This window comes from Macaca nemestrina, chromosome 7 (genome assembly GCF_043159975.1).
Source record: "Macaca nemestrina isolate mMacNem1 chromosome 7, mMacNem.hap1, whole genome shotgun sequence".
Classification (NCBI taxonomy): Eukaryota; Metazoa; Chordata; class Mammalia; order Primates; family Cercopithecidae; genus Macaca; species Macaca nemestrina.
In genome coordinates this window covers 133601628-133868886 of record NC_092131.1, presented here as the reverse complement: position 1 = coordinate 133868886, position 267259 = coordinate 133601628, and the positions used below count along the sequence as shown (strand labels likewise).

The following is a 267259-nucleotide window of genomic DNA, read 5'->3' as shown; positions in this document are numbered from 1 at the left end:
TACATCTGGCTAGTTTTAAAAATTTTTGTAGAAATAGGTCTCACTGTGTTTCCCAGGCTGATCTCGAACTCCTGGGCTCAAGTGATCCTCCTTCCTCAACCTCCTGAGTAGCTTGGACCACAGATGTATGCTACCACACCCAGCAAATTTTTTAAATTTTTGGTAGAAACAGGAGTCTCACTATTTCTCAGGCTGGTCTTGAACTCCTAGCTGTAACAGACCACAGGCTCTTTGCCTCCCCATGCAATGAAAGTTAACATGGACCAAGCAGATTTCCCAGACAAGGCTTTTATTTCAGGGCTTGTGCTCAAGCACAAGGGAGACAGTGAAACTGGAAAGGATCTGTCAGCTGGCTACCAGAAAAAGCTGGTGGGGATTTTTTTATTAGACCAAGAGTGGGAATCGCATCAGGGGTAAGGTATGCAGGCTGGGCTGGGCAGTGCACATGACGGTATGGTATGCAGGTCACCATATCTGATTGTGATGGTTATCTTGAGTAATGGGTCACCTGATGGTATGGCCAGAGGCAACAAGGCTATAAATCAATTGTTCAGCATTCCTGCCCTAGGTGGGACTTGGCCAACTTTGATGAGATACCTGGGTCTTCTGAGGCCAGTTTCTGGAATTCTTTGAGTAAAAGAAATGGTTAAACATGGAAGCACAGAAGAATGGCTATTTTCTTTGTATGACTGAACCTCAGGGTTAGGTGGTATATCATCAGTGAGATAGTGGTGTGGGTTTTGTGCTCAGTGGGACAACAGAAGGAAAAAGAAAAAAAGGAGGCTGAGGTGGGAGGATTGCTTGAGCCTGGGAGGTTGAGGCTGTAGTGAACCATGATCACTCCACTGCACTCCAGCCTGAGTGACAGAGCGAGACCCTGCCTTAAAAAAAAAAAAAAAAAAAAAGGAAGAAAAAAAAAGAAACCGGCCAGGCGCCATGGCTCACGCCTGTAATTCCAGCACTTTGGGCAGCTGAGGCGGGCAGATCACAAGATCAGGAGTTCGAGACCAGCCTGGCCAATATGGCGAAACCCCATCTCTACTAAAAATACAAAAAAATTAGCCAGGCGTGGTAGTGAGCGCCTGTAGTCCCAGCTACTCAAGAGGCTGAAGCAGAAGAATCCCTTGAACCTAGGAGGCAGAGGTTGCAGTGAGCCGAGATCGCGCCCTGCACTCCAGCCTGGGCAACAGAGAAAGATTCCATCTCAAAAAAAAAAAAAAGAAAAAAAAAGAAACTATTAGTGTCATGAATGAATCTGACTTTGATGACTCAGAGAGCGTAAGAATATGTGAAGGAAGAACTCTGTCCCATTCCTACATGGCGTCAAGGGATCCTCCCACTTTGGCCTCCTTACGTGCTGGGATTACAGGCGTAAGCCACCATGCCTGGCCCTTGATATTTTTTCAAGAGGTAAAGATTTGTTCCTTATAAAATCCTATATTTTATTAAACATAGAACACCCCTCACTCTGGCTCATGGTAAAAAATAAGACTTTAACGCAGTTAATTTTGTCCCCACTCTGGTCAAGGAAATGTATATTATGTTTACCAGTTACTCAGCAAATGTTTCTCAAGAACTGTCTTAGGCACAGTGAAGCCAGTCAAAGAATTATCAAGCCTGTTGAGGAGGGCTTGATCATTCAGTCATGTACTTGCAGGTGGTTGGTGCAAGCTGTGTTATATTTAAGCTGTATTTGGATTACCAATTTTCAGGAAATTAAGATAGAATGAAATATGCTTGGTCTTGAAACTATTTTGGGCCAGGCATGGTAGCTTATACCTGTAATCCAAGCACTTCAGGAGGCCAAGGTGAGAAGATTGCTTGAGCCTAGGAGTTCGAGACCAGCCTGGGCAACATGACAAGACCCTGTCTCTACAAAAAAATGTTTTTCTAATTAGCCAGGAGTGGTGGTTCACGCCTGTAGTCCCGGTTACTCAGGAAACTGAGGTGGGAGGATTGCTGAGCCTGGGAGGTCGAGGCTGCAGTGAACCACAATCACTCCACTGCACTCCAGCCTGAGCAACAGAGTGAGAAGACCCTGTCAAAAGAAAGAAAGAAAAAGAAAAGGAAGGAAGGAAGGAAGGAAGGAAGGAAGGAAGGAAGGAAGGAAGGAAGGAAGGAAGGAAGGAAGGAAGGGAGGGAGGGAGGGAGGGAGGGAGGGAGGGAGGGAGGGAGGGAGGGAGGGAGGGAGGGAGGGAAAGAGAGAAAAAAAGAGAGAAAGAAAAGGAAGGAAAGGAAAGAAAAAAAAAGAAATAAAGAAAAGGAAAGAAAAAACTACTAGGGCCATAAATGAATCTGTTTTTGATGACTCAGAGGGCATATTTGTTCCTTTCTTCATTTAACAAATATTAAAATACTGAATGTTCCTTATGCATGAGGTCCTGTTCTAGAGCTTAGAAATATAACCATAAACAAGACACAGCCCCCACCCTCAATGAGGTCTCTAGTGTAGTTGGGGGAAGTCCGCAGCAGGAGAGGAGTGGGCTGATGGGCTGGTGAGTGGGGATTTCAGTGTTCAAGGAGCAGTGCATGTCGGGATTGCCTAGAGAAGGGGTGTGTCACTCAGATGTTTGGGTGGGGCATGGCCCCAGAAGGCCCTCCAGAGGAGGTGACGTCTTTTGAGACCAGAAGATCAGTAAGAGTTTGCAAAGGGAAAGTAGGGAGGGGAGGGTGGGGCAAGATATTCCAGGTAACGGAACAGACTGTGCACAGGCTGGGACCAGAGAGCTTAGCCTCCAGGAACGAACCACACTCAAAGTTCCAAGAGGGCCTCAGGACTGTGGTTGAAGTGCTAGTTGTTAATGTTCTTCTTCCTGACTGTATTGCTAAACTGGGACATTTGTACATTACAGTTTATTTCATCTCCATCATCTGCCCACCATGAGCTCTATGAGTTGGGTAGGTGTTGTACCTCCATTTCACAGACAAGGAACCTGAGGTTTGGCATTGTTGTAAGGCTCTGTGAGTATGGGGAAGTCTTGGGGAGTTGGAGGTTGTGCCTGCCTACCCTGGCCTCTGTCACTCCACAACTGCCTTGGATGAAAGATCACTCGAAAGGGTATCTGATCTACCTTCATACCTCTGGGCAAAAAAGTGTCATTTGCTCCTCTGGGAGCTGATGGAGGTACGAAGGCACAGAATTTCTGCAATCCTGCTGCGTAATTAAACACATGAATGCTAACACAGGCAGACCTGGCCCAGCTCTGCCACTTGTTAGTAGCTGTGTGCCTTGGGCAAGTTATTTAACTGAGTCTCAGCAATGCCTCCCTCCAGCTGAGACTTGACCTGAGTTCTTCTCCCACTTCAGCAGCAGGGGTGGTGTGACACAGCTCCAGGGTCTCAGCTAGTGCCAAGATCACTGTTGGGGAGAGGGATAGCAGGGAGGTGGCAATGTGCCCCTCATCAGACATGTGGTGCCTCTGAGACAACCATCGCCCCTGCCCACATGGTCCCTTTGGGCCCAGTAATGCTGTTATCTTCATGTTATGTTTGGGATTCAGGCACCGTTTGTGAGTCTGCTTGTAGTCACAAGCCAGCTCAGATTCCTTCCTGGGGACGTGCCACCTCTCAGGAAGCAGAACCATGCTCCCGGCTGATCAGAGACCCTCAGGCCTCTCTCTTCTTCTTCCCCACCAAGAAGCTCTATTTTTGTCCCTAAACACCATCAATACCTGCAAACCCGCTTCTTCCCTTCATTCCTTAGCAAACTCCCTAATTTTCCCTCAGGCTCCTTGGGTTTTTGGCAAACAAAAGCCAGAAAGCTTTGCCTCCTTCTGCCTTCTGCTGTGCCTGAGACCTTTTTCAAGGTTTCATAGTTCAGAGATAACTCTCTGTTTAAATGAGAGGAATGGGGAGGAGCAAATGAGGGATGGAGGCAACCCATTAAAATCTCAATATATAAAATCTAGCTTTATAGGCAAGAGACAACTGAGGTTCCCAACCTCGAGAAGCAAGGGGTACATAGAAGGAGACAGATCCAAGGGATGGGCAGAAGAGAGAATCATTGACACTTATAGACCAGTTCAATGTGGGAGGCCCACCATGCTTGCCTGAATTAGCACTCTGACCCAGGTCAATCAAACAAAGCAATCAGGAGTTGTCATTTTAAGTTGACCTTCAGTTACCTGCAAGTAAATGAGTTGATTCACTGTCTGTTGACTCCTCTCAGTCAACTGAACACAGTAGAAATAAACACATACGTTTTAGGTTGATTGGGCTAGATGAAGGGTATAAGGGGCTTCATATGATTTTGTGTGTAAATGTTTAAATTTTTGCATCATAAAAATATTTAAATAAGTAAATCCATTTAAAAGCCAACTTTTATGATTCATCAACTTTTACATTATAAAAAGAAATAGTTGAGCTAATATTTCAGACTCAATATGAACACCTCATGCTACTCTTTTTTTTTTTTTTTTTTTTTTTTTTTTTGAGACTGAGTCTGGCTCTGTCGCCCAGGCTGGAGTGCAGTGGCCGGATCTCAGCTCACTGCAAGCTCCGCCTCCCGGGTTTACGCCATTCTCCTGCCTCAGCCTCCCGAGTAGCTGGGACTACAGGCGCCGCCACCTCGCCCGGCTAGTTTTTTGTATTTTTTAGTAGAGACGGGGTTTCACCATGTTCACCAGGATGGTCTCGATCTCCTGACCTCGTGATCCACCCGTCTCGGCCTCCCAAAGTGCTGGGATTACAGGCTTGAGCCACCGCGCCCGGCCCTCATGCTACTCTTGAGATGTTCTCTATAACCCTTAGTTCAGATCTAATGAACGTTTGAAACTTGAGAAGATCTCTTGCTAAAGAATGAAAGAAACATGCAGAGCAAGAAAGCAAGAAATGAGGGTTGAAAACCCTAAGGCCATAGGAGCCAAGTCTGTATTTTGTCTTGTTTTCTTTTTTTAATTTTTTTGAGACAGAGTTTCACTCTTGTTGCCCAGGCTGGAGTGTAATGGTGTGATCTCTGCTCACTGCAACCTCCAACTCCTGAGTTCAAGTGATTCTCCTGCCTCAGCCTCCTGAGCAGCTGGGATTACAGGCATGCACCACCACACTCAGCTAATTTTGTATTTTTAGTAGAGATGGGGTTTCTCCATGTTGGTCAAGCTGGTTTCGAACTCCCAACCTCAGGTGATCCGCCCACCTCAGCCTCCCAAAGTGCTGGGATTACAGGTGTGAGCCACCACACCTGGCCCATGTCCGTATTTTCTTAGAGGTGAAAGTAAAGCCAGAAAGGAAAAGGAGAGTATCACAACATGAGTGAACTTGGCCTTACCCTCAGCATCCTGGGTTAACAGGGAGAGCAAGGGGGCTGGAGTCTGCAGGTACAGAGCAAGAGAAAATGACCCCACCTCAAACTATGCCCCAGGGCAGCCAGCAGAGGTCAAGACACAGTGTCCAAAGAACATGTTGTACTCGGAGTCAAACAGGAGGAAGCACCTTTGTTCTAGGTCATCAATTTATTCAGAACAAGGCTGCAGCCAGAAGTTGGGAGTTTAGAGAACTTTGGCCAATTCCTCAAAGGGAGAGGCTGACAATTGTAGGCAGAGTGTCCCTGTCACTGGTCCAAGGGTCAAGGTGGGAAGTGGAAAGACAAGACAGACATGAGGCAGATGCCCAGCTCTGGTGCCTGGCTGAGTGTGGTCCTGAGGCTCTTTCCGATTGGCAGGAAGGGAAAACAACTTCTCATTACTTCAATTGATGTTCAGGATACATTGAGGAAGTGACTTGACCCCGTCTACTTTTTTTTTTTTTTTCTCATTTTTCTGTGGTTCCTGACCTCGGAATGACTTCTGTGAGACCGTAGTGTCTGGTACCTCATGGCTTTTGCTCACCGTTTTCTCAGATGGTCTCCAGGCTTCAGCTTCCCTCTCTGCTCCACACTGTCTTAGGATGAGTTCTCTCAGAAAAAGCCTCTGAGGTGCCTATTTGTATGCTGGAAGTTTACTGGGGAGAACTCTCAGGATCAATGCCTGTAAGGAGAGAGGGATGAGGGCCTCAGCCAACCTTGGGGGGAGTTCTGGAGTTGGGATGGCTTTTCAGAGTTGCCTCCAATGAAGGCAATGTAATCACCTGATGGGTTCTACCTGCCCCCTGCACAGATAAAACCAATTCACTGAGACCATAGTATTGCAGTAAAGAAAGAGTTTAATTAATGCAAGACTAGCCGAGTGGAAGATGGAGTTCTTACTCAAATCAGTCTCCCTGAAGACTTGGAGGTTAGGGTTTTTCACGGATGGTTGGGTGGGCAGGGGCCTAGAGAATGAGTGCTGCTGATTGGTTGAGGATGCAATCACAGGAGTGTGGAAAACGGTCCTTGTGTGCTGAGTCCACCTCTGGGTGGGGGCCGCAGCACCGGTTGAGTCATGAGTCATGAGTCCAGGTGGGGTCAGTCAGTTACCAGAATGCAAAAGTCTGAAAAATATCTCAAAAGACCAATCTTAGGTTCTATAACAGTGATGTTATCTATAGGAGCAGTTGGGGAAGCCACAAATCTTGTGACCTCTGGCTACATGACTCCTGAGCAGTAAAGGATGATAAAAACTATGCCTACACTTCAGCAGATTTCAGGCCCTTCTCATAGTCCTAATCTTATGGCCTTTCATGAGTCTTACAAAGGCTGTTTCAGCCTCCAAATGAGGAGGGGACCCATCTTAGGGAGGGACTGTTATCATCTTTGCTTCAAAGTTAAACCATAAATTAAATTCCTCCCACGGTTAGCTTAGCCTATGCACAGGAATGAGCAAGGACAGCCAGCCTGTGAGACTAAAAGCAAGATGGAGTCAGCCATGCTAGATTTCTCTTGTTTTCATAATCTTTACAAAGTCTGTGGCAATGACAGCAAGGAGCCAGGGCTTTGTCCTCCCACTAGGCATTGGATACTATCTGCTTCTCAGGAAGGGACACAACTCGGCTGAGGGCAATCTTCAGAGACAGAGACTTAGCTATGGGTAGTCCATAGCCAATAATGCCAACGGCTGGGCAAATAGCACCTGCATCCTGAAGGGGATATGGTGGCACAACACAGCATCCCTTACATCTTCTGTCTGACTCTTTCCTAAAGAGTGACTCTTGTGGGGCCTGCTGGTCACTCTGCAGTAGAAGAGGTGTCCATTTGTGAGTGTCATCATGTCCTGCCACCCTACAGGCTTCCCTCATTTCCATCCTATAAAGATGGCCACCACTGGCCAGGCGCGGTGGCTCACGCTCGCAATCCCAGCACTTTGGGAGGCCGAGGCAGGTGGATCATGTAAGGTCAGGAGTTTGAGACCAGCCTGGCCATTATGGTGAAACCCTGTCTCCACTGAAAATACAAAAATTAGCCAGGTGTCATGGCGGGTGCCTGTAATCCCAACTACTCTGGAAGGCTGAGGCAGAAGAATCGCTTGAACCCGGGAGGTGAAGGTTGCAATGAGCCAAGATCACGCCACTGCACTCCAGCCTGGATGACAGAGTACAACTCCGTCTCAAAAAAAAAAACCAACCAACCAACCAAACAAAGATGGCCAACATTGACTTGGGCCTGATCCTCTGTCTAATCAGTTGGGGGATAGGTTGCAGAACTACCCCACTCAAAGCAAGACAACTTTTTCAGAAGGGACTGTAAAAAGAATGGTGTCACATGATAACTGTAACAAAGGTGTTGGGGAAATGTATATCTGGTACCCAGAGGCCCTAACACGATTGCAGAAGCTCACTTAATTCCAAACCCAACTGCTTGAAGGATCGGTGGCTGTTAATACTCTCTCTACCAGGGTCAATACTGGCCTGGAGCCTGTGTGGAGTTGAGGCTGCCCATGGCTAGCTGGCTGGTCTCTAGCTGAGAGGGCTTAAGGAGGAGATAAGTGTTGACAGAGACAACATGGTCTATGGCACATGAAATCTTCATTCTTGGGGAGATAGAGCTATCATAGGAGTGAGGAGAACCTAGGTAACATTGAACTCAGGGTTAAGAGACTTGAATTTGAGTTCTAACTCTGGAACTTGCTAATTACAAGCAAGTCACTGGCCCAAGCTTAGTCAGTCAGCAAATGTTTAGTGAGCACCTATGGCCAGGAACTGTGTTTAGCACTGGAGAGTCCCTCTCTGGCCTCATTGTTCTTCTTTGTAAAATAAAAGTGTGGATGCTGAATGCAATGGCTCATGTCTGTAATCCCAGCACTTTGGGAGGCTGAGGCGGGCAGATCACTTGAGGCCAGAAATTTGAGACCAGCCTGGGAACATGGGGAAACCTGGTCTCTATAAAAAAAAAAAAACAAAAAACAAAAATTAGCTGGGTGTGGTGGCGCACCCTGTGATTCCAGCTAATTGGAACGGTGAGATGGGAGGATCACTTGAGCCTGGGAGGTGGAGGTCGCAGTGAGCCAAGACCACATCACTGCACTCTAGAGTGAGACCCTGTCATACGCGCACACACACACACACACACAAAAAACAGGTTTGGGAGATTATCTCAATGAATTAAAATGATGGCCATACTTTTAGAAACAAAAATCCAAGGTGCATAGTCTGCCACTGCCAGAAGATTTGATATTGAGGATAACCCCAGGAAGTTCAGGATGTAGGATCTCATTATATACCTACAGAGACTCTATTTCCCAATCCCCCACTTTTGTTTCCCCCAGACAAATTACATAGAGTGACTTAATCCTTAGAATCATAGTGAGAAGGGAGAGGTAGACATTATAGACATTATATAAGTTATATAGTCTCCTATCGTGCTTTTTTTTTTTTTTTTTTGAGGTAGAGTCTCACTCTGTCGCTTAGGCTGGAGTGTAGTGGCGCAATCTAGGCTCACTACAACCTCCGCCTCCCGGGTTCAAGCAATTCTCCTATCTCAGCCTCCCAAGTAGCTGGGACTGCAGGCGCCCGCCACCACACCTGGCTAATTTTTGTACTTTTAGTAGAGACCGGGATTCCCATATTGGTCAGGCTGGTCTCGAACTCCTGACCTCAGGTGATCCAACTGCCTCAGCTTCCCAAAGTGCTGGGATTGCAGGCATGAGTCACTGGCACCGGTCTTTTGCTAATCTTTGAAATCCTTTAAGTGTTTACCTTGATTTTTTGAATTCTTTAGAATTTAAATTGTCTGAGTTTAAATAGTCCTGAACACATTTCTCAAACACTGTTATGTAAACAAAGCCCAGCCATGGTGATTACATAGCCAGGTTTTTTCCAACCCCGGGAGACTTTTATCACAATTTTACCTCAGGGTCAAGCATCGGTACTGCTGAAGTGGTTTGCATTTGAACAGTCTTTCAGAAGTTGGTGCCAAATTCAGAGTTCCCTGTATAGCAGATCTGGTAAGGTAGGTGTATTAGTCTGTTCTCATGCTGCCGATAAAGACATTTCAGAGACTGGGTAATTTATAAAGAAAAAGAGGTTTAATGGAATCACAGTTCCATGTGGCTGTGGAAGCCTCACAATCATGGCAGAAGGCGAAGGGCATGTCTTACCTGGCGGCAGACAAGAGAGAATGGAAGTCATACAAAAGGGAAAACCCCTTATAAAACCATCAGATGTCATGAGACTTATTCACTAACAGGAGAACTGTATGGAGGAAAACATTCCCATGATTCAATTATCTCCCACTGGGCCCCTCCCACATCACGTGGGATTTATGGGAGCTACAATTCAAGATGAGATTCGGGTGGGGACACAAAGCCTAACCATATCAGTGGGGCCACTAAGGTATATAGGTATAAAGTGTATTAAGGTGGTGTCACCTTAATCACATGTACACTCTACCCCGGTCACAGAGCCCTGGGAGCTGAATATTGAGGAGCAGAGAGGAACAGGGATCAGAGGCACAGAATTTGGCTTGCTCTTGTAGACAGCAATAGAGATGGGCACAAGGCTGAGTGAAATCTCATCAGAGTAGTGAGTGCTTAGCACATATAAGGCACCGTCCTTAGTGCCTTAAGAGATATCAAGGGAAGGTAAGGAAGATTAAAATGTGTCGTGTTGGCCGGGCGAGGTGGCTCAAGCCTGTAATCCCAGCACTTTGGGAGGCCGAGATGGGCGGATCATGAGGTCAGGAGATTGAGACCATCCTGGCTAACACGGTGAAACCCCACCTCTACTGAAAAAAAAAAAATACAAAAAAACTAGCCAGGCGAGGTGGTGGGCGCCTGTAGTCCCAGCTACTTGGGAGGCTGAGGGGCGAGAATGGTGTAAACCCGGGAGGCGGAGCTTACAGCGAGCTGAGATCCCGCCACTGCACTCCAGCCTGGGCTACAGAGCGAGACTCCGTCTCAAAAAAAAAAAAAAAAGAGGGCCGGGCGCGGTGGCTCAAGCCTATAATCCCAGCACTTTGGGAGGCCGAGGCGGGCGGATCACAAGGTCAGGAGATCGAGACCACAGTGAAACCCCGTCTCTACTAAAAATACAAAAAATTAGCCGGGCGCGGTGGCGGGCGCCTGTAGTCCCAGCTACTCAGGAGGCTGAGGCAGGAGAATGGCGGGAACCCGGGAGGCGGAGCTTGCAGTGAGCCGAGATCGCGCCACTGCACTCCAGCCTGGGCAACAGCATGAGACTCCGTCTCAAAAAAAAAAAAAAAAAAAAAAAAAAAAAAAAAAAAGAAAAGAAAAAGTGTCGTGTTTGTTTTATGTGACTCACTTTATACATACTAACAGTCAATCAATAATAATAACAAAGATAAGTGCTTTGAAGTACCTACTATGGGCCAGGTACTGTGCTTAGTACTTTATATCTTCTTTTCTTTTATTTCATGCACTCATTCAACACGTTTGTCTTAAGATCTACTAGGTAGTAAGTGCTGGAAGACACTGATGAATAAAAATCTCTGCCCTGGAGGACTTTTCATTCTGCTGGGAAAGACAGGCCGTAGATGTAGTAAATAAGTAATTAAGTACAGTGTTAGAAGATGACAATTACTGTGGAAAAGAATAGATCTGGGTTAGGTGGATCAGGAATGCCCGCATCAGGGGAGCACAGAAACGGTTTACAATATTAAGTAGATGGTCCAGGTGAAGCAGGACAGTTCCCTGACCCCTTCGTGGGTGGGAACTGGAGTGCACTGGCACTGGTAGGGGTGAACTCCACTCACTCTCTGCTCTACCCGTCATGGGAGGGGGAGCACAGGTGAGCAAGTGCCGGAGCCGGGGTGCGTGCTTTGAGGTGTCGGCAAGAGTGAACTCTGTACTGGCCCATGGCAGCATCTAAGGGAGGGTGCCTGAAGCCCCTGAAGCCCCAGAGGAAGCGTTACAGTGCCCCTTTAGCTCTGCTGTCTGCAGACAGCTTAACAGCTCAGTAGAGGGTCACCGTGACAGCCTTTTGTGCCCACACTCGAGGCACACAAGTTCTTGTCTGGATTCCAGGAGGAATAAGGTCTCACAAACGAATTGAAGGTGGTAAATGTGGGGGATTTTATTGCCAACGAAAGTGGCTCTCAGTGAGAAAGGGAGCTGAAAAGGGGATGGAACGAGAAGGTAATCTTTCCCTAAGTCCAGCTGTCCCTGCCAGACTCCTCTCTGAAGCTATGACATCAAGCTGCCCCTCTCTCTGACATCCAACCATAGTCTCCAATGTCAGCTGCTTCTCTCTCTGCCAGGTGAGCCTGGGGTTTTTATGCATACAGGATGCAGGGCAGGGCAGCCATGGTGGTTTTGGAAAAGGCAACATTCCAGTGGGAAAACGGGGATGTAAGTTCTCACTTTGGACCATGGTTCCAAGCTTGAGGGTGAGATCCTTGCTGGGGACCCTCCCTCCCAGAATTTTTCTGCCTCCTGTCCCTATCACACATAGTGCTCCGTGGGAAGGTAACATTTGAGCCAACATTCAATGGAAGGTGATGAAGGAGTTAGCTATGCAGATACATGGAGAAGAGCATTCCAGGGTAAAGGAGCAGCCAGGGGAAAGACCTGAGGCCAAGTATAACTGGTATATGGACAGCAGGGAGGCCAGAGTGACTAAGGAGGAGATAGCAAGATGATGAAGTGCTTTTGTCTTTTACTCTGAGAGAGATGGGAAGCCATCAGAATGCTTGTTGTTTGTTCTGCTTTGTTAATCTGTGTTTTAGAGCAGGGCTTGGCAAACTTTTTCTGCAAAGGGCTAGATAGTAAATACTTCGGGCTTTGCTGGCCATATGGTCTCTGTTGCAACTATTTAGTCCTGCCATTGTAACACAAGAGTAGCCATAGACAGTGCGTAAACAAAGGAGCATAGCTGTGTTCCAACAAAACTTTACTCGTGGACACTGTTTGAATTTCACATAATTTTCATGGGTCACAAAATATTGTTCCTCTTTTGTTTCTTTTTTTAACCATCTGAAAATGTGGAAACCATTCTGACCTCATGGGCTGTAGTTACCCTGTGAGCCATAGTTTGTGGACTTCCATTTTAAAGGAGTGTCATGATCCGACTAAGTTTCAACCAGAGCACCCTGGCTATTGCCTTGAGAAGAGTCTGGAGGCTGAAAGCAGGAAGGCCAGGCAGAAGCTGTTGCTGTGAGCCAAGTGAGAGATGATTATGATTGCTCTGACCAGAGAGACCACAGAATTACATTCTGATTGTATCTCCACTCAACCTTTGAAATAGGTATCGTAATGATCCTTCACAAACAGGGGAGGAAATTCAGGCTTACAGACGTGAAGTAACTCGCATAACAACACAGAGCGCACAAATGGTGAAGCCTGGATGTGAAGTCCAATCCAATCTTGAAGCCTTGTTCTCTCTCTCCCCCTACCCCGTTTTTTTTTTTTCTTTAATGAGATGAAGTCTAGCTCTGTCACCCAGGCTGGGGTGCAGTGGAGCGATCTTGGCTCACTGCAACATTCACCTCCCACATTCAAGCTATTCTTCTGCCTCAGCCTCCCGAGTAGCTGGGATTACAGGCATGCACCACCACTCCTGGCTAATTTTTGTATTTTTAGTAGATACGGAGTTTCACCATGTTGGCCAGGCTGATCTCGAACTCCTGACCTCAAGTGAACCATCTGCCTCAGCCTCTCAAAGTGCTGCGATTACAGGTGTGAGCCACCACGCCCAGCTGAAGCCTTGTTCTTCAGTGTTATAACTCTGCAGTCGTGTCACATGGGCCTTTTTTATCCCAAATTACAGATGAGAACACTGGGGCTCCAAGAAGTCAAGGAACTTGTCCAAGATCAAGTAGGTCTTGATGACTCCAAAGCAGCTATCCTTATTACTAATCTAGGCTAATTCTCAATTTAAAATGGGATTACTGCCCACTAGGTGCTTCTATTCTAGGTAGCAGGATTCTTTATACAATCAGTGCCTCTGAGGTGTCAATAAAGAGCCTAGGGCATTCAGGCTGGGTGTGGTGGCTCATGCCTGTAATCCCAGCACTTTGGGAGGGCGAAGGAGGTGGGCCACCTGAGGTCGGGAGTTCAAGACCAGCTTGGCCAACATGGTGATATGCCATCTCTACTAAAAATACAAAAATTAACTGGGCGTGGTGGCACACTCCCGTAATCCCAGCTACTTGGGAGGTTGAGGCAGGATAATCGCTTGAACCCGGGAGACAGAGGTTGCAGTAAGCTGAGATCACACCATTGCACTCCAGCCTGGGCAACAAGAGTGAAACTCTGTCCAAAAAAAAAAAAAAAAAACCTAGGGCATTCAGAGAAGGTGGGGCGACGTTCATCTGGAGGGACAAGGAGAGATTGTTTGCCATGGGCCTTAAAGAATAGCCAGCTGCCTCTAGCTATTTGTGTTGACAGGCTGATTCTTACTGAGATAGGATTGTTTGGTTCTTCTCCCAGATATTTTGTTCTATTTTGTCTTTGGTTTATTTTTTTAAGAAAATATTTTTATACATAGATAATGCTATAGATATTTTTTATTAGATATTTAATATTTTAATTATAAAGCTAATATATTTGTGACAAGTCAAACAATATAGAGATATATACAAAAAAATTAACAATCTCCTCATTACCATCCTCCAATTTCACCAGTCTGTGGTAATTAAGGTGAATCAGGAAAACAGAAAATACATCAGTATGTTGACAGAGATCATTTTGTCTAGGGCAGGGTGGAACATTAAGGCCAGCTGGCCAAATTCTACCCATTGCGTATTTTTGTAACTAAAGCTTTACCGGAACACCGCATGCTCATTCATTTCCATCTTGTCTATGGCTCCTTATATGTTACAACAGCAAAGTTGAGCAGTTGTGACAGACACTTTATGGCCCACGAAGCTTAAAATATTTACTGTCTGGCCCTTCACAGAAAAGTTTCCCAAGCCCTGATCCAGGGGATTGGTGGGGAGGGAGAATAATCATCTCCCAAAGATGTCCATGTCCTAATTCCTGGACCCTGTGAATGTGTTACCTTACATAGCTAAAGGGTTTGCAGATGAGATTAAGATAAAGATCTTGAAATGAGAGATTATCCTAGATTACCCAGGCAGGACCAATGTATTCACCCATTGTAGTCTGTAGTCACACTCTGTAGTCCTCAGAGGTGACAGAGAGAGGCATGAGAATCAGAGGGAGATTTGAAGGTGCTATGCTGCCGTCTTTAAAGGTGGAGGAAGAGGCCATGAACCAATGAATGCAGGCAATATTTAGAAGCTGGAAAAGACAAGGAAAAACATTCTCCTCTAGAGCTTCTAGAAGGAATGAAGCTCTGCTGACACCTTGATTTTAATCCCAGGAAAGCCCGTTTTGGATTTACGGCTTCAGAACTGGAAGATAATACATTCGTGTTGTTTTAAGCCACTAAATTTGTGGCAATCTGTTACAGAAGTGACAGTAAATTTATACAGTCAGCTTAACAGTTATCGAAAGATTGAGATGTTGAAAGGGGATACTGAGGTAAGGGAGGAGCTATAGGAGGTGGCTTCCACCCCTAGGGCTGGGAGCAAAGGGAATTAGCCAGGGTCATTTGAACCCAGAAATGTGGAGGACAGACCCTGTGGAGTCAGGACCCAGACCTCTAAGGAGTAGGCACTGGCATACTGGTGCTCTGAGGAGCACCCTGAAGCTGCTTCTGGGAATATGGAAAATACTGGAAACTGGAACCAGCTGCTGCTGCCAGGGTGAAAAATTAGTGGAGCTACTCTGACAGGAACAGGAAGCCTTTAGGAAGCAAACAGGAGATTCCCTCCTCCAACTTCCCTCTCCGCCTCCAGCACCCTCTGTGAACAGAGTGTAACAGAACAGCTGACAAAGCAGAAATGAGGTTTGTGGAGTCTCAGCCCCAGCATCACAAAGCAGAATGCCAAGATTTGGAGCTGAGACTAGTAACAGGTACACAATGTTAACTATGTGTCTGTATCATTATGCTTTTTACTCTATGCTCACACAAATTTACATTTATTCTAGGCTTTCCCCTCTCTTTCCTATTTAGTAAAAATGTGGTCATATACGTGTTACTCTGAAGCTTACTTGTGTCATTAAACAATATATCATGCATACCTTTCCATGAAAGCATATTCCAGCAGTCTCATTTTTAAAAAATTACCCAGCAATATCCCATCCAGTCATCAGAAAATTTATGCATTCATTTCCAGTGACCAAAGATCCTTTGCTTGACTAAACTTTTAGTCAGGCTCCTGAACCTCCTCCTAAGCCCATCTGTGCACTTCCTTGAACAATCCAGTGTCAGCAAAGAACCCTGCTAAGTCAATTTAGCAAGAACCTCCTAACCTATCCAGTCAACCTCAGTATCTGATCTGGTTTCATTTCTTATCCTCTGAAGTCTGATCACCCTGGCCTGTCTTCAAATAGAATCCTGTTAGGTTGGTTTCTCTAGAATCCTCCTACTCCTAATGCTACTTCTTAGTAATTTTCTCCCCACCTACTTTCACCTGCTCCTTGGCTATAAATTCTTCTTGTCCATGCAGTATTCAGAGTTGAGCCCCATCCCTCTTCCTGTTGGATGTGGTCCTTATACCTATCATGATAGGCCTGAATAAAGTCTTCTTTAGGCCAAGCATGGTGGCTCATGCCTGTAATCTCAGCACTTTGGGAGGCCAAGGCAGGTAGCTCACTTGAGGTCAGGAGTTGAAGACCAGCCTGGCCAACATAGTGAAATCCCATCTCTACTAAAAATATAAAAATTAGCCGAGCATGGTGGCGCATGCCTGTAATCCCAGGTACTCCAGAGGCTGAGGCAGGAGAATTGTTTGAACCCAGGGGGAAGGGGTTACAGTGAGCCGAGATTGTGCCACTGCACTCCAGCCTGGGAGATAGAGCAAGACCCTGTCTCTAAATAAATAAATAAATAAATAAATAAATAAATAAAGTTTTCTTTACTCTGCTTTAACAAATGTTACTGAATAATTTTTTTTTTCTTTAACATCAGTCCCAGTGATTGGTTCAGGGCTTGGCATGTGACTTAATCCAGTCTGGGCACCCCATAGAGCTGAGAGTGTGGTCAAACCTACATAAATCACATGCCTGAGAATGTGAGAAGGGCTTTCCCCTATGGGAAACCTAGGTGCTTTTGGCAGGAGAAGGAAAAACAATGGTAGAGAAGCAAACAACCAATGTCCACCACAACTTCCTCATATTCTCTGCCCATTGTTTCTACTGGGTTATTAAATATTTGTTGTCAATTTATTGATGGTCTTTGTGTCAAGTCAGTGTTAACCCTTTGCATGTATATGTGTTAAAAATGTTTTGCCCAGCATATAATTTCTTTTAAGTGTGTTTTACTTCACAAAAATTAAAATTTGTATGTAATCTGATGTAACATTTTTTACTTTATGGTTTGTACATTTTTTCCCTGCCCAATGTTTTACTCTACAAAACAAAAATAATGTCTTACTCTACAAATATTAAACATATTAGTCACTAGATAGGTTAGGGGTGGCAGAACACTCTACTGGCCATAGTCACTGAGGGACCCAGGTTGATGGGGACTCCACTTCAAGATGTGTTTCTATCGTCACCCAGACAGAGGGAAGAGGAGAAAAAGGAAATGATGAGTGAGCACTGGCTCTTAAAGCTTCTGCCCCAAAGTGACATACATAATTTCCTTTCACATTTTATTGACCAAATTCAGTCACATGGTCAGGATTAATTTCAAATGGAATAAGGAAGCACAATTTCACCATGTGCTTAGGAGAGAAAAAATACACACATAAGGACTACTGTAATCCACACTTCTAGTCACCAAACATCTTCCCCACACTCAAAATACCCTCACCCACCCCTTCCTAAGGGAGTCAACCCGAAAGTCCCGTTCTGGTTGGACCTTTATTCTGAGAACACCTCAGCCTGTTCAGAGATTTTGACCATGAATGTGATGGCAAGAGCCTTGATTAGATCCTTGCTGTGAAGCTGAGTCTTTATTGTTTTATCTTTAATCTGTATTGAGAAGAAACCTGCCTCCCAACCCTGCGAGTCTCTGAATTTCTGGTCTATCTTTTCCTTTCACTCCTACTTGCAAACTAGCTAGCCCTCCCCTGAACTCCTATTTATTGTTAAATATATTGGCTATTTACACCATTATGTTTTCTAGTTGCTTCCTCTAGAGCTACAAGTTTACTAGGCACATCATCTACCTTCCAAGTAACTTTACCCAACAGCTTTACCAAATGTCTCACCATTGTGTAACATGGCTCACCATCCTTTTCAGTACCACCTGACCACTGAGCCAATGCCACTTTTTTAGGTTTTTGTTCTGGCAGCATCCCATATTAGAGATCGGTCAAGATAAGGTAGATTATGCTGCAATAACAAACTCCAAAGTCTCAATGACTAAAAAATATATCAGTTCATTTCTTGCCTATATTACATGTCCAGTGTGCATCAGCAAGGGCATCTGCTTGTTGTAGTCACTCAGGAACCTTGGTGATGAAAGCTGTACTTCAACATATGCTTCCACGGTTATCACAGCAGCAAGAGGACGGACATGGCACAAATCCATAGCTCTGCCTAAAAGTGACACATCTTCCCCCTGCTAACGCTTTCTTATTTAAAGCAAAACCAATGGATATGCCTAACTTCAAAAGTGTGGGAAAGTGTCATCTTATCAGATTCACAGAAAAGAGAACCTGGGTATTTGAGAACAAACTTAGTGACTATCACAGGCATTTTTGTTTTGAGGACATATTGCAGTGAAATAGAATGAAGGTAACAACAATAAAAACCTTTGATTATCCATATCCCAGGATCTATTTTTAACTCCAAGCAGGGCTTCTGCTACCCTGATTTTATGGTCCTGAGGGTAGACCACAATACTTTGACCCCATTAATTGAAATTTAATGTTGCTTTAAAACTGAATAAAAAAATCTAATCCTTGAGATTGAGTTCCTTCCACTAAGCCACACTCACTCACAATAAGATACAATTGGAATATTTCCTTATTCTTTCCCCCTTCGTTACCTAATGTTTCTTATTTCTTTTCTTTTCCTTTATTTCTTTCTTTCTGTTTCTTTCTTTCCTTCTTTCTTTCCTTCCTTCTTTCTTTTTCTTTCTTTCTTTCCTCTTCCTTTCTTTTTCTTTCTCTTTCTCTTTCTTTCTCTTTCTTTCTCTTTCTTTCTCTTTCTTTCTTTCTTTCTTTCTTTCTTTCTTTCTTTCTTTCTTTCTTTCTTTCTTTCTCTCCCTTCCTTCCTTCCTTCCTTCTTTCCTTCTTTCCTGCCTTTCTTCCTCTCTCTCTTTCTGTCTCTCTCTTCCTCCCTTCCTCCCTTTCCTTCCTCCCTCCCTCTGTCTCCCTTTCTCTTTCTCTTTTTCTCTTTCTTCCTTTCTTTCTTTCTTTGCTTTCTTTTCTTTCTTTCTTCTTTTTTGAGACAGGGTCTCACTTTGTCACCCAAGCTGGAGGGCAGTGGCACCATCTCAGCTCACTGTAGCCTTGCCTTCCCAGGCTCAAGCAGATCCTCCTACCTCAGCCTCCCAAGGAGCTGGGACTACAGTTGCGAGCCACCATGTTCAGCTACCATGTTTTTATTTTTTTGTGGAGACTGGATCTCCCTATGTTGCCCAGGCTGGCTGGGCTGAACTGATCCTCCCTCCTCTGTCTCCCAAAGTGCTGAGATTACAGGCATGAGTCACCATGCTCATGCCTGTAATCCCAGGCATATTTCATTCTACTGTTCTACTGAAGACTGAAAACTACAGTTAATAATGTGGAGTTTTTTAATTTTTAAAAGTTACTCATTTGTGGGGTTTTTTTTTTTTTTTTTGAGACAGGGTCTCATTTTATTGCCCAGACTAGAGTGTAGTGGCATGATTATGGCTCACTGCAGCCTCAGCCTCCTGGGCTCAAGCGATCCTCCCACCTCAGTCTCCCAAGTAGCTAGGACTACAGCTGTGCACCATTACATTTGGCTTTTTTTTTTTTTTTTTTTGTAGACACAGGGTCTCATTGTGTTGCCCAGGCTTGCTTTGAACTCCTGACCTCAAGTGATCCTCCTGTCTCAGCCTCCCAAAGCATTGGGATTATTATCCAGGCATTAGCCATTGTGCCTGGATATTAATATTCTTAAAGTTATAATACCAAGAATGTTAGTGAGAAAGAAAATTGAACTGCTTTTTAATGACTAAAAAGATAAGCTTTCATGCTGAAAATAGATCCGATCTTCAATCTAGGCTTACTAAATGGTGGTTTCTTAATCATTGGTTTAAAATGCCCTGACTAGGAAATATGCCTAGTTAAACATTAAAGTGAAGATGGTGAGAGGCTTCAAGATGGCTGACTAGAAGCATCTGTAGTCGCCTCCTCCACTAAGAACGAAAATAGTGAGTAGGTAATTACACTTCAAATAGATCATCCAAGAGAGAACACTGAAATTTTACAGAAACATGACAAGCAACACTTAAACAAGGAAGGAAAGAGAAGCAAGACAGAGTGCAGGGAAAGGTGGCTTAGAGACCCCCAGCAGACCAAATTTCCACTGTGTACTTCTGCAATCCTAGCCTCAGGAGAGCCCCAGAGCCTTGAGGGCCCAGAAACTAACACAGTGATGTGCCTGGAGAACCCGTGATGGTATTGATCCAGGGAGGGAGATTGCTCTGGGTCACACACTCCTCCTGAGTCCTAGGCAGCTTACAGGAAGGTGTCATTTTGAGATCCCAGCCACAACAGACTGCGCACTGTCCTGGGGCCCAGTGGTACCAGGTGTGAGGCATAAGCAAGGAGCAGGCTGTTGTTGCTGGGGCTGAGGCACAAGTAAGGCATGGGCCGCTGCCACCAGGGCTGAGGTACAAGCAAGTCATGCATTCCCCATCTGTCAGCCTAGGCTGCCACCACTAAAAGCAATCATGCCCTCCCCAGTGGCAGGGCCAATGCATGGTAACTGCCACTCCTAACCTAAGCATTCCACCAGAGGCCTGGAAGTTGCCCCATCTCTGCACACACCACTGGGGAGCCCTGAGGACAAACTCACATGGCACCAGCTTCACCTCACCATTGCCAGAGCATGCAGTTCAGGGCACTGAAGACTGTCCAGTCCACCACCACTGACACCTGACCACTCCTCCCAGGGGCCTACCCACCCTGCCACTACCACAACAGCTGGCAATTACCTGTGCATGTCACCTGCAGGCCTGGAGACTAGCTCACACAGCCCATCACAGCTACCACCAACACCAGTGTACACTGTTTATTTTTGAATAAAATACAAACTACATTTGAAAGCTTCAACAATAGGTAGATCAAGGAGAAGAAAGAATCTCAGAACTCGAAGAACGGTCTTTTGAAATAGCCCAGTGAGACAAAAATAAAGAAAAAAGAAAAAGAATGAACAAACCCTAACTTGACACATGACACACCATAAAGCAACCAAATATGCAAACTTTTGGAGTCCTAGAAGGCAAAGAGAAAACAAAAGAGTTAGAAAACCTATTTAATGAAATAACAGATAAAAACTTCCCAAGTCTGGCAAGAGATTTAGACACCCAGATGCAAGAGGCTTAGAGATCCTCCAACAGATATAATGCAAAGTTCTTCTCCATGACACATTATAGTCAAACTGTCAAAAACAGAGAGAATTCTAAAGACAGCAAGAGAAAAGCATCTGGTTCCCTATAAAGGGACCCCCATCAGACTAATAGTGGACTTCTCTTCAGAAACTTTACAGGCCAGGACAGAATGGAGAGTATATGCAAAGTGCTGAAAGAAAAAAACTGCTGATTAAAGATACTATACCCAGCAAGATTATCCTTTATAAGTGAAGGAGAAATAAAGTCTTTCCCAGACAAGCAAAAACTTCATCACCACCCAGAATCAAAGCCAACACGTCCTATGCAACCAACACTGTAGACACATATTCAGGATAAAGTCCTCCTCTCCCCTCTGCTCCCTGCAAGAAATGCTTGAGGGAGTCCTACAAATGGAAGTGAAATAACAAACCAGAAAAACAATTCAAGATATGAATAAGAAATTTGCCAGAGAAAGAATGTTATTTACCATTATGAAACACATAAGAATGTAAGAACCACTGGTAGAGCAAATGCACAAACAAGGAAGAGAAAAGTCTCAAATGTTATCACTACAAAAACTATCAAACCACAATGTTAAATCATAATAAAGAAAGAAACTACTAAAAGACTTATAAAACACCCAGAAATAATTTACTAAAATGATAAGAATAAGCCATCACATATCAATAATAACTTTGCATGTGAATGAATTAAACTTTCCACTTAAAAGATGTAGACTGGCTGAATGGACTTTTTGAAAGACCCAATTATTTACTGCCTATAAGAAACAGACATCCTGTAGAAAGACACATATAGACTGAAAGTAAAAAGATGGAAAAAGATATTCCAAGCAAACAAATCAAAAGTGAGCAGGAGTAGCTACACTTAGATAACATAAACTTGAAGTAAAAAACAATAAAAAGGCCAGGCACGGTGGCTCAAGCCTGTAATCCCAGCACTTTGGGAGGCCGAGATGGGCAAATCACGAGGTCAGGAGATCAAGACCATCCTGGCTAACATGGTGAAACCCCATCTCTACTAAAAAATAAAAAAAAAAACTAGCCGGGCGAGGTGGCGGGCGCCTGTAGTCCCAGCTACTTGGGAAGCTGAGGCAGGAGAATGGCGTAAACCCGGGAGGCGGAGCTTGCAGTGAGCTGAGATCCGGCCACCACACTCCAGCCCGGGCGACAGAGTGAGACTCCGTTTCAAATAAATAAATAAACAAATAAAGTTTAAAAAAAAACAAAAACAATAAAAAGAGACAAGTTATATTAGTCAGCATTATCTACAGGGACAGAACTAATAGGATATATAAAGGGAAGTTCATTGAGTATTAACTCACAAGATCACAAGGTGCCATCTGCAAGCTGAGGAGCAAGGAGAGCCAGCATGAGTCCCAAAACTGAAGAACTTGGAGTCTGATGTTCAAGGGCAGGAAGCATCCAGCATGGGAGAAAGACGTAGGCTGGGAGTCTAGGCCAGTCTAGTCTTTTCGCATTTTTTTTTTTTTTCTGTCTGCTTTGTATTCTAGCTGTGCTGGCAGCTGATTAGATGGTGCCCACCCAAATTAAAGGTGGGTCCGCCTTTCCCAGTCCACTGACTCAAATGTTAATCTCCTTTAGCAACACCCTCACAGACACACCCAGGATAAATACTTTGTATCCTTCAGTTCAATCAAGTTTATACTCAGTATTAACCATCACAGAAGGTCATTGTATAATGATAAAGGAATCAATTTAGCAAGAGGATATAACAATTGTAAATACATATGCACCCAACACTGGAGCACCCAGATATATAAAGCAAATTTTATTAGATTTAAAGGGAGAGACAGAGTGCAATAAAATAATAGTGGGGGGCTTCAATAGCCCACTCTCAGCATTAAACAGATCATCTAGACAGAAAATTGACAAACATTGGATACAAACTACACATTAGACCAAATGGGTCTGACAGACATTTATAGAACATTTCAGCCAACAGCTACAGAACATACATTCTTCTCATCAGCACACACAACATTCTCCAGGATAGACCATATATTGGGACACAAAACATGTCTCTCAACAAATTTTTGAAAATTGATATATCACAATTTTATCAAACCACCAAAAACCAAGTCAATAACAAGAGGAACTGTGGAAACTGTACAAATACATGAAAATTAAATAACATGCTCCTGAATGACCACTGAGTCAAGGAAGAAATTAAGGAAGAAATAAAAATTTATTGAAACAAATGAAAATCAAAACATAACATTCTAAAATCTATGGGATACAACAAAAGCAGTGCTGAGAGGTAAGTTTGTAGAAATAAGTGCCTACATCAAAACAATAGAAAGATTTAAAGTAAATAATCTAATAATGCACTTCAAGGAACTTGAAAAGCAAGATCAAACCAAAACCAAAATTAGTGGAAGGAAGGAAATAATAAACATTGAGGCAGAACTAAATGAAATTGACACTAAAAAACAATACAAAGGATCAGCCGGGCGCAGAGGCTCACGCCTATAATCCCAGCACTTTGGGAGGCCAAGGCGGGCAGATCACAAGGTCAGGAGATTGAGACAATCCTGGCTAACATGGTGAAATCTCATCTCTACTAAAAATACAAAATAATAGCCGGGCGTGGTGGCATGAACCTGTAATCCCAGCTACTCGGGAGGCTGAGGCAGGAGAATCACTTGAACCTGGGAAGTGGAGGTTGCAGTGAGCCGAAACTGTGCCACTGCCCTCCAGCCTGGGCAACGGAGTGAGACTCCATCTCAAAATAAATAAATAAATAATAAAAAAAATACAGAGGATCAATAACATGAAGAGTTGGCTTTTTGAAAAGATAAACAAAATTGATAAACCACTTGCTAGACTAAGTAAAAAAAAGATCCAAATAAAATCAGAAATGAAAAAGGAGACATTATAACTGATACTCAGAAATACACAGGATCATCAGATACTTGTATAAACAACTATACACCAATAAACTGGAAAATCTAGAGAAAATGGAAAAATTCAATATATACAACCTACCAAGATTGAACCAGGAAGAGATAGAAAACCTAAACAGTCCATTAACAAGTAAGGAGATCAAAGAAGTAATAAAAGTCTCCCAACAAAGAAAAGTCCAGGACTAGATGGCTTCACTACTGAATTCCACCTAACTTTCAAAGAAGAGCTAACACCAATTGTCTACAAACTTTTCCAAAAAATTGAAGAGGAGGAGATTCTCCCTAACTCATTCTATGAGGCCAGCATTACCCAGTTGCCAAAACCAGCCAAAGATGCAACAAAAAAGAAAACTATAGACCAGTATACCTGATGAACATAGACACAAAAATCCTCAAAAATACTAGCAAATCAAATCCAACAGCATACCACAAAGATAATACACCATGATCAAGTGGGATTCATCCCAGGGATGCAAGGATGGTTCGATGTATGCAAATCAGTAAACAGCATACATCACATCGACAGAATGGAGGACCAAAACCATGTGATCTCTCAGCTCATGCAGAAAAAGTGTTTAATAAAACTCAACATCCCTTCATGATAAAAACTCTCAACAAACTAGGCAGAGAAGGCATACCTCACCATAATAAAGAACATGTATGACAAACCCACAGCTAACACCATACTGAATGGGGAAAAGCTGAAAGCCTTTCCTCTAAGAACTGGAACAAGACAAAGATGCCCACTTTCGCCACTCTTATTCAACATAATACTGGAAATCGTAGCCAGAGCAAGTAGGCAAGAGAAAGAAATATATGGCATCCAAATTGGAAAAGAGGAAGTCAAACTGTCCCTCTTTGCTGATGATATGATCTATGATCTTATATCTAGAAAAACCTAAAGACTCCACCAAAAAACTCTTTATTGAGAAAATAATTCAGTAACGTTACAGGATAAAAAATTAACATACAAAAATCAGTAGTTTTATTAGTAATAAACTAGCCGAGAGAGAAATAAGAAAGGTAGTTCCATTTACAATAGTGACAAAAAAATATACCTTGGAGTAATTTAACCAAGGAGGTGAAAAATCTCTACAAGGAAAACTACAAAGTACTGTTAAAAGAAATTGAAGAGTACACAACCAAATGGAAAGACATCTCATGCTCATGATTGGAAGAATTAGTATCATTAAAATGACCATACTGTTTAAAGCAATCTACAAATGCAATGCAATCTCTATTAAAATATCAACATCATTTTTTCACACAATTAGACAAAGCAATTCTAAAATTTGTATAGAACCAGGAAAAAAAAAAAAAAAGCCTAAATAGCCAAAGCAATTATGAGCAAAAAGAGCAAAGTTAGAGGCAGATATAGTAAACAAAACAGGATAGTATCAGTATAAAAACAAACACATAGACCAATGCAACAGAATAGAGAATCCAGAAATAAATTTGCATGTTTACAGACAACTGATTTTCAACAAAGGCACCAAGAGCATACATTGGGGAAAGGTCAGTCTCTCCAACAAATTGTGCTAGTAAAATTGTAAATTCATATGCAGAAGAATGAAACTGGACCCCCGTCTCTCACTGTATAGAAAAATGAACTTAAAATAGATTAAAGACTTAAAGGTAAGATCTGAAACTATTAAAATACTAGAAAAAATATAGAGAAAACACTTCAGGACACTGGTCTAGGCAAAGATTTCATGGCTAAGACCTTGAAAGTACAGGCAACAAAAAGAAAAATAGACAAATGGGACTGTATTAAATTAAAAAGCTTCTACACAGCAAAGGAAACTATCAACAGAGTGAAGAAACAGCCTGTTATAAGGGAAAAAATATTTGCAAACTATTCATTTGTCAAGGGACTAATATCCAGCATATACAAGGAACTCAAATAACAATCCCATTAAAAAGTGGGTATAGGCTGGGTGCAGTGGCTCATGCCTGTAATCCCAGCACTTTGGGAGGCCGAGGCTGGTGGATCACGAGGCCAGGAGATTGAGACCATCCTGGCTAACACAGTGAAACCCCATCTCTACAGAAAATACAAAAAATTAGCTGGGTGTGATGGCACGCACCTGTAGTCCCAGCTACTCAGGAGGCTGAGACAGGAGAATCACTTGAACCCAGGAGGCAGAGGCTGCAATAAGCCAAGATTGCGCCACTGCACTCCAGCCTGGGCAACAGAGCAAGACTCTGTCTCAAAAAAATAAAATAAAATAAAAAATAAAAAGTGGGCAAAGGACATGAAGAGCCACTTCTCAAAAGAATACATAAAAATGCCCTCTGTCTCAAAAAGAAAAAAAAAACAGTTACTTTAAAGTCTGTGTCTACTAAGTCTGATGTCTGTGCTGCCTCAGCAATGGTTTCTGTCAATTTATTTTTCCCACTGCTTTCCTACTTCTTTGTACGCTTTGTGGTTTTTTTTTTTTGTTGTTGTTGTCGTCGTTGAAAACTGGACATTTGAATATTATAACGTGTTATCTCTGGAAAACAGATTATTTACATTCCCTAGAGTTTGCTGTTCTTGATTGTTGATGGCTTAACTTTTGTACAGCCAGGGTTTTTACTGAAATTTCCCTGAACCCTGGGAACTTAAAAAACAAACAAACAAACAAACAAACAAAACTTTTTCCAATCTTTGAGATCTGACTTTTTGCAGGAGCACCCCTTTAACACTTAATAAGGCCATTTGAAATTCTTCTTCAGCATTCATTTCCTGGTTGCACTGAGTCTGTATGTCAATCAGTGGTGCAATCTTAGGCTGTTCTCAGTTCTCTGAACATGCATCCTGTCCCAGACATGTGTGTTGCTTTCTAAGTTGTCCTATATACACAGCACTTTTGAATTTGAATGCCCTAACTTCCCAACAATTATCTCTCCCTGGCTTTTACTCCCAGGCTTTAGGAGGGTTAATAGATGTACGAACTGTACTCTTCGGCCCCAGGCAGTTGCAGTTTGTTTGTTTGCCTTACAATGTTTAAACAATGCCTGCTGCTTTTCTACAGTGGGTTACAGTGTGAAAACAAAAATGAGCACTTTGCATCAGTTTTTCAGGTAACACCCAGACAGGTTAGAATGGACTTACATAATAATTGTGTATAAAGTTGGCTCTGCTCTCTATAAACAAGTCCCTATAAACGGAGTCCCAAGCTCTCTATAAACGGAGTCCCACCCTGGGAAGGTGGGCTGCCATCTGTAAGACCGCTATTGAGTCAGGGAAAGGGTTCATAAAGTTTTCTTTCCATTTTCAAGTTGCCTTAAAAAAAAATTGGCTGGGCATGTTGACTTACCCTATAATCTGAGCACTTTGGGAGGCTAAGGCAGGAGGATCACTTGAGCCCAGGAATTTGAGACCAGACTGGGCAATGTAATGAAACCTTGTCTCTAAAAATAAATAAATAAATAAATAAAGTAATAAATAATTTTTTTAAATGAACATTTGCTTGGTTGCTGTAAATCTTTAACTATTTCCCAAAATTCTGATAAAGTTGCTCTGACAATTTCTGGTTATTTGTTCAATATTTCTGTGGCAGTGTGAAAATTTGTAGCTGCCTACTTCTCCATTTTGATGTCCCTCTCTCCACAAATTTTGACATATTGCATCTTCATTATTCACACACATACACACATCTAAAAAAGTAATAATAGCATAATTATGGAGGTGGAGAACAGGCTAGTAGTTCTCTGGGAATTAGGGATGGGTAGAGAAGATGGGGGTTATCGATGTCAATGTTTTAATATATGCAATGTATATACATACATACACAAATACTATATATGTATACACACACAAACACAGGCACATATGTACACTTTTCACATATATACACATACAGATGTTCCTCAGCTTAAGATGGGATTACATTCAAAGAAACCCATCATAAACTGAAACTATCTCAAATTGAAAATGTATTTAATCAACCTAACCTACCAAACATCATAGCCTACCCTAGCCTACCTTAAATGTGCTCAGAACACTAACATTAGCTTATAATTGGGCCAAATTGCCTAACACAAGCCTATTTTATCATAAAGTGTTTAATATCTTATGTATTAATAATTTATTGGATAGTTTTTGAAAGTGAAAACAGAATGGTTGTATAGGTACTTGAAGTATGGTTTCTACTGACTGTGTATTGCTTTTTTTGTTTGTTTGTTTTTTGAGATGGAGTCTCGCTCTGTTGCCCAGGCTAGAGTGCAGTGGCGTGATCTCAACTCAGTGCAACCTCCACCTCCTGGAATTCAAGCAATTCTCCTGCCTCGGCCTCCACAGTAGCTGGGATTACAGGCACATGCCACCGCACCCAGCTGAGTTTTGTATTTTTAGTAGAGATGGGGTTTCACCATGTTGCCTAGGCTGATCTTGAACTCCTGATCTCAGGTGATCCACCCGCCTTGGCCTCCCAAAGTGCTAGGATTACAGGCATGAGCCACAGCCACTGCACCTGGTTGAATGTGTATTGCTTTTGCACTGTGGTAAAGTTTTAAAATTGTAGATCAAACCATTGTAAGCTGGGGACAGTCTATATACACCTACTTTTTATTTTGAAATAATTGTAAAGTTACCTGCAAGATAAATGTACAGGGAAGTCACATGTACCTTTCCTCAGTCTCCTGCAATGTTAACATCCTAGGCAACTATAATACAATATCACAACCAAAAAATTGGCATCAACATCACCCATCCTTTCTACCCTTCCCTAATCCCCAGAGAACTACTAGCCTGTTCTCTATCTCAATAATTATGTTACTATGATCATTATTTTTAGACACAGGGGCCTTGCTATGTTGCCCAGGCTGGTCTTGAACTCCTGGGCTCAAGAGATCCACCTGACTCAGCCTCCCAAAGTGCAGGGATTATGGGTGTGAGCCACCAAGACCAGCCTATGTCTATGATTATGTTATTACATGATTGTTACATAAATGCAATAATGTACTATGTGTTCTTTTGAAATTCTTTTTTTCTTAACCCAGCATAATTTCCTAGAGATTTATCCAAGGTGTTATATTGTTTTTTCATTGCTTATTAGTAGTCCATGGTATGTATGTATCACAGTTTTAGCCATTTATTAATTGAAGGAGATTTGGGTAGTTTCCAGTTTTGAACTCATAAATACAGCTGCTATGAACATTCTTCTACAAACTTCTGTATGAAAATGTCATTTCTCTGCCTAAGGGTGCAATTGCTGAGTTGTATAGTAAGTACATTTTATTTTCAAAGGAAGTACCAAACTATTTTCCACAGTGGTTGTACCTTTCCTACGAACATGTATGTTGGTATTCATATCTAAGTGTGTGTTCCATATCTAAGAAGGCTATGTCTAACTCAATAACATAGGGATTTTCTTCTAAGACTTTTTTAACTTTAATTTTTAAATTCAGGTCTGTGATTCATTTTGAGTTTTTTTTTTTTTTTTTTTTTTGTATTGGGCAAAGGCCACAATAATCCTAGGGTCCCATGAAAATGCTTTAAATATTTTCAGATAATAAGAACAAACTAAATGCAATTGATGGCAGCAGCTGGCTGTCCGTGGCGGCCGCTGTCATCAAGTCAGCTGCTGTGGGGAGGGTGCCAGGAGGAGCAGAGCTGGGCTGGAGTAGTGCTGTGCTCCACAAAGCCAGCAGGAGCCAGGGACAAGTGAGAGCCCCCCCACCGAGCCTGCCACCTTGGGTGCCACTGCAATGGGGGCAGGCTGAGCTACCTGCCAGCAGGGAGCAGCGTGGTTGGGCACAGAGGGGCCCAGTGAGGACCTGGAGCTGCAAGGAGGTGTGACCAGGGCTGCCTGCATGCTGCTCCACAGAGTAGGCAGGCAGGAGTCCTACCCTCCCAGGCACAGGACCTGGGCATCTCTGCAGTCTGTACCCTTGGGGTCCTGGGAAAATCCCCCTCCCCCCTCAGGCTTGCTCAGTCTGCTCCTGGTGCCTAGCCTCTCCCTGCTTCTGGTGCCTGATCCAATCTCAGAGCAGGGTTGGGGTTGAGCTCAGGCACTGTTACAGTCTGGCCAGGTGTGTGCACACTTGGGCCAGCACTGACACACCAGCCCCCTGCCGTCTTGGACCTTTCCAGAATTTGGGCCCCAAGGAGCTCTGGGAGGAAGCTGAGGGGGGTCTGAGGACAACTCAGCACTGGACTACAGGTGCCCTTTGGCAAGGTCAACCTGGGCACCATGGAAGGTGGCAGGAGGCAGACTGGCTCCTGGGTGGAAGAGGTCATGTTACCGGTGAAGCCCCACCTTCAGGCCAGGCTGCTAGTCCTGCTGACTGGAGTGGGAACTTGCGGTGCCTTTTCCAGGCCCTCCCATGGCCACCCATGGATCAATTGGCAGCACTTCCTCCCATCTGAGGCCCATAAAAGCCCTGGGCTCAGCCAGAGCACTGCAGACAATGAGACGACCAGCTGCAGAGGGGAGCTACCCTCTCAGCTGATAGTTAAACTCTTGTCAGGATGACTAGCTGCAGAAGGAGCTACCCTCTTTGCTTCTAGAACTCAACACTTGTTGGGATGACTTGCCTAGCAGAGAGGAGCTACCCTCTTCTCGCCACCCTCCAGGCAAAGAGGAGGAAAGAAGAGCTGTGGCCCTTTGGGGAGCTCAGATGGGGGAGCTCTTCAAGCCAGGGCTGTGACTCCCTCTTTGGAGCCCTTAGGTTCTTGGTGTCTCCATGCTTCCAGGCACCACCATGTTCCCTGGTGCCAGGCATGGAAGCTGCTTGTGTGTGCCTGGTCCAGCTGCAGCCTTGCAGAGAACCAGCATGCAAGCTGGCACCCAGAGTTGTTCAACCCACTGTGGCAGCTGGCATGTCTGACTGCACAGTTGGACTCCATGCTCACTCACACACCCCTCACCACTTCATGCAGTCTCCCTTGGCAGGGGTGGGATCCTGGTTGGTAGTGTGAGCCTAGCTCAGCCTGCCAGGCCAAGTGGGCAAAGTGAGCCCAGCAGGCCCGAGCAAAACTTGGACAGAGGCTCCAGCGGCCACAGAGGTTTCCAGCCAGAAAAGCAACACCCTGAAGATCCACTAACATAATTAGCTGGGATTACATTTGTATTTATAGCAACACAGTTTTAAAACATAATTTTTTGGGCTTGGTGGCCTGTGCCTATAATCCCAGCTATTGGGAAGCTGAGGTGGGAGGATCACTTGAGGTCAGGAGGTCTAGACTAGCCTGGGCAACATATGGAGACCCCGTCTTTAAAAAAAAAAAAGATGAAATATTAGGCCAGGCACAGTGGCTCATACCTGTAATCTCAGCACTTTGGGAGGCTGAGGCGAGTGGATCACCTGAGGTCAGGAGTTTGAGACCAGCCTGGCTAACATGGTGAAACCCTATTTCTACTAAAAATACAAAAAATTAGCCAGGCATGGTGGCGTGTGCCTGTAATCCCAGCTACTCGGGAGGCTGAGGCAGGAGAATCACTTGAACCTGGGAGGCAGAGGTTGCAGTGAGCCTGAGCCGAGATTGTACCATTGCACTCCAGCTTGGGCAACAAGTGTGAAACTGTCTCAAAAGAAAAATATAATTTTTTTTTTGGCAGGGTGTGGTGGCTCACTCCTGTAATCCCAGCACTTTGGGAGGCCAAGGCGGGCAGATCACTTGAGGTCAGGAGTTTGAGACATAAGAAGCCTCTTTTCATAACAAGCCTCTTTCAATCACACCTAACGAGGTGACATGGAGTAGGACCCCTAAATGGTTTTAGGATGGGTGCTGGTCCCCATAAAATTAGAAGGTGGAGACGGGGATGGCAAGACCCTGTCTCTACTAAAAATACAAAAATTAACTGGGCATGGTAGTGCACACATATAATCACAGCTACTAGGGAGGCTGATGCAGGAGAACTGCTTCAACCCAGTGGGTGCAGGCTGCAGTGAGCCGATATGGTGCCACCATACCCCAGCCTGAACGACAGAGTGAGACTCTGTCTCGACAAAGAACAAAGAAACAAACAAAAAAGGAAACATAATTAATTTTTTAAGCAGAAGAATGTACCTCTGATGTTCTTTCTGATACTAAATACATGGTGACTTTCCACACCAATTCTCCAATTCTCTGTCAGCAACTGGATGACCTACAAGTCATTTCAATTCTGACATCAACTCCAGGAGTTAGTTCAGACCCCCACAAATTAATGGCTCAGTCCCACAAGGATACTCTCATTCAGACACCAGTCACAAGTTCCTTAGACCACCTGCACTCTGACTGACCAGCTGTAAAGTCAAGGCTTCCTACAATTCCTTCCTCAGCATGAATAATTCACTAAAATGACCACAGAACTGAGGAAAACATATTACTTACATTTACTAGTTTATTAGGAAGGACGCCACTCAAACAGCTGAATGGAAGAGATGCACAGGGCAATGTAATGGGGGAATATGCAGAGCTTCCATGCCTTGTTGCCCTTCCCCACAGTACTGTCATGTGTTTGCAGCGCAGAACCTCTCCTATCTCTTGTTGAAGAATTTATAGCTCAATCACCAGCCCCTTCTTCTCCCTGGAGGTAGCGGATGGGATGAAGCTGAAAGTTCTCACTTTTCAATTATTTTGGGGGTAGAAGGAGGAAGTCTCTCTCTGTCACCCAGCCTGGTGCTCAATGGTGCGAACACAGCTTACTGCAGCCTTGACTTGCTGTGCTCAAGCGATCCTCCCACCTTGGCCTCCTAAAGTACTGGGATTACAGGTGTGAACCACCATACCCAGCCCCACCTTCTAATTTTGTGGGGACCAGTACCCATCCTGAAGCCATCTAGGGGCCCCACTCCATGTCATCTCATTAGGTATGATTGAAGGAGGCTTGTTATGAAAGCAAAAGATACTTCTGTTAGAAAATTCCATGTGTTTTAGGAGCTCTGTCTCAGGAATGAGGGACAAAGCCCAAATACAGTTGATCTTTGCACAACCAGGGGATTGGGGAGCTGACACAGTAGAAAATTCTTCACACAGTAGAACACTTACATATAACTTTCACTCCCCAAAAACTTAACTATTTATAGCTTACTGTTGACAAGAAGCCTTACTAATAACATAAACAGTCAATTAGCACACACATTGTATATTATACGTGTTACGTATTGTAGTCTTATAATAGACTAAGCTAGAGAAAAGAAAATGTTATTACAAAAGTCATAAGGAAGACTGTTCATTAAGCAGACGTGGGTCATTATAAAGATCTTCATCCTTGTCTTCACATTGAGTAGGCTGAGAGAGAGGAGAAAGACCAGGGGTTGGTCTTGCCATTTCAGAGGTGTCACAGGCAGGAAAAAAGTCCATATATGAGTACATCTGCGTGGTTCAAACTCATGTTGTTCAAGCGTCAACTGTATATATTTCTACTGTAGCACAGAAACTAAGAAAGCAAAAGTGCCTAGGGCAATGGAAGTCATAACGTGGCCCTTTGAGTTAGGTAGTTTTACCAGCAGTTTTGAGACTATGGCAGCTTGTAATGGGTCCAAAAATAAGCATCAATGGATGATGATAGTGGAGATGCAGTGAAATGAACTGGCTTGGGCTTTGATTTAGAGTCAGTTGGACCGGCTGATGGATTCATTTGGGAGGTGAATGAAAGAGAGAACTCAGGATGTTTTTACAGCTTTTAAAATTTGAGGTCAGGTATGGTGGCTCACACCTGTAATCCCTGCACTTTGGGAGGCCAAGGTGGGTGGATCGCTTGAGTTCAGGAATTCAAGACCAGCCTGGGCAACATGAAGAAACCCTGTCTCTACAAAACATACAAAAATTAGCCAGGCATGGTGCTGGGCACCTGTAATCCCAGCTACTCAGGAGGCTGAGGCAAGAGAATCACTTGAATCCTGGAGGCGGAGGTTGCAGTCAGCCAATATTGTGCCACTGTACTCCAGCCTGGGTAAAAGAGCAAGACTCTGTCTCAAAAAAAAAAAAAAAAAAAAAAAAAAAAGAAAAGAAAAAAGAAAGAAAGAAAAATAAATAAAATTTGAAACCTTGCTGGCTCTCTTTTAATAGGTTTTCTTTTTCAATATTTAAGAAAACCTTTTTTCTTTTAAGCTACTGATAGCTTATAGCAATTTGGTAAGGCATACTTTCGCAAACAAAAATTCAAACATTTGCTTTTCCTTCCTACTTAATTCCTCCAACATTTGTAAACTAATCATGAAGATTCTTATTTTTACGACAATATAGTTATTTGCATAAGTTCAATAAGAAGCTCTTCTCTTTAACAAAATACAACTGGAAATATTGGTTACATTACCAAAGCTTTGATTGCAGTGTCATATTGTATTAGTCTGTTCTCACGCTGCTATGAAGACATACCTGGGACTGGGTAATTTATAAAGAAAAGAGGTTTAATTGACTCAGTTCTGCATGGCTGGGAATGCCTCAGGAAACTTACAATCATGGTAGAAGGTACCTCTTCACAGGGTGGCAGGAGAGAGAATGGTTGCCGAGCAAAGGGGGAAGCCCCTTATAAAACCATAAGATCTCCTGAGAACTCACTATCACAAGCACAGCATGGGGGGATTCCCGCCACCAGTGCTGTTCATTCATTCATTATCAATTGAATTGATAATGATTCAATTATATCCACCTAGTCCTGCCCTGACACCTGGGAATTATTACAATTCAAGGTGACATTTGGTTGGTGACACAGGGCCAAACCATATCATTCATATATATATATTCATATATATATAGCAACGTCATATTTTAAAATGTGCATAGAATCATAGAATGCCAATTTTCAAGGGTTCTCAGCCTTATAGTGAACAACAGTTGTCACTTTCAGGCAGGCCCAGAAACCTCAAGATATTAGATATTGCAGGCAAAGTCTGATGTCTGCCTTGGTTTGACTTCCTAACATCAAGAGGTTTTTAAAAGTCCAATCTGAGACTCGTCGTCACCATTTCCAGCAAAATAAATTTAAAACAAGCTTATGTGGTTATTCTTGCTGCACTTATGTAAATAATCAGGTCAAGTTTGAAACTAAAATCATTTAAAAAAACAAATTGGTCTTACTATGATTATCTTTGGTGGAAACGGGAATGACTGTAGAGAGAAAAATTATGTTTCTGATGAAAACTATAATACACCTGTTATTAGATTGCAGCTTTGTTCATTGTTTTTGAGTTTTTATCATATATCTATAGACTAGACTGGATCCTGAGTTCTCATTGCCTTCAATATCTGACTACAATTCTCCAACCATGAACAAAAACTGCTGAGCTGAACAACTCGATATAAATTTCAAGGGATAAGTCCCATGCTTGATGAGGGAACCACACAGAGGGTTCGGCAGAACACCTGATGCCACAGCCAGAGACATTGAAACTGCAAACCAGGACGAGAAATTGCTGACATCATGTTGTGGACAGTGTTTTCCAAGACTGTCAGAAGAAGACTCGCTACCATAATAAGACTCTTTCCCTTCTTAATTTTTTCTTGCTTTTGCCCACCTGTTCCACTTGGCAGGATAATGCTGTAGTTCAAATTTCACAATCAGTTGTTTTTGTGGGTAAGTTGATAAAGTGTAACATGTCAAACCCAAACCTTTACAGGACCCAAGAGAGCTTTTATTCCACCTAGTGGGTAACTTTAGCAACATCCCTAATGCAACTGTTTGTTCAAATTTTACTAGTGGCCTCTTTTGTAGAGTTAGCACTCTTTGCTTCAATTTAACCAATTCCTGAGATGCTAGATGACAGAATGGCTACCTACTAACCAAACAGGGGGAAATCTGTGCTGTTGCTGACACTTGTTGTTGTACATAATCTGGTATTATAGAGACTCAGTTTCAAAAAGTTAGCAGGCTACTTGGTTAAAACAGGTAGATTTCTCATCTGGCTCATTCTTTGATCTATATGATTTTAGTTGGTTTGGTTTATGGCAACCCTAGCTAAGAAGCATACTCTGAACTCTTGGCATTGTCCACCTGATAGTCATAATTCTCAACTATGTTCTCTCAAAAAGTTTTAAATGTTTGTATACAGCCAACTGTTGAATGTCAAGTGGTCTCTCTTCACCTGCAATGACAGAAATGCATAATCGTGAGGACACTGTAATCTATAAATGATGTGTTGAGACTAGAAAACCAGAATGATGTTAAGTGAGGGTAGTGCTAACGCCCTCCGTCTTAGTGTCACAATTTCACCTAGGTTAATTGTTAAATAAAAATCACAGGATGCCATTGTTTTGAACCAAATTCCTGCATCAGGCCTCCAGACCAGACTAAAAATCAAAATGGTGTCACCCATGTTCACTAAAACAAAACTGAGTTATCTGGTTTTACAAAAAATCATGAGAGAGAGACCAATTTTCTTTTCTTTTTTTTTTTTTTTTTTTGAGACTGAGTCTGGCTCTGTCGCCCAGGCTGGAGTGCAGTGGCCGGATCTCAGCTCACTGCAAGCTCCGCCTCCCGGGTTCACGCCATTCTCCTGCCTCAGCCTCCCGAGTAGCTGGGACCACAGGCGCCCGCCACTTCGCCCGGCTAGTTTTTTGTATTTTTTAGTAGAGATGGGGTTTCACCGTGTTAGCCAGGATAGTCTCGATCTCCTGACCTCGTGATCCGCCCGTCTCGCCCTCCCAAAGTGCTGGCATTACAGGCTTGAGCCACCGCGCCCGGCGACCAATTTTCTAAACAGAACAGTTTTAATCTTTAACAGTCATGATAATGAAATTTCCTCTGTTTTAATCCTTAAAATAGAATATCTGAAGTAACCCAATGTTAACCAATCCATTTTCTTTCTGTTGTTCTGTCTCCATGTCTCCACCTGAAAGAAAAGTAACTTTGACATGACCAATCTGCTTTTTGTTGTTTCTGCCTTCTTCAGTCTATTTTCTGTCTCTAAAGCTAACATCCTCTGCTTGATTCATTGCAACATTTATTCTATTTTGTGGAATGAAGGGTTATCCAATTCTAGGATTGCAATAATGCCAATGAGATATTTAATCTCAATTTGTTTTAGTTTTGTTTCTTGACAATGGAGTGGTTTAGGCTAGAGAGCATTTTCAAAGTCATGAGCATATAGACTTCAAGTCAACCCGTTAGATAAGATCACCCAGTGATAAAATAGAGAAGAATGCAAGGACCGAGTCCTGGAGCAGTACAACATTTAAAGATTGAGCCAAAGAGGAGAAATCAGCAAACAAAAAGGAGGCCCAGTGAGGGAACAGGACTATCTGTGATGTGTAGGTAAGTTCAGGGAGAAAAGTGTTTCAAATCAAAGGAGCCATGTCAATTATTCACGATTCTACAGAAAGGTCAATTTAGATATGGATAGAGAATTGGCAATTGCCTTTGGAAACAAGATCATTAGTAATCTTGATAAGTGATACTAATGATGGAAGTCAAAGCTGGATCAGGGTAGACTGAGAAGTGAATGTGAAGTGAGAAGTAGGAACAAGCACTATTGGAGAGATCTTGAAAAACCTGAGAATTTATGAAGATAGCAGAAAAATAGGGCAGTTCCTAGAGGCAATTTTGGAGTCAAAGGAAGTTTATTTTAGATGGGAGAAATTTCAGTATATTTATATGCTGATAGGAGCAATTCAATTGAGAGGGGAAAAACTAATGATGCTGGAGGGCAGGTAATGGTAGGAGCAAAATCCTTAGGAATGTGCGTGAAAAAAATCCAGGTCACTGGTAAAGGTACTGGCCTTCCTAGGCGCAGGGACACTTTATTCATAGTAACCCAGATGTTCTATGCAGATAAGGGTAGTTTTGATGGTGAGAAGGGAGTTTATTTGATATCCTTCATTTTTTCCATGAGGTATGAGGCAAAGTTGATTAGTAAAAAGTGGGGGTTGGGGAGGAGGTATATAGAAGGCTTTTTTTTTTTTTTTTTTTGAGACGGAGTCTCTCGCTCTGTCTCCCAGGCTGGCGTGCAGTGGCCGGATCTCAGCTCGCTGCAAGCTCCACCTCCCGGGTTTACACCATTCTCCTGCCTCAGCCTCCCGAGTAGCTGGGACTACAGACGCCCGCCACCTCGCCCGGCTAGTTTTTTTGTATTTTTTAGTAGATACGGGGTGTCACCGTGTTAGCAAGGATGGTCTCGATCTCCTGACCTCGTGATCCGCCCGTCTAGGCCTCCCAAAGTGCTGGGATTACAGGCTTGAGCCACCGCGCCCGGCCCAGAAGGCTTTTAGTAGAGACAAAAAAGAATGAAATAATCCTTTCATCAAGTCTACTTAAATGTCAATTTAGTGGATAAAACTCTCCCAGAATTAAGTACATCTCCCAAACCCTTCTTCTTTCTCAATGGACCGTTTGCTCCCTTCTGGTACTCAAAAAATAACATTTGAAATTGTATCTTTGTTCGTTCACTTGTCTGATTCCCCATTAGAGAACTACAGAAGGGCAGGGACTTTGATTCCCCAATGTATATTTAGCCGTTAGCACAAAGCCAACAGATAGTCACTAAATACATTTTTTTTAAACAAAAATGTTAATGAACACCTTCAAAATTTTGTCTTACGCCACCTCGCAAAAATTCTTGTTTGTGCAAGTCACTTTTCCTTTCTGAGCTTTCATTTCTGAATCTATACCCTGGGAATTATCTCTTCCTTGCCTACCTCACCGCGTTATCAAGAGGAGGATCTGAGCCAATAATGCTAGAAATGCTTCATTAAGGGCCCCTTAAATGTAATGGATTTCTATTTTTAGCCCACTGGTAGCCTCGCAAGTAGCAGGTGCTGAAAAAGCCTTGCTTATTAGGGGTTGGAGGACAGCATTGTTTCTGTGACCGTAGGCGTCGAAGCTATGCAGAAGCGTTCCACGGACCGCGGAGAGATGGGGCTCAGGCCAGCATCCCTCTCGCCCCTGCCCTTCCCGGGAGGCGCTGGCCGAGCGAGGATGGGGGGGCTGGGAAGCCGAGGGGGTAGTAACTGTCAAACCTCGCCGCTTGGCGCCATTATTTAAATAGAACGTGCCTGTCTCGCAGTTGTACGTGTCCGGGGCGGGGCTTCGAGCGCCCTAAGCGGGGCGGAGGCCAGAGGCGGGCTGGGAAGGTGGAGGGGCGGGCCGGGGCGGGGCCAGGCCGGCTAGAGGGGCGGGTCTAGCGGCGGCCCCCGGCGAGGTTCACTGCGCTTGCGCTGACAGACGCAAGATGGCGGACAGTGCGGAACTAAAGGTAAAGCGCAGCTCGAATTCACTTCTAATATTCGGCCGCGGAGACGGCGCCTCTGGTGCCTGGGGGGATGGGTCCGACCCTGGGGGGCCGCTCGGGCCTGACTCCACCCGGGCCTGGAGTTGTAGGGAGAGAGGCGCGCCCGGTCTCAGCAGAGGGGGCCCGCCTGCGGCGGGCCGCGGGCCCCGGGTGCCTCGGGGGCGCTGACGGGTCGTCCCCGGCGTGTTATTGTTGTGGGCGCCTCTGGCGGGGGTGGCGGGGGAAGAGATAGGGAATCGGGAGGTAGGGGCTGCAGCTGTCTCCTGGGCTCGGCTTTTTCACCTTCTAGTTAGCCTCCCCGCCCCCCATGGGGAGCTGGGGCTGGGGGCAGGGTGCTCTTGTAGGGGGGATTGGGAAAGCTCCCCGTGGCCGCTTCCTCTTCCTCCTTTGCAGTCCCGGGCTCCTGTCAGGCGCTCTTCTCAGACCCCCGGGAACTTGGCTCCGGCCGCCCCGCCCCTCCGTGGATCCCTGTCGCCCCCGCCCCGGACTCGGCTCTCCCCGGCTGCTCGCTTTCAGGAAGCGCCTGGGGTGCCCCGCTTGAGGGAAGCGCGATCCCGGGGCGATAGGGTGGGGATCTGGGGGAGAAGCTCTGGTAAAGTTTAGCGAGCCCCGGGCCGGCATTGGGGTTCGGCTGAGAGGTAGCGGGGGAGAGTCAGCCTGGGCGGGACGTTACTCTCTCTCTGATTCCGGGCAGCCGAGGGGAGAAACCCCCTCGAAGAGTGTGTCTTTGGAAGCAGTGTTGGGAGAGGGGGATGTAGCTACCTCTCTCCCTTCTCTTGCCTTGGCTGGTGTGGAGGGTAAGAGGAGCCTTTGGGGGTCTCTGCACACACCATGATGGCGATGCTGTAGCTGATGGAGGTGAATGGTTCGTGTTTATATCCCCCCATTGCCTTTTGTTTGTAGGGACATCTTGCTGGCCATGTTGATTTGAACGAAATTCTCCCCTCATGCTACTCTAACCCCCGATAAATAGAACGTTCCTCTTAACTGTACCAATTACTCACGCCTCACGAAATTAGATGAAAGGGTGCCCCCTTTTCCCCGCTTTTCTCCCACCCCAATCTTTACCTGATGATGGCTTCTTTACCGAAGCAGATATACCACTACACAAGCAGTTGGGGGAGGGGGGGTGGAACCCTTATGATTGGATTGTGACAAATGGGGCTCCGCTTGAATAATTTTGGTTTAGTAGCAGGCAGTTCTTAACTAACGCGTATTATTTCGAGGCTCTGAACGCGATCTTCTCTGTGGCTTCCTGTGTGTGTGAACCCAGCAGCTGGTTATGTCTCGACCCAGAGAACTGACATCTCTGTCAGAGTGGAGATTGGGATATACAATTGTAAATCTTTGGAGAGAGTCTTCTTTTTATAATTAATACAAATTATTTAATTTTTTTCTCCGTTATAATGAAACGACAACTTCTAGAACAACCAAATGCCAGATTTGATTCTGTAGAGTTTTTCCTGTGGAATATCCTCACCGAAAGATCTTTTCTCCTAATAACTTCACAATGTTTACACTCCAAGATTTATGTATTAAAGTATTGGCTTTGAGTGTCATTCTTTTAAAATGTACTTATAATTACAACTTTATTTAAGGGAGAGCAGATTTAGAATGGATGGTTTTGGGTTTTCTCCAGTTTCAAACTATTGACTGAAATGAGAAAGCCTTAGGAATTTGAATATTTGGAGATAGTTAACCCTTGAAATAAAAAAAAAGCACACAACTTTAAGACATGTTTTCTATGATTTTTCTCTTATGATAGAGTCATCATGTTGCTGTGATCTTTGCCTTCTAATATTTATTTTGTTAGGAGTTCTTTTGAATGATAGCTAATCAGTTGTTATACATGGACCATAGAATAAAGCCGAAAAGCTTGTGCAGACTATATTGTCACTCTTGATGCTGTCCAAAGAAACTAGTATGGAAAGCACATGCTGAGAGATTTCCTTCTTTGTTCTTTCTCATTTTAAGAAAGTGCCTTTGGGGATGGATCAGATCCCTGGTGTGAGTCTTGTTAGGTAAAGTTTCTCTTTACGAAAGTGAACCAGTATCAGATAAACACCAAACACTTGAAGAAATGTTATTTTTCTAAAATTAGTCTCATTTTTTGCTCTCTCCCAAATCTACTTGAGTTTTTCCAGAGGAAGTTTTTTTTTTCTACTTTTATGTTCCTGTTGTATAATTTTTCAAATTATAATAACTGTTTTGACATGTTGGTATGTCATTGTGTGTGTCTGAGACTTTGAGGAGCTGTGTGATAAATTGCTTAGCTGGTGATAACTGCATTAAAAAAATTTGGTTAATACTTTATTGTGGTTAGATTTGCTGTTCTTTTTTTGGGGGGTGGAGGAGGTGATCTCAGGAACGCCTACCATAGTTATTTGAGAATGTGTTAAAAAAGAATGTGTATATATAATTTTCTGTGCAGTAAGGTTTGGCAGATACTCCTTTTGGAAATGATATTTTCGGAAGGCTTTTTGTTTGTGATTTTTTGGAGGTAAATATGCATTCCTAATATACGAAAAATCAGTAAGAAGAAGAAAATCTAGTTTTTTTGAAATTTTAAATGGGAATAGAGTACTTCAACTGTGAAGCTTTGCATAACATTCAGTGACTTTTCATTATTTTAGGTTTCAGCCCCATACTTCATTTTGCTGTGTATTCATAATTATTTTCCTCATGGCTTTTTTAGTGAGTCCTTTTAAATCTATAAGAAATCTGCAAAGATCAGATGGGAAAAACGGATAGATCTTTATCCCCTGTAGGAATTGTGCAAGCTGCAACACTTCAAGATATTGCCAATAAAAATTAGATTGTGAATCATACATATCAAAATGAATTCTCTATGCACATTTGTTTATGAAAGGCTTAATTTTTCATTAGGGGAATACCCATAAATGACATTTTAAGAATGTGGAGGGTATTTTGTCATCTTTAGGAACTTAGAAGCAGGAGGGTGTGATGGCCAGATGATCTTGGTGGTTAATAAGCTGACAGCTTCATGCAGCTCCTCTTAAAGTACTTTTAAAAAAAATATGGTTTTTTTTTGGAGTAAAACTCAAACCAAATTATATTGCCATTTTAATTTACAGGAAGAAGAGTGGGAGAGAAGAAGCTCATCGTCATTTTAGTGGAGTAAATAATTAAATTAAATGGAAAGAGAAACCATAATTATAAAAGTTCCTATAAGTGTGTCAGTGAATTCTATTGCTCTTTTCTGCCTCTTTATTTTCAAGAAATAGCCACTTAATTTTGATCCTTACGCTGTAATTTGTCTGCTTTTATTTCAGATAGAGGCAAGTACGTCTGACAGTTTATTCATGGATTTGATTTGAATCTCTGTAACTTGCTTTTGTCAAGTGCCACATTTAGATGGCTTTTGTTTTATGTCATTATTTTTATGAACAGTATTTAAAAAACACTACAGTATAGTTTATAAAATACTACAGTATAGTTTCTAAGTATTTCATATGATTGTTTTGAAATACTGCCTTCTTTTTATCCACCGTTTTCTCCTGGGCGATTGCATTGTCTTTCTCTTCAAAGAGTCTCTTGTAATCCCTGTTGATTGCAGTAGTGCTTGAGTCCATAGCTGATTAACCTTGGGTTTCTCCTGGTGAACTCCATCAGCATGCTGCTCCAGGGTTCTTGCTGAGGCTTTTGAGTTTAGTATAATTTGTACCCTTTCTTGCTGGTAACCAGGGATAAGAAAATAAAGTGGCCAATGGTTGTAGTGGGAACTGGGAAAAAGTATCCAAGTCCCAGAAAAACTGGGTGTTTATGATGAGATGTAGCCTTTAAAAAACAATGACCAAAAACGGATTCATTACTTCATAGAGTTGGCTGTGGTGTTTTCTGAAGTATTTGACCCTGGCATGAAGCATCTTGCTTTTTTAATGTTTGAATAATAATATCTTATTTATATAGTACTTTGCAGTTCATAATATATTGCATTATCTCTTTTGATCTTTCCAGCAGTTCTTTGAGGTAGGAAAGGCGAGTGATAACTAAATCCTTTTTATAGATAGAGAAAGTGAGCCCAGAAAGGGTAAGTGACTATTGCAAGGTCATACAAATAAAAGTGGCAGGGACTTGAGCCTACGTCTTGTGTAGGCCTCCTTAAAGGTACTGCAGCAGACCTGGAGTCCTCTAGGGTGCCCAGTTCACAAAAATTTCTACTTATGTTGTTGCTGATACTTTCCCTTTTGGGAAAGCTCTATGCTAGGGTATTTTTGGATATTCCTAGGGCATTTTGCAAGCGTCCTTTCAAAAAGTTTGGAGTTTGTTAGTTGGAATCATACACATTAATTTTTGTAAGTGTCATTTTGCTTGGGAAAATTTCAGAGAATCTGAAAAGTAAGCAGAAAAATAAACAGTACCTGTATCCCCAACACTCAGAAATATCATGGTTAACATCTGGGTATTTATGCATTTAGATTTTCTCTCTGTGAGCATATGTATATGTATATTCATCACAAAAAGATACAACACTATTTTTTATTTATAATCTGCTATTTTCATGTCTATCCAGATTAGTAAATACAGGACTGTACGATCATTTGAAAGCTTACATTGTATTTTGTTCAAATAGTCCCTATCAGATTAGTCTACTTTTTTGTTTTGTTTTGTTATTTTGAGACGGAGTCTTGCTCTGTTGCCCAGGCTGGGGTGCAGTGGCATGATCTTGACTCACTGCAAGCTCCACCTGCCGGGTTCACACCATTCTCCTGCCTAAACCTCTGGAGTAGCTGGGACTATAGGCACCCGCCACTACACCCTGCTAATTTTTTTGTATTTTTTTAGTAGAGATGGGGTTTCACCGTGTTAGTCAGGATGGTCTCGATCTCCTGACCTTGTGATTCGTCCATCTCGGCCTCCCAAAGTGCTGGGATTACAGGCGTGAACCACCGTGCCAGGCTTAGATTATTCTACTTTTTTTGCAGTGTCTTTGCAGCCTTGTACCAAAGTTTGCAGATGTTTTATTTTAACTAAATATATTGATATGACAGATCTTTTTTGTGCTTTAGAAAGCAGTGCAGGCTGGACACCGTGACTCACAGCTCATGCCTGTAATCCCAACACCTTGGGAGGCCAAGGCGGGTGGATCACGAGGTCAGGAGTTCAAGACCAGCCTGACCAACATAGTGAAACCCCATCTCTACTAAAAATACAAACAATTAACTGGGCATGGTGGCGGGCGCCTGTAATCTCAGCTACTCAGGAGGCTGAGGCAGGAGAATTGCTTGAACCTGGGAGACAGAGGTGGCAGCGAGATTGTGCCACTGGACTCCAGCCTGGGTGACAGTGTGAGATTCTGTCTCAAAAAAAAAAGAAAGCAATACAAATGTTTCTTTTATTTTTCTAGAGACAGGGGTCTCGCTGTGTTGCCCAGGCTGGTCTCAAACTCCTGGCCTCAAGCAATGCTGCCTCGGCCTCCCAAAGTGTTGGGATTACAGGTGTGAGGCACTCTGCCACTGTGCTCAGCCTGCAAATGGTTTTTACAGGTGTGAGGCACTGTGCCACTGCGCCCACTCTGCAAGTTAGATAAAATGTTTTCAGAGAAATAAATTAGTCATTCTTGGTTTGTTCATTGTCATAGCTTTTGTTTATGTTTCTGTAATGTGTGAGATAAGATTATTAAATGATGGCAGATACAGGTTTTACAAAATGTAAGCAAACATTACTTCGGCATCAGAATGTTTGATAAAGTATGAAACTGCTTGTGAAATAGTATTTTATAATCTATTCATACTATTCTATGAATAGTAGAATTTGAAGTATGCAAGTATGTTTGATTTTGGAAATTATATCACAGTGATCAAATATTGCAAGTTTTTGTACCTTATTTAGATGCTTATCAGTTTTTTTTGTTTGTTTGTTTTTTTGAGACGGAGTCTTTCTCTGTGGCCCAGGCTGGAGTGCAGTCGCACAGTCTCAGCTCACTGCAAGCTCCGCCTCCCGTGTTCACGCCATTCTCCTCAGCCTCCTGAGTAGCTGGGATTACAGGCACCAGCTACCACGTCCAGCTAATTTTTTGTATTTTTAGTAGAGACGGGGTTTCACCGTGTTAGCCAGGATAGTCTCCATCTCCTGACTTCGTGATCCACCTGCCTCGGCCTCCCAAAGTGCTGGGATTACAGGTGTGAGCTACCACGCCTAGCCGATGCTTGTCAGTTTTTAACTGGCATTTTTTTTTTTTTTTTTTGAGATGGAGTCGCACTCTGTCGCCCAGGCTGGAGTGCAATGGCGAGATCTTGGCTCACTGCGATCTCTGCTTCCTTTGTTCAAGTGATTCTCCTGCCTCAGCCTCCCGAGTAGCTGGGACTACAGGTGCCTGCCACCACTCCCGGCTAGTTTTTTGTATTTTTAGTAGAGATGAGGTTTCGCCGTGTTAGCCAGGATGGTCTCGATCTCCTGACCTCGTGATCCGCCCACCTCGGCCTCCCTAAGTGCTGGGATTACAGGCTTGAGCCACGGTGCCCGGCCTTAACTGGCATTTTAAAACTATATTGAATATTGCCAGGCATGGTAATCCCAGCACTTTGGGAGCCAAGGCAGGCGGATCACGAGGTCAGGAGTTCGAGACCAGCCTGACCAACATGGTGAAACCCTGTCACTACTAAAAATACAAAAATTAGCTGGGCGTGGTGGTGCGCACCTGTAATCTCAGCTACTCAGGAGGCTGAGGCAGGAGAATTGCTTGAACCCGGGAGGTGGAGGTTGCAGAGAGCCGAGATCGTGCCCCTGTACTCCAGGCTGGGCGACAGAGTAAGACTCTGTCTCAAAAAAAAAAAAAAAAAAATCCCCCAAAAACCAAACACTATACTGAACATTAATATAGAGAAAATGGAAATAAGACTTTGCTTTACTCATATTTTTAATCTCAAAACAAAGTGTTGCCATAGTATTAAATTGGGAGGTAACATTGTTTCAAGGATCTGCAACCTCTGCCTCCCAGGTTCAAGCAATTCTCCTGCCTCAGCCTCCCAAGTAGCTGGGATTATGGACAGGTGCCACCACGTCCAGCTAATTTTTGTATTTTTAGTAGAGACAGGGTTTCACCATGTTGGCCAGGTTGGTCTCAATCTCTTGACCTTGTGATCCACCTGCCTTGGCCTCCCAAGGTGCGGGGATTATAGGCGTGAGCCACTGCGCCTGGCCCAGGATCTGGTTTTAGAAAGTTAACATAGGCAATGAAAGCATTTTTATTTTTAGTAAAAACCTTTAGGAGTTAAACCGATTAGTAAATGCATATGTGAATTAACATGCTGTTTGTGCAACATCTGAAAAGTAGCGCATGTGGAAGGAACTTGAGGAAATTGATCGTACTCTAAATTTGATTCCTTAGAATTTGGTCTTCACCTAAATCTGCATTTATGTAACATTTTATCTTTAGAATTTCTTTGAAATAGGCAGTAGAGACAATTTTTAAGTACTTAGTTGTCATTAACTATCAATTTCAGAAGTAGTACTAATTGCCACTGCACTTTTTGTTAGATGTTTGTGACTATACTTGCCCTTCCATGTTAAAAATTGTGCAACTCCTGTTACTTTTGATTCCCTGTACTCTTGGTTTCAGTAGTGTCACATGAAAAGATAATTCCCTAGAAAGGTTCCTTCAGAGTTTTCTGGTAAATCTTCAGTCTTAGCTATGAACTTCTAAAATTCATCAAAATGAAGAAACCACCTTTTTTTTCAGCTTTTCCTTAGATCAAGCAGACAAAACAAACATTAAAATCCTTTGAACATTAATTAGTAATGGAGGTATCAGTAACTCTCACAGGACTGTTGTAAAATGTTCCTATTTTTGAAAACTTCATCTCTTTCTTACCTTTTCTGCTATTCACTGCTTTCAGTTTCCCCCCTTTGGTTGCTGGGTTAATTTCACCAAAACACTCCTTTCATTCTGTCACTCCTATCTATAAAAACTTTGAATAGCTTTCCATCAAAAACTGGATAAAGTCTTAGTTCTAAGTCTAGTATTCAAGATTTTCTATAGTCTGACCCCAGTCCACTTTGTGTGTGTGTTTTGTCTCTTCAGCTATATAGCAAAAGCCCTTAACTTAAAGCCAGAGCTGTTCGTTTGCGTCTTTTTGTTGGCTTGTGTTCTGTTTGTACCCCCCTCCATTCTCCCATCCCTACTCTGTGGACACAGTAGGTGTTTTTAATATACATGTGTCAGATGAACAAATTATGTTCAAGATTTGTTTCTGTCAGAGAGTGGGGCCTGATGCTGTTGTTTGTAAGACAATCTAAATTGAAAATATTCTTAGGGTCGTATCTTCGCTCTTTTTTCTTGTTGCTGCTTAGATGAACTTGAATAACATTAAATCCAGAATAATTTATGAAGGACTGTTTTAGATTTACCTTTTACATTATTTTACGTTATAGAGATAATAAATGAATACAATTCTCATTGTAATAATCTAACTGTAAATAGGGTAAAAATGGAAAGACCTCATCATCTTCATTCTTAGAGGCAATCACTTTGGTGTATATCTGTGTATTCTTATTTGGGTGGGCAGGGGGAGGTAACAGCCTTATTGAGATAAAATCAACATATCCCATTACAGTTCACCTATTTAAAGTGCACAATCAGGTGGTTTTTGGTATATTCACAAAGTTGTGTAACCATTAACCACAATCAGTTCTAGAATATTTTTTCACCTCAAAAAGCAACTACATCCTTTTAGCATAATCTCCTTCCTAAACCTTACCTCACTCTTAGCCCTAGGCAACTGATAATCTATTTTCAGTCTCTGTAGACTTGCCTATTTTGGACATTTAATATAAATGGAATAAAAATATGTCGCTTTTTGTGTCTGGCCTTGTATTCTTTTTTTTCTCTGCATGGGCATTTAAATGTGTATGTCTGTATAATATTTTTAATTTATTGTGTGTGTGTATGTCTAGATGAGAACAAAACTAGACACACAGAAGGAACTTAAGTGAATGTACATGTACATAAATATCTTTCCTAAAACCATAAGTGAGATCATACTATACATAACATCCTACAATTTGCTTTTTTTCACAATAAATAGTGAAGCTCTTTCCAGGACATGTCCAAACAATGAGATGGTTTCATTCTTTTTAACAGTGCATAATATTCCATATGTATGTTTATAGAGATTTACCGCTTGAATTTATCAATGTATATGGTTAAAAGTTCTTAAGAACTTGTTTTGATGGTTTTGCTATACACTACTGGGTTTTTTAAAAAGATAATTGCCACATTTAATGTAACCTCTATAGTATTAATGCTGGAGTTTCACTTAACAATAGGAATGAAAACATCACAGGTAAGGGTTGTATAGCTTGAGGAGAAATGGAATGCAGCGTCTTTATGCAGTTCTGGCAGTGCACAGCCAAAGCATTTCATTTTGTCTTTGGGTTTCTGAATGTGAGCAAGCCTGTTTTTAAAAAAGCTCATGGCATAGTGCTTAAAATAGAACTTAACATGCTATCTTGTGCTTTATGGTGAATTTTAAGACTTTTTCTTGCAGTCATGCAAGTCTAATCTTAAAGATTGGAAAGATTTCAGAGTAAATATTTTTTCTCATATGTTAAAATCATCATTCTGGTCTATGGGCTTCTGTAAGTTACCCAAGAAGGGGACTGAAGAGGCACAGAACTGGCTCAGAAACTGGCTTATAGTAGATTCTCAGTAATTGTTATTTATTCAAGAATTATCACATTCTGTTATTTATTATATTTTTGGGTATCTGCTGTGTATGAGGTACCGGGTTATTGGTGATTTTAGTATATTATCACGTGTGTGTATATTTATTTAAATATTTCTGTTATAGTGGAATGTTTAGTAAAAATTATCTTTTTAAAAATTATACAAGTAATGCATCGGTTATTACAGAGGTTTTCAAAGTTTGTTTCTCAGGCCCCTGGTGATTCCTGAAGTTTTTCTGGATGTTCTCCAGGTCAAAATGATTTTCCTTATAATAGTAAGGCATTATTTGCTGTGCTGACATTTGCAAAATCATTGGTGGGTAAAACCGCCAGCACCTTGGCACAAATTAAGGCAGTGGCACTAAATCGTGCTAGTAGCTGTGTTGTTCATCACTATGTACTTGGAATTAAAAAAACATGCCAGTTAAACTTTATGTCCTTGATGAAACAATAAAACTTACTAATTTTATTGTATCTCAGTCGTTGAGTACATTTTAAAATATATTTTGTATGATGAAATGAAAAGTACCTGTAAAACACTTTATTGAATATCAAATCTGATGGTTAACTCAGGGAAAAGAACTTCTGGAGTTGAGTTGTGAGCTTTTTAAATGGAATACCATTTTTACTTGAAAAAAATGGCTGGCAAAGTATGGTTATACAGACTTGGGTATTTGGCATACATTTTCATGAAAATAAACAAAGTGCGCCTGTCACTGCAAGGAAAACAACTGACAATATTTGTTACTAATGATAAAATTTAAGCTTTCAAGTGAAAATAGAACTTTGGAAGACGTATTTGCCACTGTGAGCTTGACAGTTTCCCAATACTTGACTTTTTTGATAAGATCAGTGTGATATTAATGAATGTGTTATGTTGAAGTTGCATAGTGAAATATGTCAACATTTGGAAGAACTGCGTAACTCAGTGAACTAATATTTTCCCAATAACCAATGCATGATATTACAAAATCATGCCTGGATGAAAAGATCCATTGGAAATGGAAGATAGACCAATGAATTTCAGTTTATCAGAGTGGGAAATATTCATTGATATGGTTTCAGATTCCTGCATTGCAGCAGCCTTTAAGAACCTGCCATTTGTTGAGTTTCAGTGAAGGATCAAAGAATATCAAAAGTTATCTGAAAAAGCTAGAGCATTTTAATAAAAATACTCTATTTTTTCCAAACTCTATAGAGCTTCATAAGGCTAGATTTCCTTTATATTCTTCAAAGTAATCTAATACACAGACTGAATGGGAAAGTAGATGTGAGAATCAGGATGTCTTTATTAAGCTAGATGTTAAAGAGATTTGCAAAAATGTAAAACTGTGATAGTCCTCTAATTTTTATTAAAAATATATTTTAAATACAAGATGTATGTTAACAAGTAATGGATTAATTAATTAATTTATTTTTTGAGATGGGCTTTGCCATGTTGCCCAGGCTCATCTTGAAGTTGGGGGCTCGAGTGATCGCCTGCCTCGGCCTCCCAAAGTGTTAAGATTACAGGCGTGAGACACCTTGCCCAGCTATTATTATTTTTTTAATGACAAATATTTTAAAGTTTTCTGCTTTAACTGCAAATACAGTAAATATTGATAGATGTAATCAGCATAAAGTTTTTTTTGGGGGGGGCAGTGGTCCTCCACTTTCAAGAGTATAAAAGAGTCCCAAGAGCAAAAACTTTGAAAACTTGATCTTTTTTAAATTTAAAATTTACAGTACAGCAGTGCATAATTTAAAATGGGACGATCCCTTTCACCTTCTCACTCGTGGTATTTTTTGTAACTTAAAAAGAAAAATAAGGCTGGGAGCAGTGGCTCACACCTGTAATCCCAGTGCTTTGGGAGGCCAAGGCAGGCAGAGTGATTGAGCTCAGGAGTTCCAGACCAGCCTGGACAACATGGCAAAACCACATCTCTATCAAAATACAAAAAATTAGCTGGGCATGTTGATGCACACCTGTGGTTCCAACTGCTTGGGAGGCTGAAGTGGGAGGATTGCTTGATCCTGGGAGATGGAGGTAGCAGTGAACTGAGATCCACTGCACTCTAACTAGGTGACAGAGTGAGACCCTGTCTCAAGAAAAAAAAAAAAAAAAAGAAAAAGTTTACTTCTAGTGATCCTCTTAGAAGGCAGTTTGCTAAGCAGGGTTATTTAATTAGATCCTGTATCTCTCTAAGTAATGCTAAGCGGTAGTAGCTTGCATTGCACTGAATGAATGTGCTTGAAGTACTTTTTTTTTTTTTTTTTTTGGATGCAGGGTCTCACTCTCTTGCTCAGGCTGGAGTGCAGTGGTATTATTATGGCTCACTACAGCCTCGAACTCCTGGGCTCAAGTGAGCCTTCCACCTCAGCCTCCTGAGTAGCTAGGACTTCAGGTGCATGCCACCATGCTCAGCTGACTAAAAACTTTTTTTTTTTTTTTTTAATAGAGATGGGGTCTTGCCATGTTGCTCAGGCTGCTCTCAAACTCTCAGAATCACGTGATCCTTATGCCTCAGCCTCCCAAAAGTGTTAGAATTCAAGGTGTTGAGCCACCGCACCTGGCTTGAAGTACTTTTAATCAGTAATGGTGTGGGAAATATATATAACTTTTTATTTTTTCAAGGTTATGTTTTTTGGTTTTTTCTTTTTTTTTTTTTTTGAGATGGAGTCTCACTCTGTTGCCCAGGCCAGGTGATCTCGGCTCACCACAAACTCCGCCTCCTGCATTCAAGCAATTCTCCTGCTTCAGCCTCCCGAGTAGCTGGGATTACAGATGCTCACCACTGTGCTCAGCTAATATTTATGTTTTTAGTAGAGACGGGGTTTCACCATGTTGGCCAGGCTGGTCTTGAACTGTTGACCTCAGGTCATCCACCCGCCTCAGACTTCCAAAGTTCTGGGATTACAGGTGTGAGCCACCATGCCCGGCCTGATTGCTTTTTCTGTAGTAAAATACAAGAATCACATGAATAAATGAAAAATTCCCTAACTTAATGTTAGCCAATAATTTCCTCTCCAGCAGAGCTTAGCTCTTACCAAATATTTATGATTGATTTGCATTCTGCCTATTTTGTTTTTTTCCTTTCCCTTTTGTGGGATAAACATGAAACAGGACCTAGAAATTGTAAGACTCTGAATGCTTTTCAGTTTCTTTCTGCATTTCTTTAGAGTGGTGTGTGAAAAACTCCAGCCTCTGTTCCTTAAACATCTTTCCCCAGGGTGTCAGAGTAAGACTGGAAAAGGAATATTTTTGTTCCAGAAGTTACTCTAATATGTGATTTCAAAATCAGGTAGCATCTTAAAGGTTAAAGACCTTTAAAAAAAGTATAGTATTTTGTGTCTAATTGAATCATGATCAGGGAAAAGAACATGAATTTTAGAATTGCCATTAGTCTTCACCTCTGAATTTAGATAGTCCCAGGAATAAGATTAATGGTCTTTTAAGTGTGAGTAGGTCTAGGTCTGTCCATTTGTTCCAGAGAGGAATTTTACAATCTCTTGTTGAGGCTACTTAACCTGGCTGATAATGTTTGGGGAACAAGGCAGGAGAAGGGTGTCCCACTTATGAGTATGCAGACTTTGCTTAATCTCCGCATGTTTAGACTTGTGCCTCACCATTGATTTTAGCTCCCTGCTGGTCTGAGTCTGGAGCCTCTCTGGTTCAGTTGTTCCAGTAAGCCTCTGGGTGACATTTCTCCATAGCAGAAAGTGGAGAGGAAAGTTTTGGAGACCTGAAAATATGTATAGGGTGGACGTGGTGGCTCACACCTGTAGTGCCAGCACTTTGGGAGGCTGAGGTGCACAGATTGCTTGAGTGCAGGAGTTTGAGACCAGCCTGAGCGATACGGCGAAAACCTGTCTCTACAAAAAAAATATAAAAATTAGCTGGCTGAGGCGCGTGCCTGTGGCCCAGCTACTCGGGAGGCTGAGGTGGGAAGATCGCTTGAGCCAGGAGGTTGAGGTTGAGGCTCTAGTGAGCTGTGATTATGCCACTGTACTCCAGCCTGAAGGACAGAGCGTGGCAAATATACATGCTCATAGATTCCAGTAATTACATCTGATGATGTTTGTAGAAGAAGGGACTTAAGTTAATTACCCCAGTGATCTACACGGGCTTAAGTCTTTTTTTTTTTGCGACTGAGTTTGCACTCCTGTCACCCAGGTTGGAGTACAATGGCGCAATCTTGGCTCACTGCAACCTCTGCCTCCTGGGTTCAAGTGATTCGCCACCCTCAGCCTCCCAAGTAGCTGGGATTACAGGCGTCTGCCACCATGCTTGGCCAATTTTTGTATTTTTAGTAGAGAAGGGGTTTTGCCATGTTGGCCAGGCTGGTTTAGAACTCATGACCTCAGGTGATCTGCCCACCTCAGCCTCCCAAAGTGCTGGGATTACTATGAGCCACCGCCTCTCACCTGGGTTAAGTCTTGAAAAGTGCTCAGGTTTGTATGTGTCCATGCTGTCATCCACGAAGAAGTTGAATCATCAGAGTTATGAGAAAAGTCCAGCTTTTTGGCAGAATCATAGACCATTAAATTCTGTATTACACTTTAAATGTTTTTGTCCTTTTTTTTTTTTTTTTTTTTGAGGTGGAGTCTTGCTCTGTCACCCAGGCTGGAGTGCGGTGGCACAATCTCGGCTCACTGCAACCTCCACCTCCTGGGTTCAAGCCATTTTGCTGACTCAGCTGCCCAAGTAGCTGGGATTACAGACGCACACCACTCTGCCCAGCTAATTTTTGTATTTTTAGTAGAAATGGGGTTTCACCATGTTGGCCAGGCTGGTCTGGAACTCCTGACCTCATGATCTGCCCACCTCAGCCTCCCAGAGTGCTGGGATTACAGGCGTGGGCCACTGCACCCGGCCTTGTCCATTATTTTTATGGATACATTTTACAAACTCTCAGTAAAACCTAAAAATAGTTACTCCTTTACTGGCCTATAAGTATTCTTTGCAGCTATAGGTATTCTCTGCTAAATCTTGCAAACAAATAAGCATTCTCCCCTCCTCTCCCCTCCTCCTTCCTTTTGCCTGTTTGGCCTTTGGTATCACATTTACTTAAAGCAAGGTTCTTATCCAGTCATTCCATCAATAAAAGTGAGTGCTGATTTATGTGCCAAATCAGCTGCGTTAAATGCTCACACGTCATTTGGGAATGAAATAGTTTTTGCTTTTGTGAAATTACATTCTAGTACTCCTGTAAGTATATGAAAAATAGTTTGGTTCTCTTGTACCTTTTCATATTTGAATTTTTATAGAGAACAGATGTTTTATATAATTAGCAAAAACTTTATTTTGGGAAATGTTTTCTTGAATATGAAATAACAGTGTTAAATGCATTGTTAAAGTTTAATAGTCATTTGTTTTAAACATGCTTCCTAAAGGTAGTTTTTGAAGGAAGGAGATGTGGGAGGAGCAAAGAAAAGATATGAAAGAGTTATTGTAGGAAGTTTGATTGCTGACTCACTGGAAAGTTATTGAGATGCCTGTGCCCATTGAGATTGACAACTGTGGATGTAAAATAACATCCATCTGCATGAGTGCATGCATTCTTTTCTCCTACAAAGTGGGAACTACATGGAGGGACAAGGGAATTTTGCAAAGGAATGTTTGGGGCCAATGAATAGGGCATGACAGCATCAGTGAATTAGAGATCTTTATGAAATTGAATTCTTGCAGTGAAGCAAGTAAGAAAAGGAGGTTGTAGTTGGAAAATGGAATGTTCAAATTAGTGATTTTGAAGGTGGTGCAGGTTCTGCTGGAAAAGGTCTAGGATGTGGCCCATGGAGTGGGTAGCTGAGGGGGAAAGTAATGATGAGGAGTTAAGTTGGAGCCTGTATGGCCAAGGCAGGTACTAAAACTTTACGTCAGTGAATGACAGGATGACCTAGAAGATGGGCTGTCCAGTACTATAGCCACTAGTTCTGTGTGGATATTGAGAACTTGAAATGTGGTTAGTCCTAATTAAGATCTGCTGTAAGTGTAAAACGTACTGGATTTCGAAGACATAGTATGAAATAAATAATGGAAAATATCTCATTAATAATTGATATTGATTGTATGTTGAAATAATATTTTAGGCTTATTGGATTAAGTAAATATATATCATTAAAATTAATTTTACCTACTTGTAAGTTTTTGAAATAGAAATGTGGTCTCACTATGTTGGCCAGGCTGGTCTTGAGCTCCTGGGCTCAAGTGATCATCCTATCTCAGCCTCTGAAAGTATTAGGATTACAGGCGTGAGCCACCATGCCTGGCCTTTTTACTTTTTAAAATGTGGCTAGTAGCACGTTTAAAATTACGTATGTGTCTCAACATTTGCAGCTGACATCGTATTTCCTTTGGACAGCACTTTTCTAGAGATATTACTGCCCATAAGTAGAATGGGGATTAGGTGGGAGGACAATTGTAGGGGTCTGTAGAACCCAGTGTCAGAATCCTTTGGGAGAGGGAGTAGACGTTGAGGCTTATTTTTCATTGAGTTCCTGGTGCTTTCTCTTCTGCTGTTCTTTGTGCTTGGAATTAATGACCTTCTTTTCACCCCCGCCCCCCACCCCTGCCTCCCTCCACGGAGTGGCTAACCTCAGGGAGTTTGCTTCATTCCTGTTTTCTTTTTCTTTTTTCTTTTTTTTTTGATGGAGTCTCACTCTGTCGCCCAGGCTAAAGTGCAGTGGCATGATCTTGACTCACTGCAACATTTGCCCCCCAGGTTTAAGCAGTTCTCTGCCTCAGCCTCCTGAGTAGCTGGGATTACAGGCGTGTGCCACCACACCTGGCTAATTTTTTGTATTTTTAGCAGAGATGGGTTTCACCATCTTGGCCAGGCTGGTCTTGAACTCCTGACCTTGTGATCTACCTGCCTTGGCCTCCCAAAGTGCTGGGATTACAGGCATGAGCCATTGCGCCCGGCCAGCTTCATTGTTTTGAGGAGAAGAATGATAAATGATAATAGAAAGCAATACCAACAAAACAACCATGTAAATCTAAGTAGTTAACAATGTATTCATAAGAGCAAGAGGTCACTTCTGGCTAAGCTTATTTCAAACTGGGCCTTAGAAGAGTTTTGGAAGTTGGTGGCCAGGCACAGTGGCTCACACCTATAACCCCAGCACTTTGGGAAGCTGAGGTGGGGCGGAACACTTGAGGCCTGGAGTTCGAGACCAGCTTGGCCAACTCTACAAAAAACAAAAATTAGCCATGGGGAGCAACGTGAATCTGTAGTCGCAGCTACTTGGGAGGCTGAGTTGGGAGGGCTGCTTGAGCCTGGGAGGTCAAGGCTGCAGTGAGCCATGATCATGCTACTGCATTCCAACCTAGGTGACAGAGTGAGACCCTGTCTTTAATAAAAGAAAATTTAGAAAGGGGATTTTAAAGGTAGTAAAGGATTACTGGGATATTTTTTGAAGCAGGGGGAACAGCATGAGCAAAGGTAATGAGGAGAGAAAACACTGAGGTATGTTTGCAGAACAGCTACTAGGTCCACATGTGGATATCTGTGTAAAAGAGTTATGGGAAGTTGGGGCCAGATTGTTACGAGAATTTTCCACTTTGAAACCATGTGAGTCTGAAACTGTGTTGAATGCTATAAAGCAAAGGGACAGAATTCTGTAAGAACATTAACCAGGAAACCTGACTGAGTTAGTGTACTCAAAGAAGACTTCCCTGTTTCTGAATCATCTGAACTACAGACTTCCTTCACATTCAAGTCTTTTCAAATCTTCTTAATGTTATGCCTTCCTTTCCTTCTTGGTTGTTACCATCACTATTTCAGACTCTTGTAGTGTCAATTTGGTATTCATAAAACAGCCTCTAAATTGGTCTATCTTACATCCCCTTTCAAATTATTTACTCTTCATTTAGATTGATTTTTTTATATGTCTGTTTCCTCCCTTTAACATTTTCTGCAGTTGAAAGTGTTTTTATAACTTCTTATTCTTTGTAGGATTAAGTATAAACTTCAGTTTAGCCCTTAAAACTAAAACATTATTGTTTGAACACTAATTGCTGAGTTTGGATGCCAGTATGCTCAGTAGGCACTGGGCACATTTATATAATGTCCTTATTTGTGAGAGGTTACATGTATAATTTCTAATAGGTTTGCATTACCAATATGGTTTGTAATAATTAACAGTTGCCAAACCGTTGTTCCTCATATTTATTGACGATGAACAAGACAGTCTCTATAGACAGAGCATATATTTTGGATCAAGAATTGACAAGTAAACAGGGCCTCTCTACATATGGCATGAGAGTGGTAAACTGAGTTAAAGAGGAGAGCACATAAAAGGGTAAATTTTTTTAATGTTAGTAGTGGATTAAGGAAAATATCCCAAAGGTTGTGACATCAGAGTTGAGAACTAAATGAGTTGGAGTTAGCTAGTAAAAGGCTGGGATGGGAGAGGGGAGAAGAGCTTCCTGGAAGATGGAGAGTTGGTTAAAAGATTGATTACGGTTGTCATGCTAAGGAGTTGGGACCTCTGAGTGCAGTAGGTGATCATGGAAAAGTTTAAGCACAAGTGTGACATCATTAGATTTATATTTTAGAATGATCACTGGCAATAGTGAGGAGAATGACTTGGAGAGGATAATATTGGAGGCAGGGAGAAAAGTTAAGAGTCTCTTGCAGACTCTGAATTAGAGTGGTAATAGGGACTAAGACATTTTAAGGTGTTAAGATTGACAGGACTTAGTAAATAGATTGGATGTGAACAAGAAGATGGTGTAGCAGCTTCTGGCATTGATGGGTGATTAGGTGGATGGAAGGTTTGGAGAGAGTTGATGTGTTAGGTTTGAGTATGTTGAGTTGATGACTCCTGGGACATAAAGGAGAGGTGTTTAGTAGATATGGATTTGGAGTTTAGGAGACCGAGGTTAGGCTGGAAATAAAGATTTGGATATTGTTAATTTAGAGATGGCGTTTTGAAGTTACGAGTGAATGAGATCACTCAGGAAGACAGCTGAATGAAAGCAGGATTGCTTTAGACTTAGGATTCAGTGATACTGTTTCTCTTCTGTCATAGAGTTTATCTCTACTTTTTTTTCCTTTTTTAAAAAATAAATTAATTTTTTTAATTTTAATTTTTATTTTTAGACAGGGTCATGCTCTTTCACCCAGGCTAGAGGCTTGATCTGCTGGGCTCGAGCCATCCTCCCACCTCAGCCTCCTGAGTAGCCTCCCAAAGTGCTGGGATTACAGGAAGTAAAGTAACTTTTATTTTTAACTTTTAAGAACATTGACTGCATTGAGTAGTTGGAGAAGTACTCTGGAATTTGATTAGGTATATGTTCAAGGAATGGTATTAAGAATGAGTTTTCAGTAATTGTTCTTTTTGACTGATTATGATAAACTCATATTTTATTTCACTTTCTAATGTCCACAAATGATAGAAGACTTTTTCTAAAAAAAACCATAACCACAGATCATTTCTTCTTTTGGCTAGTTTATGAATTGTCCTTTAGACATGGACAGTTAAACTTTTTTTTCTTTTTGACAGAGTAAGTTGTAGATAGCTAAACTTTGTTTTTTTTATTTTTGTGCATTTTAAAAAAATTGGTTCTTATCTGTAACTTTACTATTCTTTTTTTTTTTTTTTCTTTTTGCTTTTTTGGTTAATGTTCTGGATATGTTAAAATGGATGCTAAAAAGTATAGTCTGGGTTTTTGGCCTCAGAGTTTTGTGAGTAGCTCATTTTCCTTCTCTTCCATAAATTTCAGGAAGAATGTGTAATATTTTTTCATGGGCCTCACCTTTAATAGGTATTTTTATGCACATTAATGGAATTTTTGAAAGAAAATAAAAACATTTTCTTTCTTTCTTTCTTTTTTTTTTTTTTTTTTTTTTGTGGCAGAGTCTCTCTGTTTCCCCCAGGCTGGAGTGAAGTGGAGTGAAGCTCACTGCAACCTCTGCGCCCACCCAGCCCCCCGCCCCCCGCCCCGGGTTTGAGCAATTCTCCTGCCTCAGCCTCCTGAGTAGCTGGAATTACAGGTGCCCACCACCACACCCGGCCAATTTTTGTATTTTTAGTAGAGACGGGGTTTCACCGTGTTGGCCAGGCTGGTCTCGACCTCCTGACCTAAGGCGATCTGCCCACCTCGGCTTCCCAAAGTGCTGGGACTGTAGGCCTGAGCCACCGTGCCCAGCCAAAACATTTTTTTAAACTTGCTTTTGCTACTGTAGTAACTTTGTAAATGTTACTTTAAATCATAAAACTTAAATTTTAATCATAATAATCTGTTCTGAAGATAATGATCATAATGATCTCGTAAGTTTTATGGAAAGTTAGCAGTTTTACTTTACATAGACTAAAGGATGCTTTTGTTGTGAAATTGTTTCTCTTATCTATAACTAGTAGAATAATTAAGTGAAAGTGTTCCATTCTGTGTAGAAAAGAAAGGGTTGCTATCATTAATAGGCTTCTGATGGAATTTTAAAAAATATTTAGGCAAGCTGTCATTGCAAGACTTGAATAACTTTTTGCTGTAACCTATTTTTTTCTTTTTAACATTTCTCTGTAAGGAATCATTCCTAGGACCTTTTTTTTTTTTTTTTTTTTTTTTTTTAAGACGACGGAGTTTTTCTCTGTCGTGCAGGCTGGAGTGCAGTGATGCGATCTCTGCTCACTACAACCTCGGCCCCCCGGTGTTCAAGTTATTTTCCTGCTTCAGTCTCCTGAGTAGCTGGGATTACAGGTGCCCACCACCATGCCTGGTTAATTTTTATGTTTTTAGTGGAGACAGGGTTTCACCATGTTGGCCGGACTGGTCTTGAACTCCTGGCCTCAGGTGATCTGCCCGCCGTGGCCTCCCAAAGTATTGAGATTACAGGTGTGAGCCACCGTGCCTGGCCACCTAGGACTTTTAGAACTTTTGTGTACATCTTTTTAAAAACTTGTTTCTGTCTAAAACTTATCAGTCAGGACTGAACTATGATAACCTTAATTTTCTTGTGCCCTCTGGAAGATGTTTATTTTTACCTTAAGATAGGGGAATCAGGCTGGGTGCGATGGCTCACACCTGTAATCCCAGCACTTTGGGAGACCGAGGTGGGTGGATCATGAGGTCAGGAGATCGAGACCATCCTGGCTAACACAGTGAAACCCTGTCTCTACTAAAAATACAAAAAATTAGCTGAGCGTGGTGACATGCACCTGTAGTCCCAGCTACTTGGGAGGCTGAGGCAGGAGAATCGCTTGAACCCAGGAGGCACAGGTTGCTGAGATCGTGCCATTGCACTCCAGCCTGGGCGACAGAGTGAGACTCTGTCTCATAAAAACAAAGAACAACAACAAAAAAGACTGGGGAATCCTAGGAGAAAAGAGCATCCTAGGAGAAAAGAGCATCCTAGGAGAAAAGAGCATCCTAGGAGAAAAGAGCATCCTAGGAGAAAAGAGCATCCTAGGAGAAAAGAGCATCCTAGGAGAAAAGGGAATCCTTAAGAAAAGAGACATCTTAATTGCAAATATTGAATAATCTTATTTGTAGCCTTAAATTTTATTGTTACTTGGAGGAGAATCTCTTATGATATGCTCAGGGCCCTAGAGAGTTGACATTGTCATATTCCAAGTTCTTAAGGATGACTTGGGTGAATATTTAAGGTCACAATTCTCAGATTTTATATATGGCACAGAACTGGAAAGGGTGTATTAAGATGATGAAGAGGAATTCATATCATCTGTTGGGCACTTACTTGGTGTCATTAACTATACTTGCATAGGGGATATGGAAATAAGTATTTATTCTTGAAAAACTCAAAGTCTATGAGAGGACATAAACTGGAAAATCAATGATATACCGCATTTTGTGATAATTGTACGATAGAGGGGTATAGGAAACAGTTTTTCAAAAGGGATTTGAAAGGCTGGAATGAAGAGCTGAAAAATATGAAGTTTAGTGGCATGAAACGTTAAGTTCTACTTTTAAATTAACAAAAATTGTATTCGAGGATAAGGTGGTTTGACTTTATACTGTAGCCGTTTATGTGAAAAAGATAGAGTAACAGTTTTAGTTAACATAAGCAACAGGATGATGTGGATGCAGCCCCCTCCCTGCTGAAACGAAAGAATAACACATATCATACATCCCCTCTTGTCCAAATAAAACAAACCTAAAATGTGAATGACTTCTTAGGTTATATTGGTAAAAATATGTTCATATTAGGAGGGATAGTAATACTGCTGTGTTTGGGACTAGTCACACCATATCTAGATTATTTCATTCACTTCTGAGTACTATGAACTGCAGAATGCTTGAGAAGGATCAGGAGTGGGAAGGGGTCTAGCTAGTTGAAGGAAAGGAGTCCTTTTAACACATTTTAAGCATTTTAAGAGTCGATTCTGATATACCAAGAGAACGAAATTTTAGAACCATTGGTCAGACTTTAAAGGGAACTTTCAATTCCTGCCCCAATTTCACTAATGGGGCAGCTTTTAAAGGTTGTGAACTCTTAGAAGTGTTATAGCAGAGGCTGGGGGACTGTCAGTCAAGAAAGTTGGAGTAAAACTTCATATATTAGATGGAGTATTAGACAAGAAGAAGATCTTTAAGTTCATTTATGATACTCTGTTACTGTTATTTCCAAAAACATTTTCATACTATCTGATAGTGTCTCTAGTTGTTATTACTGTGTAGCATTGTGTGATGGTTGGCATTTGCCTTTTGAGTCTGAGCTCCATCCACTACTTGCTAGCTCTGTTACCATCAGTAGGTTACAACTGTTACTCTGAAATAGTTCTGTACCATCCCTCTAGGACTTTTCCTTAATCTCTGTTCTAGGACCCAGACTGAAGCTGTAATTTAGACTGTTTAGAGGATGCATTCTTCTCACTTTTTGTTTTGTTAATACATGTTTCTTCTTTTAGGCTTTTCACCTTTCTCTCAGATAGGGTATACTGTTTCTTTCATTGCCTTTTGTCTTATCTGAAACTTAGATCATCTAATTGCAAATGCAGTGTTTTGTTTGTTTTGGTAAGGGGACAGTTAGGAAAGAATAATCATCTTTTAGAATTTAATAGACTTAAAACTTCTTAAAGCCCTACTTAGTATTTTTAAATTCTAGATTTTATTTGAAAAGTGAATGATATTGTTCTCATGATCAAGTACAGTCTAATTTTTAAAAGACCTACCTGTTTGTAGAATATTGAACATGGCCTGTGGGGTCTCTTTGCAGTATTTCTTGGTCCTGTCTCCTATATTTCCACTGCACAGTTCCTTCTTACCTTACATGTAGATAAATCCTGCTCGTTGCTGTATCTTTTAGCTAGAAGGTTTATTTCTTAGTTTTTTTCTTATTTCAGCCATCCTATTGGTGGTTACTTCAGTAACTTCCTTAAGCACTATTTCAGTTACATCTTTACTGCCTCTAAAATATGCATGTATTCCACTGCCTGCTCACATTATACTGTATGAATTCCTTGACTGTCATTTAGTGCCCCCGTCACCCATTTCCTGTCCCTGTCTCAGTTTAACATATACTCAGCCCTGGCTGAGCTTGTGATAAGACGTTGTATTAGTTAGTTGTGAGCTCTGGAGTCAGGTCAGATTTGAGCCCTATCTCCATCACGTATTCACTGTGTGATTTTAGATGTAATGTCAGTTTTCTTATCTATACAGTGAGAATAATAATACTCTGTCTTGTGGGTTCATGTGAGGATTAAATAAGATAATCATGCTTATTAGTATGTTACTGGTACATTATAAGTAATATATATTATGTTTTGTCATTTTTACTCTGTCAACTCATGTAAATGACACTAAAAGTTATGGTTGAAAACATTGCTAATATAGAAAGATTTCACTAACTTATATGGATTGTATTTCTTCAACTATAGAAGAGTAGAAGAATGAGAAGAAAATTTCATTTAATATAGTTACAATGTTGAATTCTGAAATTTTAAGGAACCCTGAGAACTTCTAGTTAATCCCTCATTTTTTTTTTTTTTTTTTTTTTTTGAAGTGAGAAAGCAGAACCTGTAAGATTGTAATTTGGTAAATTAGTGGCCATGAATCCAAATTCTGTATATGCCAGTACCATTATATTGTATTGTACATTTACTCAGCATATTTTAGGTATTCAGTAACCTTTGAGAACTGAATTAATATGATGATTACGCGTGTTTCTGAAGACTAGTTTATTTCTATGTATTCGTTGTTCCTTTCTTCTCTTCCTATGCATACTCATTTAGGGCCTGTGCATGGATCAAAAAAGCATTTATTGAACATCTGTGTTCAGAGCAGCCTTTTTCTTAAATAAGAGCCATATTTTCCCACCTCTGCGTAAGAAGTTTGGCAATGTGTTAGGAATTTACACTCTAAATTTTAAAATTAAACTAAGTCCTTAAAAATTTTTTTTCCTTTTTTCTTTTTGAGACAGTGTCTCACTCTGTTGCCTAGACTGGAGTTCAGTGATGTGATCACAGCTTACCACAGCCTCGAACTCCTGGGCTCAAGGGATCCTGCTGCTTCAGCCTCCTGAATTGCTGGGTCTGTAGGTGTGTGCCACCAATGGGCCTGGCTAATTTTTTTTTTTTTTTGAAGTACAGATGAGGTCTTGCTGTGTTGCCCAGGCTAGTCTCAAACTCCTGGGCTCAAGTGATCCTCCTGCCTCAGCCTCCCACAGTGCTAGGATTACAGGTGTGAGCCACCACACCTGGCCTAAACTTTTTCTTTTTAGGAAAAATATTATACTCCAATGTTACAATGTTCTGAGTTGGATTTGTTATTTTTATTTTTATTTTTATTTTTTGAGGCGGAGTTTTGCTCTTGTTGCCCAGGCTGGAATACAGTGGTGCGATCTCAGCTCACTGCAACCTCCACCTCCTGGGCTCAAGCGATTCTCCTGCCTCAGCCTCCCAAGTAGCTGGTATTAACAGGCATTTGCCACCATGCCCGGCTAATTTCGTATTTTTAGTAGAGAGAGGGTTTCACTATGTTGCTCAGACTGGTCTTGAACTCCTGACTTCAAGTGATCTGCCCGCCTTGGCCTCCCAAAGTGCTGGGATTACAGGCGTGGGCCTGTATTTTTTAATGTTTTTGTCGTCGTCGTTGTTGTTCAGGTTATCGTCCAGAAGGAACTTTTTTAAGGATAAAAGTTTCGTGAAATGTGGTAGTACGTAAATAAGGATGATGTTTAAATTATCTAACAAAAATTGAAGCCATGGTGCACCATTTCAACGGTGTTTATACTTTGTTTAAAGGAGAATGAAATCTCTTTTTATGTATAATTGCAATATTTTGTCACTTTGTGGGACCTCAGTGCAGCCAATAAGATGGACCTGGAGAGGTGGAAGATAACTAGAGGAGTAGGCACTACCGGTCATTTTCCAGTTATCTTATGCTGTGAAATAAATAAAAGATGAGAAATTAGGTGAAACAAGATTATGGAGAAGTATGTAACCAACCTGATTTGCTGCTTTGAATAGAAACTGTCTAACTAGGTTTTCTGCTTGAATGAGGCGTTGTTGACAGATTGCTAATAGCTGCTTATTAAGAATTTCTAATGAGGAGATTTAGTAGTCATCCAAAAGTAAGCCCCATTAAATGAAGAATCTGACTTTGAAAATAATAAAATACTTTTGTTGTGTGCAAGATTTAATGTGTACAGTTATAGAATTTGTGATTATTCATTTGCTTTTGTGGATAAAAGGCAAAAGTATAAATGAAATATTATGACATTATTAAATGCCTATTTTGTCTGTCTTCAGAATTCATTCTGGTTTACAATTCATTATAAATTGATACCAGATAAAGACTCATAATATAGAGTCTGCTTTATGACTAATCCTGTAAACCACTGCAGTGGGATGTGTGAACAAGAGTAATTATGTTGTTCAACAAGAAATACCTAATTCTTATCCACAGTGTAGACATAACCTTCAATAATGGAAGGTCACAGCTAATGATACAATAAAACCAGCACTTTCTGTTCAGTTGCAAAAGCCTGTTTGCTTTTTAACATTTTTTGAGTATTATTGTATTTATCTTTCTCAAAACATGGCCCCTGCCTCTGTGTAGTTGGGACACAGTTTGCATACATTTGTATGTATGTTTTTGCAAAGTTTTACATATCTGAAAAAGGGATTGAGTAAAATATTATTGTCTTGAATGGTGAGGACTTCCCATTCCCCACTACTCTGCCCTTAGAACACTAGAAGCCAGCCTTATACCGCCAAAGCAGGAGATTGGATTGTTCCTCTCTGTCAAAAGTGATCAGACAAAAGGAAGCAAAGGGAATCCAAACAAAATAGCCAGGTTATTGCTCAGTTATTCTAGATGAAGTACCCTGGTCTGCTCACTCACATAGATTTTCCAATCATCTTTTTAGTATCTTACTCTTTTTTTTTTTTTTTTTTTTGAGACGGAGTCTCGCTCTGTCGCCCAGGCTAGAGTGCAGTGGCCGGATCTCAGCTCACTGCAAGCTCCGCCTCCCGGTTTACGCCATTCTCCTGCCTCAGCCTCCCGAGTAGCTGGGATTACAGGCGCCCGCCACCTCGCCCGGCTAGTTTTTTGTATTTTTTAGTAGAGACGGGGTTTCACCGGGTTAGCCAGGATGGTCTCGATCTCCTGACCTTGTGATCCACCCATCTCGGCCTCCCAAAGTGCTGGAATTACAGGCTTGAGCCACCGCGCCCGGCCGTATCTTACTCTTAAATATGTATGCACAGCCCAGGATTGCCTCTCATTTAAGGAAAGCTTCCGGCATGAAAGACAGAGACCAATGTAGGGAGAAGAAGAAAACAACATCAACACCCAATTTATATTCTCAAAAAAGAAAAATAACAAAATGTAGAGGAAAAAGAAAAGAGAAATATACAGAAAATTAAGAGTTCATGGAAATTAAAAATTTAATATAAGTGTTAGGAGATAAAATTGAGGAAAATCCCAGAAGATAGAGCTAAAACACAAGAGATGTAAAAATGCACAAGGAAAAAGAAAACAGAGTAAAGGAAAATTAGACACTAGGAAGACCAGTGTCTGAATAATAAGTATATAAGAAAGAGAATGCAAAGACATGGAAGGAAGATTATTGTAAGAAAACTTCCCAGAACTGAAGGACATACATCTCTAAGTTTAAAAGACTTGACAGTTATCAGTTTATGCAGTTAAAAAAAAGAAAAGACCAACCCCAAGGCACAACATTGTAAAATTTCAGAACACATTAAGACAAGCTTCTGTGATTCCAGATGGGCATATATAGTTGACCATGAAGGATTATGGGTCAGATTGGTACTAGGCTTCTTAACACTGGAAGCCAGAAAACAATAAGGAAAGGCCTTGAAAATATTGACAGAACATGATTTCCTGCCCAGAACTCGGTACTGAGCCAAACTCAGTAGTAAGGGTAAATGAAGATTTTAAAAATACAATGCAAGGAATAAAAACATCGTGCCCCCTTTCTCAGAAAGCTGCTGGAGGAAATACCCCACAAAAAAAGAGAAAACCGAGAAAGGGGAAGTAGTGGGATAAGGAAACGGGATCCAGTATAAAAGAGAGACAAGGGAATTCCCGGGATAAGCTAAAGGGAAATTCCATGACCATAATTGTGTACCAGGCCTAGAGAGCCTACAGTCCAAATTGGAACACGGTGGAGGGCTACAGGAAAGAAATTAAAACTGATTTACCTGATATATTTGAATATATTGAGAAGAAAGTTAATACTTTTAGCTGTTTGCAGATGAATTAGCAGTAGGTACCTAGAAACCTAAGCAAATGGAAAAATGGTGTAATTATTAACTGTAAGGAAAGGAAAGTTATACAGAAAAGGAAGAGTAATCATGATGTACTTTTGACTCAGCTGTGAATATTATTTACAGCCATAGTAATAATGTAAGTACTGACAATTGGTTCAACCAAAAATTATGATAGAAAGATGAGGGAGAAAAGATGTAACAGAACTAAACCATTGTATTTTATAATAGAAAGTCAGTAAAGTCCTCAAAGAAAAAAACAGCTGCATAGACCTACTACATAGAATATAGAGAAAAAAATGCCAGAAGAACTAGCTAAAAAGACTTGAAAGTGGTTGCCTCAGGGATTTGAAAATTGTGGGGTATGTTAAAGGGGGAAGGAACTGCTGTTTTTCTTGTACAACTTTTTGGTTTTTTAAATTGTGTTCATGTCTGTCAGATTAAAAAAATTAGTTTTAAGAGGTTGCTCCTTACAGAATGCTCTTGTGTTCAAAATATATACCGTTCTGAGGCATTCTAAATCCCCTAGGATTCTGAGAACTCTATCAATTGCGGACGTAGAGTCAGCAGAATGCTATGAAATTGCTGAGGAAGTAATGATTTCTAATAGTACTAGTGGTTGATGTAATCCTTACTTGTAAATATTCATTTTGTTGTAGTGCTAACAAATGGAGATTTTTAAACACCTTAAATAAATTCAGATTAAAATATATTTCATTTCAACATCTCAAATGTATTAGTGTTTAGTTTTCTTCAGTGTTGTCAACACTTTTCATTGTGAATTGACTGCTTTATGCTTCTTTGCAGCTTTTCTGTTGAAAGATGCTTCAGTGTTTCCCGCCCGCTTCTTTTATTTCATTTTTAAAAATACTGCATGCTTATCACAGTCCTTAAGAGTATGCAACAGCTGTTCCAATAATAGCAATAGATACCACCTGATTTTTCATTATACCTGATTATAGTTTGCAATGGTTAATTTGAATCCACACACATTCTTTTCTTATCTTAATCACCTGTTTTTAAAAGCCAAAATGTTGAAGCTTGAAATGGAGATTGAGTTACATAAATGGAGATTGAGTTAAATAAATTAATCTTCAAATAGGTTTTTCTGTTTTCCAGTTAAAAGGCATGTGGTTCGTGTCCTCTTAAAGTCAGCATACTATAGCGTGAAAGAAAGCACAGTAGGAGTAGAACCAGTTGCATGACATTCAACAAGTTTCTTCACCTAAGTCTTATTTTCCCACCTGAAAAGCGAGAACAGTACCTGCCTGATAATTATGACAATTGATGATGAATCCTGTAAAAAAACCAAAAACACCCAGTTACTCAGGAGACCGAGGCAGGATCACCTGAGCCTAGACGTTTGAACAGTCTGGGCAACATAGCAAGATCCTGTCTCTTAACAAACAAAACTAAAAAGCTTGGCTTGCTGATCGCAGCTACTATTTGAGTACCTACTATGTACCAAGTATTGTTATTGCTGCTGCTATGCTTTGTTTCAGAGAGAGAAAAAATATAATTGAGGGGCTCTCAAGTTTATTGTTGTGTCATAAGCTTTTTTTGGATCGTCAAGCAAGAGATTATATGAGAAATGTCAACATATTCTTCTACAAAAATAGGAAAATAGTATATCTGCATTGCATCTAAATCTTTGTAGCTGTAGAATAAAGTCAAAAGCTGCCGTCAATGCAGAGTTTACAGTAGTCACTGAGTTTTGCTGGTTTGTTTTTGATTTAGGATAATGGAGTTGAAATAGTTCTCTTTAAAATTTGTACCTTTTTTCCCTGTAAAATGCAGTACATTTGACCCATGCCAACTTAAATTTATTTTTAACCTCTAATCCTTGAAGTTTCATGTTATTTATTTAAAAGCAGTTTACTTATTAATAGTACATTTCTGTTTGAAGTCCCTGTTCCTTTTTAAATAATAAGTCTTTAGAAGTATTTTGTACTCTTTTGGTGAGTAGGGAGAAATTGATATCCTGCTGATATTATAGTTAGTAATTATTTACAATCTTTGATAACATCTAAAAAGAGAAACATTTCTAAGATTTGGGTAGCATTTGTTTTTAAGGTTTACATTATATCTTTGTATGCCTCTACAGAACATGAATTTGAGTGTTCATTTGGATAAGTTATCACTCTAGATGCTACCTCCCACCCTTTCTTCTGGTCTCCTTTCTTGTTTGTTCATTTGTTTGTTCATTCATTCATTCATTGTGCAGGCATTTGAAGAGTTTCCACTATAAGGCCCTAGTCTTAGAAGCTGAGGGTAATGTGGTTGTGTACCATGGAGAACCCTGGGTTGGTTATAGAATCACTTGTGTAAACAGAAAATTACAGTAAAGCAAGATAAATGCTAAAATACAGATACGAAAAGTGGCCAGTAAAAATAGAGTAAAAATCATCCTACCAGGTCTAATGGGCAAAGGCTAACAAAAGCTGAACCTTGAGGAAAGAGTTTTCCAAGCCAGAGAAGTAGAGGAAGGACTTGTATTTCTTTGATTAACCAGCTATGTTGCTTATAAAGCTCTTTATATACTTTTCTCCTCAGTATTTTAGTTTTTGCTTAATAGTTTTGCCACTTACAAAGAATTGGCTGGTGTCATCATCGTGAGTGGTGGTGAGTTAGGGAAGGCAGCATAGCTTTTGTGTATTTGGTATGAGGTGAAGGAATCAGTTGGGGAAATAGCAAATGGTAAGCTTACATGTGTCTTTTTATCCTAATACTCCCTGTCAGTGGTGATGCAGTCTTTTAGGATTCTGCTAATAGCTGTGTGATCTTGGGTAAGTGATTTCTTCTCTTTGGATTCCATTTTCCACCACTTTAAAATGGGAGGATTGGTATTAGATGGGCATTTCCTATTAGTAGGTGGGGAAAAAGGAGAAACAGTGACCAAATAAGTTTGTGAACATAGGTAAACAAAGTTAAATAGATTTCTTTACTGCAGCCTCATACATTATGGCATATGAATTGGATTGCTGGACTTCTAACTTGGCCATGCAAGTTAAGTGAGAGTCAGTAATATGAGTCCAGCTCTGTCTTTTTCCTAATGGTTTAGTGGAAAGAGCATGGGCTTTAGAATCAGACATATCTGGGTTTGAATCCTGAGTACTCCTTAATAGCTTTATGGCTTTATAAATTATCTAACCTTTCTGAACTTGTCTCCTCATATGTAAATCAGGCAGGATAATGCCCTGGGGAGTTGTAAAGATTATGACATTCCATATGAAAATATCAAATCGAGTATCTGATATATAATTGGTCACAAAAGGTATAACTTAAGTCTACAAATTCCAGAGTTAGTATAGAATGTAACACTTGATAATAGCTATTGATTGCCTGGCTACATCTGGTGTTTGAGGTGGACTGTTTGTTGTTTCATATATACTTATAATTTTCCCCAAGAAAACAAAATATTCTTGAGGGCACATCATTATGTTTTACCGTCTACATAGCATTCGACATTCTCCTGGAGACTCAATAAGTGCTTGATAAATACCTGGCAGTTTCATCAAAACAGTGGAATAAAGTCAGGTGTGGTTTTCCCTGGTGTATAGTTTATCCTATATCTCTTATAACCAAGGGTAGAAGTCAATTTATGAATAATAATTTTAAATTTTTTTGGTTACTTATGTTAAATGATTAAATTTGAAGTTTGAAATAATTAGGATTATAAGTGAACTGGCATTTATTTACTTAAGTAAACCATAGGAAGGGGGTTATAATAAAGTGTCATTTAATAGTGTAAATTATGTTATTGGAATACTAATGTTTTACATTTTGTTTTTTCTCTAAGCAAATGGTTATGAGCCTTAGAGTTTCTGAACTCCAAGTACTGTTGGGCTACGCTGGGAGGAACAAGCACGGACGCAAACACGAACTTCTCACAAAAGCCCTGCATTTGCTAAAGGCTGGCTGTAGTCCTGCTGTACAAATGAAAATTAAGGAACTCTATAGGCGGCGGTTCCCGCAGAAAATCATGACGCCTGCAGACTTGTCCATCCCCAACGTACATTCAAGTCCTATGCCAGCAACTTTGTCTCCATCTACCATTCCACAACTCACTTACGATGGTCACCCTGCATCATCGCCATTACTCCCTGTTTCTCTTCTGGGACCTAAACATGAACTGGAACTCCCACATCTTACATCAGCTCTTCACCCAGTCCATCCGGATATAAAACTTCAAAAATTACCATTTTATGATTTACTGGATGAACTGATAAAACCCACCAGTCTAGGTAAGATTATTGTATGATGGTATTTGGTTACTTTTGCAGGATGAATTTTCATTTTAGACTTTTACTTTGACCCAGTTTATTATTCATAATGAAATTTTCATTTGATAGTAACAGCTGGATAATAATGAAGATCTTTCAAATTTAGATAAAATCAAATATATAAAAGCTATCTTTCAGAGGAAAAAAGGTAGTATATTGATGGTTACTGACACAGTAAATATTAAAAAGTTTCAAGAATATAAACTTCCCAAGAGGAGTCTTTTAGAAGATTGATTACTATTTTACAATATCTCTTATAAATTAGAAAATTAAAAGCGAGTAAGTCACTACAAGTCTCTGATTAGTTCTTAATTTTCAGGGATTGATGATCTCTAAAACAAGTCACTTACTAGTTTTGATTATTTAAATGAGTGAATGGTTTTAATGATTGTAAAAGGAGACTTGAGCTTTGATGTGTGTGGTAGTTAAATTTCAGCTGATTTTTTTCAAGTGGAGAAGTGCATGCTTTATAAGCATGCACATGCACACTCTTGATTACAGTTATATAATATAAATGCTTGAAATTTATTTTGCTGTGTTACATCATTTGATTTGTAGTCTAGCATATAGAATTCAATATATTAACTTGTAATTTTAATTGGTATAATGGTACTTTATTTACTTAATGTAGAGTAAAACTCAACTGTTGTGACCTCTGATGCCTTTGGTGTAATATATTTAAAATATCAGACTTCTAAATGCTGGTTTGTTGGCATACTATGGCTGGCAAGCTAAATCTAGTCTGTGACCTGTTTTTGTGTGATTCTGAGCTAAGAAATCTGAAAAATATTCCTAAAGAGTTATTAAAAAAAAAAAAAGAAAGAAAGAAAAACAAAGAATATGTACAGAGACCATCTGTGCCCGCAAAGCGCAAAATATTTACCCGTATAGTGGAAGCTTGTGAATCTCTGTTACAAATCATTGAATGTTTAAGTTTGGGGGATTGGCAAGTGTTGAGAACATTTTTTGCGAATTTTTGAGAACATTTTGAAAATGTTTTACTGAAATTCTATCTTTGAAATATGAGGTGTTTGTTCTTAATTATATGTAGCAGAATTTACCTGAGTACATGAAGATTATAGGAATCATTTGAAACAACATGAGTTTTGTATCACATTATTTCATTTTTTAAGTGGCCATAATAAGAAAACATTTTTTGAGAATCTATGCTTATAAAACTGATACATGGTCATTGTAAAAAATGGAATTGCCAAAGTCCCTTCCTTGTTAGCTGTTTAGTGTGTATGCATATATAGTACAAGCAAGTTGTTTCTTGTTTTTTTTACAGAAGGAATCATATACATAGTATTGTTTAACTTCCCTTTTTTCCCCTTAATAATATATCATAAGCATCTTTTCTTGTCTGTCTGATATATATATATATCTATCTCCCATTTTAAATTAAAGGCCATATCTGTATCTATCTATATCTCTATATATGGTCTGTATGTGTACATATATGTATGTGTACATATGTGTTATGTATTGATCAGTTGATGAAAACGTTGTGACCAGGGGCTTGCAGGAACCTAACCTTATACTTCCCCTAGTAGCAGCAATTATATATTCACAAATTCAGTGTTTGTGGTGATTTTATAGAACATAACTGTCACAAATAACAATAATTGACGGATAATTTGATTTGAATGCCAGTTTCCATGAATAAATCTGCTGTTTGTGGTATGTATTCACAGAAAGTCACCAAATGAATAGGTGGTGTAGAATTGCTTAGTGATATGTAAATAGATTTTCAGTATCTCATTGTTATAGAATTAAAAACAAACCAATTTGAATATGCATAAAAAGATCTCACCAGAAAGTAATCTGTGGAAGTTTATTGGCTCAATAAATATTTGTTGCAGGGGAATGCTTAGCGAATGTGAAAAATATTTATTGAAAAAAGATTTTATGTAATTAGTCTTCAGGGTTTATTTAGAATGAGTATATTTTAAGGCTCTGTTTTTACAGATTCTTTAACATTATTAAGACTTTTTCTGTAAATGAAGTGGCTACATTTGTCACAGAACTTAGTTTCCTAAATGATTATTTTTGCCAGTGGTTCATTTGTTTTAAATCTTTTAGAAAACCATGTTTTCTGAAAAATATAATAGCTTCCAGCATTCTCTTTCTTTCTAAACATACATACATTTAAAATCAAGTTTTTAAGAACATAGTTTCGAACACCAGCTGGCTAGTTGATCACAGCTATCACTGAGTCCAGAATGGGACAGGCACATTTAGTTTTTCATTTTTTCCCTTCTGTTGTGGTCTTAAGCACCAGATTTAAAGAAATTTTAAGATGTTCAAATGTAAACTGAATGTTTTCATGCATGGTTTGTATTTCTAACTAAAATGGAAACAGTAGTTCTGATAATTCCCATTTTTTTAGATAATTCTCGTTCATTCTTACATTTTGTTATTTCTTTAAATCAATTTAAAATAATTCTAAGGCCTTTATTTTGGAGCCATAATTAAAGTATTCTTTTCATTGTCCATAATTAACTGTAAGAATTGAGAGGTGAAGTAAAAGGTTGTTGTAAAGTAAGATATTTAATTTATTGTTTACTTTTGCCTGTCATTATCTCAATTCTGTTTTTTTCTATGAGGCTTATTTCAGATGCTCTTTTTCTTTAACCTTTTTCATTTATCTTTCTAGGCTTTCCTCCTTTCATCTGTATATTTCTTCCACAGCCAGAATCAATTTCACTTTCTCCACATGCTCTCATAACATTTATTTTTTATTTTTATTTTTAATTTTTTGAAACAGAGCCCCACTCTGTAGCCCAGGCTGGAGTGCAGTGGCACAATCTGGGCTCACTGCAACCTCCGCCCCACTGGGTTCAAGCGATTCTCATGCCTCATCCTCCCATGTGGCTGGGACGTACAGGCACGTGCTACCATGCCCAGCTAATTTTTTATTTTTAGTAGAGATAGGGTTTCACCATGCTGGCCAGGCTGGTCTTGAACTCCTTAGTTGATCCGCCCACCTCTGCCTCCCAAAGTTCTAGGATTACAGGTGTGAGCCACTGCTCCCGGCCTCATAACATTTATTTTTAAAATTTTATTTTATTTTATTTTATTTTATTATTTGAGACAGGGTCTTGCTCTGTTGCCCAGGCTGGAGCACAGTGGTGCAATCTCAGCTCACTGCAACCTCTGTCTTTCGGGCTGAAACAATTCTCCCACCTCAGCCTCCCCGGTAGCTGAGACTACAGACGTGTGCCACTATACCTGGCTAATTTTAGTATATTTAGTAGAGACAGGGTCTCATCGTGTCGCCCAGGCTGGTCTTGAACTCCTAGACTCAAGTGATCTTCTCACCTTGGCCTCATTCTCACCACACCCAACTTGAATATTTTATTATCATTATTTATTTGTTTGTTTGTTTATTTATTTTTTGAGACAGATCTCGCTCTGTCACCCAGGCTAGAATGCGGTGGTGAGATCTTGGTTTGCTGTGGCCTTAACCTCCCAGGCTCATGCAGTTTTCCCACCTTAGCCTCCCAAGTAGTTGAGACCACAGGTGTGTGCCACCACACCTGGCTAATTTTTGTTTTTATTTTTTGTAGAGATGAGGTCTCATCATGTTGCCCAGTCTGTCATAACACTTAATTTACCTCTTATTAAGTGTTTTTGTTTTGTTAAAAATGATAAGGCTTCTGAGGCATTTATCTATAAATCCCCATAATAGCTAGATATGAACCTGTTACATGGTTGTTGTTCAGTAAACATTTATTAGCTCTTCAACTAGTTTTAATGCAATAGATGGAATCTTTTATTTCATTTTAATTCAGTGGATTTTAACCATTTTACCTTGCAAACACAGCTGAGCCATACCACACTGTCTCATTACAAACAGTGGCTATGATAGGGATGGGAAATAGAGTAGGGAAAAATGGTATTCTTCCTCTTATTGCCCTATCCTGTCATCTGTTAGGTTAATTGATGTCTTTGAAATTTAATATACTTAATTACAATTTTTTTCCGCTAATTACAAAAATGTCGTGTTTGATGTAGAATCCACAGAAATTATGTGCTTACTTTACAGATAAACTTTAAAAATACTTCTGTGGTGTTCCATTTGTTAGTCATTTATGGGTGTGTGTGTGTGTGTGTGTGTGTGTGTGTGTGTATTTCTGGATTCATTTTGAAGGAGAGGAGACCCTCACTAGCTTATTTAACCCGGCAGCTGCATATATGAGGGATCCATATAAATAATGGAAGAAAATTTTAATTTTGATAGTATGTTGAGCACCTGTGTTAAGGGGTTTTTTGAAATACCTTATTGCTTAGTGTGCCAATATTGGTGTTGATGAGCTATGAAATGTACATAATTATGAAAATAAAAAGGAAAAATAATTTTGGATTAAAATATCTTGTCCATTCAGGGACAAGATAATTATTTGATATTTCCTCTCAATCTTTTAATAATACCTAATCATTCAAAATAGTTTATAATATTGTTTATAGCTATTGTTTAAATTGGCTTTGTTAGAACATAATGGCAAAAACAGAATACTTTCATGGTGAACAAAATAATAGTTCTTTAGGATACAGTATTTGATTTGAATCAGACTTAAGTATAAACAAATCTATTAATAGATTTATATTTGTTACTCGTTTAGCTATTTATATCTTCCTTGACTCAGGTAAATTTTCAAATAGAAAATACATTTTTAACATAGTGCTTTTAAATATTTTTAATATTTTTACTTATTTCAAAGGCCAACATGTATAGAACAGACAGCTTTGCATTCATTCATTTGGTCTACAGATACTCCTCTGGTTATGTCCTAGTAAATCCATCATAAATTGAAAATATCCTAAGACAGAAATGCACTTAATACACTTAACCTACCAAACATGATGGGTTAGCTTAACTTACCTTAAATGTGCCTAAAACACTTACATTAGCCGACATAACATCTAACACAAGTCCTGTTTCATAATTAAGTATTGAATAGCTCATGTAATTTATTGAATATCGTACTGAAGTGAAAAACAGAATGGTTTTGTTACCAACAGAATGGTTGTGTAGGTACTCGAAGTAATTTCTACTGAACACCTATTGTTTTCCTACCACCGTAAAGTCGGAAAATTGTTAAGTCAGCCATCTGTAGTCATCTAAAAGTATGGTGACTCATCTTGTTTGCTTTATATCAGATTGAAGTCAAATTTTACCTTCTCAGGTGATGTCTTTTCAAGTTTTTAAAGATCTTAGGCAGTATATCTGAATAAGTTCCCATCATATATGTATTTATTGAAGTTTTTAAAGTTTTTAAAGATCTTAGGCAGTATATCTGAATAAGTTCCCATCATATGTATTTATTGATTAGAGATTTATCATTGGTTGGTATGAGGCATAATAATTATTGACTATGAGTGTTATTTTATTTTATTTTATTTTCCGAGATGGTCTTGCTCTGTTGCCCAGGCTAGAGTGCAGTGGCACGTTCTTGGCTCACTGCAACGTCAGCTTCCTGGCTCAAGCGATCCTCCCACCTCGCCTCCTGAGTAGCTGGGACGACAGGCAGGAATGACCATGCCCGGCTCATTTGTGTATTTTTTGTAGAGATGGAGTTTCGCCATGTTGGCCAGGCTTGTCTTGAACTTCTGATCTCAAAGCAGTCCACCAACCTCAGCCTCCCAAAGTGCTAGGATTACAGGTGTGAGCCACCGCACCCAGCTGACGACGAGTGATATTTCTAATGTTCTAATTCAGTGTTCTTCTACTTGATTACTGAAGGATAAAATACGTCCTTGCTGTGGTCTGAATGTGTCCCTCTCAAATTCATATGTTGAAATCTAATTCCCAGTGCAATAGTATTAAGAGGTGGGGCCTTTAGCAGGTGATTAGGTAATGAGGTCACAGTCCTTATGGATGAGATTAACGGCTCTTATAAAAGAGGCTCCAAGGAACTTGTTTGCCCCCTTTCACCCTGTGAGGACACAGCTAAAAGGTGCTGTCTATGAGGAACAGGCCTCACCAGACACAAAATCTGCAGATGCCTTTGTCTTGGACTTCCCAGCTTCCAGAACTGTGAGAAATAAATTTCTGTTGTTTATAAATTATCCAGTCTGAGGTATTTTGTTATAGCTGCCCGAATGGATTAAGATACTCCTTTTAGCCAATCTAGTTGAAACCAGTAGTGAATTGATTAAAAAAAAAAAGATACATAAGTTAAACATCTTGCTTTAATGTATATTTATTTGCCAGTCTTTGATGTAGGTCAAGGCCTTTTCTTTGAGACTGATGACTTCCCAGATTTAGATTATAGCAAGATGATTTAAAGGCTTTTATGAAGATAAAATTTGAGTATAGAATCTGTTGCGAATGGGGAAAAATCTTTTATAGTTGTCTTCAATGGCATTTTTTAAAAAGCAACTTGGCTTTATCAGGTTTTTCCAGAGCATTTAACTTAGTTTTCATGAAAACAGCAACTTTCTTTTTACAGCGTTTTAGCAGTTTTTGTAATATTTAATTCAGTTTTGTAATTACAATTACCAGTGCAACTAACATAAGCAAGTTTGAGAATAAACCTCTGGTTCTTGGTAAGCACACGACATGGTGTGAGCAGAATTGTGCAGAAGCACTGTAGAGTTGTCTACTGGCCACAAGCAGTTAGCTTGGTAGGGCATTGGTCTGGATGTTCTATAAAGGGAATGGAGAGCATCAGTTAATCATAGTATCGGTTAAGAGGGCTTCTACTGAATTTCTTTTGCGCCATTCTTCTTAAACTCCCCGAAGGCATTGAAATTAGTTCTTTTGTTTTCTTGCCTGAGAATAATTTAAGTAGTTTATTTTGTGGGGGCACAACATGGATAATAATTGTGGTTGCGTTTTAAAAGAAATCATTTAGCTCCCTTTTACCCCTTTGAGAGGGTTATAATGAGGGGAAGGATTGGGAAAAGTAGAGAAGCAAATTAAGTTTTTTATCATACAGTTACATGTTTATAGTCTCTTTTAGAACTTCAGTTTCTTTTCTCATTGAGCACAGTGACAGTAAATAATGAGTACAAAAATGAAATAATTTCCTAGGCATTTTTCCTTAAGTCTCTGTTTTTCACCAAAAATTATTTAAAATTTTGAAATTATCTGTGAAGATCACTGCCTTTTCTTGGTCCTCCTAAATTCTGAAAGTGTCCTAATATTGTTTGGAAAGTGTTTGGATGCTACAGACTGAAGAATCTGAAACATTGAGAAACATTTAAATTGACCACATGGGTGTCCTTCAATTTATGATTAAACAAACCATGTTTTATTTTTCTCATTTTTAAGCCTGGCTTCTATTAAATTTTGGTGTTCATGAAACAGTCTTTTCCATTAAACACCAAGAATGTCTATTTTCTGGGATATATATATTTGAATTTTCCAGTGCTCTGTTAAAGGTACAGTTGTTCTTACTTGACATGGGACAGTATACCAATAATTCTGGAGAAGACCGGCAACCTAGATGTGCTGGGTGTGTAGTCTTAGTATTTAAAAAAACTAGATTGACCCTTTTTCCTATTGAAAGTAGAATATTTCTATGTAGATATTTACAACTCTTTTAGGCTTGAGAAGATGTAGAAATAACTTATAGAAAATATTTGAAATATATATATATTTATGTAAACTCGGGTTTTGCTTTAGGAAAAAAGGGAACAGGTGCTTTAACACTCCTAAGTAGTTAAAATGATCCATCATGTTTTGTGCAGTGCGGGTAAGGTTTCTGCTATGTCTTAATAACATTGGTTACCAGTGTTTTCTGCCAAGGGCTCCTCTGACATTGGATTATATTTCACAGTTTTCTTCTTTTCTCATTTTTTATAATTGAGTTTCCCTTTTTCCACATGCCTAATAGCCAGTGCCTGGAGATCAGGTGATGCAAATTCAAGGACGCAGGCTCTGATAAGTATTAGAAAGAGCATTCAAAGGTTTTGTGATTCATTCTACTCTGCTTTTTTTTTTTTTTTTTTTTTTTTTGAGACGGAGTCTCGCTCTGTCGCCCAGGCTGGAGTGCAGTGGCGCGATCTCGGCTCACTGTAAGCTTCGCCTCCTGGATTCACGCCATTCTCCTGCCTCAGCCTCCTGAGTAGCTGGGACTACAGGCGCCCGCCACTACGCCCGGCTAATTTTTTGTATTTTTAGTAGAGACGGGGTTTCATTGTGTTAGTCAGGATGGTCTCGATCTCCTGACCTCGTGATCCACCCGCCTCGGCCTCCCAGAGTGCTGGGATTACAGGCATGAGCCACCGCGCCCAGCCTCTACTCTGCTTTTAAAATAATTCAGCACAAGCTGTGCTCCTCTATACTTGAATTTTGGGAAATCAAGAGCACTAATTTTTCTGTAGGTGGGTTTCTTTGGAAATTTTTCTTCCTAATTGGCAGCCTGGTTTCTGACCTTCAAAACGAAATCTGACACTTACCTGCTAAGTCGTACATTCCTTTGTAGATAATATTCTATCTCTTTATCTGGTGATTTTAATGTAATAGTCTTGTTTGTATAGTTGTCATGGGGTAGGTAGGATAATGTTAACAAAGGGAGAATCTAATTTTGGGGGATCATTTTTTTCTTTCTTTCTTTTTTCTATTTTTTTTTTTTTTTTGAGACGGAGTCTCGTTCTGTCGCCCAGGCTGGAGTGCAGTGGCTGGATCTCAGCTCACTGCAAGCCCCGCCTCCCGGGTTTCCTGCCTCAGCCTCCCAAGTAGCTGGGACTACAGGCGCCCGCCACCTCTCCTGGCTAGTTTTTTGTATTTTTTAGTAGAGACGGGGTTTCACCGTGTTAGCCAGGATGGTCTCGATCTCCTGACCTCATGATCCGCCCGTCTCAGCCCCCCAAAGTGCTGGGATTACAGGCTTGAGCCACTGTGCCCGGCCCTCTTTATTTTTAAAAAGACGTTTTATTGATACAAAGCTGGGTGTTTGGCAAATAATTTTAAGCCATTCTTTTTTTTTTTTTTTTTTTTTTTTTTTGTGGAGACGGAGTCTCGCTGTGTCACCCAGGTTGGCGTGCAGTGGTGGGATCTCGGCTCACTGCAACTTCCGCCTCCCAGGTTCAAGCGATTCTCCTGCCTCAGCCTCCCAAGTAGCTGGGACTACAGGTGCCCACTGCCATGCCTGGCTCATTTTTTGTATTTTAGTAGAGACGGAGTTTCACCATATTGCCCAGGCTGGTCCCGAAATCCTGAGCTAAGGCAGTCTGCCCCCTCGGCCTCCCAAAGTGCTGGGATTCCAGGCGTGAGCCACCATGCCTGGCCCGTTCTTTTTCTTTGCTTCATTCCTGACAGTGCTTGCGGCAGACCCCAATAGCTCTGGGCAGAGATTAGTTATTGTAATTCTTTGGCACTACTCTTGGCTAAATTTATTAAAACTGAAATGTAAGTAAGCTTTAGATGTGCCAAATACGGAGATATTACAGTACAAAAGAAACTGGATGTTGGATGTAGTACTAGAATTAAATCACTTTAAGATAGGTGAAAATAAAAAGCCTGAATCGTTGAAAAACAAATAAATTAGTTTATTATCTCTGTATGTCCTTTCAGGATAATCTGCAATTCCTAGAATTTTATTTAAAATGTTTATTTTGAAACTGTATTTTTGAATAAAAATTGAAGACTGTCCTTTTTCCATTGTGTGATTTGACAGCCTTGTCAGAGATCATTTGACTATATATGAGTGAGGGTTTGTTTCTGGGCTCACTATTCTGTTCCATTGGTCTATATGTCTTTATGGCAAGACCACACTGTTTCGATTACTGTAGCTTTGTAATATGTTTTGAAATCAGGAAGTGTGAGGCTTGCAGTTTTGTTCTTTTTCAAGATTGTTTTTGCTTTTGGGAGTCCCTTGAGATTTTGTATGAACTTTAGGATTTTTTTTTACTATTTCCGTAAAAGATACCATTGAGATTTTGATAAAGATTACATTAAATCTGTAGATTGCTTTGAGTATTATGGACATTTAAACAATGTTTTTTTCATTCTGTTAATGTGATGTATTATATTGAATTTCATACACTGAGCCATCCTTGCATTCCAGGAATAAATCCCACTTGATCATTATATAAAACTCTTTTCATATGCCATTGAATTTGAAGTGTAGACATTCTTTTCTTGTTCCTTAGGAAAAGCATCTTGTCTTTCACCCTTAAGTATAATGTTAGCTTTGGAGTCTTTCATAGATGCCCTTCCTGTTGAGTTTTTTAATTATAAAAGCATGTTGTAATTAATTAGTTTATTTTTGAGACAGAGTTTTACTCTTGTCACCTAGGCTGGAGTGCAATGGCATGATCTCAGCTCACTGCAACCTCCACCTCCCGGGTTCAAGTGATTCTTCTGCCTTAGCCTCCCGAGTAGCTGGGACTACAGGCGCGCACCACCACGTCTGGCTAATTTTCGTATTTTTAGTAGAGATGGGGTTTCTCTGCATTGGCCAGGCTGGTGTCGAACTCCTGAGCTCAGGTGATCCACCTGCCTTGGCCTCCCAAAGTTCTGGGATTACAGGTGTGAACCACCGCGCCTGGCCTGCATGTTGTAATTTATTAAATGCTTTTTCAACATCTGATGAGATGATTGTATAGTTTTTCCCATTATTCTATTAATATGGTGTATAACACTGATTGCTTTTCATATATTAAACCAGCAGCTGTTGGATTTTGTTTGATTCCAGATGACCTATCCTGCCTCCTAGAGGAGTAAAAAACATTTTCCAGTTCCGACATTTGTGGGGTTTTTTAATCAATTCTGGATTTTATTTTTATTTACATGAGTATAGAGCTCTAATTTTATTTTTTTCCCAAAACTTCCTTTGAATGTTATTCTAGATCTTATTCTGTTCCATTGGTCTAATTGTATACTTTTCTGCTAACATGGAATTATTGTACAGTTGACCCTTGAACAACAAGGGGATTGGGATGCCACCCCCGCAACAAAAACAGTCAAAAATTCACATGTAACTTTTGACGTCCCCAAAACTTTACTATAACCTACTGTTTACCAGAAGCCTTACCAATAACATAAACAGTTGATTAACACATATTTTGTATATGTATTGTGTACTGTATTCTTATAGTACAGTAAGCTAGAGAAAAGAAACCGTTACTAAGAAAATCATAAGGAAAGAAAATATATTTACTATTCTGTAAGTGGATCATTTTAAAGGTTTTCATACTTGTTATGTTTGCATTGAGTAGGCTAAAGGGGAGGAGTAATAGAAGGATTTTCATCTTACTGTCTAAGAGGTGGCAGAGGTGGAAGAAAATCTGTGTATAAATGGACCCACACAGTTCAAATCTGTGTAGTTCAAAGGTCAATTATATTTAATTTTTTGATTGTTTTTAAATTTTTAAATAGGTAATACATTGATATACAAAAATCAAAAGTTACAAAAGGGTTTGTAATGAAAAGGAAGTCCCTCTCTCACCCTTATTTCAATCACAGGTGTTGCTTTCAGTTCTTTTTATATCTTTACTGAGATAGTTCCTGCACATACAAACAAACATATTTGCCTCATTCTTTTTTAGCAGCTACTTAGTAGGCAGTTGATTCGTTGGATTCTGTTGTTAAATATTCCCCTGTTGGTTGACATTTGGGTAGTTTCTTGCTGTTGAAAACATTGCTGTAGAGAATATTCTGTGAATATATATCACTATGCACTTGTCTAAATATAGCCAGTAGTTTTATAATTCCTAGAAATAGAAAGCGCATCTAAATATTTTTTGTAGATGTTGCCAAATTTCCCTCTAGAGAAAGGTGTGTGTGCTAATTTGTAATCTTACAGGCTCTGTAAGAGACTGTTTTTTCCTCCTGTGCCTTCAACGATACAGTGTGTTATTAAACTTTTTGATCGTTCCAAATTATCAGCTGAAAATTTATAACTCATTATAGTTTTAACTTGCGCTTCTCTTATGGGTGAGGGTGAAGTTTTTTGTTGTTTTTTAAAAATACCTATTTTTTTTATTATACAAGCATGTTGTTATTTTATTTATTTATGAGACGGAGTTTTACTCTAGTCACCCAGGCTTGGGGGGTGACTCACTCTCTCTCTCTCTCTCTCTCTATATATATATATATATATATGTGTGTGTGTGTGTGTGTGTGTATATATATATATATATATTTTTTTTTTTTTTTTTAACTGTTCAAAGTTCTTTGAACTTTTCATTTTAAAATTTGGTGGTTGGGCTTTTTCACCCTGATTTATAGACTTAAGAAATTTAGCACTTTGTGATATAAATTGCGACTACTTTTTCCCTTGTGATTGTCTTTTGAGTGTTTTTTATTATTGGTGTTGCATGTTAGCTATCAGTTCCTTTTTATTGCTAAGTAGTAATTCATGGTATGGATATATCACAGTTTCTCTAACTATTCAGCCTATTTAAGAGCATTTTGGTTGTTTGCAGTTTTTGGCTATCACAAATAATGTTATCTTGAGTATTCATGTACAGGTGCTTGCATGGACATAAGTTTTTTTTTCTTCTCCAAATACATGCCCAGGAATGGAATTGCTGGGTCATATGTGTAAGTATATGGGTTTTTTCGTTGTTTTTTTTTTTTTTTTTTTTTGGGAGAAAATACCAAGTTGTCTCCCTGAGTGGCTGTACCACTTTCTGTTTCTTCTGGTATTGTATGAGAGGTCCAGTTTTTCTCTATCTTTGCCAGCATATTTGTTATTATCACTTTTTTATTTTTAGGTGTTTAAGTATGTATGTAGCGATAACTCATTTTGATTTTAACTTACATTTTCCTAATGACTAATGATGTTGAACATCTTTCCACATACTTATTTGCCATCTGTCCACATACTTATACTCTTTGGTGAAATGTCTGTGCATATTTTTCTCATTCTTTAATTGAATTACTTGCTTTTATACTATTGACTTTTGAGAGTTCCTTTGTATGTTGTAGATACTAGTTTTAGTCAGACATGTAGTTTGCAAATATTTTCTTCCAGTCTGTAGCTTGTATTTCTTTGGGAAAAAAAACAAACCACCTTTTGATTTTGAAATAATTATAGATTTGTAGGAAGTTGAGAAATGTATAGGAACATCCTGTGTACTCGTCACCTAGCCTTCTCCATTGTTAACATCTTTCTTAATATAGTGCAGTATCCAAACTAGGACATAACATTGGTACAGTACACAGAGCTTTTCAGCTTTTATTAGTTGTATTTGCACTCATGTGTGTATTTGTAGCTCTGTGCAAATTTATCACACGTAACTACTACCACAATAAAAGATACTTAACTGTCCTGTCACCCACGAGACTCAGTCTTGCTAACCTTTTGATAAACTCACCCACTCTCTCTAGCCCCAGAGGTTCATCCGAGTTGCTGTGTATATCAGTAGTGTGTTCCTTTTTTGGCGGGGGGCTGAGAAGTATTCTACCATATAATGTACTTTCATTTGTTTAAACATTTACCCACTGAAGAACATTCACATAGTTTTCTGTGTTTGGCTGTTAATGAATAAAGTTGCTATGAATATTCATATACAATTTTATGTACGAAAATAAGTTTTTATATCTCTGGGGTAAATGCCCAAGGGTTATCAGTTGCTGGGCTGTATGGTAGTTTTAGTTCTAGTTTTAGTTTTAAAAGGTCTGCAAAATTATTTTCCAGAGTGACTGTATCATTTTACATTCCTAGCGGACATGTATGAATGATCCAGTGTTTCTGCATCCTTGTCAGCATTTGGTGTTATCACTATTTTTTAGTTTTGCCATTTTAATAGGAATATAGTGATATCTCTTTGTGTTTTGTTGTTTTTGTTTTGTTTTGTTTTGTTTGAGACAAGGTCTCACTCTGTCACCCAGGGTGGAGGGCAGTGGCACGATCATGTTTCCGTGCAACCTCAACCTCCCTGGCTCAGGTGATCCTCTCACCTCTCAAGCCTCCCAGGTAGTTAGGACTACAGGCACGCACCACCACACCTGGCTAATTCTTTGTATTTTCTGTAGAGACAGGGTTTCACCATGTTGGCCAGGCTGGTCTCAAACTCCTGGAGTCAGGTGATCTTATCCCCTCAACCTCCCAAAGTGCTAGGATTACAGGTGTGAGCCACCATGGCTGGCCTTCATTGTGGTTTTGATTTGCATTTCCCTAGTAGCTAATGATGTTGAACACCCTTTTATTTGTTTATTTGCCATCTGAATATCCTCTTCAGTGAAATATCTTTTTATGTCTTTAGTCTCTTCTAATTGCAGTGTTTTTTGTTTTGTTTTGTTTTGTTTTTAACTAATGAGTTTTCAGAGTTCTTTCTAGATTCTAGATTCTAGTCCTTCGTTGGGTTTGTGGTTTGCAGATCTTTTTTCTCGTGGTGTCGCTTGTCTTGTTTGTTTGTTTCCTTGTTTGTTGTTGACATGGGGTCTCACTGTGTTGCTCAGGCTGCAGTGCAGTGGCTATTCACAAGAGTGATTATAGTTTACCTTAATCTCAAATTCCTGGGTTCGAGTAGCCCTCCTGCCTCAGCCTCCTGAGTAGCTGGAACTACAGATGCATGCCACTGCGCCTGGCTTGTCTTCTTAATAGGATTTTTTAACACAGAACAAAATCTTTAATTTTGAGGAAGTCTAATTTATTGATTTCTTTGTTAGATTTGTGTTTTTGGTTTCTAGTCTAAGAGCCCCACTTGCACACTCACCCCGCTTTTTTGACTTGCTCTGTCACCCAGGCTGGAATGCAGTGGCATGTGGTCATAGCTCACTGCAACCTTGAACTCCTGGGCTCAGGCAATCCTCCGGCCTCAGCCTTCTGAGTAGTTGAGACTACAGGGGTGTGCCACCGTGCCCAACTAATTTATTTTTTACTTTTTGTAGAGATGGGATCTCACTGTGTTGCCCAAGCTGGTCTCATACTCCTGGCCTCAAGTGATCCTCCCACCTCAGCCTCCCAAAACACTGAAATTGTGGGCGTGAGCCATAGTGCCCAGCCAAGTCAAAAACCTCTCTGCCTGACTTTAGATTTGGAAGATTTATTTTTTCCCCCCGAGAATTTATATTTTCACATTTTACCTTTAAATCTGTGATCCATTTGTTATTACTTTTTATATATAAGGTGTGAGATTGAGATTGAGATTCATTTATGGAGATCTAACTGTTCTTAGGCCTTTGTTGAAAAGGCCATCCTCCTCCATTGAATTACTTTTGCATCTTTATCAGAAATCATTGTCCATACCTATGTGGGTCTCTTTCTGGGTCCTCTGTTCTGTTCCATTGATCAGTGTTTCTGTCTCCCACCATTACCACATGGTCTTGATTACTGTGTCAGACTCTGTAATAAGTCATAAAATTAGGTGGAGTAATTGCTTTTACTTCATTTAAATATTCTTCTAGTTCTTTTGCCTTTCCACATAAATTTTAGAATTATCTTCTCTTTCTCTACAAATAATCTTGCTGGGATTTTGATAGGAATTGCGTTAAACCTGCATATCAATTTAGGGATGATTAATAATTTTTCTATTTTGAGCCTTCCAGTATATGAACATGGTATGTCTTGCCATTTGTTTAGATCTTTTTAAAATTTTATTCATCAGCATTTTATAGTTTTCAGTAGATAGTTCCCACACTTGTTTTGTTAGATCTATACTTAAATATTTTGTTTTTTTTCTGAGTGATTATATCTTGTGACCTTAGCTCACTTTTAGTTCTAGGAAGTTTTTTGTCAATTTGAGGGGTATTTCTTCGTAGACTACCTTGTTTTCTGCAAACGGACAGTTTTTATTTCTTCCTTTACCATCTGCCTGCTGCCTTCCATTTATTTACTTTGCCTTATTGCTTTATGACTCTAATAGAGGGTTGAATAATAATGGTGACAGTGAACATTCTTCTTTGATTTTTATTTCTTTTTTTTTGAGATGGGGTCTCATTCTGTTGCCCAGGCTGGAGTATAGTAGCACGGTCTCAGCTCATTGCAACATCCGCCTCCTGGACTCAAGTGATCTTCCTGCCTCAGCCTTCTGAGTAGCTGGGACTACAGGTGCACACCACCACACCCAGCTAATTTTCGTATTTTAATAGAGATGGGGTTTCACCATGTTGGCCAGGCTGGTCTTGAACTCCTAGCCTCAAGTGATCCGCCTGCGTTGCCCACCCAAATAGCTGGGATTACAGGTGTGAGCCACTCTGCCTGACCCCTCTTTGATTTCGATCTTAGGGGGAAAACTAAAATGATAATTTTTTTTTCTGTTTTTAGACTTTTGCCCTTGAAGTCTACCATGTTTTGTATTATTATCCTTTTTTTTTTAAGCTTTTTGTTAGCATTTGTCTGACATAAACTTTGTTCTTTTGTTTTCAGCCTGGACATAAACTTTGTTCTTTTGTTTTCAGCCTGGACATAAACTTTGTTCTTTTGTTTTCAACCTTTTGTGGTAGTTATTTTTGGGTTGTTTATGATTTTTGTTTTAAAAATAGCTTTATTGACATACAATTCATATGCCATAAAATATATTCCTTTAAAGTATACAATTCATTGGTTTTACTATATCCACAGAGTTGTGCAGCCATCATCACTGTCCATTTTAGAACATTTCCATCACCCAGAAAAGAGACTCTCTACCCTTTATCAATCACTCTTTAGTCCCACCTCTTCCCATCATCCCCTGGAACTACTAATACCGCCTCTGTCTTTATAGATTTTCCTATTTTGGACATTTCATATAAATGGAATTGTATGGTATATTACCTTCTGTGACTGGCTTTTTCCATTTAGAATGATGTTTTCAAGTTCATAAAGTTGTATGTGCCAAAACTTTCTTTTTAATGGCCAAGTAATATTCTGTTATATGGATATACCACATTTTGTTTATACATTCATCAGTTGATGGGCATCTGAGTTGTCTCCACTTTTTGGCTAATATGAATATTCGTGTATAATTTTTTGTGTGGATATACATTTTCAGTTCTTTTGGTTAAATATCTAGAACTAGAAATGCTGGCTCATATGGTAACGTTGTTTAACCTTTGAAGAACTGCCAGACTGTTTTCTAAAGCAGCTGTACCATTTATATTCCACTAGTAATTTATGAGGATTCTCATTTCTCTCCACATCCTTACCAACACTTGTTATTGTATGTCTTTTTTAATATAGTCATCCTAGTGACATCTCATTGTGGTAGATTTCTCTTACAAATAGCATGTAGCTGGCTTTTTAAAAACTCTAGTCTAAAAATTTAACTTACTCTCATTTTTATGCTAGTGTTACATTTGGTCTTTGTTCTACCATCTTAATTTGTTGTCTCTTTTTCATTTTTTTCTGACCTCTGTGATATTAATTATACTTTGTTTCTCTTTTATTTTCTAATGATTTGGGAGTTCTACCTTCTATTTCTCTAAGTAGTTACTATTGAAATTTTACCTAACACATTTAAGCCTAAATTTTACTGCCAACACGGACAACTTTTAAGAGTAATCACTGTGTCTTGCCTCTCCTCCTCTTCACTAATTTATTCTATGAGAAATGTGTTCATATTTGTTTGTTTCTTCAAAATTCATATTAACCACAGAGAGAGAAATATTTCGTGTTCTCACTTATATGTGAGAGCTAAAAACAATTGATCTCACAGAGGTAGAGACTAAAATGGTGGTTACCAGAGGGAGACTATAGTTAATAAGAACTTATTAATGTATTTCAAAATAGCCAGAAGAGAAGATATGATGTGTTCCTAGCACAAAGAAATGATAAATATTTGAGGTGATGGATATCCTAGTTACCCTAATTTAATCATTGCACATTGTATGCATGTACAAAAATATATATTCCATAAATATGTACAGCAGTTATGTAACAAAGTTTACATAAGGGTCTCTGACAGAAGGGGCATTTTGCCGCGTTGCATAGTGACAGTCAAAATCTTAGTAGGTTCAATAGTTAAATTATGAAACAATTGCTATTGAATGAAGAAAATATTTGTCTTTAGTGCTTTACTTTAGATTATTTTGAGAGGACTATAGTGTATAGCTAAGAAGCAATCATTCAACTCAGGGTAGGTGGGTTAGGTTTAAGAAAATCTGATGACTGCATTGAGAATTGTGTTAAAGCTCCGCCAAGAGAACTGAGCTGTAACAATATTTAATTTGCCACATTGCAGTTTCATCCATCTAGAATTTTAGGAAATTCAGGTTTTCCGGTTCACTCAGGATATGAATTGTTAACTTCCTCTTTAGCAGAGATAGTATATTACTATTTACCAGATAGTCTTAATACGCTAACTTATATTTTTACTTCAGAAGTTTTTCTAGAATTTATCTAGATTACTTTAGATAAGTAAATCAGGCCATTTGTTTGTATTTATTATTGGTATATTTGTGTATAATTTCCTTATGCCTGTGTAGATCGTGGAGTTCTTTTGAAGTCAATTTCAACTCTAAGATTATATTTATGTATGTGATTTTTTTCTCATATTTCACACTTTCCCACCATATTATCTAGGTTTGCTACATCAGAATTGGAGAATGACATTTAACTTAGTGTTTCCAGATTAAAGAAGCTGGAGCTTTTACTACCTCAGGAGTAATCTATTTTAGCCTTTCTAAGTCTGCAGCTTCCTTTCACTTTGCTTTCCAATCTAGTGTTTCACCTAGCTTCTAGTTTTACCCCAGTTATGCTTCTTTAACCCCAGTTATGCTTTATAGATTAAACCTCTGAAATGTGTTTAATCTGTATAAAATGAAATTATAGCTGGGCGCAGTGGTGCACACCTGTAGTCCCAGCTACTTGGGAGGCTGAGCATGAGAGTTGGTTGAGCCCAGGAGTTCCAAAGCAGCCTGGGCAACATAGCAAAACCCCATCTCTAAAAAAATTAAAAAAAAAACAAAAACAAAAAACAAAAAACAACCAACCTGGGCAACATAGCAAAACCCTATCTCTAAAAAATTTTTTTTAAAATAAATAACTAACAATAACCTTAAAATGAAATTGTGGTTCTTAATGATAGTGGCTTGTTAAATCTCTTATAGCCCCACATAAATTAGATTTTCAATATAAAGTTAGAGGATAGGCACATTCTTTCTTTTTAGATGCTTGAGAAATTACCTCACATAAATATTTTACCATTTAAAAAATGATGTTCACCAGTCCATTTCAGTTCTTCAACTGAGGTCCATTATAAAATATACTACTTTTGCTGTATAGCAAGCTATAATTGTAGATACTGATTCAATTAAAGGTGATATTTCCTTTTCCAGTTGATTTTTATACTCTAATTTGTGTATACATACACTTTCACACATGAATATGTATGTGTAAGAGACAGAGTGCATTCGTTTGCACCCAGGGTTGGAGGAAAGAAGAGAAAGAAATGAGAATATGTATATTGGAGATACTTGGCTATTTGTACCTCACCTGCCCATGAAGGCAAAAAATGGATGGTTAAACACCTGTCTCTGTGCCCATGATGAAAATGACCTTTGCAAAAAAAAAAAAGAACGAAAGAAACGCAAAAACACTTTAGAAAATAACCTTTGCTTCTAGACCTCTAAATTTTTCTGAATGGAGAGTTTTGTGGTTTCCGAAAGATGAAATAGTAGAAGCAGAAAGAAAATATTCTCTTACCTAGGTGAAAACTGGCCCAGGCCAAATTCTAATAGAAAGTTGCCTTTGTCAGTCTCCCAGTTGTCTCTCCTCATGTTTCCCCCACTGTTGTCTGCCCCCTCCTTAGTTGTCTGGTGTGTTCATCTCCTCACTTTGCCATTTTCCTCAGGTCTGTAGATATGCCTCTTATACCCCACAAAATCCCCTCCAGTTTCCTTCTAATATTATCTATAAAGCAGAAGAAAACAGTTTGATCTGTAGAGTGAAGGGGGGGTTAGGCTGTAATGTCAGTGTATTAGACCTATTGCTGAAAATTCCTGAAATTCTTCATCGATTACAATAGTGTTACATACTTAATTACAGCACAGCGAGCTTTTCTCCAGCATTGTGTTGGATCGCTGTTTCTTTGGTTGAACACATATGAAGTTGAGTTATATTTAGGGGCCACATAGTTTGAAAATAATTCATGGGTGTTTAAAAGACTAGCATATTCAGCATGGTAAGATGCACTCATGAGGAGATGAGACCCTTTGTACTTCCTAGAGTACAAAGAAATAGACTGACCTAGAGAACCATATTCTAAGAAGTCTACTTTTGCTTAAGCATTTTTCTGGGTCAGCTCCAGTAAATGAATCTTGCTATTCATAATAGTTCTTCTTCTGAACCTATAGGTTTTTTACTTAGGGATGAGAGTCCAGGATAGTAGCTATTTGTACATGTTTGCTTATTTGCAATTTATGTGTGTGTTAGGGATTGTCCATTAACTTACAGCTGTTTTCACTCTAATCACTCTGATCATCGTTCTTAGCAAGTATGCTCAGATATGGGCTCACTTCCTATCAACTCACTCTAATGAGTCCTCTTAATTCTTATCAGAAGGAAATTCCATTTCTTCTTAGGGGAAAGTGAACATAATAGTGTATAAGATTGAGTTATCTTAAGTTGTATATTTCAGAAGTATAAATCAATATTTACTCAAATGCCTGGAATTTCTGGTTCATCTGTTGTGAATATAAAACCGCTTATGGGCAAATGTTAAGTGTCTACTATTTATATTAGATATTTATAGTCTTTGGAGCCTTTCCTGGGATCATGAATTTAGGCTGCTACTCAATTTTTAATACTTTACCCTTATACTTTCATTTGAAAAAGAAATGATTGTTTAGAATGGATTTGAAAGTGTCTATTAAACTACATCTAAGAGCAATTATAAAACTAATAATAATGTGTGATGAAAGATAAGGTGGCCATCATTTATAAACAGGAAAAAAGCTGATGGTAAATACTTATGCTTATACTTAGCTAGAGAAAACACACATTAAAAAAAAAAAAAACTCTAAATATATAGTCACTTTGTTTCTATCTCTATCACCAGTAAATGTAATATATGGTTTATAGGTAGTGAAATATTATTTTAAATGATTTTTCTTTCTAGAATTAGAGTCTAACCAGAAACTATTAACTAATCTTGTACAAGAAAACTAGAAAATCAACAGTAAGGAAGAGTTAGAATTAAAATCTACCTAAAACTAGCATAAGCATAAAAGCTAATCCATTAATTTATATAACCAGAGATTAAGGAGCTTGATGCAGAGCTCAATGAACATCACCATAATCTTTTTCTTGACTCTCCATTTCTCTTGCCAGCCCCTGCCACATCACTTTGATCCTCAGTGTGACAAAATTCCATAGATAAGTTTTCTGTAGTCACTCTCTCCAGTTCCTCACCTTTCATTCTCCTGTAAGTCTACTCCAGTCAGGCTTTTGCTTCAGTCAGTCCACTGAAACTTCCCTTGTCAAGAACATCTGTGATGCCAAACCCTACAATCTGTTCTCAGTCATCAGGTTCCTTGATCTATTAGTATTTGACACAGTTTATGAGGTTCTCCTACTTGCGCACTCCCTCACTTGATCTCTAGGATCCCACACACACTTGATTTTCGTATCATGCTCGTCATTTCTTCTTGGATGTCTTTCCTCATTCTTCCTCTTCTCTTCCCACACTCACTCCCTTGATGATTTGAACTAGTCTCAAGGCCTTAAATAGTAATTAAACACTGAGGACCCTAAATTTATATCTCAAGACCTCGCTCATGAGTTCTGGAGTTTCCAACTGCCTGCTTCATAGCACCATTCAGATAGCTATCTCACACTTAACATGTCTAAAACAACTTTTTTTCTTCTTCCAAAATGAAGTCCAACCTCAGTATTCTCCCTTTCGGTTAAGCGTATCTTCATCCTTTTTGTTGCTGAGGTCAAAAACTCTTGAGTTATCCTGACTCTTCTCTTTTGTTATGTTCCAGTTTCATTAGTTAGGATGTTTTATTGGCTCCACCCTTAAAGTATACCTAGAATCTGACCACTTCTCATGACCTTTACTGCTACTACGCTTATCTGAACCACCATTGTCTCTCACCTGGATTATTATGTTAATCTCTGTGCCTACCTTTGTTCCCTGTGTAATATTCTCAATTTACTAGCCAGAGTGATACTTTTAAATAAAAGCTAATCATGTTACTCTTCTGTTTAAAACTTTACATTTGACTGGCTATCATTGTTACCTGTCTGATATCATCACCTGTAACTATTCTTTCTGTTACCTTGACTCTAACCACACTGGTTATTTGCTCTTTCTCAGATACTGTGTATACTCTTGTCTTGGGCCTTGGCATGAGTGTTTTCTTTACCTGGAATACTCATCCCACAAATAATTCACATGGCTATCTGCTTCATCTTCTTGTAGTCAAGGTATTAATATTCCTGATGAGACACCTACCCTGCCTACCCTATTCCTTCCAATTCCCATTACACTGCCCTATTATTTCCATAACATTATCAGCATCTGACATACTTTACTATGTGTATTATTTATTTTCTTTCTCTTCTCATTAGAATGTAAATGCCATAAGGGCAGTGGTTTGGGTCTCTTGTTTATTGAAGTACGCTAAGCACCTAGAATATTATTTTACACATATTAGGTGCTCAGTAAATATTTGTTGAGTAAATATTTGTAGAACAGATTCGTTTCATATTCTCCATTTTGTGGTTCTGCTTCCTTTATGTGAATCCCATTTTTAGGCATTGTATGGGTCCCAGCAGTTCCTGGAAACCCTCCAGATTCAAATCTAGCCAGAAAGAGGGTAAATCTTTGTCCTAGCATTCCCAGGAAAAGGACTGAGGTTCACTATGATTATACTATTTTAAAATGCCTCATTCAGCCCTTGACCAGTCAACCCTGGCCAGGAGAAATGCAAAACTCTTTTTGGCCTAGACTTGAAAGTTGGTCATATGTTCCAAGTCTGAAACTAGAGGTAAAGATACAAACAAAAATGTCTATTCAGGGAATTAAAAGCTACTGAATAAGCATACAAGAAGTGTCTACTCACTTTTGTATACCATTGTTTTACAACTGTGATCCTTGGTTATGGCTGCGTGGGATGTTAGTAGGTGCTCTTTGACCATGCCCCATTAAGTTCAGAAACTTAAATTGAAACAATTTTTATTCCTGTGGAATTTCGCAATTTTTAATATGGTAATGTATTTTGTGAATCTCTAAGCCAGAGATATTTTATGCATCAGTTTCCCCAAATTCTTTAAACACGAAACCCTTTTCCCTCCAGAATATCTCAAGGCATATTCTCATGCAGCTCACTATGAGAAATATTGGTATGTCTGCTAAGAATTAGAAAATTGAAGAAAAATCTCATGCAACAATAAAAAAGAAAACAAAAGAATACTTTTCAAATGTACAGGACCTATTTGAAGAAAAAATTTTTTACAGGCCCCCAAATATTTTAATATATAGAAAGACAGTCCTTTGAAAGATACTTACAGCTGGGTGCAGTGGCTCATGCCTATAATCCCAGCACTTTGGGAGGCTGAGGTGGGTGGATCACTTGAAGGTCAGGAGTTCGAGACCAGCCTGGCCAACATGGTGAAACCCCGTTTTTACTAAAAATATAAAAAGTTAACCAGGTGTGGTGGCGGGTGTCTGTAATCCCAGCTACTCAGGAGGCTGAGGCAGGAGAATTGCTTGAACCTGGGAGGCGGAGGTTGCAGTGAGGCAAGATCGCACCATTGCACTCCAGCCTGGGCAACAACAGTGAAACTTCTTCTCCAAAAAAAAAAAAAAAAAAAAAAATTAGCTGGGCATGGTGGTGCGTGCCTGTAGTCCCAGCTACTCCAGAGGCTGAGGTGCAAGGATCACTTGAGCCTGGGGAGATCAAGGCTGCACTCCAGCACTCCAGCCTGGGTGACAGAGTGGGACCCTGTCTCCAAAAGAAAAAAAAGATATTTCTTCTCAATAAATTTTATGTAGTTGTAGTTTAAAATCTAGTTTAGTAGAGAGGAGTGTGATGGAAAGAGAACTTAATCAAATGATTCTAAAGTTTCATTTTGTTGTAGACTGTTTTTATTGCAAGAAAGAATAATACCTCAGGTCACCCAAGAAAACTTTATTGTATTGAATATATAGGGTTTAAAACCAGTATCAGAAAGTTATGATTATGTATTTTCTCTGGTTGGCTGTGTGCTTTTTTCTTTCCCTCTGTGGCATCCATATATCTTTGTAAGCATCTGTTTTGTTTGCTTCTGGTTACCTGCTCTTAGTCCCCATACTGCATACTCCAAATCTTGAATTAAACTGCTTTGGGTTGATTTTAGTTAATCCGTCGCTAATGGATGGATCCCTTTAGGCCTTGTCATTTTATTGATTGTCCAGAAGGCAGTAGATGGGCCACCCCTGGGAAAATTATGCTCCCTGATCCTATCAGTGTCTGCTCAATGCTACTTCCATGGTCAGAGGTGAGGGTTGGGAAGATTTAACTAGAAGTTGAGTGTGTTAGGCATCATGACTAAAATAATCTAGAAGAAAAAATAAGAATAGCCAGAGGAATTCTGAAAAGAGAGTATCTCTATATATTGCAGGGGTGTAGTAATTTAAGCTGTGGAACTGTTGCCTGGATAAGCAGTTAATAAAGTAGAAATACAATTTTCAAGTAACACAAAAGTGAAATTACTAATTAGAGGTATGAATTGGATATTAAATTGTTCAGGAGTACCTAATTGGCCATTAAAAAGTAAAATTCCTGTCTTGCAATTTAACAGAGTAATATCAAAATGGTTTAAAGATTTAAATGCTTAAAAATGAAGCAGACAATTTCAGAGGAAAATATAGGTTGCATTGAAATAAATGCATAGATAATATTTAAATAATATTGAAGTGAGGACGGAATTTTCCCTAGAGTAAAACCACAGAGAGATCATTAAGATTTTATTGGGGAGACTCAAAAAGAAAGGTTTATTATACTAAAGGGGAAAATGAATAAACTAAGGGGGAATATTTGCAATAGGACCATAGTACATATTTTAATATAGAAAGGACTGTTAGAAACAATTTGTGTGTGGATTAGGGGTGCTTAATCCTACCTGGCCTTCATACAGTATTACCCCAGTCCTACACTCTGCCAATTTCTTAGGTGACTTTTGTGTCTTGGTCTCTTACTACATACTTCCAACAACTGTTGTTGAGGCATAACTCTTTGGTGATTACTTTGCGTTTTATTTCTTCCTCACTGAGAAAATGGAACCAATCAGAAGATAACTTGTAAAGGCTTCCACCAATATATACCTTATGCCCACGTGCCTACATCTCTGCCCATTTACTGTATATGTTTTCTTCTGTAACTGAGGGTGAATGCTCTGGTATCTGTACTGAGACCAGACTCTACACTTGCACATGAGATCCTACTCACTTGCTTACTCAGGGATATTGCTTAGTAATTCTTTCTCTGCTACATCATCAATTTTTTTGCCTCTTTACTAGCTCAGTTCCCCTATCTTCAAAAACTACTTTTCTCCTAATTTCCCTCCAGCTACATCCTTGTTTTCTTTTCCTTCACCACAAAATTCCTTTCCAGGGATGTCTCAATTTACAGTCTTTGATTTCTTTCCTCCTTTTCTCTCATGAACCCTTTCCAGGTAGGTTTTTGACTAGCTCATGCCAAAGAAACTGTTATTATCTAGGTTATCAGTGACCATTATATCACCAAAAACAGTAGTCATTTCCCAGTTTGGAAGAATTAAATCTTTTTTTTAAAAAAATGTAAAGAATGCCTACTACAGCCTAATAGGGTGGTGCACAATACAGAAAAAGGCCAATAAAGGTATGAAAAATAGTCAATTTCTAGAAAGTCAAAGAAACGCAAATTTAAGACAATAAGATGTTTCTTATTCACTGTCCAGTGTCAGCAAGAAAATCTAGAACTTTCGTATACCATTTGGTTATGCAAGTGAAAATTGGTACATTTCTGGAAGCGATTTGACAACTTTTACAAGAGCTTTAAAATTGTGTTTATCTTTTGACTTGCCCATTCTATTTCTAAGAGTATGTCCCAGGGAAATAACATACAAATGCATGACACATCCACACACATACAATCAGGGAGGAAAGGATTCATCAAGGCATTAATTCTGGAAGGGAAACATGAAAATGACCTAAGTGTTTGGCAACAGGAGATTGGTTAAAGTACGGTACATCTATATTGTAGAATACCAAGTAGCTACTTAAAATGATGACATCAATTTGTTTATTTATTTGAAATTATTTTAAACTTTTTTCATATCAGGTTACCATTAAAGATATGTTTTTTTAACATGGAAAGACTTTAATATGTTTTAAGAGGTGTATTCAATGCAACTTTTGTGGGGAACAAAGTATATTACATGCATGTGTGGTTATATATTTGCACATAAATATGTGCATATGAATGTATGTATAGGAAAATGCCTGGAAAATTATATGCCAAAGTGTTTTTCAGCTGCTGTCAAGTAGTACAATTTTAGATTTTCTTTTAAAACTTGGAAAGCTTGTATTAACAACAACAAAAAAAGAAAATGAAAGTTTTGCAAAAGAAAGGAAATCAATATCCCAATTATTGTCTGCTTACTTTTTCTGTTTTTACATTCAAACATTGATCATTAGATTTGGTTCATGGCTGGCTGGCTTGAACTGACCCAGTCCTGTTTCGTAACCCTGTTGGACTTAAAACAGGCTAATGGTCTGCCAGCTGTGAGAGAATAGATGAGCTAGATAAAGTGTATTTACCATCTGAGGAATAACGTAAAGACAGAATATAGGATAGGTAGAGTTAAACTCCAGAGAAAAAAAGATGTTGAAAAGCATAGGCAACCTTACTAAGGATGGGTTTATTAGGAACCTGATACAAGGATGTGATAAAAATGAAATCAAAGAGTTTTTATAGTGCTAAAGTTTAATAGTATTACATGTTACAATTGTTTCCTGTTTCTTAGTATAGATAATTTCTGTATGAATGGATAATTCATGTATAACTTCTGTTGTACTCCAAAGAACTTTAGCCAGAATTTATTGTGAAATATTTGCAACCTTGAAAATTCAGAAATCTAGCAATAGGATACATATATCTCTCTCTCTTTTGCTCTAGCAAACGGCTGTGTATATTTCATATACATACACTTATATACATGTATAGTATATTGGTTTGTATAAGATATAAAAAGCAAATTATAAAAGCAATACATATGCTCAATGTGAAGAAATTTGTAAATAAAAATTACAAAGGAATCAATTTTTGCTGCCTTTTTAAATCTTTCAACGCATAATATGTAAATTTGCTTATTTATGCTTTACACTTCACGTTTATATCTTGTCTTTTTCACTTAATATTTTATGATTGTATTCTCATATCATTAAGTATTCTTTCCTTAAAAAATTCCCATTTAAAGATAAAGTAGTCAAAGCAATATAAATTTGTTAATGATTTAGTATATGGATTGGATAAAACATATTTTCTGCAGTCTTCTCTCTTAATGGGAGCTGACAGCCTAATGGTGAAACTATATCATTCCAGCTATATTTTTAAAAGTTACATAGTTGTCAGGTTTTTGTTTGAGTAAGCCAGAGGGTTCATTAAAGATTGTAAGGCTGACGTTCGTAGATAGGAACTTTAGTTTCACTTTCCCTAAGATAGCAAGAAATATTCTATAACAGAAAGATGACTATTTTTAGCTTTTATTTCTGCTGGTGAGGTGGAATAGCAAATATTTTTAGAGCAATTGAAAGTACAGCCTCTTAGATTAGCTCAGTGTTTCTATCATCAGAATCTCAATTATTTTATGTATCTATATATTTTTTAACTCCAGCGTTTTGAATTTATGTAAATTGCAACACAATTCATCTTTTTATTTTTGATCTAGTTTGTTTCTCTGTGGAACAATATAAAAGATGCAATTTCTAAAACCTTAACTTTTCTTTCTGTACTTTTTATGTATTTTGAGTTATAATTATATTCTGCTTATTGTGGGCAATTCTCTTCTTTCTTGGAGATGAAACCTTGATTATTAATACTTACGGGGAGATGGTGTTACAAATCTTCTCTCATATTAGGCTCTTAATATTTGCAAGAGAGATCCCCCATGACCATTGTAAGTACCCTTAATTATGAACACCACTAGAACGTTTCATCTTTCCCCAAAACGATGCCATAGGATAAGTGAAAATTTGAGGGACTTCTATTTTTACCCTTAATGAGAGCTACTGATGACAAGTACACAATTTGGGTCACATTGACTGACTGAGTTACTAGCTGAGGGACACTCATCCCACGGCCCCCAAACAGTCAATATCCAAACTCCTGTCTTAGCAAAATTTGAAATTGCTGTGCATTATAGAACTTTGAGGACCTTCAGGATTGGTGACAATTATTGAAAACACTATAGTAATTAATTCACAAATCTGAGATATTAATATAATTTCCTGTTGCATATATGAAAACAACTAAAGATCTAATATTTAAGTGTTAAAGTCGGTGACTTAATAAACCATTCACACTTGAAACTGTTACAGTCTGTCTTGAGTATCTGCCATTCCACTGAAACAGCTCCAGCTGAGATCAACTATGACTCAGTAGTTCTTAAACCGAGATCTCAGTTCTTACCATAACTGACTTCTGCAGTATATAACACTGTCCATACCTGCTTTGAAATTCTCTCTTTCCTTGGTATCAAGGACACCATTTCCCCCGGCTTTTTCTTCTGTGTTTCTGGCTATCTTTTCCTTTCCTTGACTTGAGCCTTAAACCCCAGGGTTCTGCTGCCCATGCCCCTTACCCTGCCTTTCTTTGCCATTTTGCCTTAGCTGCTTTTTTTTTTTTTCTTTTTAAGGCAGAGTCTTGCTCTGTCTCCCAGGTTGGAGTGCATTGGGGGCCATCTTGGCTCACTGCAATCTCTGCCTCCCAAGTTCAAGTGATTCTCCTGTCTCAGCCTCCTAAGGAGCTGGGACTATAAGCATGTGCCACCATGCCCAGCTTTTTTTTTTTTTTTTTTTTAAATTTTTAGTAGAGATGGGGTTTCGTCGCCATGTTGACCAGGCTGGGCTCAAACTCCTGACCTCAGCTCGTCACAGCCTCCCAGAGTGCTGGGATTACAGGCATGAGCCATCTCACTCGGCCCTGCTATTTTTTAAAACAGATTTATCAAAATATCCCTGACATACCACACAATGCACATATTTACAGTGTACAATTTGATACATTTTGACATTATGTAAAACCATTACCACAATCAAGATAATGGATATATCCTTCATACCCCAACATTTCCTCATGTTTATGAGTCCTCCCTAGATTGGATGTGCTTTCTTTCACTGTAGATTAGTTTACAATTTCTAAAGTTTTATATCATGAAATCATTTAGAGTATATACTCTTGGGTTGCCGGGGGGGTGTGGTCAGGCTTCTTTCACTGAACATTTTAAGATTTGTCCATATTGTTGTTTGTATCAAGAGTTCATTGCTTTTTGTTGTTGAGCAGTATTTCATTGTATGGATATACCACAATTTGTTTAATTTTTCACCTATTGATAGACATTTTGGTTGTTTCCAGTTTTGGGCTATTAAAAATAAAGCTACTGTGACAGTTGGACCCAAACCTTCTTTTTATGGTTATATGCTTGTATTTTTCTTGGGTAAATTACTTAAGAATGGAATAGGTGGGTCATAATGATAGATACAGGTTTAACTTTTTAAGCAACTGCCAAACTTTTTGAAAGTGTTGGACCATTTTATATTCCTGGTAGCAGTCTATGATCATTGTAATTGTTCTGCATTCTTGTCAACACTTAGTATTGTCATCGTTTGAATGTTAGACGTTGTAATAGGTGTGTAATGGTATTTTGTTGTGGTTTCAATTTGCATTTTTCAGTCTAAAGATATTGAACATTTTTTAATGTGGCCATCCACATATCTTCTTTGTGAAATATCTGTTCATATCTTTTGCTTATTAAAAATTTTTTAGACTGTTTCCTTTCTTGTTAGTGACTTGTAAGAGTTCTTTATATATTCTGGATACAAATCCTTTAATGGATATGTGATTTGTAAATATTTTCTCTCAGTCTGTGTCGTCTTTTCTTTCCATGTCTTTCCAAGAGCATAAGTTCTTAATTTTAATGAAGTCAATTCATTGATTTTTAAAAAATGGATTGTATTTTTAGTATCGTATCTTAAGAAATCTTTGCCTAATGTATGGTCACAAAGATTTTATGTTTTTATTCCTCTACAAGTTTCATAGTTTTAGGTTCTACATTTGACCTATCTTATTAATTTTTATATTGTGGTGTTATATATACATATATATAAAAATATCATAAATAAAATTTGCCATTTCTACATATACAATTCAGTGGCAGTAATTACATTCACAATGTTATGCAGACATTATCACTATTTCCAAATGTTTACATTGCCCCAAACAGTAACTTCGTACCCATAGAGCAATAATTCCCCATTCCTCCCTCCCTATCCTAGCCTCTAGTAATCCCTAATCCAGGGGTCTCCCCTGGCCTGTTAGGAGCTGAGCCACACCGGAGGAGGTGAACAACAGGTGAGCAAGCAGATCCTGTCATATCAGTGGCAGCATTAGATTCTCATAGGAGCACAAACCCTATTGTGAACTGCACCTGCAAGGATCTAGGTCGTGTGCTTCTTACAAGAAATCTAACTAATGCCTGATTATCTGAGGTGGAACAGTTTCATCCCAAAACCATCCCCGTCCCAGCTGTGGAAAAATTGTCTTCCATGAAACCGGTCTTTGGTGCCAAATGGTTGGGGACCACTGCTGTAATCTACGTCTTCTCTCTGAATTTGCCTATTCTAGGTATTTCATATAAGTAGAATCATGTAGTATTTGTCCTTTTGTGTCTGACTTATTTCACTTAACCTAATGTTTTTAAGGTTCATCCATGTTGTAGCATGTACCAGAACTTCATTCCTTTTTATAGTGCAGTAATATTATTTTGTATGTATATACTACATTTTGTTAATCCATTCATCTGTTAATGGATACTTGGGTGGTTTTCACCTTTTGGCTATTGTGAATAGATCTGCTATGAATATTGGTGTACAAATATCTGAGTCCCTGTGTTCACTTCTTTTGGGTAGTATATATAGTACCTAGGAGTAGAATTGCTCTGTCATATGGTAATTTTATATTTAACTTTTTAAGGAACCACCAGACTGTATTCCACAACGGCTGCACTGTTTTATAGTCCCATCAGCAATGTACAAGGGTTCCAGTTTCTCTACATTCTCACCAACGCTTATTTTCTGTTGTTTGTTTGTTTGTTATAGCCATTCAAGTATAGGTGTGAAGTGGTATCTTCTGGTGGTTTTGATTTGCATTTCCCTAATGAATAATGATGTTGAGCATCTTTTCCTGTGTTTATTGACATTTTGTATATACTGTTTGGAGAAATGTCTGTTCAAGTCCTTTGCTCATTTTAAAATTTGATTGTTCTTTTGTTGTTTAGTTGTAGGAATTCTTTTTTTATGCTGGATGTTAACCCATATTAGGTATATGGTTGCAAGTACTTTTTCCCATTCTGTGTATTATCTTTTCACTCTTCTGATAGTGTCCTTTGATGTACACAAGTTTATTTTAATGAAATCTAATTTATCTTTTTTTCCCTGAGGTTTTGGTGTCATATTTAAGAAACTATTACTAAATCCAAGGCTTTAAAGATTGGTTTCTATGTTTTCTTCTAAGCTTTTTCTGTCTTTGACCCGTGTTGAGTTCATTTTTATAGATGATGTAAAGTTCCAACTTCATTCTTTCGCATGTGGATAGTCAAGTGTCCCAGCACCATTTGTTGAAGATACTCTTTTTTCCCCCATTGAATGGTCTTGTTATACTTGTCAAAAATCAATGGGTCATAAATATTAGAGTTTATTTCTGGCCTCTCAATTCTGTTCAGTTGGTCTATATGTCTCTTATAATTTTTTGTTGAAAACTGAGCATTTTGAGTATTAGAATATGCTAAAGCTGGAAATCAGATTCTGTCTGTCTTCAGGATTGCTTTTGTTTCTTGTTGAGGGCTACAACTATCCACTTACATGGTGTCTTTTCCACACTAGCTTTGCAGCACCTGTATGTCTTCTTGTGTGTGGCCTGTGATGTTTCTGTTCTGTTATCTCTATGGTCAGCCAGACACCTGACAGACATTTCCTTTAAACTTTGCATTTTAAAAATTTAAAGTGTGTACATATCTTTAAGTCTTCTGGTATACGATTTTGGGGTAGCTGCTACAGCCCCAAATGGGCCTTGAAACAAAGGCAAATTTCTTCTCTCTGGTTCCTCAGAGAAGCCCCAGATGAGCCAAAATACACAACCCTGAATTTTTGGAAGGTAGGGTCCTTACTGTACATACTGGCACAGTCAGCAGCTGCTTTAGGAATGTTAAAGCTGTGGTCCCCACAACCTCAGTGGGGCTGAGGAGTGGGGGATAGTTGCTAGATCACTACACTGTCAACTAATTACAGCACCCTTTTATTTCATCAGGCACTCCGTTGGTTGCTATAAGTGTCTGATCAGGTTCCAGAGTTCTGAAATCATTGATCCTGATTGTATTTTTCCAGCTTAATAGTAGTTTTTGTGAAGGAGACTCCTGGAGTTTCCTATTCACCATGTTCCATGATGTTACTTATGACCTATTTTGAGTTAATTTTACTATATGAATTGAAGTTCTTTTTTTCTTTCTGTATATGGGTATCTAGTTGTTTCAACACATTTATTGAAAAGATATTTTTTTCCCACTAAATTTCCTTTGCACCTTTGTCAGAAATCAGTTGTTTATATGATGTGTGGATCTATTTTTATACTCTTTTCCATCTCATTGATCTGTTTTTCCGTCTCAACACCAACATTATATTTTGTTAATTACTGTAATTTTATAATGTCTTAAAATCAGTTAGTGTTAGCCCTCTAGCTTTGTTCTTCTGTTTCAAAATTATTTTAACTCTTCTGTTCCCTTTCCATTTCCACATGAATTTTAGCTGCAGCTCGTCAATTTCTACCAAAAAACCTTAGTAGGATTTTGATTAAATTGCACTGAATCTGTAGTTCGATTTGGAAATAACTGGTATCTTAACAGCATTAAGTCTCCTGATTCGTGAACACTGTATATCTCTTTATTTATTGGGTCTTTAATTTCTCTCAGCATTGGTTGTCATTTTGCAATAGATTGCCCTTGTACCTTTTTTTTTTTTGGTCAGATTTATCCTTAAGTATTTCATTTTGAGGGGATGCTGTGGTTAGTGGTGCTTTTTTTGAAAAAAAGACTATTTTTTAGAGTGGTTTTTGCTTCGCAGCAAAATTATGCAGAAGGTACAGAAGTTTTCTCAGATACCACACCCCAACACATGCATAGTCTCCTCCACTATCAAATCTCCTGTCAGAGTGGTACATTTATTATAGTTGATGAACCTGCAGTGGCACATTATTGTCACCCAGAGTACATAGTTTATATTATGTTCACTGTTGGTGGCGGTGTACATTTTGGGGCTTTGGACAAATTTATAATATGTACCATACGGAGTACTTTCACTGCTCAGAAAATCCTCTGTGCTCCATCTATTCATCCCTCCTGCCCCCCTTTCTAAGCCTTAGCAACCACGGATCCTTTTATTGTCTCCACAGTTTTACCTTTTCCAGAGTGTCGTATCGTTGAGATCATATAATATGTAGCCTTTTCAGACTGGCTTCTTTCATTTACTAATATGCATTTGTGTTTTCTCCATGGCTTTTCATGGTTAGATAGCTCATTTTACCACTGAATCATATTCCATTGTCTGGATATACTACAGTTTATTTATACATTCACCTACTGAAGGACATCTTGGTTGCTTCCAGGTTTTGGCAGTATAAAAAAAGGTGCTGTAAGCATCCATGTGGAGGGTTTTATGTGGATATATGTTTTCAGCTTCTTTAGGTAAATACTAAGAAGTGTGATTGTGGGACTATATGGTAAGAGTATGTTTAGCTTTGTAAGAAACTGTCAAACTCTCTTCCACAGTACATGGTGCTGTACTGTAAATGGTATTTTTTTAAATTTCAATTTCTGATTGTTTGCTGTTATTATATGGAAATACAACTGGTTTTTGTATAGCATCTTCACCTTGCTAAATTCAGTTGTTCTAAAAGCGTTTTGTAGATTCTATTGAATTTTCTACGTAGGTCATATTTTCTGTGAATAAACAGTTTTACTACTTTTCCAATCCTAATGCATTTTTCTTGCTTTATTATGCTGGCGAGAACCTTCAGTATAATGTTGAATAGAAATGGTGAGAGTGGATGTCACTGCCTCTTTCCTAATTTTTGAGGGAAAACATTGATTCTTTCATCTCTCAGTAAAACGTTTCCTATAAATTTTCATAGCTGTCTGTTATTGAATTGAGGACATGTACTTCTATTCTTGGTTTCTTGAGAGTGTTTATTAGGAATGGTTGTTGGGTTTTTGTCAAATGCATTTTCCTCATCTATTGAGCTGTTAATATGGTGTTTCTTTTTTAGTGTGTTAATATGGTGACTTGATTTTTGAATGGTGAACCAGCCTTCTGTTTTTGGAACAAATCTCCCTTAGTTATGATAAATTATTGTTTTCACATATGGTTGGATTGTATTTGCTAAAGTTTTATAAGAGTGTTTGCATTTATGTTCATGACAGCTAATGGTTGGTAATTTTTTATCTAATAAGGTCTTTGTCTCATTTTGGTACCAAAGTAATACTGGCTTCTAGAATGAGTTAAGAAGCATTTCTGTCTTTTCAAATTTTTTTTGGGGGGGGATGGAGAAGACTTTGTGTAGAATCAGTATTTTTTCTTGTCAGGTAGAATTCTTCAGTGTTTTGAAAACATCTATGTAGGGTTGGTATTATTTTTTTCTTAAGTATTTGGTAGAAGTCCCCCGAGAATATACATGGGCCTAGAGTTTTCTTTTGGAGAAGTTATCAAACTCCAAATTCAGATTCTTGTAGGGCTATTCAGGTTACCTATTTTTTCTTCTTAAGTAAGCTTTGGTAGTTTTTTGTCTTTTAAGACATTTGTCCATTCTTGCTGAGTTATGTTTTTGGCATAAAGGTATGCCAAATATTAATAATACTCTCTTAGTATCCATAGAATCTGTAGTGATATAACCTCTTATTCCTGATATTGACAATCTGTGTCTTTTCTTTTTTGTTCTCTTGATTAGTCTTGCTAGAGGTTTATCAATTTTGATTTTCAAGAAGAAACCAGCTTTTGGTGTCACTGATTTTTCTATATTTTTGTTTTTAATTTGATTATCTTCTGCTCTGATCTTTATTATTTTCTTTCTCCTGCTTCCTTCGGGTTTCATTTCTCTTCTCTTTTTTTAGTTTCTTAAGGTATAAACTGAGACCATTGATTTAAGACCATTTTTTTCTAATGTAGGCATTTTAGAGCTATAAATTTCTCTCCAAATACTGCTTTAGCTGTATCCCACAACTTGTGATATTCTTTGTTTTCATTTTCATTCAGTTCAAAATATTTTGTAGCTTTCCTTTTGATATCTTTGACCCAGGGGTTATTTAGAAGTGTAATAGTTTCCAAATATTTGGGCATTTTCCTGATATATTTCTTGTCTTTTAAACTAACACATAACAATTGTACATATTTATTGGGTACAATGTGATGTTTCAATACATGTATAAATTATGTAGTGTTCAGGTCAGAATAATTTGCATGTCTGTAAACTTAAACATTCATTGTCTGTGATGAGGATGTTGAAAAACCTCCCTTCTAGCGTTTTGTTGTTGTTGTTGTTGTTTTTGGGGTTTTTTTGTTTGTTTGTTTGTTTCTTGAGACAAAGTCTCACTCTGTATCACCCAGGCTGGAGTGCAGTGGCGTGATACTGGCTCACTGCAACCTCCGCTTCCCAGTTTCAAGCATTTTTCCTGCCTCAGCCTCCCGAGTAGCTGGGACTACAGGTGTGTGCCACCACACCTGGCTAATTTGTATTTTTAGTAGAGATGGGGGTTTCACCATGTTGGTCAGGCTGGTCTCGAACTCCTGACTTCAGGTGATCCACCCACCTTGGCCTCCCAAAGTGCTGGGATTATAGGTGTAAGCCGCCATGCCTGGCACCTTCTAGCTGTTTTGAAATATGCAGTACACTATTGCTAACTCTAGTTATGCTACCATGCGTTAGAACACCAGAATTTATTCTATCTAACTGTAGCTTTGTACTCGTGGACCAATCTCTGCCTATTTCTCTCCCCTCTATTCTCCCCAGAGTTCTTGTACCCCTCTTCTATTCTTTACTTCTGTGAGAACAGCCTTTAAGATTCCACATGTGAATGAGATCATGAGATATTTGTGTTTCTATGCATGGCCTATTTCACTTAATGTCCTCCAGGTTTATCCGTGTTGCCACAAAAGACAAGATTTTATTCTTTTGTGGCTCAATCGTATTTTATCATGTCTCCATACCACATTTTCTTATTCATCCACTTGTCTCTCTGTGGACATTTAGGTTGATTTCATATCTTGCGATTGTGAGTAGTGCCACAATAAACATAGAGCTGCAGATATCTTTTTGACATACTGATTTCATTTCCTTTGGGTGTATATCCAGTAGTGGGATTGCTAGATCACATGGTAGTTCTATTTTTAATTTTTTGAGAAACCTCCATACTGTTTTCAGTAATGACTGTACTAATTAACATTCTCACCATCATTTTGTTAAGGGTTCCCTTTTCTCCATATCCTTACCAACACTTGTCTTTTGGTTTTGTGTGGAGTCAGAGTTGGGCCAGATGCAGTGGCTCACGCCTGTAATCCCAGCACTTTGGGAGGCCAAGGGGGTGCGGATCTCAGGAGTTTGGGACCAGCTTGGTCAACATGGTGAAATCCCGTCTCTACAAAAATACAAAAATTAGCCAGATGTGGTGGTGTGTACCTGTAGTCCCAGCTGCTCGGGAGGCTGAGACATGAGAATCACTTGAACCCAAGAGGCGAAAGTTGCAGTGAGCCAAGATTGCACCACTGCACCCCAGCCTGGATGGCAGAGCAAGACATACATACATTCATACATACATACATAGTCACAGTCTTGCTCTGTCTCCCAGGCTGGAGTGCAGTGGCACAATCATAGCTCACTGCATCCTTGACCTCCTGGGCTGAAGTGATCCTTCTGCCTCAGCCTCCCAAGTTGCTGAGACTATAGGCATGCACCACCATGTCCTGCTAAGTCTTTTTAATTTGTTTTTGGAAATGGGAGGTCGCTATGTTGTGCAAGCTCATCTCAAACTCCTTGCCTCAAGTGATCCTCCCAGCTCAGTCTCCTGAGTTACTGGAATTGCAGGTGTGATCCACTGTGCCCAGCTGTCTTTTGATTTTTTGAGAGTAGCCATTCTAACTGGAGTGAGGTGATTTCTCATTGTAGTTTTGATTGATTTGCATTTCCCTTATTATTAGTGATGAACATGTCTTCATATATCTGCTAGACATTTGTATGTCTTCTTTTAAGAAATGTCTAAATTCAAAATGGATTAGAGATTTAAATGTAAGATCTGAAACTATGAAAGTATTAGGAAAAAAACATAGGAGAAAAGCTCTGTGACATTGGTCTAGGCAAGGCTTAAACCTTGAAAGCACAGAGAACAAAAGCAAATATAGACAAATGGCATTAAATTAAACTAAAAAGCTTCTGCACAGCAAAGGAAACAACAGAGCACAGACAACCTACAGAATGGGAGATTATAAGGGGTTAATATATAAAGAACTCAAACAACTCAGCAGCAACAAACCAAATAACCCAATTAAAAAATGGACGGGCCTGGCGTGGTGGCTTACACCTGTAATCCCAGCACTTTGGGAGGCCGAGGTGGGTGGATCACTTGAGGTCAGGAGTTTGAGACCAGCCTGGCCAACATGGTGAAACCCTGTCTCTACCAAAAAAAAATTATATATATATATATGCGCCAGACATGGTGGCGCAAACCTGTGATCCCAGCTACTCAGGAGGCTGAGATGGGAGAATCCCTTGAACCCGGGAGGCCGAGGTTGCAGTGAGCCAAGAGCACGCCACTGCACTCCGCCTGGGCAACAGAGCAAGACTCCACCTCAAAAAAATTAAATGGGCGAAAGACCTGAATAGACATTCCTGATATATTTCTGTTTAGTTTAATTGAATTCTACTGTGGGGCAGTATACTTTGTATGACTTCAGTCTTCTTAAGTTAACTGAGATTTGTTTTTGGCTCAGAATATGGTCTATCTTTGTGAATGTTCTGTGTGCATTTGAAAAAATACACACTCTGCTGTTGTTGAGTGGAGTGTTCTTTACATTTCAAAGTTCAGGTTGGTTGGTAGTATTGTTCAAAGTTTTCTATATTCTTACTGATTTCTTGTCCAGTTGTTCTATCACTTAGAGAGGAATGTTAAAATCTTTGCTCATAATTGTGGATGTTTCTCATTATAGTTCTGTCAGTTTTTGCTTCATGTATTTGGAAGCTCTACTATTAATAATGTACATGTCCTCTTGAGCCCTTTGTCACTATACAGTGACTCTCTCTATCCCTAGTAATATTTTTTGTTCTGAAATCTACTTTCTCTGACAGCTTTGGTTTTTGTTGTTTGCTTTTTGCTTTTGTTTTTGTTTTGTAAAGATGGGGTCTCCTGTGTTGCCCAGGCTGGATTCAAACTCCTGGGCTCAAGTAATCCTCCTGCCTGTGTCCTGCTGTGTAGGTGGGACTACAGGCCCATGCCACCGTGGCCAGGTCATCCAGCTTCGTTTTGGTCATGGTATATCTTATCCTTCTTTGTTACCATGATGTATCTTTTCCATACTTTTACTTTTAACCAGTTTGTGTTCTTATAAAGTGGATTTCTTATAAACAAGCTATAGTTGTCTTTTTTTTTTAAACTATCTGATATCTGCCAATCTGATAGTATCAGCCTTTTAATTGGGTTATTTAGACTATTTACATTTTATGCTATTGTTGATATGGTTGGTTTTAAATTTACCATCTTGATATTTATTTTCTTTTTGTCCTATATGTTCTGTTATTCCTCTTCCCCTTTTCATATGCCTTCTCTATGATGATTTTTTAATGATTCAATTTTTGTCTCCTTTGTTGGCTTATTAACTATAACTCTTTGTTTTGTTATTTTAGTGGATGCTTTAGGTTTTGTAGTATACATCTTTAATTCATCACGGCCCTCCTTCAGGTGCCATTTTACCGCTTTACAACAGTTCATTTTTATTTTCCCCCTCCTGGTCTTTGTGCTATTCTTGTCATACATTTCACGTCTGTATAAGTTTGTTGTTGCTGTTGTTGTTTGAAACAGAGTCATACTGTGTCACCCAGGCTGGAGTGCAGTGGTGTGATCTCAGCTCACTGCAACCCCCCACCTCCCAGATTCAAGTGATTCTCCTGCCTCAGATTCCCAAGTAGCTGGAATTACAGGCGCCCGCCATCAGGCCTAGCTAATTTTTGTATTTTTAGTAGAGACAACGTTTCACCATGTTGACCAGGCTGGTCTTGAACTCCTGACCTGGAGTGCTATGCCCACCTCGGCCTCGCAAAGAGCTGGGATTACAGGCATGAGCTGAGCCACTGGGCCTGGCCTACTTCTATACAAGTTTTAAACTGCAGTATGTTGTTATTATTTTTGCTTTAAACAATCAGTTCTCTTTTGCGAATACTGAAATAAGAAACAATTCTGTATATTTATCGATGTTGTTTCCATTTCTGATGTTCTTCATTCTTTTGTGTATATCCAGATTCTAATCTGGTATTGTTTTCCTATTCCTTGAAGGACTTTCTTTGCCATTTCTTTATAATGTAAGGACTGTGTTGAATTCTTTTACCTTTTCTATGTCTCAGAGTTCTTAGTTTACCTTTGTTTTTGTAAGATATTTTTGCTGAGTAAAGTATTAACAGTTGACATGTTTCTTTTTTCTATTGGCACTTCAAAAATTTTACTCCTCTTCTTACTCTGTTTTCTCCTTGCATTATTTTTGACAAGAAATCTGCTATTATCTGTATCCTATTCTTCTATATATTTCCTTTGTCTTTTTTCTTCTGGCTGCTTTGAAGATTTTCTTGTTTTCACTGGGTCTTAAGCAATTTGGTTATGATTTGCTTCGGTGTTGCTTTATTCTTTTTTTTTTTTTTTTGTGCATAGGGTTTATTGATTGTCCTGTCTGAGCACTCCTATTTCTTTTAAATTCTCTCTTCTCCTGCTTTTTCTTCTGTATTTCTGGCCATCTCTTATCTTACTTGACGTTTAAATATTGGTGGTCCTAGGGATTCTGTTGTGTTTTGATTCCACAGGGTATTCTCAGGTCATCTCATTCACTCCCATAACTTAATCTGCTATCTGTGCGAGAGATTTCCTAATTGTTTATCTCCACCCAGACCTCTCTCCAAGCTTCAGGTTTGTATTTCCTTACAGCCATCCCTACTTAAATCCAGAGGAGCCCTAATGAACTTATTTGGAATGAATAGACCTGGAGGATAGCATGGTGGCTTATACCTGTAATCCCAGCACTTTGGGAGGCCAAGGTGGGCAGATTGCTTGATTCTAAGAGTTTGAGACCAGCCTGGGTGACATGGTGAAACTCTGTCTCTACAAAAGATACAAAAAATTAGCCAGGTGTGGTGGTGCACACCTATAGTCCCAGCTACTTAGGAGGCTGAGGCAGGAGGATCCCTTGAGCCTGAAAGGTGGAGGTTGCAGTGAGCCAAGATCGAGCCACTGCACTCCAGCCTGGGTGACAGAGTGAGACCCTGTCTCTAAACAAACAACAAAAAAATAAGAGTAAAGGATAATCTCAGAGTACTTGGGCAAGTTGCTAGAAAACAGTATTCTCAGGGGAAGAATCAAAGGGGAAAATGGCCAAGTTGATATGGTAGTTGACTTCATTGTAGTTCCACCAAAAAGGCAAAAAATAAACAAAACCCTCATATCTGACACTCGCTGGTAACATAGCATTGAATACTGTGGTGAACTAGAAATTGAAACTATAATTCTCAAGGAAGTTAGGCCCTAGAAGAATCACTTGTGAGCCAGAAGGGAGGAATAAGGACAAGGGAGTCCTAGGTGGCAACTATTGGCTGGTTTAGAACTCTGCCAAGCTAAAAGGATAATGTGAGATTTACCTGAACTCTGAAGTGAAATGCAATCCTAGAGGCTCGTGAGCTGCTGCTAGGAAATAACAATGAAAAAAATCCTTTCACAGTGGTTCTAAAACACTTTGTAAATCCTATTTCTTTTAATTATTTAATCATTTTATTTTGGTTGGTTTTATAGGAAGAAAATGATATGCTATTAGCTTAATTTGGTTGCCACACCAGGATGAGTAGACTCTCTTCATAAAGTGGGTAACAAATGAAAGTCTTTGAAACAGGAGTGATATGATCACTGTGCTTACTGTATATACCCAAAATACATTTTTGGAAGAGTAATAGTCACTGTTTTTTTCAAAACTTAGCAGTGCGGTATCTGCAGTGATTCCTTTTCATTTAGTTTCTCACCCAACTAAATAAGCCAACTAGAGGAACCCTAAGAAAATAGAATTTTATTTTCTTTCTTGGGAAGTATCTGCAAGAATGGAGAAGCTTGGAAACATTTCTTATAAGGTAAAAGCTTTTTTTTTTTTTTTTTAAAGTCTAAATCTCAGAATGTTATACATACAAAATTCTTTTTATTTTTTTCTTTTTCTTTTTGAGAGAGAAGGTCTTATTCTGTCTCCCAGGCTGGAATGCAGTGGTACAAGCATAGCTCACTGCAACCTCAAACTCCTAGGATAAAGCGGTCTTCCTGCCTCATCCTCCCAAGTAGCTAGAATTACCGGTGTGAGCCCCCATGCTTGGCAAATTTTTAAAACTTTTTGTAGAGTGTCTTGCAGTGTTACTCAGGCTGGTCTCAAACTCCTGACCTCAAGCAGTCCTCCCGCCTTGGCCTCCCAGAGTGCTGGGATTACAGGTGTGAGCCACCACACCTGTCCCACAATTCTTATATACAATTCTAAACACCCTCTCACACACAGACACACCCAAAGTTATGCGTTTACTGTTCTGGGGCATTTTTTAAATGTTAAAATTGCAACTACTGTTTAGTCTCATTTTATCATCTATAAGTCTTGGCATATGTCATGTATCTATTTTAGAAAAGTAATTTTAAAGTTAGTAGATTAAGAAACAACATGGTTGCACTAAAAAGTGCCTTATATAAAAAAATCTTTCCATGGAATACCATGGAGACTATTTTTCCATATGTTAAATAACATGGAAGAGCCTGCATTATAGGAAACTATTTGCTTAGAAGCTGATTTAAAATTACTCAGAACCACATCTAGAAATTTACAGGAGTACTACCTAATTAAGTATATTCTGTGATATTTATAGGAACCTTATTTATAAAAGGAAACTTGAATAATTTCTGTCTTCAGAATGTTTATTGATAAAATAGATATACCTTCACTACTGCTATGCTTCATTGTAAATGATAACGTTGATCTGTATTTGTGCCATGTCCACACATAATTATAGGTGGAAAACACAGGCAACAAAGATGTGGACATAATATAAACCTAAATATTAGGTATATGTATACATATGTGTGTGTATATATATACATATGTGTATATACAGATATATACATATATACACATGTATATACATATATACACATACGTGTGTACATATATATACACACATGCACAAATAGATCTGAGAAAGTATATGCTAGTAATACCTTTATCTCTCTATGTCTGTATTGTCTGAATTTTTATAATTGTATAATCTTTATTGAAAATGATGGTGGGAAATTATTTTTATTTTGAAATGAAAGCAAAACATGTGTATTCCAGAGAATTTGAATCAGGTTATTACTCTTGCATTCTTCAACTACTGATGGCTATAACTGTGTAAAGAAATAAAACATTTCCTATAAAGACAATCAGAAGTTAGGAAGATCTCATCTTTATCCTGTGGACATACAGATATTTTTTCTTTGGCTCATTTACCGCAGTCGTGACTTCGGCTATTTCTTAGGTTGTGGGGTTTTTTTGTTTGTTTGTTTGTTTGTTTTCAGAGTTGTAAATGAACAGCCAGGTGTGGTGGTTCACCTCTGTAATCCCAGCATTTTGGGAGGCTGAGGCTGGTGGATCACTTAAGGTCAGGAGCTTGAGACCAGCCTGGCCAACATTGTGAAACCCCATCTCTACTAAAACTACAAAATTAGCCGGATGTGGTGGTGCATGCCTGTAATCCCAGCTACTGGGGAGGCTGAGGCAGGAGAATCTCTTGAACTGGGAGACGGAGGTTGCAGTAAGCTGAGATTGCACCACTGCACTCCAGCCTGGGCAGCAGAGAGAGAGACTGGCTCAAACAAACAACAACAACAAAAAAAAAAACCCACAAAAGTTATAAATGAATATCGTTTAAAATGTCAAATAGGGTCATTTTAAAAATCCCATGTTCTCATATTCTATCATTTCTGTCTTTCTAGGGGCAACTATTTTGATCTCTTTTGGCTTTTAAAAAATGTATAAATAATATGTTTGCATTGCAAATTGTTGCATTTTCAGTTTTAGGCATTATATATTGATTTCCCACCATGGGAAATAGGATTTGGCTTTTTTTCCACTCCTACCATATAATCTATTTGTCACCCTCTCTTGATTATATTGTAATTTTGTTTGGGTCGTCCCATTTATACTTTATTATGACTATATAAACACTGTTTGTAACTGAGTAATGTAGTGAACTATTTTTCATTTGTTGAATACCTTTTCATTTTCCCTGTACCAGTCATTTTCTTTTTTTTTCCCCCCATGTACTTATTTCTCATTCACTGCCAAAATTTTTTTGCCACTCTGTAAATCTCCAGATGGATAAGATGAATGTCTAAATTCGTGTGCATGAGGTAATTCTGTCAATTTCATGTTCTATAAGAATTCCCTACCAGCGCCTTCTGAACTGATACTCTGCTAACCCCAAACACAGGATACTCTGTCGTCTTGAAGTCTTCTTTCATTACATCTCAGATATTATTTTGCCTCTTGCCTGTGTTAATCTCGTATTTCATAGGCCCATGTCCTGTTCTTTCTTAGTTTTCTCCCTCTTTTTAGTGTGGCATATCTCTTAGTAGTTCATAGGAAAAAGCTGCATGGAAGGTAAATTTTTTGAATAAAGCATGCCTGAAAATGTTTTATTCTATACCCATGCTTTATTTGATAATTTGGCTGGGTGTAGAATTCAGCATTAGAATAATTTTCCTTTAGAATTTTGAAGGCATTAATTTTTCCATTGCCTTCTATTTATAGTGTTGTTGAAAAGTTCAAATTTATGCTGGTTTCTGATACTTTTTTTTCTTCTTCTTTTTAGAGACAGGGTCTCACTGTGTCACCCAGGCTAGAGTACAGTGGCATGATTATAGCCCACTGCAGCCTCAAACTCCTGAGCTTAAGCCATCCTCCTACCTCAGCCTCCTGAGTAGCCAAGTCTAAGGCCTGTGTTGTCATGCCTGGCTAATATTGTTATTTTTTGTAGAGACAGGTTTGCTGTACTGATCTCAGCTGATCTCAAATTCCTGGACTCAAGCAATCCTCCTGCCCTAGCTTCCCGAAGTGTTGGGATTACAGTTGTGAGCCACTGTGCCCAGACCAGTTTCTGATCTTTTTCTGTAACCTATTCTTTCCCCTACCTCTCCAGAAACATGTAGAATTCTTTTTATGCCTGGTGTTTTGAAATTTTGTTGCCATATGAACCAATTTTAGCCATTATATTGGGAATACAGTGGTAATCTGGAAACTTGTCCTTTACTTGTAGGAACTTTTCTTGAATTATTTCATTAATTATTTCTTATTTCCTTCCTTCTGTTTTCTCTGTTCTCTGTTTGGAACTCCTATTCCCAGACCAACCCTCTAATTTTCATACCTGTTTTCTTCCTCCTTGTCTTTTTGCTTTACTTTCTGGGAGATATCCTGAACTTTATTGTCCAGCCTGTCTATTGAGCTTTTCCTTTGTGCTATCATATTTTTACCCTCCAAGAACTTTGTGTATACATATAAAATACAGATGTTTCTTTTTTTTTTTTAAACAGTAACTCGTTAATTGTTTTTGTTTTTGTTTTTGAGACAAGGTCTCACTCTGTCACCCAGGCTGGAGTACGATGTTGTGATCTTGGCTCATTGCAACCTCCGCCTCCTGGATTCAGGTGATTCTTATGCCTCAGCCTTCCCAGGTGCTGGGATTGCAGGCGTGTCCCACCACGCCCAGCCAATTTTTGTATTTTTAGTAGAGGCGAGGTTTCACCATGTTGGCCTGACCTCGAGTGATCCACCCGCCTCAGCATCCCAAAATGCTGGAATTACAGGCATGAGCCACCACGCCTAGCCTTGGCAAAATTGTTTTATAGTTGCACCATGGTTATAAATGATAGCTTTTTTCAGAGCCTTTGGAAATTTATCTAATTCCTGCATAATCTCTGCCTGTTCCCAGCTACCTTTTTTTGGGTCATTTTGGTCACCATTATTCCATATTGAAGGCTTTCCTCTGATACTTGGTCGTGTTGGCATGTCTGTTCATTTTTTATTTTTATTTTTAACTTATTTTAATTAATTTATTTATTTATTTATTTTGAGACGAAGTCTTGCTCTGTCACCCAAGCTGGAGTGCAGTGGCGCGATCTCAGCTCACTGCAACCTCTCCTGGGTTCAAGTGATTCTCCTGCCTCAGGCTCCCGAGCAGGTGGGACTACAGGCGCGGGCCAACATGCCAGGCTAATTTTTGTATGTTTAGTAGAGATGGGGTTTCACTTTGTTGGCCAGGCTGATCTCGAACTCCTGATCTTGTGCTCTGCCCACCTCGGCCTCTAAAAGTGCTGCAGTTATAGGCGTGAGCCACCACGCCTGGTCGTTTTTTAAACCTGAATATGCCATCAAGCTTTATAGACCCAGTTCTAGTTTTGAATTTCTTTTTTTGAGCAGTTCTATCTGACTTTTGCAGGATGAAGGAAGGGCGGTTGTCCAGCTAACTAGAGAGGATAAATGGACCTGGGGATCTGGTTACTTCATAAGCAGGTTTTCAAGAATTCCTCTTACTTTAGCTGTATTCTGTTAGCACCACTTGTACAGGTATTTTGCATTATAAATTAGATCAGTTCTCCTGTTTCTCGCAGCTTCACTGCTAGTTTAGGATGCATTTTTCTTTCGTAACTTTTTTACCATTCATATATTTGCTTTCCAGTTTCTACACTTTTTGTTGCCCTCCTATCCCTTTCTCCTCATCTTATTGGGTTTATTTTATAACACATAAACAAAACAAGCAAGCAAAGAAAAATCCTTACTGACCTTTTATTGGAATTTTAGAATAGAGTAAAAGTAGCTGATGTGCTGTGCTAAGCTAGCAATCTCTACCAAGACTAATTTTTTTCCTTTTATTTTTATTTTATTTTGTGTATGTATTTATTTATTTTTGAGATAGAGTCTTACTCTGTCGCCCAGGCTGGAGTGCACTGGTGTGACCTCAGCTCACTGCAACCTCCGCCTCCTGGGTTCAAGCAATTCTCCTGCTTCAGCCTCCCAAGTAGCTGGGATTACAGGTGCACGCCACCACGCCCAGCTAATGTTTTTGTATTTTTAGTAGAGATGGGGTTTCACCATGTCGGCCAGGCTGGTTTCGAACTCCTGACTTCAAGTGATCTGCGTGCCTCAGCCTCCTAAAGTGCCAGGATTACAGGCGTGAGCTACCATGCCTGGCCTTTTTCTCCTTTTAGATCTTTGGTTTAGGCAGTTCAACTAGCAGTCTAGAATGGGAATTTTCAAATATGGCTGTCCATTTAGAATCACCTGGAAAACTTGATTGATTGATTGATTGATTAATTGAGACAGGGACTCACTCTGTCACCCATACTGAAGTGCAGTGGCCCAATCACAGTTCGTTGCAGTCTCAACCTCCCAAGGCTCAGGTGATCCTCCTGCCTCAGCCCCGAGTAATTGGGCTACTGGCGTGTGCCACCACGACCAGCTAATTTTTGTATTTTTAATAGGGACAGGGTTTCGCCATGTTGCCCAGGCTGGTGTCGAACTCCTGGGCTTAAATGATCCACCCGCCTCTGCCTCCCAAAGTGCTGGGATTACAGGTGTGAGCTACTGCTCCTGGCCAACCTGGAAAACCTTTAAGAAATATTATATCTGGATCTCACAATTAGTGGGATTGGTTGTTAGCTAGGGTATGGTTTTAGTTCTCCAAGTTATTCTAATGTATAGCCGGATTTGAGAATTCTGATCTAAAAAGAAAATTTTTTTGGAACAAATGAGAAAAAGCAGATTCTAAAAATATGACTGTTTTTTTATTAGAACATCATCTGTTAAAACATTCCAGATTCTGCTAGAAGTAATAACCTTTCTCAGTGGTATTAGGAATTGAGAATGAGTTTCTCTGAAGGGTCTGTTCCCATTTGCATTCCAGCAAATGGATGCAGTAGCCAAAATTAAGTCTTCATTGGAAGTGAGAAATAGTATCGTAGAAAATCAAATTAGTAGAACAGAGGACAAACTTGAGAAGCATTCACAGAATGTACAACAAATAATGAAATGTTAGAAAAGATAAACCTTGATAATGAAAATCTAAAATAGAAATAATAAATTTTTTTTTTTGTCTTGGAAAACTAAATGACATGGATAAACAGCAGTAACCAGTGGTAAAACAAACAGGAAAAAAAAAAAAACTTTTAATATATAATGTGTTATATAACATGTATTTCTTACATTTTGTATCTTATAAATATTAGAGGATACAGTTTATTACTATCTTTTAGAGACAGGGTCTCTCTGTCAGTCTGGCTGGAATGCAGTGGTAGATCATTTTTCACTGTAACCTCGGCCACTGTACCTGGCCCAGTTATTTTTCAAGTGTCTGCAATATTTATAAAGCTATATATATACTTGACCATAAACATAATATCTAATTCAAAACAGCAGAAACTGTAAAAGTTGTTGCTGTGAGTACACTAAAACAAAGATTTTTAAAATGACATTTAAAAAATAGATTATGGAAATAGAGCATTAATGAAAAGCCAAAAGGAAACACTGCATGCTTTTATCGTTTAAAAAGATGAAGCAGCAAGAATTTAGTATAAAATTTAAGAAAAATAGAAGTAGGAGGAAAAATATATTAAAGATAAAAGTAAAAGTTATTTTAAAATTGTGTTTATATAGTGGATACTTTGCAGACATTGAAGTAGATTAGATAATTTTTATGCTGAAATGAAAACATATCCTCAAAATTTAAAATCTTAATGAAAAAGCAGATTGCAAAATAATTGTACTTACACACTCTCTCTCTCTCTCACACATAGATTTATGTGTGCTTATAAGTTCTATAGTTGTATACCAAATTTTTCATAATGTTCAGGGGTTTTCTTCATCCTGTGGGGAAGCAGATTATTTTGTAATCTCGTGTGGTTTTAATTTTTGTTTTTTACAGTGAGTATTGCATATTTTCTATAATTGGAAATAAAAAACAAAGATATGTTCATTTTGAGGGGGGAAATCAATATTTCATCATATGAAACTAGAAAAAATACTTTATTATGCATTGTATGCCTATATCAAAACATCTCATGTACCCCATAAATACACACACCTGTATACCCACAAAAATTAAAAATAAAGATTTTTAAAAGTAGGAAAAAAGGTGGAATTAATAAACCTAAAAAGAAAAAAGCTTATGAAAGAGGCAAAATATGTAAGCTTCTTGCAGATCTGATTAAACAAAAGTAACCATAGAAAGTAGATTTAAATCACATAGAAGGAATATATATATATAAATATTAGGAGCGATACATTAACACAGTTATATGTTAATAAATTTCAGAAACGTCAATGAAATTTCCAAATACATTAAACATTCCAAATGTTTTTTCTAAATGTATATGTAGTGAAAATAATGTATAAAATGTGATATACTGATAACTTGAGAATATTATCAAAGAACTACTTTTTTAAAAGAGAAAAACTCTGGGTTTGATACATTTGCTGGTAAATTCTTCAGAACTTTTTTTGAGGAATAAACAATTTCTGTATACTACAAAATGTTCTCAGTTATTAAAAAGTAAGCAGGCCAAAGAGGAATACAGAGAAACAAAGGTAACAAAAAAAAAAAAAAAAGCTATCATTCAGTGTCACTTTTTGAATATAGTTGTGTTCCTTAAATATTAACTGGTAGAATTTATCAGAATATTGAAGGAATAATAAGATTTAAATTAGGCTAAGTCTACTGGACTAAAACCTTGTTAGAGATATATCCTCTATCCAGAAGTCCTAAGTGGTTCAGTATTAAGAAACACATAAATTCATCAGATTTAATAATAGCTAACATTTATTGATTGCTTACTTTGGGTTAGGTAGGCACTGTTGTAAGTGGTTTTATATTTTTATTTAGTTATCAAAATAATTATAAGGTTTCTCTAGGGTTATATTACCTAGATGAAGAAACTGAAGCATGGAAAGGTCAGACAGTTTGCCCAAGGTCACACAATTACTGCATGACAGAACTGGGGTAAGCACCTGCAGTTCTGACTCCAAGAGTCCATTAGCTTATTTGGAGGTTAAGTAGAAACTTTAAAAGGTTTCATAAAATTAAATACCCATTAATAATTTTTTAAAAATGAAATAGAAAAGGTGTTCTTTAACATTGTAAGGAATCTTTATAGTCAACAGACAGCTTTATATTTATTTATTGAAAAATTATAGGTGTATATATTTATGAGGCACAGTGATGTTATGATCTTCGAATACCATGTGACATGCTCAAATCTAATGTATCAAGCTGATTAACATATCAATTTCCACAAATATTTCACATTTTTTAGGTGATGAGAACATTTGAAATTTACTCTTAGCAATTTTGAAATGTTACTGTGTTCGCTGTGTTGTGCAATAAGATCTTAAAAAAAAAAATAACTTATTTCTCCTGTTTTCTAACCATATCTGGTAACCACCATTCTACTCTTTGTTTCTATAAGTTTGATTGTTTTAGATTCCACATATAAGTGAGAGCATGCAGTATTTGCCTTTCTGTATTTGACTAATTTCACTTAGCATAATATTCTCTAATTCCATTCATTTTTGTCACAAATGACAGAATTTCTCCCTGTTTTAAGGCTGAATGCTTTTCCATTATGTATATATATATTTAGTACCACATTTTCTTTATCCATTCATCTGATGAACACTTAGGTTAATTCAATACTTGGTATTTTGAATAGTGCTGCAATGAATATGGGAGTGCAGACATCTCTTTGATATACTGTTTTCAAATCTTTTGGGTAAATACCTAGAAGTGGGATTGCTGGGTCTTTATTTATTAGTTTTTTAAAAAATCCTAGGCTGGGCGTGGTGGCTCATACCTGTAATCCCAGCACTTTGGGAAGCCAAGGCAAGTGGATTGTCTGAGTTCAGGAGTTTGAGACCAGCCTGGGCAATGTGGCAAAACCCCCTCTAAAAAAAAAAGAAAGAAGAACCCTAGATGTAGTTCCTGATAATGGAGGTGCATCAGAATTATTCCCACTGGGGGCTAAACTCCCAGGCATGTATATTTTGAAGCAATTTTGCGGGTGATTGTTAAAAACTGCAATGTTGGCTGGGCCCGGTAGCTCACCACTGTAATCCCAGCACTTTGGGAGGCTGAGACAGGAGGATCACCAGGTTAGGAGATTGAAACCATCCTGGCTAACGCAGTGAAACCCTGTTTCTACTAAAAATACAAAAAATCAGCTGGGCATGGTGTCCCTTACCTGTAGTCTCAACTACTTGGGAGGCTGAGGCAGGAGAATCGCTTGAACCCGGGAGGCGGAAGTTGCAGTGAGCCAAGATGGCGCCACTGCACTCCAGCCTGGGTGACAGAGTGAGACTCCATCTCCCAGGAAAAAAAAAAAAAAAAAAATACAATGTTAAAGGTACATCAAATTTTACAGCAAAGAAGTAACCCTGGAAGATCTACAAATATTCTTTTAAAAGTTCTGGCCTATATAATAAGACATGAATTAGAACTAGAGGTGTAAACGCTAGAAAGGAAGATTAAATTTTTCCTTAGTTGTAGTTAAGGGAAGGTTTATTTGCAAATCCTAAGAAATTGGCTGTAAAACTAGGGTTAAGTTCAATTTGAGTGGCAAAATAGAGCTCAGAAGAACAAAAATTGATATATTGAAATTGTGTAATAACCACTTTGAATAACAACCAAAGTGAGAGTCCATGCAAAATATCATAAATATTAAAAAGTTAGAAATACTCATTTTTGCTTAATTTTATCTTTTGAATTTGATTTAAAAGTAAAAATTAACTAGAAAACTATATTAAAATTCTTCCTATTTCTTATCCCATTCTCTGTCTCTCATAGGTAATCATTTTTAATTAATTTCAGTTTATCCTTCTGGTTTTCTTTCTTTCTTTTTTTTTTTTTTCCAAAAAAGCTAGTAGCTTTATATATTCTTACTTCCTCTCTTACACAGAAAGTAGCATACTGTATTTTTTTAATCTTGTCGTTGTCACTTTAATGATGTATCTTAGAGAGATCACCCCCATACCAACACATAGAAATTGTCTTCATTCTTTCTTTGGTTTTAGAGTATTCTATGAATGTTTATTCAATCATTCTTCTATTGGTAGGTATTTTGCTAAGAATGACATTAATGGGAACAGTGTAACTAATCTATGATAGAAATAAAACCTCGAAGATATGAATAAATGGACACAGGTGCAATAGTCCAAGACAGGAAGGTTAAAGATGTAAATATATCAGCTCTCAAAATAATTCATAGGTTTATTGTAATTCTACTCAGAATACTATTGAGCTTTAAAAATCATAACAAAAAGATTTGGAAATTCATCTAGATGAATAAAAAAAAATGGATAGAGAAAAACCTAACTATAAGACAATGAAACATAGTGAAGCTGTAACAAAAAATAGAGTACCAGCACCAGGATAAAAAAGATAATTGGGAACGTGGCCCAGAATGAAACATACAGGACATAAGGATTTAATATATGATAAAAGAAGCACACATATCTATAGGGAAGGGAAAGTTCATTTAACAAATGGTGTTAATGTAACTGTAAGCAATTTGGAGTACTGAAATTTAGATTTTTAAAATATGAACTAAAATTCCAGATATATTAAATATTTACATAGAAACAGTAAGCCAAAAAATTAATTGTGTATTTATTGAATTTATGCAAAGAAACAGCTAAGTTCAGAATTAGCAGAAGAATTTAAAAGGAGATTGTTGACGGATTGGACCACATAAAAATCTTTTATATCATCTAAAAATGTAGCCAAATGAAATTTTAAAAAATATATAGATGACTGGAGGAAATATTTGTAGCAAATTTCCAAGGTTTTAATATTCTTGTATATGAAACCCTTATGCAAATATATAAATAGGCATAGGACAAGACTGGACAATTAGCTAAATAGGAAATTCAACAAATAACAAAACATAAAAATATTTTAGATGTGAATTAAACTACTGAAGAGTTACCAGGATCCATTCATTAAATTAGCAGCAATTCCCATGCTGACCAGGGTAGAGTGTAATCACTAGATGCATAAATTGCTGATGGTCTCATATGTAAAATAACCATTTGAAAAGCACTCTTGTGATGTGTCAAGATTCATAAAAATCTTCATACTTTCTGACCCTGAAATCTCACATCTGGGAATTGATCCAAAGAAAATAATAACCTGCCACCCTTCCAAAAAACAAACCTTTAAACCCAAAGATATTCACAGAGTTGTTTCAAATAGTGAAAAATTAGAAATAACCTAAATGAGTAATCAGGGGAGTAATTAAAATGTTCATATGTCCCCTGAGAGAATACAATAATTAAAAATGGCAATAGAGACTGCAATTGAAAATGTAATAAGGGTAATTTTTTTAAAGCAAGCTTTCGTATTGTATCTACAGTTTGATGTAAGAATGACTGGAAGGAAATAGATTAAAAGTGATAAGAAGTTATAGTAAGAGGATAATAGGTAATTCTTTTCCAATTTTCTATGATCCAGTGTAATGCAAGGCTGCACTGGTAGAAGTACAGCACCGAGATCAAGAGAGCTAATAAACCTATGTTATGAGAGGAACATGAACTTTGGAGATAGGAGATGTACAGATTGAGTTCCAATTCTGATTTTTCTACTTAAAAATTTGAAGCCCTGACAAGTTAGTAATTACCCTGAACCTCAATTTCTTCATCTGAAAAATGGTCTGATGACATTGTCTTCATGATTATTGTATGGATTAACAATACTAGAAAGTAGTTAATAAAAGTAGTGTTCTTCTGACATCACATCTGGAAGAATATATCAATCAACTTACAAGCAACCTTAGATCTCAATGGCTAACAACTATTAGAAACAACCAAAGATTTGGGCCTGTAATCCCAGGACTTTGGGAGGCCAAGATGGGAGGATTCTTGAGGCCAGGTGTTCCAGTTCAGCCTGGGCAACATAGCAAGACCTCGTCTCTACAAAATAAAAAATAAAAAAAAATAGCTGGCATGGTGGCACCCACTATTGTAGTGCCAGCTACTGTAGAGGCTGAGGCAGGAGGATTGCTTGAGCACAGGAGTTTGAGGCTGCAGTGAGCTATGATCATGCCACTGCACTCTAGCCTGGGCAACAGAGCAAAACACTGTCTCTAAAAAAAGAAAGAAAAAATAAACAACCAAAGAAATAAAGCTTCTTTCCCACTTACGTTACTTAACTAGCTGCAGATTGTGGCTCTGCTATATGTTCTGTTTGCTCCGGGATCAAGGCAGAGGGGAAACAAAGATAGTAAAACCATAGGGTGCCTCTTAAAGAACTGCTTGTAAGTGGTACACTACCAGTCCTATTCATTGGCCAAGGGTAATGTCCATGGCCCTGAACATTATCCTCCCATTGGGATAGGCCAATACAGAAGGGCAACAACACATATTTTGAACAAATAATATGTGCTGTGACAGTGCTGTCCAGTTCTGTCACTTTATTTATTTATTTATTTATTTATGAATGAATGAATGAATGAATGAGACGGAGTTTCACTCTTGTTACCCAGGCTGGAGTGCAGTGGCGTGATCTGGGCTTTTTGCAGTCTCTGCTTCCCAGGTTCAAACTATTCTCCTGCCTCAGCCTCCCAGGTAGCTGGGATTACAGGCTCTCGCCACCACACCTGGCTAATTTTTGTATTTTTAGTAGAGACAGGGTTTCACCATGTTGGCCAGGTTGGTTTTGAACTCCTGACCTCAGATGATCCGCCTGCCTTGGTCTCCCAAAGTGCTGGGATTACAGGTGTGAGCCACCATGCCCAGCCAGTTCTGTCACCTTAATAAGAGTGTAACAACCTGGGGTACTTCTGGAGGAGGAAGATTTGGACAGTGAGTAATTCTGAAATCTTTACTAAAATACAGTTGGAAGAGTCATTGGAAAGGGAGGGGCATATTAAGTCTCTTCAAATATTTGAAAAATGGCTGTCACTGGATAGTGAGATTAGTTCGGTGCTGTGTGGCATCAGTGGGTGGAAGTTACAGCCTCATATATTTTGATTCAGTATAGTGGTAAGAAGAAAAGTGAGAAGAAAAAGAAATTATTGGTTGTTTTCAATATGTTACTTCATTTACATTCTTCAAAATAATCCTATCAGAGTGTGTATGTTTCCGTGTTTAAATATTGGAAGAAAAACTCAGAGTGAATGAATACCCAAGGTCACATGACACATAAGTGGCAAAACCGGTTTGGAATCCAGGTCTGTGTAATCTTGTCCCTTTCTACAATATTCTACTATTCTCTATTGGGCTGCAAGCATTTTTACAATTAAACTGTTCATCACCAGTCATCTTCTGCCTGACAAAGTAAAGGCCACATCTCCCACATGTCTAAAAGGGTTCAAACAGAGAATGAATGGAAAGGTTGAAAGGAAGGTTGAACTCTAGATCAACGATCTGCAAACTTCCTTGATCATACTCTTAGCAAAGTACTTGTACATACTATATATATAGCTTATACATCAACTACTGTACTCATATGTTATAAAACATATAGGACATTCCCAGTACAAAGAAATGATAAACATTTGGGATGATGTATATGCTAATTCCCTTGATCTGATCACTATATACTGTATGTATCAAAACATCACTGCGAACCCCATTAATATGTATAATTGTTGTCAGTTAATTTTTTCAATTATAGGAAAAATAAGAGTTTAGAAAGATTAAGATTTTATATAACATTTTAGTTTTTTTATAAATTAGATTTTAGGTTTTATGTAAAATCTCATCTTTATAAAACTTCTGTTTTGCAGATAGATACTTTTTTATGTATCCCTATGGATTGTCTTTTTTACCCATGGAACTGTATACCCCCAACATTGAAGGTCATTGTTTTGGATGATTTCGTAAGAGTCCTTTCAGTATGAAGATTCTGTAATTTGTCCAGAATCTTTCTGAAAGGGCTAATGGTAGCTTACTTCACTTTCAGAAAGGTTTTTAGATAGTTTTTTCTAAAACCAGAACTATAAAGACTTCACTATCGTTTGTAACAGCAATTAAGCCCAAAAACTACAAAGTGTGAAAGGTGCTCTTCTAGATAAATAGTAGCAACCCCATGAGTGTTACAATGTATATATAAAAGGAGATGGAAGTAGGGGCTATTATTAAGTAAGAAACCTGATTTTTATTTGTGACATAAGAAATAGCCTCATTATTTTAGTTATATCTTCTCTTTCTAAACCTATATATATCCAAAACTTACTGTAGTCATATATTCTAAAATGCATCTGAAATTTTGCCTAGAGAGTAATATGAATTTTTGGACTTGAGAAATTATTTTAGCACTTTTTAAAAATAGAGCCAAAGATTTAAATTAGGCTAAGTCTACTGGACTAAAATCTTGATAGAGATATATTCTCTAAGAAGCAAAGAAGTTAGTTACTTGCATTACCTGACAGAGGAAAATGTTAGCTGTTTTTCTACATTCTGGGCCTTAGTTATTGGCATTGCCAGGTTGATGCTTCACAATTAAGACAACTTTTTCTGTTAGTGACTGCTCCTTGGTGATAGATTCTTTAAGAAAAAGTCATCCCAGAACACATAAAGCAGAAAGCAAATCTGGCCTTTGAAAGATACTGTTTTGAGAAATGTCTGTTCATATCCTTTGCCCACTTTTTGATGGGGTTGTTTTTTTCTTGTAAATTTGTTTGAGTTCTTTGTAGGTTCTGGATATTAGCCCTTTGTCAGATGAGTAGATTGCAAAAATTTTCTCCCATTCTGTAGGTTGCCTGTTCACTCTGATGGTAGTTTCTTTTGCTGTGCAGAAGCTCTTTAATTTAATGAGATCCCATTTGTCAATTTTGGCTTTTGCTGCCGTTGCTTTTGGTGTTTTAGACATGAAGTCTTTGCCCATGCCTATGTCCTGAATGATACTACCTAGGTTTTCCTCTAGGATTTTTATGGTATTAGGTCTAACATTTAAGTCTCTAATCCATCTTGAATTAATTTTCGTATAAGGAGTAAGGAAAGGATCCAGTTTCAGCTTTCTACTTATGGCTAGCCAATTTTCCCAGCACCATTTATTAAATAGGGAATCCTTTCCCCATTTCTTGTTTCTCTCAGGTTTGTCAAAGATCAGATGGCTGTAGATGTGTGGTATTATTTCTGAGGACTCTGTTCTATTCCATTGGTCTATATCTCTGTTTTGGTACCAGTACCATGCTGTTTTGGTTACTGTAGCCTTGTAGTATAGTTTGAAGTCAGGTAGCGTGATGCCTCCAGCTTTGTTCTTTTGACTTAGGATTGTCTTGGAGATGCGGGCTCTTTTTTGGTTCCATATGAACTTTAAAGCAGTTTTTTCCAATTCTGTGAAGAAACTCATTGGTAACTTGATGGGGACATTCATACAGCCAACAGACACATGAAAAAATGCTCATCATCACTGGCCATCAGAGAAATGCAAATCAAAACCACAATGAGATACCATCTCACACCAGTTAGAATGGCGATCATTAAAAAGTCAGGAAACAACAGGTGCTGGAGAGGATGTGGAGAAATAGGAACACTTTTACACTGTTGGTGGGATTGTAAACTAGTTCAACCATTATGGAAAACAGTATGGCGATTCCTCAAGGATCTAGAACTAGATGTACCATATGACCCAGCCATCCCATTACTGGGTATATACCCAAAGGATTATAAATTATGCTGCTATAAAGACACATGCACACGTATGTTTATTGCAGCACTATTCACAATAGCAAAGACTTGGAATCAACCCAAATGTCCATCAGTGACAGATTGGATTAAGAAAATGTGGCACATATACACCATGGAATACTATGCAGCCATCAAAAAGGATGAGTTTGCGTCCTTTGTAGGGACATGGATGCAGCTGGAAACCATCATTCTTAGCAAACTATCACAAGAACAGAAAACCAAACACCGCATGTTCTCACTCATAGGTGGGAACTGAACAGTAAGATCACTTGGACTCAGGAAGGGGAACATCACACACAGGGGCCTATCATGGGGAGGGGGGAGGGGGGAGGGATTGCATTGGGAGTTATACCTGATGTAAATGATGAGTTGATGGGTGCAGCACACCAACATGGCACAAGTATACATATGTAACAAACCTGCACGTTATGCACATGTACCCTACAACTTAAAGTATAATAATAATAAATAAATTAAAAAAAAAAAAAAGAAAGATACTGTTAATGTTGAGATGGAATTCTAGATCAACAGTGCTCTTTTCTATTTCTTTCTCTTAATGATACGTTTGGTATCGACTTTTTGACATGACATACTGCAATTTGGTTGGTAGTTGCAAAGGAAATGTTTCTTGCAAGTATGATCAAACTCATTTTAAGCAAGAGATTGAAACAACCAACTTCAGCTGCTTATTCAGCACAGGACTTAAGTGCCCCGGAGGCTGGGAGTTTCTTAATAATAACTCCTAGTGATCATTTTGTTCTAGAAAATTACCCTGGAAAAGTAGTATAAATAGTTTAATCTGCTATTTCTTAAATTTTTGTATTCCTTTACTCATTCAACAAATAAATAGTATTCAGTGCTTCCTTGTGCCAAGCACTGAGGACTCATTAGTGAGCAAGAAGGATATTAACCATGTTTTTAAAAAATGTATCTAACATGTACTAAAAGCCAAGGGATGTGGTGATGCATGCATGTAGTTCTACCTACTGAGAAGGTTGAGGCAGGAGGGTCACTTTGAGCCCAGGGGTTTGAGTTTGTGCTATGATGGTGCCACTGTACTCCAGCCTGGGCAACAGAGCAAGACCCTGTCTCTTAAAAAAACAAACAAACAAAAAGTCTAATGAAACTATTGTGGCTCATAACAGCATACTTCAGAAACCCCTGCTCTAGTCTGACTGTGCTTACCTACCTGCTTGCATGTGTTTGTCTTTCTTCCCACATCTCTTCCCCTCCCTCCCTTCCTTCCTTTCTTACTTAATTCTCTTCTTTTTTGTTTTGTTTTTTTTTTTTTTTTGAGGCGGAGTCTCGCTCTGTCGCCCAGGCTGGAGTGCAGTGGCCGGATCTCTGCTTGCTGCAAGCTCCGCCTCCTGGGTTCACGCCATTCTCCTGCCTCAGCCTCCCGAGTAGCTGGGACTACAGGCACCTGCCACCGCGCCTGGCTAATTTTTTGTATTTTAGTAGAGACGGGGTTTCACCGTGTTAGCCAGGATAGTCTCGATCTCCTGACCTCGTGATCCGCCCGCCTCGGCCTCCCAAAGTGCAGGGATTACAGGCATGAGCCACCGCAACCGGCCTACTTCTCTTCTTTTACATCTCTTTTCCTTCTTTGAGTTAGTGACAATAAGCAAATTTTGAACTCATGTAAGATTAGGAGAAAAACTGTACGTGATATTTATTGTATAAAACTTGCATGGTGGAGTTAAACAGGAGATGATAAAATTCTTAATTTACTTTATAAACCAAATGTTACCTCACCTGTGCAGCTCTCAAGGTGGGTATGTTTGTTTCTTCTTCCAGAAACCGTGTCTCTTTAAATGGGTTTATATCATTCTATTTTAAATAAAATTCGTATGTTTTTATACAAGTGTGCTCTTTAGATGCAAATGTTTATATGATTAGAAAGATTTTCATTAGTCTTTCTTTGATTATGTATTGTCTGAATTTGAATCCTGATATGTTATTCTGGAATTAGCCATTTTTGTTTCTATTTCTGTTATGTTACAATTAGTGTATTTCTTATTTTTCAGTGCTTTAATTGCCTTGTTATCTAAACTCTAGAATATATACCAGTTAATTAAAGACATGTGAGTGTGTGGTTTTTTTTTGTTTTTGTTTTTGTTTTTGTTTTTTGCTTTTGTCTTTACTGGCAAATTTAAAGGTAATTGAAAGTATAATTCTTGTCTTCTTTAGCATCAGACAACAGTCAGCGCTTTCGAGAAACCTGTTTTGCGTTTGCCTTGACACCACAGCAAGTGCAGCAAATCAGTAGTTCCATGTAAGTTGTCAGCAAGTGTAACTTGCAGTTTGACCTTTGAATCCAGTAGACTAGAATAAATGATTTTAAAAAACAGTGATTGGTGAGTTAGTATTTGTGTGTTGCAAATATTAGTAATGCAAATATAGTGTGTTAATTAAGAACAGTTATGGTAATTTGAAAAACTTTACTAGAGTAACAATGTCTTTGAATGAACTTTCATGCAAATACTTTAAAAGTAATTGTAATTCCTATTCTGTCTCTTCTAGGGACATTTCTGGGACCAAATGTGACTTCACAGTACAGGTCCAGTTAAGGTATAGTGCTGACTATAGGATATATTCAAAGTTTAAAAGATAATATTCCTTATCAGGAAGGGGAGATGGAAAAAAATTTTTAAGGAATAAGAGGAAATCTACCTGATTTTTCAGTAAGTGTATTGAAAGAATTAGGTTTAGATATTTGGGTGAGGGAAAACATTCTCCTGTTACGAGATATTCTAATTTTCATCCAGTTTAGATTTTTTCTCCCACCTGCCCACCCCCCAATTTAGATTTTAATATAGGAAGTCATGTTCTATATATCTAGCCATATTTGCCCTCAGTTGGTTGAGAAGCTCCTGCTAATGATATCTTACAATATCATATCAAGTTTTATGAAAGCATGGGCCTTATCTCCATAAGAGGCAAAGTACTGTGCGTGAGGAATTAGTACTTAAGTCTACAGTATCTCATGGACTAACAAACACCAAAATACTCTAATTTGTTTTGTTCTATATTTTTAATAATTTAAATGTGCTCTAATTTAGGATCCATTTGAGACATCTCTTGAAAATTTTCAAAGACTAATGGGAAATTTTCCAACATGGGTTCACAACCCCTTATTCAGTTTGTTTTCTTAGCCCATTCTTTTATTTTAGAATATCTAAGAAATCTTTTGTATTATTTCTCTCCCTTATATATCTCCCTTTTATATACATATATATATATCTCCCTTGTATAAACCGTGCTTATATAAACCATCATATTATGCTTTTATTATTCAATTTCCCACCCTAAATGTCCACAGTGTTGCAATAGGGATGGAAGAGAAAATGTAAAACAGTTGTTTTCCTCAGTAAGCTGTTTTCCCTATAATTGTTGGGAGGATAAATCAAACAGATAGCCTTGTCTCAATAATCAGATACTAAGTTGTACATACAAATTGCAAATACACTAGGAGGCTAAAAAAGGAATTAATCTAAAACACCTGTTTGGCACTTTATGGAATCCTGTGAAAACCTCTAATCTAAACTTTGAAATAATAAGGTAAAAACAGTGAGAAAGCAGAGTTGAAGTCGAAAGTTGAGTTGAAGATTCTAAAAAGGATATGACTATGCTTAATAGCTTTTATACCATAAAACAGTGTGACAGGACCTTACCGCAGTAGACTAGTGATAATCTAAGTTTCAGTTTTGGAAGGCACTGCCGAAGATGATTCTGTATAAAAGGAATATTTTGTTTCGGCCAGATTGTGATAATGACTGAATAAATTAAAGGACAAAAATAAGATGTCTCCATAGTTAATTATGTATTGCTGTAGTCTACTTCCTGCCTCAACAGTTGACATTTTGCTTGTACTGATACTTGACATTATTCTTTTAATCAGTGGTTTTCAAACTTGTTGCATGGAGCCACCCTTAGGGCCTCATACTCTTCTGCCATCCTCCCCTTCTCCCTCCTCTTCTCTTCTAAACACATACACAGTCTGAACCAAAGTGGGGCTTCTTTTATCTCTTTTATCTGTTTTGCATGTTTGACTCTGGGTTAGTTTTCACTTGAAGACAGAGTCCCAAGACTAAAACAGAGTTTAAAAACCATAGCTTTAGAATAAAAGATCTAGTTACTAAGAGTATTTTGTATTAATATACATACATTCTTTAAAGCAGCAACAGGTGTGGTCCACATTTTGAAGTAAGGTTGTCTAGATATATCAGCTATTATAATTCAGATTCCAAGGGAATCCATGACTGCTATTTTAATTGAAATTTATCTCCAGGACTTGGGGGGGGGAAAAAAAAAAAGAACCATGTTGTGTTATATTTGGTCGTTGTTAGGTGGTTCTTTGTGTTTTAATAAAATAGATCATTTCTCTCCCTGCCCCACATTGCTAGGTCTGCAACCATAGTATATTATTTAAGTTAGGAGTGTATGCCTATCTGCTATCCTAATTATAAGTGTTTATCTAAAGCATGAAAATAATTAGTTGAGAATTAAGATCCAAGTTTTCTCTATTAGACACCTAGTCTGTTTTCATTTCTGTTGCGCCACCCTGCTCCACTCCCTCTCTCTGCCCCATGAACCACTTCACAGAAACTTTCTGCTACTCCTTTTTTTTCTTTTTTCTCTTCAGTTCATTAGGGTGATTTAGATTAGTTGAATAGACACTGACTTGTCATTTAAATTACTCTTTTCCTGTAGGAAAGGGTTCAGGCAGCCAGGGTCCATGTTTTAAATTGATTTATGTGCATTGGAATAATTATTTTAAAACTGTGACATCCTCTTAACTGTTGCAGCATAAAGAATTAGCCTGTAATGGAAGGTTCTGCTGGGGTTAGGAGTGGTCCTGTGAGCTTTGACATCTGTTTGCTAAGTATATTTCTAGAAAATCTTTGTAGATCAGTGAATCTTAACTTTTTTATGGATCCCTGATCCCTTTGAAAATTTGATAGAAGCTGTGGATGGTTTCCCTGTAAAAATGAATATGTATATGTACTCGTAAAAGTTTACATATAAAATTGTTTTATTTTGTGCATTATCCCCATACTCAGATTTCATGGCCAGCAGGTTAAGAACCCCATACCACAGGTGTTGAGAGGAGTTGTTTGCACATGAGGAATATTTCACAGAATTTAGAGATAGGGTTCTCCATACTGTGTAACTCAGGGGTGCTATGAGCGTTCTGTAACAGTGCAGTGAGCCTTAGATGTATATTGAGAATAGGAACTAATAAAGAATAAATGCCTTAAATAGCAAAATAATAATAAAAGTGAATAGACTGAGAATTTACGAATTATGTATCTATCCTTGATTTTTCCAAAAGACTGTGCATTTAATTTAGAAATATTTTTATAAGTTTCTAAAATAGTATTCTAAATTCATGTGGATGTAACACAAATAATATTCAGTGTCTTCAGTTCTCAAAAAATAAGTAGTACTTTGGTTTACTGATCCTGGGGATGGACTTAAAAGCATTCTCAGTATTTTCTGCTAAGAACCAAGAAAGTGTTTCATAGGCAAATAAATTTAGAAAATCCTGCATACAGGTGCTAGGTCTTCCTCTTAGAGATTTATAATGCTTATTAGCCTATTAAAGCTCCGAAAAGTTCTGTATTAAGGAAACTTAATTTAATTGTTTTGATTCAGAATTTCTTAATTTTATTTAACTAACGAGCCTTTCTTTTTTTCTTTTTGACACCTGTTAATTGCTGAAAAAGCTAGTGCTTCTCAGAACATGCTTAACCAAATAATTGGTTACCCAATCAAATAATTGGTTAACCAATATCACGAAGACAACTACAGGGTGATAGTCATGATTATCACAACTTTACATTGACAGAATTATTTATTTTAAGCCTATTTACATATACTTATTAATTGGGTGAAAAGTCCAGTTTTTATAGTTTTCCCTTTTGGTTGTTTTTAAATTTACCATCTTTTAAATTTATCTACTGAACAATAATACTAACGAAGTCATCCTTTAATAAAGGAAATTAAACTTGTCCTTTATTGTTTAGGTTTTGTTTATCAGAAACCAGTTGTCCACAAGAAGATCACTTCCCACCCAATCTTTGTGTGAAAGTGAATACAAAACCTTGCAGCCTTCCAGTAAGTCCTAAAAACTATTTTTTAAAATTCATTGCCAACATAGCTATCAAATAAGTCATCACAGCTGTTGTTAAGTCATAGTTTTTCCTTAAGAAAACATTTTTATTTTGGATATATATTCCTGTGACTGGGTGAAACACTTGTACCAACTATGTACAGTTAGCAGCAGTAACATTAGCTTTGGGGTCATAGGATTTGAAGTTGAGTGTGGTAGCTTTAGTATTGTACTGGATTTTGGGGAGAAGTTTTTTCAACAGAGTCTCAGCTGTGTTCATGTGAGTCTATAAGCCTGTGGTAGAAAGGAGATTTGAAGAATGCTGTCTTAAACAGGAAGTAGGGGTGAGGACTGTTTCTGGTGCCCTTGAAATACTCCTCATATACCTGTCTAAGCTTGTTATGAATTTGTCCTGATTTTTAAATTTAAGAGACTTTGAATTTTCATACTAATATTTTTCTCAGGTTTACTACAAGGAGAATATAAGGTTGTTTGGAAAAATAATAACACAAGAAACTTGTAAATGTTTGCTTCTGTGCTTTTTAATGAAAACATTCGTATTTTCTAGTATGTAGTTTGTAAGGGTTTTTTTCTTAAGGAATGGAAGTCAAAATGATTGTGGAAATAATAAGTATAAATAAATTATATTTCATTTTTAGGGTTACCTTCCACCTACAAAAAATGGCGTGGAACCAAAGCGACCCAGCCGACCAATTAATATCACCTCACTTGTCCGACTGTCCACAACAGTACCAAACACCATTGTTGTTTCTTGGACTGCAGAAATTGGAAGAGTAAGGAAATTTTTGTTTCTACCAGATTTTTGTATTATAAGGAGGGGTTAATCACCATGCCTACCTGAATTTATATGTAAATTATGTAAAATGAGCTGCAAAAGGATTTATTTTTGTCTCACAATGAATTTTCAACAGGTTTCCATTTGAAAAATGGGATTATGAAGTATCCAGTATTTTATAACCTGGCCCTTTTACTCAACAATTGATCATAAATGTCCTCCTGTATCATTACATGTTCTTCTGCATTATTTTAAGTGATGATATCATATTCCAATATGAATATGCCATAAATTTGCCTGTTCCCTACTATTGAGCATGTTACTTGATTTATTGATTGATTCATTGGTATGTCAGAGAACATTTTGAAGACCATCTTAGTAGCTATAACTTTGCATACATATATCATAATTTCATTAGGGTAAATTCTCAGAAGTGGGATTGCTGAGTCAAAGAGCATACAGAATTTTAAGAAATTTTGTGTACATTGACAGATTACCTTTTCCAAAGATGTTGTACAAATTTATTCTCTGACTTTCAGTGTTTATTTGCGTGCTCGTTAACACTATTCTTTGAAATTTTTACCAATTCTGTTAGGTAAATAATGCCACCACTGTGTTTTAATTAGTACTTTTTTCATTATTACTGAGATTGAATATGTTTTATATTTGTGATTATTTACATTTTAAAACTGTATCCATGTCTATTTCTCTGTTGCTGTTTTTGTTATTGATTATGAGATCTTCATATAGTAAAACTTAATTCTGTTTCATGTTACAAATATTTGTTTCCAGTTTGTTTGCCTTTTATTTTTATCTTGTTATTTAATATGCAGAATATTATTAATATTATTTAATATTGGCTACACAAAGCTTTTGTGTAGCCAAATCTTAACCAGTTATTTCCTTTATATAGTCTTTTCTCATCTCCACCATGCTTTGCCTATCTGTCCTTCCCAATCTATGGAATTATTTGTTTGTTTTCTTCTAGACTTAAGGTTTCATATTTTGCCTTTAAATATTTAGTTCATATTAAATATATGTGTGGTGCAAGGTAAAAATTGCTTTCTTTCACTTTTTAAATAGCCGATTCTAACGCCGTTAACCAAATAAATGTTGATTCTGATGCCACCATGGTTGCATATTTGATTTTTACATATCCTGAGTATGTTTCTGACCTTTTTCTATATTGGTTCTTAGTCTAGCATTCTTTTTTGGGACAGTTTTCATGGTATGAACTCATAGGTATCCACCAGTTCATTTGAAATTTATTGAATGCTTACCATGTGCCATATACTATACTCAAAACTGGCAGTACCATAGGGAGGGAAAAAAGCTCATTTTCATGAGGCCTGTGATCTAGGGGCCTGGTGGACACACACAAAGAATGTGAACCTACTTACAAGTACTATAATAGAGAGGCACATGGTGATTTTACAGTGTGTCAAAGGGCACTTTGAATGAGAGAGAGCAGTCAGGGAGGGCTTCCCTGAGGAAGTAGTGGCTGAGCCAAGAGCTAAGAGAAGAGTAGGAATCAGGTGAAAGGTTCAGAGGAAACTACCCACACAACAGCCCAGTGGTAGGAGTCAGCCTGGTTTTTACAAGAAGCTGAGAGGGATTCACTGACTAGAGTGCAGAGAATGGGGAAGAGCGGTATATGACATGTGGCTAGAGGGGTAAGATAGGACTAAACCATTAGGGCATTGTAGGTAATGTTAAAGTTAAGGATTTTCTTTTTCTTTTTTTCTTTTTTTTTTTGGAGACAGAGTCTCACTCTGTTGCCCAGGCTGGGGTACAGTGGCGTGATCTCAGCTCATTGCAGCCTCCGTCCCCTAGTTTCAAGCGATTCTCCTGCCACAGCCTCCCAAGTAGCTGGGATTACAGGCGCCTGCCATTGCACCCAGCTAATTTTTGTATTTTTAGTAGAGACGGGGCTTCACCATCTTAGCCAGGCTGGTCTTGAGCTCCTGACCTTATGATCCACCTGCCGTGGCCTCCCAAAGTGCTGGGATTACAGGCACGAGCCACTGCACCTGGCCAGGATTTTCTCTTTTTAAGCAGAAAGTTTATAGTGCTGTATTTCTTTTTAGAAAAGATCACTCTTTGGAGTAGTAAATAGTTTAAATGGAGGCCAGAATCGTGCAGAAGGACATCTCTTAGGAGCCAGCTCTTGTGAAAGTATTAGTGAAATAGTATCTTTGTCTAGAGTGGTGGCAGTAGAAATGGAGGTAAGTAGGGGCATCTGCAGGATTAAGTGATGAATTGAAAGTTGAGGGCTAAGAGAAAGGGAGATGTCACTGATGAGTCCTTGGTTTCTTGGTGGGTAGCTAGGCAAATGATACTACTGCTGAGATAGAGGAAACACTGGAAAAGGACTGAGTGTGGGTGTGTTTTGTTTTGTTTTGCTTTGAAGAATGGGCATTGGCATTGGAGGACGAGATGGAGAAAATAATGAATTTACTTATGAAACTTTTGAGTTTGAAATGCCTGTGAGACATCCTGAATAGGCAGTGGGGCAGATAGGCTTAAAGGATACATTTGGGATAGAGGGAAAAAATGTGTGAGTCATCTGCACATTGATGGTTATTGGAACCACACTGGCAGGGCTGACATTGATTCTCCTGCATTACTTTTTTTTTTTACATTCATTCTTCCAGATAAAGTAGAATTACTTTATCGCATTTTTCCCCTCCCTCCTGTACCCCACTTGCACGTCTTTCTGAGAATTTGGATGAGATTTCTTTAAAGTTATAGTTTAAGTTAGGGAGAATTTATTTACAATGTTTAATATAACCATTCTAGGAACTGTATTTTCAAATCCTCTTTTATGTTCCTCAGCAATTTAATAGGTTTCCTACAATTCCTGCATATTTTTTGCTAATTCCTATGTTGGTTGTTATTATTACTGCTATTATAAAAAGAGATCTTTTTTCTGTTGTATTTTCAAAGAATTTATTTATTGTTGGTTTACTTAAAACTAGTTATTTTTAATATTTCATAGCTAAATTCATATATCAGTTCTGTTGGCTTTTTAGATGATTTATTGGTATTTCTACATTAGCAGTTTTGAGTTTGAGGTATGTCATACAAATTATATTACCTTAATACTTCTGTCATTTATTTCTTGTTCTACTACCTAGAAATTTGTAAACAGTGTTAAACAATGCAGGCACTAGTGGACATATTTGACTTGCTCCTTATGTTAATGAGAATACTGCTACTGTTAAAACATTATTATGATGTTGCTATTAATTTTGATAGAACTTTATTATATCAATGATGTATTTCTATATTTCTCTTTTACTGGATATTTTTGTTAGAAATGGGATTTTGAATTATATCAAAATTCTTTTTGACATCTCTCAGGGTTATATTTTTTTCCTTTAACTCATGTGTCACCATTAGGTTTTTAAAATATTTTAAATATTTTATTTCTAGTGTACCTTGGAGTTCCCTTTTTACCGCTTTTTGAGGAAAGTTTTGTTTTTGTGTATGAAAAGAATAGTTCACTAAGGGAGAAGGGGAGTGTTTTTGGTGAAATAGGAAAGAAGTCAAACTGTAGGAGAGGAGGGGAATATGGCTGCTGATAAATAGCACTAGAGGAGAGGGGGAAATACTCTTCCATAGGAAGGCTTCCAAACTACAAAGATTTGAAGATATTTTTCTGGGGAAGTAAAACACTAAATCAACATTATTTTCCAAAGCCCAGAAAACAACTTAATAGATTGTTTTTAGATTACTGTTTTAATTCAGCTTGTGAAGATATTCTGAATAGTTCCTGTAGAGTATCTTACTATTTTGCAGATACCTTTGTATAGTTGGTTGCCAGTGAGAAATGTTGCAACTATGTCTTTTCAAATGAAATAAATAGGAGAGCTAGTATAGTGCCTGAAAGAAATAAGTGAGTTACATTGTAACTTCTTCCTCTACCTCAGTGTAATCACTGCTTCTAGCATTTGTTAAACTCTCATTATTTGTAGAGAAATTATTTAGATTTAGGTTTAGTATCCCTAATCTGAAAGTCTGAAATCAAGATACTCTAAAATTCAAAACAGGATACTCAAAGGAGATACTTGTTTGAGCATTTCAGACTTCAGATTTTCAGATTAGGGATGCTGAACTGGTAAGGATAATGCAGATATTCTAAAATCTGGAAGAAAAAAAAAATTCAGAATCCAAAATACTTACAGTCCCAACCATTTCAGATCAGGGATACTCAACTTGTACCAGTGTAAGGGGCACATAATGAATAGAGTATATTTCAATTATAGAGAAAGCATTTCATGAACTTCACAAATAATTTTTAAGACTTTTGAAAAAGCAATAGACAAAAACATCAGTATAATACAATACAATATAATATATATCAGTAGTTGGAATTAGTATTTGAAGGATTAGCAGGAACAATAAAATACTGTCTACCTAGAAAAGAATCTCTGTCACTATTAAGCTTTGGTGGGTTTTTTTGCAGCTGAAGTTCACTCATTCATATGATGTAAAATTTTCATTTTATATTACCGGTACAAGTGGCATTTGTTAGTACCACATTCTTTTTGCTGCTTTTTTTTTCTATTTGGTTACATGTTTCAACTAGAGTGAACATACCTTTTCACTGAACTTGTTGCGGTTTCTGCTTGATCTCTTCTTAAGTGTTTATATAAAGCCTAAGGGTAATTCCAAGTTCTGAAGATTCAAGTTGTCAATACATAGTTTCACATTGTTAATTAACATTTCTCCAGTTTCTATCATGCTTGAAGCATTAAGCAAGTAAATAATAATGGTGAATAAGAGTTTTTTCTAAAAGAAGCTTTTCAGTTGGACCCAGTGACTTACGCCTGTAATCCCAGCACTTTGGGAGGCTGAGGCATGTGGATCACTTGAGGTCAGGCGTTCAAGACCAGCCTAGCCAACATGGTGAAACTCCGTCTCTACTAAAAAAAAACCCACAAAAATTAGCCAGGTATGGTGGTGCACACTTGGAGTCCCAGCTACTTGGGAGGCTGAGGCAGGAGAATCATTTGAACCCAGGAGGTGGAGGTTGCAGGGAGCCAAGTTTGCGCCAGTGCACTCCAGCCTGGGTGACAGAGCAAGACTCTGTCTCAAGTTAAATAAATAAATAAATAAATAAATAATAAAGCTTGTCAATGCTATATCAGATTAGTATGTTGTATGCTCTAAAACTTAGGAAAGTTTTTTTTGTTTTGGTAGATAGAGTCTTGCTCTGTCACCCAGGCTGGAGTGCAGTGGCACCATCTTGACTCACTGCAAGCTCCGCCTCCCAGGTTCATGCCATTCTCCTGCCTTAGCCTCCCAAGTAGCTGGGACTACAGGCGCATGCCACCACACCTGGCTAGTTTTTTGTATTTTTAGTAGAGACGAGGTTTTACCACGTTAGTCGGAATGGTCCTGATCTCTTGACCTCGTGATCCGCCTGCCTTGGCCTCCCAAAGTGCTGGGATTACAGGTGTGAGTCACTGCTCCTGGCTGGGAAAGTTTTCATGTTTCATGTTACTTGTTCCTCATTAATGTGAAATTTATTAATGAAAGTAAATTAGCTTTTTTGACACTTCTTTTTCCTGCCTCTCAGAAAATGCGTAGCATGTGAACACAGATAGCTTTCTGAACTTTAAATAAAAATATGACCTTTCAGAGAGTATTGTAAGATATTTTCTGTCAAAAGAGGAGAGTGCATTAAGTTCCTTGTCTTAATATTCCCGCCCTTTCCCCTTGGTTTCTAGTGTCTGCTCTGTCATCAAGCAGTTGCCTAATCATGAGCAGATTGCATAATCTTTTTGTGCCTCAGTTTCATCAGCCCTTCACTTAGAAAAAGTCACCTATCCTACCTATATCTTAATAGGCCTTCTGCAAAGTTTAAATGAAGTTGGCAGTGTATGTTAAGAATGCTTTGAAAAGTGTGTGTAGCTATAAAATATAAGATGGCAGCAATTATTTTCCTTTTACTTCTTGTCAAGTCTCTTGATCTTCCTCTTGATCCCAGCACCAAATAGAAAGTGATCCTTCTCATTTAGATCTCCTTCCTACCCTTCATGAACCTCAGCCATCTTTTCTTTCTCTTATCCAACCATGTACCCTTCACATAGCCTTAACTTGTTGGTTAGCTGTTTCTTTGGTTTGGGTTTTTTTTTTATTTTTATATTTTTTTGTCCCCTTCTCCCTCTGTCATCTCTGGGTAGTCCCTCTGCTGGTAATGGATATTCATCTGTTCATTTGCCAAACCAGCAGCTTCTCTTTGAAAACCTTCTTTACTATTCCCTCTGCTTGTTGTGATAATGGCCCAAGTATAATCTTTTCAAGAGCTAGTTGAAGGCATAGAGAAAGGTTAAAAGGTATAAATTAGGAAGTCCATCTCATTTAATTTTTTTTAAAAAATAGATACTATTTTAGATATATCTGTTACCTACTAAATATGGTTTATAACTTTGACATCTTATTGTCTTTGGCTTATACTTAGTCTTAACAGTACTCTTTCATGTAAGTGCCTTAAATTCATTAGCTTCAAGTATAGGTAATATTAAATCCAGGACAGACCTGGGTTTAAATTCTAGGTTTGTTACTTGAAAATTGCAAAATTAGGGCAAGTTCTTTTACTTCTATATACTTCAGTTTCCTCATCCGTAAAACCAGGTTTATGATCATCTCAACAGCTTTTTGATCAGGATTAAATGAATTACTGTTCATGAAAACGCCTAAGACAGTGCTGGACACACAGGTGTTTTAAGAAGTGTTAGTTTTCTTTTCCTATCATGGTGAGATTAAAATAGATGTACTGTTTACTTACATATGTTGTTTGTTTTCTACATCTTTTTTTTTTTCCAGAACTATTCCATGGCAGTATATCTTGTAAAACAGTTGTCCTCAACAGTTCTTCTTCAGAGGTTACGAGCAAAGGGAATAAGGAATCCGGATCATTCTAGAGCTTTAAGTACGTATGATAAACTTATTTCACTTATTCAGCTAACTATTTTGTCAAAGGTTAGAGTAGTATTTTCTCAACTCAAGAAATTTTAGAATTTGTTTTTTCACTGGAACCTGTTGTAGAGGATTAAAAACACTGAGAACCTTCTGGCTTGTAAAACAAGACCTTAGAGTAGTTCTGATATCTTTGTCATGAACTATATTTTATAATCTATATTTTACTAATCTTAAAATTAACTTTGTGAAGTGAGTGCATGAACATGGAAGAATATTTTTCTACAACTTCATAAAATCAATGTTTAAGGAATTCTGGGAAATGGGAAGGGCATCTTGGCATAAATTTCAAGAAAGTTATTTTAGATTGGAGGTTTATCCAGGAAAAATATACAGAGTTGTATCATTGCCTCACCCCTGCATTTACAAAGTGAAGAGAACCAGTGGGGTGGTAGAAATAATAATGACATGAGTTCTGCCATTAATCAATTATATGACTGTGGACAAGTAACGCTGCTTCTGAGTTTCATCTTCCTCATCTGTAACAAGAAGTTTATGCCATGTGATTTCTAATGCTTCTTCAGAGTCTGAGTTCGTATGTGTGAATTACTAGATGGTTTGTTTTGATACGTTGAATTTGAGATTCAAGGTCTACAAATGGAGCTATGCTGACCTCTGTTTTTGAGGGTTAAGGTCAGAGGGTTTGGCGTTTCCAAAGAGGTGAACTAAGTTCTTCATTTATTCTTTTATTTGTAAGAGGTGGGGGCCGAGTGGATTTAGGGATGAGGGCTGGGGACTTAGGAACAAAACTTATATAGGCAGGTGTTAGATAACTATCCTGAAAGGACTTTTGATGTGAGCTGATTAATGAAGCCCATTATCAGATTTGTACTTAGGAACACTCTGGTGGAAGGAACTAAGATAATAACAGCTTTCCTTTTGTAGCATAGCTTTTATCCCTTTCTGTAACTTATTTCTGTGGCAGAGTAAAAGATCCCACTACCCCTGAATATCAATATACCCTTAATAGTTCCCCTTAATAGTTCATTGAAGAATTTTTCTGTATTAAAATGGTCCTTTAAAAATGCAGCTAATCCTGAATCAATGGGAGCACACTTTGGGCTAATGCCTCTGTAGGCATGCATTGACAGATGATGGAGACCTAGAAGGACAGCACTGATTTGGGATCTGCGGGAGTGGAGGCACCATTTGGCAGGGACAAGAAGATGGTGGGGATCCTGAAAGAAAAGACAGACATCTGCCTTGAAGGAGAGTATAAGATACCTTCTCTTCTATCACAATCTTGCTGAAGTTATTCCTGGTCATTCTACTGAGAATCTTCATATTTGCCTCACAATACCAGAATCTCAGCCCGTCAGAAAGCAAAGAATTATGTGAGCCTGTATGGAAGATGGAATACCAAGAAATAAGGCAGATAAAGTTATTTAATAGTAACAACAGCAACAACAACGATAGGGCCAACTGTCTTTGCTCAAGCTGTTAACTCTTCTCCACTTGTAGCTATAGCACCACCTGGAGGGAGAGTGGGAATGTGAGTCTGGAATTGAATTATTTTATTTTCTCCGAAAAACCACTATTAGCTACCATTAAGCAGCAAAAACTGTTTAATTCAAAAGCTGTTTCTACTCTGATATACTGATGGATGTGGAGAATACCTGTACAGTGGATGAGATTTTTGTGGAAATTGATACCTTACCTTATTGGCCAGAGAAGCCAGTGGAATATTAATTTGGATCCCACCAGTAAGAAATTTGTTGTAATTTACTAAAAAGCAGGTTATCTACCTTTACCTATATGCTGCCTGTAAAAAAAAAAAAAAAAAAAAAAAAAAAACAAACTTTCCCAACAAATTATGTAATTAAAATTCTGTTTACAATAACTTGACAAAAGGAAATGTCAGGTATCTCAGGTGTTTTTAAAGAATCAAATTACTTACAAATATGTTCCTTGTAAGTCATTCTTAATAAAATAAGTTCTTCTAGCAAAGTTTTAATAGTCAAGCCAGACACTCTTATGTTCTTGAAAGAATAAAGTTGCTGTTATTGAGACTTTTCGCAGAGAAATCCATTCTCTGATTCATTTGATTTAGTAGGATTTTGTCTTGCAGTTTCTACCTTTGTGTAGAGTTGTCCCCTCACAACTATCAAAAACAGTCTTTTACCAACTCTTAATCAAGTTTCTTTCTCCTCTTCCTTCTCCCTTCAGCAGTTATTTCAAGCCTTAGCCATAATCTACTCAAACACTGCCCCCCTCCCTCAGCACTCTGCCAATGCACGAAAATTGGGGCTACAAGATGTGAATTACCTAAACCACCCATTTCTTCCTTAATCTCAGTGCCACCATAATTACTTTTTGGCTTATCTACATTTGTGCCCAGTCCTCACTTTATTTCCTTCAGTGTCAAGAGGAAATGTCCCTTTCCCTGCTCCAAGTTAATCTTTTATTCATTTATTCTTTTCATTCAAGAAATTGTATTAAGAGTCTACTGTGTTCCAGGCACAGGAGAATACAACATTAAACAAGACACATACCATCTCTGCATCCCCCAGAAGTTTGCAGTCTGGTAAGAAAGACAGGCATTAAATAATTGCACAAGTCATTAATGAGTTAAAGTTTTGACATGTGCCTTGAAGAAGATAGACAGGGAACTCTGTAGAGGTACAATAGGGGAACATAGTCCTCTCTGGTGTTGTGATACTTAAGGCAAGATTATAAGTATGAGGAGAAGTTAAGCTCCAAGATAGGAACAGAGTATGTCAGGAGAAAAGGCCAGTGCAGCTGGAATAGAGAGAGCCAAAAAGGGCTGGATGCAGTGGCTCACACCTGTAATCCCAGCACTTTGGGAGGCCGAGGTGGGTAGATCACTTGAGGTCAGGAGTTCAAGACCAGCCTGACCAACATGGTAAAACCCCATCTCTACTAAAAACACACAAAAATTATCCGGGCATGGTGGCATGTGCCTGTAGTCCCAGCTACTTAGAAGGCTGAGGCAGGAGAATCACTTGAACTCGGGAGGCAGAAGTTGTAGTGAGCTGAGATCGCACCACTGCACTCCACCTTGGGCGACAGAGAGAGACTCTGTCTTAAAAAAAAAAAAAAGAAAAGAGAGCCAAGAAGGAGGGTGACCAGAGAGTTGGACAAGTATAAGTTGACATAGACAATATGAAGATAGATGATAGAAAACCATTAAAAGATTTTTAAGCAGAGGAATAAATGACATGATTACATTTAGACAATCTGATTCTCACTTTGAAGACGAATCAAAGGAAGGCAAAGCTAATGCAGTGAGGCCAGTTTAGAACCTTTTTCTAATAGTATACATAAGAGATGACATTGTCTTGAACTAAGGTGATAGTGATGGATGGAAGTTGACAGTTTTGAGAAGTATTGAAATGGCATTGACTATGTGTGTAGAGTGAGGAGTCAAGGAGGAGTGCTAGGCTTCTTACTCAAGCAACAGGTAACATGGTAATGCCATTTACTGAAACAGAAAACTGTCGAAAAGGTCAGATTGCAGGGGGGAGATCAGAGTGCACTCGTAGACTTGTGGTGGTTGAGATGGGATGAGACATCCAGGTAGAGATGCTCAGTAACAGTGATTGTGAGACCTGGCTCCCTCATGTATCTGCTCTTTGTCCTGTGTTTTCAGTTCCTCCCTGTCTGCAGGCTTTTTCTGTCACTCTATGCCATCAAGGCTCTTTTGCCTTTTAAAAAATAGGAAAACAAGCTCCTCTATGGATAGAGCTCTGTGTTCCTCCCGTTGTTCTCATCCTAATTTCTGTGAGAGTGGTCTACATTTGCTCTTGTTACCTCCTCACTGCATCTTATTATGGTCTTTAACCCTCTATCATTCCACTGAAATTGCTCTTTCAGATGTCACAAATGATGATGTGATTGCTGAATTTAAAGGGTATCTTTTCGGTTTTCATCCTGAATACTTCTGCTGCATTTGATATGAACCACTTTCTCCTTGAAATTCTCTCCTTTTTTCTCTGACCATATCTTCTCAATTATCTGCCTTCAATGGGAAGCATTCTAAATATTGCTGTTCCTTGGAGTTTTATCCTGGGCGCACTTTTCTACACACGCTTATGGCTTAAAACTAACACCCACCCCAAAATACATGTCTTCATCTCAGACCTCTCCCCTGCGTTTCAGACTTACATAGCTAACTAACTTCACCTAAACATTTCACTGGTTCCTCAGATTCAAGTATTTAAAACTGAACTCACCAACTCCTGTCAAACTTACTCCCTAAATATTTCTCAAATGTACCTTCTGTCTATCACTGCTATCATTGCCCTTGTTTAAGCTCTCATATTCTGCTTTTATTTTAAAAACCATTCTTAGATAAAACATCCCTCTCTTTGACTCCTTTATATATCTCCTCTGGTAGCCACGTAAGTGATTTATACAGATCTAAAAGGTTACCATCCTCATTCCCTTGCATTTCATGGCTTCTTAACACCTAGGGAATAAAAACTCCAACTGTGTTAGCATGACACGTAAACTTTCCATGATGTGGCACCTGCTTATTACTTTCCAGGGTCATCTGTATTCACTCTTCTTTTCATACTTCACATTCCAAAAATATGGAACTCTTTTTCTTTAGTGCTTTAGTTTTGTGCTCTATGCCTCAAAACTCCCCTGCTGCCTCCTCTGCTTAATGTTATTATCCTTTGTTTCACTTTTTTCCAGGAAGCATCCCAGAACCCCCAGAATAGATGAGTTGACTTTTGGTTAGCTTCCCAAACATACTTCCATCAGAGTGCATTAGAGATGATCTCACTGAGCATCTTTACCTTCTACTAGATTATGAGTTCTTTGGAGCAGGAATTTAATCTTATTTTTTTGTTGAATTCCTATTGCTCAGCACAGTGCCACATACATAGTAGATCTGCATATTTTTGTTGAAGTAGACTGATGAAAAGACATCTACAGAAAAAAGTCAGATCTCGGTGCCTGTTTCTTTGCTTATAAAATGAAATACTGATCTTAATATGTTTGATTGTTTTCAGCCTTAAAATTTTAAAAGGCTGAATTAAAATAACCTGATATTAATGAAGGATAGAAATTATCTTGAAATAATAACAACCCTAGAACAGCGCTAATAGAACAATCTGTGATGATGGAAGTGTTCGCTATCTGCACTGTCCCATACGGTAGCCACCAGCAACATGTGGCCATTGAGCACTTAAAATGTGGCTAGTGTAACTGATGAGCTGAATTTTTTATTTAAATTTAAATACAGCGTCATGTGAATAGTGACTGACTCCTATAGCTCATGACAACAGGGATTACAAACAAGATTAATTCTACTCCCCAAATTGACTTATTGGGTAAAACAAGATTAATTTTAAATGTGGCTAGCTGTAACTTTATTATAGTCATATAATAAAATACTGTTACCACTGCAGATCACTGTAACAATGTGAAAACTAACTCCCAGAGAACTTCCTACGTGTTGACTGATTACCACAGAACAAATATTATATGTCTTATTTTTTTATTCCCTTGCTCACAAGTAATAAGTGCTTTTACTTTTACTTTATTTTTTCTTCATACTTTCTTATGATTAAATATAGCATAGTGCTTTTCCCCTCCATTTTCTGTCTTTCTTTTTGAGAACGTTTATTAAAGTATAATTTATAGGCAATAAAGATTCCTTTGACAGATGTATACAATCATGAACCACTGCCACAATCAAAATATAGAACATCCTTTTCCCCAGAAAGTTCTTCTGTCGTCTTTTGCATTCCATCCCATCCTTTTACCATTGATGTGATTTCTGCTCTGTAGTTTTGTCTTTTCCAGAATGTCAGATAAACGCAGTGCTACAATATGTAGCCTTTTGCTTCTGGCTTCTTTCATTTAGTGTAATGCTTTTGAAGTTCATCCATGTAGTTTGTTCTTTATTGCTGAGTAGTATTTCATTTATATACTATAATTTATCCATTTCTCAGTTGATGGACATTTGGATTATTTCCAGTTTTGCAGCAATATGAATAAAGCTGCTGTAAACATTTACATTTTGCATATGGATACTTCAGTTTTGTAGACATATGTTTTCATTTCTCTTGGGTAAATATCTAAGAGTGGGATTGCTGGGTTATATGATAAGTATATGGAAAACAGTTTGGCAATTTCTTTTAAAGTAAATATACCGTTTTTGCATTCCCACTAACAATATGTGAGATTTCAAGTGGGTCCACATCCTTACCAGCATATGGTGCCATCAGGCTGCTTTATTGTAGCCATTGTGATTGGTATGTAGTGGCATTTCATTGTGCATTTTTCTAATGTCTGAGGATGTTAAGCGTCTTCTTAGGTGCTTATTTGCCATTCCTGTAGCTTCTTTGAAGTATCTGTCAAGTCTTTTACCCATTTTTTAATGTCATGTTTTGCATATATTATGAAATCTGTACCTAAATGAAAGTCACAAACACTCTCTTCTATTTTTCTTCTAGAAGTTTTATTGTTTGAGCTCTTGGATCTAGGTCTGTGATTCATTTTGAGTTAATTTTTATATATGATGCAAGGTGAGAGTAGAGATTTGTTTTTCCCCCCACATAGATATCAAAATAGTCCAACAACATTTATTGAAAAGACTGTCTTTCCTTCCATTTCATTACCTTGGCACCTTTATCAAAAACCAGTTGACGATAGATGTATAAATCTATTTCCAGATATTATTCTTTTCCATTGACCTGTATGTCTATCCTTATGCCAAATGAGTCTTAATTACTGTAGCTTGATAGTAAGTCTTGAAATCAGTTAGAATTCTCCAACTTTGTTTTTCTTTTTCAGAATTGTTTTGAATATTGTTAGGTCCAATATGTGAGATAATACATGGTGACGAAACAGAATTTATTTCTGTAATATGAGGTTGATTTCAGCATTCAAAAGTCAATATAGTTCACCTTCTCAACAAACTAAAAATGAAAAATCATGTGATCATCTCCAGAGATGCAGAAAAAGCACTTGGCCAAATTCAACATCCATTCATGATAAAACTGTCAGCAAAATAGAGAAGGGAGCTGCTTCAGTGTAATAAAGAGTATTTACAAAAAGTCTACACTACAGCTGATATCATCATTAATGGTTAAAACTTGAATGCTTCACTCCTAGGATTGAGAACAAGGCAAGGATATCTGCCCCTAGCGTTGACCTAGAGATCCTAGGCAGCATAATAAGACAAGGAAAATTTTTAAAAAAGAAACCAACACACAGGTTAGAAATTAAGAAATAATTATTGTCTTTATTTACAGATGAACTTATGGTCTACATAGAAAAAAATCCCAAAGAATCTCCAAAAAAGCTATTAGAAATACTATATGAGTTTAGCAGAGTTAGAGAATGTGTGGTCAGGATACAAAAACAAATTGTATTTCTGTTAGTAATGAATAATTGGAAATTGAAATTCACAAAACAAGATTTTACGGTAACATCCAAAAATATGACACACTTAGGGATACATCACACAAACTAGGTGCAAAATTTGTATGCCGAAAACTACAAAGCATCGTTGAGAAAAACTGAAAGAAGACCTGAATAAACAGATATATCTTGCTAAGAGATCGAAAGATTCTATTGTTGTATGTCAGTTCTCCAAATTAATCTGTAGAATTAATCCAGTCTAATCAAGATCCTGGTAGGACCTTAAAAAATATCTTTACAAGAATAAATGGACTAGGATTGGGTCTGTAATGACAAAAGAGAAGGCATAGGGTTTTTTTGTTTGTTTTGTTTTGTTTTTAATAGAAATTGACAAACATTCTGAAATAATTTCAGAAAATTCTCCCACCTCTGGGAGAAAGTGAATGTACAAATCATGTTTTATTTGTTTTATTGTTAGCTAGTAACAATAGCTAGTATTTATTGAGAATAATATTAGGTTATTTGAAAACTTTTTTTGTGGCTCACGCCTGTAATCCCAACACTTTGGGAGGCCAAGGTGGGCACATCACCTGAGGTTGGGAGTTTGAGACCAGCCTGGCCCATATGGCAAAACCCCATCTCTGCTAAATACAAAAATTAACCGAGCCATGGTGGCACACACCTCTAATCCCAGCTACTTGGTAGGCTGAGGCAGGAGAATCACTTGAACCCAGGATGCAGAGCTTGCAGTGAACCAAGTTCTCACCACTGCACTCCAGCCTGGGTGACAGAGTGAGACTGTGTCTCAAAAGAAAAAAAAAAAAACAAAAAAAAACCACCTTTTTTTGTTGTTGAGACAGGATCTCACTCTATCACCCAGGTTGGAGTGCAGTGGCAGCAATTTCAGCTCACTGCAATGTCTGCCTCTCAGGCTCAAGTGTATTTTAAAACTTTTAATGCGTATTAACTCAATCCTTAAAACATTTCTGTGAGGTACTATTATTGTTCCCATTTACCAGATGATGTAACAGGCATAGAGAGGTTAAGTGACTTAGAACTGAGACTTAAATTCTAAGCTAGGCTCTCTAGGTCCTGTGCTCTTAACCACTACTTTATTTCAATTTATTTTCTTATTTCAATTTATTTTCTAAGCGCTAAACACTGAGCTTTGTTTTGTATAAGGCTGATACTGTGATCTATAAGTATTGCTTCATTTAAGTGGAAATTTAAATATGCAAAGTTCAAAGTCAGTTACTATACCCATTGCTTGCTATGTCTATAAAGGGTGCTGGTGGGATGGTTGGTGAAGGCATGCGGAGTGGTTATTAGTCAGGGTTCTCCAGAGAGACTCTAGGAGGGGAAGGAGGAGAGGAGAAAAGGAGAGAGAGAGAGAAAAGAGAGAGAGAGAGTTGAGGGAAGATGTATCAGGGCAATTGGCTGACATGACTGTGAAGGCTGAGAATGCCCACAATAGATAGGCCATCAGCAAGCTGGAGAACCAGCGAAGCCAGTAGTATGACTAATGAAGTCCAAAGGCCACAGATCCAGGAAGCCAATTCTCAGTCTAAGGCCAAAGGCCTAAGAGGGGTGAGGAGAAGGGCTGATATGGTGGTACAAATCCCAGAGTCCCAAGTCCAGAGAACCTGGAATTCTTTCTTTTTAAAGGTGAGGTCTCACTATGTTGCCCAGACTGGTCTCAACTCCTGGCCTCAAGCAGTCCTCCTACCTCAGGCTCCCAAGAGCTAGGATCACAGAATTCCAAAGGCAAGAGAAGAAGGGTGTCCCAGCTCAAGGAAAAAGAGAAAGTGAATTTATTTTCCTTTCCTCTGCCTTTTTGTTCTTTCCGTGCCCTCCAGCTGATTGGATGGTGTCCTCCAAGATTGAGGGCGGATCTTCCTCACTCATCCACAGACTGACACACCAGTCTCCTTTGGAAACACACTCGCAGGCACTTCCAGAAATTATGCCTTGCCAGCTATGTAGGTAGCCCTTCGTTCAGTTAGTTTAGTTGACACCTAAAATTAGCCAACACAGTGAGTAATCACATTAGAATTCTATTTGCATGTTTATTTCGTATGGCGATTATTTGTTGCCTTTAACAAAGATACTACTTTTTAAAATCGTATTTATGAGAAAAGATTGACTAAGATTTGGTGTATAATGACAAAGGCATACTTTTGGTAATTTATATATGGTATGCATTAGCATAGTGTTATAACTATATTTTCCAAACTAAAAACCAGAAGTTGTACGCCTTTTTGTGTGTGTCAGGAGACAGCCTGTGAAGTACATTAAGACTTTGAAAATTTGGAATTTCCAGGGCATGAAATGACTTTTTAGTCTGGCATTAGAATCATATTTGGAGCGTTTAAAAAACTACCAATTGGTGTCCCTCTTTTCATTCTGATTCAGGAAGCTCTCTATAGGTAGGTCTGATGTGCACCTTACTTGAGATCCACTAATTAATGGAAATAGTTGGATAGGATATCCAGGATTTGGACCATCTAAAAAAACCCAGACTAAAATCCAGGGCACTGTGTTTCATAAAGGTAGGATTTCTCATAAATGGTTATCAGAACAACAGACTCTGAAATTGTAACTTACCCAAGTACTTCTCCCTCTCTTCATTTTCTTTTCTATATGGTGTCTATCTGGTCACACTTAGTTGTACCACAGCTCAGAAATTCTGTCGACTATGTATACAGCTACTCCACTTACGGCCCCTTTATACAATATAGACTTTAAAGTTATTATGGGACAGTTTCTAAAATTGTTGGAACATTACATCTATGCATTTCCTGTCCCACCCCTATAATGTTTTTTCTTGTTACTGGTTATTGAAGTTTTCAGAGGTAACAGATAGCTCAGGTTTCCAGATGAGAATTATAAGGAGTCTTTTATATCAGACTGAAAGAGAATGAAAGAACAGCCTTGGAAAAGTAAAATTACTAGTGTCTCCTCCTCCCTTAAGAACCAGAAGAAGTTTGAAGTGAAAAGATTAAAGATTATCTAGTGTGGCTTCCAGTTTTACTATAAGTAAAATTAAGCTGAGAAAGGAGGATTGACTTGCCCAAGAGGGCACAAGTATTTTATAGAGAAATAGATTAAAATTCAAATAATTGTATAGTTAAAAAAAAGAAATAGGACTCTTTTCATAATTTAAAGTTTGAATTAAGCTGTTTTACAGTAAATGTTTTTATTTTCTGAGCTTTCAAAAATGTATAAATGTTATTCTTATTATTAATGTCCTTGAAAATAGAAGAGCCCAAATAATATTAGTCATAGTTTAAAAGAAAGAAAACCTTGATCCAGTATCTTAAGAGTTATAAAAGAAAAAGGGTCTACCATCAGTTGAATATGTCAACATATTAGAGAAATGTCTGTCATATTGCTGCAGGTTTTTGTCCCCTGAGTGAGAAATAGGAAATTTATAGGAAATATAGTCATTCTACAGATAAACAATTGTTTTCCATCCTTTGCTTATAGAATTAAAAGCTATATGGTTGTTTTTATCTGTGCCATTAATTGGGAAATAATTGAGCAGATTTGTTTAAGTTTTTTATTCTTTATAGTAATGTTCCAGTAATGTATCTTTAATAAACTTACTCTGTTTGTTTGCTTTTTTTCTTCTTGAATGAATATCAGTTAAAGAGAAGTTGACTGCAGATCCGGACAGTGAAATAGCTACAACCAGCCTAAGGGTTTCTCTACTGTGTCCAGTAAGTGTTAACTATTACTTGCTTTCCAGAAAGTTTAACATACATTTTCTTTTTTTATTAAGTATTTTTACTATTTGAGAAATTCTGTTTACTTCTAAAATATGTCCACCACTGTTACAGTTTATGAAAAGTGGAAAGACATCTAGGCATTGCATTTGGAATCTAAACAAGTCTTTAAAAATGATCTACTCTTAGTAAGACCTATCTAAATATGGCCTGTGATTAATGACCATCTCTCAGGCTCAATCGTAAAATCTCCAAATAATAAATGTTTATTGTCTCAGTGTATTTATAAAAATTTTACATTTATTTATTTATTTTTATTATTATTTTTTTTTGAGATGGAGTTTCACTCTTGTTGCCCAGACTGGAGTGCAGTGGCGCCATCTCGGCTCACCACAACCTCCACCTCCCGGGTTCAGGCGATTCTTCTGCCTCAGCCTCCCGAGTAGCTGAGATTACAGGCATGTGCCACCACGCCTGGCTAATTTTGTATTTTTAGTAGAGACAGGGTTTCTCCATGTTGGTCAGGCTGGTCTCGAACTCCCAACCTCAGGTGATCCACCCGCCTCGGACTCCCAAAATGCTGGGACTACAGGCGTGAGCCACCATGCCTGGCTAAAAATTTTACTTAAGATAGTACCTTTCTGAGTAAAAATCTAGCCGTGATTACTCACACATCTCATTTAACCGTTTTGCCAACAATGACCACATTATAACAGTTCACCAATTAGAAACTTCTGTTCAGCCTAAATAGCTGAACTTGTTATACATATAAAAAAGCCTTGAGATATTTTAAGCCAGAAAATGAGGTCAGAATCAATAATTTTCATGAAATAAATATATGGTCCCAAGACTTAACCAAATTATTAAACCTGTAAGGGAAAAGGTCTCAAAAACATGTTAAACTGCGGGCCAGTGGCGCAATGGATAACGCGTCTGACTACGGATCAGAAAAACATGTTAAACTAATTTGATGTTAGGCTTATTGGTAGGGATGGTGGTTGAATATGGCCATATGGAAATATGTGAAAAATTAATCATAAATTACCTTGACATTTTGATTACTTTTTGTTCTATAATAATCAAACTAATCATATTTAAATTGGGGAGAAAGAATGAAAGGACACATCTGTTTCCTGCTTTGCCTGATTGTTCAGACAGGCCTGATATTGAAAGCAGTTGATACTGAGATCCTACTAATATCAGATGATGATGAAGTTACTGTATTCTTAAAGAAACAAAGAATTTAAATAGAAATTAAATGTTATTTGTAGTTACAAATATTTTTTGTAATTTATGAAACTTAAAACATAATATGAAAAAATTAGTAGATCATGAATTAGTTTCTGTAAGTTATAGAAAAAAATACAATGAAGTTAATTAAAATCACCAAATTCTATCATTGTGTGTATATCCTTCTATTCCTGTAACGTTTATTTTTATTCCTTTTTATAATAAAGCCAATTTTTTTCTTGCGAAAAATATTTTGACTCCAGGCTTTTTATATTAGTGTTAAAAATTCTTTAAGTAACCAGGTAAATGTTACAACAGCCTAGGTTGTAAAGGAGACTGGTGTGGGGGGGGTGTGTGTGTGTGTGTGTGTGTGTGTATGTGTGTGTTTCATGCTTAGAAAAATGGTTCACACACTGAGGAAGTAGAGGGTGAGAAAAAGACAAAAAATGTTTTTAAAAGAAAAAGGTAAAAAGATGTATACTTATTCTACCCTCTTTCTCCAAAACCCTGATTTATCCATTCCCCCTCCATTGTTCTTTGCCGCCTCATTTTGTTGTAAAACACCAATTCAGAAAATACAATAAGTTTAGAAAAGTACATACACTTCTTTTTCTATTTAAATCACTGGAAAGAGTAGTGTTTTTCTGCAGTCTCACTTAAAAGTGTTTATAGTTGTACTAATATATACATGAGGCTTTATGTTTAACACACATATGAAGCATTTATTCGTATAAATAAGCACTCCAATATAAATCTTAAAAGTTTTATTTGTGGAACTGTGTTTTAATTCTGTAGTTCAGGTGCTCATCTCTATATTATTAGAAACTATTAATCACATTTTGCTCTTTGTACCTTTATTTATTTTTCTTTTTTTGAGACAGGGTTTCACTTTGTCACCCAGGCTGGAGTGCAGTGCTGCCATCTCAGGTCACTGCAGCCTCCACCTCCCAGGTTCAAGCAATGCTCCTGCATCAACCCTCCAAGCAGCTGGGACTACTGGCATGTGCCACCACACCTGGCTAATTTTTGTATTTTTTTGTAGAGACAGGGTCTTCATATGTTGCCCAGGCTGGTCGTGGACTTCTGGCCTCAAGCAATCCTCCTGCCTTGGCCTCCCTTGAGATTACAGGCGTGAGCCACCATGCCCAGCCAGCAGTTCATTTTAAATTGACATCTGCTTTAAAAATTCAGAGTATAAAACAAAACAACTATATGTGTATATTGTGTATATGTGTGTATGTATGTGTAAAATACATAATTATAATACTTTCATGGGTTTCTATTTGGCTAAAGGGATAATCCCTCACAGTTATTCTGAAATAGTAAGATCATACATTTTAGGTATGTTTTTACTCAAAAATAAAATTTAGTAATATCTATATATCAAATTTATAGGATAATAAAGGAGATTTGCTCTCTTTGAAATATGTACATATGATGTCTTACTGTGCATTACAATTGCCCTTATTGTGATGTACAGAGCTCCAAATAAATGAGTTTCTGTTGTTTCTGTGCCATTTAGCTAAAGGCAACAAAAATAATTAAAAATGTTTTTACTCTTTGGGAATTTTATGGTTCTGATTTATTAAAAATAGAGGTGGAGGAATCTTTGAAAAACTGCTTTGTAAACCCAAATACAAATGACTTGGAATTGATAGAAGAAGATAAACTCTGGAAATGTATTTATGAAATATTATTGTGAAAAAAACTTGTGAAATTATTCTTTTTCTTTTTCTTTTTTTTTTTTTTTTCAGAGACAGAGTTTTGCTCTGTCACTCAGGCTGGAGTACAGTGACCAGATCTTGGCTCACTGCAACCTCCACCTCCCAGGTTCAAGTGATTCCCCTGCCTCAGCTTCCCAAGTAGCTGGAGCTACAGGTGAGCGCCACCACGCCCAGCTAATTTTTTGTATTTTTAGTAGAGATGGAGTTTCACCATGTTGGCCAGGCTGGTCTCAAACTCCTGACCTCAGGTGATCCACCTGCCTTAGCTTCCCAAAGTGCTGGGATTACAGGTGTGAGCCACCACTCCCAGCCCTTTTAAAATTTTTTTATTTTTTGAGACAGAGTCTTGTTCTGTTGCCTAGGCTGGAGTGCAGTGGTGTGATCTCAGCTCACTGCAACCTCCACCTCCCGGGTTCAAGCAATTCTCCTGCCTCAACCTCCTGAGTAACCGGTATTACAGGCGCCTGCCACCACGCCCGGCTAATTTTTTATTTTTAGTAGAGATGGGGTTTCACCATGTTGGCCAGGCTAGTCTCAAACTCCTAACCTCAAGTGATCCGCCTGCCTTAGCCTCCCAAAGTGCCGGGATTACAGGTGTGAGCCACTGTGCCCAGCCGAAATTGTTTTTAATGTCACACTTTTTCCTTTTGCAAAGAGAAAGCACGTTTTATTGACATTTTTAGGGCTTTTTAAAAATATAAGTTGGTTAAAACTTGTATCTAGAATGTTTTCTCTTGCAGCATCATCAGTTACTAATATAGATAGCACTATTATTGTAAAGTTAGTGGCATTAGAAAACACATTTGGGAGTTAAAGTGTTTATATGCAAATAATTCAAACATAATTTATGTCCTATAAAGGGAAAGGAAGAATTTGTAATCACAAGATGAAGACGTTCAAAGTTCAGCTTCTCTCCTTATACCAAGTTAGAGAAAATCGATATCTGTTTTTCAGATAATTATTTAGAATTTAGTGATTTTTTAAAAAATCACGAATATAAGAATCATCACATAATAGTTATTTTATTATTCTAAGGCATTTATGTGACAGCTAATGATGCATTTGAAAATGAGCTTTTGCTTTTATGTACCCTTTTATGTCTTTCTTGCACCATTTCTGTGTCAGCATTCCTTAAAAACTCTGTAGGTCACCTTGTCAGTATAGCTGAAGATAAAGGCTTGAGAGTTGCTCTCTTGCCTACAAGATATGAACTGACAGCTGGAGATCATGAGGTAAAGGTATGTGAGATGAAGGCCTTTGGAAAACAGCTGCTTTTCAGAGTATAAATTTCTTTTTTTTTTTTTTGAGACGGAGTCTCGCCCTGTTGCCCAGGTAGGAGTGCAGTGGTGCGATCTGGGCTCACTGCAAGCTCCGCCTCCTGGGTTCATGCCATTCTCCTGCTTCAGCCTCCCAGTGGCTGGGATTACAGGCACTCGCCACCACGCCCAGCTAATTTTTTGTATTTTTAGTAGAGACGGGGTTTCACCGTGTTAGCCAGGATGGTCTCGATCTCCTGACCTTGTAATCCACCCACCTCGGCCTCCCAAAGTGCTGGAATTACAGGCGTGAGCCACCGTGCCCGGCCCAGAGTATAAATTTCATTGCCTATGGCTTGGATTCTGAAATAATCTTTATTTCTTACCATCTTATCCGTTTTCATAAACAATCAGAAGTAGTCTGGTAGTTCTACAGTTCATAAACCTTGTGTACTATTACTGTATTTGTCTAGAATTTTTAGTCTGTGGTTTTTCTACTTAGTATTAAGGCAATAGCAAAAGTACCTTATAAAATAGGAATTTGTATTTCATAGATAAGTTAAGGTCTGACATAAGATATAAAAATGTAACTTGGCACCACCAACCAGATTGCTATTTGGAAAATGTTTCTGAACTAATGCCACATGGTATCTTGCCTAATGGTAATTTTTCCGTTATAACTACTTTGTTCTTTTTGGCCTTTTTATCAGGTGCTTATGTAAATCAAATCATAAAAAATTTGTGGGACGGGTGGCTCACGCCTTTAATGCCAGCACTTTGGGAGGCCAGGGTGTGCAGAGCACTTGAGGCCAGGAGTTTGAGACCAGTGTGGCCAACATGGCGAAACCCCGTCTCTACTCAAAATGCAAAAATTAGCGAGGCATGGTGGCACCTGCCTGTAATCCCAGCTGCTTGGGAGGCTGAGGCAGGAGAATTGCTTGGGAGACTCTTGCTCAAAAAATAAAAAAATTAAAATTGAGTAGAAGTGCAGTAAGGGAGTCTGGTGAAGCTGTTTAATACTTTGTGAGCCCACAATAAAAGAATTACTAAGCTGAGGTTTGGGTGGGTTTCCTAGTGTACAAAGTGATTTAAAGCAAATATGTTAATACTATTTTTATTTATTGAAAACTTACTATGTGTCACGTACTGTGCAGTAAACGTAATTGAATCCCCACAATCATTTTGTGTAGCTCCCATTTTTATCCCCATTTTATAAAACTGAGCCTCTGAGTGATTAAATAAAATAACATTCAGGATTCACACAGTAGGTACGTAGTGGGGCCAGGATTCATTCTAACACCAGAATTCATACTCAGGCTGCACTATAAATTACTGAGTACGACCTGCATGCCTTCCATGAGTGGTGCCTCCTGGAATTGCCCATCATGCACAACTGAAGCTTTATCAGTGCACAGGACTGTCTTACTGCTGTATATTTCCAAGTATGGGGACAAGGAAATTAGTCCAACCTGTTTCTGGTAGGAGGAGACACACGTATAAATAAGTAACATACAGTTGTGCATGCCTTAATGATGGGGACACCTTTTGAGAAATGCATTATTAGGGGATTTTGTTGTTATTCAACAAAAGCATCATAAGTGGTGGTGTTCAACAAAAGCATCATAGGTGTGCTTACACAAACCTAGATGGTATAGCTTACTACGTACCTTGGGACTATTGCTCCTAGGCTGCAAAACTGTACAGCATGTTACAAAACTGAATACTGTAGGCAGTTGTAACACAATGCTAAGTATCTGTGTACCTAAACATAGAAAAGGTACAGTAAAAAGTATAAAAGATGAAAACTGGTACACCTGTATGGGGCACTTACTATGAATGGAGCTTACAGGACTGGAAGTTGCTCCAAATAAGTCAGTGAGTGGTGAGCAAATGTGAAGGTTTAGGACATCACTTACATCACTGTAGACTTTATAAACACTGTACACTGCAGCTACAATAAATTTAAAATATTTTTCTTTCTTCAATAATAAACCTTAGCTTACTGTAACTTTGATTTTTGTTTTTTGTTTTTGAGACAGAGTCTCCCTGTGTCACCCAGGCTGGAGTGCAGTAGTGTGATCTCAGCTCACAGCAACCTCTGCCTCCCAGGCTCAAGTGATTCTCCTGCCTCAGCCTCCCAAGTAACTGGGATCCCAGATGTATGCCACCATGCCTGGCTTATTTTTGTATTTTTAGTAGAGACAGAGTTGCACCACGTCAGCCAGGCTGGTCTCAAACTCCTGATCTCAGGTGATCCTGCCTCCTCGGCCTCCCAAAGTGCTGGGGTTACTGGCGTGAGCCACTGCTCCCGGCCACTGTAACTTTTTTATTTTATAAGCTTTTTAATTTTTTAACTTTTGACTCTTGTATTAACACTTAGCTTAAAACACAAGCACGTTGTACAACTGTACAAAAATATTTTCTTTCTTTATATCCTTATTCTATAAGCTTTTTCTATTTTTAACATTTTTTTACTTTTGTTTTCTACTTTTTAAACTTTTTTGTTAAAAACTAAGACACACATTAGCCTAGGCCTACACAGAGTCAGGATCATCAGTATCACTTCCTTCCACCTCCACGTCTTGTCCCCCTGGAAGGTCTTCAGTGGCAGTAACAGACATGGAGCTGTTCTCTCCTACCCGCCTGAGGCTGTTTTACAGTTAACTTTTAAAATATATGTAAGTAAAGGGAGTACACTCCAAAATAATGATAAAAAGTATAGTAAATCAGAAACCAGTAACATGGTTGTCTGTTATCAGGTATTATGTACTGTACATAATTTGAAGACCTCCATCATATATGTGGTTCACTGTTGACCAAAATGTTATGTGGTGCTTGATTGTAATCATATGCAGGAGTATAGAGGTGGGAGTACACAGAAGGGAGTTAACCAGTTTTTACTCTAGGTCTCTCCAGGTTATACTTCTGATACTATAAACTGGCATTGCTCTATTCTCAGTAAGTTTATAACATGTTCAGGGTTCTATTTTTATTCATCATGGCTACATCTGGTTGAAGTAAGGAGGAAACAGTGTTACCTTAGAGAAAGTAAAAGGGACCCAGAAAGGTTAAATGCCTTTCTTAGAGACACAGTAAATCATTGGTATCAAAGCAATTATTTTGGGCACCAAATGACAGTTAATTTCCTGGTAGACTAGGAAATTGCACATTTCCCTGAAATTGATCTAAGCCAAGAATCTTTTCCTCATTTAACTCATATTCTTTTCAAGCCTTTATATTTTTCTTTTATATATATACATATATATAAAAAATACTTTAAGTTCTAGGGCACATGTGCACAATGTGCAGGTTTGTTACATAGGTATATATGTGCCATGTTGGTTTGCTGCACCCATTAACTAATTCGTCATTTACATTAGGTATTTCTCCTAATGCTATCCCGCCCCCCTGCCCGTCACTCCACGACAGGCCCTGGTGTGTGATGTTCCCCTTCCTATGTCCAAGTGTTCTCATTGTTCAGTTCCCACCTATGAGTGAGAACCTGCGGTGTTTGGTTTTCTGTCCTTGTGATAATTTGCTCAGAATGATGGTTTCCAGCTTCATCCATGTCCCTGCAAAGGATATGAACTCATCTTTTTTTATGACTGCATAGTATTCCATGGTGTATATGTGCCACATTTTCTTAATCCAGTCTATCATTGATGGGCATTTGGGTTGGTTTCAAGTCTTTGCTATTGTGAATAGTGTCGTAATAAACATATGTGTGCAATGTGTCTTTATAAGTAACGTGATTTATAATCCTTTGGGTATATACCCCGTAATGGGATGGCTGGGTCAAATGGTATTTCTAGTTCCAGATCCTTGAGGAATCGCCACACTGTCTTCCACAATGGTTGAACTAGTTTACACTCCCACCAACGGTGTAAAAGCATTCCTATTTCTCCACATCCTCTCCAGCACAAGCCTTTGTATTTTTCAAGTTCACAAATCTTTTCCTGGTACTTGGCAAATAATGTGGTTATTGAAAGTAGATAACTTATCTACTATGTGGCCATTGTGCGATCTGGGGACTCTACAGTGGTACAAGCTGGCTTCTGGGGAATGAGAGAGTGATATGGTAGCTCCCTATGCAGGTTTCTGGGCGGCTTCTCTGCCTTGGGCTAAAGCTAGCAGCTCAGGGACCAGATGAAGCAGATTTCCTCTTCCTGAATAGACTCACCACATGTCAGCTGAAGCAATATTTGCAGGGCAACAAGTCTCCTAACATGCTGGAGATGCTAGAGGTCCAGGGCTGTAGGCTGAATTGCTCATGATGGTTCCCAGTGAGGAAGCAATGCAGAGTGTGTGCACCTGCCTTCCTCCTCAGAGCTGCCACTTGGCAATTATGCCAAGCATCATGGGGAATGATCACTATTGATTCAGTTTTGTCCTGTGAACTGCTCTTATTCATAGGTAAGACTGATAGCAAATATCAGTGGATTTCTGTATTGTGCAGTATTTAATAAGACATTCTCTATTTTCCCTAATCCCTAGTTAGGTGGTTCTTAAATTTTTTTTTTTTTTGGATCAAGGACTGCTTTAAGAATTTGAGAAAAGCTGGGCACAGTAGTGTGTGCCTGTATTGCCAGATACTCTGGAGGCTGAGGCAGGAGGATTGCTTGTGCCCAGGAGTTTGAGGCTGTAGAGTGCTACGATTGTGCCTGTGAATAGAGTTGGCACTTCAGCCTGGGCAACATAGCAAGACCCCATCTCTATTTTAAAAAAACTGGTGAAAGCACTCTCTCCAGAAAAATGCACACACGAAATTTTGAGTGTAATTCAAGGGGTTATGACCCTCTCCACCAAAAGCTGATCTGTGAGCTGTGGATTTTAGTAAATAACCCTTGTAGACTTTCCATAGTCATTTTGTTTGATAGCCAAATAAATGCTGTAATTTTTAAACCTATGGATATTTCACAGGAAATGTATTTAATGTTCTCCTACATTGATGAAAAGTAAACACAGTATGCTTTAAATCAGCATGCCTACCTGTTGTGTTCTAGGAAATTTTTGTCAAAGCTTAAATGTTGAATAGCAATTACCTAATATTTATTTTTTCTCCCTTTTTAAAGCTTGGTAAAATGCGGCTGACAATTCCGTGTCGGGCCCTTACATGTTCTCATCTACAGTGTTTTGACGCAACTCTTTACATTCAGATGAATGAGAAAAAACCAACCTGGGTTTGTCCTGTCTGTGATAAGAAGGCTCCATATGAACACCTTATTATTGATGGGTATGTTACTTTAAGTGTTTTTGGTACCTTGAAATGACCATATATTATCTGGGTTTGTTACACATCAGATTTGGGATGAAAATTCTAAGTTATGTATTTGTAGGATTTTTGTGAATCTGCAAACCAATATTTTCAAAGTAATTTATTTCAAATTAGTGTTATGAATATTTTATCTTTTTAACTCCATGTTCCCTTGTTTTGAAAATACGTGTGTTACTGTCAGTGCCTCCTGGCATTTGTCGTTTAAAGCACTAGTGGTTTTAAGCAGGGTGTGCTTATACCTTTTCTTTTTCCTGTCATTAGTCCATCCATCCCTAGATGTGCAGACCATATTGGAAAAAGAATGTATGGGGAAATTTGGGTTAACTCAGGTTCATCCAAAATTGGGCTTTTCAATAGAAGTTAACCTGTTTGTGGAGATTAGATCCAGCTTCATTCATGGTCTTCTTTTTCTTTTTTGTCTTGTCCACCTATGGCATCACAATAACCAATTGCTTTTAACACCCCTTTGTTTTATCTGTCCTACCAGACATCTTGGAATGTTCCTCTAAATGTTCTCCTCTTCTGCAGCCTCCTTTTTTCCCCCTCTTTTGCCACTAAACAAAAACTATTGTGAAAAGGAGGAATCTACTTGATTTTGCGGGGGGTGGGGGGGCAAAGACAGAGTCTTGCCATTTTGCCCAGGCTGATCTTGAATCCTGGGCTCAAGTGATCCTCCTGCCTTGGCCTCCCAAAGTGCTGAGATTACAGGCGTGTGAGCCACCGCACCCAGCCTGTACTTAATATTTCCTGTACTTTCTAGCAAAAGACTTAAGGCAACTTACCTATAGTATTTAAGAAAACATAGGAGCATAAAGGTGGTAATATCAGAAATTGAGTATATTTAGCAATACAAGTATAACCTGGAGCTTGAAGGATGTCAGACCAGTCATGGGGAAAAAAAAAAGAAAAACATGTAACTTAAATGTTTTATGTTTAATTTTTCAGAAATGATGGTGACCACTTAGTAGTAAATCAGAATTAAATAGTAATATTTTCCAACTTTATATGTAACATAGCTTTAGGTTCTCCCATTTCTTGTTATAAAAGCCATGTACACACATACTGTTTTAAAGAAAAATTGCAAAACACAGGAAAATAAAAAGCTTTTTCGGGTGTATAATTTTCCAATTTTCGTCTTTCCATAGTTGTGATTGTACACTGTTAATAATTTTTATCCTTTGGTTTCATTTAACATTGTAACCTAAGAATTTGGCCATAGTTAATTTTATGCATTCTTTATACATGTTTTTAAATGTCTGTTACAATATTTTATTAAAGAGATTTAACCTTTGATTACATGTTTGTGTATGTATTGCTTCAGTTTATCAAATAAGACATGCTTATTGTAGGCAATTTAGAATATGCAAAAATGTATAAAGAAGAAGAATAAATACCCATGAAGGTACCACCCAGAGGTAACTACTATCTATATACTACTCACACATAATTTTATTTTTGAAATTAAGCTTTCTTTTGTTGACCTTTTCTCACTTTTTGTCAACATTTTCCCATATGATTAAAAATCTTTGAAAATGTCATTTTTCGTGGTCACATATTTTCTTACATAAATGTGACATAAATTAGGCAGCTATATTCCTATTTAACACTAGATTTTAAGAATAAATATAACTTGAGTTGTTCAACTTTTATTTTCATTTAAAATATGATATTTTAAGGATGAATTGTTTTCTTATAGCTTGTTTATGGAAATCCTAAAGTACTGTACAGACTGTGATGAAATACAATTTAAGGAGGATGGCACTTGGGCACCGATGAGATCGAAAAAGGAAGTACAAGAAGTTTCTGCCTCTTACAATGGAGTCGATGGTGAGTAGTTCTTCACAAGGAAGGGGCAGTCTCCCTACTGCTGTAAGTCTGGTTTTCAATATTAAAATCCATATATTTTTAAAAAACACTGAGCAGTTTGTGGATAGCTTAATGATTCCTATTAACTTATTGATAGAAATCCTTTTAAATTCACTTTTTTGCCAGCTTTAGAAAATTTTCTGATATAAGATTTCAAAGTAATGTAATATAATTAGTCATTTGTAAAGTCATACTTTTGAAACTGTACCCTTTTTAAATTTTTAACAGATTTGGTACAGAGTAGTAAAGGTTCAGTTTTCATTTATTTATTTTTTCCTGGCTTTTAGTATGTTTTTGCTGGAAAGAGACTATGAGTTTTGAAAATGCTATCATCATATTTCTGAAGTATGTCAGATACTATGCAGACAAAAATTAATATACAGTCTGTGCTTTCAAATTACTTTTCTTCTGAAGTGGACATAAGACACATTTTGATTGTTTGCTCTAATTCAGTAATTTATTATTATTTTGAAAAATAATTTACTATTATTAAATAATAGTTTTAAACTTAGTAGAACAGAGCCACTGTTGGTTTTCTACTCTCTGGCTCCCAACAATATTGAGAATCTAAACTGTAACTGATAAACTGTAGGGACACTGAGAAAAGAGAGATGTCATAACTCTTCCCTTGCCTTGTATTTTAATCATTCCCATATAGGATGCTTGAGCTCCACATTGGAGCATCAAGTAGCTTCTCACCACCAGTCCTCAAATAAAAACAAGAAAGTAGAAGTGATTGACCTAACCATAGACAGTTCATCTGATGAAGAGGAAGAAGAGCCATCTGCCAAGAGGACCTGTCCTTCCCTTTCTCCCACATCACCACTAAATAATAAAGGGTAAGTGCTGAGACATTAAAAAAAAGTAATCATGAAAATTAACTTGGTAAATAGGGATTAAAGACTTGCCAAATAAAATGATTCTTGATTGTGAAACTTAACTTAGCAATCAAAGAATAGTTTGAATTTTTCCCAGGTTTGTAATACTCTGGAGGGATTCGGGTAGTGCACTAAAAGGTTACTTGGATATAGTATTCTTTATTATCAAAAGATGATTCTAGTACTGTGGTTCTCAAACTGGTGTACATACATCAGAATTACCTGAGAGCTTATTAAAATGCACACATTGCTCCCCTGCGTCTGAGTCAGGAGGAGAGACTAAGAAAATTTGTCTTTCTAGGCCAGGCATGGTATCTCACGCCTGTAATCCTAGGACTTTGGGAGGCTGAGGCAGGTGGATTATCCGAGCTCAGGAGTTTGAGACCAGCCTGGGCAACGTGGTGAAACCTCGTCTCTACTAAAATACAAAAATTAGCAAAGCGTGGTGGCGTGTGCCTGTAATCTCAGCTACTCTGGAGGCTGAGGCCGGAGAATTGCTTGAACCCAGGAGGTGGAGGTTGCAGTGAGCCAAGATCTTACCATTGCACTCCAGCCTGGGCAACAGAGTGAGACTGTCTCAAAAAAAAGAAAAAAAGAAAATTTGTATTTCTAGTAAGTTCCCAGGTGATCCTGCTCCTGCTCGCAGGATGTAGAACATTTGTTCAAACTGGAATGTATGCTCTAAAATTCACCCCAAGTTGAATGTTTCAGGTGGAAAGCAGAGGAAGACCGATGATTTAAATCTGCCTCAGAATGTGAATGAGTCTGGCAGTGAATGACTTCTGTTGCAGTACACATTTCCCACTTTGCAGACTTTTCTCCCATATTTTCCGTTAGTCTTATATCAATAACAGTGTACCTAGGTTATGCTTCAGTTCATGAAACATTGTTATCTACTTTGTATAAAACACCCTCAGCTAAGCATGGATGATAATAAAATGAGTAAGTACAGCCTTAACCTTAAAGAGCTTAGCACTTTCTCGGGGGTGGTAAAACAAGTAGCAGACTCCAACTGTACTCCCAAAACAGGCTGTTAGTCCTGTGGACACATCAGGGATTCTGAGCAAGATTTCTAATTGTGCTAAAGCACAATTGTGGCACACTAATTGTAAATCTAGAAATAGATGTGTCGCTTTTTAGGTATAAAGCAGGAGAACCACATGGCCTGTTGTAACTGAATAGAAGCTAACCAGAAACCCTTCCAGCAAGCAGTAGGGACTAAAGAAAGAATGTAAGAGAGAGAAGGAAAGTCCGTAGATGGCATTATTACAACACCAGATCAAGAGCAGGCATTTCTGTGCCTGGAGTCAAATCATTTTCAGGTTTGACAATGTATAATGAGATTAAAGATTTCAATGAGTTTGAGACCAGCCTGGGCAACATGGTAAAACCCTGTCTGTACCAAAAAAATTAGCTAGGTGTGGTCCTCTGTGCCTGTTGTCCCAACTACTCGGAGGGCTGAGGTGGGAGGATCACTTGAAGCTGGGAGGTGGAAGTTGCAGTGAGCTAAGATCATGCCCTGCACTCCCAACCTGGGTGACAAAATGAGACCCTATCTCAAAAAAAATAAGATTTCAATCAAACATATTTCACACATTGGTATTTTCATTCTAGAGTAGTCTGTCTTGGCATAGGGAGAGAAACAAAGACATTAAAAACAGTATCATCATTCTAAACAAAGTAAATAATTTAAACACAAATCCTACTCTTATGAACATGACCTCTGATAAAAGCCTACCTTGATGGCTGTAACCCAGCGAGCCTGACCTTGTTATTACACTAATGTATTTTGTGTCTGAGTAGGAGAAAAGGAAAAGTCAGATTACCTAAAGTTGGAACAAGTATCTATAGAATTTCAATTCCAAGATATTTTATAAATGTCAAACCATAGTATGACCAAATACACATTGTCATGTGATTTTTTTAGGTGCCATAATCACAATGTTAAAAGATACTTCATAAACCTCTGGATGTATAAATACTTTTGGGCTAAATGCATCGTCATATATATATTAGTTCTATTCTTTAGACTATTAATAGTAGTCATATGTATTTATGTAAACTATTCAATAGTATTAGTGACTATGTATTTTTTCTTTAAAGAAGACATTTGAGTGTTTAGGAATCTAGTATTTCTTCTTTGGATATTTACTTTGCTCTTTCTCCAAAGACATTTGGAGAGAATTAAATAGTGTTTATTATGTTTGGAAAATAACATTAGATGCATTAACTACTTCCTGAATTTCCCAGTGACTAATTGAACCCAGATATAGTATTTGCAAATGCCAGACATTTCTCTATTTGCAGATAAAAACAAGAAATTTGAAAGTTTACATCCTTAGAAGGAGAATAATACCGTAGTCAACACTAGTAGCTATTTTATAATAATGACTAATTGGTAACTGGAAACCTCAGTCCAGCATATTCTGTTTGTTATTGTGCAGTATAAAGGTTGAAATGCATTTCAAAACATTATTACAAATTGAAAGAAAAGCATGCAGCCAGGAATTACAGGCAAAAACTAAATGTAAAACATTTTGTTGTCTTTAGCCACTGAATGCTTAATGTTCATCCAGAAATTGTCTGTGCTGTTTGAGATGTTTTCAAAGACTAGCATTTTAAATCCTCTCGTAATCTCTTAGACATTGTGAGAGAACTCAGCTAATGGTAAATGGTACTTTTTCTAGATATAAGAGGTTTAACCAAGTTTCCATTAGATGAAACATTTTTATGAGGCAGACGAGAGTGTGTTTTATGCTTCATATCCCATTCATTAAAATGTGGTAGATGGTCATAACTGGAACTCTATTCCTAGAAATCCAACCTTGGCATCTTTTGAAATGTTCTTTTTTTGAGACAGAGTGTCACTCTTGTTGCCCAGGCTGGAGTGCAATGGCGCCATCTCGGCTCACCGCAACCTCCACCTCCTGGGTTCGAGTGATTCTCCTGCCGCAGCCTCCTGAGTAGCTGGGATTACAGGCATGGGCCACCATGCCCAGCTAATTTTTTGTATTTTTTAGTAGAGATGGGGTTTCTCCCTGTTGGTGAGGCTGGTCTCAAACTCCCAACTTCAGGTGATCCACCTGCCTCGGCCTCCCAAAGTGCTGGGATTACAGGCATGAGCCACCGTGCCCGGCCCTCTTTTGAAATATTCTATATCACTGAAATTGTATCCCCATGCCCCAGGTACTTTACATGAAGCATTAAAAGCAAAAGACAGCCGCTTTATTGCTTCCTTTCTCTTTATTTTCTATAACACATATACCTTCAGCCTCTTGTAGTGGTGGGGTAACGTATAACCCTTATGTTTCCTTCCAAGAGGGCTACTATAATTCTTTTTCTTTTCGAAATTAGTTTTGTTTTTGTTTTTGTTTTTGTTTTGTTTTGAGACAGGCTCTTGCTCTGTCACCCAGGCTTGAGTGCAGTGGTGCAATCACGGCACATGCAGCCTCGACCTCCCGGGCTCAAGCAATCCTCTCACCTGTCTCCCAAGTAGCTGGGACTACAGATACATGCCACCAGGCCTAGCTAAGTTTTTTAAGTTTTCGTAGAGACAGGGTCTCCCTATGTTGCCCAGTCTGGGCAACCTCTGGGCTGAAACTATCCTTCTGCCTCTGCATCCCAAAAGTATGGGGATTACAGGAATGAGCCGCCATGCCTGGCCCTAAAATTAGTTAAATTATTATTTTTTCCTTCTCCTTTTTGCCTTTCCCTTAATTTTTAATAAATTAAAAAAAAAAAAAAAGCTACTCAGTTATTTAAACTTTTCACTGTTTTTTAAAGTCCTAATTCTTGTTTTATGTTTTCTTTTTCCAGTTATAGTATTCTCCCTTTAAAAACTCTCCACCACCTATTCATTTTGGAGTATTTCTTTTTTTTTTTTTTTTTGAGACGGAATCTCGCTCTGTTGCCCAGGCTGGAGTGCAATGGCGCCATCTCGACTCACTGCAACCTCCACCTCCCGGATTCAAGTGATTCTCCTGCCTCAGCCTCCCAAGTAGCTGGGACTACAGGCGTGCACTACCATGCCTGGCTAATTTTTTTATTTTTGGTAGACATGAGGTTTCACCATGCTGGCCAGGCTGGTCTCGAACTCCTGACCTTGTGATCCACCCGCCTCAGCCTCCCAAAGTGCTGGGATTACAGGCGTGAGCTACTGCACCCGGCTTCATTTTGGAGTATTTCTTCTTGTTTCACTCATTAGATTCAGCAGGGCTTTTATGCAAACAACATGCTGATAACTCTACTGGGCATTGGGTATACTAAACAATACCCAGTTTTTGTTCTCCTGAAGACTACAATCCAACTCCAAACCACTCAGATTGCTTCATTCCCTCTTATTATATGTATTTTCTTTGCTAGGGCATACGTATACTTCTTACTAGCCAATACTTCAGTGTTGTTTTAAAAGGGTTTCCGAATTTCATTTGATGTAGGTATCTTTCACTCATATCCTGGTAAAGTGGCTCAACTGTACCTTTCTCTTGCATTCTGAAAGCATAGGTGATGATATTCCAAAGGCAATGTGAGGTTTGTGAATGTTGGATACCATTGCATCTGTCCATTTCTTCCTATGGCCTCTGTTAAATGCTATTATGTATACAAATTATTTTCTCATAATTGTGTATAATCTAAATTATACATTACTTTGCTTGGTTTTGTTCTTATTTCCAGCGCAAAACCTAGGGTTCGTTGTGAGATACAACCTCTTTTTTTGTTAACTTTGAGAGTTTAACTGACTAATGAAAACTATGCCAATCTTTCCTTCTTCCAGCATTTTAAGTCTTCCACATCAAGCATCTCCAGTATCCCGCACCCCAAGCCTTCCTGCTGTAGACACAAGCTACATTAATACCTCCCTCATCCAAGACTATAGGCATCCTTTCCACATGACACCCATGCCTTATGACTTACAAGGTGAGTCACTGGTTCTTTTGTATTGTCACATAGCATTATGAATGCCTTTGATTTATCTAGTTCTCTTCTAGGTGAATCTAAGGAAGAACTGGAAGATTGAGCTAACAGGCCTTGAACCCAGGGAACTGAGAGAAATAATATGCTGCTGTTAAAAATACTGACCCACTTCCTGTACTGTCATCAGTAGCCAGTGTTTTACTCCCAGTGGTAGAACTAGTACAATAATCTTTAGATTTTGTGAGCTCCTAAGTACTCCGCAAATTGTTTTTGAATGATCGCTAGTATGTGGGTTTGAATTTTGGTATTTATGAACATTATTATTTTTTTTTTGCCGTGGAGGATGGAGTCTTGCTCTGTTGCCTGGGCTGAAGTGCAGTGGCGCGATCTCAGCTCACTGCAACCTCCACCTCCCAGGTTCAAACAATTCTCCTGCCTCAGCTTCCCGATGAGTAGCTGGTATTATAGGCGCCCGCTACCACAGCCGGCTAACTTTTTTGTATTTTTAGTAGAGGTGGGGTTTCACTCTTTTGGTCAGGCTGGTCTGAAACTCCTGACCTCGTGGTCCTCCTGCCTTGGCCTCCCAAACTGCTGGCATTACAGGCGTGAGCCACCACGCCCAGCCCTATGAACATTATTTATTGTTCCCTGACTTTAGTTGTAATGCAACAGGCATTGTGGGTAACTATGTTGTATTATGTTTTAATTAATGGTGAGTTGAGACATTTGAAAGTTTTAGTTTTTATTCTAATGAATTTGATCACTTAAAAAGAATTTTTTTCAATTGTGTGGGTACATACTAGGTGTATATATTTATCTGATCCTTCTTTTTAAAAGCAGTTTGAAATGTCAGTATACTCATTTGTATATTTTGAGTTCATAATAATATTATCAAAAAGAATTGTTCTTGTATATCTTTGTAGCATAATAATTTGTATATTAGTCATATAATCTAAGAACTTTTTTTATTAAAAAAGCCATATATGCTCATTGTAGAAAATTCAACACAGAAACATAAAGTGAAAGTTTCCCTCTACCTATCCCCCAACCCCACTCCCCGGAAGTTATAGCTACTCGTGTGTGTGTGTGTGTGTGTGTGTGTGTGTGTGTGTGTGTGTGTGTGTCGGAGTTTTGCTCTTATTGCCCAGGCTGGAGTGCCGTGTGTGTGTGTGTGTGTCGGAGTTTTGCTCTTATTGCCGTGTGTGTGTGTGTGTGTGTGTGTGTGTGTCGGAGTTTTGCTCTTATTGCCGTGTGTGTGTGTGTGTCAGAGTTTTGCTCTTATTGCCGTGTGTGTGTGTGTGTGTGTGTGTGTCGGAGTTTTGCTCTTATTGCCGTGTGTGTGTGTGTGTGTCGGAGTTTTGCTCTTATTGCCCAGGCTGGAGTGCAGTGGCACAATCTCGGCTCACTGCAACCTCTGCCTCCCAGGTTCTCCTGCCTCAGCCTCCCAAGTACCTGAGATTACAGGCACGCGCCACCGTGCCTGGCTTGGCTAATTTTGTATTTTTAGTAGAGACGGGATTTCACCATGTTGGTCAGGCTGGTCTCAAAACTCTCGACCTCAGGTGATTCGCCTGCCTTCACCTCCCAAAGTGCTGGGATTATAGGCGTGAGCCACCGCATCTGGACAGTTATAGCTACTCTTAACAGTTGGTTAGATATCTTTCTATACCTTTTTTCTACATGTATGAAACGCACTGTCACTATCAAGAACAACAGTGCTATGCATTTTGTAAGCCCTCATGTTGTAATCGGTTATAATGTAGACAGTGAGTAGATGCCCAGAGTATCTGTGATGTTGTAATATATTTATCTACATCTGCGTGTTTTACTTTTCCCCAAGTTTAGATATCACAATGAAGCATTTAATTCATGCCTGTTTACTTGCTCTTCATCGCATTACACATTGGGTGATCTAGAAAAGAATGTTAATTGGAAGGGGACTGCTTGCAGTGAATCCTCAGCAGCCAGGTATCAGGGCTATTCCTTCTTATGTAATAGCCAGTTTTCAGGCACTCAAATCTCTTCTCCCCTCGTGCCACTGCAGTCTGTCAGTTGAATCTGATAGCAAATGAGCAAAATTTAAGAAAGAAAAATCAGTGCTACAACTTACTTAACCTAACTCTTTCAACTTCAAACTTTCTCACCTGCAAAATGAGGGCAAAAATAATTACATACTTCATGAAGTGCTTGTGAGGAGTAACTTTGAGAGTAGATTGAAAGTTTCCTTAAGAGGAGTCCATGAGAGCATTTGTTAAAAAGTACTATGCCAGTTTAAGGATCAGTGTTAAATCTGACAGAGTGATCATGGCCTCAGTCCCCCAAATGGGGTCACAGAGAAGACAAATCATTGCCAAAGCTTAGTTTTCAGCCTTAGTAATCTAAAGATGGGAGAGACATAAAGCATTTAGCTCAACTCTTCATGTTTAAATAAAAATTCTGAGTGACATAGCATTTAAGACTTGTATTTGTTTTTGAAGTATTGGGGCATTTGGAAGAGTTTTTCCTTTTTTTTTTTTTTTAACTGAAATAATTTTTTCTTCCACAGGATTAGATTTCTTTCCTTTCTTATCAGGAGACAATCAGGTATGTTATGAAAAATTTACTGTTACTTTAATTGTACATTAAAAATACAGTCATGTGCCGCATAATGACATTTTGGTCAATGACAGACCATATATGCATTCCATAAGATTATAATGGAATTGAAAAATTCCTACATCAATTATAGCCATGGTAACATCGTAGCACAAGGCATTACTCACGTGTTTGTGGTGATGCTGGTGTGAACAAACCTATGCCACCAGTCATGTAAAAGTATCGCACATACAATTATGTACAATATAATAATAACTATGTTACTGGTTTATGTATTTACTTTATTTTTTATTGTTATTTTAGAGTGTACATCTTCTACTTATTTTTTTTTTTAAGTTTGCTGTAAAACAGTGTGCAATGTTACTCCAGGACAGCCTCATACATCCCAGTTAGCCATATCTCTTGATTGCATCATTTCCTCTTGTGCTTGATTAAATCTTGTCTTGTTTTGTTCATCATGGCCCCTAAGCATACAAAATCCACAGCTAATGTTGTCAGTAAGAGGCCACATCGAGTGATTGACATGGCAAAAAAATTAAAAGTGATTAAGGACAATGAAGGTGGAAGATCAGTGATGGTTATTGCCCACCAGTCAGGCAGTCCCATTCTACCATAGCCACAGTCTTAAAGAACAAGAACAAAGTGACAGAAGCTGTTAAAGGATCTGCTTCATTGAAGGCAACAAGACTAACAAAAATTTGAGAAGGGCCTGTATCAGATATGGAGAAACTTGTAGTGACCTGGATTGAAGACCAGACGAAGAAACATATCCCTCTCAGCACCATAATGATCATGGCCAAAGCAAAAAGTTTGTTTGCAATGTTTAAAGAATTTAAGACCAGACCCAACAACAGTGTTAAATGTACTGCTAGCTCTGGGTGGTTTAAACGATTCAAGAATCATTATTCATTATGTAATATCAAAGTGAGTGGAGAGTCTGCAAATGCAGATGTGAAGGCAGCTGAAGAATTTTTGGAAACTCTAGATAAGCTGATTATGAAGGAAGATTACTTGCCAGACAAATTTTCAATATGCATGAAACCTCCCTATTCTGGAAATGAATCCCTGAAAGGACTTTCATCCATAAAGAAGCCAAGTCAATGCTAGGTTTCAAGGCTTTTAAGGACTAGATAACAGTCTCGCTTGGGGCAGTATTGCAGGCTACAAATTGAAACCCTTTGTGATCTGGTACAGTGAGAACTCCAGAGCCTTCAAGCATGTCAACAAGCACACACTGCCCATGTACTACACAAGCAATAAGAAGTCATGGATGACTCAGCTCTTCTTCCAGGATGTCCTCCTGAATTGCTATGCCAGCAAAATGGAGAAGTACTATTTAGAAAGTAACATACTTTTCAAGATTATGATTTTTGTTGATAATACTCCCACACATCCTCATTTGATTGGTGATCTTCATCCCAATATCACAGTGTTGTGTCTCCTTCCAGGTACCACATCTTTGATACAACCAGTGAATCAAGGAGTTGTAGCAGCTTTTAAGGCCTATTAAAAGATCCTGAGGAGGATCCTTGCCCAGGCTGTTGCTGCAACTGAAAAACACTGGGAAGACACTGATGCAATTCTGGAAGGTTTACAACAGCTATGACTGCATCAAGAACCTTGCTTGGGCATGGAGTGGTGTCACCAAGGAGTATGTGAATGACATCTAGAAGACACTGAAGAAGTTTGTTCATGACTTCAAAGAATCTGCTAAGGATGAAGAGGTTGCAGAAATCAACAAGGCTGTGGTTGAGATGGCAAACAACTTTAACCTAGATATGGATGAGGATGACATTGAGAAGCTCCTAGAGGTGGTCCCTGAGGAATTGATTAATGAGGATCTGTTGGAACTGGAACAGGAAGACGTAGCTGCAGAAGGTGCAAGAGAAAAGGAAACTGCAGGAGACAAAAAGAAAGAACCTCCAAGAAAATTCACAGTGAAGGGTTTAGCAGAAGCTTTTGCAGACCTCAACAAGCCACTTAAAAAATTTAAGGCCAGGCGCAGTGGCTCATGCCTATAATCCCAGCACTTTGAGAGGCTGAGGCGGGCAGATCATGAGGTCAAGAGATTGAGACCATCCTGGCTAACACGGTGAAACCCCGTCTTTACTAAAAAATACAAAAAGAAATTAGTCGGGCATGATGGCAGGCACCTGTAGTCCCAGCTACTCGGGAGGCTGAGGCAGGAGAATGGCATGAACCCGGGAGGCGGAGCTTGCAGTGAGCTGAGTTTGTGCCACTGCAGTCTAGCCTGGGCGACAGAGCAAGACTCCATCTCAAAAAAAACAAAAAAAAAAAATTTAAAAACACGGGCCCTGGCCAGATGTGGTGGCTCACACCTGTAATCCCAGCACTTTGGGAGGCCAAGACGGGTGGATCATGAGGTCAGGATTTCGAGACCAGCCTGACCAACATGATGAAACCCCGTCTCTACTAAAAATACAAAAATTAGCTGGGTGTGGTGGCATACACCTGTAATCCCAGCTACTTGGGAGGCTGAGGCAGAAGAATCGCTTGAACCTGGGAAGCGGAGGTCGCAGTGAGCCAAGATCGCGCCACTGCACTCCAACCTGGGCGGCAGAGCGAGACTCCATCTCAGAAAAAAAAAAAAAAAAAAACGGGTCCTAACAATGAAAGGTTTTCATTAATAGAGAGGAATGTTTGTGGTACATTATCTACTTACAAGCAAATCTATGATAAAAAAAGAAACCAAGCAAAACACCATGGACATATTTCTGAAAAGAGTGACACCTCCTTAAGAAGAGCCTCACGCAGGTCCTTCAGTGGGTATGCCAGAAGATTGTTGTCATAGCAAATGACAGCTCCATGCATGCTATTTTCCCTGAAGACCATGCAGTGGGACAAGCTGTGCAGGTGGAGGACAGTGACATCGACAACCCTGATCTCCCTGTGTAGGCTTGGCTAATGTGTGTGTCTTTGTTTTTAACAGAAAAGTTAAAAAGTAAAAAATATTTTAAAATGTTAAAAATGGAAAAAACTTACAGAATAAGGATATAAGGAAGGAAATATTTTTGTACAGCTGTACAATGTACTTGTGTTTTAAATTAAGTGTTGTTACCAAAGTTTTAAAAAATTAAAGTTAATAAAATTAGTTAGCTAATGTTAATTTATTATTGAAGAAGGAAAAATATTTTTAACACATTTAGTGTGGCCATAGTGTACAGTGTTTAGAAAGCCTATGGTAGTGTACAGTAGTGTCCTGAGTCTTCACATTCACTCACCACTCACTGGCTCACCCAGAGCAACTTCCAGTATTGCAGGCTGCATTCATGGTAAGTGCCCTGTACAGGTGTATTATTTATTTATCTTTTATACCGTATTTTTACTGTACCTTTTCTATGTTTAGATACACACATACTTAGCATTGTGTTACAGTTGCCTATGGCATTCAGCACAGTACCATGCTGTACAGGTTTGTAGCCTGGGAGCAGTAGCCCAGACCACACAGCCTACGTATGTAGTAGGCTCTACCATCTAGGTTTGTGCGAGCACACTCTGATGTTTTCACAACCACAAAAGCACCTAATGATGCATTTCGCAAAACACATCCGTGTCGTTAAGCGACGCATGACTGTATTTAAAAGTATAATGTGTAGCCGAGAGAAAGAATAAATTTCCTTGGAAAACTTCAGAGTAATCATACCCATTATTATGGCTTTAAAATTTAAATAAAAATTCTTTCTTTCAGTGGTGCCTGAGTGTATAGTAAAAACAGTGTCTTGGTTTCCAGTACTGTTTTATAAAGAAACTGGGCAGTGAGTCATATTGACTGATAGATTTCTTGGCTACGTATCTCCTTACTAGCAAAAGGGTGGACTGTCTGCCCCTCCCTCTGCTTCTGAGCATATGCTTCTTAGGAAATAGAATTGATAATTGCTTGCAATACAAACTAAAACAAAAAACAATGAAATTTTTATTTTGTTTTTCCTCCAGTTTCAGATACAAAAATGTCTTCTCAAGATCAATGCTCCAGTCGTTACATAAGATCATTTGATTTTGCAGAATGTCTTAGTAAATATTTCAGAAACCCTAGATACTCAGGCTGTCTTAAATGTAGGGCTGTGTTCTGCTGAGGAGAAAATGTTTTAATTTAGAAGTATAATGAACATTTTTGTGTCTTTTGTTTCCCCTCCCTAGCATTACAACACCTCCTTGCTTGCCGCTGCAGCAGCAGCAGTTTCAGATGATCAAGACCTCCTACACTCGTCTCGGTTTTTTCCGTATACCTCTTCACAGATGTTTCTTGATCAGTTAAGTGCAGGAGGCAGTACTTCTCTGCCAACCACCAATGGCAGCAGTAGTGGCAGTAACAGCAGCCTGGTTTCTTCCAACAGCCTAAGGGAGAGCCATAGCCACACCGTCACAAACAGGAGCAGCACGGACACGGCATCCATCTTTGGCATCATACCAGACATTATTTCACTGGACTGATTCCCAGGCCCTGCTGCTTCCATCCCCACCCCAGATCAAATGAACTTGGCAGAAAGAAGAGAACTTTGTGCTCTGTTTTACCTTACTCTGTTTAGAAAAGTATACAAGCGTGTTTTTTTCCTTTTTTTAGGGAAAAAATTAAAAGAAATGTACAGAGAACAAAACTATATTTTCAGTTTTACTTTTGTATATAAATCTAAGACTGCCTGTGTGATAAAAACACTTGTTTAAAAAAAAAAAAGGAAAGAAAAGAAAAAAGAAAAAACAAGCACCCACAAACCACCTTCAGCTCATTTTTTTCTGGATTCTGAAGATTTTTCATCATTTGTCCTATGGTTTTGGTTTTATTTTACTTCAATGGCATTATTTTATTTGCAATAACAGAAAAGGAATTGCATGTATGAAGTTTTAAATTGTGGGCTTTTCTTTGTTGTGGGGAGGGGGTTGGGGGGATAGTTTGATTTCCATTTTCTGAAAACGACAGACTTGGATTCTGTTTGTGTGTGTGTGCATATTTTATCCAGCCTTAAGTTATAAAGCTCATCTGTCCCGCTGCATTCCCTGTGTATTTTCAGGACATGGCTCGTGGGTTGTGTGTTCATTGTGTGCGTCTGTATGTATTTTTCTGTCATCACTGTTCCCTCTTCTCCCGAGTGTGCATTCAGTTAATATAATCAGTTGCTTGCTTCTTTCAAAGTGCTTTGAAGGTCTTGAACTCACGTGTGAGCATCTTTATCAACTATCCCAACTGCATGTTCTCCATCACATATTCTCTTATTTGCTCTGTACCCCAAGAATATGTTTTAGAGATATTGGAATAAAGCTGTCTGGGTAAGGAGTAGGCTTAGCCGAACTATGAATAATACACTTTAGTCTAGTTCTTTATTCTAAATCTGGTTTGCCAGTATTGTGTATTTAAACCAAGTCTGTGAATACCTGCTTTTTTGGCCACAGAGTAACAGTTTTTCATGTAAGATCTTCATACCAAAGTAGGAAGTAAAAATAGCTTAGAAAGCCCTGTCAGGTGTTTTGTGCAGCTGACAGAGGTAATGTTACATCGCCTCAAAAAGAAAGATAAACAGTCAGTTATTCTAAAAATAAATTGTTTGGAAAGTACAATGCACCACATTTTTGTAGAAGTCTACTATTTGATAAACAGTTGAAATTCAAGATGTGTTTGACCCTTAGTCATTTTTACTCTTTGGTTGTGAGTATACCTATTTTCTTAGCATATCTACCTTGTTTATCTTTTTCTTCACCTTTTAACAAGTATGACATAGGAAAGTCATTTTTTTAGAATTCATGGATCAGTCTGATCTACTCTTATTCATAATGGAACATGTAAATATATTGAAAACTGTTTTTCAGGAGAGAAATATGAGTTGGAGGGAAGGAAAAGTGGTTCTACTTACGTTCCAAAATCCTCATCAGAGAAGGTATGATGTTCTCAGGTGTGGAAAATATTTTTTAGTTGATTGAGAAGGCAGGTTTAACAGAAAATATAAAGAAGGGGCATAATGATTGCCGTTTTTCCAGACTGGATTTTCTTACCACAACTGTTAATGTTCTCAGAGTTGATGAAGGACCACCTTTGTGTATACACTTGTAGTTTTAAACCTTGCATTGGTAACAAAATGATCTACTTTAATCCAGGTAGAATTCAAGATGGCTGTACTTCAGTTGTATGATAAAATTAATGGTTCTCATGACTGTGTGGCATCTAAAAATAATGTTTTTATAGCATCTCTCTGCCACTAAATTGTTGACTTGAATTTTGGAAAAAAAAGTTGGTGTTGATATGTATATGTGTGTGTGTATATATGTATTTATAAACAAGTGTGTGTGAGTAACAAGTGAGTTTCATAGTCTTCCCCTACGCATGTGTATTCCACACACAAATGGCTGAGTTATAGTCATAAAACAATTTGCAATAAAAAAAAAAAACAGATTGTCGGTTAACCAGGAAACAGTTACGTTTTTTAATGAATCTGGTATTACAGTGAGCAAATGTCATATTAATTTAGGCTAATTTCTAATAGTACCATAATTTGTGTCTAAATTTGGACTGGGGTAGAAATTACCAAAATTGTGGGGAGTTTGTTTTCTGATTTTACATTGGTTTAGGAAACATATTTTTACTAATTCAGCTGTCTTAGGTAAAATGAATAGTTTTCTTCCTGTTTTTTTATGTGTCATTGTTAGTGGTCTCAAAATTCTGATCAATAACTTTGTGTATGATGCTGAATTATACAAACTGTTTGAATGATCCAGTGGAAAACATATCCCTCTACGTTCTTCTGTCCAGTTGTAGAGAAGGTTAATTTCCCTCAGTGTCCCACATTTACCAACCTAAGAGAAGAACAGGTAATAGGGAGAAATAAACATAGAGTGGTTTCAGTGGTTTTGGTCATGTGTCCACAGGAGAAACTAGCCATTCAGAAGTTGTCTTAATTATAGTTCATTCCACCCTGTGAGGAGTTTGTTTCCATCAGTTGTTGACTTTCCAAAATGTTGCATTAAGTAATAGTTGTCACTCTGTTGGCCTCATGGTCAATATCAATCACACTTCATGATCTCTACTAATTACTAGTAGAGTCATGTACTATGTCTTTAACTCCTAAGTTTAAAGAAAAGCACAGAGTCACTTCATCTCTTTTTTTCTTAGCCTACCCTCACTCCCCAACCCATGCCAACATTGACATGCTATCTGTGGACAAATAGCAGTTCTCAGAATCTAGTCAAGTTGCCATCATCCCCCTTGCCTTGGCCATTCATAGTAGGTATGCATATGTTTGTTTCTGTACAGTACTGTGTGTGTGTGTATATTTACATCTGTATGCACACATCTTTGATAAAATAGCTATTTGACTAGCAGGGTTAAAGTGGCTTTTAATTACTTTGTGAGCGTTATTGGATACATCTTTAAAAAAAAAAAAACTGAACCAGAACCATGCCACGCTTGGTTGACTATTTTGAGCATTAAAATTGCTTTACTAATTATGTAGACATTATCACAATTCTGTATCTTTACTGACTTAGGAAAGATTCACGTAAGCTCTGAAAACTCTGATTCCTTGGTAGATTTTCCTTTGAGTCAAGTGTCTGAAATGGAATGAAAAGATATCCTAACTCTTAAGTTAATATGGAAAGAGCATTGTTTTTAAAACAATTTCGATTTTAAATACATAAAACTTTCAAGATCTTCAGGACTTTTTAAAGCACATTTGAAATTATTTTAGTAAGAATTTTGTTTTATCAATATATGTTGAATTCTGTTTTTTAAACATAAAGCTTAGATTTCAGAAAGAGGGAGGGAAAATAGCTGGTGGTCCCAGAGTGTGCTGCTGTTAATTGTTTAACAAAGGGGAAAATGTATATAAACAGATAAAGTTACCATAAATTCCATGAACTTAAATCTGTGATTCATTGCCTTAAAACTTTCTCTCTTAGAATTTCCATACCGCATGCCAAACCAGTAAAATGGCTTTTAAAAATGTATAGTAGACAATGTCAGTTTGTATAAAAGTACCAAGTGAAAATATTTATTACATGCATTGGAAAAAAAATTGTTTACCTATTGAATGTTACCTGTTTATGTAGAGCTCTTTAGATGTAATAAAAGAAAAGCCTTCAGTTAATTTGTCTTCTGTAAAATAACACTGCTGGGTGTTCAAGGGGACAAAATCCCTGTGAGACAAGTGATAATGGTTTGTGCTTCCAAAGCACCTTTCATCCAGAGATTTCAAAGCATGACAAGTAACTAATTTTCTTGCAGCATGCTTTGAGGTAAGTAATGAATATATAGCCATCATTTCCCTCTCTTGTTGAAATATGGCTAGCTCTTTAATAAATCACAGCATCTGTTCAGCATCTGCAGTTTGAATGCTAAGAGCACCGTGGCCTTCTTGTAAACAACACTAGGTGCTAGAGAAACCAGCTGGAATTTCAGGAATGAGCTTGAAACCAGGACAGGAGTAATATAACAGCCCTTCCTCCGGTAGAGGTTTGAATCGGAACACTTCACAGGATCTTAGGCTCTGGACCACTGGATCCCCTTAATGAGGAGCAGGGAGTCTGTGAAGAGGAGCCCCAGGTTCGAATTCCACACCAGCTGTGTGTTTTTGGCAAGCTATACTTCAGATTCCCGTTAGGCAAATGAGATGCATAAAACTTGCTTTAAAGCCATACTGGGACTATTCAGTGATAAATACAGACATAGAAAAGCTTTGACGGAAAGTACCCTCATTTTTTATAGCCAGAACTTGCTCTTCCTGTTCCATCTAAATCATTGGTATCTATCTCCCATCTAATCTTTGGTATTCCAGGTTGGCTGTGCAGGATTTACTTCATAATGTCCATGAGTGGAGCTCAAAAGAGGTGCCGGCCTAGGACCTTTGAGCCTTGCCTGAAAGTGACAGCAGATCTCTTGGGGGGAGGTGGGGGGTGGGGTGGGCAGTGTCTAACCGGCCCTCTGGTGGATTTACCTTGAAGGTAATGAAATTTAAGCATGAGGACCCCTCACTTGCCCTGGTCCTGGGAGCAGCCCCAGAAATTCTGCATTTCTGTTTTTGTATTCTTAAGGCAGCCAAATCTTATAAACCTCAGATCCCACAAAACATCTGCTTCTACACTGTGCGGACCTGGGCTTCCCAGCCAGATAGTCACAATTTCACCTAGTTGGCATTTCGACCATTTACTTACTCTGACCCCCACAAAACTCTTCTCTGTGGCTCCTAGGAATTCCCACTTACTCCCTTTGCAGTTACACTTGGGGAAATGAGAGTCTCCTTCCTCAGGGCCTTGTTTGGGTCTGAAGCCACACGGCATTGTTGAGACAGTTGCACTAACACTACAACTCTTGCTCCCTGCAGTTTTCCCTGTGCCCGGTGCCTGGTGGAAGATTTGTGTCTTGTACATCCTTCCAAAAGACACATCCCGTTTGATTTGGTTTTCTTCTGCTTTAGCCTGTGGCACTAGACAAAGCCGCAGCCCAGAGAACCCACTTTTGATACATACATGAAAATCTTTGCACTTGGAGCCCTGCAGCCCCTCCTGTGTTGCTGTGGTACTCCAGCCCTTTTTAGGACTGTGCTGGCACTATGAATGATCCAGATTTGACAAGTGTATGGCACCTCTGAATCTCTGGCAGCACCAACCTGGCACCTTCTGGCTAACTAACTCAAAGCCACTCGAGCTGGATGGACTTCCAGAAAGCCTAGTGCTCCTACTACTGTTTTCCAGGGCTGTTGTACCCTGGCCATTGCTGGTTGCATCCCCTTATTTCTCTCCATAAGTCCTGGGGAAGTGGCTTAAGGCTATGACCAGTGTGGGCCACTTAAGCAGACCTCCCTGGAACCTCTCTGCCTGGTAACAGAGCCCAGGGAACAGCTCAGAATTCTCACAGCATTGGAAGCCCCCTTCTTGAGCTCTGCAAGGCCAGTGAATTCAGCCGCTCACATCTGGTTTGCTTTGGTGTGAGGTGTAGAGTAGATCACTCTTCCCGCTCTCAGCTGATGCTGCCTCATTTTAGCATGTGTTTTCACTCTACAATGTTTTCACTCTATACTCTGTGTTTATGAACCAATAGCCTGAGCTTTGTCACTGTATCTATTGAGATAGAAATGAGAATTTGTAAATGGGCCTCTGGCACCGCAAGAATTGTCATAAGTGTTACAGCTTTTTGTTTGTTGCAGCTTCTCAGCTAGCACTGGCTTCATCTTGGAAATATGGAAGATGGTTCTAGCCCCCAAATACAGAGTAAGTCTCTTGGTAGATTACCCTTAAGTCATTAGCTCAATCCTTCCTCAACAGGCTCCATGAGGTAAGAAGTGGGAATCCAGCTTGTGTGAGGGCCCCGAAGTTTTCAGGGGTGAAATGATTTGCCCAAAGTCACAGTGGGAAGCGGAAGAGCCAGGACTGGAACCCAGGCCAGACTCCAAACCACAGGCTCCTTCCATGCTTGAAAGGGCCGGACTCATGGTAGTTAATAAAATCAATACAAATCTTTTATTAAAAAGATCTGCTCATACCATGCATGGCTGAAATCATCTATTATTGTTGCTAGTTAGCCTCTCTTCAGTAGTTGGGTAATGTTGTCTTGCCACTGTGTTTGCCATCTCCCCCAAGTGAAAATAACACTTTTCTTTTTAAAAATTAATCGCTCCAAGTTTTCAGGCCCAGGGGAGGCTCTCGCATTCTCCTCCTTCAATAGTCCTGTCCAGGAAGGGTGATCTTGTGGATAAATTCATCATACTTCACTTTGCCGTTGGGTTCGATACCTGCTTCCCTGAAAAGATCATCCACTGCAATAAATCACATTAATTTTTCAGTTTGGCTTTAGTGTTCCATTATAAAACAGTGAGTTCTTTGGGGACTGGAGCTCCCCTAAGGTCCTCCCTGAGTGTCCAGTTGACTATTCCTATAGACCAGGAAGTAAACCAGTGAACAGAAAGGGACAACCCACTCCTGCCCTCCTGAGACCACGGATTCCATTTAGAGCTAATCAGGCTTTCTGCAGGGGCAGGGAGTAGGGAGGTGTACTGGTAAGGATTTGGTCACTGATGCCACCCTGGGCTTTTTTTTTTTTTTCTTTTTTGAAACAGAGTTTCGCTCTTGTTGCCCAAGCTGGAGTGCAATGGCGCAATCTCCGCTCACTACAACCTCCGCCTCCCAGGTTGAAGTGATTCTCCTGCCTCAGGCTCCCGAGTAGCTGGGATTACAGGCACGTGCCGCCACACCCAGCTAAGTTTTTCTTATTTTTAGTAGAGACAGGGTTTCACCATGTTGGCCAGGCTCGTCTTGAACTCCTGACCTCAGGTGATCCACCCACCTCAGCCTCCCAAAGTGCTGGGATTACAGGCATGAACCACTGTGCCTGGCCCACCCTGTGCTTTTATTTTTATTTTTTCATGAAAATATGACCCCTGTGCCTCTATTTCTAGAAACCTTTGTCCTGGAGTTTTTACCTTCCACCAGCTCAGCCTGCAGGCAGAGCGAACATCCTCGGCAGCCCCAGGCTTCGGCCTGCCCCTCACTTGCCTGCCTTCTCCCCTAAGCCAATGCTCCTCACCACCCCTGCCCCCACCCCAAGAGAGGACTTAGTGAAAAGCACTGTCTGCTACCATCACTTCTAAAAAAAAGTATGTTTGGGGGATGGGTTTTTATGAGAGAAAAATAAATCCAACTGTGTTGAGAGCTCACAGCATACAAGACTGCCATTGTTCTCCATCGCTCCAGAAAAAAAAAAAAAAAAAAAAAAAAACTTCATTTGCTTGTTTCTTCTGGTTCTGGATTCCTGGGATAAAATACTAGCTTGTCCCAGGTGTTGGCAAGAGCCATTTCAGCTTGTATTCTCCACAATGGCCTCTTGGGGCCAACCTACCATGCCTCTTTAGCCCATCCTCATCTCACTGCCCTGTGTCAACTTCCCAGGCCTGGACACCTTCCACACACACACCCCTGTAGTCAGTTAGAAAATATCCTGGCCGGGCGCGGTGGCTCAAGCCTGTAATCCCAGCACTTTGGGAGGCCAAGGCGGGCGGATCACAAGGTCAGGAGATCGAGACCACAGTGAAACCCCGTCTCTACTAAAAATACAAAAAATTAGCCGGGCGCGGTGGCGGGCGCCTGTAGTCCCAGCTACTCAGGAGGCTGAGGCAGGAGAATGGCGGGAACCCGGGAGGCGGAGCTTGCAGTGAGCCGAGATCGCGCCACTGCACTCCAGCCTGGGCAACAGCGTGAGACTCCGTCTCAAAAAAAAAAAAAAAAAAAAAAAAAAAAGAAAATATCCTGTGATTCTGTGCTTAACTATCCTTCTCGAAAGTACAATCACCGTGCCTTGTGCCTAAGATGATGGTAGTTCTGAGTAATGGGAGAATTTGAGGACACTAATTCATCTCATTTTGTGGAGAAGTTTCTACAATCAGCCAGCTGGCTAAAACCATCCTGGGGGGCAGGCCAACATCAGCTCCAGGACCAGTCACTGCAGCCTCTTCCCATCTGGGCGAGGGACAGCACTTAGCCAGGTGCTGAGGACACCCGAGTAGAATAGCCTTTCACTCCGTCTCACTTCAAAGACCCATAAAAAGCCAGTGCTGAAGTCAGCCCGTCCCAGGCCTCAGGAGGAAAAGGCTTCACCCGCAGCCGTTCCAAGGATGTTTTTTAGTCAAACTGAAAATTGTCTTTCGATCACCCAGAGAAAGGATTCCTGCTGCTGGTATCATTCTTCCCATCTCCCGTGGCAAGTGAGAGGGAAATCGGTGTCCCTGCTTGTCTGGAACTCACCAGTTTCTGTGAAACATTCCTCTGCTGGTTATGAGAGATGTATGTGAGTCTGCGGCCATGACATTGCTTTAGGACAGAGATCATTAACCACAAAAATAAGGCCCTGCTCCCTCTGCTGACTCCACCTGTTGCCTAGAGGGCTGGGCGGTGTCCTGCGGGGAGTCTGGGAGGGAAGGACGGCCCATGTCTTCCCTGTCTATGTGAAAATAGCCACAAGAGGTGAGCCTGGGAAAGTGGGGTATGGAGACCCAGCCTGCTGTTGGGCGATTGATTATTTATTTATTTATTTACTTTTGGAGATGAAGTCTCATTCTGTTCCCCAGGCTGGAGTGTAGTGGCGCAAGCTCGGCTCTCTGCAACCTCTGCCTCCCAGATTCAAGCTGTTCTCCTGCCTCAGCCTCCCGAGTAGCTGGGGCTACAGGCGTGCGCCACCACGCCTGGCTAAGTTTTATGTCAGGCAATTTTTAAACTCTCTGCACTGTGCCTTAATGGCGGCAGCTAAAATCTGAGCAGACTGATTTGTAGAGTGGTAGCTCAGAGGGACCTGAGGGGTCACCTTTTGTACCCTCATTTCTAGCAAGGAAAGTGAGGTGGGGGAGAGGTCTCCCAGCACCCAGGATTCAAACCACAACCTCAAACCCCTCCTCCAGTGGTTTATGGTGATTTAACCAGGGACGGAAAGTCCATCATTTTGAAGCCTGTTTTCAGCACCCACTTGTGGCCAAGCCCAGCTCTCCTGTCCCAACCACAGGCCAGCAGGGCAGCCTAACTAGAAACCCCAGGCTCTGAGGTCGGGGTCCCTGGCCTTGGGCAGAGGCAGAGCTGGCTGGCTGCTGCTGATGTGGCAGGGCTGGGCAGGAGGGTCCGCAGACTGGAAGAACAAAGGCTGCAAATGGCCCGGCGTGGGGGTCCCTTTGAGAGTGTGTACAAAGGGCTTTCCTAGAAAACCCCAGGCTCTGTCCTGCTCTGAGGCAAGAAGGCCTGCTGGGCTGCAGGAAGGCACAAGGCAGAGAGACCCCTTCTCACGGGGCTCTGGGACCAGGAACCCCGCCTGTCTCGGCAGTTCTCCAAGTGTCCTGGCAAAGTTCCCTGTGGAGCCCCCTTCTGGAAGAGCTTAGAGCAGCCTGAGTTGGAAAGGAAGCAAAGCAGCACCTCAATTCGGAAACTCAACCTCAGCAGCAACTGCAGAGACTGCTGTGATGGGAGGAGGGGCAGGGATGTCTAGACCTGCCTTCACTCCCGCACTGCTGCTCAGGAGCCACTCACTCCCCCGCTTCTTTATCAGTAGAAGTAGGCACTTGTGCTCCCAGGGCTGTCATAGGCACTAGACGAAGCCCCACGGTGAGAGCTTAAACACAGGGGGAGGCCGGACTGCATGCTCCAGCTTCCCTGCCCTGTGGGGTCCAAGCTGGGTTTCCCCCCAGCTGTCCCTTCACCCTGGCAGACTTCTCCCTGCACCCCTCCAGGCCCCCTGGTTCTTCCCCAGGCTCCAGCACCCACCTAGTATGGCATCTGCTCACAGTCTCCTGTGCATGCATCAACAGAGATGGTCTGCACCACCCTGGTGGCATCAGCCGGGCTTTGGTACCCTCCTCCCAACTTCCTAACCCCCTCTGACTGGTGGGAGACAGGCCCCAGGCTGTTACCTTCCTTGTGGGTGAGCTTCTCCCCGAGGCTCGTAAGTTTTGACCGCAGGTCAGACGCCATGATGTAACCTTTCTTCTCCTTGTCCGCCATCAACATGGCTAGAAGAATTTCTTTCTTTGGGTCTTCTTGTTTTATTTGCATGTGCATAATGGTCAGAAAAGTGGAGAAATCCAGCTCTCCATTTCCATCTAGGAAACCCACAAACACATCAGAGTGAGCAGAGGGAAAAAGGCTCTTGGGAAGCCAGTTAGCCTCCTGCTGGACCTGCACATCCAGTTCAAGGGTCACCGACCAGGGAACGCCAGGATGTGGCAGTGGTCACAGTGAAGAGGATGCAGCCTCTCCCACCGAGTTCCCACAACGGGCCCCTCACTGGACTGGACATTCTTCATTTCAGCAACGTCCTCAGTGATGATGCTTATCATCACCCCAAAACTCAAGAAAGCGGGGTCCCATCCACAGATGGAGGACTGGGCTCCTCTACTCCCTTTTAGCGCTTCCCTCCTGCCCTGAACTGGAGGGAAACAGGTCCATGTGTCCATTCCACCTTTGACAACCACCACAGCACATCTACCAGGATGGATCAGTGCCCCCACCTGCGGCCTCAAGCCTCAGTGCCAGGCTGGGCTGCTCACCTGTCTTCCCCTCACTGCAGTTTCCACCCCAGCCCCTCCTCCACGCGCCCTGGCTGGGATGTAACTGCAGGAAATCAAAACTTCCCCTGACTACAACTTCCTATTTGTTTAGAGGAGACAGAAATCAAGGAAACCACTACCGCTTTGGAGCTGGACATGGGGGATCTCAGGTATCAGACCACTGAGCACCCCGCCGCCAGGCTGCAGGCCTTCAGAGGCCCACCTGGGCCCAGCGTGGCCTGCCCCAGGGCAGGATCCCAGTGCCACTGCGGGCATCCTCTAGTGGGGCCTTCGGTAACCCTAGCAGATGGTGGTGACCCCCATGAGATGAGGAAGCTGGGGGCCTGAGACTGAGCAGCAGCCTGTGGGCTCTGGGTCAAGTGTTCTTCCCAGGGGACCCCCTTCCCCTGGGCCAGTCCCTCCTTCCTGAGTGTCCAGCCTCCAATGCAAACAGCCACCCCAGCCTCTGAAACTACTACTTTTTTTCTTAGAAAAAAACACAACAAAACATAAAATCTGCTTCTGACTGTGAAAAGCCGTATATGTTCTCATTGTTGAAAATACAGGAAACAACAATAAAAGAAATAAAAATCACCCATAATCCCATCACCAGAGAGAACTACTTGGTAACATTTTGGATGGGTTTTCTTTCGGCATTTTTTTTTTTTTTTCTAGCAATAGTTTTTCTAAAAACTATTGCATAGTTTTTAGGTCAGTCTTTGGTATCAGAAGAATTGGGTTCTAATCCTGATGCCATCACTGGCTCAAGAACTTAGTGGCTGTAAACCTTGATCTTTGCTTGTAAAGTGGGTTAGGAGAAAGCCAGGCACAGTGGCTCATGCCTCTAACCCCAGCACTTTGGGAGGCCGAGGAAGGCAGATCACCTGAGATCAGGAGTTTGAGTCCAGCCTGGCCAACATGGCAAAACCCCGTCTCTACTAAAAATACAAAAATTAGCCAGGCGTGGTGGCAGGCGCCTGTAATCCCAGCTACTTAGGAGGCTGAGGCAGGAGAATCACTTGAACCTGGGAGGCAGAGGTTGCAGTGAGCCGAGATCTCATCACTGCATTCCAGCCTGGGTGACAGAGCAACTCTGTCTCAAAAAAAAAAAAAAAAAAAAAGAGAAAATGAGGTTAAGAGAATGCCTACTTCGTAGGGTTTTGGAGGTAAGCACATGACAAATACTCAACAAAGGGAAATGTTTCTATAAAACATTGGGATTGCTGTCAGCGCGGCTTTTCCCTGGGTTTGATAAGTCTGTTGGAACGCCTAGATCCCAAGGTCTGTGAGATGAGGTATCACTGATTGCTACGAGGATTCCAGGAAGCCGAAGTAAGGCACAGCACTCCTGGTCTGGGGCTGCCACAGCTGGGTCCCCAGGAGGCCTGCCTGCCAGCTGCCCCTCAAACTGCTGAGCTTTTCACACGTCTACCGTCTGCACCCACCTGCCGGGCCCCTCCCCACTCAGCATTGTTCCCACCACCACTCACCTATCCCGTGGGTCTGCAGGTGCCGCTGCACCTCCCCTGGCGTCGGGCTGGCCCCCAGGCACCTCATGGCCACCATGAGGTCTGTGGCTTTTATCTTCCCCCTCTGCTGCTTGTCATACAGGGAGAAGCATTCCTTGTACTCTGCGCACAGCCCAGAGGCAGGGTCAGCAGCGTCTGGTCACTCTCCGCTGATGCCGCCCTCCCTGTCCTCAGTTTCTTCTCCCTCTTTTCCCTTTCCTTTTGCCCACTCCTGCCATCCCTCTCTCCCCTCCCCTCCCCTCCCAAGGGTGCTAGATATAGCAAATGAAAATACAGGACTGCCAAGTTAAACTGAATTCAGAAAAACACTGAATACATTTTAATTGTATGCCCCTAATTTTGCATAGGACATATACTTCTATTGAGAAAGTATTTGTTGTCTGAAATTCTATTTAACTGGGTATCCTGTATTTTATCTGGCTCCTCTTCCCTTCCTCCCTACTCCCCCTCCCTTCCTTCTCCCTCCCCCTCCCCCGCCCAACCCTCAGGACTACAACTCCCAGCACAGTACCCCTCCAGGGCTCACAGCGGAGAGCAGAAACCCACAGCAAGGCGTCCAGACCCCCAGGGGACCTCTGCAAACACAACTTTTCTGGACAATGGGAATAATAAGGCCTCAGGATTACTGTGAGAGCCAGAAATCCCAGGAGGCCTGGCAGAGAGTGGCCCTCATATGGTGATATTATCATCATTAGAGCTGGGGCATTTCTGAGCCTATTGCTCCCGCCCTGGCCTCCAGGCTGCTGAACCCTCAAGCTATCCATGGACTCGGGCCCTGGTCCTGTTCCTAGAGGCTTCAAAGGGTCCAGCTGGGAAATTCTCCCAGGGTCTGAAGCCCCTTCTCCCTCGGTACTTGGTAGAGGTGGAAGGCAGCCGGAGCTAAGGCTCCCCTAAACCCACAGTCTCCCGGCCTGACATAGCTGTCCCACAGGCTCCTGGCCTGACATAGCCGTCCCACGGGCTCCCAGCCCTGGGAGTCCCAGGAAGGCCAGCTGGGAGTTCAGGGAAAGTCCCTGGGCCGCACTGACTGAACGTCTGATTCGGGGGTAGGTGGGGCTACCATCAGGACAGGGAGATTCTCATCCAGCCCAGACGAGGCACCCGGGCCTGTGGGTGGAGCCGTGGGAACCCAGTGGCCTGGCGCTGGCCATCCCAGGCTGGGGCTCAGGGCTCTGTTCTCTCTCCTGCTTCTCACACCACCCAGGTGGGTCCTTAGAGGCCTGGACAACAGCACCTTAGCTGATGACAGCAACAATGACAGTTCACATTGCTGAGCACTCTGCCCCCAGGCCCTCGCTTCATCCCCACCACCCTGTGACACGCTCCTCATATTCCCATGTGCAGACAGGGCACTGAGGGCTGCAACACTGACAGCCTGGCTGTGGGCAGCTCTGCCCGCCAGGCCACACTGCCTTCAGTTCCAGGGCAAACACTGCTGAGTGCAGCAGAGTGAGGGAGAGGATGTAGAAGGAGCCCCCTCAAATCCCTAGCCCAGACCAGGGGTCCCTTCATACTCCCTAATGAAGGCACTCAGGCCTCCCTGGTAGGATTTCAGGGGTGTCACTAAAGACAGGCAGATTGCCATGTACCATTTAGAGACAAATTCATGGCCTTTGTGGAGAGACAGAGGAAACCCCCAGCCCCACACACCTGCCCTTTCAGAACGTTCCAGAGCCTGAGCTTCCAAAGGAGCAAACCAAAGACAGGACCAGGTGGCAGGGGCCGAAGCGGCCCAGAGGAAGCAGGGCCAGAGCCTGGCCTAAGATCCCAGCTTTGATTCCCATAAAACCAAATTGCCTGCAAGAGGGCCCAGTGCCAGACGGGACAACGCCATCACTTCACGTCAGGGGGACAGAGAGAGGGCTGCCCAATCACAGAGCTTAACCTTAGCACTGCAGGTGGTGCCCCTGGGACCTCTCATGGCCACTCTCACCTTGTCTTTCTGTCTGGGTTTGCCCCTGGGTGAGGGAGGGCCAGAGGCCCACCGCCGTCCCTGCCTGACCTGTGCTGGAAGGTGCTCATCACACCCTTGGGGTCCAGAATCAGCCTGGATCTGCAGATGGGCGCACTTCACCACTCCCTGACAAGCCCTGTCAGTCACTGGGGACCTGTGGTCCTTGCCAGCAGCAGCGCCAGGGCTCAGAGGCCCAACTCCTAACAAACCTTCACATCAGATATGCGCCGTCTCCCTGCCTCACACGCCTTTAAAGACCTGGAAGGCCAGATGTGAACTTGGAATTCCTGCACTGGAACAGACAGCAGGGTGTTGGAGACCCACCTGGGCTTCCCACTGGCCCCTTCCTCCACCCTCTCTCCACTCTCCCTCCTCACCTCCTGGCTCTCCTTCCTGCTCTTCCTCCTGCCAGGTCGGCCCTCTAACATACTAGCACCTATATTTCACCACGTTCCCCTCCCTCGATGGTGACCCCCGTGAGGAAGGGATTTTTGTCTTTGTGTTCACTGTTGTAGCTCTAGTGCCTGGAACGGGGCTAGCACAAAGAAGGGACACAAACATTTGTTGAATGAAAGGATTAATTGGGTTAAATGAATTGGATTAAAAATCCCCTTTAAGTCTTCTCTTTGAAAATGCAAATCCCCCGGGACAAGAAAGAGACCTGCGCAAGGCCTAGGATAACACCAGCTGTGCTGGATGTTTAACCATCAGATCTGATCATATATGTACTTGGGTCCTCTGCACTGTACAAACATAAAGGATGTGTAGCACACAACTTACAAATAATACGGAAATGTACACTATTCTTTATTATAAATTCCATCTAGGGCTGGGCACAGTGGCTCACGCCTGTAATCCCAGCACTTTGGGAGGGCGAGACAGGAGTATCACTTGGGCCCAGGAGTTTGAGACCAGCCCAGACAATATAGTAAGACCTCATGTCTACAAAATATTTAAAAATATTTTGTGTGTGGTGGTGCGTGCCTGTAGTCCCAGCTGCTCAGGAGAGAGAGGTGGGAGAGTCCCTTGAGTCTGGGTGGTGAAGGTTGAAATGAGCAGAGATCATGCAATTGCACAGAGCAAGGCTCTGTCTCAAATAAATAAATTCCATCTGGCCACTTGATTACTACGAATGAGTTTTGCCAACTCTTTTTTTTTTGAAAGAGTTTCACTCTTGTTGCCCAGGCTAGAGTGCAATGGCACGATTTTGGCTCATTGCAGCCTCCACTCCCAGATTCAAGCGATTCTCCTGCCTCGGCCGCCCATGGAGCTGGGATTACAGGCATGCACCATGCACCATCACGACCGGCTATTTATTTATTTATTTATTTATTTTTTTGAGATAGAATCTCATTCTTGTTGCCCAGGCTGGAGTGTAGTGGTTTGATCTCAGGTCACTGCAACCCCTGCCTTCTGGGTTCAAGTGATTCTCCTGCCTCAGCCTCTTGAGTAGCTGGGATTTCAGGCACCTGCCACCACACCCGGCTAAATTTTTTGTACTTTTAGTAGAGATGGGGTTTTGCCATGTTGGCAGGCTGGTCTCGAATTCCTGACCTCAGGTGATTTGCCCACCTTCGCCTCCCAAAGTACTGGGATTACAGGCGTGCACCACCACGCCCACCAAGTTTTGTATTTTTAGTAGAGATGGGGTTTCACCATGTTGGCCAGGCTGGTTTTGAGCCCCTGACCTCAGGTGATCCACCTGCCTCGGCCTCCCCAAGTGCTGGGATTACAGACGTGAGCCACCATGCCCAGCCCAAGTTTTGCCAACTCTTATATCCATTGCCAACCTATAGTTTTGATTCGACCATGATTTGACAAATGAAGCTGTATGCCAATGAGTGTGATTCTTTTTCCAATGAAAAATCTGATGTGATCTACTGTTAAACTATTTCTCACCCTTGTACCAAATACATTCATTAAATTGAAACTTATTTGAAATCACCAGCTCTACTGAGCACAATAGGGCTGTCTTTTTAACTTTTTGTATAGATAGATGTAGGGACTGAAACATTGTTTGATCCTACATTATTTAATAATGGCTGGCTTTAACATCCTGCTTGCAAAATTCCTAAAAAATGGCTCTTGCTAGCTGTAGTGAGCCAGCCCCAGCCTACATGTGGGTGACACCTGCCTGTGCCTGGCCCAGCGTCCAGCACGTAACTGACATTATCCCCCTCTGTCCCTGGCTCGCAGCAGCCTGGTGAGGTGGCATATCCCTACTTCACAGGTGAGAAAACCGAGGCTCAGGGTGATTAGGCTTCAGGTCTGCCGCCTCCAAAGCCCCTGTTCTTTCCACTTCGCTAGGCCATCCCGTCCAGTCTTTTACACACTCGTTAAACATTGGTGGCCACTTTCTTGGTGTCAGATACTGGGATACAAAGAGAAATTACCTTCTTCCCTTCTGGGAGCTTTGGCCATCCCAGGAGGGAGGGTCAGTGAGCCTTAAAACCAGGCATGGGTGGGAGGATGCTGAGGCTGAGAGCTGAACTCCAGCCCTCAGTCCACCATTCAGTATCACCTTTGGACCTGGACAAGAGGGTGCTGCCTCGGGCCCTGTGTTTTAAAAGTCCCTGCTCCTGCCCTGGCCCTCCTCTTGGGATAAAGAGTTTGAGGGGTCTACATGGAGGTGCCCACCTGGAGCTCACAATTCCTGCCCCTCTAGACCAAGCTCAGAATACCCAGAACTCTGGAACTCCTGGCCGGGTAACCCTAACCCCATTTGGCTGGGCTCTCAGGACCCTACCCTGGATCACAAGGGCCCAAGGTGCCTGTAATTTGTTGTTGTTGAGACAGAGTCTCACTCTGTCGCCCAGGCTGGAGTGCAGTGGCACGATCTTGGCTCACTGCAACCCCGCCTCCTGGGTTCAAGCGATTCTTCTGCCTCAGCCTCCTGAGCAGCTGGGAGTACAGGCACCCACCACCATGCCCAGCTAATTTTTGTATTTTTAGTAGAGACGGGGTTTCAACATATTGTCCAGGCTGGTCTCGAACTCCTGACCTCGTGATCTGCTCGCCTTGGCCTCCCAAAGTGCTGGGATTACAGGCGTGAGCCACCGCGCCCGGCCTTGGTACCTGTAATTTTAGCTCCAGTAGTCAGCGAAGGACTCACTGAGAAGGCGATGTTTCAGCAGAGACCTGGAGGAATAGGGATGCCTGGGGGGACTCTCAGGCCCATTGACGTCCACTGTTGGGACAGGTTCAGGGTCACAACCTCAAGCAGCAGCTGGCTGTGCCTCCTGGGCCTCTCCTGCCAGGTATAGGGGGGCTGCAGTCATGAGGCTCCCCTGGCTCAGGTCTGGGCCCCTGAGTTCTTTGTAACCCAACCCTTTGTGCTCTTGGCCTTGTGGAAATAGAACCTGCATGGTGTGAAACTGAAGCCTGGTCGAGGGCTGGCAGAGTAGGGGACCCAGGGAATGAAGTGCTCACACCCAAACCAGGCTTGATGCCAGAGCAAAGGGGACTCAGTGGACCCCCTCCCATTTTACAGATAGGGAGACTGAGGCCCAGAGAGTAGACGCATCCTGCTGGAGAGTGCAAACCTGGCCTCTGTTCTGTCTCAGTTACAAAGCCCCTCCTCTTTCCCTGCTGTCAGCCATACCTTTAATGGTCTCTCTCTCCATCCCCAGTCCCCTCAGTCCCCAAATCCAACTGGTCAGGCTCTGGAGGGAAACCTAGTGGGCTCTGTCTTAGCGCCCTGGTTTGTAAATCACACTGACACGTATAAAGCCACATTTCTATTTTGGAGGCTTACCCCCGACCCCCAGCCCACTGACGGCCGCCTCCCTGCAGCTCTTGGCCCCGTGGGTGGGCCCAGCTCTCGCCCAGCCACCTTCCTTCCCACCAAGAAAACATGAGCAGAGCAAACTGCCTAATGAGACCCATGTTTTGCTGAGTTGCTAATTAAAGAACAAACCCAACCTACCATTAATTTGGTCTTGGGAAAGAAACTTGGCCTGCAGCAGAGAAAGGAAAGCAGTCAGGGGAGGGCTCCACCTGAGGCTCACACCCCCAGCCCTGGCCAGGCCCACACAGACCCTCACTCACCATCCTGAGGCCCCGGCTGCCACCCGTGCGTTCGCTGCTCCCAGAACCGCGTTCAGTTTCCTCCAGCCTCAAGTCTAAAGTCTGCCAAGCTGGGTGGAGGCCCGGGTAATAAATGCTCGGCTGCCATGGAGACCGGGCCCGACGCCACCAGGGTCAGATTCCAGCTTCCTGAGCACAGCTCAGGACCCGCCACCCGGGCAGGTTGGATTTTTGAGGAAACGGGGCTGCGGAAGGCTCTCCCAGGGCTCAGAGTCTCCGCCTCCAGAAGCTGCAGCAAAGGCACAAATGCCAGTTTCTTCCTGGGAGCCCTGGACTCCAGGAAGGGGTCTTCTCTCTCCTGGGACTCGGCGGGGACACCATCAAGCCCCGACTAGAGTTGGACACTTTACACCCTGGGTTGTACTGAAGGCTCCTCACACACCATCTTGGAGGAGGAAGGGAACCCTTCCAAGACGGCCCAACTCAGAGATAGGCACCAGGGCGCGCAGGCTTGGGGCTCGGTACTGCAGGGACACAAGCTTCGGTGCTCTCAGGCTGGGATTCAGTCCTCCCCGCCTGCTGACCTGCTGAGTGACTGGCAAGTCATTCTACCTCAGTGTGTGCCTCAGTTTCCTCACCAGCTGAATGACAGGGCCGTTGGCGAAATCAAGCGGCCAGCGCACAGCCGGTTCCCAGCCTGTGCCAGTTCACCTCCCGCCTTCTGGGGACTTTACAGGTCGGGGAGGGGCCTGGGCTGGGTCTCCAGCCCCACTGCAGGCTCCTCAGGGGCTTGGAGTGAGGCCTCTTAGTGCCAGTTACCCTGGCCAGGAAGGCTCCCCTTTTCTTCCTTCCTTTCCTCTCTCCACCCTCAGCCCCACCCCTTCCGCAGAAGCTGCTGATGCTCCCAAGTCCTCAGGGCTTCGTGCTGCTCCCCTCCCCCACATAGGAGGAAATGGGGGCACGGTGTGAGGCTTCCCTGGCTTCTTCCCCTTGAGATCCCATTTCCCTGTTTGGGGCGTGAGGTTTTTGTCCACAGCTGAGTCTATGGGGCTCTACACCCGAGGTCCGGCCCACAAGTAGGTGTGGCCGCACAGGTGTGCCCTACACAAGGGCCCCCAACCCAGGTGCGAGGGGTTGCTGGCCAGGGGCTGCACTGCCCATAGGAAGGGGGGCATCGTGCCAGTTTGCACACAGGCACAGGGACAGGAGGGGCTGCCTGTGCCCCATTCTCCCCTCCTCTCCCCTTTCCTGACTGCCTGTGTGGAAAGGGTGCTTTTCCCCCAAATCACATCCCCAGAGTCGCCTCTTTACACCTGTTTCTAGACCCACAGAATTTTAGCTGGGGACTCGACTCCTCCCTGTCAGAGTTGGAGGCCCCTGCTCCCTTACCCCGGGGCAGGGATAGAGGAAAGGCTGCCTCTGTGCAGAGGATGGAGAGAAGGGCGTTAAGGAGTCACCTGGGCTCTGGAAGCCTGCAGGTGGCCAGGCCAACACAATCCCACCGAATCCCTCTGCCTGTGGGAAGGTGCTCCAGGAGAGATGAGGTGGCTCCTCGGAGTTAGGCCAGTGTGTGCTGGGGTGCCCTGGCCAACTCCCTCCTCACGTGTGTAGGTGTCCCCAGGGGATGCGGCACAGATGGAAAACATCGGCATGGGGCAATGGCTGCGTGGGGGTTCACGATACAGCAACTCACCACGCTGTGGGGCGCACCGTGTGTGCTACACCTCAGCACAAAAGGGAGAAAAGACAAAAACACCTCCAACACCAACTGCAGCTGTGACCGTTTGCTTTATTCTTGAATCCCGGGTCCCCGTGGCTGGGGGTCCCTTCCCATCCCTGGGCACCACCATGACTTCCTGTGGGTCCCTTCCCTTCTGTCCCCGACTCTGTAGACCCCCCCATGGGAGGGGTCCTAGGTAGGGGAGGCTCCTCCTCCCTCCAAACCAGGGGTCATGCTGTCAAGGCAAAGCCTCTGGACCCAGCACCTTGTAAAGGCTTTGATGAGAGGAGCTCCAGCTTTTGCTCAGGGCCTTTGGCCCCACCACCCAGGAATGCAGGCGCTCAAAGCCTGTGGCCACAGTTCTTCTGGAGCGGGAGCGGGAGACAGAGCTTTGGGTAGAGGAGGGTCGCCTGGAGAGCTGGAATGCCAGGGGAGTTGGCGGTGCCTCTGGCTCCTGGGGGTCAGGCTGGCTCCACACCTCACAGGCCTGAGCCTGGGCAGGGTCTGGAGTGCACATAGCCCCTAGGCAGGGAGAGGGCAGTGACAGGACCAAGCCACTCATCTGTCCCAAAGCTGCCCCCAAGGGGTGTCAGCAACCCCAACCCACTGACCTACTTTGGGACCACAGGCCCATCTAGTGCAAATGAGGTCCAGACAGGAGAAATGCTTTACTCAACAGCCACAGAGGCTGATGTAACCTATGTAATGTAGGGTCAGGGTAGGCCTGAGGGATGAGCCAGGTGGTGGGTGGGCGACACACCAGGTCCCCTCCTGGCCTCTGCCCCACCCAGCCCTCTCCTGCACAGCTACCAGAAGAACAGACCAGCCCCAGCAGGGAGAGTGTGGTCAGGTGCAGAGGAGGGCAGGGGCCCGGATCCTGGCCCAGAAACACTCTAAAACAGAATCCGATCCTGAGATGATCCAAATCAAACAGAAACTTGACGGAAATAGTAGAGTCTGAAAATGATGCACTCTACACACACATATACAAGACACACACACATATGAATCCACGCACACACGAATCCACACACATGCACACGAATCCACGCACACAAGGCACACCCCACTCATGCTCTCAGTCTCCAGTTACACACCCACACCACACCCCCTACCCCTGTATTCAGACACCCTCTATGGCCCACCTCCCACCCAGCAGAGCACCACAGCCTGGTGCCAGGGACTCAGTGCCGACTGCTGACGTGAAGGGTGTAGAAAGCCCAGGGCTCAGGGACGTAGATGACACCCGGGTACTTCTTCCTGAGAACAGGGTCATTCCACAGCCAGGCGACCCAGAGCGCCACCAGCAAGAGGGTCAGCGTGAAGGAGGAGAAGAGGAAAAGGCCGTTGCTGTCCAGGAAGAGGCGCTTGCGCTTCTGGTGCAGGACGAGGGCCAGCATGGCAAAGAAGGTGAAGATGAAGAGGATGAAGATCTGGCCCTCGGTGACCAGGTACCTGGGAAGGCCAGGGGGGAGTGAGGCAGCTGCTGTGGCAACCCCGTCCTGCCTGGCATCCCTCCCTGCGCGCGAGAGCCAGGCTGCCCTCCAGGCAGGCAGGAGCGTCCTCTGGCGCCAGGGCTCAGTGAACCCTGCCGCTCTAAGCCACAGCCCACGGGCAGCATACTGATGGAGCTGGTATAGTTACTGGGTTTTAGATGTGGATTTTGTTGCCAATATTTAAATAACAGAATACCTACAAATGTATATTTCTGGCTTCTCTGGTCACATTAAGTTTGTATTTCCACACAACAAAACCTGACTAGAGGAGAAAGCAACAAACAATTGCCACAACAACGGCAGCGGCCCCCGCGGCAGGACGCCGGGGTGAGGACCCGCAGGAAGCGCTCCGCTAACATCTTTCCCGCTCACTGCAGCTGCCACCCACTCTTTTTAATCCCCAGAGAGCGCACAGATGAGCCCCAGAGGGTCATCTCAGCCACACAGGTGACAGGCCGGGGAGACGGTCTAGAGCTGGCCCAGGAAAGGAGGCCCTTTTCGTTTTGAGGGAGGCCTCCCATCAGAGAAGGGCCCAGTCCTGCCCCCACCCTGTCCTTCCCATGACACCCACAATCCCAGGGTGACCTGTCTCCAGGGCAGAAGTGACAGAGGAGGGCTGGGAGACTGGCAGAGTCCTCTGCGATGGGAAGAAGAGAGAGCCAGAGGGGACAAAGACCCCAGACCAGGTGCCCCTACGCCATCAAACCCCTCAGTCTGTCTTTGGCCTCACCATAGTGCTTTACATTTGACAAAGCCCCTCTGTCCTCAGCATCCTCATCATCCGAGAGGTAGACAGGCAGGTACCATCATTCCCATTTCACAGAGGCGGAACCCGCAGCCCACCACAGGGCTTGGTGTCGGAGGTGGATTGTGCCGGCCCCAGGGCAACACTGGGGTTCTTGAGATGGGGCACACAGCGAGAGGGGCTTGAGGATGGAGAGAGACTGTGCAACCTCGCCCTCTCCTCCCACCTCCCTGCCATACCCAGGCCTGGGCTTCATGGAAACAAAGAGGCCACCACAGGGCATTGTCACAGTCCCCACTAGACACAAGAGGAAGCAGGGGCTCAGAGAGGGCCAGTCTCCCCAGGGCCACACAACAGGTCCATGGGCAAGTACAGAATTTTGCTGCCGTGGCTCACTCCGTGCCCCTGCCTCTGCCCCCATGCTGATGTCTACTCACCAGTAGTACAGGCCACTGGGCGCCACCAGGAGCAGGGCAGGCCCTGGCATCCACCTCTCAGCTTTACAGGCAGTAAAGCAGCCGCTGAAGTACATGAAGAGGATGAGGAAGAAGGGGATGTACCTAGGACAGGAAGGCCAGTGCCTTAGAGGCCTGCTCAGCAGTCCCCATCCCCACCACCTCTGCACCCACACCCACGGGGTCCCACGGAGTGCCACGTCATGGTTTACAAAACGCCTAGCCTGGGTGAGAGGCGCTCCTCTCCACCCGACCTTGCTTGTGCTGGGCGTCAAATATGGGACAGAAACAGAAACAGGAAGGCAAGGCTCATGTGAGTCAGAGGCCCAGAGGCATCCATACTGCCCAGGGCACCTCACTCACTCCGTGGGGGTGGGGGGCGTCTGGGGGGTTGTCTGTCTCATGCACCGCAGACGCCAGCAGCCCAGCCCCACACTAGCCTGGAGACAGAGGCACCTCCCGGGCTGAGGATGGAGGTCCACATGTTAAAAAAGAGAACAGCACCTGCGGGGGCCTCTCGGTGAAGTGCTGCACCCACACTCAGCACACAGCCACACCCCCACCTCAGACACCTCACCCCAAAATACCACCCTCTCCCCTCTCCACATACTGGCTCCCTTTCTCCCACCTGTGCTGACTTGCACCAGTATACCCGCCTGCCTCTTCTCACCCACACCCGCTTCCTGCTGGGGCTCCAGCTCTCTGCTCCTAGCCCCTCCACCCTTTCCCAACCTTCTGTGGGAAAAGGCTCTGGCAAAGGACAGGGAAATATGGCAGGAGGCCTGTCCAGGGACCTTGGACCAGCTGAGCCAGGAGGATTGACATCGCAGAGCCCGAAACAACCTGGAAACACCCGTGCAAGGTGCATGTGCCGTGAGCGCCAACTCAGGTGTGAGCCGGGTCCAGGGCTGGCCCTCACCTCCCAGCTGCACTGCCGCCCTCGGAGCCCTCCGAGCCCTCCTCCCACTGGCCTCAGCTTCTCCTGGCTAAGATGGGAGGCTGGAACAGATGAAGCCTCCCAGCCTGGGCCCGGGATCTCCTGAGGCTGAGGCCACATTTCTGAGGTCTCCCCCTGGGAATTCTGAAGAGGGGGGAGCGCAAACAGCACGCCCCTCCCCAGCCTGATCCAGCTGACTTCCTGCAGCTTCCTCCACTCCCAAAGAGCAGGCCCGACACCGGTGGGGGTCCCTGGCTCCGCCCCCACCCTCCACATTACCATCTGGGGGTTGTTTATCAGGGACGTGTCCTCCTCCCCCACCCTCAGGGCTCAGGCTTGTTGAGGGAGGACCAAAGCCGCTCGCTGCCCTCTGCTGGCCACTGCGGGCACTGAGGGCTGGGCGGGGGCGGCGATGCTGGCGGGAAGCTGGGGCCCCGGGCCTGGGACAGCTGTTGGGTCTCCCCGGCAACCTCCAGGACAACCTCACTGGAGGTTGAGCTCACAGCGCCTTTACAGGGGATGAGACTCAACACATGGAGACCTGCGGCCCAGACAGCCTTGCTCAGTGTGTCCCTGAGGCCAGTGACAGACCTAGCTGGTGGTTGGGGCCCCTGGGATAGACAGATGGGCCCATCACTCACCACATGCAGTGACCCAGGTACTCATCATAATAGTACAGCAGCTCAAAGGAGTCGATCTGAGGCACGGGCAGGGCAGAGTCGGGGGGATGTCGATGTCAGTCCAGGGAGGTGCTGGGGCCCCACGCATCCCCTCTGAACACGCTTCTCCCAGTCCCAGGCCTCCCCCACTGCCTTATTCCCTACCCGGGGACTTGCCCTCTGTTACAGGGGCCCAGGTGGGAGCCAGTCTGTGCACCACTTCCTAAGAACACTTGAGCATTCTAGCTTGGCACAGGCGACGGTGCCCTCACCTAGCAGAATGCCTTTGGTGGAAGGACAGGTGCGGCGAGGGGTGGGGGCCATTTCTTCAGCCTCCCAGGACAGACTGTGCCCCTAGGGCTTACAGGCAGGGAGCAGGAGGTGGCCTCACCAGCGTCTCCGGCTTGAGATTCTTGATGATGGGGTTCTCACGGACAGACAGGTGGTGCTGGTAGCCACTGAAGAGCAGGCGGTGGTTGACAGAGTCGCCCACCAGGTGGATGCTGGCACCCATGATGAAGATGATGATGCTCACATAGGTGATAGAGCGCGGCAGGGTGCGGGGCGACCGCTCGATGAGCTGGGGTTCAGAGTGGGGTTGGCAGCATGACCTCACCTCCGTCACAGTATGTGACACCCTCTACTTCTCCCCTCACACCTGGGGTAGGATGAATGCTTCCGGCTGGAATGTCACTCCAAAAACTGGCTGGTCCCTTTAGCAGGCCAGCTCAGCCTCCAGATCCTCCTGTGACCCCTATGAACCCAGAAGGGACTGGGGAGCAGCACCGCCCCTTCCCACGACTTTACCCAGGGAGGAAAAAGACCAAAGGGCCCAACTCCTTTCCCAAGGTCACACATGACCTGTATGCTGGAGGGGACAGCCCAGCCTTCAATGCAGGAGTCCAGGCTCAGGCCCAGCCCTCCCACTGTCCCTGGCTGTGTCCCTGGGTGGCTGGCCCAGCCTGCTGAAGGCACCTTCTGATTTCTGAATGGTCCCCGCAAACATGAAGAAAATGTCAGGGATGGAGGCAGGTGCTTCTGAAATGCCACTGTTGAACTGAAAACACACCGGAGTTCTGAGATTATACCCCTCCTACTTCTGGAGATTTGAAATATCTTTCTCCAATACAAAATGATGGTGATAGTAAATGGGGATACAGGCTGAGCATCCCTTATCTGAAATGTTTCAGATTTTGGATTTTGGAATATTTGCATATACACAATGAGATATCTTGGGAATGCATATGCAAGTCTAAACATGAAACTCATTTGTTTCATTTTTCTTTGAGACAGGTCTCACTCTGTCACTCAGGCTGGAGTATAGTGGCTCAAGAGATCCTCCCACCTCAGCCCCCAGAGTAGCTGGGACTACAGGTGTGCACCACTGTGCACAACTAATTTTTAAATTTTTTGTAGAGACAGGGTCTCACTATGTTGCTCAGGCTGGTCTCAAACTCCTGGCCTCAAGCGATCCTCCTGCATCAGCCTCCCAAAGTATTGAGATTATAGGTGTGAGCCATCATGCCTGGAAAAATTCATTTATATTTCATATATACCTTATACATACAGCCTGAAGGTAATTTTATATAACACTTTAAATAATTTTGTACATGAAACAAAGTTTAAGTACTTATGTGTAGAATTTTCTCTTTTTTTGAGACGGAGTCTCGCTCCATCGCCCAGGCTGGAGTGCAGTGGTGGAATCTTGGCTCACTGCAACCTCTACCTCCTGAATTCAAGTGATTCTCCTGCCTCAGAGTCCCAAATAGCTGAGACTACAGGTGCACACCACCGCGCCTGGCTAACTTTTTTGTATTTTTAATGGAGACGAGGGTTCGCCATGTTGGCCAGGCTGGTCTCGAACTCCTGACCTCAAGTGATCTGCCTGCCTTGGGCTCCCAAAGTGCTGGGATTACAGGTGTGAGCCACTGTGCTGGCCCTAAGTTTTTTGTATTTTTTTCTTTTTCTTTTTTTTGAGATGGAGTCTCACTCTCTTGCCCAGGCTGGAGTGCAATGGCATGATCTCGGCTGAGAATCAAGTGATTCTCCTGCCTCAGCCTCCCGAGTAGCTGGGACTACAGGTGCCTGCCAGTATGCCCGGCTACTTTTTTTTTGTATTTTTAGTAAAGATGCAGTTTCACCATGTTGGCCAGGCTGGTCTTGAACTCCTGACCTCAAGTGATCCACCCACCTCGGCCTCCCAAAGCACTGGGATTACAGGATCAAACCACCGCGCCCGGCTGAGTTTTCTACTTGTAGTATCATGCCAGTGCTTAAAAAGTTTCAGACTCCTTTGGAGCATTTCAGATTTCAGATTTTTGGATTAGGGATGCTCAACCTATCTATAGTAGTTTTAAAGCCTTTATTGGCAAAGTGCAAAGCCAGCAGTTCCTGCTTGTGCTCCCAGTGACATCTCAGGGCTCTCCAGGGTGGAGGATGGAGTTCAGCGGCTGCTGCTGCCTCTCCTGCCACCTGGCTTCTTCCTCTCTTCCCAGTGGGTCCCTGACCTCTCCCTGGACCCCCAGTCACTCCTGCCTCAGCCTCCCCAAATGTTTTATGGTTTCCCAAGCTCAGCCTTGTCTTCAGGTCCTTCTACCTGAACACCTCTCTGCTTCCCCCGCTGGCACGCCAGGCTGACGCTCAAATCAAAAGCCCTTCCTTGGGGGCGTATTTTTCCATCCCTCCCAGCAACCGGCAGCTCCGCCTCCCCTGGGCCCCAGGCCCTGGACATGCTGCTCTGCCACAGCCTTCACCCCCCAGCAGCAGGCAGGAGCATGCTTGAGTCAGGACACCGGGCCTAGCATCACCTTCCTGCCAGGTGTGCAAAGAATGGGGATGACAGGAGAGAGTGGGGGACCTGGGACAGTACCTTGAGCAAGAGAAAGGGCGTGATGACGTTGTAGGCCATGTGGAAGTAGTCCCCAACGCTGGGCTTGTTGAGTGGAAACCATTCGAGAGGGAATACCAGCTGGGGAGCAAATAGAAGAACGGGCTCACCTGGGCACAGCACCACATGGCCCTCAGGCCTCAAGGGAGTCTGTCCCTAATGCCGCCCACCCCCACCCCTTTCACCCCCCACCCCCATCATGTACACTTAATTCTTTCTGTGATCGCTGGACCTTCTTGGTAGCCCTGGGACAAAGGTTTATCAAGACAGGAAAGCTGAGTCCCAGAGGAGGTAACGGACTTGTCCCCAGACACACAGCAGACGCGATTCCAGGCAAGGCCTGACCCTGTGCCCCTCACCCAGCAGATACCAAATAAATGACCCTGATACCAGCTTGGGAGTCGGTAGGCTTCTCAGGGACTCTGTTCTGACACCAACTTGCTGGGGGACCCTGGGCTAATCCTTCCCTTCCCTGGGCCTCAGTTTCCCCATCGATAACACAAGAGAGGTGGCCCAGAGGGCCTACTTGGACCCTTTGGGTTCTGGCACTCCAAGATCAGTCTCCTGACTGCTAGGCCCTGGTGTGGAGGGACTGCTTCCAAACCAGGTTCAAAGTACACATTAGGAGACAAAGTAGAAAATAAGAATGCTCTCTCTACAAAGTGGCTTCAACTCTTCCTTCCCTACCTTCCCAGAGAGAGGCAGGCAGGCCAGGGCCAGTTCCTCCCTCTGGAATGCTCTCTCTTCTGAGCCCTGGCCTTGTCCAGGCCAGCATGAAAACCCCTATGCAGGGTCAAAGCATTTCACAACCCCCAGACTGTACTCCTAGTCTCTGTTGATTGAAAACACGTGTAATGCCCACAAGTTTCAAGGAAGGATTTAGATGGTTATCTCTTTTAACACAGAAATGCCAATATTGGATAAACTAAACCTGCAGAAATAAAACTCACAATGCAGCAATCTCAATCTCTCTCTCCTTCTCTCTCTCACTCAGTGTGCATGTGTGTATCTCTTTGCCTACATCATATATATACTTGCTAAAATATTCTGTGATAGCAAAATACCAGAAGTAGGCTGACTCTTCAATCAAACAGGACCAGTTGAATCCCTGATAGTACTTCTAAACCATGGAAGGTTAAGCAGCCATTAACAGAAATGACACCTTATATGTGCTGACATGGAGAGAGATCTGTAATATATTCTGGTTTTTTCTTATTTATTTATTGTTTATTGAGATGAGGTCTCCCTATGTCGACCAGGCTGGTCACAAACTCCTGGGCTCAAGTGATCCTCCCACCTTGACCTCCCAAAGTGCTGGGATTATAGGTGTCAGGCACCAAGCCCCATTAATTTTTAAATTATTTGTAAAAGCAGGGTCTTGCTATGTTGCCAGGGCTGGCCTCAAGCGATCCTCCTGCCTTGACCTCCCAAAGTGCTGGAATTACAAGTGTAAGCCACCATGCCCCACCATATGATATATTCTAAAGGAAAACAAGCAGGTTGCAAAAGAAAGTATAAAGCAAAATCTCATCATGGTTAGAAGGGAAAAGGATGTATATAAGTGTTTGTATGAACAGAGAAAAGAGTGAAAGGGATGTTCCCCAAACTGTCAGCAGTGGGACAGGAACGGGGTAGGGAGAGTCTAACACTTCTTTATGTTACAACTATGTTCCATCTATGACATGTTACTTTAATAACTTGTAAATGTTTTTGTTTTTAGTTATTACAAATTTGCAACTATTATGCATACATTTGAAAATCTCTAGCTTATATATGAGCTTTTCAAATGTCTACTCTCCACCAAGTTCTACTTGGGGTTACAGTGGTCACAGTAGCTCTGGGCAGGACGAGGGAAGTGATTTGCCCAACAGGAGACCCTGTTATGCCAGTAGAAGCTGGGTCCTAGTGAGTGAGGCCCACTCCAGGCCTCATCTCTCCCTCTCCCCAGAGCACCAGTTTGATGGGCAGCTTCTCTGGTCCCCAGTATGTGGTTCCTTCATGCTAGAAGAGGGTTCAGAGCAGCCAGTCCAACCAGTCTTCTTGGACAGGAGAGAAATGAAGCCCAGGACAGTGACTTGCCCTAGGTCACACACAAACCCAACCAGATGCCCCAACTCTTGGCTCAATTCCTCTTATTTTTCCACATTTAAAAGGCAACCTTCAAAAAGTCTGCAGGGAGAACCAGCACCCACCATCACTCCCTGACAGCACTGCCAGGACAGCTTCTCTTTACGCCCATCAAGTCTTTGATCCCAGGTAGACAAGCTCGTTATTGAACTGCAATTAGTCAGTCTGCGTGTCATTTAGGAACTTTTTTCTCCTTAAATATTCCAGGTTGCTCTATAGTATCCATAATTTCTGCTTAATGGCCAGGAAACATTCTCTATACTGGACATAGCAAAACTGATTTACCCATTCCCTAATGCTGGACACTCAAGTCACTTCTAAGGTTTGGCTATTATAAACACCACTGCAATGAACATCTTTGAGTTAGAGGACGCAGCTGTCTTCTTGCTGATTATATCCTTATGGACAGATTCTCGGAAGGGTATTACTGGGTCAGCAGGGATGAATATATTCGGATTCTGGATATTTATGTGACAGAGAATTCAACCTCGTCAGGAAGGGTTTCTGGGGCCAGAATGCCTGGGCAGATGCTGGCCTCTGCGCTTGCCTTGAGCCAGTTACTTACTCTCTCTCTCTCTCAAGTTTCCTCATCTGTAAAATTGAGATTAGCAATAGTGTTGATATGAGAATTCAATAAACTGAAACATATCACGAGCTTAGAACAGAGTAAGCATTCGATGTTAGCCACTATTCTAACTTTGCTGTAATTATTATTCATTCAATAAAAATGCATTGAACACTTATTGTGTCAGGCACTATTCTAAGTACTAACCTTGCCCAAGTTGTTACTTATGAATTATTACTGCTTTCCAAAAAGGCTTTGCTTTGTGTTTGTTTTGTTTTTTGAGACAGAGTCTCACCGAGTCGCCCGGGCTGGAGTGCAGTGGTATGATCACGGCTCACTGCAGCCTCGACTTCCCAGGCTCAGGAGATCACTGCAGCCTCGACTTCCCAGGCTCAGGAGATCTTCCCACCTCAGCCCTGAGCAGCTGGGACTACTGGTGCACATCACCACACCCAGCTAATTTACAAATCTTTTGTAGAGACGGTGTCTCACTATATTGCCCTGACTGGTCTCAAACTCCTGGGCTCAAGTGATCTTCCCATCTCAGCTTCCCAAAGTGCTAGGATTATAGGCATTAGCCACCATGCCTGGCCCCAAAAGGTCTTTGCTAATTGGCATGATCACTAGACGTTACAAAGTGCCAGTTTCCGCATTGGATATCATTATTTTTACACATGAATTTGCTGAGTGACCTTTGAAAAGTCACTTCCCCTTTATCTTCCAGTAAACTGAGAGAACAGGCCTGGATGCCTTCATATCTTTTGGCTCTATGACTGTGGCCCCTCAGGCAACTGCCAGCAAGTTGGGTGGGAGGGGTCTGGGGGCCATGAATAGTCACACTGTGCCCCCACTACCAAATAATGACTTGATCCCTGGTGATACCTCACTTAATTTTCTTCACGTTCATCTATTTATTATCTATCATCTATCAATTATCTATCTATCTATCTATCTATCTATCTATCTATCTATCTATCTATCATCCATCCTCCCACTATAAGCAAGGGGCACTGGTGCCCTCCCAGCAGTAATCTCTTCTGTGGAGGCCACCACTGGATACTAAAGGATTAAGTAGCCTTGGAGGGCAGGGGATGGTTTCACTGGATGGCATTAAAAATTACCCACGGCTCAGTCATATATAATATGCAAAATCAGCCTATGTGCTTCAACTCCAGAAAAAATAATACTATCCCAAAGTAATACGGAAGGACGGGTGGTGGGGGGTGGGGGTGGATGGCGGGGGTGCTCCACTTCCTTTCCCATACTCCTTTGTCTGTCTTAGTGATTTGGTTCAACCTGGTTCACCTGCTTCCAGACACAGGCCAGAGGGGGTTACAGTATTACAGTATGACTGTTCAGGACCACCAGTTCCCCCATGGGAGTCGGGGCACAGTATGACTCTTCAGGCCCCCCCACTTGCTGGCAGTTGCCTGACGGGCCAAGTCATAGAGCTAAGGATATGAAGGCATCCAGGCCTATTCTCTCAGTTTACTGGGAGATAAAGGAGAAGTGACTTGTCTAAGGTCACTCGGCAAATTCAAGTCACAATAAGTGTCCTCAGTGCTGGTCGGGGCCCTGTGCACCATTTCACACTCACCATGGCAATGGGGCGCCCAAAGTCCAGAACCCAGTTCTGCAGCGTGAAGTAGAACCAGAGGTCGAGGTGGAAGGGAGCTGTGCGGGCAGCCTCATCAGCGCTGACAGAGCCATGCCTGGGAAGGAACCAGACGAGAGAGGTCAGCTCTTCTCTCCTCCTCCACCAAAATCTTCCCCTGAGATTAGCCACAAAGAGGTCTGGGGACTTGAGGACAGGAGGAGGCACACACAGTTGAGTTCTAGGGATAGGGTTTTGCTGGAAATACTGGGGTCTGGCCCTGCGGTCCAGGGGAAGGTGGACTTCAGCTGCCCCAACCTTAGCTTCCCTGTGATTCAGGAAGGAAACAGCTGAACAGGTGTAACTGCTGGGGTTTCTCCCCTACTGAATGATGGAGGAAATCAAGTAAGGCAAAGATACAGTCATGGTTGAAAAGCATGAAACATGATCATGGATGATGGCAGCTGACCTCAGTTGAACACTTACTGTATTCCAGGCACTACTGTTAGCTGTTTACATATATTATCTCATTTAATCCTCACAGAAACCTTTCAAGGCTGAAATATTACCCCCCATTTTACAAATGAAAAACCTGAGGCCCAAGAGGCTCAGTAAGTTGCTCAAGGTCACACAGCTAAGGATTTGAACCCAAATGATAGGGCTCCTGAGCTTATACTTTTAACCTCCATCCCATAGTTGAGTCCATCATGATGGGTCTATGGGATGGGTGTGTGACCGAGCTGGGCCAATCAGAGCCCTCCAATGAAATAGGCCTTAGAGACTGAAATGGGTAGGGCCTCCTGCTCCCTTGATTCCAGCACTATGAGGAGGTCAGGTTGGGCTGCTGGTACTCCTCTTCTCAGCAGGCCACAGTGGAACCTGAGGAGCCAGCAGAAGCAAGGTGATGTGAGAGACACAGGAAGTGGAGTACCGCCTCACCACACATCTTTGGAGGCCTGTCCCTCTCACTAAACAGTTGGTCATCTGCTGTTTGCAGATGCAGTGAAGTTCCAGGACCAGTGCTGCCTCCTCTGGGAAGCCCTCCCTGATGAAGCTTTTCCCAAAGCCCCACCAGCGCACTGCAGGGAGCACTTCGACGCCAACTCAGTCTGGCATAATGGGGCTGGAATTGTACTCTCCCATCTAGACCCTCGAGAACAGGGGTGACCTTTAAGGTTCTCCCAACTCACCCACCTCCCTAGCAGAGTTCAAATCCTCTTTACAGAGTCCCTGCAATTACTTGCACACCTCCAGGGATAACAGGTGCATGCCACCATGACCAGCTAATTTTTTTTTTTTTGGTAGAGGTGAGGTCTCACTACGTTGCCCAGGCTGGTCTCAAATTCCTGGGCTCAAGTAATCAACCCATATCAGCCATCCATAGTGCTGGGATTACAGCTGTGAGCCACCATGCCCGGCCAACAGCTTGCTATTCTGTTTTTGATTACTAGGCTTATCAGGAGATCAAGTTAGAAAGGGATCAGCGTGGCCTAGGGCAATACACAAAGCTTGCATGAGGGAAGGGAGCCTCAAAGCACAGATGGATGAATCTAACTAGGCAGAAAAGCAGGAGAGCAGGGTAAAGGCCTGGAGGTGGAAGTGAAGAAGGTTCTGCATGGAGCGGAGATGCCTGGCTTACTGGAGCCAGAGAAAGAGAAGGGAGGGGCGGTTGGATCTTCAGACTGTACAGATAACCAGTAACCGTGAGGACTGCTCAGTGGTCTGAGACGAGTGACCAACAGAGGCCCCACCCAGCTCCTTCCTCAGTGGCCATCAGTGTAAGGCCTCAAAAATCAGACAGTGATAACCTCCAGGCCCAGAGAATTTAGGTGGTGAAAGAGATAACAGCCTTCAGTTTCTTGCTCTGATACCTCCAAACTGGGCAAAAAGTAGGATGTTCGGTAAGAGGAATAAAGAGATTTTGAAAGCATGAACACTTAGATGTGTGTATCTGGAAGTTATGCGTACCTAGCACACACTAGAGGCTCGGTGACTACTTCTCTTCCACCTCAGGAAGCACCTCGGCCAATGAGAATCCCTGTCATTAGTCCAGCCTAACTTAGTAGGACAGGAAAAAAAAAAAAAAAAAAAAAAGAGGGGGGACTGGGCCCAGTGGCTCACACCTGTAATCCCAGCACTCTGGGAGGCTAAGGTGGCAGATCACCTGAGGTCAGGAGTTCGAGACCAGCCTGGCCAACAAAGTGAAACCCTGTCTCTATATAAAAATACTAAATTAGCCAGGCGTGGTGGTGCACGCCTGTAATCCCAGCTACTTGGGAGGCTGAGGCAGGAGAATCGCTTAAACCTGGGAGGCGGAGGTTGCAGTGAGCCGAGATTGTACCATTGCACTCCAGCCTGGGCAATAAATGTGAAACTATCTCAAAAAAATAAATAAAATCTAAAAAAAAAAAAAAAAATTTAAATTAACTGGGTATGGTGGCACACATCTGTAGTTCCAGCTACTCAGGAGGCTGAGACAGGATGATCACTTAAGCCTGGAAGGTCGAGGCTGCAGTGAGCTATGACAGTACCACTGCACTTTAGCCTGGGTGACAGAGTAAGAGCGTATCGCCAAAAAAAAAAAAAAAAGCAGGCGCACAGAGTGGATACTCAGCAACCAGCTTGCAAATCAAGATTAGACTGGGCGCAGTGGCTCATGCCTGTAATCCCAGCACTTTGGGCGGCCGAGGTGGGCGGATCAGGAGGTCAGGAGATTGAGACCATCCTGGCTAACACGGTGAAACCCCATCTCTAGTAAAAATACAAAAAATTAGCCAGGCATAGTTGCGGGCGTGGGAGGCTGAGGCAGGAGAATGGCATGAGCCCGGGAGGCAGAGCTTGTAGTATGCCAAGATCGTGCCACTGCACTCCAGTCTGGGCAACACAGCGAGACTCCGTCTCAAAAAAAAAAAAAAAAAAAAAAAAAAAGAAAAGAAAAAAAGAAAGGCAACTAGAAACTCCAAGAAAAACAAAACAAAAGCAACATAAGAAAGCAAATTTAGGCTGGGTGCCGTGGCTCACGCCTGTAATCCCAGCACTTTGGGAGGCCAAGACAGGCAGATCATGAGGTCAGGAGATCGAGACCATCCTGGCTAACACGGTGAAACCCTGTCTCTACTAAAACTTCGAAAAATTAGCCAGGCGTGGCAGCGGGCACCTGTAGTCCCAGCTACTCGGGAGGCTGAGGCAGGAGAATGGCACGAACCTGGGAGGCGGAGCTTGCAGTGAGCCGAGATTGCGCCACTATACTCCAGCCTGGGCAACAGAGCAAGACTCCGTCTAATAAAAAAAAAAAAAAAAAAAAAAAGAAAGCAAATTTAACTGTTAAACATTATTTGGCTCTGTTAGAACAATATTTATTAAATACATGGCTTAAATAACATACACATTATATATTAATTTTCAATGTTTAGAGTCAATCCACAGATAAAACACGGAAGATAATTATGGTTTTAAAGCAGCAGATAATTATAGTCTACTTTGATAACATGAAAACAGAGGACAGAAATTGTAGGAAAGGGTGATGAAAGCTAAAGTTTAGGGTAAGGGATTAATATCCTCTTTTTATTTTTTAGTTTTTGAGACAAGGTCTTGCTCTGCTGCCCAGGCTGGAGTACAGTGGCACAGTCATGGCTCCTTGCAGCCTTGACCTCCCAGGCTCAAGCAATCCTCCCATCTCAGCCTCCTGAGTAGTTGGGGCCACAGAAAGGCATGAGATGCCACACACGGCTAATTTTTTTAAATTTTCATTTTTTTAAAAAGGAATCAAAGGCTGGGCGCAGTGGTTCATGCCTGTAATCCCAGTACTTTGGGAGGTCAATGCGGGTGGATCACCCGAGGTCAGGAAGAGACCAGCCTGGCCAACATGGTGAAACCTCATCTCTAGTAAAAATACAAAAATTAGCTGGGCGTGGTGGCAGGCACCTGTAATCCCAGCTACTCAGGAGGCTGAGGCAGAACTGCTTGAACTCAAGAGGTGGAGGTTGCAGTGAGCCGAGATCGCACCACTGCACTCTAGCCTGGGGGACAAGAGTGAAACTCCGTCTCAAAAAAACAATAAAATAAAATAAAATAAACCAAGAAATAGCAGTTGAGTATAGTTTTTAAGAATGTGGACTTGGCCGGGCACGGTGGCTCACGTCTGTAATCCCAGCATGTTGGGAGGCTGAGGTGGGCAAATCACAAGGTCAGGAGATTGAGACCAGCCTGGCCAACATGGTGAAATGCCATCTCTACTAAAAATACAAAAAATTAGCTGGGCGTGGTGGCAGATGCCTGTAATCCCAGCTACTCAGGACGCTGAGGCAAGAGAATCGCTTGAACCTGGGAGGCGGCGGTTGCAGTGAGCAGAGATCGCGCCACTGCACTCCAGCCTGGGTGACAGTGCGAGGTTCCATCTCAAAAAAAAAAAAAAGAGTGTGGACTTTGGAGTCTATTTGGGTTCATATCCCAGCTCTGCTTCTAACCAGATCTTCAGCAAGTCACTTAACTTCTTGGGCCTCGATGTCCTCATTTGTAAAATGGAGATAATAGTAGATCCTATATCTCCTTTTTTTTTTTGAGACGGAGTCTCGCTTATTGCCCAGGCTGGAGTGGTGCGATCTCGGCTCACCACAACCTCCACCTCCTGGGTTCAAGTAATTCTCCTGCCTCAGCCTCCCAAGCAGCTGGGACTACAAGTGCACGCCACCATGCCTGGCTAATTTTTATATTTTTAGTAGAGACAGGGTTTCTCCATGTTGGTCAGGCTGGTCTTGAACTCCTGACCTCGTGATCCACCCATCTCGGCCTCCCAAAGTGCAGGGATTACAGGCACGAGCCACAGCGCCTGGCCAGTAGATCCTATGTCAAGGGTCGTGGTTTAATTAATATATGCAAAAACTTAAGAGCAGGGCCTGATCCACAGAAAGTGCTACATAGTGTTTGCTATTGTTACAAGCCTATTATTGGAAAATACGAATTTGACTCTGGTAAAAACAGCAAAAAGAAGCTAAGGTGATTGTCTCTGGTGCCAGGGAAGGGTGGGACAGGGATTGCTGCTTTTTAAAACTTGAAGCTTTTGTTATTGGATTTATCATGGGCATTAATTGTAATATTTTTTTTCTTTTTTTTGAGACCGAGTCTCACTGTTGTCCAGGCTGGAGCGCAGTGGTGCAATCTCGGCTCACTACAACCTCCGCCTCCCAGGCTCAAGGGATCCTGGTGCCTCAGCCTCCTAAGTAGCTGGGATTACAGGCATGGGCCACCACACCTGGATAATTTTTGTAATTTTTAGTATGGACGGGGATTCTCCATGTTGGCCAGGCTGGTCTTGAACTCCTGGACTCAAGTGATCAACCCACCTTGGCCTCCCAAAGTGCTGGGATTACAGGCCATGGTGCCCGGCCTAATTATAATACTTTCATTATAATACAAAAACTGGCAACAAAGCAGGTGGAAGCTGGAATGGGTTACCTTAAGAGGCAGTGAGCAAAGCACAGATGCAGCAGAGGAAATCCAAGCATCCTAGGAATTGGAAAGGATGATTCTGCCTACTGTCTTGAGCAGCAATTATACTGGGAATGGGCTGAGGCCATGCAGTGGGGGGCGGAGACAGAGAGTTCATGCCTCACACCACCCCCTTGGGAACACCCTGGTTAGTGGGGAGCTCACACAGGAGAAGAGGGACATCACTCCTTAGCAGCCAAAGTGGAGTTGTAAAAGCAGAGCCCATTCGTCAGAAACCCTGGGTTTAGGCCCTGGTTCTTGCCAGCAAATGACGTAACCTCTCTGGGCCTCCATTTCCCCATCTGTACATTGGAAGTGACATCTGGCAGCTCATTGTCAAGACTGAGTAAGATGCTAGACATGGGAGCCCCACATAGGAGATAAAGTGGTGACCATATCTGAGACCCACAGGCTGTTCCCACTGGGCTGTCACAGTTCCGGGCAGTCAGTGACCCCCAACTTGGCGAGGGTTCAGAACAGAGACATTCCACAGGCAGAAGGGGCTCCCTGGAAGAGGAGAGCTGGCAAATGGGTTGGGTGGAGGCCACAGCAGAAATGAAACCACTGGACACGGTGCGGGGCAGACAGCCCGCGGACTCAGCCAGTCAGGCTCCTCAGACCATCTGAGCCTGTTTCCTCATCAGTAAAATAATACTTAGTTCACAGGCCGAGGAAGACGGGTGAGCTACAGTACGCCGTCTATGGTCAGTACATTGTTTCTAAGTGAAAACGGACACGGTCCACAGCTGCTCAGCCCCCATGTCCTCAGCAGCAGAAAGGAGCCATCCCTTAGTTCAAGCGCTCAGACTTCTCCCTTCATCCAGGTCGTACCAAAAACTTCCTAACAAGGACTTTGCGCATTGCCAGTGCTCAGAAACTTCCCACGACTCCCCAGTGCCTATGGGATAAAGACTATTGCTTAACCTGTCACCTAGGACAGGAGCTAGGGTGAGACAAGCGAGGCCCCCAGGGCCCAATATTTGAGGCGGCACTCACTGTCACGGCTGTGCGCCTACCCCTAAGTTTTGCACTCTAGGCCCTCACTCGAGTCCTAGACTTGCTGCAATTAAAGACCCTTCACAATCAGTCTGCATCCTCCTGTCACTTTCTTTTACAGCTGGAAAGCTCCAACACCACTAAACTCCTTGCCTTTCCCTACTGTTTCCCTGGCCGGAACAGCCTGTCTTCCCTGGGTCCCCTACCAAGTCCTCTGAGACGCAGCTCAAGTGCCACTTCCTCCATGAAGCCCTCCAAGATGACCTCTCACTCCCACAGAGCTGGGCACACCACAGGCGTATAAAGAATGCCTGCTGAATGCAGTGAATGTTTCTGGTCAATAAAACGGGACGAAGGTAGAATGGAGCTCTGCTCGTCCCAACCAGATAAACCAAAAAATGAGAAGGGATCCTCATTCATTCTCTGGACGGGAGCTTCCGCCCTTCTCCGCTGTCTCTTCCATTACATTCGCACATTATTGGGTGCCCCAGGTCAAGCAGAGAGCCTCCTGATTAACTGCAGAATCAAGTCCTACTCAGGGCTGGAAGGACCCCGAGAACGCGGAGGTGGCGCCCGGAACTTGCGGATGAGTTGGGGGCCCGAGTGACTAAGTGTGTGTGTCCCCATCCCCCTGGAGAGCTCTCCCAGCGCAGCGGCTGTCCCGGCGCCCGCCCGGGTCACAGGGGAGCGCGGGAGGGGCGGAAAACCCCAAACTTCGGGCGGGGGCTCCTCCCACCCGAGCAACCGCGAAGCGGGGAGGCAGAGCCTCGCTGGGCCCCGGGCTCCCCAGGGGAAGAAGGAACCGCGGGGGCGCCGCCACCAGGGTAGCGCGCCTCCAAGCTCCCAGCGCTCGACTCCGCCCCGGCTCGCGCCGCACATGAGGTTCCTGCCCCGCAGCCCTAAGAGCGTCATGTGGCGGGGCCCGAGCCCCCAGTGCACAGGCGCGTAACCCGCCCGTTCCCCGCGGCGCGCGCCCACCTGGCCTGCAGGAAGGAGGCGCCCAGCTGCGCGCCCGGGCCGCCTGCCGCTCCCGGGTGCTGCCGCCTCCGCGCCGCCTCCATGACTGCCCCGTGGGCCTCTCGGCCCTGCCTTTCCGAGGAAAAGACCGGTTCAGCTCGGCGGGAACGGCGGATGCCGCCGCAAATTCCCAGCGCGAGGCGGTCCGGGGAAGTCTAGGGCGGACAGGCTGGAGAGCGCGGCCCCCGGGAGGAACGGGCGGGGCGGAGGGGAGGGAGGCGGGGCGGAGGGGAGGGAGGCGGGGCGGAGGGGAGGGAGGCGGGGCGGAGGGGAGGGAGGCGGGGCGGAGGGGAGGGAGGCGGGGCGGAGGGGAGGGAGGCGGGGCGGAGGGGAGGGAGGCGGGGCGGAGGGGAGGGAGGCGGGGCGGAGGGGAGGGAGGCGGGGCGGAGGGGAGGGAGGCGGGGCGGAGGGGAGGGAGGCGGGGCGGAGGGGAGGGAGGCGGGGCGGGCTCCGCGAGGGGAGGGCCGGGCGCGGCGAGTGTGGCGTCCTCGCGGGGCGGTGGCTTATGGCCTGTCCGGGCTGTGCGCGTGACCACCAGAGGGCTGGGATGTGTTGGGGTCCCTTGCCTGCCTGGGTACGGGAATCTCTACCTAGGGTGACTGAGGCCTGGGTGTTGGGCTGGGGCGGGGTAGGGACCTGGACTAAGCTGACTCTCATGATCCCCGGGGCAGAGGGTGATGTGGGATTTCCCTTGTTCTTGCGGGTGGAGGAGAGGAGGCAGGACAGGAGACCTGCACGTGTGACACCCGCGTGGTGCAGCACGTGGGTTGCAGATGTTCTAGTGAGGGGCCGGGGTTGCTGGCGGTGACAGTGGGAAAGAGCGAGTTTGTGACATCTAGAGTAGTGTGGGAGGTACGGTGACTGGGTCCCTGGATATGGGGGGTGAGGGGAGAAGAGTTCAGGCAGTGGCCGGATTCTGCCCCTGGGTGGATAGTGGAGGCACCCCCCGGGAAGTGGGCTGGAGCAGATTTCGTGTAAATAAAGATTCATCCTTAAACGCATTAAGCTTGAGGTGGATCAGGGAGGCTGTTGGACCGGTGGTCTGAAGCTGAGGTGAAACCTGGGAACTAACCCAGCGGAGAGGCTCCTGAATCACCGGAGCATACATGACAGACAGAACCTAAGGGGACAGCGTCCTCAAGTGAAAAACAGAACCAAGGGTCAAACCTGAGAACCGCCTGCAGGTCAGATTGCCAGGACTTCATTAGTGGTACCACTTTGAACTAGCTGTGACGCGGGCAAATGGCTCAACCCCTCTCAGCTTCAGTTTACTCATCTGTAACAAGAAGATGCCTATTGCATCTACTACACTGGGGTTGTGATGACTAAATCAAACCCTTAGCAGAGAGCCCGGCACTGGTGGACTAGTTATTAACAATAGCCCCTCTCAGGACCTAAGGTTTCCCTCCACAGAAAGGTTACCTTCCACACCACTCTCAACGTCACAAACTCTCTCCTTCCCATGGTCTCTGTCAGCAGCCCAGCCCCCTCACTAGAACAACTGCAGCTACCCTCCATTCTCCCCCACCATCCGCGTGCTATACCAGGCACACGCTACGTATGCAGGTCTCCAGTCCTGCCTCCTCTCACCCAGCCCTCAAGTCGCTGCAGAAGCGATATGCCTCATGGAAGGGATGTGCCTCAGATGCAAATGCAATGTGGCCTTCCCCTGGCCAGTATCTTTGGTCTGCTTCCCAGACCGTGAGGGGTCTGAGTTATGCCTATTTCTAGTCTGTTTTCTTTCCTGTCTTTCTTCTTGGGAGATTTTTATTGGGTTTATTTCTTTCCCCTTTGGTCAGAACCTGCATGTCCTTTCTTGGCTGTGGGAGGCTAGGGCTGCCTGCCTGGGAGTCATTTTCCATCAGCCCCATCCTGGGCTCTAGCAGCCCACAGGCCACACCTCAGTTCCCACCCCAGGCCCCTGAAGAACACATTTGCTTTAAAGCTTTCTTTGTTTCATTTGATCCACACCAGGTCACAAGGAGAGCAGGCAATGTCTCTGTTTTGCAGCAGAGAAAAACCTAGGCCCCGAGCTGAAGTAGTGTGCCCAAAGGTCAGCCAAGGACAGCACTCAGACCAGGCCCCAGACTTAATTCTGGTGAATCTGATCTACACATCGATCTCGGTATACACCAGAGAAGAAGGATTGAGGCTTCCCGCTCTGACCCCAATTTCTTATCCTCTGCAGGCTTTGCAAGCCTGCTGGGCTCCAGAGGGAGGGGCATGCAGTGCCCATGATGTCATCATCGATTTAATAACACTCAGAGGTGGGCTTCCAGCCATCAGAGGATGAGGCTGTATGGAGGGAGCCTTTCTAGCTCATTTAATCCTCCAATGCCTTAAATACAAACACATCTGCCTTCTTTCTGGAGTCTGCTGCTGCCCCTTGAGTGGAGGGGAGTCCAGCCTGGCAGGGGCCGGGCCTTTCTGAATGAACAAGAGAGAATTCTCCCTGTCCGATGGGATTATCAGCCCCCTCCCTTTCCCATCTCACCAGGACACTTTAAAAACACCATCTTCATTAGCTCTTTAAGTTGCATGGAAACTTGGGTGAGGAGAATAGAGTTAAACTGAGGGGTACACATTTTCAGGATCTTGTTTGTGATTATCTGAGAACATGGGCCCTACACATCAGAAGGGAGTCTAGTCTAAGCTCTCTGAGCTGCAATTTCAGTGAAGGTCCTTTGGTATTATGCATCTTGGTGGTTTTGACTTTTCTTTCAGTAGAGATTCCTGCTACTTTTCAGTCATAGCTGTATCTGATCCTTTTGTTTTTGTTTTGTTTTGTTTTGTTTGAGACGGAGTCTCGCTCTGTCACCCAGGCTGGAGTGCAATGGCACAATCTTGGCTTACTGCAACCTCTGCCTCCCAGGTTCAAGTGATTCTCCTGCCTCAGCCTTCCGAGTAGCTGGGTCTACAGGTATGCACCACCACGCCTGGCTAATTTTTCTATTTTTAGTAGAGACGGGGTTTCACCATGTTAGCCAGGCTAGTCTCGATCTACTGACCTCGTGATCTGCCCACCTTGGTCTCCCAAAGTGCTGGGATTACAGGTGTGAGCCACTGCACCAGGCCTGTATCAGATAATTTTAAATGTACCGCCTAAGATGCGTTTGACACACCAGTCTTCCAGCTCCTTGCCACTTGTTTTGTCCAGCTGCTGTGACAATTGACTTTACCCAGGCAGAAGTCAACTGCACCTCCTCTCCCCTTGGCCCCACACCCTTGACCTCAGAAGTGCAGGAGTGTTGGACACTCCATGAAGTGAACTTTGACCAGCAAGAGACAGGGATTAGCAAATAAATTTTTCTCTCTTCCTTTTTCTGGACGGACTGGCCTAAGTTCCAGTTCACACAGCCACTTTAAATAAGGTCCTGGGCCGTGCGCAGTGGCTCACACCTTAATCCCAGCACACTGGGAGGCCAAGGCGGGTGAACCACATGAGGTCAGGAGTTCAAGACCAGCCTGACCAACATGGTGAAACCCTGTCTCTACTAAAAATACAAAAATTAGCTGGGTGTCGTGGCGTGCGCCTGTAATCCCAGCTACTTGGGAGGCTGAGGCAGGAGAAATTGCATGACCCCAAAAGGCAGAGGTTGCAGTGAGCCAAGATCACGCCACTGCATTCCAACCTAGGCAACAGAGCAAGACTCCGTCTCAAAATAAGTAAATAAATAAATAATAAAGAAGGTCCTATAAGGTCTAGCATCCATCCGGACAGGAGTGGTGGCCAGCTCCACAGCACACTCTCCTGTGTGCCCTCTCTCCTCCTCTCTCACTCCCCCTTGTCCTCACTTCCCCTTCCCAGCCAGCGCACTCCCCTATACAGTGTTAGCGTACACGCTGCCCTGCTCTGCTTCTTCGGAAACCTGGGCTAAGACAAAGATCTTTCCAGGATGCTTAATGTGTGAAACACCTACAAGGGGGGATGCCCTCAGTGAAGAGAAGCAGGGCCCCAGGTGCCATCTCTTCTCCCCTTATGGTTCCAAGGCCATGGCCAAGGCACCTCCAAAGGGCTCCCTGGAAAGCTTTGATCTTGCCTAATTCCATCATGCTACAGCTGAAGAAAATGAAGCCTAAAGCCACACAGCGAGTTAGAAGCCAGGCCAGAATCCAGTCTCCACTCCTAATCCAGTACCCTTTCTATCCAGTCTCTTAAGAGCTTTTGAAAATCTGTCTTTCCTCAAAACATCTTCCCACACTGCCCTGCCACCAGAAGGCTTTGAAGGCCCCTGCTAGACTGCAACTACCATCTGAGAGACATGACACACAGACTCCTGGATCCAGAGGCTGGGACTCCAGAAGGCAGATAGAGGAAGCGGGACCAGGAAGGCTCGGTTACTTTGGAGAGACCCAGCCAGGAGGGGCCTGACTAGGGATCTCTATGCGTGGGCGACAAGACTGCACGGTGAGAAGGCTGCACAAGAACAGACAGCAGGAGACTGGGGCACTGGGGGGAGATGGAGACTGTCTTTCTGTGTCAACTGGTATTGCCTGCAGGACACTCCCCATCCGGCTGAAGAAGCTGGGAGGGTGACTGAAAGTCACACTGTGGGGAGACAGAAGAAGCAATTTGTCCCAGGTTGCTTTAATTCAGATTCTTGTGGTTGTGATTACTAGAAACAACGGGGGACAGGTTGATGACAAAAGGGAATTTCTATTACAAGGATTCAAGGGTGTCTTAGGGAATCTAAGCATAAGGATGCAGTTGGGCCTCAGGAACTAAGAATGGTGCTGGGACTTTGGGAGCCCAAGAAGTCACCACCGGCAACGCTGTTTCCATGTCATCCTTCTCTCTCCCTGCAGACTGGTTTTCCTGGCTTCCCAGGAAATACAGCAGCCTATGGCCTCAGTCAGCAGCTCCCAAGTTTATCTTTCTTCCATCCAAGAGATAAGCAGAATGCTACTGTCATCTTCTGGGCCCAATTCAAAATTCCCGCGGAGGGATTCTGATTGGATGGCTTGAGCCAACGCCCACCCTGAACCAGGCGGTGTACAGATATGGCTGCTACCTCTCTAACCAGACAGCCAAGGGAAAGAGAAGTGTACAGTTCACGGCCCTGAGTTTGCACATTTGAACAAAAGCCCTAATATAGGAGATTCTGTGCTCTATTTCCACCCCTTAATGGAAGAGATCACCACCTTATACATGTGGCTATAAATTCAGACCCTGCCCAGAAGCCTGCTGTCCCCATGACAGCCCAGAGCTGAATTGCTCTCTGCTAGCCCCTTCCCCTCCCATCTGCTGCTGAGAGCTGGGAGAAGCTGAGAGGCTCCCAGGGCCCTCCACTGTCCTCCCTTTTTCCTTACCATTTCTTTCACTCTTAACAGTTGACAAAGGCCGGGCGTGGTGGCTCACACCTGTAATCCCAGCACTTTGGGAGGCCGAGGTGGGCAGATCATTTGAGGTCAGGAGTTTGAGACCAGCCTGGCCAACATGGTGAAACTCAGTCTCGACTAAAAATACAAAAATTAGCTGGGCTTGGTGGCAGGTGCTTGTAATCCCAGATACTTGGGAGGCTGAGGCAGGAGAATTGCTTGAACCTGGGAGACGGAAGTTGCAATGAGCCAATATTGCACCACTGCACACCAGCCTGGGCAACAGAGTGAGATTCTGTCTAAAACAAACCAAAAAATAAATAAAACAAAGACAAACAAGCAAAACCAATAGACATGTATTGTACAATTCCTGCGTGCTAAACCCTGATCTCAGTGCTTAATGTGTATTATCTCATTTAATCCTCACAGTAGCCCTGAGGGATAGAGCTAACCTTGGCTCCTGCTTATAGATAAGTTAACTCAGGTACAGAGAAGCTGAGTCATCTGCCCCAAACCACACAGCCTGTCCATGGTGTAGTCACAGGTGGACCTGGGCAGCCTGCCTCTGGGACCTGCATTCTCCAAAAACCACCACACAACTGCCTGAACAGACAGGCCATGGAGGCTGGAGGGAGGCCTTTCCACAGCCACGGTGAGCCACGGGTAATATCTGCTTTGAAATTGTTTCAGAATTGTCAACCTGAACTCTAAATAGTCAAACTTTGGAATTTAATCACTTATTAGAGTGCTACAGGAGACCCACAGCTGTTAGTCTTTAGAGAATTTTGGCAGGACATGGAGGCTCATGCTTGTAAGCTCAGCACGTTGGGAGGCCAAGGTGGGAGGGTTGCTTGAGGCCAGGAGTTCAAGACCAGCCTGAGCAACATAGTGAGACCTCGTCTTTGCAAAAAACTTAAAATATTAGCTGGATGTGGTGGCACACAGCTGTAGCACCAGCAACCCAGGAAGCTGAGATGGGAGGATCACTGGAGGCCAGGAATATGAGGTAACAGTGAACTATGATGCATGCCACTGCACTCCAGCCTGGGCAACAGAACAAGACCTGGTCTCTAAAATAAAAATAATAATAATATGGTCCCATCTAGGTTAATTCAGGGCTATGTAATCCTGGAAACTCCAACCAAATTCTCCGAGCCTTGGTTTCTTTATCTATAAAATGGGCATGATCACAGCAGCATCCTCCAAGGTTATCGGGAGGCTCAAATAAAGTGGTAGAAGCCTGATAACTATTATTGTTCTGATAGCAAGAAACATGGGATGCTCTGGAAAGGCAATTTTTAATCCAGAGGAAGTGGTAAGATTAAAAGTTCAGCACCAACATGGAGGGTGTCTGGAGGACTTCCTGGGTCCCCTCTAGCCCCACCAGGTGGTTCAGTGTGCCAATCTTCAGATCATAGGAATGGCCCTTAATTTCTTTCTTGGCTTTGATTCTATGGACTCTTGAAGCAGAAAACACCATATAAAGTTCTGGTTTTAGAAGCCTCACTTAGAAGCTAAGTGAGAACGAGTTTCGTTCTTTGAGAATGAGTTTCCCTCTTGTTGCCCAGGCTGAAGTATAATGGTGTGATCTCAGCTCACTGTACCCTCTGTCCCCCGGGTTCAAGCAATTCTCCTGCCTCAGCCTCCCGAGTAGCTGGGATTACATGCCAACACGTCTGGCTAATTTTTGTATTTTTAGTAGAGACAAGGTTTCACCACATTGGCCAGGCTGGTCTCGAACTCCTGACCTCAGGTGATCCACTCACTTTGGCCTCCCAAAATGCTAGGATTACAGGTGTGAGCCACCGCACCTGGCCGGAATTCTTCTGAAGCCCACTGACCTGCTAAGAAAATGAGTCTAAGAACGAATTCAGGTAGACTTCACTAGTCTCAGGTTTTACTAAGAGATAAACGCAAGTCACATCATTAAAAATAAATCGGCTTTATTGAGGCATAATCTACATAAAATAAAACATTTTAAGTATGATTTGGTGAGTTTTGGCAATATATATTCTCATGTAGCCACTGCCACAGTCATGATGAAGAATAATTCCTTGACCAGTCGCAGTGGCTCATGCTTGTAGTCCCAGCACTTTGGGAGGCTGAGGCAGGCAGATTGCTTGAGCCCAGGAGTTCGAGACCAGCCTGGGCAACATGAAAAAACCCCATCTCTACCAAAAAAAAAAAAAAAAAAAAAAAAAAACCAACCCAAAACAACAACAAAAAAAAACCCAAAAATTATCTGGGTGCAGTGGCGCAGGCCTGTAGTCCTAGCTACTTGGGAGGCTGAGGTGGGAGGATCACTTGAGCCCAGGAAGTCGAGGCTACAGTGAACTGAGATTGTGCCACTGCACCCCAGCCAGGGGTACAGATTGAGATCTTGTCTCAATATTATAATAATAATAATAACAGTAATTCTGGCCAGGCACAGTGGCTCACGCCTATAATGCTAGCACTTTAGGAGGCTGAGGTGAGAGGATCACTTGAGCTCAGGAGTTTGAGACCAGCCTGAGCAACATGGTAAAAACCTGTCTCTACAAAAAATACAAAAATAATTAGCCAGGTGTGGTGGCGTGTGTCTGTAGTGTGAACTACTCAGGAGGATGAGATGGTGTAACCACCCAAGGGGTTCACCTTGCCAGCTGCCTAGACAGAGCTGGTTCATCAAGACAGGGGAATTGCAATAGAGAAAGACAGTCATGCAGAGCCAGCTGTGTAGGAGACCAGAGTTTTATTATGACTCAAATCAGTCTCCCCGAGCATTTGGGGAGCAGAGTTTTTAAGGATAACTTGGTGGGTGGGGTGAGCCAGTGAGCCAGGAGTGCTGACTGGTCAGGGATGAAATCACAGGGAGTTGGAGCTGTCTTCTTGCACTGAGTCAGTTCCTGGGTGGGGGCCACAAGATCAGATGAGCCAGTTTATTGATCTGGGTGGTGCCAGCTGATCCATCAAGAGCAGGGTCTGCAAAATATCTCAAGTGCTGATCTTAGGAGCATTTTAGGGAGGGTCAGAATCTTGTAGCCTCCAGCTGCATGACTCCTAAACCATAATTTTTAATCTTGTGGCGGCTAATCTTAATCCTTCTACCACCCTCAAGCTCCTGGCAGACACTGATCTTTCTGTCATCAAAGTTTTGCCTTTTTTTAAATTTCATATTCCTGGAGTCTTGCAGCTTTCTCTGGATGCTTTCACTTAGCGTGATGCTTTTGAGATTCACTCATGCTGTGTCAGGAGCTCAGTTCTTGTTGTTATTGAGTAGAATTCTATTGTTTGGGTGTACCACAGTTTGCTAATCCATGCACCGGTTGAAGGGCATTTGAATTGTTTCTAATTTGGGACTAGTATGATAAAGCTGCTAGGAGCACATCACTGACAAGTTTCTGTGTGAACACATGTTTCACTTATCTCGAGTGAATACCTAGAAATGGGATGGCTGGTTCATACAGTGAGGATATGTTTAACTTTACAGGACACTGCACACTGCTTTCCAAAGTAGCTATACCGTGTCAAATGATCTCGTGATGGTTAATACTGAGTGTTAACTTGATTGGATTGAAGGATGCAAAGTATTGATCCTGGGTGTGTCTGTGAGGGTGTTGCCAAAGGAGATTAACATTTGAGTCAGTGGGCTGGGGAAGGCAGACCCACCTTTAATCTAGGGGGCATCATCTAATCAGCTGCCAGTACAGCTAGAATATAAAGCAGGCAGGAATACGTGAAAAGACCAGACTGACCTAGCCTCCCAGCCTACATCTTTCTACTGTGCTGGGTCCTTCCTGCCCTCAAACACCGGACTCCAAGTTCTTCAGTTTTGGGACTCAGAGTGGCTCTCCTTGTCCCTCAGCTTGCAGATGGCCTATTGTGGGACCTTGTGATTGTGTGAGCTAATATTTAATAAACTTTAATAGGATATATATATATATCCTATTAGTTCTGTCCCTCTAGAGAACCCCGAATAATACAGATCTTTAATCTTAAAAACTTCAGATACTCTGCCGGTAGTAGCAGTCAGGAAAGATTCCCTTCTGGGTTTATAGCAGTAGGTAACCATAGTAATATCCTCTTGATGGAGAGAATCAAGTTGAGCATGTAACTCTCATGGCCTGGAGACTTTTCATCACTGCAGTGTGAGAGGAAAGCTTTAAACTGGGTCATCCACCCCCGCCCCCATCTCTCATGCTCCCTTGCCCTTCCAGGATTTTCCTGTGTTGGGCCCTAGCCTGAGTGCCGAGAACAGAATCAGGTCAAGGCAGTCTATACATAATATATGGATCGTCTGGGAATTAGGTTTCTACCTAAAGCAAAAAGCCCCAGTTGTCTGACTTTAAATTAACTATTCATTTGTTTGGCTACAGGATCCCCCATCAAACAATGGGCAAGTTATAATTCTAAATGGACCCAGCAGACAAAGCGGGATCCCTTTCTCTAGCTGTGCAATTAACCAGAGGCAGTTCTCAGTTACCCAATTAGTGAATAGGACTTTGTTAAGCTGTAGCAGGATAAGGCATACACCAAACCAATATTTCCTGCACCCCTGACTGTGCTCCCCTGACAGCTCCATGCGCATTGGCATTGCTCCATGACAGATGATTAAACAGAAACTTGGAGACGGGAGTTAACCTGTTCAAGGCAACCCAGCAGAAGCCACAGTGGACTCCTGGGTGTTTCTGCTATGCTGCTCCTGTGTCCTGGAGAACCAAGTCTACCATGCATGAAACAAGGCAATCCAGTTTTTCACCCAGGGCAGTTCTGAAAACAGCTGAGTAAACTGACCACTGCATAAGATGGTGCTTTCCTCATAAAAACACTGTTTGAGTTGGGAGTTTGTTACTGATTAAGGTCTTGACACAGGTGATAAAAATCTCATATAAATAAAGTTATTATAAATAGATACCCTTATAATACTTTGTTAGTAAAACTATGCTCAGTGTTTACGAGACAGGCCTGAACACATGGTAGATATTAATTACACAAGCTGGCCTATTCCACTGCAAATTTTTTATGCAACTTGACAAACTTTACTATGTCTTTAATAAAATTTAAAACCAATATGCTAACAATGGTGAATGATAAACTTTTTTTTTTTTTTTTTTTTTGAGACAGAGTTTTTGCTCTTGTTGCCCAGACTGGGGCACAGTGGCACAATCTCAGCTCACTGCAACCTCTACCTCCAATTCTCCTGCCTCAGCCTTCCAAGTAGCTGGGATTATAGGCACCCGCCACCATGCCCCGCTGATTTTTTTGTATTTTTAGTACAGATGGGGTTTCACCATGTTGGCCAGGCTGGTCTTGAACTCCTGACCTCAGGTGATCCGCTCATCTTGGCCTCCCAAAGTGCTGGGATTACAGGTGTGAGCCACCGTGTCCGGCCTACTGAACATTTCATTAGAAATCCTTTTGTGTATGTTTAGAAAAGCACTGGGGAAACAATTCAAATGGCTTTGGATTCTTTATAAAAGCTGGGCTGCAAAAGCTTCTTAAGCTGATAAGCAACTTTGGCAAAGGCTCAGGATACAAAATCAATGTGCAAAAATCACTAGCACTTCTATACACCAACAACAGGCAAGCTGGAGCCAAATCACGAACTAACTTCCTTTCACAATTGCCACAAAAAGAATAAAATACCTAGGAATACAGCTAACAAGGGAAGTGAAGGACCTCTTCAAGGAGAACTACAAACCACTGCTCAAAGAAATCAGAGATGACACAAACAAATGGAAAAACATTCCATGCTCAAAGATAGGAAAAATTAATATTGTGAAAATTGCCACATTGCCCAAAGCAATTTATGGATTCAATGATATCCCATTAAACTACCATTGACGTTCTTCACAGAATTAGTAAAAACTATTTTAAAATTCATATGGAACCAAAAAAAATAGCTCAAATAGCCAAGGCAATCCTAAGAAAAAAGAACAAAGCTGGAAGCATCATGCTATCTGACTTCAAACTATACTACAGGGCTACAGTAACCAAAACAGCATGGTACTGGTACAAAAGCACATAGACCAATGGAACAGAATAGAGAACCCAGAAATAATACCTCACAACTACAACCATCTGATCTTTAAAAACCTGACCAAAAAAAAAAAAAAAAAAAAAAAAAAAAGGAGAAGGGATTCCCTACTTGATAAATGGTGCTGGGAGAACTGGCTAGCGAAATACAGAAACTTGAAACTGACTGCTTCCTTACACTATATACAAAAATTAACTCAAGATAGATTAAAGACTTAAATGTGAAACCCAAAACTATAAAAAACCCTGGAAGAAAACCTAGGCAATACCATTCAGGATATAGGCACAGGCAAAGATTTCATGATGAAGACGCCAAAAGCAATTGCAACAAAAGCAAAAATTGACAAATGGGATCTAATTAAACTAAAGAGCTTCTGTATAGCAAAAGAAACTATCAACAGAGTAAGCAGACACCCTACAGAATGGGAGAAAATTTTTGCAATCTATATATCTGACAAAGTTCTAATATCCAGCATCTATAAGGAACTTAAACAAATTTACAAGAGAAAAACAACCCCAAAAGTGGGCAAAGGACATGAACAGACACTTTTCAAAAGAAGACATACATGCGGCCAACAAACATATGAAAAAAAGCTCAACATTACTGATCATTAGAGAAATGCAAATCAAAACCACAATGAGATACCATTTCACACCAATCAGAATGGCTATTATTATAAAAGTTCAAAAAACAACATATGCTGGTGAGGTTGTAGAGAAAAAGGAAGGCTTTTACACTGTTGGTGGGAGAGTTTATTATAAAGATACATACATGCATATGTTCATTGCAGCACTATTCACAATAGCAAAGACATGGAATCAACCTAAATGCCCATCAATGATAGACTGATTATAGAAAATGTATTACAAATACACCATGGAATACTAGGTAGCCATAAAAAGGGATGAGTTTATGTCCTTTGCAGGGACATGGATGGAGCTAGAAACCATTATTCTTAACAAACTAATGCAGGAACAAAAACCCAAACACTGCATGTTCTCATAAGTGGGAGCTAAATGATGAGAACACATGGACACATGGGGCCTGTTGGAGGGTGGGGGATAGGAGGAGGGAGAACATCAGGAAGAATAGCTAATGGATGCTAGGCTTAATACCTGGATGATGGGATGATATGTGCAGCAAACCACCATGGCACACATTTACCTGTGTAACAAACCTGCACATCCTGTACATGTACCCCTGAACCTAAAAGTTGGAAATTTAAAAAAAAAAAATGCAGGCTGAGATTTTGTACATAAACTCCTAATTTCTTTTTCTTTTTTTCTTTTTCCTTCTTTCTTTCTTTTTTCTTTTTTCTTTTTTTTAGATGGAGTCTCGCTCTGTCACCCAGGCTAGAGTGCAGTGGCACAATCTCAGCTCACTGAAACCTCTGCCTCCCAGGTTCAAGCGATTCTCATGCCTCAGCCTCCCGAGTAGCTGGGACTGCTGGCGCGCACCACTGAGCCTGGCTAATTTTTGTATTTTTTAGCAGAGACCAAGTTTCGCCATGTTTGCCAGGTTGGTCTTGAACTCCTGGCCTCATGTGATCTGCCCGCCTTGGCCTCCCAAAGTGTTGGGATTACAGGTGTGAGCCACCATGCCCGGCCTCATTTCTTTTTGATCAGGTTCTTACTCTCCATGAACAGGGTCCACAAATCGGTGTCAGGGATCTTTGAACTGCTTGAAATTGTATGCCACATGTGTTAAGGATACACACATATTTTTCGGGAATCCCTAGCTTTCATTAGATCTTCAAAGGCCTCTGTGATGCAGTCACAAGTTTGAATCATTTACTTCTTCAGTTTTTTTTTTTTTTTTTTTTTTTTTTTTTTTTTTTTTCGGTTGCAAGCAGTGGAATCAAAATTACTCCACTGACTTTAGAGGAATGTTCTGAGTGGGAATAATGTTTTTAAGTAGCCTGGATTTTGTTTTTGGCAGTGATTGAACTATTAATAAAATATCTGAAGGGCTTCCTCCCCATAAAACAAACGGATCCTGGCAGTGGGGTTAGGGGAATGCTTTATTTAAAAAAAAAAAAAAGGCAAGGTCTTCAGCCAGGAGCGTTGGCTCACGCCTGTCATCTCAGCACTTTGGGAGGCCGAGGCGGGCGGATTGCCTGAGCTCAGGAGTTCGAGACCACCCTGGGCAACATGGGGAAACCCCGTCTCTATTAAAATACAAATATCTGGGCTTGGTGGCGTGCTCCTGTAATCCCAGCTACTTGGGAGGCTGAGGCAGGAGAATTGCTTGAAACCAGGAGGCGGAGGTTTCAGTGAGCCGAGATCGCGCCACTGCACCGCAGCCTGGGTGACAGCGAGACCCCGTCTCAAAATAAATAAATAAATAAAATAAGAGAGGGTCTTCCTTTGTCTGCCACGATAATAGCTCACTGCAGCCTTGACCTCTTGTGCTCAAGCCACCCTCCCACCTCTGCCTCCTGTGTACAGGCGTGTGCCAACATGCTTCACTAATTTTTACATTTTTGGTAGAGACAGGGTCTTGCTATGTTGCACAGGTTGGTCTGGAACTCCTGGCCTCAAGCAGTCCTCCTGCCTCAGCCTCCCAAAGTGCTGGGATTACAGGCGTGAACCACCGCACTCAGATCTCTCCCGTCCCCCCCAAAATGCTTTTAATGCATTGTTCGGTTCCCCACCGCTAAAATCAAACCAACAACAAAGTTGTGGCGCTGAGACTGCGCTAGGCAGCCAAGGAGCGCACAGGAAAGGTCGGGCTGCCTTCAGGACAAAGGTTCAAGTCGGCTGCTACTGGGAAGCCTGCCCTGGGGCCAGTGACGACGTGGGGGGATCTGACCCAAGACTCCACATAAGCTTAAGTTTCTCTAAGGGACTGCGTATTGTCACTGCCACCCCCTTCTGAGGTCTCCTCGGCGTCGCAGAGAAGGCGAGAACTACATTTTCCAGAATCCTCTGCCACGTGGGGCTTCCGCAGAGCCTGCAAATGAGAAGTCCTTATAAGAGATCTGATATGCAGGCGAAAGGGAGAGGGCGCAACTTTGCACTGGTGCCGCAGGCGGACGCACGGGCAGACACGCATTTGCTGCAGCTTCTGGGTGTGCTTCTTGAGAGTCACCTGCAGTGGTGCTGCAACCCGAGTGAGTGGGTGGGAGCCTCCCGGAGGCCCTGGAGATTAGAGTGACCTCAGAGCAAGCCTTTGAGCTCCACGCACTTGGGTGCTGCAGACTGAAGTGCTGCGGAAGGCTCCCTTACCTTTGCTCCCCCAGCCTCCGAATGGTTGTATAAACCTCTATTTCCCTGTATCCAAAACCTAAGTACTTGGTATGCTAATGATGTATTTCTTGCCTCTTGTTTCCAAATTCACTTTTTAATACTTGTTCTGTGATAATGGGCAAAATTCCTTTAAACATATCTCCTTACGGTGAGCATAACAAGTGTATTCAGTAGAGGGCCCCGGAAGGCCATTTAGGGGAGGAATACACTTCTCCTGCTGGCTCTGGCTCTGTATCTTCGATGACTGGTGAGGGTGAGAGGCCGCCCGGTGGTGCACTTTCCCGGTCAAGCATCCAGGACACGGCCCCTCGGTGAACTCAAAGCCTCAGCCCGGCCTGATAATCAATCACCTGCCTGAGGCCCTCCAGCATGGACAGTGGCTGCTTCAGGCCTTCTGCCCCCAGTGGTGCCTTAACTCCTTCTCTGCACCTGCATGCTCGCCTACCTGATTGCTCACCTGGGCCCCAGAAGCTTGTTTCTTTCCTGTCCAGTGACTGAGGACAAGCTCTGGGCCAGGCCACCTTGTGAACTTCTCTGCCATTCAGTGGGCAGCAACCACATCTCCAATGAGGTCTGAACCCCAGCTCTGGGGAGGGAGACCCTCTCAAAGCTTGCCCTACCTTAGGTAGTTTCTCTTAGCCCTATAGTTCTCTTGACATCTTGTAGTTACTTTTTAATCATCAATTAATCGATATGTATATATTTTTAGACAGAGTCTCGCTCTGTCGCCCAGGCTGGAGTACAGTGGCACGATCTTGGCTCAATGCCGCCTTTGCCTCCTGGGTTCCAGTGACTCTCCTGCTTCAGCCTCCCAAGTAGCTGGGATTACAGGTATGCACCACCACGTCCAGTTAATTTTTTTTGTATTTTTAGTAGAGATGGGGTTTTGCCATGTTGGCTAGGGTGGTCTCAAACTCCTGACCTCAAGTGATCCACCTCGGCCTCCTGAAGTGCTGGGATTACAGGTGTGAACCACCGCGTCTGGCTTCTTTATGTTAAATTTCATTTGTTTAAATCACTGTGTAGTTTCTGTCCTTTGATTGGACACGGATAGATACATTTGGAATACATAGGGCACAGGGCTTCTGTTTTCCTAACTAGACACTGACTGACAGAGGCTAACATAGCTCTATATCTATCAACACCCTGGCACCAGGAAGAAGCAAATGTACATGCTATTTGGGGTTTACTCTTCTGCTTAGGTCTTTGGAACTCATTTATTCATTCAACAATGATTTGTTAAGCACCTGTTACATTTCAGTCATGGTTCTAGATAATGGGAATATAGCAATGAATGAAACAAAAGCCCTACCTTGCATTTCTCCAGGAATGTATCAAACACAGAAGGAAACAAGCCACCATGAATGAGAACAGATGACAAAAAATAACACATTTAGAGCCCTAAGCTTTTTGGTTATTGAAATTTCAACAGCAGATTTAAAATAACTAGGTAGGAAATGTTTAAATAAATAAAACATGGTATCACAGGAATAAGCAAGGGATGAAAAAGACAAACAATAACACATGTTGGTGAAGATGTGGACAAATTGGAAGTTTCATATATTCCTGGTGGGATTATAAAATGGCACAGCCCCTTTGGAAAACAGTCCAGCAGGTCCTCAAACTGTTAAATACAGAGTTAGTACATGACCCAGCAATTCCACTTCTAGGTACAGGGCCAAGAGATCTAGTACCTCTTGGCCCTGTACCTAAAAAAAGTCCACAGAAAAACTTACACACGAATGTTCATAGGAGCATTATTTATAATCGCCAACAAGTGAGAACAACCCCAAAATCCGTCAACTCGTAAATAAATTAGGGTATACACATTCAGTGGACTATTATACAGCTATAAGAAGGTACTAAGTACTGATGTAACATGGTTCAACCTTGGAAATATTATACTAAGTGAAAAAAGCAAGTCATAAAAGGCCATATGCTGTATTAGGCCATTTATATGAAATGTCCAGAATAGGCAAATCTACAGAGACAGAAAGTAGACATAATGGGGATAGAAGGAAGGTGATAGTGATGGATAATGGATACAGGATTCCTCTTTGGGTTGGTATAAATGTTCTAGAATTAAATAGTGGTAATGACTTCACAACTTCTGTGAATATACTAAAAACCACTGAATTATATACTTTAAAAGGTTGAATTTTATGACATGTGAATTATATCTCAATAAAGCTATTATTTAAGAAAATAAGGCAAAGACCTTTGCAATTGATCAGATATATCTGAAAAATAAGCAAATAGAAATTTTAGAGCTTAACAATTTGTTGACATTAAAACTGAATGGAGGCCAGGCACAATGGCTCATACCTGTAATCCCAGCACTTTGGGAGGCAGGGTGGGAGGATCACTTGAGGCTAGGAGTTCAAGACCAGCCTGGGCAACATAGCAAGACCCCTATCTCTACAAAAAAAAAAAAAAAATTAAAAAATTAGCTGCTGTGGTGGCACGCTCCTGTAGTCCCAGCTACTGAGGAAGCTGAAGCTGGAGGATCCCTTGAGCCCAAAAGGTTGGGGCTGCAGTGAGCCACGACTGTGACACTGAACTCCAGCTTGGGCAACAGAGACCCCATCTCTAAAAATAAAATGAAACAAAACAAAACAACAATAACAAAAACTCAATGGACAGGCTAAACAATAGATTAAATAAAGCTGAGTAGTGAATTGGTAAACTGGAAGACAGATTGAGAAAATTACCCAAAATGCTGCACAGGGAGTTAAGGAGATGACAAACATGAAGGAAGAGTTAAGAGAAGACAGGGTAGAATGAGAAAGTCTAAAAAATATCCAATCAGAATCCCAGGAGGAGAGAGTAGAGAGAATAAGAGAGAAGCAATATTTGAAAAGCTAACCACTAGATAAGAATTTCCAGATCTAGGCCGGGCACGGTGGCTCAAGCCTGTAATCCCAGCACTTTGGGAGGCCGAGACGGGCGGATCACGAGGTCAGGAGATCGAGACCAGCCTGGCTAACACGGTGAAACCCCGTCTCTACTAAAAATACAAAAAACTAGCCGGGCGAGGTGGCGGGCGCCTGTAGTCCCAGCTATTTGGGAGGCTGAGGCAGGAGAATGGCGTAAACCTGGGAGGCAGAGCTTGTAGTGAGCTGAGATCCGGCCACTGCACTCCAGCCTGGGTGACAGAGCGAGACTCTGTCTCAAAAAAAAAAAAAAAAAAGAATTTCCAGATCTAGTAAAAGACACGAGCCCACAGATAAAAGAAAGACAACATACATCAAGAAGTGGCTCACAGCCGGGCGCGGTGACTCACACCTGTAATCCCAGCACTTTGGGAGGCTGAGGTGGGGGGATCAAAAAGTCAGGAGTTCGAGACCAGCCTGGCCAAACCAGTTTTGTTTAGTAGAGCGAAACCCCGTCTCTACTAAAAATACAAAAATTAGCTGAGCTTGGTGGGCTGAGCTTGGTGGCGGGCGCCTGTAGTCCCAGCTACTCGGGAGGCTGAGGCAGGAGAATCGCTTGAACCCGGGAGGCAGAGGTTTCAGTGAGCTGAGATTGTGCCACTGCACTCCAGCCTGGGTGACAGAGTGAGACGCTGTCTCAAAAAAAAAAAAAAGAAGTGGCTCACGCCTGTAATCCCAGCACTTTGGGAGGCCACAGCAAGCGAATCAATCAGGAGATTGAGACCATCCTGGGCAACATGGTGAAACCCTGTCTCTACTAAAAATACAAAAATTAGCTGGGTGTGGTGGTGCACGCCTATAATCCCAGCTACTTGGGAAGCTGACGCAGGAGATTCACTTGAATCAGGGAGTCAGAGGTTGCAGTGAGCTGAGATCATGCCACTGCACTCCAGCTGGTGACAGAATGAGACTGTTTCAAAAAAAAAAAAAGAAACCCACATCTGGAAATGGTGTAGAGAAACCACAGAGCTCCAAAAGCAAAGATATTAAAAGTAGCCAAAGAGAAAAGAAACCTTGTTTACAAAGAAACAAAAACTATATGGTGGCAGGAACAGTGAATTTAGAAGACAGAAAAATATCTTCAAAGTATTAAGAGAAAGTTAACCCAGAATTGCCCAGCAAAACTGCCTTTCAAAAATGTATGTAAAATAGAAACATGAAGGTGAAATAGGGACATTTCAGAATAAAACCGAGAGATTTTACCACTAACAGACCTTAACTAAAATAATTTCTGGAAGATATACTTTAGGAGGAAGGAAAATGATCACAGAAAAAGGGAAACATTTCTAAAAATATGTAACTTATTTCAATGCAAGAAAGAATGACGAACAAATAAACTATTAAGTATGTAAATAATTCCAAAAATTGTCTGCAAAAAACTTCTAATGAAAGGTGATGATGGTCTATAATTTGTGGGGTTAAAAAAGGACACACACAAATACTGGGCAATATTTATAGATGGGTGAAGGAGGCCCGAGGTTGGTGGGGAGAGTTAGACTGTTCTAAGTTCTTTGTATTCTTCTAAGAGAAGGTTCAGGTATTTGTTCACTTTAGACGTTGTTAAATGTGCATGGTACAATTTCAAGGGTAATCACTACAAACAGAAAATGTGTAACTTCCATACCAGTAAAAAGTAAAATAGAATAAAAAAACAAAAATCAAATGCAGAAGAAAAAGGAAAAAAATAAGTTTAAAAAAGGAAAACAAATGGAAAGCCAAAAATTAGTAGGGTGAAAATCTAAATATATCAGTAATCACAATAAGTATAAATGGACTAAACAATAAACGAAAAGACACATTCTTAGACCTAAATTTAAAAATATATAAGACACACCTAAAATAAAAGGACACAGGAAAGATGAAAGTAAAATGATGAAAAAAAGATATAGCAGGCAATACTATTAAGTTGGTGAAAAAGGAATTGTGGTTTTTGCCATGACTTTTGCGCCAACCTAATAGTTAAAAGAAAGTTGGTGGCCGGGCGCGGTGGCTCAAGCCTGTAATCCCAGCACTTTGGGAGGCCGAGGCGGGTGGATCACGAGGTCAGGAGATCGAGACTATCCTGGCTAACACGGTGAAACCCCGTCTCTACTAAAAATACAAAAAACTAGCCGGGCGTGGTGGCGGGCGCCTGTAGTCTCAGCTACTCGGGAGGCTGAGGCGGGAGAATGGCATGAACCCGGGAGGCGGAGCTTGCAGTGAGCCGAGATCACGCCACTGCACTCCAGCCTGGGAGACACAGCGAGACTCCGTCTCAAAAAAAAAAAAAAAAAAAAAAAAAAAAAAAAAAAAAGAAAGTTGGTGTAACTATATTATCATTAGACAAAATAGACTGTAAGAGATAAATAAGGACTTTATATAATGATAAAAGGTTTTATTTATCAGGGAGATGTAATAGTTCTAAAGTTGTGTTCTAAATAGTTCTAAAGTACCTACTAAAATAGCATCCAAATATATAAAATAAAAATTTATAGAATTATGGAAGGAAATTGACTGATCCACAGACGTAGTGGGTTATTTCAACACAATGCTCCCAATTATTGACGAGTCAAGAAAGATTTGAATAACACAATTCACTAGCTTAATTTAGTGAATTTAGTGATATAAAATACCCTGCATTCAACAATCAAGGAACAGACATTCTTTTCAAGTGCACTTGGGATATTTAAAAAATTGACTGTATAAAAGGCCTTAAAACCAGCCTCAACAAATTTCAAGAATCTGATGTACATAAACTACATTTTATGACCTGCAAGCATAGATTTAACTTAAGCAATCAAATTAGAAGTGCATAAAAGAAAGGTAAGTGACACATCCCCTAGGTTTTGGAAATTAGAAAGTACACTTCTAAATAACTTATAAGTCAAGTAAGAAATCATAAAAGAAATAAAAAGTTGTACAGAAACAATGATAAAAATTATACATATCAGGACTTATGGATGCAGGAAAAATAGTAATTTCAGGGAAATTTATAGCTTTAGCTGCTTTCATTAGAAAAGAAAAAAGACTGAAAATTAATAAGCTAGGCTTCACTGTAAGAAGAAAAAAACTCCCAACAGAATAAACTCAAAGAGAGCATAAGGAAAGAGATAATAAATATAAAGGTAAAAATTAATGAAGCAGAAAACCAACATACAATAGCAATGATCAACAAACCAAGGCCAGACGGGGTGTGGTGGCTCACGCCTGTAGTCCCAGCACTTTGGGAGGCCGAGACAGGTGGATCACTTGAGGTCAGGAGTTCAAGACCAGCCTGGCCAACATGGTGAAACCCTGTCTCTACTAAAAATACAAAAAAATTATCTGGGCATGGTGGCACATGCTTGTAATCCCAGCTATTTGGGAAGCTGAGGCGGAAGGATCGCTTGAACCCAGGAGGAGGAGGTTGCAGTAAGCCGAGATCATGCCACTGCACTCCAGCCTGGGCAACAGAGTGAGATTCTGTCTAAATAAATAAATATATAAATAAAAAATAAAATAAAAAACAAGCCAGGGAAGGGCCAGATAAAATAGATAAATGTCGGGCAAGATTCCTTTAAAAAAGGGGGACAGGGCTGGGCGTGGTGGCTCACGCCTATAATTCCACCACTTTGGGAGGCCGAGATGAGCAGATCACTTGAGGTTGGGAGTTTGAGACCAGGCTGGCCAACATGGTGAAACCCTGTCTCTACTAAAAATACAAAAATTAGCTGGGCGTGCCAGTGGGTGCATGTAATCCCAGCTACTTGGGAGGCTGAGGCAGGAGAATCGCTTGAACCCGCGAGGCAGAGGATGCAGTGAGCTGAGATCACACCACTGCACTCCAGCCTGGGCGACAGAGGGAGACTCCATCTCAAAAAAAAAAAAAAAAAAAAAAAAAAGACAGTAGCATTCACAAATAAGCAAGAATATGAATGAAGAACAGAAGAAAGCTGCAAATATGGAAGAGATGAAAAAGAGAAACATGCCATAAATAACATTACCCTAGTAAATTTGAAAATTTATTAGAAAGGGAAACATTTCTAAAAACATGTAACTTACCAAAGCTGCATCAAGAAAGCCTGGAGACTTCCAGTCCCAAACTGGTGGTGAAGAAGCAACTTGGCTGCATTCCTTCCCACAGAAAACCAGAAACACATACCCAGTGCTGAGATGATCAGCACTATTCCAGCAATTTTCCAGAACCCAAATATGAGGATGAGGCAGTTCCTGGAGTCACAGAGAAGTGAAAAAGCTCTGAGCAGTCAGTAAGATAAATGGATTTCTACATCCACAACTCCCCTCCCTATAATCTGCCCAGCACCAAATGCATGGGCAATTTCCCCTGACTCGTGATTTCTGCACTGGGAAAAGTGAGATTGAGGTGGACGACTAGCTTTCCCACCATTGTGGGTTTCCTGGCAGGAGACCTTCCCTCTGCCTCAACCCATGGGAAGCATCATGATTGCCTGAAGGAAGCAATATTTCTGAGGACACTGAGAGACCAAGGAGGGAGGTGAGGATACTATCCCTAGCCTTGGAAAACACTGTTCTGTAACTCAACCAAAGAAGACACCAAATCAGAGTGGCTGTTTAGCAGCACCACACTGTAGCAGTTGCATCCCACAGGTCGCCTGGGCATGAATCCCTAGCCAGCCTATCCATACTGGCAGGATATCTGCTCTGGGACCTCCCGCATTTGGAACTTCAGTGTTCCAATTGTTCATTAGAGCCAAGGCAAACCTGGGCTTTAGGAATCATCTAGTGCCAAAAAGGAGGCAGCGACCTAGTGGAAAACAAACAAACAAACAAACAAACAAACAAACAAAAAATTCAGCAGTATATTACAAAGATTCTATAAGCAAACATACCCAATAAAAAGCAAAACAGGCCACACAGAGAAGACGTGAATAAATAACTAATCTTTCAATGCAAAGATGTAGATGTATATCCACAAGAAACAATAGGAAACAGGAAACCATGACCACCCCAAAGAGACAAAGCATGGAACCACTGATGACCCTAAGAAGATGCCAATATGTGAGCTCTCTGACCAAAAATTCAAAATAGCAGTTTTAAGGAAACTCAGTGATCTACCAGATAATACAGAAAATCAATTCAGAATTTATTAAATTTAGCAAAGACACTGAAATTTAAAGAAAAACAAATCTTGGAACTGAGAAATACATCTGCTAAATCAAAAAATTCACTAGAGACTCTCAACAGCAGAATGGATCAAGCAGAGGAAAGAATCCATAAGCTCAAAGATAGGCTATTTGAAATTACATAGAGGAGAAAAAAGAAAAAAAGAATACAAAGGAATGAAGATTGCCTATAAGATATAAGAAATTGCCTCAAAAGATCAAATCTAATAATTATTGGTGTTGAAGAGGGAGTTGAGCAAGAACAAGGGGTACAAAGCTTACTTAAATAAATAATGAGGCTGATTTGAGTAATAATAAAACTCCAGTCTCCTGCACAGCCAGCTCTGCATGAATTACCCTTTCTCGATTGCGATTTCCTTGTCTTGATGAATCAGCTCTGTCTAGGCAGCAGGCAAGGTGAACCCCTTGGGTGTTTACAAATTTGGTGGCCCTTACAGGAATTGCCCTTATGGCTACCTGCCTGTGGTTCAGTGGCCCCCCTCCAGCGATGGATCCAGAAGCCAGCCCAAGCGGCCACCTAAGTTCTTTTGGACTGGGGGCTGACTCTGGTACTCTCTCTACTGGCGGGGTGCTGCTGACCCAGTGCGCATGGATTTAATTGCAATGGAGAAGTAGTCATGGGGAGACATCCCTTAATTGTAGCCCTATCACAGGGTGTCTGTGTAGCCCCATGCTGGGGTGTCTGTCTGTAGCCCCACTGCAGAGTGTCTGGCTTGGTGAGTATCCTAGGTGCTGCCAATGCCTCCTTTCTTTTCCTGACTGGGTCTGTACCCCTATGGTGGGTGTCTGTTGCCCTATTCGGGGTGTCTGTTTGTAGCTCTACCATGGGGTGTCTTGTGTCTGTAGCCTCATTGTGGGGTGTCTGTTTGGCTCCTAGGGGCTCTCAGTTGGCTCTTTCTAACTAGTAGGAAGAATCCTGGTTTGGGAGACTTCTCCTCAGTCAGGAAGATTTTGAGGCAGTTTCTCAGACAGAGAATAGGAGGATAGTTTGGAAGGGATACTCTTGGAGTTCTTGATTAGGGATCTAATTTGGAAGACCTTCTGTCTGTCTCATCTTTGTGTATGTTTGTATATGTGGAAGGGATCTCAGAGGGGTTGCTGATGGAAGTCCAGCAGGTCCAGCTCAGAACCCTCCTTATTTGTCTAGTCATATTCGATGTGCCCTAAAGAAGGCTCAACGGACATGTTTCTTAGGGTGACTGTCTGCTCTTTGCCTTGCCCAGAGACCCCACTGTGAATTACCATTTGGAGGTCGTCCTTCCCCATCTGGAGTGGATCAGAAACAGGGAACAACAGGAAAAAGATTGAGCTTTCCCGGGCTGATACTGGGTGCTGAATGAGGCGACTAATGTCTGTTTTGTTATGTGTATTTTGCTGGGATGGAAAATGTAAATTTGGTTCCCCATGCAGCCCGTTGGGCAGCATCTTGCAAATTAAGAATGTTGCCTATGGTTCCATAAAACAGCAAAGAGTGATTTTTCTCTTGTAAAGTGGCTTGAACCCCACAGCTATAGCAGAAGTGAGCAGGGTCATCAGAAGCCACTCCATTCTGGAAGCTGCAGAAAAAGGGAACCCAGAAACCTGGTATGACAGCAAAAAGGGTAAGAAATTCTTACCGGCCAAGTTTCTGGTCTCTCTTTCTCTTTCTCTGTCTGGGTAAACAGTAAACTATTGGTCTCCTCTGCAAGGGTTTGATTAATAGAAAAAAGGGTTTGTAAGACTAATCTTAGGCTGTAGCAAATCTGCTGTACTTTGTGCAAAGAATTTGTCTTTCTGTGTTCTGTAATGGAGGGAGGGGTATCACAGGATAGAATGTGGGTTTAGGACCCCTATAAGCTCACTTTTCAAGCCAGCTTGGCAGGCTGCTCAGTTACAAACCTTGCGATGGCTCCCTGAAACCGATACTGGAAGAAATTCCTGTCTTGTTTTGTGTCCTTAAGAGCTTAACCTTGTGACCATGTGGGGATACTTTCTCTGGGTGTTCACCATCCAGAGGACAGGAATTTTGGGGTTCATGTTGTAGTTAGTCCTAAAAAATTTTTTGAGCAGTTAAAAGCCTTGCAAGCTTGAAATTGGCTTCTCTAGGCTCCTTCTGGGGAGAGCAATAGAAACTGCTCAAAGCTGAATACTCAGGGGCTAAGGCTTTGTCTTCTGACAGCCGTGGTCTGGGTTCAGTTGTTGGCTTCTGGAGTGATTCCTTTCTGGTTTGTTGTTTGTGTAACTTTGCCATTTATTGAGTTTTTCTCCCCATAGTTAGCTTCTGATTTCCTCTCTTGAATTTTCCTTTCTCTGAACTACCTTGTGGAGATTCTAAATCTTGTTAAAAAAAAAGAAACTGCTTACCATGTCTTTGAGGCACCTAGGAGGTTACCTTTGGTAAAGTTCAGAAGCTAGAAATACTGGCCACTTGGCGTAGCTAAAGTCAAGTAGTAAGAGATTTGAAAGGATTTCTTTTTTAAAGAGCACTATGGTTAAAAGTCAGCATAATTTAAAGTGGATAAACAAGCTATGGATATATTTAAAGGCTTTTATGTTTTTCTCTTCTTGGAACTTGTTTTTCTGGAAAAAGATTTTTTTTCTTCTCAGTCGACTGAATTATTTTTCTCCTTTTTTTTTTTTTTTGTCTTGCCACTCTTAATGCACATATGAGGGGCCCTAAGATAACTTCTGGTAGCCTGGGACTCCTTGGGAAAAACAGAGGAGGCACCACAGACCCCATTTTGGGAAAAAACTTCTGTTTTCCTCATGAAACCCCAGGAATGAAAAGCGGATAGATCCCGCTCAAAATCAAAGGCTCTGTTCTGTTTTGCATTGTGTTATCCGATGGTTTTGAGTTTTTGGGGTATCAGAAATTACTTCTCATTATGATAACTAGGTAGGAAATATACTTTAGGGGATGGCTAATAGTAGTTATGGAGGATACTTGACTCTGCACACTTGGATCAGAGACGCTTGCTCTTGGCCACCTGGAAGATAAGGAGACTTCCCTGCCCCGACTGGGAGATGAGACTCCCCTGAGAGATGGGCCAATTACAAAATGGGCTGATTGGCTTTGGCTGCCTTGAATGGAATGCAGGGTAGAAGCACTGCACGGTCTTCTCCCACAGTATTTCCCTCCTCTTGGGCATCCAGGATCCAGTATAAAATGGCACCATTAATTTTGGGGATCTGTCTTTGCCTTCAGCTGCTTATTTGCTGCTTATTTGGCCAGCTTAGAAACGCATGCTTTCCCGGCCCTGTTCCTCCAAGGGCTCCACCCTGAAGCCAGTCATCCAGTTAAGAAAATGGCAAATGAAAAATTTTACAAGTGCTGAATCTTCTATCTGTCTTTGCATTTATATGTATTGTTTGTTTATATGTAAAAGAGCTCTGATTAATTTGCTTAGAAAAATAAGTGCTTAGACTGGGCATGGTGGCTCGCACCTATAATCTCAGCACTTTGGGAGGCCGAGGTGGGTGAATCACCTGATGTCAGGAGTTTGAGACCAGCCTGGCCAACGTGGTGAAACCCCATCTCTGCTAAAAATACAAAAATTAGCCAGGCATGGTGGCACACACCTGTAATCCCAGCTACTCAGGAGGCTGAGACAGGAGAATCGCTTGAACCCAGGAGGCAGAGATTGCAGTGAGCCAAGATCATGCCACTGCACTCCAGCCTAGGCAACAGAGCAGACTCCATCTAAAAAAAGAAAAAAAGCCGGGCGCGGTGGCTCACGCCTGTAATCCCAGCACTTTGGGAGGCCGAGGCGGGCGGATCACAAGGTCAGGAGATCGAGACCACGGTGAAACCCCGTCTCTACTAAAAATACAAAAAATTAGCCGGGCGCGGTTGTGGGCCCCTGTAGTCCCAGCTACTTGGGAGGCTGAGGCAGGAGAATGGCGTGAACCCGGGAGGCGGAGCTTGCAGTGAGCCGAGATCGCGCCACTGCACTCCAGCCTGGGCGACAGAGCGAGACTCCGTCTCAAAAAAAAAAAAAAAAAAAAAAAGGAAAAATAAGCACTTAAATCAAATATTTTGCCAGAAAAATAGAAACTTTAATGCCTTTTTGCTCACGTGACTTTAGTAATCTTTTGGAAATAAAGACAGTTTTAAAGATTATTGGTAAAATAAAATGTCTTGAAAATGTAGACATTTATCTAACTTCAGGTCAGATATCAGACTTGCTAAATGCTTTAAGGTCAAACTGTTTCTCTGACTTTTGAAAACTGTTTGATTTACCTACTTCGGAGCATTAGATGACAGATAAGGCCTAGGGACATATGGAGAGCCAGGCCCGTCAGCTATACTAAGAGTCAGACCTTATCTTCATTTCTGGCTGATGTCCTAGGCTCCACCCCAGTACATAATTAAAATCAGTTACTTATCAGGTTTTTCACTAAAAATAAAAGTTGCTAAGATTTAACATTGTAACATGTAGTTGAGACCACTGGAGAAACAGTTTTACATACAAGGTGTGTGGGGAATATGCTTTTGGTAAAAGATTATAAAAAGTCACAGGAATTTGGCTTTTGTTAAAGGGAATGTAATTTTGTCCATTCAGATGATTTTAAAGATTGTCTTAACCTAAAAGAGTAATGGAACAAAACTGAAGGTTTAAGCAAAGTGAAAAGGGTTTGTAAAGGGTTGACCTTGTAAAAATTCTGTGAGTATAAACAAATTGGCTAAGATTAAAAGGAATTATTTAACTTTTTTCCTTAGGTTAAAACATTAAATCATACTGATGTGGGGCCAGAATCTGGGCCTACTTTTCTGAATTACAGGGTTTTCTTAGAAAATTAATCTGCTGTTTGATGGAAAATTGTAAAGGATTCTAAAAAGTTTATGAAAATCTTACCTTGGCCAGGTGTGGTGGCTCATGCCTGTATTCCCAGCACTTTGGGAGGCTGAGGCAGGCGGATCACGAGGTCAGGAGATGGAGACCATCCTGGCTAACATGGTGAAACCCCCTCTCTACTAAAAATACAAAAAAAAAAGCCGGGTATGGTGGCTGGTGCCTGTAGTCCTAGCTACTGGGGAGGCTGGGGCAGGAGGATGGCGTGAACCTGGGAGGTGGAGCTTGCAGTGAACTGAGATCATGCCACTGTGCTCCAGCCTGGGCAACAGAGACAGACTCTGTCTCAAAAAAAAAAAAGGAAAGAAAATCTTACCTTATGGTCAAACTAGTTAAGACTGGACAGAGACAACATTTTATTTTAAAAACTAGCTTTGGTGGACACGGTGGCTCATGCCTGTAATCCCGGCGCTTTGGGAGACTGAGGCGGGCATATCATGAGATCAGGAGATTGAGACCATCCTGGCTAAGATGTGAAACCCTGTGTCCACTAAAAATACAAAAAAATTAGCCGGGAGTGGTGGTGGGCGCCTGTAGTCCCAGCTACTCAGGAGGCTGAGGCAGGAGAATGGTGTGAACCCGGGAGGCAGAGCTTGCAGTGAGCTGAAATCGGGCCACTAGCTTTAACATTAAAGCTTTAACATTAAAGATGCACTAATGCAAAATAATAATAATAATAATAATAACAGAAAACTTTCCAAAGCTCAAGAAAGTTATAAATATCCAAGGACAGAAAGATCAGAGAACACCAAGCAGATTTCTCCCAGATGAGACTACCCTAAGGCATATAATAATCAAACTCTCAAAAGTCAAGGACACAGAAGGGATCCTAAAAGCAGCAAGAGAAAATAAGCAAATAACATATAAAGGGATTCCAATTCATCTGGCAACAAGACTTCAACAGAAACCATAAAGCCAGGAAGGAATGGGACAGCATTTTCAAAGTGCTGAAAGAAAAAAAAAAAACCTGCTATCCAAGAATACTGTATCCAACAAAGCCATCCTTTAAGTATGAAGGAAAGATAGTCTTTCTCTGACAAACAAAAACTAAGAGAATTCACCATCCCCAGACCCATCTTAAAAGAAATACTAAATGGAGTCCTTCAATCTGAAAGAAAAAAACAATGATGTGCCAAAAGAAAACATTGAAAGCACAAAACCTACTGGTAAAATTAAGTACAAAGACAACCCCAGAATACTCCGATACTGTAATTAAGATGTAAAATTCACTCATAACTCTAATACAAAGCCTAAAAGAGAAATCTATCAAGAACAATAGTAGCTACAGCAACCTGTTAAGAAATAAGCAATATGACCGGGTGCGGTGGCTCAAGCCTGTAATCCCAGCACTTTGGGAGGCCGAGGCGGGCGGATCACGAGGTCAGGAGATCGAGACCATGCTGGCTAACACGGTGAAACCTCGTCTCTACTAAAAAATACAAAAATCTAGCCGGGAGAGGTGGCAGGCGCCTGTAGTCCCAGCTACTCGGGAGGCTGAGGCAGGAGAATGGCGTAAACCGGGGAGGCGGAGCTTGCAGTGAGCTGAGATCTGGCCACTGCACTCCAGCCTGGGCGACACAGCGAGACTCCGTCTCAAATAAAAAAAAAAAAAAAAGAAAAGAAATAAGCAATAGCGGCCGGGCACGGTGGCTCACACCTGTAATCCCAGCACTTTCAGAGGCCAAGGTGGGTGGATCACTTGAGGTCAGGAGTTCGAGACCAGCCTGACCAACATGGTGAAACTCAGTCTCTACTAAAAATACAAAAATTAGCCAGTGTGGTGGTGCATGCCTGTAATCCTAGCTACTTGGGAGGCTGAGGCAGGAGAATCATTTGAACCCGAGAGGTGGAGGTTGCAGTGAGCTATTGCACCATTGCACTCCAGCCTGAGTGACAGAGCAAGACTCTGACAAAACAAAATAAAACAAACAAACAAAAAAAAACAAAAAAAGAGAGAGAGAGGGAGATAGGCAATATAAAAATATGTGAATTCAGATAACAAATAGTCAAAATGTGGGGAGATGGAGTTAAAGTGCAAAGGTTTTATTTTGTTTTGTTTTTGGTTTTCCTTTATTTCTGCTCTTTTTTGTGATCTAAGATAAGTTATCATCTCTAAAATAAGTTATCAGTTTTTTTGTAAGCACCATGGTAACCATAATGCAAAACCTATAACACATACAATGAAAATAAAAGGTGGCCATTCGTGGTGGCCATTCATGACTGTCATCCCAGCATTTTGGGAAACTGAAGCTGGAAGGTTGCTTGAACCCAGGAGCTTGAGACAAGCCTGGGCAACATGGTGAAACCTCATCTCTACAAAAAAAGTACAAAATTAGTTAGGTGTGGTGGCACATTCCTGTAGTCCCAGCTACTTGGGAGGCTGAGGTGGGAGAATCACCTGAGTCGAGGAAAGTTGAGGCTACAGTGAGCCATGATTGCACCAGTGTACTCCAGCCTGGGTGACACAGTGAGACCCTATCTCAAACAAAACAAAACAAAATAAAAAACAGAACAAACAGAAAACAAGCAACAAAATGGCAGTAATAAGTCCTTACTTATAAATAAGATGCTGAATGTACATGGGTTATTCAATGTTATTATTAGGTTTAATTGGAGAATTCAGTCAATTCTGTAATTAAGAGACAGACAGTGGCTGAACGGATAAACAAGGCCCAACTATATGCTGGGTGATATTAACTAATATGTTATTATCACATGAACACAATCAAGAATAAGAAACCCAACTTAGCAATAGAGACATAGACTGAAAGTGAAGAGATGGAAAAAGATATTCTATGCAAGTGGAAACCAAAAAAGAACAGGAGTGGCTACACTTATATCACATAAAATAGACTACAAGTCAAAGACTGTAAAAAGTGACAAAGAAGATTAATATATAATGATAAAGGGGTCAATTTAGCAAGAGGATATAACAATTATAAGTATCTATGCACTCAACACTGGAGCACCCAAGTATGTTAAGTAAATATGAATAAACCTAAAGGCAGAGATAGACTGTAATACAATACAGTAGGGGCTTCAACACCCCACTTTTCAGTAATAAACAGATCATCTAGACAGCAAATCAACAAAGAAGCATCAGAGTTAAACTACACACTAGACCAAATAGGCCTAACTGACATTTACAGAACATTTCACCCAACTGCTGTAGAATACACATTGTTTTCAGAAACACATGTAACATTCTCCAAAATAGACTATGTCTTAGGCTACAAAACAAGTCTGAACAAATTCAATAAAGTAGGAATTATATCAAATATCTTTTCTGACCACAATGGAATAAAACTGGAAATCAGTAACAACAGGGATCTCAGAAACTATATAAACACACAGAAATTAAACAACATGCTCCTGAACAGCCAATGGGTCATTGAAGAAATTAAGAAGAAAATTTTTTAAATTTTTCAAACAAATCAAAATGGAAATAAACATAACACAATATATGGGATATGGTAAAAGCAGTACTAAGAGGGAATTTCACGGCAATAAATGCCTACATCAAAAAAGTGAAAAGACTTCAAATGACAACCTAACAATGCACCTCAAGGAACTAGAAAAACAAGAACAGACCAAACATATTAGAAGGAAATTATTAGAATGAAAGAAATAATAAATATCAGAACAGAAATAAATGAAATTAGACTAAAATATAGAGAAGATCAATGAAATGAAAATTGGTTTTTTGAAAAAATAAAATTAACAGACCATTAACTAGGCTAAAAAAAAAGGAGAGAAGTCCCAAATAAATAAAATTAAAAAATTTTTAATTTTTAAATTAAAATTAAAAATTAATTTTAATTACTTTTTACATGGGCATGATTACAGGCATGAGCTGCTGTGCCTGGCCTAAAAATCTGTAGCATTTCTATACAATAATGAACTAGCAGAGGAAGAAATCAAGAAGGCAATCCCATTTATAATAGCTGCAAAAACAAACAACAACAACAACAAAAAACCTAGGAATAAATTTAACCAAAGAGGCGAAATATCTCTTCAAGGAAAACTACAAAGCACCGAAGAAATAAATTGAAGAGGACACAGCAAAATGGAAAGCTATTCCATGTTCATGGACTGGAATAGTTAGTTGTTAAAATGATAATTCCACCCAAAGCAGATTACAGATTTAATGCAATTGCTATCAAAATACCAATGATGTTCTCAACAGAAGTAGAAAAAACAATCCTAAAATTCATATGGAACGACAAAAGAACCAGAATAGTGAAAGCAAGCCTAAGCAAAATGAACAAACCTGGGTCAGGCAAAGTGGCTCATGCCTGTAATCCGAGGCCAAGGCGGGTGGGTCACCTGAGGTCAGGAGTTCAAAACCAGCCTGGCCAACATGGCAAAACCGCATCTCTACTAAAAGTGCAAAATTAGCTCGGTGTGGTGGCACATGCCTGTAATCCTAGCTACTTGGGAGGCTGAGGCAGGAGAATAGCTTGAACCTGGGAGGTGGAGGTTGCAGTGAGTTGAGATCGTGCCACTGCACTCCAGCCTGAGAACTAAGAGTGAAACTCAGTCTCAAAAAAAAAAAAAAAAAGAACAAATCTGGAAGCATCACACAGACTTCAAAATATACTACAAAGCCATAGGAACCAAACTAGCATGTTACTGACATAAAAACAGACACATAGACTAATGGAACAGAATAGAGAATCCAGATATAAATAAATGCATTTACAGCCAATTCATTTTCAACAAATGTGCCAAGAATATATAATGGGGAAAGGAGAGTCTTTTCAATAAATGGTGTTGTGAAAATGAAACAACCATATGCAGAAGAATGAACTATACTCCTATCTCTCACCATATACAAAAATCAAATCAAATTAAAATAAATCAAAGACTTAAATCTAAGACCTAAAACTATGAAACTACTAGAAGAAAACCTTGGGGAAATGCTCCAGGACATTGGTCAGGGCAAAGATTTTTTGTGTGTAAGACCTCAAAGGTACAGACAACAAAACCAAAAATAGACAAATGGGATTACATCAAGCTAAAAAGCTGCTGCACAGTAAAGGAAACAATCAACTAAGAGGAGATAGCCCAAAGAATAGGAAAAAATATTTGCAAACTATCCATCTGACAAGGGGGATTAATAACCAGAATATATAAGGAGCTCAAACAACTCAATAGCAAAAAAAAAACAACAACAAACAGCAACAACAAAAAACATTCAATTAAAAAATGGGCAAAAGATCTGAATTGACGTTTGTAAAAAGAAAACATACAAACGGCTGACAGGTATTTTTTAAAATGCTCAACATCACTAATCATCAGGAAAATGCAAATCAAAGCCACAGTGAAACGTTATCTTACCCCAGTTCGAATGACTTTTATCAAAAAGACAAGGAATAGCAGAGGCTGGTAAGGATGTGGAGAAAGGGGAACTCTCAAACACTGTTGGTGGGAATGTAAATTACTACAGCTGCTATGCAAAGCAGTATAGAGGTTCCTCAAGAAGCTAAAAATAGAACTACCATATAATCCAGCAATTCCACCACAGGGTATATATATCCAAAAGAAAGGAAATTGATATATTGAAGAGAGATTTGCATTCCCATGTTTCCTGCAGCACTATTCATAATAACCAAATATGGAATCAACCTAAATGCCCATCAATTGAATGTATGGATAAAGAAAATGTGGTATAGACATACAATGGAATACTGTTCAGCCATAAAAAAGAATGAAACTCTGTCATTGTAGCAACATAGATAGAACTGGAGGTCATTATGTTGAATGAAGCCAAGCACAGAAAGACAAATATATCTCATGTTCTCACTCACATATGGTAGCTAAAAAGTGAATCTCAGCCGGGCGCGGTGGCTCACGCCTGTAATCCCAGCACTTTGGGAGGCCGAGGCGGGCGGATTACAAGGTCAGGAGATTGAGACCACGGTGAAACCCCGTCTCAACTAAATACAAAAAACTAGCCGGGCGAGGTGGCGGGCGCCTGTAGTCCCAGCTACTCAGGAGGCTGAGGCAGGAGAATGGAGTGAACCCGGGAGGCGGAGCTTGCAGTGAGCCGAGATCGCGCCACTGCACTCCAGCCTGGGTGACAGAGCGAGACTCCGTCTCAAAAAAAAAAAAAAAAAAAAAAAAAAAAAAGTGAATCTCATAGAGAGTAGATTGACAGTAAGGGAAGAGCGGGTAAGGGGATGGAGAGGTTGATTAATGGGTACAAATATACAGTTAGGTAGAAGAAAGAAGACCTGATGTTCAATAAGGTGACTGTAGTTAACATTAATCTGTTGGACATTTCTTCTTTTTTTTTTTTTTTTTTTGAGACGGAGCCTCACTCTATTGCCCAGGCTGGCGTGCAATGGTATGATCTCCGCTCCTGCAACCTCTGTCTCCCAGGTTCAAACAATTCTCCTGTCTCAGCCTCCCTTCCTGTCTCAGCCTCCTGAATAGCTGGGATTACAGGGGCACACCACCAGGCCTGGCTAATTTTTGTATTTTTAGTAGAGATGGGGTTTCACCATGTTGGTCAGGCTGGTCTCGAACTCCTGATCTCATGATCCACCCACCTCGGCCTCCCAAAGTGCTGGGATTACAGGCCTGAGCCACTGCGCCTGGCCACTATTGGGCATTTCAAAATAACTAGAAGAGAATAATTCAAATGTTCCTAGCATAAAGAAAAGATAAATATTTAAGGCGACAGCTATCCCAATGGCCCTGATTTGATTATACAAATGTACCAAATTATCATATGTACCCTGAAACTATGTACATCTATTATGTATCAATGAAAAATAAAAAAATTAAATTCCTACTAAAGAAAAGAAAGCCCAAGTAGTCCAATAGCTATGGGATAAATTGAATCAGTGACTTAAAAAAAAAAAAAAAATCAAGCCGGCCAGGCGCGGTGGTTCATGCCTGTAATCCCAGCACTTTGGGAGGCTGAGGCAGGTGGATCACGAGGTCAAGAGATCAAGACCATCCTGGCCAACCAACATGGTAAAACCCCATCTCTACTAAAAATACAAAAATGAGCTGGGCATAGTGGTGCATGCCTGTAGTCCCAGCTACTCAGGAGGCTGAGGCAAGAGAATCTCTTGAACCCGGGACACGGAGGTTGCAGTGAGCCGAGATCACACCACTGCACTCCAGCCTGGGCGACAGAGAGAGACTCCGTCTAAAAAAAAAAAAAAAAAATCAAGCCTAGATAGTTTTCACATAATTCCTAGCTGATTTTCATGGAGCAAATGATGCCAAACATCATAGCTTATCCTAACCTAACTTAAACATGCCCAAAACACTCACATTAGCCTACAGATAGAAAAAGATTAAAATTCAAATTTTGAAGTACAGTTTCTATTGAATGTGAACCACTTTCAAACCACCATAAAGTTAAAAAATCATATGTTGGGGACTGTATTTGCATTCTCATTTTATACTATTACAAAGAATATCAAAAGAAGCATACTTCTTAACTCTGTATGAGGTTAGTATAAACTTGATGTAAAACTAATTAAGGACTGTATGAGAAAGGAAATAACAGACCAGAATCTCTCATGAACGTGGATGGAAATATTATAAACAAAATATTAGGAAACTGAATCCGACATTATGTAATAAAGACAATTTATCAGGGCTAAGCTGGATTTATCCCAAGAGTATAAGAATGATTTAACATAAAATTCATAACTTTAGTCCATCACATTAAATGGATTAAAGGAGAAAAGTTATATAATTATCTCAATAGATATAGTACAGGCATTCAGTAAAAGTTAACATCCAGTTATGACAAAAGCTCTTAGTAAAGCAGAAATAAAATGAAACTTCCTATTGTTAAAAGGTTATTTTTTAAAAGCCTATAATCTTCATCATTCTTAATGGTAGATCACTGTAAACATTGTTCCATGAAGAGCAGACAAAGATAAGGTCAGGCACAGTGGCTCACACCTGTAATCCCAGCACTTTGGGAGGCGGAGGCAGGCAGATGGCTTGAGCTCAGGAGTTTGAGACCAGGCCAAGCAAGATGGCAAAAACCCATCTGTACAGAAAATACAAAAATTAGCTGGACATGGTGGTGCACACCTGTAATCCCAGCTACTTGGGAGGCTGAGGCAGGAGAATCGCTTGAGCCCAGGGGTTGGAGGTTGCAGTGAGCCAAGATCACCCCACTACACTCCAGCCTGGGTGACAGAGTGAGACACTGTCTCAAAACAGACAAACAAAACAGAGTAAGGCAAAGATGTCTGCTATCACTCCTTCTAGTCAATAAGGTGAAGGGTAAGACAGAAAATCATACTGTCATTATTTGTAGGTAATATAATTGCGTATATAGAAAACCTCAAAAGAATGTACAGACAAATTATTAGAATTAATAAGAAAGTCCAGCAAGGTTAACTGCAAAAATACAAAACTGGAAGAAGGTATTTGTGACATATAGAACTGACAAAAAGTAAGATCTAGCGTGTGTGTGTGTGTGTATGTGTACGTGTGTGTCTGTGTGAATTTTTTTTTTTTTTTGGGACGGAGTCTTGGTCTGTCGCCCAGGCTAGAGTGCAGTGGCATGATCTCGGCTCACCGCAACCTCCGCCTCCCAGGTTCAAGCGATCTTCCTGCCTCAGCCTCCCAAGTAGCTGGGATGTACAGGCATGCGCCACCACGCGAGGCTAATTTTGTATTTTCAGTAGAGATGGGGTTTCTCCATGTTGGTCAGGCTCGTCTCAAACTCCCAACCTCAGGTGATCTGCCCATCTTGCCCTCCCAAAGTGCTGGGATTATAGGCATGAGCCACCGCGCCTGGCCTTGTGTGAATTTTAAAATAAGAAAAAGACAAACCAGTAGGAAGATGAGCAAAATACATGAATAGGCACTTTATCATAAAAGGAAATATAAATTACTCACGAACATGAAAAGATGCTCAACTTCATTGACAATCAGGTAAATATAAATAAATGCCACAAGAAGATAGAATTTTACTCCAACTCTGTTGGCAAAAATTAACAAATTTAGTGTCAAGTGCTGGTGAAGACATGTATCAGTGGAGCCTCTTTTATACCACCAAGATTGTGTAAATTGGAACAATCTCGATAAACACTTTGGCAATATTTTGTGTAATTGAACTGGATATATTACAGGGAAATCCTTGCACACGCATAACAATATTTGTTGCAGTACTATTTACCAAAAATTGGAGCCTATCAAATGTCTACTGACAGGAAAATGGAAAAATAGTGATATATTCACAGAGTGCATGTACTATAGCTACACACATCAACCTGGTCAAATATAATGTATCAAAATGGCACACTATGGAAAACTAAATAAAGTCAAACTTGTATAAAGCTCAAACAAGTAAACTAAACGATATCTTGTTTAGTGATATCTATGCCTATGATAAAACTATGTATTTTTTAAAATCAAGCATATAGTCAATATGAAATTCTTTTTTTTTTTTTTTTTTTTTTGGAGAAGGAGTCTGGCTCTGTGGCCCGGGCTGGAGTGCAGTGGCCGGATCTCAGCTCACTGCAAGCTCCGCCTTCCGGGTTTACGCCATTCTCCTGCCTCAGCCTCCCGAGTAGCTGGGAACACAGACGCCCGCCACCTCGCCAGGCTAGTTTTTTGTATTTTTTAGTACAGACGGGGTTTCACCGTGTTAGCCAGGATGGTCTCGATCTCCTGACTTCGTGATCCGCCCGTCTCGGCCTCCCAAAGTGCTGGGATTACAGGCTTGAGCCACCGCGCCCGGCCATGAAATTCAACCTAGTATTACCTCTGGTGAGGAGGTAGAGCAAGACAGGAAAGGGGAATACAGGTGGATGCATGAATAGGCAGTGTTCTAATTCTTAAGCTGAATGGTGAGTTTCTAAGTCTTCATTTCATGTTGCATTTGTTCTTTTGATGTGTGAAATACTATAGGTTAAGACAGCTGTAGTTTCCCTCATTCGCCACTACATGGCAGGCTAGCACCTCAGTGAAATAGGTCCTGTATGGGAAAGGCTGGTGTAAATGGACATGTACCTAATGGCAGTATTCTAGCAGCATTCTAATTTCCCCATAGGGATACAGATAAACTAGGGCCTGATGTTCTCAGAGTGTTTAAATGCACAACCACAGCATTTCAGGTGTACATCACTGTGGCGTGGATCTTGCAGCCACGTGACCGGGTTTTTTGTTTTTATTTTTCCTTTCTTTCTGCCTGGTTATGTAACTATTTTTGCAAACTTAGAAGTCTCTCTGTTTGAATGTTGAGTTTTATTTCTCAGAATGTTCCAATATTTCCCAAGGCATTCATTCCTAAATTAATAACATGGAGCAGGAGGGCAGTCCCTCATGGCAATTGACACATCTAACTTGCACTTTTATGTCTAATGTTTTGGTGCTGTGTTTTTCACCACTAGCATTAGAACCACTGTTTAATAATGTCTGATGACACTATTGCAATATATAAAGTAATACTTAAAATTTAGTACCAATCAATGTTAAAATAGCAATGCAACAGTCATCGAAATCACTCACAGAAAGTCTGGTGCCAAATAGCTTATTGACGTGATGTGATTGATGTGATAGTGACAAATGTCGGCAGGTCCTTCTTTTTTAGCAGCCAAGATTATGCCACCAGTGGTGACACACAAACAGCATAAAGTCTAACTTCTATAAATCTCAAACAGGTAAACTATACAGTATCTTCTTTGGTAATACCTATGCCTATGATAAAACTACATTTTTTAAAAAAAATCAAGAAAATGGTTGACATGAAATTCAAGCCAGTATTCTCTGGTGAGGAGGGAGGGCATGATAGGAAAGGGGCATAGGGAGCACACAGGTGGATGCATGAGCAGGTAATGTTCTAGTTCTTAAGTTGGATGGTGGTGTGAGCCACCCACTTGCAGCTTCACGCTCTAGACTTGCCCTGTCTGCTACCATAGCACTAGACACATGTGGCAAGGGAGCACTTGAAATAAGATGTGCTGTAAGTATAAAATACACACTGGAGTTTGAAGACTTAGTATGAAAAAAAGGTCAAATGTCTCTTAATAAATTTTAATGTTGATTACATGTTGAAATGATAATATTTTGAGCAGTGTGAAGAAGAGGCGACAACGACCCCAGGACAGATCAAAGCCCATGCCGCTGTATCCCACGTGCCCAGCGCCTACGTCCCGCTGCTGTTGCCGCCACCACCGTGCCCAGGAGAAAGACTGAAGGTGATGCTAAAGGAGATAGAACCAACATGAAGGACGAACCACAGAGAGGATCCACGAGATTTTCTGCTAAGCCTGCTCCCCGAAAGCCAGAGCCCAAACCTAAAAAGGCCCCTGAAAAGAAGGCAGAGAAGGTACCCAAAAAGGAAAAGGGAAAAGCTGAGGCTGGCAAGGAGGGGAATAACCCTGCAGAAAATGGAGATTCCCAAACAGATCAGACACAGAAAGCTGAAGGTGCTGCAGATGCCAAGTGAAACGTGTGCATTTTTGATAACTGTGTACTTCTGGTGACTGTATAGTCTGAAATGCTATTTTTTATCAAGTTTTATAAAAATGTAGACTTTGTTTTACCTTTTTTTTAAGCTATGTTGTTAGCACACAGAACACTTCATTGTGTTTTTTGGGGAAGGGCATATGTCACTAACACAATGTCTCCGAAGCTGGATTGACGTGTGGAAAACCCCTTTCCCTTCTAGTTTTGGGAGACTTGCTCGTGGCTCCCAGGAGGGGTGATTCCCTGACTTTGACACCCAAGGCCCCTTGGTGCAAAAGCCTTGTGGGACGGAAAAACAAATTCGTTTTTATGTCCTCTTCTCCCTTACCACCTTTCAGCATAGACTTAACTCCCTTAAGCCCAGACACCTGTTGGGACCTGACCTTCAATAATTGGCTACCGGTGTGTCAGGCAATCTGGACCTTCCAGTGATGCCACTGAGATGGAACCCCTCGAAAAAGCAGTGGTTCCGTTTCTAGATTGTGGATCTTCAGAAAAATTCTGTCATTTTCATTTCATTTCCTGAAGGTCAGGGTCAACTCGTGAAACATTATTAAACAACATGCTAAATGTGAAATATCAACCTCACTCTCAACTTTCCCTGTTTAGAGCATCAGATGAGGACTTCATTTGGGTTTTACAGTGGGTTTCTGATTTTGGGTAGTCCATTGAAGAAGGGATTTTGAAAGTCACTGCATACTGTTAACGATTGTCTGCCCATGTCCTGCCTGAAATGCCATGATTGTTTATGGACAGTATCTTTAATACAGCTGGATACAGTTTGGCTTGGGGAAAAAAAGAAATAATATTTTATATATGTTTGGTTAAATGAAATATTTCAATTCATTTCACCTGTTTCTTTTTACTTTTGTTTGTTTTGTTTTGTTTTGTTTTGTTTTTTGAGACAGAGTCTCACGCTGTTGCCCAGGCTGGAGTGCAGTGGCGCGATCTCGGCTCACTGCAAGCTCCGCCTCCCGGGTTCCCGCCATTCTCCTGCCTCAGCCTCCTGAGTAGCTGGGACTACAGGCGCCCGCCACCGCGCCCGGCTAATTTTTTGTATTTTTAGTAGAGACGGGGTTTCACTGTGGTCTCGATCTCCTGACCTTGTGATCCGCCCGCCTCGGCCTCCCAAAGTGCTGGGATTACAGGCTTGAGCCACCGCGCCCGGCCTCTTTTTACTTTTTCTCTTTTTTGGAGTCAGGGTCGCCCTCTGTCACCAAGGCTGGAATGCAGAGTTGCAGTCAGCACTCACTGAAACCTCAACCTATCAGTTTTAAAAGATCCTCCTGCCTCAGCCTCCCCAGTAGCGTAGCTGGGACTACAGGTGCGGGCCACCACTCCCGGCTAATTAATTTTTGTAGAGACAGGGTCCCACTATGTTGCCCCGTCTGTTGTCCAACTCCTGGCCCGAAGTGATCCTCCTTCTTCGACCTCCCAAAGTGCTAGAATTACAGGCATGAGCCACAGCCCCTAGCCTTTGCCCTCTTTTTTTTTTGTTTGTTTTTGAGACGGAGCCTTGCTCTGTCTCCCAAGCTGGAGTGCAGTGGCGCCATCTCGGCTCACTGCAACCTCTGCCTCCCAGGTTCAAGTGATTTTCCTGCCTCATCCTCCCATGTAGCTGAGATTACAGGCATGCGCCACCACACCCAGTTAATTTTTTGTATTTTTAGTAGAGGCGGGGTTTCACCACGTTGGCCAAGCTGGTTGCAAACTCCCGACCTCAAGCGATCTGCCTGCCTCTGCCTCCCAAAGTGCTAGGATTACAGGCGTGAGCTACGGTGCCCAGCCCTTTTTCCCTTTTTAAAATGTGGTTACTAGAAAATTTAAAATTACATATGTGGCTCGCATTGTATTTCTGTTGGGAAGCACTGCTCTAGACGTTATTACCAATACAGTACTTGTGTATTACAGCAGTCGTGTATCACAGTATTAGTTATTACAATACTGTCTTTGCGATCCCTACACACGGGGCTGGCTTCAGGGGTGTGGGCAGTGCAGTCGCACAGGGCCCCACGTTCAGAAGGGCCTCGCCCTTGGTTTAACGCTCTGCTCTCATTGCCTTGAAACCCTTACTTTTACCTTTGAATTTGAGTTTTCTAAGCGAAGTCTCACAGGACAATGGAGACTGCGCCAGGGGCTTGAAGGCTCGGGTCAAGCCCGCCCCGCCTCCCTCCCTCCTAGGGATGACTCCCAGTGTCTCTGGCTGGGGCCTGCCTCTCGCTCGCCGCTCCTGCCCGGCAACAGCTGCCATTTTCCCCCCAGGCAAGGTCCTGGGCTAGGCTCCGGGGAGGGTCAGGGTGCGCGTCCCGCCGTGTGGTAGGGCGGGGTATGCTGATGGTCACGCATCCCTTCCCCGGGCTTCCCCGGCCCACCTGGATCTAGGGACTGAGCGCGACTGACGCAGAGGTCGCAATACCGCTGGGGGCTGCCTGGTGCCATGGGGTTGGGCCGCGGGCCCACGGGGAGGGACACCTGGTCAGACTTCTGCAGGCCTCTCCCCGCCAGGGAGCGCACGGCAGCGGTGCCCAAGGGCTACAGGCAGCGGAACGCACGCGCCCGGCGTCGCTGAGGGCCTGCGCCGGCCCCAGAGTATCCGCGTGCGCGAGGGAGCGCGCCCGCCTCTGGCTCCGAGCTTGGGGGAGGGGCGGCGGGGGGAGGGAGGATCCTCTTTCCCTGCTTCCAACCTTCCTGAGTCTTTGTTGTGCTGTTTGTCTCTTCTGGCTAGTCAGAGCAGCCTCTGGGGACAAGACGTAACATACGAATTGGGTAACTCGGTGATTCCACATTGCACAATATGAAGATAAATGGTAAAATTCGTGCTAATAATTTAAAATTGTATTTTTTCTTTATTTAGACATTTTCATAAGTAGCATATAAAAAGCACAAAAAGTCCAGAGAGAGAAGGCTAGAATCTAGGTAAAAGCTTTTACTTGCCTTTTGAATAAGGCATCCTGATTTTGCACTGGGCCCACAAATTATGTAGCCAGTCCTGCTTCCATAATCTAAATTTCAAGCACTCTAGGCTCTGACCACTACTTTTGCGTTGTCCAGAACCACAAGTCCAGCAACCCTTTGATTCCAATAGGACCTACAATTAATTGATCTTACCACCTTTTCTCTGGATATATATATGTGTGTGTGTGTGTGTGTGTGTGTATCTCCTGGCTTCCCTCCTTTCCGGCTTAAATTTCATTGTCCACTGTTATGGTCATTCCTGTGGATACACCCTGAACTCCCTTGCCACGTCTCCATTCACAATACCCATCTGGCCCACTCTAGTAAAGCCCAACTCTCTGCTCTGTGCGGTCTCTTAGGCTCCACTAGGCAGCCCTGGGTGCCTCACTCTGCAGTCTCCAAAGAGCAACAAGAGGGGAAGCCCTGGTGTGCAAGAGCTCTTCATACCTCTGCTTTAAAGTCATACTCCCCAAGTTCCATTGGCCGGCACAAGTCACAGGGCCAAGCTCAGCCTCAAAGGGTGGACAAATAGATTCCATCTCTTGATGAAAGAAGCTACAGAGTTACATTGTTAAGGGGCTCATGTACATAGATGGAGAAAATTTGTGGCAATTTTTTCAATCTACCACAGACTTTAAAAGGAAAGAAAGTGTATCTTAATCTTTCTCCTCCCGGGAGGTATGTTAGTTTCTGCAAATCCGACTACTGTCTCCGGGAACCTCAGTTATTGAGATAACAGGAAGGAGGGGGCAACTTTGTCAAATCATTAGATTCTCCAGAATTATGTTGGTCTGGTTACCATACATAAGGTGACTACTGCTTAAAAAACTTTTTTTTTTTTTTTTTAAGACAGTGTCTCAGTTTGTTGCCCAGCTGGAGGGATTACAGCTCAGTGCAGCCTCGCCCTCCAGGGCTCAGGTGACCCTCTCACCTCAGCCTCTTGAGTAGCTGGGACTACAGGTGCTTACCACCACGCCCAGCTAGGTTTTTTGTTTGTTTGTTTGTTTGTTTGTAGAGACAGGGTTTTGCCATTTTGCGTAGGCTGATCCTCGAACTCCTGGGCTCAAGCTATCTGCCCGCCTCAGTCTCCCAAAGTGTTGGGATTACAGGCATGAGCCACCATGCCCGGCCCCCACAAAAAATCTTTTAAACATCTATTGAGTACAATGTTTTGCATGGATTATAAAATACTTGCTCTATTTCCTCATTATCATTGAGGAAATAGAGACAAAGTAGTTAAAATATATGCATGAAGTCACACAAGTAGGAAGTGGCAGAATCCAGATTTGAATACAGGTCTGTTTCAAGTCAGAGCATGCAACCACTATGCTATGGTATCTCCTAATGCAGTTTGTTTCTAAAATAAGGCTGGCTTCATGTGGCATAAACGTGGTGATAAATACAGATGGTTCCTGACTTATGATAGCTTGACCTGGGATTTTTCCACTTTATAATAGTACAAAAGCAATACACATTCAGTAGAAACTGTACTTCGGGTTTTAAGTTCTGCTCTTTTCCCAGGCTATGGTACTGGCATATGTGGTAGGACACTCTCCCATGCTGGGCAGCACCAGCGAGCCCCAGCTCCCAGGCAGCCACTCGATCATGAGAGTAGACACCTGATACTCTACAGTGGACTGTGTTGCCAGATGATTGTGCGCAACTGTAGACTAATGTCAGTATTCTGAGCATGGTTAAGGTAGGCTGGGCTAAGCTGTGATGTTCAGTAGGTTAAGTGTATTAAATGCATTTTCAACTTGCATATTTTCAACTTACAATGGGTTTATTGAAACATAGTCCCATCCTAAGTTGAGAAACATTTGTAGTGTTTTTCAAAAAAGTTTCATTCTATAACTTTATTACATGTCAACTACATATCCACTTAACTTCTTTAGTGAAACATGATGAAATTATTTGTACATATTATATCCCAAGGAGTCAGAGACAGAGACATAACATATAATAGCATAGTAATATTAGACCCCATACTAGATGGTAAAGTAGATTGTAAAAGTCATAACTTGTGTATTACCATTTAATGTACTTTTTAATCTTTTTTTTTTTTTTTGAGGCAGGATCTCATTCTGTTGCCTAGTCTGGAGTGCAGTGGTGTGATCATGGCTCACTGCAACCTCAACCTTCTGGGTTCAAGCGATCCTCCCACCTCAGCTTCCCAAGTAGCTGGGACTACAGGCACACGCCACCATGCCTGGCTAATTTTTTTGTATTTTTTGTAGAGACGAGGTTTTGCCATGTTGCCCAGGCCACTCTCCAACACCTGGGCTCAAGCAGCCCTCCTGCCTCAGCCTCCCAGAGTGTTGGGATTATAGGCGTGAGCCACCACACCTGGCCTTAATCTTCAAAGAAAGAAAGATTATTCTAAAATCTCAGAGAGATATTCTAAAATTTATTATTGAATAGGTAGGACATGTACACAGTACAGTAGTCCCCCATTATCTGTGATTTCACTTTCTGTGGTTTTGGTTACCGGCAGTCAACTGCCATCTGAAAATATGACATGGAAAGTTCCAGAAATAAACAATTCATAAGTTTAAATTTTGTGCCATTCTGAGTAGGATGAAGAAATCTCTTACTATCCTGCTTTCTCTGTCTGGGATGTGAATCATCCCTTTGTCCAGAGTATCCATGTTGTATGTGCTACCAGCCTGTTTGTCATTTGGTACCCATCTTTGTTTTGAGATGAACAAACATACTATACATAGGGTTCAGTACTATCCAAGGTTTTAAGCATCCACTGAGGATTTTGAAACATGTCCCCCAAGGATAAGGGGGGCTTCTATATACAATTTAAAAGGCACACATATATAGCAAACAGTTTGGTGGCTTTCCACAAGGTTTTTTTTTTTTTTTTTTTTTTTTTTTTGAGACGAAGTCTTGCTCTGTTGTCCAGGCTGGAGTGCAGTGGCACAATCTTGGCTCACTGCAGCCTCCACCTCCCAGATTCAAGCGATTCTCCTGCCTCAGCCTCCCAAGTAGCTGGGATTACAGATGTGTGCCAACATGCCTGGCTAATTTTTGTATTTTTAGTAGAGAGGGGGTTTCACCATGTTGGCCAGACTGGTTTTGAACTCCTGACCGCAAGCGATCCACCCGCGTTGGCCTCCCAAAGTGCTGGCATTACAGGGGTGAGCCACTGTGCCCAGTCGCTTTCCACAAGTTAAACATAAAATTTACATGTGACCTACCAATGCTGCTCCTTGGTATATAACAAAAATAATAACGAGCTCAAGCAAAAACTTGTACACAAATGTTCATAGCAACTTTATTTGCAATAGCTAAGAGGTAGAAACAACCCAAATGTTCATCAATAGATGAATGGATCAGCAAAGTGTGGTATAGCCATACAATGGAATATTATTTAGCTACCAAAAGTAATGAAGTACTGATGCAGGATACAACATGGATGAACCTTAAAAACCTTGAAAATATTTTGCTAAATGAAGCCAGACACAAAAGACCACACAATGTATGATTCCATTTATATGCAATATACAGAATAGACAAATCATAGAGACATAAAGCAGATTAATGGTTTCCAGTGGCTGGGGGGCAGAGGAGTGACTGATTTATGAGTACAGGGTTTCTGTTTGGGGTGATGAGAATGTTCTGGAGCTAGATAATTGTGATAATGACATAACTTTGTAAATGTACTGAATGTCACTGAATGGGATACTTCTAATGATTACAATGGTAAATTTTATGTTATAGGCATTGTACTACAAAAAGAAGCCTGAAAAGGGGTACACAAGAATATAGAGTAAAAACTGAGAGGCTGACTTGGGGTTCCACTGCCTGTGAGTTAGCACTGGTCTGCAAGGAGCACTCTCATTCAATAAAATATTGCTGTCTATACATATATTTTAAAAAACACAAAACGAAGACAGCAAAAAACCTTAAGTCTTCCTCACATCCCTGTCTTCTAGCACCTAACTGCTTTCTCCAGAAGTCACTCCTGCTATCAATTTGTTCTATATTTGTACTGACAAATTCTGTGCATCTATGAACACATATATTTATATTTAGTTTAACAATATTTTCATATAGTTATAAAATATTGCAGTATCATATACCTACTGTATTTTTTTCCCTTTCGTTCCCCAACCCCTCCGTATGGAGATTCCTCCCTTTCATTACCAACACAGAACTAACCCATTCTTTTACATAACTATTCAATGTTCCTTTGTTTGAAAGTTTTAAAATTTGTTTATCCTCGTTTGATAGAAATTTCGGTGTTTTCCAATCTTTTGTTTTCTTTTACTTTACAAATATCTTGTGAGTAGTTACCCTAAATCAGGGATTAGCAGACTACAACCCAGGTACCAAATCTGATCCACCACTTGTTTTTGTCTGACCTGCAGGTTAAGAATAATTTTTCGTTTTTAAGTGGTTGAAAAAAGTTTTAATTTCTGTCGCTCAGGTTGGAGTGCAATGGCACGATCTTGGTTCCCTGCAACTTCTGCCTCCCAGGCTCAAGCAATCCTCCTACCTCAGCCTCTCAAGTAGCTGGGACTACAGGCACTCACCATCATGCCTGACTAATTTTTGTACGTTTTGAAGAGATGGCATTTCATCATGTTGCTCAGGCTGGTTTCAAGTTCCTTAACTGGAGTGATCTCAAAGTGCTGGGATTACAGGCATGTACCACCTTACCCCATAACCCACTTTTCACATGTATGAATGTATCCACAGGACAAATTTTTTTAAAGTAAAACTGTTAGGTCAAAGGCAATGTGCATTTTATAATTTAATAAATATTACCAAATTGCTCTCCACAGAGGTTAAATCACTTTACACAGTTTGACCAACACTGTATGTTTTCAAACTTTTTGCTCTTTCACAATATGATAGTTTTAAAAAATGTATAGCACAAGCTATCATTTATGAGACAGAGATTTGAACCCTGATTGAATATTTACAAATATTAAGGAATTGCTGTTAATTTTTTAGATATAATGACAGTATTTTGGAACACTGAATAGGTATATTGGAAGATACTTTGCTTAGATATGATGATATTTTGGTTATATATTATTGAAAGATATAGACTAAAATAATTATTAATGAAATAATGCAATGTCTGGGATTTGCTTCAAAATAATAGAATGGGAGTGTGTGTGGGATGGGGTATGGATGAACCATGACTGACTATGAATTTATGATTGTCAAATCTGGGTGACGTGTACTCTACAGTTTTCTCTTCTTTTGTGTATGTTTGAACCTTTCCAAATAATAAAAAAAATTCACTTGCAAAAAAAAAGGAATGACTGAGAGGAGAGTAATTGGAAACAATGAATCCAGACAGTTCTCTTTAGGAATTTTGATATTTAAAAAAGAAGGGGAAAAAGGCCACTAGCTAGCAGGATCAACAGAAAGATATATTTTTAAAAAAAATTTAATTATTCAAGTATTGCATATGGGTGGAATATGCACAGCACAATGAATGATCAGTAAGTGAACATCCCTAAATATGAAAGAAAAGGTTTACTTATTGGATTTTTTGGTAAACATTTTGTTGATGTATAACTTACATATAGTAAAGTGTGTAAACATTAAGTATACTAAACTTGATGGATTTCAACAATGAGTTATCCCCATGGAACCAACACCCGAAGTCAAGAACAGAGTTGTAAATCACTGTGGTGTCTGCAGGGAAAAAAAAAAAAAAAAAGAATAGAGCTGGGTGTAGTGGTGTTTACCTGTAATCCCAGCTACTTGGGAGGTTGAGGCTGGAGGATCACTTGAACTCAGGAGTTTGAGGCTGCAGTGAGCTGTGAACATGCCATTGCATTCCAGCCTAGGTGATAGAGAGGGATCCGGTCTTTAAAAACAAAACAAAACAAAAACAAAAACAGAAAACATTTCCAGAATACTAGAAGCTTCTTCCTTATCTCCTTCCAGTCAAGCAGTCAATACTCCCCACAAAAGGTAAACTCTCTTGCCTTCTTTTGAACTTTATATAAATGGAATCAGTACAGTAGTGACTGTTTTGTGTCTGGCTTATTCTGCTCAAGATGATGTCTGGACATTCATCATGTTGTTGCATGTAAAGGGCATTCATTCTCTTTTTGATGTATACAAATACATAATAGTAGAACATTCTAATGTATGAATATAGCAACAATTTATCCATTCTACTGGTCATGGACATTTGAGTTTTTCCAGTTTGGGACTATTACCAACAGGGCTGCTATAAACACCCTAGTATATGCTTTTTGGTATACATATGCACTCATTTCTGTTGGGTATATACATAGGAGAAGAATTGCTGGATAATAGAGTATGCATCTTTTTCACTGGTGGGCACCACTTTTCCAAAGTAGCCGCATCAATTTCTATTCCCACCAGCAATGTATGAGAATTGTTATGATCAGTTTTTTAAAGTTAGACACTCCAGCAAGTGGACATCAGTATCTCAGCGTTGTCTTAATGTGTACTTCCCTGATGACTAATAATACTAAACTCTTTTTTAAAATATGCCTATTGAGCATTTGAATATACTCTTTGGGAAAGTGATTGTACAAGTCTCTTGTTCATTTTCCCCCTTGGCAGACTTTTTCATAGTGATTTGTCGGAGTTCTTTATATATTTTGGATCTGAGTCCTTTGTTGGATACACAACACTCACACACATATAAAATAAATATTTATATTATTATATATTATATAAATAAATTATATATAACATAAATATTTTCTCTCTATAGTGTGTATCCTCTATGTTCTTCTTCCTTCTCAAGATTGTCTTTGCTATTCTTCATTCTTTGTAATTTCCATATAAATTCTACTGAGCTTTTTTACTTCTACCAAAAGAAAAAAAAAATAGGATTTTGAGTGACATTGCATTGAACCCAACGAATAATTTGGGAAGAACTGACATTTTTACAATATTGTGTCTTCCAAAGTATACATGTTAACTATCCCTCCATTTACTTAGGTCTTTAACATTTTAATTTAATTTAATTTTTTTTTTTTGAGACAGGGTCCCCCAGGCTGGAGTGCAGTGTCACGATCCCGGCTTACTGCAACCTCCGCCTCCGGGGTAACAGAAAAACCTGTTGACCAAGCAAAGTAAGTCTGAGTACTTATTTTAGTACTTACTTTTAAAGTAAGTGGGTAGGGCATAAGTTGTATTAGCCTTACTGCAGAAAGGAAGAACACTACCTTGATAGAGAATTAGTAGTATGTCAGAGGGAGATTTCGAGAATGGATATTTGTAGGATTTGGGGGGTCTGGGCTCAAATGGTTTAAGATGGTCTTACAAAGAAAGAAACTGATGGGAATTATGCACAGTTTCTAACATTTAGAAGAGTTAGGATTAGTAGACACAGCGAAGTAAAGGTCTCCACGCAAGCCTTGATAAATAAACTATCATATACGGGAGCTTTTTGCCTATTTGAGCAGTCTGTTATCCTGACAGGAGAGTTCTTTGGCCAGATGAGCAAACTGTTTTCCCCAATATGTTAATTTCTTGAAGCAAACAACAAATGTTGGTTTACCACGTTATCTTCCTGGGCAAGAATTTCCTAGAAGACTGTGTCATGTTGACCCAAGTGGTCTTAGTCCTCAGTCAACAATACCAACTTCTTAGCTGAAATCTCCTGTCTCATAAAAGTGGAGACCTATTTTTGCTGTCTGTCCTTTCTATACTGTAATTTTACTGTGGGTAGGGTGTAAATCTTATACTCCTGAATGTGGGGTTTGTTTATTTTTACATATTTGTAGCCAAATATATATTAATTATTACTTATAATATTTGCTTTTATTTTCTGCTTTTTAAAAACTTAATAGTGTATCACAATAATTTTCACATTATATTATACAATCTTTATAAAAACTATTTTGATGGTTCTATTATCAAGATTGTTGAGGTTATATCATTAGCTAGATTCCAAGAAATTGAATCACTAAGACAAAAGGTATAAACCTTCATAATGTATATTCATAAATATATTATGAATATATATTCATAAATATTATCAATTGCTTTCCCACACTTGATCTTAGCCAAAAGGCTGAGAAGCGATCAATTGCTTTCCTAAATAATTTTACCAATTTCCACACCTTTCAGCCGAATATGAGGAGTCCTATTTTACCAAACTCTGTAACACTGGATATTAATATTTTAAAAAATACTTGCTAATTTGCTGTTGCAACTGTTATCTTATTGTTATATGGATTTATATTTGTTTGATTCCTAAAAATGTTCAGATTATTTTCATACACTTGTTTGCTGGTTCTATTCAATTCTTAAATTATTTGTTGTATTTTTCAAAATTGTACTCAGGTCATCAGGTGGAGAAAATTAATTAATCGCATTTCTCAGTTCATAGTTTATTGTCCTCACAGGTTAGTACAATTGTTCTCTTGAAATTTTTCTTTTTTCTCCCTTCTCTGATTCCTACCATACATATTTATTCTTTTTTTTTTTTTTTTTTTTTTTTGAGATGGAGTCTTGCTCTGTCTCCCAGGCTGGAGAGTGCAGTGGCATGATCACGGCTTACTGCAACAGCTGGCTCCCAGGTTCAAGTGATGCTCCTGCCTCAGCCTCCTGATTAGTTGGGTTTACAGGCGCCCACCACTACGCCTGGCTAATTTTTTGTATTTGTAGTAGAGACAGGGTTTCAGCATGTTGGCCAGGCTGGTCTTGAACTCCCAAACTCAGGTGATCCATCTGCCTCAGTTTCTCAAAGTGCTGGGATTACAGGTATGAGCCACCGCACCTGGCCCATACATACCCATTCTAAAGCATTTGTTATACATCCTTAAATATATACATTGCATGTATCCTTAGAAAACATGTATTATTATATTGTTTGTATATGCTATTTAATGAATAGAATCTAGTTATAAATCTCATTCTGTTTCCCCACTTTTGCACTTAACCCTATGTTGTGAGGCCCATCAATGGTGTTTTATGCATATCTATTCCATCACTTCTTTCTCCAGCATTGTATTTTCATAGTGTACTACATATTAGTTGCAGCGACACTAGTTGCTGTAATAAACAAACCCCAAAGCACATAATGCTGAACACAAGTGAAGTTTATTTCTTGCTCTTGAAATCCAAAAAATGGGTATTCCTCATTGGTGTGTAGGTTTCTCCCCAGTGGTGATTTAGAGAACCTGGCTGCATCTATCTTGTGGCTCTGCCTTCTTTAACACGGCTTCCAAGATGGTCACATCCACCTGCATTGCACTGGCAGAAGGTGAAAGGCATAAATATCTTGTGTGAGAGGTTTTCATGGGCCTGGAATAGCAACATCATTTCCATTCATATTCTTTGACTAGACCTCAGTCAAATGGCTGTGCCTAACTGCAATGAAGACTGAAAAATGTAGTCTATTTGTGTGTCTTGGAAGAAAAGGAGATAGATTGAGCCACTAACCAATCTTGCCAGAGTGAGCAGCCATCATAAGGTTCTTCTCCATTTGTGATAATGAATACCTAGGTTGCCCTCACTTTCCCACCACTCAGATAAAGCCCACCACTCAGATAAAGGTCCTTGTACATTTCCTCCTAAAAACCTTTGTGAGTTCTCTGTGATAAACACTAACATTTGGTTTTGCCTATCTAATTTTTGCCATTCTGACGTCCATGTGTAAAAGTGGTATCTTGTGATTGCATTCCTCTGATTACTAATAAATTTGAGTATCTCTTCTATTTTGGGCTTTTGCTTCTGTGAATAACTTGTTCTTTTCCGATGCTATTTTTTTTTCTATAGGGTTTCCTGTGGCGTTTTTTTTTTTATTGATTTGCATGAGTTTTTATATAACCTAGAAGATAA

General features: G+C 41.1%; 3 protein-coding genes and 1 pseudogene across 5 annotated transcripts; 1 reads left to right on the top strand and 3 right to left on the bottom strand.

The window, feature by feature from the left end:
• The first annotated feature begins 38780 nt into the window (after window positions 1-38780).
• On the top strand, window positions 38781-180451 carry LOC105488018 (protein inhibitor of activated STAT 1). 2 transcript variants are annotated; one of them, XM_011751672.2, is made up of 14 exons: window positions 38781-38893; window positions 70089-70533; window positions 129853-129937; window positions 130186-130233; window positions 133692-133782; window positions 134437-134571; window positions 141408-141513; window positions 152544-152617; window positions 161906-162066; window positions 163805-163935; window positions 164633-164813; window positions 169627-169769; window positions 172312-172349; window positions 176520-180451. In XM_011751672.2, the coding sequence occupies exons 1-14, from the start codon at window positions 38870-38872 to the stop codon at window positions 176811-176813; spliced, it is 1956 nt and encodes a 651-aa protein (XP_011749974.1). In that variant the 5' UTR covers window positions 38781-38869; the 3' UTR covers window positions 176814-180451. The 2 variants fall into 2 exon arrangements, with proteins under 2 accessions (XP_011749974.1, XP_070957245.1); XM_071101144.1 differs by lacking the exon at window positions 38781-38893 and adding an exon at window positions 39566-39787.
• Window positions 180452-182796: 2345 nt separating this feature from the next.
• LOC105488029 (calmodulin like 4) lies at window positions 182797-195148 on the bottom strand. The gene is given in 6 exon segments (XM_011751674.3): window positions 182797-183115; window positions 186743-186931; window positions 188869-189009; window positions 194787-194817; window positions 194909-194966; window positions 194968-195148. Coding segments are annotated over 6 exon segments (585 nt in total). The 5' UTR covers window positions 195036-195148; the 3' UTR covers window positions 182797-183017.
• A 1508-nt stretch (window positions 195149-196656) lies between these two features.
• Window positions 196657-215768, bottom strand: LOC105488037 (CLN6 transmembrane ER protein). 2 transcript variants are annotated; one of them, XM_011751685.2, is made up of 7 exons: window positions 215534-215768; window positions 208076-208190; window positions 203769-203867; window positions 201291-201479; window positions 200882-200937; window positions 199286-199408; window positions 196657-198062 (listed from the first exon to the last, which is right to left on the bottom strand). In XM_011751685.2, exons 1-7 carry the CDS (start codon window positions 215614-215616, stop codon window positions 197792-197794), a joined length of 936 nt encoding a protein of 311 aa, XP_011749987.1. In that variant the 5' UTR covers window positions 215617-215768; the 3' UTR covers window positions 196657-197791. The 2 variants fall into 2 exon arrangements, with proteins under 2 accessions (XP_011749987.1, XP_070957246.1); XM_071101145.1 differs by lacking the exons at window positions 203769-203867; window positions 208076-208190; window positions 215534-215768 and adding an exon at window positions 201875-203760.
• Window positions 215769-265369: 49601 nt separating this feature from the next.
• Window positions 265370-265499, bottom strand: LOC112428706 (U2 spliceosomal RNA; annotated as a pseudogene).
• Window positions 265500-267259: the final 1760 nt, after the last annotated feature.

Bases quoted from the DNA above. Each gene is read 5' to 3' on its own strand.
- LOC105488018 (XM_011751672.2), top strand. From the start codon at position 38,870: ATGGCGGACAGTGCGGAACTAAAG. The intron at 130,234-133,691 runs GTATAGTGCTGA...TTTATTGTTTAG, and splicing joins ACAGTACAGGTCCAGTTAAG to GTTTTGTTTATCAGAAACCA. The intron at 169,770-172,311 runs GTGAGTCACTGG...TTTCTTCCACAG, and splicing joins CATGCCTTATGACTTACAAG to GATTAGATTTCTTTCCTTTC.
- LOC105488037 (XM_071101145.1), bottom strand. From the start codon at position 202,177: ATGAAACAAATGAGTTTCATGTTTAGACTTGCATATGCATTCCCAAGA. The intron at 201,480-201,874 runs GTGCCTTCAGCA...TCTGAACCCCAG, and splicing joins GACCATTCAGAAATCAGAAG to CTCATCGAGCGGTCGCCCCG. The intron at 199,409-200,881 runs GTGAGTGATGGG...TTCCTGTCCTAG, and splicing joins TACCTGGGTCACTGCATGTG to GTACATCCCCTTCTTCCTCA.